The sequence below is a fragment of the Dromaius novaehollandiae genome, chromosome 4 (assembly GCF_036370855.1).
Source record: "Dromaius novaehollandiae isolate bDroNov1 chromosome 4, bDroNov1.hap1, whole genome shotgun sequence".
In the NCBI taxonomy this organism is placed as follows: Eukaryota; Metazoa; Chordata; class Aves; order Casuariiformes; family Dromaiidae; genus Dromaius; species Dromaius novaehollandiae.
The window spans coordinates 9,248,592-9,530,923 of NC_088101.1; the positions used below are offsets into that span (position 1 = coordinate 9,248,592).

At 45.0% G+C, this 282,332-nt stretch overlaps 8 protein-coding genes and 6 long non-coding RNA genes across 21 annotated transcripts; 9 read left to right on the forward strand and 5 right to left on the reverse strand.

Moving 5' to 3' along the window:
- Window positions 1–5,734: 5,734 nt before the first annotated feature.
- SPARCL1 (SPARC like 1) lies at window positions 5,735–27,529 on the reverse strand. Of its 2 annotated transcripts, XM_026102749.2 has the most exons (11): window positions 27,186–27,528; window positions 18,850–18,967; window positions 18,693–18,746; window positions 14,650–15,813; window positions 13,402–13,471; window positions 12,745–12,863; window positions 12,018–12,138; window positions 10,839–10,975; window positions 8,944–9,092; window positions 7,660–7,808; window positions 5,735–6,216 (listed from the first exon to the last, which is right to left on the reverse strand). In XM_026102749.2, exons 2-11 carry the CDS (start codon window positions 18,901–18,903, stop codon window positions 6,188–6,190), a joined length of 2,046 nt encoding a protein of 681 aa, XP_025958534.2. In that variant the 5' UTR covers window positions 18,904–18,967; window positions 27,186–27,528; the 3' UTR covers window positions 5,735–6,187. The 2 variants fall into 2 exon arrangements, 1 of the variants encoding a protein (XP_025958534.2); XR_010388843.1 differs by lacking the exon at window positions 8,944–9,092 and having other exon boundaries at window positions 27,186–27,529.
- LOC135328114 (uncharacterized) lies at window positions 16,684–61,307 on the forward strand. 2 transcript variants are annotated; one of them, XM_064510379.1, is made up of 10 exons: window positions 16,684–17,197; window positions 17,879–17,951; window positions 46,473–46,512; window positions 48,301–48,461; window positions 54,014–54,061; window positions 54,334–54,464; window positions 57,802–57,929; window positions 58,018–58,112; window positions 58,231–58,517; window positions 59,950–61,248. In XM_064510379.1, the coding sequence occupies exons 2-10, from the start codon at window positions 17,902–17,904 to the stop codon at window positions 59,982–59,984; spliced, it is 975 nt and encodes a 324-aa protein (XP_064366449.1). In that variant the 5' UTR covers window positions 16,684–17,197; window positions 17,879–17,901; the 3' UTR covers window positions 59,985–61,248. The 2 variants fall into 2 exon arrangements, with proteins under 2 accessions (XP_064366449.1, XP_064366450.1); XM_064510380.1 differs by lacking the exons at window positions 46,473–46,512; window positions 48,301–48,461 and having other exon boundaries at window positions 16,688–17,197; window positions 61,135–61,307.
- Window positions 61,308–63,342: 2,035 nt separating this feature from the next.
- On the forward strand, window positions 63,343–69,011 carry LOC112984730 (dentin matrix acidic phosphoprotein 1-like). Its single transcript, XM_064510378.1, has 5 exons — window positions 63,343–63,482; window positions 64,522–64,595; window positions 64,706–64,753; window positions 65,810–66,115; window positions 66,908–69,011. The coding sequence occupies exons 1-5, from the start codon at window positions 63,365–63,367 to the stop codon at window positions 68,372–68,374; spliced, it is 2,013 nt and encodes a 670-aa protein (XP_064366448.1). The 5' UTR covers window positions 63,343–63,364; the 3' UTR covers window positions 68,375–69,011.
- A 1,912-nt stretch (window positions 69,012–70,923) lies between these two features.
- On the forward strand, window positions 70,924–78,662 carry IBSP (integrin binding sialoprotein). The gene is made up of 7 exons (XM_064510385.1): window positions 70,924–71,304; window positions 75,786–75,854; window positions 75,928–75,978; window positions 76,126–76,197; window positions 76,548–76,610; window positions 77,388–77,480; window positions 77,770–78,662. Exons 2-7 carry the CDS (start codon window positions 75,801–75,803, stop codon window positions 78,331–78,333), a joined length of 897 nt encoding a protein of 298 aa, XP_064366455.1. The 5' UTR covers window positions 70,924–71,304; window positions 75,786–75,800; the 3' UTR covers window positions 78,334–78,662.
- Window positions 72,922–85,603, reverse strand: LOC135328115 (uncharacterized). Its single transcript, XR_010388844.1, has 2 exons — window positions 85,350–85,603; window positions 72,922–73,622 (listed from the first exon to the last, which is right to left on the reverse strand). It is a non-coding gene; the product is annotated as an uncharacterized LOC135328115 (long non-coding RNA).
- On the forward strand, window positions 80,446–85,514 carry MEPE (matrix extracellular phosphoglycoprotein). Its single transcript, XM_064510474.1, has 5 exons — window positions 80,446–80,601; window positions 81,038–81,103; window positions 82,231–82,284; window positions 83,078–83,170; window positions 83,261–85,514. Exons 2-5 carry the CDS (start codon window positions 81,050–81,052, stop codon window positions 85,094–85,096), a joined length of 2,037 nt encoding a protein of 678 aa, XP_064366544.1. The 5' UTR covers window positions 80,446–80,601; window positions 81,038–81,049; the 3' UTR covers window positions 85,097–85,514.
- Window positions 85,604–104,202: 18,599 nt separating the features above from the next.
- SPP1 (secreted phosphoprotein 1) lies at window positions 104,203–108,969 on the forward strand. The gene is made up of 7 exons (XM_026102805.2): window positions 104,203–104,372; window positions 105,657–105,723; window positions 105,824–105,874; window positions 106,912–107,013; window positions 107,159–107,203; window positions 107,439–107,690; window positions 108,180–108,969. The coding sequence occupies exons 2-7, from the start codon at window positions 105,670–105,672 to the stop codon at window positions 108,591–108,593; spliced, it is 918 nt and encodes a 305-aa protein (XP_025958590.2). The 5' UTR covers window positions 104,203–104,372; window positions 105,657–105,669; the 3' UTR covers window positions 108,594–108,969.
- Window positions 108,970–109,264: 295 nt separating this feature from the next.
- PKD2 (polycystin 2, transient receptor potential cation channel) lies at window positions 109,265–137,206 on the forward strand. Of its 2 annotated transcripts, none has more exons than XM_026102742.2 (15): window positions 109,265–109,842; window positions 116,541–116,654; window positions 119,755–119,888; window positions 120,262–120,512; window positions 121,250–121,474; window positions 122,179–122,407; window positions 124,225–124,395; window positions 125,564–125,745; window positions 126,839–126,959; window positions 129,560–129,658; window positions 130,640–130,761; window positions 131,682–131,799; window positions 132,035–132,198; window positions 132,944–133,091; window positions 133,986–137,206. In XM_026102742.2, exons 1-15 carry the CDS (start codon window positions 109,413–109,415, stop codon window positions 134,217–134,219), a joined length of 2,742 nt encoding a protein of 913 aa, XP_025958527.2. In that variant the 5' UTR covers window positions 109,265–109,412; the 3' UTR covers window positions 134,220–137,206. The 2 variants fall into 2 exon arrangements, with proteins under 2 accessions (XP_025958527.2, XP_064366456.1); XM_064510386.1 differs by lacking the exon at window positions 109,265–109,842 and adding an exon at window positions 115,810–116,044.
- A 3,408-nt stretch (window positions 137,207–140,614) lies between these two features.
- Window positions 140,615–146,015, forward strand: LOC112984699 (uncharacterized). Of its 2 annotated transcripts, XR_010388845.1 has the most exons (3): window positions 140,615–143,010; window positions 144,322–144,437; window positions 145,119–146,015. It is a non-coding gene; the product is annotated as an uncharacterized LOC112984699 (long non-coding RNA). The 2 variants fall into 2 exon arrangements; XR_003259558.2 differs by lacking the exon at window positions 140,615–143,010 and having other exon boundaries at window positions 143,019–144,437.
- Window positions 146,016–153,513: 7,498 nt separating this feature from the next.
- On the forward strand, window positions 153,514–190,529 carry LOC135328117 (uncharacterized). Its single transcript, XR_010388847.1, has 3 exons — window positions 153,514–153,563; window positions 186,166–186,240; window positions 190,408–190,529. It is a non-coding gene; the product is annotated as an uncharacterized LOC135328117 (long non-coding RNA).
- ABCG2 (ATP binding cassette subfamily G member 2 (JR blood group)) lies at window positions 155,403–183,951 on the reverse strand. Of its 3 annotated transcripts, none has more exons than XM_064510387.1 (16): window positions 183,789–183,951; window positions 175,221–175,433; window positions 169,947–170,006; window positions 168,950–169,064; window positions 168,152–168,304; window positions 167,563–167,720; window positions 166,618–166,769; window positions 166,036–166,140; window positions 164,266–164,516; window positions 162,093–162,175; window positions 160,872–160,961; window positions 160,132–160,256; window positions 158,777–158,931; window positions 157,798–157,887; window positions 156,988–157,079; window positions 155,403–156,507 (listed from the first exon to the last, which is right to left on the reverse strand). In XM_064510387.1, exons 2-16 carry the CDS (start codon window positions 175,424–175,426, stop codon window positions 156,357–156,359), a joined length of 1,986 nt encoding a protein of 661 aa, XP_064366457.1. In that variant the 5' UTR covers window positions 175,427–175,433; window positions 183,789–183,951; the 3' UTR covers window positions 155,403–156,356. The 3 variants fall into 3 exon arrangements, with proteins under 3 accessions (XP_064366457.1, XP_064366458.1, XP_025958528.2); XM_064510388.1 differs by lacking the exon at window positions 183,789–183,951 and adding an exon at window positions 181,435–181,631 and having other exon boundaries at window positions 164,266–164,513; XM_026102743.2 differs by lacking the exon at window positions 183,789–183,951 and adding an exon at window positions 181,435–181,631.
- Window positions 188,092–190,521, reverse strand: LOC135328116 (uncharacterized). Its single transcript, XR_010388846.1, has 3 exons — window positions 190,411–190,521; window positions 189,593–189,711; window positions 188,092–188,795 (listed from the first exon to the last, which is right to left on the reverse strand). It is a non-coding gene; the product is annotated as an uncharacterized LOC135328116 (long non-coding RNA).
- Window positions 190,530–191,694: 1,165 nt separating the features above from the next.
- On the forward strand, window positions 191,695–204,490 carry LOC135328119 (uncharacterized). Of its 2 annotated transcripts, none has more exons than XR_010388849.1 (3): window positions 191,695–191,859; window positions 195,377–203,098; window positions 203,946–204,490. It is a non-coding gene; the product is annotated as an uncharacterized LOC135328119 (long non-coding RNA). The 2 variants fall into 2 exon arrangements; XR_010388850.1 differs by having other exon boundaries at window positions 195,483–203,098; window positions 203,946–204,489.
- LOC135328118 (uncharacterized) lies at window positions 193,310–194,444 on the reverse strand. The gene is made up of 3 exons (XR_010388848.1): window positions 194,212–194,444; window positions 193,889–194,065; window positions 193,310–193,778 (listed from the first exon to the last, which is right to left on the reverse strand). It is a non-coding gene; the product is annotated as an uncharacterized LOC135328118 (long non-coding RNA).
- Window positions 204,491–282,332: the final 77,842 nt, after the last annotated feature.

Consider the following 282,332-nt stretch of genomic DNA (forward strand, 5'->3'; position numbering starts at 1 on the left):
TTAGGGGAGAGAAAAAATACTTCAATACAGTAAGTTAAATTTCTACTCCAACTTAAATGTACTCTATGAGTATCAATATGGAGTATTAGTTTTATATGGGTACATAGGAAATGAGAGTTAGGCTTATAACACTAAATGTTTTAAAATGCAGTTCTGGGAGAGCTATCTATATTAAGGGCACTGATTTCATTATAATGCTGAGAAGTTGCTTCCTAGAAGGTTAGTAACCTTATTTGGGGAAGATGGTGACCTTCTTTCTTGTAACAAAAAAAATTGTGTGATTGTCAAGGTTTCTGACTTCTTACCTCCACTTATCAACTAAACAGAAAACATTTTAATGCAGAGGGTAGTTGTTTCAGCATTCTATAGCTGCCAATCTAAAGTGGACCTGAAAAGGAGTAAAAATTGTGGACCTAGTTTCCCTATGCATTTAGATGCAGTTTTGTTGAATATACAAAATTCAGTTGTAAAAGTTCCCTGAGGCTTAAAAGAGAACTTAAACTGTCATCCCTCCCAATTCCCTTTTATGCTAATTATTTTGGGGGGCCTGTTAGAAAGCAGTTGTGTCAGAAAAGGGAGCTTACAGTCTTCAGTGTCTGGAAAATTGTCAGCTGAAATCAGTAATGAAAAAATTCAGGCCCTGGGTATGATCTTGTTACTTGGTGCTTACAATTTATTCCTTTTTTCTTTGAAGTTTGAGGGCTTAAATGATAAATTTAGAGTGGGAACAACATAAACACCTTTCAGCTTGTACCAAAGGAGTTAATATTTTTAGGGAGAGTTTGTCAGTTTGAAATCATGTGATTTCCAGTTTAGAGTGTTAAGATTTCCCACATCTGACTCCTGTTGAGTTTCTTGTTCAGTACTTACTGATATTGGGAGAGCAAAGGCAATACTCAGAAGACAAGAAAGCAATGGGAACTGCATTTTGATAGACCTGTGAAGTAAGCTGAAAATAGAGTTACAACTTACTGTATTGGCAAAAGGAAGGATCTAAGGGAGTATGGTGTTCTTTCCAGTGTAGAGAGAATGGAAACTCAGGCAGCAGGAGCTGTATTCCTAGTTCTGAATGTGGCTTGTGATGTGACCTTAATTATGTCATCTCTGTACCTTATTTGTTCACCTGCATAGTCAGGATAACTCATTATGGGATAAAGCTTGTTATGCTTCTGCTTTCTGCTGCCTAGCCTGTGCTTTGATTGAGATACTCTCTGCACTTTTTCCCCCCTCACTATTTTCGTTTAATTTTACTCTTTCCTAACAATCCCTACTGAAGCCATTTGCATTTTTTCTTTTAAACTAGGAATAACAGGAGATCCATGGTATTTTTTGAATAGTTCTCACGTGCTTGTTTTTCCTTTCCCTTCACATACATAGAATATAGAGCCATGCCAAAAATAATTTCTTTCAAATTTACTCCAGATAATACTCAAGCATTTTGTATTACCTTTGGTTTGCATGTTGAATAGCTGGGCAGTGGATCAGACCAGAAGTTAGCTGGCCCCAGTGATATCTTTGTGTGAATGACTGCGTGTGTGTGTGTATACATATACGTATACATAGTGTTTCCAGTACTGTGGCTTAAATCAGAAAACTACAAGATGTCATGCATCATACCTCTTTAAGACCCATGGGAGATTTAGTTTAATTACTTTTCATCTGATAAAGCAGCCAGATTATTTTACATGACTCCTGCTAATCCCTGGAGGATTGATAGTTTTGGCAATGGAAATGCCTGTGTGTTAGGAATGTTTATTTTATCTTTCTTGATATAGATACCCTTCTGATCATAGGATTCTGCACTTCAGTGTTGCTGTACAAATACTTTTGTGATAATGAAGGTTAGAATGCTGAAATTGCTAACTGAGGAGAATTAAAACTTCAAAAATAAGCTCAGTTTTCCTGAGCAAATGTGATCTTGCGAATTAGTCACTAATTGGTGAGGCAAGCTGTATGTCAGCAGTGTATTTGCAGTTTGAGCTGCGTTTTCTTACGTCTGAATATACTTGGGTTAAGCAAAAGGTATTCAAAAAACAGCCTCTGAAGAATACATTTTCAGTTACAGAATTTGCTTCGTCCTTCTGTGATATTTTAATAGAGAAGGCTTAATTGGTAATTTAAATGGATACATTATTTGAGAGAATCTTGCAGGATGGAATTAGCAAACGTTATCTTAAATCTATTCCAGACTATCGACATCAGCAGCTCAGCACCATGATCTGTTTTCTTTTTTGAAATATTTTCAAGGGTGTTAATATATTCTTGTTGGATCACATCTTTGCTTTCACTGTAATTGATAAGGATGCGAGATGGAGTCCAGAATGTATTACAAAGCATCCTATTTTACTGCCTTGGAGGCAGCATAGGAGACAACTGTTATACAGCACAAGAATGAAAGAGAAGCAAGAACAAAACATTGTTTTTTAAAGCATTTTCTGTGATAGTGTGTAGCTTTTGCATTTGGGAAGTTATTTATTAACTCATCTGAAAGAAAGTCCTCATCCTCAAAGCAACTGTCTAATGTGCATAAATGGAAACATGTGCATAAATTCCAATCTGCTCTTTGCCTGTTCAGTATGTGAAATGGTGTCAAAGGGGGAAAATGTCATTTGGGGTTCCTAGTGTAAGGATTGTTTTTCAGACCTATCTTAGGCAAAGCTGTGTTCTGCAATAAGACGGAAATTGCGACCCCACATGTGTTACCGTCCATGGAGTCAGAATCCATAGGAGCCTGTAGCAGTCTCCCATATTTCCTTCAAGTCTGCCATGTGGCTGTGCAAGTGGATTAAACCTTACAAAAATGCAGCTGAAATCAGGTAGTGGGAACAGCCCAGGGAATTTCAAGAGGAGATTCAGATTGCCAAGCTGGTGAAAAGAAATAAGCAAACTTCCCTTTGGCAGCTGTATCCTTTTGACTTACCAATGTTGGATCAGATCCTCGTACCTCTACGCATGCAGAGGACCTGCTTAACTGAGCAATTTCAATGGAGCAGCTTACTGGGAAAGTGCTTTTCTGTGCTGCTTGCCAGAAACCAGATACTGTGCTGCCTTCAGTAATGCTGAGGAGTTCCTACTCCAGACAGCTATTGGTGGCAATATGGATAGTGCTGAATATTATGTGCTATTTTTAATAATTTTGCTCAGAGTCTTAAGGCATAAGGAGAACCACCATAATGGTGCATGTGACTTAGCCAGGGCTTGTTTTTATATCAAAGATTGCAGTACACATTTTTGAGGAATAAGCTGATTTACGGTTTTTATGATGTTTCATTTGTTCTTTAGCCTTACAAAATGCAGCCTTTTCTTTTCTGTTAAACCTATTCTACCATTTTTCTAATGCCCAACTAAGTTCATGCTTGCCTTGAGAGTTGACTGTCCGACCTCACAACAGATGAGAGCTAATTGGATCAGATCATGTCATTTGTGTTTAAGAACCTCTTATAATGAGGATTAGTCTATGTAATTATAAAGCTGATTGCCTCTAACATGTAGAATTCTAAAAACTGAGGACAGACTTGATCTACAAAGGACTTAGCATTGGTTATGCAGTATCAGAGCCAAGGACTCTCTGGTCAGGTGTCACATCTCTAGCATGGATGGTTTGGATTAGAATATGACAACAGATGAAGTGCGGATCGATATTTCTCCTGGAATATCCCAGGTGCTGTCAGTCTTCAGTTGGGGTTGAAAGTGATGTTTGCATCTTTTATGTTCCTAAATGGACCTGTCTAAGAATTTCTACTGCTGATTTTTTTTGCCTCATTTAGCACTGACCTGATGTTTTAACTGAAATACAGGGGAAAGAAATCAGTATTTCAGGTTTTTTAGCCCTGTTCATATTTTAACCGGTTGCAACGGATTAGATCATGCCACATTCTCAGTGTGTACAATTACTGCATTTGTTGAGTGTATGATAGATATCTATAGGTCTATACCTATATGTGTGTATGTGTATTAATATATTTATAAACATTTTTAATTTGTTTTAATAAAAACAGAGTGGAAGTAATCAAGCCTACTGGAGGTCATAGAAGTGATAGCCATCTTTGACTTACACCTACTACAACAATATTAAAACATTAAGCATTGATAAACACTAAAATGTTACTTAACCTAAAATTGTAACAATATATCTAAAACACTGACAGGTCAAACTAGTTTTCACTTAAAATGCTTATCTTTCTATTTATAATTTGTAGGTTAAATATTGAAAAGTGAAACTATTTCCCAGAGTATAACAGCTCTGCTGAAAATTTCTGATACAGCTCATTGCTGATCACAGCATCTATCAATGTGTACATCAGCAAATGCTGCTCTTCTGTTCTTACAGAAGAAATGTGGAAGTGGCCACATCACTGAGCTTAAACAGGTGGGATGTTGACTTGATGTGCTTCAGATCTCCAGGGCTGCAATAGCCTTGGTGATGACAGTTGTTTTTCTTGCAAAACTTGGATTGTTAAAAGGAAAATTTTCCATTTGTGCTGATAAAATTCCGTTTTTGCCATGTTTTTTTCTAGAGCTTGGCTGGAGTGGAACAATGGTAGGTTTTAGTCTCTGTAAAGAATAGGTTAGTCCCTTTTGTGTAGTTTTTTTGTAAGAGGGCCAATGAACTGTTTGTGATTGCTTTGAGCTGGCTGACTTATGGCTATAGAAAGGGTAAATAAGTAATAGGCTGTGATCAGACAAAAAAAAAAAGTGGAAGTTACTTCCTCCTGAAGAGACTTCAGGCTGAGTCTCACAGAAAGGATCTATTTTATATGGAATTAGCACAGAGGATATGCTCTTCTGCATCTAAACCAGGTTGAATTGTATCAACTCTTGTGTGATGTTACAGAATGTGAAATGTGTGATAAGGCTTACAGCAGAAATGAAAAGTCAAATTGGTTTTGGTGGGAAAATCTTCTGTTTATGAAAAGTTCCTTTATTCAAAATATTCATAGCTTAATTCTGTCTCCCCCTCACTACATTGCAGTAGCGTTATGATTAGGAGTCCTGCTGATTCAAGAGCAAATTAAGCAGGAGGCAAGGGGATATCTGAATCAGTTTTCATTGGAAAGGTGACAGTGTTCAGGTGAAGTGTTCTCTGATCTTCCTTTGCAGGAATAGCACTCAGGACCCCTTCTTACAGCATAGCGCATCTGGAGTGTTTTCAATGAAGTGCTTGGTTTTACATCACAGAGTTAGTGGCATTCAAGAATACTGTCACTATCTTTTCTTCATGTGTGAATTGTGCCTGTCTTCAGGTAAGCAAAAGTTAGGAAATGGTGTAAGGAAGTTAGTGTTTCTTAAGGAAGATGGTGGCAGTAGCAGGTACTTCTGTGGGAAGAAGGCAAGTCTGTTCTGGCAAATCAGGGTCAGGGAAATGTGCTGAAACTGTGACATCCTCTAAGTCCTGTGATGATGGACCTGTTCAATTGTCTACAGACACACACATGCGCACGAACACGCACACGAACACACGCACACTGCTGCTCCTATAAATAGTTAGCTACACAGTTCCTAAATAAGCAGAAATTCTGCTGTGCAGTGTTGGTACTATTACTGCTGTTTCAAGAGGTAGAGATGTTTTATCTGAAAACGACTGTTTTTCATCCTTTTCAGGAATTACGGTATAAGAATTGGTGAGCTTTATATATGCTGTAGTTTTTTCCTCTCATCAATTTAAAATGGAATTTCCATTGAACCATTGCCTTGACACCTATTCTTCAAACAAAGATTAAAACACACATATCTAGTTATACTTTATTCTTTTATGCATCTATGTAGAATATTAAGAAACTGACAATACAGTAAATAATAACAATAAAAGAAATGTATCCTACTTAAGGTAATTTTCTTCAGTGTATGATACAGTCTGGATCCCATAAATCTACTGAAGAGTTTTGTGAGCAGTTCATGTGGCTAGGACTATTTCTTGGTTCAGGGAGATTATGGACTGATGCAGAAGAAAATACTGTTTAGATGCACCTCGTGGAGTTCTTAAATTCTTCTACTGTTAACAAATGTAGAGGTTTTTATGCATTTGTGATGTTTGAAAATAACTCTGTTGTCCTATGAAAACCGTATGCAAACTTCTTTATTCATAGTTTCTTCTCAGAACTATTAAGCTGCTAATAATAAAAGAAACAAACTGGATTTGCATATTTGCCCAGTACTAGCACAGCACTGGGATTCTGTTCAGCCAGGCTCAAAACAGGAGGTTTTCATCTATGTCCTCTGCAACAGAGAAGGAGAAAACTGTCACTTGACAATGTCATTTAAATCTTAGCCAAAGAAACATGTTTATGCTGTATCATCATGAAGAAAGTCATGTATTAGAATTTCAGCGGGCTCAGGTACTGTAACATTATTCCCACCCCAAAACCCAAGTATGGCTGCTGATGTATCAGGAGCCATTCATTGTGACCCTTTTTGATATTTGTTTTCTTGTTGTGGAAGGTCGTCTCGAGCTGCCTGCCAGTCAAGGATCTCCCTTCCCCTCCTACCCTCCTTTATAAATGACTGATCCTAAAACCCGCTTTGGACAAGCAGTCATTAGGAGCATTATGTGCCTGTCATGAGGAGTCAGGGAAGCTTAATTCTACACGTGGTTTGGGACTGTGGGGCAAGGTGTCATCAGAAGAGCTGGAAAAAATCTGGGAAAACTGAAGACTGAATATCTGACCTCTGACCAGAATCAGCCTCCAGTTAAAATTAGGGAGTCGTTAGTAGTGTTTGAACAAACTTTTTAAATCTGTTCTCTACCGAAGTGTCATGTAACCGTTCTAGAACTAGCCTGTACTTTTGCTGCCCTTGCTTAGTGACTGACTGTATTCAGCTGTCACTCAGAGCTAGATCACAATAAGGATATAGGTTTCTAAAGAATGGCTTAGACAATGTAGTCGTGTAAATCTAAAATTGCTGTTGTGACAGTTTCTGCTTAGCTGCTGCCTAACTATGGAGACACAACAAGCACGGCTGTAGCTAGCTTTTTAGTTCCCTGGAGATGTCTCTGTGGACTGAGCTGAACCAAATATGTGCCTAGGCCATTGAGGATAGGGGAACTCCACCTTTCTCTGCCTAAGCCTCCTGATGCACACAGCCTAGAGGGCAGCCTCAGAGCTTGCATCATGTCTGACAGGTTATAAAAGGCACTGTTCAGTCTTCCACTAGAGCGTGACAGCATCTGTGTTGTATATAGTCTTCTATAGATTAGCACAGTTAACCTGGATCTCTTACTGATTGGATATCTTCCCTACTTGAACTGAAGCTTTAAAATCTGTCTTTCAGGAATATGCTCTGACGGCTAATTTATAAGTGTAGGCTTGCTTTGCCTGACCCTTGAAGGCACTGAATAAAAAATTCATTATTTCTGGAGTGAAAGAAGGTAGGTAGAACATACAGCATCAGACAACACAAAGGAATGATTTGATGTTTAGTACAAAGTAGCTTCAGCATTGTTCCTGATGGAAAAGGTGAGACCTCTGCTTATCTGTATAAACCAACCCAAAACTCTGCATGTCTTGCAGTCTTATTGCTACTCCCTGTTCCCTCTGCTACAGTGCACAGCAGTTAGGAGCTTTGGGCTAGGATTTTCCTCTTACTGTATGATCTGAAACTTTGCCTAGTCATAATAGGAACATTTTTGTCCTGTGCATCTTCCTGTTCTCTTGGGTTTACCTCTCTTGATCCCAAAGCAGTGGCACCACTCCTTCAAAGAGATGAGTTTATCTTTGTCTCCATCACACTCTTGGAAAAAACGGGTTATGCAGTGTTCCATGGGAACGAGAGAAGCTCTCAAAGGAGCCAGCTCTGAGTGAGTTAATAATCTGAAAGAAAGAGCAAGTACATAGAGCTGTATTGTAGTGGTATATTGTCAGGGTGATTGAAGATGCTCCAAGCTGCTAGAATATGGCAACAGTGGCTTTGACAGACAAGTCCGGGTGAATCCTGCTGTGCTGCTTTAAGTGGCTTCCCAAGCTCTTTGTTGCTGTCACTTTGACAAAATGACTGCCTGCGGTAGCAACCAGGGGAATGGGATGTGTGTCTGAGCTTCAGCTGCCACAGTTCATTCTAGAGCCTAAGTGGAAATCCACCTTTGCTAGGGAAAGGGGTTAGGTGATGTCTTGATTTGCTGTGGGGTCAGGAGCACATGCCTGAAGATTCACCTCAGTGATGAATTTGTGTGTGAATCTGTCCTGTGTTATTAGGATGATGTGTATAATACCTGAAAAACTAGCACACATATAAACTGCTATTTGTTCTCTACCATTTTTGTTCTAGAACAAGTATTACTGTGATTTGTTCATGATCAATCAGTTGCATAATTTTGTCATTGACCTTAAGGAGAACAAGCTTGCAAAGGTGGTCAGCCATGTTCTACAGCAGTAGGTGTAATCAGAGTGAGGCCTCCAGGGCCCCCAGCCTTGAAGCTGGTCCCACCAGTGAGGATCATGGCTGAAGGACTGACATTTGGGTGAAGTTCTCTGAAGTAGTATGGTGGGAGGTTCCTCAAACAGAGACACTGGTGGTGTTTTACCTTAGCTGCTCCTTAAATATGAGAGAGTTCTTTCAGGTTTGACTTAAAACTATGGGTACATCACTATTGCTGCTGATAGGTTTCTGCCCTTTGTAGTTTAGCCTGCTGCTCTTAGCTTCATTAACAAGCTGACCTCATGAGCCATGTTTTGTTCCAGGATTAGACCCTTAGCTTTTAAGAAATTGTAGAGCTTAAGATGTAATACCTGATGATTATGAAAGAGAAGAGGTTAGAAGGCTTTGACTTCAGACTTGTCTCCAGCATAAAAATCAGACAAGTTTTGTGCTTATGAGACGAGTGGCTTTTCTGGAAGGAGATACTGAGAGACTGGCCATGTCTATAGAGGATACTTTGACTGACTTAGAAAAGTAGAACAGTCTTAGCTTAAGCAGTAAAGGAAAACTGAATATGAAAAGAGCTTTTACCTGTTACCAGGGTGCTGATCAAGCTGGTGAAACTGCCAGTGCACAGGATACACATACATCTGATAATTTTTCTCAAAGTCATGCAGGAGAAGCTCAACAGGGTGGTCACCAGCCATGAGACGTTTTTCATTCTGGTAGATTTTTTTGACCTGAACCCAACAGAGGAATGGATTTTTCTTTAGTGGCAAAGATGTGTCCAGAAGAGAACTCTCCCAAAAAGAGGTGAGACTTGATAAAATACCACTGAGGAAATCAGTTTTTCATTGTTTGTGACCATATGCTGCACAAAAAGCTTGTCCCAAGTGTGCCAGCCGATTTTTGTTGGTGCCCATATAAAATTTGGTAGTAACTGGAGAGGAAGTGAAATTCCTGTGACCTAATCTTCAGATGTGGCTAAGCAGGGCACTAGCCTCAGATTGGGAGAAGACTAAAATAGCTGTCTATCGTATTAGTGTAACTTTCATCCTGGGGCAAGCAACACAATGTTTGGTGTGAAATGGGTCTTCTCAGCAGTCACCTAATTCATACCAGTTGGTATGAGAAGTTCCCAGTAGGCCACTGTGCCTCTTGAATTGTGGAAGTACAGTCTTGACTGTTCCTGAAGGATATTCTGTGCAAACCTACAGTGATCTGCTGTGTGCCCCTCCGACTCCAAAGTTGGAGCAGTGGGGGCTTGATTTAACTTGCATTATTTGCTTAGTTACAGGTTTTTTTGGCAAGTTATGACATCTGTATCTTCAGAAACATTGCTGTCACCAACTCGACATAAATTACTAATTTCTCAAATAAAAGGCCCACTGATAATAGATGCTCGCTCTGTTTTTAAGCAAATTCTTTCTGTTTTAAGTGATGCTCCTGAGTTTTCTTACTGGATGATAGAAAGTAGCTTCTCTGTCTTAGAAACCGGGTACTAGACACCTATAATTTTATCAGTCTTGGATATCATAGTATAATTTTTCTGTAGATAAGGTATGAAGCTGAATTTAAAACCTGCAAACAATACCCATAACTGTTCTCTCAATTTTCAGATATGTTTATATTGATTGTAAAGCATACAATCCCAAGAACAAAAAACCCAGCTATTTTAGCTCAGTCCAAGGCAAGGATCCCCTTCTGCCATATACATCACTCAAATTCTATATTGCAAATTTTTATTGATTGTTTTACTGTCCAGGTCCTTTAGCAGTTCTTCACAGTGAGGCCAAGTCCTTAACTCCTTGAATATCTTTGTATTGTCAGCAGACTGTTACCTACCTTCCTCTTCCAGGTCACTCACAAATGTTGAATGGCACAAATCCTTTCAACCTGTGGAACTCCACGGGTGACCTCTCTCTGGGCAATTTGTTTATTATTCTCTGCTTTCTGTCTTTTCATAAGTTATTTATCCATACCCAGACTGTCTACCGTATGCTATAGCTTAAGCTCCTTAAGTCTTGTGCAAAGTGGGGTTGATTGTACAAAGTGTATCATCCTCATCTGTGTGTTAATCCTTACAAGAAATTTGTCACAAAGTACTTGCCTGAACAGAAGCTAATTGTGTTTATCTAGGTGTGTGCCAATTCTGTCGTATTAAAGTCTCCTTTCTGCTCCTTGTCTGTGAGCATTCATTTAAAAATAAATTTGGCTTATATTCCCTTGGTCATAGCAGAAATGTTTGTTTTAATAATGTTGGGGATGGGAAAAGTAAGTGTATTTTGCAACTTGTGTATCCAATTGAGGCTAAACAGCACAGCTGATTTTGACTTTCTTATGCATAATTCAGTATATAGAACCTTAACAAGAACAAGAATGCTAGTAAGAAATGGGAGAACTTTAGCTGTAAATTACTTATTACAGATGGTTCATCCAGCTCTAACAATGTAGTTGAGTGGTTTAATTCAAAAAGGATTGCTTACTTTACTCCTTTGCTTTTCAGTTAGAAATCCAGATGTATCCAGATCACGTTCATAATATTGCATAAGGATGTTTTTGAGCCAGTCTCTCATCCGGAGAGGGAACTGATCCACTTCATAGTCAGTACAATGAGGGATGTCTGCTCCAAACCACAAAGTTCTCATTAACAAGAGATATCTAAAGCTCGTATTCAAGCATTTCTAGGCAAAGTTTGATTTGGTTCTCAAGAGCACATTTCAAGGTCAGCTTTAAATTGGCATAGTTACTAATACATGATGTTGAGAATGCAAGTAATGGGTTGAATCTAAAATGGTTTGTGATTAGCTGACATATTGAACCAGTCATGCAAGCCAGAAGCTATGCAGTTAAAATTGCCATCACAAGCAGGAAGTGATTTGTGAATTAGGGGATCTGAACTGAGGACTTGCACAGAGTCTTTGGGTGATCTTGCACCAGCTGCTAAGCCAATCTATTCCGTCCTTATACATGACTGCAGCTTAGGTGGACATAGCTGAGCTTGCTTTGAACTTGTTACTCTGGGTATCTTTTGCAGCTGAAGATGGTAGCATGGCTTACACATGTATCCTGCAGCAAATATGATAAAAATATGTTGCTTAGTTCCTTGGACTTGCATGAAAGCAGAATTTTGGACACCTAAGGAATATTCTGGCTGAAAGTGAGTTTACTTCCCTCCAAAAGTACATGGCAACTGAACAAGAGCTTTGAAATCAGTTCTAGCTGAGTTATGAGTTATCTGTCTTGAGTTTTCCATCTAAGTCCTTTTGTGATCTTTGTTTTTGAACTTCACATTTTCATCTGTGAAATGGATGTGTTAGTACTGTTTTTGCAGTGAGGATAAATACGTTAAAAATGGAATACTCAGATGCTATAGCAATAGGAGCCATATTAACATGTAAGAGTGCAGAGGGGGAAGAGAGCAGTGTTGACAACAGATTGCTGCAATTGTCTTTGGATTAGGCCACTTAATGCCCTTATTAATAGGAAAAAGTGACTGGTCTGACATATTTAAGGTTTGGAAGCCAGTTTTACTTAGCAGATAAGCGATGCAGAATGGGGAGAGCACAGGAAGGAAGCAGATACAGTAGGATTAGTTTGTGCTTATTAAGTCTACTGGATCTTTATACCTAGGTAAATTCAATACACAAAAACATAAGCCTTACATTTGCAGGATCCCATATAATCCAGGTGCAGCTGGCGTCCCATTTTTGTCCCTTCAAGTTGGCATTTTGTGCCAAAGAGTTGACATGTGCCATCATAAGTCTTATTATCAGTGCCACAAACCTAAAAGTGGGGTAAAAATCAAACCACCCTCCACCACTGTGTTCAGAAAAATTATCAGGTTACTAATATAGGCATTACAATAATGAAAGAATCATTGCCATACCAGTTGCAAATACCCACAGAGATGGCATGTGAACAGAAGTATTGAAAATCCTAGTTACTTTTGTGTGTCTACATAAGGATTAGATAGCTGTAGTTAGACACCCAATTTCAAGACGTTTTAATTTATTTTTGTGGTACTATCATTGCCTCTGAGTTGCTACAGGATTATTACACTATATATGTGTGTGTGCGTGCGTATTTGGTGTATGCTCTGAGACACAAAATGGATAAATTTTAGTGACAGAAAAATTGGTATTCACTGAGAGACTGTAATTGAAGCAAATCACTTTAAGTACTCTGTAGCTGTATGCTTTTATACTCTTTTCAAGCAACAATCTGTAAGTTTTGGTATTTTATACCTAGAGTTACAATTGCTAAAATCACTGAAACCCACTTACATGGTTTTTAGGGTAGAATTACTCTAAATAATGCCTGGGGAATGTGGTATCTTGTAAGTGTTGTAGTTGGTTTTCCCCCATGCTGTGCAGTGAAAGAAATACTTACATGCTCATAATCTTTAGTTGAAGGGCAAGCAGCAGGGTCTTGGCAAATACAGCTGGGTTTCTCTTGTTCATCTGCATGACAGACTTTTCCTCTTTTGCAGTGGAAGTTCCTACATGGATCTAGCAATAAGATCAAGAAGGGAGGGATTGTTAGAGACAATGTGACAAAACCAGCATTCCTGGCAAAGTCCTGACAGTAAAGACAAAATATAGCCAAATATTCACCCAGAAGTCAAGCACTTTCTGCAAGTTTGCATAATTTGTTAGTTAAAGGGCAGACATTCACTTTCAGCCGTATGTTTGGTGCAAGTTCTTATTTGTCCTTGCTGAATCCAAGACATGTTACCCCTTCCTAGCTTAATTCAAGCTAGTGTTCTTCAGCTGAGGGGTTTCAGTGGAAGATAACTCCCATTTCTGTAAAGCTGACATAAAAATCTGTGCTGTGTATCCATTTTTTCAGAAACAAATGAGTAAATCCAAGGGTATGCAGAAGCGATTCTTCTCTGGGACTGTGTCTGTGATCCAGGATTAGGCACAAGCATAGTTCAGTCATGTGAAATTGCATGCTGTTGAACACAGAAAAGAAATGCAGACCAGCAGATTCCCCAGCTGCAGTGAGTTAGCAGTTATGTAAGGGCTCCATGTGCAATTTACTCACCCAGGAAAGCCTTCCCACTGCTGTTGCTTGCACTTTCCCCCTCACTGTATGATCTGCCTGTAGTTTTAACCTTTAAGTCACAGAGACAAAAGCAGAAATTGTGGTAAGTCTTGGAAGGAAAAAATACCCAGAGACTTTTTTTTTCAGGTACAAATACAGAGCTGATTCAGGGACAGAATTTACTCTATTTGCAGCAGAAAGATGTTGCTATGCTAAGCATGAGAGGTCTATAACAACTTTGATAATATGAGGGCTCCCTTTTGGGGAGAAAAAAGCAGGGGGGGAGAGGGAAACGGGAGTCCAGTAAAGCCAGTAAGCCTGGACTCCCAGTAGTTCTGGGGTACCTGATACACAGTAGTATAGTGCCTGCCTTTGAAATGCTTACAAATTCTGCTAACCTCAACCCTTATTTAGCATCTGGGATCCCTGCATATCAATGAGCCTTGACTGCCTTTAAATGATGCTTAGGAAAGGCAGCATGATAAGTCACCCAGCTAAACGAATGAAGCTAAGAGAAGAATGGGAGGAAATGTCTCCAGTCTTGCTCCTGCTTTGGTACTACGGGGAGGTGCCTACCCTGCTTCAAAGTGGCAGCTCCTATCCTCTTCTAAAGATTAAAAAATAAATAATAAATAAATAAGATAAAGATTCTTTAACAGTCATAGCAAAGATCACTCCTTTATTTCAAAACAAAGCCCTTTTTATCTAGTATCTGACCAGGATAGGGGAGATCTGGGTGCAACATCCTATTTATCTGAAAGAGGATGCCCGCATCCTTCATCCTGTGGAAGGGCATCCTAGCCATCAGGCTGGTAACTATTCTGGGAACTCTGTCCCTTCCTTTGGAAGCTGTTCAGTTTTGTATGAAAGTGTTTAAGATCCTTTGGGAGAGGAGTGTGAACAGGCCTTTCTAGTCAGGATGAGACTGGGTTCCATTTTTTTATATGTGTATACATTTCACATGCATGTATATGTATTTATATGTATGTTTCATTACACAGCCCATTGGGGCTGGAGACATTACATGAGTTCTGCTCACTTTCTGGTCCAGTTCATCTCAATTATTTATGTGAAGTGACACAGCGTGAACTAGATGAATAATGAGTAAAAGGCGATGAGACTCTCCAAAATTTTAAGAAAATTTTAGACCTGTTCTTTCTCCAAAATGTTCTTTTAACTGTCAGGAACTTAAATTTTAGGACCTGTTTTCCCTATTTTAATCTTCCAATTTTTTTTAAGGTGATTTACCTTATCTTCAGGTTCCATTGAATTCACACTCTGAACAGAGTTGCTTGTTTCCATTTGTTCCTTGCTGTCAGAATTAGGTGGCTCATGATGGTAATAATCTTCCTCAAAGTGGACAAAGTCTTTAATTTTGACATCTTGGTAATCACTGTTATCTCTACTAACTGCACTGTCGTCTTCATTGTTTTCTTCCCCTTCCTGCTCAGTGCCGATGCTTCCAGGATTGTTATTCTGGATTCTTTCCCCTTCTTCATAGGTTGTTTCTTTCCAGGCGTTTCTGAGATCTTCCTCACCATCAACATCACCACTATCGTAATTGTCACCATCAACATTACTATCCTCCGTATACTGTCTTTTCACCGCTGTTTCATGGCCGCTCTGATTGTTTCCTTGAGAACTGTCTTTGCCTTGTCGGCTTTGCTGTTTGTCATCCTCATCTTTGTTACTGCTTTTTTGAGAGGGAGAGATTTTTTCTTCTTCATAGGGCTTTATTTGGGTCTCATCCTTCTCTTTCTCCTCTTGATCAAATTTCTCACCATGCCTCTTGGTTATCCGGAGTGGCTGACTGGAATCTCTCAGGATTTCATCAGATTGCCCGCTCTCTTCATTTTGCTGTCTTTTGTATTGATCGTCTTGATTTGTCAGGTGGGTTTTGTGCTTCATATCTCTGTGCTCAGTTTCTTCACCCCATTCCTCTTCCTCCTCCTCCTCCACCTTTTCCTCTTCATCACCTTCACTGTTGCTTTCAGATAGGCCAACTGTATTTTTATTATATTTCCATTTGTTATGCTCACTGAGAGCATCTACTGGATTTTCTTCATCATCCCTAACTTGTGCATTGTTGTGTTTCTCTCCTCTCCTGAACTCATAATACTCAGAGCTGAACTGTTCTCTGCTGCTGCTCCCAGAGTCACTGTCCTCCTGCTTGTCGGAAGCCAAACCTGGTTTATTGTGCAGCGAAAGGAAATTAATGCTCTTCAGGCTATTTTTCGCTTCATGCTCACTGCCTCTTCTTCTCCATGTTTTAGCAGGCCTGGGCTCCTCCCTGTGCTCGGTATCTGTTAGTGGTACCTCCTTATTTTTGTTTCTGTGACTCAACAGCGAATTACCCTTGTTTACGTACTCTGGGTTCTCTCTCTTTGAGATGTCAGAATGAATATCTTGAGCCTTCCAAAACAAATAAATAAAGCATTTAAAAAGTAGCTTGATAAATCTTAGGATTTATTCTAATCAATTCCAAGTCAATGCAACACGATTTTTGCCTTATATTGAAAAAAGCCCAGTATGACATTGCGCTTATGCTTTTTTGTTATAAATGCTCCCTTCCGTAAGTTAATTCAGAGCATGAAATTCACAGTCAATGTCATTTTGGGTTCTCAGCAAATTTGTTCATTAGTTCCCTCCCCCTTTTTTTAAACACCTGGAGTTTCTGAAAAAGTCTATGCAATCCTCTTAAAGATCTGATAGCAGCTTGATGAGTATGAGGGCCTTGTGAAATCTCAGTCTAACTGCTTAGTTAGTAACTTAGAGTCATAACTTCAGACACCTGCCTTAGGCTGCAGTAATTATCACATATCTCAGGAAGGGAGTGGTACTAATTATCTTCCTACACAGGTAAACAGAGGGCCTGGGAAAAGAGGAGAGAGCAGCAGTGCCTTTGACAAGGTACCATGGTAGTCATTCCCGAGGGGTACGGTGCATCCTAGCGATTTTGTGATTGGCGTATTCATCCACATTGAGTCTGATACACCATTACTTCCTAGTTAAATTAATCAGGAGCTGTTGTATTTGGTGGCAACACCACTACTGTATCATAAGCTCACTAGCAGGACTCACAGGTGTTCGTTGAGTGGCTTTTTTGCATACCATGAAGACAATAGCAAAACTACTAATTTCAGTGGAAAAAGATCAAACCCTTGAGGAAGAAGGAAGTTCTAAAATGATGATTATGTTTTGCAGCAGGGATTTCCTTTCTGTTGCCGTTAGACAGAGTCCAAATGGCTGCTGGGTGAGTACAGACACTCCCATCTTCTACACAGCAGCAGGAACATCTGATACTTTTCTGTATTAAACCTATGGACTTTCAGACTTGTTTATTACTTACTAAAAATGATGCCTGATGCTGATTTTCCTTAAAATTTCAGTGGGATTATTCATGAAGATGGAAGTATTTATAAGTACCTGAACTACTGGAAAAGCACTCCCTTTAGTGTGAGCAGGGTCAGACTTCTCTGAAACAAAGATTAAATACTGTAGGATTAAAAACAGCTATTTGGCTCTTTGGCAGATCAGCTTACCACTTTCTTAATGTCAAGATGGTATCTACATTTTTGTAAGTGTTTATCTTTTACTTAGTGTACTTCCTGATGCAGTAAAATTACTAAGCAAAATATTCACTATGTAATTTACAGCCCTAACTTTTTAATGAACTTCTAATGAAAAGAATGTGTTCACTGAAATCTAAGAGGATTTCAGTCAAATGTTTTTCCAGATGGAATGTGACTTTCTTGAAGATAATAAAAAGTGAAATATATATGCTACAAATTTCAAGGTGAGTTAAAAATCAAATTTCATGAGTGGTTTTCTTTTCCTGTGTTTTCATGCACTGCTGCCTTAAACATACTATATGTTTTTGTTTTTTTCTGTTTAAAACAAAATCTGTGAGGGGCTATTAGTTCTGTAGTGTTGCAAAATGCAAGGCCAAGCATTCCTTAACATCATCTATTCTGGTTGCCTCTGTTTGATGAAACAACGTTGTTTTTTCAGAAAGATGCTGTGGCTTCTGTCTTGATATGAAGCCTCACTGTGCACTACACTTTCAATTTAGATGTGCCTTGATGTGGTTTTTAGCCTTTGTTTTTTGATATACCTTTATCCCCAGGACAGCAGAAACCTTTTAGGACTCATTTGCTGTGAAGATACTTGGGCTTCTTAATATAATGACAAAAGTTTTAGTCAATGTACATGTAATTGGCTACTGTTAGGGGAAAACTGGCTTCTGATAAATGTTGCATATTCACTTGGAACTGGTGATTCACCTGATATTGCTGTTGTAATGTTTTGTTTTGATGCAGGTGTTTTCTGTATGAGTTGTTTCTGGGAGGGAGCTGTAAGCTGCAAATTGTCTGCTATGATCTTGAAATTCGCCTGAAAAAAAAGTTTATACTATAATTTGTTCTGCTGCAAACTTTAAGCAATAGGAAATGTCGCTTTTTTGTTTTTCATAATGCAGAGCACTATCTGGATTAGCATGAAATGCATCTGAAAAATTGCATGGAGCCGGACATAATTCCCAATAAGAACAGGTAAGCAAAAGAAGTGTGATGTTGCATTGGTTCTATACAGCATGGTCTAGACTGTGTTTTTACAAAATATTTGTTGGCTTGGAGCCACGCTGCACTGTACCTGAACCACAGATGCTCAACAGAGTGGTTCATTTAAAAAAAAAAAAAAAAAAAAAAAGTCGATTTGGGTCAACCATAAATGCAAAAACATGAGCTCTCTCCTTAACTTGCATACGCGGCATAGTGCTGTTAAAGTCATCTGTCCCACCATCATCAGAGCTGCATGTCGGGCTTGTTAGCCACAGCATGCTTATCTGTCTGGTGCTCCGTATTAGCAAATAACAAAAGCTATGGTGGATAAAATTATTACATTTGAGACTGCAAATGATTACTCAATACATGATAATTTGGGGATTGTACATTGCTCGTTTACAGGAAAAGTGATGACCACAGTTTGATTACTGATATAGCTTATTATTTCTGTAATAGATAAATAGATGTAATGTTTATATTTAGGAATTCATTTAAGGAAATTTCTTCAAGTAAGTGAAATTTTCTGTTGCAAGCTTTAGATTCTGTGCTGCTCTGCTGCTAGCTGTGCTGTGTGAGGCATGAGATGCTTTGTAATAATTCCCGTGAGAAAGGCACTTGATTTTTTTTTTAACCTAATTTTCCAGCCAATGCATCTGTGATAATGTGTTTTATATGTTTGAGGTCATTAGTATAGGTTGCCTGATAGCATGAAAAGAAGAACAGAAGTACCTTTTCTGCAGTTTTTTGTCCGTGGATTCCAAGCTCGTAGATTATGGGATAGGTCTAGAATAGACAATTCAATTAAAAATCTGCATATAAATAAAAATCTTGTACAGTTCAGTGAGTTAACATAAAGTATTCACAGTTCAGAACAATGAGGACTTACTGGAATAGCAAAAGCTGATCCTACAAGACAAATGAAGAGAGCTGCAGTCTTCATGCTTTTCAGATCTTGAACAGGATAATAGTTAATGGTACAGTGGTAGGATTTGGAGGTTTCCTTTCTGCAAGCAGTATCAAAGAAACAGAATTAGGGTTTGGATCTGTTGGTTTGAAAATGATTGATGCAAGCAATACAGTGGCTACTATGACTTGTAGGTCAGTCCAAAGTCCCACAAAATTTCCATGCAATGTCCTCTTGTAAGTAAATTCAGGAATTATGCTGGCTTATGTAGCAGACATTTTGATCCTAGTTCTTTTATAGGATGTAGGTCATATGCTCTGTCCACAAACTCTAGTGGTGTTACTGAAAGACTGTTATGAATCTCCACTGGTTGAATCCTGCAAAGCTTCACCCACTGTTCTTCTGAGCTATTAGTTTTTGAAAAATGTCCCTTTTACTCGGTTCTGGGACCCTGCCTGAAATGCTGCTTGGCTGTGGCTTCTTTCAGCCAGGGTGTCTCCTGGCTGCTGCTACGGTGCCGTAGGAGGGAAAATTGAGTGCTGAACCTCGGCTCCGCAGCTCTCAAACCCCAGAAACCCTGTCCAGGCTGGCCGAGTGACTGGTTGAGTCCTGCTCTTGAAGCAACCAAAACAACTCTGTTGTACAGTAGTAAGACAGGTAGTTGGAAGAACATGTAATGCTATAGGAATTTTCTTTTTTTTTTTTTTTTTTTTTCCTTTTTTACCTTGCTGAGGAGATCAGCTTTTTAATTTTCGCAGTGCACCTGTACTGGAAGTTTCTGCGGCTGTTATCACTGGGAAAAAGAAAAAGTCCTATAGCTTCTGTTGCTCCTTTCCCTTGTCTTTTGTCTACTGTATTGTTTTCTTTCCCTTCTTTCCTCCTGCTTTTTTTCTATATTCATCAGGAATCACTTGGGTTTTCCCTCTGTTTGTGATTCTCTTCTCACTCTGCTGGCTGCTTTTCCTGGGTCATTCTGTCTCCTTTCTCTTCTCCCTCCCCATTTTTAAATATTCTCACTTTCCACTTCACACATGTCATTTTTCATTCCCTCTCCCTTTCCTTTATCAGTGGAAATGGGATGCTTATTGCCCCGTCCTTAGCTGAAGCATGTAGCCTCTCAGTTTTTTGCTGGTTGAACTCCCTGGCATATGAAGAAACTGGCAGTGGTTTCGGTCAGTTAGGTCGACCATATTCACATGCATCTGGTATGCAGTCTGTACTTTTAAAACGTTATTCATTCAGGCAGTAGTTCATGGGGTCTTGGAAAAAAACACTGAAACCGAAAAAGGAAAATTCCAGGGAAGCTTGTGTTTATGGGGGCCAGGGCATGAACTAAGGAGGGATTTGCATTGAGCATTGTCCTAATTTTGGTATAAAAGCCTGCAAAAGCATCCTGGCTGCTGCCATGCTTAGATCTGCTTGAGGTGTACACATTGGAAGCTTCTGTTTTCCAGTGTTCATAATCATTTAATGGCAGCATCTCTTTTCTTTTAGTTAATGAAGAAAAAACTCTTCATTAGTGAGGCATACCTAGTATGCAAACCATCTTTCTTGCACTGGATTTATTAGTCCCCATACATAGCAGAGCGCAGAACACAAGCTACCTCTTTGGCATCCAGGGTTAGTTGTTAAAGATGTTCTTACAGAGAAATATAGAATAAAACAAAACCCGTCAATGGGTGTATGGGTAATTCCCAACTGTGCAAGGTATAGGCAGTCGCTTCGGATCAAGGCAAGTTTTGTTACACTGCGGGTCCTGCAGGCAACTGGCCAGAGATGCAGGGGCATCATCCAATTTCCATATGATTGTGTAGCCCTCATATCTGTATGTCATGATTTTGAAGGCCTGGCAAGTAATTGAGGGAGTAAATATCTGTGACTGACCAATAACCCCTACGATGGAAGAAGGCTCAGAGGAGATGGGCAAGGGCGAGGTGCCCACGAAGCTCGGGAATGGTGTAGGCATGCAGAACTGGCTGTATCTCAACACAGAGGGGGCTGGAGGGTGATTTTGTTTTAGGTAAATAGCCATAGACCAGGTGGAAATGTTTCCTCCCGAGCTGATCAGCAGAATGCGCACGTCTCCCTGAGATTAGCCGGACCGGCATGAGGGAAGTGTATACGTGGCTCAGCCCAACAATAGACTATAAAACCTCAACAACTAACAGAGGCATTTTGAAGAGAGCAACAGGCTTGAGCTGGCTTCAACCCACGTATTCCTTCCCGGCGACTGGGGACACCCAGCGTCATGACGGTGAGCATATTGCAGAGACCGGTAATGGCAATGACGTTGGTGTTGTGATTGAACTCTTTAAGTTTAACCTCTTTAACTGGGGAATATAGCAACATAGTGTTGTTGAGTATCCTTTTTCTAGAAGTGGTAATACCAAGTGAGTTGCAAGCAATTGTAAAATTACCTACAGTAGGATAATCTGCCCACAGCATTAAGTCACATTTCTCAGAGTTAAGCACTGTCTTAAAGTGTAATGCATGTGCAAATATTGCCATCGTTAATTACTGTTATTTTGCCTTCTTGAATATGCCAGCAATATCAACTCCTGCCCAGTAAGTGTGTACTCTCCTTGGGTTCAGAGGCCCCTCTGCTCTGGCGTTCTGCTCCTGCCTTGTACCGGACCTGATTGCTCTAAGTTATTTCCTTCCTCGCCTCCTTTCTGTGGTGGCAGCTCCTTTGTGCGGGCAGTACAGAGAGCTGTTTGTGACCGGCGGCTGGAAACTACCAGACAAGTTCAAAAGCGACAGTAACAAAGACTTTTTCAGTGCTGACGGTGCTAATAAAGAAGGGAGAGCAGTAGGGGAAGCGGGGGATTACTGTCATCATAGCTGCAAAGTCAGTAATCGCAGCAGCTGCTTCCCCAAAGCGAAAAAGCAATCTTTGCCCAAGGGACTGTGGTGCCTGCAGTCCCGTAAGGGCAAAAGGGGGTTTCTGTTGGCGTGACTCGACGTGCTGTGAGGCACGAGGGTGTTAGTTGTGCAGCGTGCCAAGACCTTTTGCCAGAAGCCGGGAAAACACCTCTATGCTGTACAAGTAATCCTTGGGAAGGCGGTCGATCGCTTGTTGGAACAGGAGCAAAGGGCTTTGCCGCTGGAAGGGTCAAGACCGTAGTGAGGAAAAAGCCCCAAGGAACTTTCCTGCGGGCGTACTGCCCTTTCGCTGGGAAGGTCGTGGCTCACACGAAGGTGTTTTTTTGCGCTTTGTCATTTATTCTTTCCGTGGTAAGCAAACTCTAGAAGGGAAAAGTCCTTTTAATCGGAGCCAGGGGTGGGTTATCTAGCGGACTGATACGGCTGCTGATCCTTGATCTGTGCCCTGTTTGTTACCACTCTCAGGGAAGCGTAGCTCCTGGAAGGAGAAAGCAGGCAAGCCTCCCTGCCCTGCACGCTCGGTGCAGCAGAGGCAGAGCCAGCCTTGGCAGATGCACAGATAAGACAGATCTTGTGGGCCGTGTGTCATGTGCGATGACTAAGATGATGGTCACGATGAAGTTAAACATTTAGCTGACTGGCATATAATGCGAGGATCTGCACTGCGACATTTTTACACTGAGATCTAAATACGAAGATACTTTGTTCGCGCTTTTCTTTCATTTCCAAATTTGTCCTACCGGATAGAACTTCTAAAAACCAGCTTTTGTAACATTTAAGATTAGCAGAACTGTCAGTGTAAAAATATTAAACGGGAAACAATTTTTAAACGCAGGCAGACATTTCTCTGGAGAAACCCAGTCCCCATGCTCTGCAGGAAAATCTGTAGGAAATCTCACCAAGAGGTGAATATGAAGAAAACGGACATTTGCATTGTCCGGTCCCAAAGGTTAAGACTCTAAATAATGATATTTAAATTAATTTAAAAAGATGAATTCACAAGATCATGTCACCTTCCAATGATAATAGGCTATAGCTGGCTGCTTATAGTGGTCTCTTAAAAATACTGTTTACTCATTCTTCTAAGTGTTGCTTCTCTTTGTTTCTTTTAAGAGATCATCTATAGCCTCCACCCAACTTTTTAGAGGTTGTGCTAACTGGATACATACTGTAACAACACTTTCTTTTGCCTGCTAATGAACTGTCTCCCCTCCTTTGGTGCGGGATAATGCATATAGGGATTGGGCACATTAGCAGAAAAAACAGGCAAGAGCAGCACTGCAGGCTTCGTCTCCCGGTGCATGTACAGCCGAAGAGTTACTTCGCCGGGGTGGCACAGGCCTTTCTCTGTGTGCTCGGGTATTGCTGTGACTACAGTGAGCCCTGCTGCTCACAGCAGAGTGAACAGCTGATGTGTTTGGACCAGGAAATGAGGAATTTAACAGTACTTTCGCTTGGGGCGTTGAGAAGGAAATGTCCCCCGTCCCACCCACCCCCCCGGCCCTTTTCTAGTGCTTGGCAAGAAGAATATAGTTTGCCCAAAACCTGGAGGAGGCAAACGAAAGCTCCCATTTGCTTAGTCCATGGCAGCGGATTCCCAGAAGCATTCACGCAACTCAGCTTAAAATGGGAAGTAATGGTTTTGCCTTTGTTGACAGGGATGTGACAGCTGTTCTGAGTAAATAACCCCCAAAGGACCCTGTATCAGAGCACAGCACGCAGCCCCCGCTAAGGGGGCTTTTGTGCCCCCAGTCCCGGCAGGCCCGGATGACGTGAGCAGCGTTGGACGGCTCCGAGGTAGGATCCTGCCGCTGTTAGGCACTGGGGTAGTCCCAGCTCCTGAAAGCGCCCGTGGGGACTTCGGTGGAGTTGCTTTAGGAAGAAGAGTTGCCCGAGTGCAGGCTGCAAGCGACAGCCCTTCCTTTGCGTTGCAGAATGCGTGTGAGGGCCTGCTGAGCCTGGTGAACGCCAGTGCCCGCCTGCGGTCAGGCTTTCTGTACCTGTGCAAGTGGATGAAAGGGTAAGGGAAAGCTCTGCTACCTCAGTAGTTTTTAAAACATGAAACGTTTACAGTCCACTTAGCTCACCAAACGTGCAAACAATAACGCTTTCTCTCCGTTAAGGAGTGCTGGACAAATGGACTGCCAACTGAATGTCAGTGCGAATGGCTTTTACTAGCCTCCAAGGATGTAATCATACAAGAAATCATATTTTTACAGACATACAGCTGTATGAGGGCCTCCCAACGGATTCTGGTTTTAATGTAGTTGCTGTGGGCTATTCCACTGATGAAGTGGGTCTGCCAAGGGCGTTAGGAAGATCCTTGGTCTAGGCATGCTGCAGCTGCTACTGGTGGAAGCAGTTTCAGTGTTTTCCCTGCGGTCTGCGGTGTATCGGTGTGCTTGTAGGCGAGACGGAGTACACCACTACCTACCCATGTAGCCTGTTCCCTCACAGCGTGCACGGTGCTTGCTTGCAGAACAGCCATTAGGTGGTCGGGAAAAGGATGAAATACGTTACATTTTTTGTGTGACTGCTTCATGGTCCGGAAGATACCAGAATGGTTTTGTTTGCCTCGCTGTTAAGGGTACTTGGGGTAGAGCCTAAATATCTTGCCTCAAAGGCCTCACAGCCTCGTGTGCTCATCCTGCATTACTGCTTCCTGAGCTTTGGGCACTGGAAGCGGTTACCGGAGTGGGACTAGTTCAAGTGTGTAATGTTAAGCCCATGTGCAGTGACTCTATGCCCAGTCTGGGAAATATTTACTCACGTGGCAAAGCCTCCTACCTACTCACAAGAATGAAGTTAGGGCTATATTCTGTTTGCTGGGGCAGTCTCTGACATCACATGAGATGGGAAATTTTGACTGGCATGAAAAGGGGAAAAAGCTCCAGAAAAATGGTAAAAATAGGTAATCACTTGGCATGGAGGGAGCCTATTTCCTTATATCCTTAAGATATGTGTATTATACCCTTAAGATAAGTGTATAAAAAAGGGTACCATAAAAAGGTTGAAGGCTGTGTGTCTTCTGTTTGGAAACTCAAAGGTTATAACCGAACAGTTTCACCTGCAATTCTTGCTCGTGTTCTTCAACCCCAGGGCTGCAGAGACTGCTGCTCAGGCGAGACTTACTTCACTCTTAGCGTTTACGCCATCGCTGGCAGAGTTGCTGGCCCTGTGACAGTGCACTGGTGGGGATTCAGATGGCCTACTTGTGACTTGACGCGGACAGGAGGACTGCCGGATTGGGATTAGCAAAGGGTAGGGCTGCCATTCTAACCAGCTGTGTGTCAGCAGTCACCTGAAATACTCACTGAGGAGGTAATTTTGGTCTAGAGGGCTTTAAATAATGGTATCTGAAATGCCTGAACAGCGGCGCCTGTTCTTCTCGGCTACGCTGCACCGCGTGCGTTTCTGACACCAGTCACGCAGGAATTTCCCCGGTGTTCGTTGTTTCTCGTTGCTCACAGCAGGAAGTCTGCATCTTTGATGCCAAATTAGAGAAAAGGGTCTGCAAGAATAGAAGAGCTGGAATCTGCATTCTTCCCTGCTGCCCCTCGGTGTTTTGTTTCTGGCTGAGAATCCTTGCGCAGCCGGGACTTGGCAGGTTCTCGCCTTTTGAAATGCCACCCAGAAGTGATTAATTTGCAAAGGCCACAGCAGAAGATGGCAGTTCCCCTACGATCAACAAAAGAAAGCATGCAGACTGACCTAAATTCAGTCCTGGCATTGGTAGAAAACTCTGCGTAGGCCTCCATCGTTAGACTTAACTCTGAAGAGTGCAGTTGCCTAGTCCGCTATCATCGCAACTGGGCAACAAGGTTATCCCGTATTTAGAAAAGAGGACTGGAGGACAGGTCAGCTTTGGAACTCCGTTTCTCACGTGTTCAGTGTGAACTAAAGCTCCTCTCGCAAGGATGAGACTTATATGACTAGCTTCTGTAATACATAGAAAGGCAGATGAAATGTACTGAGAGACTATGATTTTGTTAATTATTAAAATGATAGGGAATCTTCAGAGTTTAGCTTTCATGATCACGTCATGATTGCAGCATTAATACTCTGAGTGGACAGAGTTATGTGTGCAGGTATTTAGGGAAAATTCATGAATCCCTGGGCAGAACCTTAGATTTCTCAGTACAAAATCTGTTTTTCCTATAGCCAAGATATACATGTGCAGTCTCAGAAGTGCGGCTGGTATAGTGCGTTCTTACATACAGGGCTGTTTCAAAAGCTCGTGTGTGTGTGAATGAGTGAGAGAGTGTGTGTACATACATTTATGTATGTGTATATTTGTACATAAATTGATATATGCCTACATGCATAGAAAACAGAGGCAGAGAGCTAGAGGAAGAGATGCGAACCAGGTAAAAGAAGAAGCCCTAATATGAAAACAGGTTCCAAAACATAGACGTATGCTACTCATTTATTCTGAACCATCAAATGGCTGCTAATCAGAATCCATTCTTCTGATGCTACCAGTTTTACAGCTGTAAAGCCATTGGCATAAAATCTTGATGGCTGAATCAAAAAAATAGAATAAAAATAGAACAGTATTTCAGAACAGCTTGAAGAATTTTTAAATCATTCACATTTGCTTAATGTAACTGTTTGATATATCATTTGCTTCACTTCTACAAAATGAAGCATTTAATTATATTTTCCACCTGTTGAATTCTGTTTTTTGTTCACAACCCTGTTTAGTTTAAATCAAATTCAAACCAAAAAAGCTTTTTGGAAATAAAAGTCAAAATATTTAGTTTGAAATTTCAGATCAAAATGAGACCTTTTTAGTAGCCAGAGTTATTTTCTATATTTGATATGAATTGGTTGATACTGTCATTCCCCTGAATCTGCATTTTCTTCACAGATGCACTCTTTTTTTACACACTTTTACCTGTTCTACACACACCTTCCTGAAAGGGTCCTCCAATGCCAGCAACAGTTCATATCTCTTTTCACAGTTATGGGAAAGCGTTAAGTGTGTATCTGCTTATCATGGCCCTTTCTGTTGGATGAGATTCCTGGACTGATATTGCAGGAGATTTTTTGACAGGTTTTGGGAAACCAGGTTGCACAGCGGTTTTCAACTGGGCAGTTGTGCGCTTTTGCAGGAGGCTTGCAATTTGCTTAGCTCTTGTTGGCAATCGCATAGTGCTTTATTGTTTTACGGGATCTTAGAGGGAAATAATGGTCTCTAACGATTAGGCAAAGGTCATCTTCCCGACGCGATAACTGTACAGTGCTTTCTGTTCTACAGAATGCATTTATTTCTGCTCCAGATGTAAATGTCTGAAATTGTTTATCATTAAAACAAATAACGGTACTCGAAGAAAACTTCAGCTGTTTCACAGGACATGAACAGAATTTACAGAGGGTTAGATAAAAGACACTCTAAGGTTTTAATAAAAAAAGAAAAAAAAAAGAAACAGTACCATAGCAGTGGAAGAGGTGCTCCTGCTCGGTTAGCCACTGATGAACTGGAAATCCTTGAGCCTTGCAAATTCTTGTTGCTTTTCCGTGGTGTATTTTGATATCTAATATGGACTCTCTTAGCAAGCGTCTTTTGCTATGGGTCTCGGTAAAACTAAATGAAATACCCTCCTCTGCTTCTGCGGGATAAGTGGGGGGGAAATGAATTTGTGTAATTCTGCTGAATTAATTGGATCAGTGTGAGCGTTCAATGTTCACAGGCTCTGGGCCAGCAGGATTCAGTTATCATGTGGAAAGGACATACTTGGTCTCCTGGGGGAGGGGAGCAAAAGGGGACGGGTGCAATATTTTCTGCCACCCTGGCTGGCCTCAGAGCTGAACGAAGAGATCAGCCTGGGCAGCCACAGTGCCGGCCTCGGGGAAAAGGAAGCGTGCAGGATGCTGGATGCCAGCACGTCGAGCAGGAGTGATAGCTGCATCAGCGGCACTGTAAACCTCCCCCCACGCACGCACCCCTTGTTGTCTGTCCTTGCTAAGCTTTGCAGTGCTGTTGCAATATACTGGGCATGAAGTGTATGTCTGTAATAAGAAAGATGGAAAAGGAGTGAAAGGTGAAGCTCTAAATTAAAAATGTAAAAGATCAGATCAGTTGGAGATTCTCATGTAACTCTAGAATTCACCGTTTTGAAGACGATGCTCTGACCCTGTAATAGGGACCGTACAGACAGAGCAAGCCACGTATATGTGTGAAAACCTCTACAAGTGGCATCTGTGTGCAACAGATGCTTTGTAGCTTTTGGTTTTTTTAATGACTCAGTAGTAATGAGTTTAGTCTCTCTCTCTCTTTTTTTTTCCCCTTTTCATTATTCCATAAAATACATCTCCTGAACTGAAACACTTCCTAGGTGGTTCTCGAATCAGAAATGCTGGGGTGGATCCTGGTCTCACATGCCCTGATGTAGGAACAGAGGCAGTTCCAGTGGTGTATGCTCTAAGTTCAGCAAATCTGGCATCCCTATTTAATGTTCTTCCAGTGTTATCCTTTACTAGCTAGGATGTTTTGCGCTGACATAACTGGGAGATTGGTCAAAGTAAAAAGAACTAAAGTACATGGATGGTGCAAATTGTTATGCAAATTCTGCAAAGGAATTCATCTTAGATAATCTTTTAAACATGTTTTCTAATCATGTTACTGTTCTACTAGGTTCTATTCCGTACTTCCCAAAAGACTGTAGACATTTTATATATATGATTAAACAAACTATAGTAATTAATGTATGAAAAATTACCTTGTTTTGTATGGCCAACTGTGAAGCTTGTTCCTAGTAAAAGCCAAAAATTCCAGAGGCTGAAATCACAGCTGAGCTTTCTGTCTGTAGACCAAGCAGTAAATAAAACTCCGACTAAAACCCATGAGAAACTCCTAAAATCCCTTCCCCTTTTATCTCTGCTTCTTTGCCCGGAAACTAATTCATGCCTATTGGAGTTGAAATTCTGCTGGTCTGTCAACCAGTCAGTGTCTGAAGGGTGAGATGAGATTTCAGAACTTTCCGTGTTTTTTTCTTTTGCTGTGCATTAATAAAAGATGATAACTTCTTCAAAGCTTTGCTGCATGCCATGAATATTTCCCTTTGTAATATAAAGGGGATAGAAGATATGTGCATTTCTGTGATTTTTGAATATGCCAAGTATGGTACCGATGCTCAGCTAATACAAATAGATGCAGCTCCTCAGAAGTCAGGACAAACATGCCTACGCTCATCTTATGCTAGCTAAGAGTTTAGTTCTTTTTCTTATAAGATGTTCATAATAATGATCTTTAACATTAACTCGAAATTGTTATTTCACAAAAAAATGCCGGACTGCTCTCAAACAGAGCGATGTATCTGTGAAATAACTCTTATACCTTTAGCAAGTAGTCACATGCAAAGAATTCAGATCGGATCATGGTTTAGATTGCTGAGCAAAGAACTGTGCAGAAACTTAAAGCTGAAATCTGTAGAGATTTTAATATTGTTATTGAAAAACACATATTTGATTTCCAAATCTTACATATTTTTATATTTAAACAGACTTACTGGGGGGAGGGAAGGAAATGTTTCTGTTTTGAGACTGTTTGAAGTATCATGCATTTTTCATTTATTGACTGATGCAGACAGAAAGCTGTTATAAATTTGCAAAAAGGTTTCATTGAATCAAAATCTCTGTTTTTGATGACAAAATGCTTTGGCTGTAAAAGATGCTTGTTTTCTGAGTGTCATCAGGCTGCTGGCACTTCTCACAACCATCAGTACTAGTGGGGAAATCTACAGCCACTCCTATTGTGTCAAGGAGTGTAATTTTAGGACCTTTTCGTTTAGCAATTGACAGTTGCATCACCAGAAAGAGGTGCTGTATCATCATGATAAAGTATGGAAAAAAAACACAGTAGTTGTTGTGCTGGAAAACTGCAACCTAGAAATTATTGCTGTGACTCATTAGATGGTTTCATTTGAAAATAGAATAATTACACCCTATCCTCATCTTTATTTTACTCAGGAGGAGGGAGTCAAGTACCAGTGTATTTATCACCGCTAGATGACCTTTTAGTGGAGTATATGACTGCATCAGTTATGGCTCAGCAGTAGAAGGGCAAGAATTAATTTTATACAGGTTTTATGCTAGAGGTCCTGGTATCTGGCCTGATCTTTGCTTTGGTTTCCATTTGTGTTTCAGACCTGTGCATGTAGCCTGTATGCTAAATATAAAAACCTAGGCCACATCCCAGCGGGGATGTTAACAGAGAGAGGCTTTTTAGTTTCAGTAGAGTTTGGACTAAAGACTAATTAAATTCATTAATCAAGACCAGATACTCCCCAAATTGCTTGATCCACATATCACCATTAGACAGCAGCGCAAGTGACAGCTTCCATCAGCGTACATTTGAGAAGCATTGGTGCGTCCAGTGACAATTGTACGGTACAAGAGAAGGTGTCGTCCCGCCAAAATATGGCCCACCGATACTTAAATCAGTGTAGCTCCCATGAAATGCCTGGTTTTGTGTTAGGCTTCAGCTCTTCAGTGGTGCCTTCAATCACTTACAGTGAAGTCATGCATGCTCTAGCAAGAACGTAGGAAAAATGGAGATGTGCGGCTGGCCATGTCTTAGAGTATGTTAGAGCAGAAGATGCTGGTGCTTGTTGGTAAGTAACATATGTTGGTTTTAGATGAGTCTAACCAGCAGCGAGGAGAAGAGAGATGTGACTGTTGAAAGGAAACAGGCTGGACGCAGAGAAGAGTGAAAGGGAGAATATGAAACAGAGAAAGATGAAACATGGAGGAAAGAAGACAAGTACAGGGTTGTGAAAAATCTACTTTATCCCTAAGTGTCACTATAACACCTGTTAAATGGGCACTTGAAACAAAGGAAGACAAGAAGTAGTTCAGGAGTTTGTGTTAGATTTATTAATATGCCTATCTTGCATTGCATTCCCTGGCCAAAAAGGTGTGTGGGTGTATTTATTAATATCCCTATCTTGCATTGCATTCCCTGGCAGAAAAGGTGTGTGGGTATGACTGACTGAGAGAGAGAGGCAGCTGGACTGAGAAGAGCAGTTTCGTTTTTATTGGAGTTGTCTGCACTTTGGTATGCTTGGCACGCCTTCGGAGTTGTGCCCACAAGAGAGTGGTATTGAGCCATTCAGTTCTGCGATGCACCAGATTCAAGAGCTGAATTTCCAGTTTTATTAAATATAAAGTTTCTCTTCTCCTCCGTTCTGCAAACTCTAGCTTCAGTTCTGACACATGCAAAGTTTGACTTTGCTATCAAATATGCTTTACGCTGAATTGAAATACTATGAATAGCTTGGAATTTAAGTGTTTTCTCAGAATACATAAAGAAACTGTGCAACCACACTTCTTTTGTATTCACAGTTTTCTACCTACAGCACATGTAGATAGTCCACGCTCTTTCATCTGCTATTGCAAAAAAAAAGAAAAAGGAAGAAAAAAGAAAAAAGAAAAGAAATCACTTGACAGCAGTTTTAGTACTTAGGTGGCTTCCAGTCATGTCAGCAGCCTCGTACCTCTCGGTCTGTTGGTGAGCAAAGCCTTAGCGTTCCCATGTTAGGATGAGAGGTGGGGACGTTAAAGCTGTGCCTGAACTGTTGGACCCAAGAGCACTTCTCTGTGTCCCCATCTGTATCTATGTGCAGCCATTGCCCAACTGCGTCAAGGGCTAAAACTGGGCGAAGGCGAGCCTCCCTCTTCTGCCTCGGTTTCCCTGGGGAAGGAACCCCCTGCCCGTGGTCTGGCCGAGAGCTGTGGCACTCTGCTGCTGAGTGTCCCTCCCGGAGGGTCGAGGGAGGAGGACCCCGGCGTGCTGCTCGCTTCAGACACTATCCAAGAAAGCAAGCAGCTTTCTTGTACTTACAAGGGAACCCTGTGACAGGGCTGTGGCACCCACAGACGTACATCTAAGCAAGCTTTAACCAAACGTGGCGAGGAAACCAACAGAACAGCGTGAGTCCGATTGCAGCCTGGGCTAATCACCCAGTGCTGGTGTGCATGCTCCATGGCTTCCCTGCTTTTCTCAGATTGTAATCTGCCAGATTGCTTATAGGACTGTAAGCATATCCGTGACTGTCTGGTGGTTATAATTTGTAGCTGATCAGAGTCTCAAGGTTATTTCCTCACCAACTGATGCACCCGAAACCTTTCATGATGCCTTTTGGTCCAACCCCCGGTAGGACTTCAGTGCTACTAGAGAAAAGCCTCTTTTGCAAGGACAGATTTGCTAGTGGGAGACCTTGGAACTGTTGGGTGCCTTAGTTTAGAGTAACAGAACTCACTGTGAACGACTTCTATGGCATCTTGTAGTGATTACATTCTTAGGGTTATGTAAATGTTTTATTTACTGGATTTCTATGGAAATTGCTTTTAAAAGATAGGTATTATAAATGAAATAGTTTTTTCTCCCAATCTCCTGCTCAGTTTTGTATCGAGAGTATAATTATCTGCTGAATTGTATTCAGTGAGATTTTGCTCATCAGGGTTGTAAAAATAATTCTTACAGAATTATATCTCTTAATGTATATCTTATAATACCTCATAACATATATCTTATAATATATACCTTAAAATTCTTACAGAATTGCAGGAAGCCTGGTGCTTTGTTATGGCTCACTAATGTAATTCAGTTGCTCAGTCCCAACCATTTTCAGCCCTCCTTGAGGGCACCCACAGCCTGTAGCAGCTTCCACTGAAAATGTTGGCAGATACTGCTTGTCCTTTTCCATTGGGAATAATTGCCTTGATTGACATGGACCGTAGAAGCATTTAACGTGGGGTTAAGTTTTAGAGTCTGCCAAGTAGAAAAATAGGTAGGAGACAAGGCTGGGGAGAGGAAGGAGCTGGTGCCTCTGATCACCTCTATTTAAAGCTCAGTTACCAAAGGAATAACGTGAAGTGTTTTTCATGCCTTATCCTTGAGGAGTGAGGAGAATATCTCGGTATATTGGCGTATGGATAATTGTGGCTCTTTAAGTATTCTCACAGGGAAATTTTCCCAAGTAATTTGCATGCATTACTTTCTAAATTCATGTGTCTATTGAAAATAAATTACTGACAGTAATTATAATGTTTGTCCTCTCTACTAAATTAAATTAGTACATTACTACTTCCTTCCATTTTATCTCAAAGGAATGAATATTGGACTGTCTTCTGAAGAGTTATTGTACTGAATTTGAACTGAAATTTTTAGTCTCTGAAAAATTGCATTTTAGCACGTCTTTCTTTTCAAATCTTCATGCCATCAGAATTTCTGATTGAAATGGACACCCTAACTTTTGCTTCTGTGGGACACTGTGATATCTATGCATGGGATTTTCAGAAGCAGCTAAGTGACTTGGGGCTACTAAAAATGTCAGCACATTTGTCTGTAGTATTGTGCATAAAGTACTGAGAGGAAGGGTTTTTTTGTCTCTGGAAAAACAGAGCAATAGTATTGGTGGTCTGAGAAAATGTGTTGAGAAAGGCAGCTGGTATCTGAAATTTGGAAATGTCAGGGTATCTTAATCTGCAAGTTATCCCCTCAATAACTTTGAACTTTTTAATCTTCATAGCAGTAAGGTACACCACTTGGTCTTTTACCCGAGTCTCCTCCTGTCTTCGGTTAGCAACTCCCATCGTTTACTCTGAGTCAGCTTCACCCGAATCAAGAGGCAGCCCAAACCAGGAGAAACGCTGGATTTGGGGGTTTGTCTTGCAGGTTAGGAAGTGAATATGATGACGGATGGAAAATGTGTGATTTGATACCCTGATAGAAACCATGCAGATAGGTTAATGAGGATGGCCAACTTTTCATTAGTATTATAGTTGAGTGAATACTCAGAATTGCATCTGAAAGATTTCATTCAGAGGTTTTAGTGCATTTGCTTTTGAGTCTGTATTTCTGCTGTTCACATGCTTTCTTGCAAGTTTTCCTTTTCAGGTGATTTTATGTTTGCAGTGAATTTTTAAATAAATGGGACCTTCAAAATGGAGTTCATTTCAGTTGGTACACATGAATATTTACGTCAAACTATTGAATCTAAAAGTTGCATTTCTCAAATTGGAGACCAGAAATGTCCTCTCTGAACTGTGTCCATTCAAAATTAACAAGCAGCTCTTAAGTCGGAAGATAACAATAAGTAGCCATGAGCTGATGTTGAGTATTTTTCAGAATAATCTAGTTTGTAAGAATTCTTTTGTTTAAAAAAAAAAAAAAAAACCCTCAATGACAATGTGATATTTCATTTTTAAAAAATCACAAATAGAGTCAAAAGTTACAAATCCTCATATATCTTGTTTTTTGCCTATTTGCTCTACTCCATTTTCAAAAGCAGGTTATGGAGCCACACAGACTAATTGGTTTCAAAGTTTATCTCACGTACTTGTCCAGGAGTTCCCTATGATCAACTTTTTATTCCTTATAGAAAAATAATGGCATTCTAATATGCAGATGGACAGAACTCCTTAAACCCATCCCTACGGGGCATTTTCTAATCCTTCAGTAGTCTTTGTGTGTCTCATATGAGCAGTTTCTGATTGTTCAGTAGTAGATTGATCTGTTCAGTGTATTATCTGTTTGCATGGGGCAAAGAACTGATCCCATTGTGATCCCAGTAAGAATACACCCGTCTGATGAAAATTCACTCTTGATTACTTTCAGGGAAGGATGCATCGATGTTGAATTGGTATCGTTTGGTTTTCTTAGCATAAATGTCATATCTAGTCAAATCCTTTAAATGAAACTAGCCATCTGCACTCATCAGGTGAATGTGGAATCTTGTCTAGAAAAGATAGCAAGATAGTTTGAGTTCTATTTTGATTTTTTTAAGGTTGTCCCTTTTATTTCTTTATCAATCTTTATTAAGTGCTTTACAGAATGTATTTGCATGTGTGATTTTCATCGTGCCTGACAACAGATGGGATAGAGTTCCAGCCGGGACTCGTGCCATCTAAATGTATAGGCATGGCTTGCGCTTGTGATGGATGGGAAATGACTCCAAAAAAGGTGGAGGTTCTGCTTAGGCTGCCCATGTACTTACACTAACTTGGTTTTTAGTCTTTTGAGACATGATGCAGTTGGTGTACTAAAGAGACTCATCCTGCCTTCTCTGAGTTCCTGCACTGGGCTGTGTCATCTTTGACCACATTGCCTACACAAGCTGAAATTAAATGTTTAAAAAAGAGAGAGTGAGAGAGAGAGAGAAATAAACATCTTTCACAGCCTGGGAACATTTGACTCTCGTTCGGGAGGAGCTATTTTAAAGCTCAGACTGAGGGGCGGCTATTTTTGCATTTCAGCCAGACAGACTCAGCTAATGAACTGTATTGTTCAAAATGTTTTGTTGAACAAATCCTTAAAAAGGAGAAAAGAACAGCTAAGATCCCTAACCCAACACAAGTTAGAGGTGGAATTAAATTGCAAATATCTTTTCTGTACCTGAACCATTCTGTAGTTCCAGGGTATCGAAATGTGCTTTGGCTTGCCATATTATTCCAGTGTTCATTTGCTTCAGTAAAGAGAAACAGAAAATGAGGCAAGCTTGGGTGTGTTGAGTGCAATTCTGTTGAAAGCGCTTGAGTTGCACAAGTCATGCCATCCCTAAATCTAGCTCAAGACTTCATGATTATTCCATTTAAACATTTCAGAGATGTGGTGCGGTTAGAAGCTTTCAGATAAGCTTGATGCAAAAGCAGGAATAGCTGTGTGAATAGTACCAGGTATTGTGGCTAATCTGCATCTTTATCAGCGTTCCACTGAGTACTTCCATGTCAGTCTGCCTCTATAGATTGATTGAAATCTGAAGGGGTTTCAAACACATTTGAAATTATGAGTGGGGGTCACTTCATTCAGTATTGAACTTGACTGTCGCATGAAGTGAGTGCGCAGCTCTTTGGCAATATCATGAAACGATAGAAGTTTTGAAAAGGAGGAGCAGGAAAAAAGCTATATCCACTTCTCATTGGGAACTTTATGTAAAAAGACACTCGCGGTGGAATTTGGCAAGAACATTTGTTTAAAATGTGTTGTTATTTTTTGTGATGACAAGCAGCAAAGCCTTTGTCTGAAATAAGGCATTAAAATTGGGTGATGTTTCACTTGAACTTAATGCGTTTTTTTTTTTCCTTGAGGAAGCAGTATGGCCCTGAGACTAGAGTATCAAAACCTCCTATTCTATCCCTGCTTCTGCTGCTGATATTCCATATGACTTAGAATGCATTTATTTTATCTCTAATTCTGGTTTCTTTCTTGCTCAGGAGTTAGCATATAACCAGCTATGAGTTTCTTTAGGTAAACAACACTGTAGACATACTTCTCAGTTTAAGCCCAAGTTATATGAGCAGTTTTGAATCAGTAGAAGTACATCCACAGAGACAGTAGTCTGATGAAAGTGTGGCTAACTCGGTGCCAACTCATGCGCAGCAAGTTGTTTCCCTGTGTCACCTGCTTAGGTTGCACATTCTGGGTACAGAACAATGAATTTGTAATCTTTGAGAAGGTCTCTAAGCCCAGATAATAACAATCCAAAACAAATACCTTAGTTTTTTTTAGTAGGCAGCGTAAAGGCTCAGTTCTGTCATTCTTGGTCATTCTGACCAAGCCCCACATTTTTGAAGTAGTCTCCAGATTGAAATTATTCATATAATAAGTGTAATTCAGGAAGACTAAGGTCTCTTACCAGAATCCGGCTCACTATATTGTTTTTTCCAGCACCTATATTGTTTTTTCCAGCACCAGTATAAGGTAATTTGTGTTTCATTTGCTTTGCGACTTGTTTAAGTAACAGTACAGTGAAATACTGCATTAAGAAATGCACCAGCATACTTAGAACATTTGGTATGATCAGTTTGGCCTGAGAACTTTAATTGCAGAGAGGCTTAGGAGGGCTGACGTGGGGTCATACAGAGCATCACTAGGAGATAGGTACCCTTTTGCAGCTCAGGCTTTGAGAAAGTCTCCTTGTGACAAGTATTAGATGAGATATTGAGAAGTGACTAGGACTGCCTTAGCCTAGTCCCCTGGAGCCCACCGTTAGCTCAGGAAGGGACAGAGGTGAGCAAAAGGCAGCTGCCTCTGAAAGCAGAGATGTGCGTGTACCCGTCACCCTCCATGCCAAGTGAGGTCTGTGCGAACTGGACAGTTGCCCACTGGGCCGTCTGTGGCAACTTCTTGTAGATTTGGTGGTATTTGTTAGCAGTGATGTGTATGTGGATTTTTTTTTTTGTCTGGAAGGATGCCCCTGAGAACTGAACGTAAAGAAATGGGAATAGAGTCAGTGATGTGAATTCAAAGCTATGCACCTAAGGACTAGTGCCAAGGACACCTGTCACAAGCGAGGAGTTCATCCGTTGGAAATGGCCACAGAGTAATAGCATCCCTCGGTACAAGTTGATCACAGAATGACCATTAGTAACCAAAGAGATAAAAGCTTGACAAAACCAAATGTGATCCCAGCATATTTTGGGCAAGGCTCTTCTGGCAGGGTGAACGAATAGGTCCAGAGAGGGGAAATAAGGAGAGCTGGAGAAAGAGGAACTTTGCCATGTGAGAGGAGATTAAAACTTGTTTGCTTAGTCTCCCAGAAAAGCTGAGAAAGGATACGATTCCTGCCTATAAATGTATAAACAGTGAGGAAAGGGAAGAGGTATTTAAGCTGAAGGATAAAGCTGGCGGAAGAGGAAGCGGATAGAAACTGGCATTGGAGACGTGTGGACGGAAAACTGAACGCCGTAGCGTTGGAGAGACTCGAGGGCGGTGTTCCAGCGGGAGTGCTGGCAGCAAGAAACCCCAGCAATTTTAACATGGTGCTGGAACAATTTATGAAAGTAGTTGTATAATATGGTAGTCTGTGAAAGACCGGGATAATGTTCTGTGACGTGGGAAGTCTCCAGCAGGTCTGTGCTCCTAAAGAGAAAGGAGTGTATTTTGGCTTTATGTTTGAGAAATGGACATGGGACTTTACCAAGAGTAGGTGGGATTATGTCACTCTGTCTTCTGAAACTAGTTTTTTGAGAAACAACATCCTATTGCTGAGCAGTCACATGAGATGTTGCATTCAAACAATATGTCTAGGTACCGACTGAAATGTACAGGACATATGAGTCAGAGCGTGTTTATTTGCCAGCTCTATTATCTATTTTTTAGATAACCTGTGTGAATTTGCTTACTCTCTGTGAAACCATGAATATAATGGAGACTAATGATCTTTTCAGGCCTCACAGAGGCAATGCATGAGCATCACATAGATAGGTGGATTTCTTTGGGGAATAGTTTTCTTGGTTTTACCAATAAATGACATGTAACTGGAAAGTATCTTCCACAACAAATCTATGTTATTATCAAAGCATAAGTTGACAGCATTAATAATTCAGTATTGTGGACCACAGAAACAAAAGAGAGAACCTCTTATTTTTGGTCATAGAAAGACCCAGCATTGAGGCATATAAAGGGGTACCACTTACACTGGGATAGTGGTTTGGAAAAAGATCCATGGAAACGCTGTAGGTACTAATGAATACATGCCCAAAGCCCTTCACAGGGACAGCTAAAAAACTTGAAGTTCTACCCATATTATCCTTCAGCTTGTGGCTTGGTTTTGTTTTTCTTGTTACAAAATAGTAGAGCATGTTTCTTCCCTAGTTCTCTGCAAACACAGCCTAGGCCCAGTCTCTCTGGTGGAGCTTTAAATACCTCCTATGGCTGTCGCAAGACAAAACAACTTGGACAAAACAATAGTCACAGGATGCAACATGACTCATGATCTTCCCAGACACCTGTGCCAGCATTTCCAGGACTCTGCTTGCTCAAGAAAATGCTGTGTTTGCTATCCAACAGAAGTATTCCATAGTAAGCTACAGGTGAAAGGCAGGTTCCCTTAATTAGGGCACTGTTGTTCCAAAATCTATTTTGTGAAGGGCTTTCGTCTAGAGGACCCCTAAGTATGCTACCAGTCTAACAAACTGAAGTGTGAATTTTGTCCTAGTTATTTACAATATAGTGAGAGGACCTGATGTTGCAGAATTTAATTAACTGGGCTAGAATGTAACCAGGAAAATGCATCGTTATTTTTCAATTCTCAATTGGAATTTTTTTTCTTTTTTTAAGTCACTCACGATTGCGAGTGTTAGTTGTCTCGTTGAAAGCTGTTATCATTACTAAACTTCTGAAAGCAACTGTATGTTTTACACTCCCAGTGGGTATATTGGTACTGTCTTTTGAAGAGTGCATCCTCAAAGCCACATCTCATGCTTGTCTAAACTGCGAAGCTGGAAATGAGTGCCGTGTGGTGGACCTGAATCACTGCGGTGTCAACTTGCTGTTACGTAGCACCGTGCGTCATTGGCTATAGGCAGATAGGTTTCTGCAGGACCTTCAGGCTCTTTGGATGACAGCCGTGTGTTTAGAAATCGTAGAGTGGTACTTGTGATCACTCTTGCGACCACCCATCAAAGGCTGCCTAAGGATAGGCAGAGTCTCTAATATGAGGAAAAAGAAAAGGTCAGCCTCTCTACAGATGACAACCTGATGGCATAATGATATTAGCGTAATATATTTCCTCTGTACCTGGAACTGCTTTGAGCATAAGCTGCCCTCCAGAGAGGAACCAGTTAGGCACGAAGATTTCTTAGACAATGCAGTATGCGATCAGGAAGAACCTCACAGATGCATAGCTTCGGTGGTCACAAACACTGATGTACTGAGGCAGCTCTGGGCTTCAGGCCTGCTATTCCAACAGGCCAATGCATCGTGTGGCCAAGCAACTCATGCCTTCTTGCACGTGTCTGCACGCTGTGGCTGCATGTGTCCACCCCCGGATAGGAAGTATTCGGCTTCCCTTTGGACAGCCAGGTGCTCTTAACCCCCTATTTATGCCTTACTGACTCCAAGGAAGAATTCGAGTGAGCTTCTCTTGCTACCAGGAGCTCTAGGACTTCTCTGAAGAAACTGCAGCTCCTGGGGATCTTTTTACTTTGCCGAAGACAGGTGGGCATTCACTGGGACTAGGTAGTTGCTGTCAAAGGTTTTCAGGGCACAGAATGGTTCACGTATCCTCCGCAGCATTGGGCTGCAGGCTTCTGTCATACGTGATTGCTCCTCCTTTCTCCCCTGGTTTTTTCCTTGCAGCAGGCATCCCTAATTTTGTACAATTGCCTCTTCCTCAAAAAGAAATAGATACTGAGGAGCATATATTATTTGTGATGCCTTGAAGGTCAAGCTCTTATCAGATCTGTCATCTAGCTTGTTTGATGTCTCACTTTTTTACGGCCCTCTCTCACAAGACCAAGAGCAGGTGTTGGTGGGTGGGTGTAACTCTTGCCGTTCAGTGATCTGAGAGTTTAAAAATATGACTTGTGAGTTACCTGATGGGAACAGTTTTAGAAGGCAGTCCACACCCAAAACATTTTAGTGCTCTAGTGGGAAAAGGTATTTGAAGAGATGCCTATTTAAAAACAAAATGAACTAAGCGTGAAGGGAGCGGGGCGTTGAGTGGAGCTGAACACATGCAGACTCAGGCAGTGTCAGTGTTTCAATGGCTGATATTTTTCATTCTAGTCCTGGTGCTTTTTGTGAGACAGCTCAGACTGCTTGTATCGGGGAGAGTGGGAGCAAAGCAGGAGTAAAAGGGGATGAGCTGGGGCTCGTTTGCTGCCTTAGAATAACTAGGCAGCTTCTTCCCCCCCAGAGTGACAGGGAGCTTCTGAGGAAGAAGAACAAGGGAGTGGAGCAAGAGAAGCACTGCAGTAACTGCCTTGCTCTGGCCAGAAGATCTCTTGTGGAAGAACAGAGATGTCAGAAAGCACCATCTAAGCTCCTGATCATCTCTACCTCCTCCAGAACCAGAAACTGCAGAAGAAAGGCATTTACATCCCACAGTTTTGGTAGGTCGTCATATCCTCTTTAGGCAAAGGTTTGCGGTTTGTGATGGTTTGACTTAGTTAAGCCAATTTAAGATGTATGTCTGGCTCGTAACAATCCAAGGAGGTGACTTAGGACAAAAATCCATCTCAAAGTAGTTGCAATTTCCCGATCGAACATAGACATTTAGCAGCAAGTGCAGATATTCTTTAGCTGCCTACTAAGCATAATGTGAAGTACAGAACAGAGCAGATGTTTGCCCGCACAAGACAATTTCCTCTTCTGCACAGTGAGACCTTTCCAATACAGATAACGTGCTAGACAGTATTTGTTCTTGTTATATGTGATGTGTGCAATTTATTGGCATCCCGTGCATCACAGATGAGCAGACTTGGGAAATGTAGTGCCTTTGTAGAGGAAAGTTTAATAGGTTTGAACTCTTTTGTACAGGATGTACATTACTGTTTGAGTGAGAACTTTGTGGACTACTGCAAATGGTCTTCACTGTGTTTATTGTGGGTGTTCAAGGGGTATCTCCAGTAGAGCTTTGGTTTATTCTTATTTCAGTGTCACATTGTTTACTCTCATTAAAAGTTCTTGTCAGATCGTTTCCTCTCTTTTGCAGAAACTTTCTGATGAGTTGTAGGGTATTCTAAGCCTGTAAAGTGTTTGCTTTGACTTTTGCCTAAACAAACGAATAGAGTTGAATATTTTTTTGAATTATTTGCCTGGACACATTGCTCTTGAGGTTATCACCCATAATTACTTCTGAAAATCAGAGCTAAGGTGAACCCTGTATTTAAAAGAGGACAGGGGGAGAAAAAAGTGTTTTGAATCCTAGTCGTTTTACATAGTGCCTGTTTAACTTCGATATTAAGCTCTGCTGCCCTGTGGCACTGAACACAGAAAATCAGCTTCCACTTAATGAAGACCCATTATGGGCTTGTGTGTTTCCTCACACCTCAGGTTCCCACTTGACCCTTTCAGATCCAGTTTCATAGTAGGAAATGTTAATCGCTGGAAGTTTAGGTAGTTATTTGGAAAATTTGGTCTAGGATATGCATGAAACTCAGAAAAATTAAGCAACCAATGTAGAAGCTGCCACCAATAGGAAGTGAGTTAAGTAAGTAAAATCCTAAATCATGCAGTAAATGTGTTGGGCGCAGGAGTATCGCATCTATATCCAGTCTACTGCTTCGCCGTATTTGCTTCAAGCAAATGAGATACCTTTTTAAATGGGTTTAAAATTTTTTTTAATCGAAGAATGGTATTTATTTCAAAGTATCCTTGTCTAGTCCAGAAGCAGTGACTTCCTGTGCTGAATGAGTTGTACTAGTTTCAATGCTGAAAGTCCCAAAATAAATGTGGGTAGAGGAAAAAACTTGGAATCAAATTATAGTTTTATTGTGGAACGGCGGGGGGGGGGGGGCAGAGGAGGGGGAGGAAAGGAGAACCATGCTATAGAAACACAACTTCTCCCTGTGCAAGCAAGCGTTTATGTCTCTGTGCACTTAGAAGGAAGTAAGAACCAAAAAAGAACAAAAAGAACATAGTGTATAAGTACTACATTGCAGGAAGTTATGACTGTCACCTTCCTTCCTCCAGAAATTCAGCATTTGAGGTCCACAGCCAGAAAAAAGCAACCTGTCATCAGCACCATACGTTTAAGGCTGAGATCTCTGCAGTAGTCACATCTGTATGAGCTCATGCCTGTAAATGAATACAGTTAAATTCAAAATCTTTTTTACAGGCAAAGAAGAAGCACAACTTTATATATAGCCCAGAGTCTGTTGTTGGTATAATTGAAATCTTAAGAGTCTAATCATTAATAGTCCAGATTTAATTGTTACAGAAAAAGAAAGAAGAATACCATTAGCATACTTCTATACAGAAAAAGTCTCAATAACAATGAAGTTAATACTGTTAAACATTTCTGAATTTCGATCTGTTTTCGTAGTTTTATTCTTTCTCTGCTTCTTCAGGCCCTCGTTCTGGTGGCGGCAGTGGGTGTTATGGGGAGCTGTCAGCATCCCCGCTCTTCGCTAGGAGGAATACGATGTTCGTGGTGTTGGTGTCTTTTTCCTCACTTTAGGATTCACTTGGGGTCATTTTTATGTTTGCTAACATGCTTTTACACCTTTGTTTTTTCTTCACTGACCTGCAGCTCCATGTTACATTCGAGTTTATCTAATTAGCAAGTGATTTAATCCAAAGTCATACACGCCAACATTTTTTTCTCAAAAGGAAGAGAGTTTATCCCTCCGCCTATCTCTTGAAAGAAAGGACTGGCTGTTTTTGAGAACGTGCTTAGTTGCATTATTGCAGGTGAGGGTTCAGATCTGTGAAATCTGAATATAGTTGGGAGGTGGGTGAAGTGCTTAAGCCCACGGTTCTGAGAGGATTAAAGATCAGATTTGTCAGGTTTTATGATTCTGACCCTGTTTATTCAGTGAGAAGTGCCTAGGCCCTCGTGATGCTACAGGATGCCCAGGTACTTTGAGTTGTGGAGTTTGGTGCAAGGTTTTCCATCGATACTTTTTCTTCCAATTTGTTCCAGCCCAGTGTGCGTCACCAGTGTAATCAAATTTCATTCTGGGATCCCAGAATGATTTTATAACAGTGACTGTGCGTTGAGTGATCATGTGAAGTAGGCAGTGCTATTGAACCGCTTTTAATAGAAGCTGCTGTCTTCACATTATTTAGGCCACTTAGTGCTTACAGCGGGGATTGAATACCTGAGTATTTCTGAGGTATGGCGCCAAAAAGATCAAGGTGAGGCTCTGAGGTGTAGCAGTGACAAAAGCACAGTCCAGATTTGTAGGTTATCACCTTTGTTGTAACTAACAGTCCTTGACCATTTGCCTTGATTCACTCTTTGGAGCTGTCACGCAAGTTAAAAGTAGATTTGATAAACCAAATCTCGTATGAACAATTGCTAAAAAGGATTTCAAAGTTTTCTGTCTTTCTGGTTTCTTGAGGGATCCTTCCTCCACCCTCCAGAAGCCTAGGCTAATGAAGGAGGTCCTCTTAGGGCTTTGTGTTCTCCATTTCTGTTGTTTCTGGAGAGGTGTCTTGCAGAAGACAGTGGGGTTTATGCAATTTCCTTAAAGAAACTACAGAACATACTGTATAATTACATCTAGGATCAGTGAGGCTGCTGCAGCAGCTCAGACACTGTACTGTTAACATATGTGACTTGAGAGGGCATTTAATGCACACAGCAGGGAGAAGGTTCAACGATACGTATGTCTGCAACTCATAAGCATTTCAAGCAGCACAAATACTAAAAACCCTCAGGAAAATTTTCACCAATGATTGCAGTCCTGAACTTACTCTGGAAGATTGGAGGAGGGCCTTGTGTATCTGCTTGAGATGTGGAACTGCAGAAGGCAAAAGAGCTGGTTGAAAACAGCAAGCCCATCTTCACTGTGCCAGAATCTCTCCTGTATTTGTTTGATGCAGTGTTCCCTATCTGCTTATGGAAAGTCTCTGCGTCTTCATGTTTGAGTGAATGGTTAAGGACTGGTTACATAGAAGTGTGAATTCTGTGCTTGAAGATAATTATTTAGTATTCGTTGCTTGTGAATCTTTTCCTTTTTGAAAGATTTCTGCTGTATTATCCCCTGTGCAACATCCCTGTGTGCATTCAGCATGCAGAAAAATAGATTGTGTGATTATAGCGATTTGCACTGGAAATAGTGAATAGGAAATACGGCAAGTCCAAAGGTTGTTACTAGCACATGTGATCGCACGTACATTAATTTTCTGAGGTGTACCATTGCATTCAGTTGGAAGTTTAACAGTGTGTGAATATACTTGTTAAGTAGAATTTACTCTTTCATTTAAAATGTATGCATGTAAATTGATTGGTACAGAATTGCAAAGCAAGAATAGGAGAAAAAAGCTTTATTCACAAATGCTTCAATCTAGGAAGAGTGTTAAAATATTCTTCCAAATGAATGGTTGATCCAGATTTATAACTGATATCTGAATCAGAATTAGCTGAATTGATTTCTAGGATGAATAAATAGGAAATCTTCTGAACCTAGGTCTTGAAAATATTAAGATGCAACTCCTGTTGAAATCCATGTGTATGTTGAACAGATATGTAACTTACTGTTTAAGGATCCTGAGTGAATGGTGTTCAGTACTTTGTTTTCAAGAGCTACTTTTTAGTAGTTTGGCAGTATTCTGTGCACAATCTCATTTAAAGCTGCATGTAAATTCTTGTTTTCTTGTAGTGCTGTTGCTAGTTTGTTACTTAAAACACCAAATACTGCTTTTTTGTTGTTGTTTCAGTTTGTGCCCGTTGCTTCTCATCCCATTACTGGGCACCACCGAAAAGAGTCTGGCCCCATCCCCTCTACAGCCTCCCTTCAGATACTTATTTGCATTGCTAAGATCCCCCTTAGCCTTCTCTTCTGCAGGCTGAATAGTCCCAGCTCGCTCAGCCTTTCCTCATACCAGAGATGCTCCAGTCTCTTCATCACCTTAGTAGCCCTGTGCTGGACTCACTCCAGTAGCTCCATGCCTCTCTTGCACTGGGGAGCCCAGAACTGGACACGGGCACTCCAGATGCAGCCTCACCAGGGCTGAGGAGAGGGGAAGGATCCCCTCCCTCGACCTGCTGGCAATGCTCTTCCTCATGCAGCCCAGGATACCCTTGGCCTTCTTGGCCACAAGGGCACAGTGCTGGCTCATGGTCATCCTGCAGTCCACCAGGTCTCCCAGGTCCTTCTCCGCAGAGCTGCTTTCCAGCAGGTCAGTCCCCAGCCTGTGCTGGTGCATGGGGTTATTCCTCCCTAGGTGCAGGACCCTGCACTTGCCTTTGTTGACCTTCATGAGGTTTCTCTCTGCCCATCTCTCCAGCCTGTCCAGGTCCCTCTGAATGGCAGCACAGCCCTCTGGTGTCTCAGCCACTCCTCCCAGTTTTGTATCACCAGAAACTTGCTGAGGGTGCACTCTGTCCCTTCATCCAGGTCACTGATGAATAAGTTGAACACTACTGGACCCAGTACTAACTCCTGGGAGACACCGCTAGCTACAGGCTTCTAACTAGACTCTGCACTACTGATCACAACCCTCTGAGCTCTGCCGTTCAGCCAGTTCTCAGTCCACCTCACTGTCTACTCATCTAGCCCACATTTCCTGAGCTTGCCTAGGAGGATGTTACGGGAGACTGTCAAAAGCCTTCCTGAAGTCAAGCTAGACAACATCCACTGCTCTCCCCTCATCTACCCAGCTAGTCATCCCATCCTGGAAGGCTATCAGGTTTGTTAAGCATGATTTCCCCTTGGTGAATCCATGCTGACTACCCCGATCACCTTCTTATCCTTCGTATGCTTGGAGATGGCATCCAGAATGAGCTGTTCCATCATTTTTCCATGGATCGAGGTGAGGCTGGCCTGTAGTTCCCTTGGTCGTCCTCCTTGCCCTTTTTGAAGACTGGAGTGACATTAGCCTTCTTCCAGTCCTCAGGCACCTCTCCTGTTCTCCGTGTCCTTTCAAATATGGTTGGGAGTGGCCTAGTAGTGACATCTGCCAGCTCCCTCAGCGCTCATGGGTGCATCCCATCAGGGCCCATGGTCTTGTGGATGCCCAGCTTGCCTAAATGATCACTAACCCAATTCTCTTCCAGCAAGGGAAAGTCTTCCTTTCTCCAGGCTTTCTTCGTGGTCTCTAGGGTCTGGGATTCCTGAGGGTTTAAAAAAAAAAAAAAAAAGCCTTTGTTTTCCCTGTGGTTGTATTGTGTTATGTCTAAGCTTCCGAAAGATCCACATGAGAAAATTTTCTTGTGTTTAATATGCTCTAGTTGAAATTTATAAAGATAGCCACGTGCAAACAGTTCCCACAAGAACACTGTTTTTTGCAGACAGGTAATGATCGTCTCTGCTTTCTCCTTTAGACCGGTCCTTCGACTTATTTGGAGTGTGTGTTCCAGAAAGGTAATCCTGTCATCAAACTTCAGACCTTCCTCCTACCTCTTTTGTTTGAACACATTTTCTTACAGTGTTTGATCTCCCTTCTCTGCCATGGAAAGACCAGTTAAACTGTGCATGTCCCAGGCAGTGTGATGCATGACTTCAGTTCAGGTGAAAACTTCTACAAAATGTATGTTGTGGTCCATATAAGTGTGTTTGGTTTTGGTCTTAAACAATGAGATTTTAATTACTCTGTAACCACAGGAGGAAATGTGGATATAAAGAAATAGGCCTTCTTGACTGTGTGAAAGTGTTTCTCCTGTCCCAAAGATTTAATATTATATGTCCTACTATTATTTTGTATGCTTGTATTTTTTGAGAATTCTCTCCCCCCCCAGTTCATTAACATTTTGAAGATAAAAAAAATAAGGCTGAGCAAAAAAATGTTGTCAGAATGAGGGGAGAGCATCTCAACTCAAACATTTCAGGGATTTAGCTCATTGCAAATTGGAGAAATTTTGGAGCAGAATTTATATTCCCAAATCAGACCTATGATTTGTTATTACTTTTTCCAGCCGGGTCCAGTATGAGATATTTCTAAGAGAAGTGCACAAATCTTGTCATGATGAATGGTCACATTTTAGTGGTATTTTGACTGTGGCACAGACTTTTTACTTGCAGTGGTAGTTGGAAAAGTCTCAGTCTTTCTCATATTGAATTATAATTATGTATCTTCTGATTATTCATAAATAGGTAGGATTTTCAAAGTGCATTCAGTGAGAACGTTTGAGATGAGATCCAGGGCTCATTGAAGCCTGGGGAGGGATATGCAGAGATTTAATGAGCACTGCATCCGAAATATCCAACCCAAGAGGTTTAAAACAATCAGTGTGAAACACACACTTATTTTTATTTTTCGAACTGGAGTAAGGTACTCTGAGGCGTCCTAGTCGAGGGTTAGAACGCTGATGTTGAATGGAGACTTTGCCTTGCTCCAAGGGAATTAAACAGGCTTATGTATAAGCGAAACACTAGACCTCTTCAGCAGCTCTGACTCAAGCACTTGCTTAGCTTCTTCACCGGATCAGGCTCATAATGAGGAAAATATTGCTAGCTTTTGAAAAATGGCTTCAGTCTTTGGGAAGTACAAGTCAAATTGCTGCCCATCTATTAGTCAGGGCTATATTGACCGTATGTATACAGCTTTTCCAGGCTTTCAGGAGGACTGTGGTAATATTTCCTGTCCAGCCACACTGAGCAGTGGTAAATTTAGCCAAAAGGGAGGCATAATTACAGTATACAAACCAGAAGAGTACTGGCTGCTCTCCAGGAGGAAAGTCTGGCTGTCCATATAGATTTCTTCTTCCCTCAAGTAGCCCACCACGTTCCTGACTTCACGGGCTGTTCCAGTCAGTCATGTGCCTCAGACCCACTTATTTTCACTCGTGGAGTTCCTGTTTCATACAGTCATTTAGGTCAATCATTGCCTTCTGTATATTTTTCCCCCTACAACAAACCAGAGTGTTTATAGAAATCTGATAGGCATGCAAATGCAGCTGGCCCTATTTCAAACCTAAAATTTGGAGCATATTACTCAATTGTAAGCTGATATCAGGACAAAGCTGGGCCCAGCTCATTGCTTTATCTTATTTCCTAAGAGTTGCACTGCTTTGCCTGTTTGTGACACAAATCTCTGAAATTCCACTTAGGGAGTGGGTGAATTCAGTGGGAAGTGCTGGGGGGGAGCGAGCCTGTGAACCAGGCATCAAAGACCGGTTTGGGAGCGTTTGCTTGCATTCCTTTGCATTGCAGGAGCCTTGCAGTTGGAGAAGGCAGTCCAGCCAGAGTGGGTTCATCCTCGCTCCTCGGGAAGCCTCTGTCCTGGCAGAAGGCAGTGCTTATCTTGTGCATTTGACAGAGAAGAGATGGATATCCCCTGGCCCCCGGGATCTCCTCTGGTTTCAGCAACCCAGGTAGTCCACCTGAACTCGGGCAATTAGCTGACTAACTCCGGGCAACCACAAAGACTTTGCCCTCATTTGAGGGCCTCAGGCTGGGAGCTGGGTGGTGCTTGGGCTCTGTGCTCATATCCGCTCAGGGTTCCTCTCCTTATGAGCTGGCAGAGGTGTATGCTTTGGATTTTTATGGAAAATACACATCATAAATGCACAGGGCATAGCTTTGTGACTCACTGAAATAAAATTTGAGAAACAGCATAAGGGCTTGTTGTGGAGCAGTGAGGCCGATGGCAGCTCTCTGTGGCAAGCCATGTATTATCCTGGTATGCCCAGAGAAAGCTGGCAAGGCCTTTTCACATTAAGACATCTTTCCCCTCCCCAACTTGTGCTCAGAGATTGCTTCCGCCTCCAAAGAGATGGACTTCTGAGCTGAGAATAATTATAGAAGTCATCATATTAGACATGAAATTTTAGAAGTTATAAGTAACCAAACACCAGGAGTTACTGTCATTGCTGTGTTACTATTGCTGTTGTTATTGTTTTTGAGCCATCCACTGCCTCGCCTGACCAGGACTCCCTGGTATGCCATGCAAGCAGTGTAAATAGTAGCTCCTGGCACAGCGTAGAACCAGGCATCTAAAGCTACTGTCATTTAACTGAGACCAGCAATCTTTAGTAATGTCCGTATGAAGTTAGAAGCGTTAGATCTAAAACTAGGCACCCAGTCCATAGCTGGTGATGTCTTAACTTCAAATTAGTCAAGTCAGCTGATTAGTAGATTAATATGGATTTATAAGACCTAAGAATCTGGCTCCTTGTGTTTTAGTCAGGCTCTATCTAGTAATAAACATTTGACAGAAATGGCATTAATTAGCTAGCTAGCTGTGATTTTCAGCTGTGATGGATATAATTGTGCGTACCAATAATTGCTCTATGTATTTTGCTCTTGCGCCGAGTAGAAGCACAAACTGCAAAGTAGCACTGAACAGGTTCAGTAATTTACATCTAATTATCAATTGTCTTAATGTAGCAGTAGGACGTGTTGCACAGTTAGAAATTTCTGCCACTGTACAGTATGAAATGGTAGCTTTTCTTCATTTCAGTGTCAATTTAATTGAAGTAATGGGTGTATTGCTGTTATCCTATTAATCAGATCCCGAGAGAGAGCTGGAGTGCAGGGCTAGGAAGTTCTGAGGAGGAGACCAGGAGATGCTGGGCCCTGAGGGCGAATGGGGAGTACAGCGATAATGTTAGGGAAGCATTGCTTGTTCTTGTCTTGAAGTGCCAGACAGCATCTCTGGGCCTGAATGCAAACAGGTCATGGATGTATTTTGCTGTTTTTGTACTTGCCCTGCACAAAGAGACTGAATCTTATGCATCAAAATGCTGAGGAAAGGTAAAAACTGCAGAGGAACCAGCCTTGACCTATCCCTAAAAATTTAAGTGTAATAGGCTGAACAGCCTCTGTTTCTAATTTCTGTGCGCTGTAGCCATTTAAGAAGCATTTTTTACATGTGTTTACCAAGTGTGCTGCCTACATGCTGGTTGGAAGATCAACAGTTAGCAATAGGGACATACTGAATTATCCACAAATAGTGTTCCTCACTCATGTAAAAGGAATGGGGCTGGTATCTGTCAGCCAACCATCTTACATCTGGTGCACTGCTGCCTCAACAAGTGTGTGCGCTGCTAATAGTCCGGCTGCCAGATTTAAAGGGCTGTGCCTGCTTTAATGTTTGGGGCCCTGGCATCCAGGGAGGATGTGTGCAGTCAGCACATCACTGCTTATCTCTCGGATGCCATTCCGCAACTCCGGAACATTGTACTTGCAACAGCAGCGTGAAACAAAGGCATCTGCACTGTCAGCCTTTCCAGGTCTCCGGGATAAGAACGGCCTGCGTGCCTCTTTCAGGGTTGCTAGCGCCAGAGGAACGTCATGCTGCTGACAAGGACTGACTTTTTTCCAGGGAGTCTCTTCTAGGTCATGCATGGCTGCAATGGAAATGACCTTCCTAAAATTTCAGTCCAGTAGTGCATCCCTTGCCATAGTCACAGATTATGTGGCAGTGGGTTTTTGATGTTCTTTGCAAAGAAACACACCGGTGGTTTGGTTTGGTTTGGTTTCTCTTTTAGCTTTTAAGGACCGAGGAAAAAATTACACTGTTAGAATTTTATAATAGCACTGGGAAAAGAGCCCTTCAGTGGCCTGTGTCTCCTGCACACGTGACTCGCTTTCTTCCTGGTCTGGTCAGCAAACACGTGTTTTATTATAGCTGAGGTGTAGCCACATTGCTTGCTTTAATTAAGCTTCTGTATTCTGAATTCTGTAGTTTAGAGCTCCATGAAAGTGAATTACACAGCTCTGGAAAACATGATTTCTTCTTTTAAAGCTCATGAAATGACCTCACATCCTTAGAAACTAAGAGCTATCAGTGGTGATTTTTATGTTGCTCATGTATTCATTTTGACAGTCGGTTAAAGCACTCTTGTGCACAGTGCTGTTGGTGAAACGCGAGGGATTTGCAGTGACATTCACAACAACAGTAATGCTCGCAACACAGCGGTCTCGAGCAAAGTGCATTGCCTCCCACTGTGTTGTCCGTGATGCACTGAAGCATGTTTCTCCGTTCTTGTCTCAGCATCCTCTCAACATGCCTCAGTGGTTCAGGGTGTGGACGGAGTGGAGACTCGCCTCCTTTCTACCCCTTCTGCCTGAGGAGCACTTCCCGGGCAGGGCTCAGCCTCGCGCCGAAGGCCAGCAGAACGACTGCCTGCAGCAAGGTGCAGAGTGCCGCAGCCTTCGGTGCCGGAGTGGCTTTCACGCGCGGAGACAAGGTTGTGGCGGTGCCCAGCTGCTCCACAGCTACACCAAAGACGGAAGCTTCTTGCTCCCTTGCCGTGTTGTGCGTCTGTGCAGCTGCCGGACAGCCCTGCCTTTGACTTTCCATGGGCGGCAGTGGGTTGAGGCTTCTTCGGCGCTAAGTGCTGTGAGGCATCTTGCGTGCTGTCGTAGCACACCGGATACCTGTTCTGCAAGGGAGCGCGTTTTCAGGCAGAGAAACCATCTCATGAATGGGCAGCCCTTGCTCGAAGGCATAAACATTAAGTGCCCTTTTTTGTAGTCTCAGAGGTTGGATCTTGTGGTACTGGGACCACATCAGAGGCAGTTAATGGAGTCATTTCTTCAATTACACCAGTGTATTCCTGAAAATCTTTCTCTGGCTGGGCAGGGGGGTCCACATGGGCACAAGAGTTACTACAAAAACCTAGACATTAAAAAGACCAAAATGGGAACAAAAATGTAAGGTTTAAAGGCACCATTTGATACTTGTGTGCACTGATTCTATATATTTAACATGATAACCTAGCCCTCTAGCTTCTTTGAACCAAAGAGCTTGGGACAAGCCGCGAATGGAGCGTGGGAGGTTAATGTGTGCTTCGGCAGCTACCCCTTCCTGCAGCATGTAGGGTGTGCGAGTTGTGACTGGTGTGTAACTTTGTGAACAGAGTTTAAATTTCAGCAGGTACCGAGTGCATCCTGCTAAAGTAAGATATAGCTGTTGCCCACATTTTTTCCAAGCAAGAGGGAAGTTTTTCTGGAGAACTGCTGGCTCCAACTGTCCTTTCTCTGGGCAGCCAGGTAAGAGACGCGCGTTTCCTAACCTGGCATATTGCACAAATCGGAACATGAGGGAATAGGGTCTGTAGCAGGAAGGAACATCGTTTTGCAAAAATCTTGTGTTTTTATCATTTTGCAGTTCAGCTTAGTGAGAGCTGCTCAGCTAATACCGGATTAGGTCACAAATACCTTTTCCTTCTGGTGAGCACTAGCATGTAGAAACAGTCTCACGTGCTTTATTCGGATAACTCCTGTGAGGGACTGCTCACCTGCCTTAGCTGTCTATGCCACAGCAAGCAGAATAACTGTCTGCTGCCATAGGTCTCACATACTGTGTAGTCCTCAGGTTCAGTCTCAGACTCCGAGGTCTGTAACTGAATTATCACAAAAAGTAACAACAGTCCAACATAAAGGAGACTGACAGACTATAGCTTACACTTGAAATATATTCCCCTTGTCCTGCTTTACGAATAGCATCAAAGAATATTAGAATAGCAACACATTTAGAAATCTAAGGTCAAATCCCAAACTCCACAAATCTTCTCATTGAGAGACGAGACTTAAGTTTGTCCATAACTTGCTAGGTATGCTAATTAGTTGCCTTACAGTATCTAAAAGACGGATCCTCTTTATGCATATGGTCCATTTGATTTCTTCTCGCTGGCTAAGTTTAAATGGCAAAAAATAGATTTGATATTTTATTATGTTAATTTTTTGCTTTCTTTTTCCTTGATCCCTTATGCAGTTCATCAGTGTTTGGTTGCAAACATTGGAAGAGACTTGCCATACAAACCAAAATAAAGTTTGACTTGAATTTATGAAAGACCTCACACTGGAATTTTTTCTGGGCTATTGGACTGCACTATGGTACTTGTACTTGAACTGGGTGTCACTTGACCCCTCAGGTGGGTCCCCTGGAATGAATGGGATACTGTAGGAGTAAGTTGCTATCTGAAAAGTTTAAAGGAAGCAGAACTGGCCCTCAGCCAAATCTTATTTGATCAGCAGACTCTTTAGATAAGATCAATTTGTCGTATAAAATTCAGAAAAAACAGAATCCTGAAAAGGAAAATTTGAAAGACCTTTCTGTCATAAATGGCCAGTAATGCATATATCATGTCATCGCAACGTTGTGAATAAGATCACTATATGACACATTTTGCAGCTTTTTTCCGTAACCAAAGTTAAGTACTGTTAAATCTTTTGTTTATAAAATCTTTAGTCCTTATAGGCAGTATATTGAATCTGCCTTTTTCAGTCAAGTCAGTGAATTAGTCTACAGATTTGTTTTATTATTGCATGTTGTTATTATACCCCTGCTTTACTGGAGTTCTGACTGTTTATCTGTATAGTATCCGAACCGTGGGGCTTTGGATCAAAAAATGTTGCTGCTGGAGTCTCTAACAGAGTGTGCTAGCTAGCTAATATTGAAAGTTATATGCCTGTTTAGATTTATACTTGATATATAATCTTTTTCTTCCTCATCATTTGTATTGCTCCAGAGAGAGATTGCTAAAGGAGATGAAGGCTGCTGTTGTATTTCTTTACATTGTGACGATAGCTTGTGCAATTCCAGTGAGTCTTTCTCACAAATCTTCCTTTTATAAGGGCTGGGGGCTTTAGCGGTCCCTCACATTGGTGAGTTATGTGAACGACGAGTTTGTGTGTTTAATTCACTGGTACGAATTTAACTCTGAATTATATGAATAATGTGATTTGTTTTCTCTGAAAGTAGTGGAGACTTTTTCACTTACTGTTTACTATTCTAAAGGGTTCCCTTCTGGCAGAAGAAGACTTTCTGTTGTAAGAAGAAATTGTTTCTGTGAGCTTCAGTGCTTTGCAGCAGAATGAGCTGGGTTTTTTGTCAGTTCCACTGATGCCTCCTTTTCTTTAAATAACCTGAAACACCCACTAATTCCCCCCATCCTTTTTTTTCCTCTCCCCACAGATACATCAAATTGAAGCAGGAAATGACGGCATCGATGGAGAACCTGAGGCAAGCTCCTACTCCTTTTTACCTTCCTCCTAATTCTCTTGCCTGCTTTATTTCCTACTCCAGAGAAACCAAAAAGTCTTTATCTCTTTCCTCTATTTCTAAAAGGGATTTTCTGCACAAAAGTGCACATTTTGTTTTGGATCTCAACCTCTCTGTTATTTAAAGGTGGATTCTCCTATTTCTCAGGCTGTGCTCTAGAAAAATTAATTGAACTGTTACACTCATAGTCATTTTTAATTTCAGGAGTTAAGTGCTCCTTTCTGACCTGATAGGTTGCTCAGCCCAACCCGAAGGCAAGGATTGTTATTGACAAGTCTGTGTGCTTACAGTCTCCAGAAGAGTTGGGAGTGGCAAAACAGGTTTAGTTTTGAAAGAACAAGTCACATCCTTTTGGCAGGACAAGGTAAGGCTATCAGCACATTCCTCATCTTTGATAATGTCTGCCATCCGTCTAGCCGTCATTAGGCTTAATTATTATGGGCAAGCACGTTTTTTGTTTGTGCAAGGCCCGGCACATCTTTGGCATGACCAATATACGGCATAATAAATGCTTGAACTGAACAAATAATTGATCTCTTTGTGTGAGATCAAATTCTTCAATAGCGTGCCGAGGCTCTGCTGCTGTCTCCTAGGGGATACATCTCATCGCGGTGCTGAATAGCTAACAGCTGAAAATGATTCCAGCATTATTTGCATTAAAATAGTTGAGTTTTGTTATTAATTCAGCTGAAGGAAATGTGAAATTTCAAGCGCAGAGGCACATATGTTCAGGAAAACTCTTCTGCTCATGCTAAATACAGCAAATAATGAAGCTAAGGTGAAGCATAGTAATGACAAAACATATGAGAGTTGGGGATTTGCAACAAGGAGAGAGAGACAGAGGGAGACAGAAGGAGAAAACTGACTTCCTCTCTGGCCCTGGGGAGTTATTACATGGCATTGCTAAAAATGGTCTTTATTTGGAGTATGTTCATTTTGGGGTGCCTAAATGTGGTTAGCTTTTAGGGATTCTTTTTGTTCCCCTCCCAGCCCTCCACCCCAGAGGTGCTGAACACCTAAAGCTTGCAGTGAAAAGCCTGAGGTTTTTAAGTGGACCTGGCAGAAAATCCGACTGACGCTAATTATGAGGTGGTTTATCGGAACTGCTAACCAGGCACCAGGGAAGGGATTTCTCTGCCCAAGTGTCAAAGGTCTGCACAGTACAACGTACAGTCTGCGTCGGAGCTGGTGACATTTCAGGGGAGAGAAACGGACACTTTACAGGTGCAATTTACTTCATCCTAAAATAGACATCTAAAATAGGTCAAATGATTTGTGCCGTAAAAACTGCTTGTTTTCCCTGACTGTAAGGGAAGCCTAATCATAGACATCTAAAAGTAGATTAATGATCCTACCCTGATGCTGTAAGGTTCTTCTTGATAAAATGTATGGCTATACCGTTAAGAGGCCCTGTATATCTGTTATTCAGGACTCCAGGACTGAGGTTCCTATGACTTTTTTTCTTGTTTTTTTTCAGTGAGGAGAAATACACAAGAAGTACAAAGAACAAATATAAGTCAAACTTGCGCATGATTCCCCACTGCAAAACAAGGATGGTGACTTCCATCTGCTGTATCACACCGTTTGCAATTTGGTGGTTATCTAGGGAGAAGAGTTAAATATCAATGCCATTCTTTAAATGTCTAAAACGTTATCACTAGCCACTGCTTTTTTGTCATATTAACACTGTTAAGTGCTGGTAATATTTGCTCAGACTTTAAAGAACAAGAAAAATGCACTTGCTTAGATTCTTTCCAGGTGCATAGGAGACAAAAAAAAAAAAAAAACAAGCTGCTTCTCCCCTTCTGTGTCCACAGCTGCTAGTTGCGGTTTATCCACCTGCAATTATCACCAGTAGTGTGTCTCCGCAGCTTCCAGTCCTTCATTTATTTAGAAACATTGTACCTTGGAAGAACCTGCACGCTGGAGTTGCACTGCTCACTGGTGCAACAACTGCTTTTGCAAGGCGGTGCTGCTCACTCAGAGGAGTTTTGTTGTCGATTTAATGGGAGTAGGACTGGGCCCATGCAAACCATCTAGTGACAGAAAAACGTAGCTAATTTGCAGGATTCAGTACCCCTTTTAAAGAAGCAGAGCAATGCAGTACAGATTTGGTGCTGGGTAATTTGCAGGGCTAATGTGCTACGTTCTAGAAAAACTACTGTTTTAAAGACAATGTTTTTCCTGTCTGTTCCAAATTTAAAATGGGACATTGCATTTTAGCACCTGTCACTAGTAAGTAGTTGGCAAAGGAATTTAGATCCACGTGTAAGCCATGAGCTGGTAGTGCTTGAAAAAAGGATGGCTCATGCACTGAGTCCTGATCTGACTGTGATTTTTCTTTCTCTAGCCTTTTGGGTTTTGGTGCTGCTGTCAAAACTGACAGTTGTAATCGGAAGAAAAGTGCACTAAGAAGACAAATATTATGACACTATCTTGGTTTTTGGTACTGTGCACTGAAGAAAGAGATGGAATGATGCTTTTTTTTTTTTTTGGAAAAATATGAGTTTCTTTAGTTTTTGATCCTGAGGGTTCTAAATTGGAGAACAGCCTTTACATGCCTCCATCCATCACCTTCTCCTCTGCAGTGCCAGCTTCTATCTTCATTTTGGCTTCTCTGGTCTCTCCCGCTGCCTGCACTCGTATCCTTTCTCTGTTGTCATGAACACCATGTAGTCCACTGTAGTCTGAACAAAAAGCTATATTTTTCTGCATCTTTGTACTAGTCTTGTCAGTCATCTTTCTTCTGATTCAGCTACCTCCTCCTTTGTAGCCTGAGTATTGGCCAGTTTTCTCACGATCTCCCGTACCGTGTTACTTCTCATGTGTGCCATCTCAAAGGACAGAACAGCTAATGGGAGTAGGAAGCAACGGCAGGCGATGATTTTCATACATGTGCGCAATGGAGCTATGTATTATTTCTCAAAGCTGTGAGTCTTAACCATGCCCAAGCAACCTATTACTGCTTCTGTCATAGGAGCATTAGTTGGGTGGATAATCTGCTCCTGATGCTCTTTACGAAATAGAAACACACCTCAGTACATAAGATAATTGAAATCATGGGTGATGGGGAATTAGCGAGTTGACTTCAGAGGAGAACAGAGCTTAGTTAAATCACTCCCTATGGCATTATTCTTTTGGAGACAGTTTTCAAAGCTAGTCAGTGAATTTCACCTGATGTTAAATTAAAACAGATTTAGATTCATATTTTTCTAATTGTAGGTTGTGCTTTCCAAAGGAACTTAAGCAAATACGCAAATTGCATTTAAATTCTGTTCAGACGTCCTGAGGATTTAGGTAGGGATTGGCACCTCATTGCAATAGGCAGGTGAGGCATGTCTGCATTTACTTGCAAGAGCACAGCACGTCTGTGAGCAACAAATGGGCATGGGTGGGGTTGAGGGTGCAGTTTGAGTGTCTAGGTCTGAAAATACAGTGCTGAAAAAGGTAATGGAAAACCTTACCAGGAAACTTTCTACAGAAGGAGAAAACAGCAGCAATTGATGGACGACTTAACTATTTCATGGAAGTTTGAGTGATTCATTTAAAAAACAGTTAAATTCTGTGTAGTTAAAAAATAGCTTTTTTTTTTTTTTTTTTTACTCTTTATGAATTTTTGCTGTTTAAGTCAAATTTATTTATTCTGTGTATTCAAGCAGTTCTTTCACATGTGTTAGGTAACTGTTCATGTACCCCTGCAGACAGAGGAAAGCAGTTACGCCTGTACTTCAATGAAAATCTTCATGTGCTTCAAGTTGCTGGTAGGATGCTTCCCTTGCTTCACATCAAAGATGTGTCCGAGTGCTTCTTTACACCTAAACTAAAACAGGTAAGCAAGCCATGCCTGCATTTTACAGCTTCTAACATTTTTTCACTAGTGTGCTGAATAATGATTAGGAGATACAACTGACACACAGGGTGAAAATGTCTTTTTCAGGTCAAAAAGACATGCCCCTAGGCCTGTGGGACGCCGAAGAGAGCAGAGGAAACGTATCTTCCCTGACCCGCTCAGGTAAAGCCAACGTTAGGTAGGAGAGCAGTCTGTTTTCCACTGACAGTGCTGCAGATGGCAGATGAGAGTGACTGCTCCATCACTTCTGAAGCACTTCTTTTCTCCTTCTGCTTTTCAGGGTGTTCCCAGAGCTGCCAGTAGCAGTGACAGCACTGGGTGCAAGAGCAGTGATAACAATAAATCCCACTACCAGTGATGGAAGTGATAGCACTTCCAAGACAAGTCTGATAGCAACAATAAGGAAGATGATGCCAAAGAGTGTGATGGACACTCTGAGAGCAAGAATGCAGAAGACGGTGCTGGGGATACAGAGAAGAAAAGTCTTGGGGTCAAGAATTACAAGAGTGATGAAAGAGCAGCAGAGAGGCAGGTTGGAGTACAGAAGGAAACAGCGACAGTGTGAAGGTGAGCAAGAGCCTGTGCCAGTATCCATGTGTGCCTGGCACAACCAGTAACATGATTTTCCTCCAACTAGCAACAAATTCACGGATCCGATAAAAAAAACTATGTGCCACTTTTTGGCAATAGTACCAAGGACCTTGAAAATAATTCCTTGGCAGGGCAGCAAACGAAGACCACTTAAGATGGCCATAAGCTCAATGAAATCAGTGAAAATATTTCCAATTCACTTCAGTAGATTTGGGTTCAGGACCAAAAATTGATGTTGCCTTGACTTCAACAGTCAGGGCAGTTTTATTTCTGATTATGACAAAGCAGAGCCACAAAAATATTTTGACCCATCTCATTAATTTTAGCAGGCTGCATTAGTTACTTGCCATTTTTTGCCACTAGAGGTCAGGCAAAAATTCACAAGTACCCTCATGTTGTGTGCAGTTATTGAAAGATTAAAGGAGAGGACTCAAGGGCTGGGAATCCTGTGATTGGGAGGAGGAGTGGAACCAAAGGATGCCAGGAAGTGTTGGGCATGTCATGCTGCAGGGGGAAAAAAGTGGGGTCTAAGAGAAGGAGAGTTTCCACAGGGCTTGTCCATTTCACAACTCTGTAAGCTGTTATAATAATCATAAATATTACTGTTTTTAATTGTTTCTTATAAAGTTATAATGTATCAGTTGGGCTGTCCTGTCCTTATTATTCTGACAAAAGCAGCTTCAGTAGTGGAAGCCGCTGGTGAGGGATGCCTACATCCCCTCACAGTACGGTCAGCTTCTGAACGAGCAGCGTTGTCCCAAGGCGTTACATTATCCCAATTGCTCTGTGGTTTGACATGTTTTGATGTAGGCAGAAACATTATTTGGTAAGAGCTGTAACGGGATCATTTCAGAGGAGTATCTCGGTTGTGCACAGGCAGTCGAGGAAAAGCTGAGTCCCTCCGCAGGCAACCTGGAAGATGATCCATGATGGTGCTCCCAGGCAAGGAGACAACCCCGAAAGCAGCTAGAAAACTGCTTCTAGAAAGGTTTTGGGGGAAAGATCTTGGTCTTTCAACTTAGGACTACTAGAGTAAATTATTTTACTCTAGTGGACAGGGGACCATGCACCGCGGAGTTCTGACTGTAATTTAAAATTCAAGTCCTGGGAAAACACGTGTTTAGACCCCAAAGTGTATAGTGCCCACCATCCTGAGGGTGTTGAACCTCAGCATGATGAGATGATGCGTGCCCTTCTCTTCCCAACTGACAAACATCAGGATTTTGACTGCTATTCGAAGGGGGATGAATCCATGTTGGTCTTATATGTATAGAGACCTGGAAAATGGCCTCCACCTGAGGTCATCCCGAGTAGGAGTGCAAAACTAGGCTGGTAAAAATAGCCCATCTCTAAGCAGCAGTTCTCTTTCCTGGTACCTCATCTATCTAAACCATATTTCTGTTCGCAGGTTTATCTCCCCGTTTAAGCAGCCCTGCACTGTAGGTGCTCACTGATGTTTTACCATTGGCTTTGGATCCGAGCGGGGTCCGAGGAGCGTGTGCTGTTCAGTGGCCTGGTCTCCTGAGCATTGCAGGCAGCCTGGGGTGAGGGAGGCATCTTTTGCGGCCCTTTGCCCCAACAACGAGCAAACTGGAGGTGGCGACTGCTGCATGATCTGATACGACTGTAGTAAATGACCTTCTGAAAGTGTCCGGGGCTAACTGGCTGTGTTATAAAAAGGGTGGGTACATAGTGTATTTTCAGATGGGCAAAACTCGGTGTTTATCCCTTTCTCGAACAGCGACATTTTGACAAAGGCAACATCAGGTCTTTGGAGGCTGAGTTAAATGCAGGTTCAATTTAAAAAAAAAAACATCGTAATTGTTTAAGGCACCTAAAAAAGGGTTTGTAACGTGAACTCATATCTGGCAGAGGACAGGGGTATAATTTTGTCTCAGGTTGAGAGGAAAATACATCCCACGGTATCTACAGCAATAGACAGATAAGAAAGAGGAGGGAAAGTAACCGCCGAAGACAGGCGCTTGACAGCAAATGGTTTGATCGAGTGCTTGTTGAACCCCTGGGGAGTCGTTCTGCCCACTGCCATGGGCGTGAGGAAGACCTGTGGAATAGCAAGGAAAGGCATGGGTGCCACCCAGGGTGAGGGTAGGGGGACAGAGGAAGGAGAAGAGGAAAGAAAGAGAGAAAGCAGAAGACAGCAAGGAAAAAATGAGGTAGAATGAAGGCAATGAACCAATGGATCAAAAAGTGGGTACAGGATGGCTATGAAAAGATTAAAAAAAATAAATAAATAAGGATTCAATGCATTGTATGTGAGAGACCAGAATTAAAGAAAATATGCTTAACGATAACAGGGGAAGCAGCAAGATGCAAGGGTTTTTGTATATAAGAACTGATAGGAGCAGGCAGTAATATTCATCAGCAGAATGCGTCTAACCTGTTTGTGGTGCTCTGTACTTCAGCGTGCCTAATGTTTGTTAATGATTGATCCTCATGTGGCCCTTGTTAGGTAGGTAAACAGTGTCACCTCGCTATTAATAATAGGGGAAAGAAGCAGAAGGTTTTGAAGAATGAAACTAAATTAAACAAATGTCCCTAACACCAGCATGATGTCAAGTGTCTTGTTTTCCAGGCGGCTTTACAGAGCCTTTGTGTTGCAGCAAAGGGGATGCTTTATGGAAGCGGTGGTCCTTAGGGCACTCAACCCCTTGGAGCATGGAGGCCAGAGATACTGCTAAAATCCGAATCCCAGGAAGTTTTCCGATTTCCAGGTCCCGCTCAGGCTACACAAGCATGAAAGAGTAGAAAGAGGACTCCTCTTTGGAGCTGGTTGCTTGTTCAGAGGCCTTTCCTTCAGCGAGGTACGTAGAGCACCGAGAGGGTCAGGGCATGCCTGCACCTTCACGCTCCTTGGCGTTTCCAGCTGACCTCGTGCTCATGTTTGCACCTGCATTCCTCCATTAAGGGGATGTTGCGAGTGCTACGAGTTTGCGTGGACTCAAGGGAGACTCAAGGTTACGGAAGAACTCGCTTAGCACTGAGAGACAGAGCGACTTACAGGAACTTGAGTGAAAGTGAACTTGAGGATTAAGCTGTGGCTCTCTTAGCTGCAGTTCATTTCAATTTGCCTTGGGTTTTGCAGCGTGACGTTGCAGCACTGTGAGCTGTCTGGGTGCAGGGTGCAAGCCGGGTTTGAAGGCACTGCCACCGGCCTGACAAAGAGCTGCCACGGCTCTTTCCCCGGAGCAGGCTCTGGCATCCCTCGGGCTGCGACACCGCAGCTGCGATGTGAAGGCCTCTTTCTACCCAGGGAAACAAAAATACCTTCTTCCGGTGAGAGGGGGAAGTGTAAACACACCTGAAAGAGCAGGAATGCCCGGTGCACGCTGCTGAAATCGTTTACATTTTTCCCCCTGATAAAACACACGTAGTCACCTTCCTCTTCCGCTCTCCACTTGTGAATGAAGCGTAATGAAACCGTGGTCGTAATGCAGCTGTGGTCGGCAGCCCAGGTTGGGTTATTTACATTGGGCCTGCTGCAGGATTTCCCCTCGGGGTACAACAGTATTCGTCACCCACAGCTTGGCCATGGGGAGAAGAGCGAGGCTGTCTCAGGGGAGCCTGCAGAAAGGCTCCGTTGTAAAAGAAGAACTTGCAGAATGGTGACACGTAGCCCACTTCAAAACAAAGTGCCTGCATACTCAGCGTGTTTTTATTAGCAGAGCGGGGTGTGTTACTGGCTTGGCGGATTTAGCAATGGCCAAATAAAGGCAAGGAAGTTGTCCTCCTTGGGGACAGGGACAGAGGGAGTTGCTTTCCTCATAGCACTGCCCTTGTCATCAGAGAGGGAAAGGACCAGAGTGTATGGCAGGTGTGTGCTGGTGCTCTCATACGTTATGTATGTGGAGATGTGCAGGAGTATTTATCAGCGTGTGTGCCTGTATGTATATGCATATGTATCTGCACATGTGCGTGTTTGCACATACGTGGTTTTCAGGTATATAGAGCTGATCTTCAGTTAACCCCCTTTGAAGGTAACTTTCCTTGGAGAAACATCCCCAGCTGAAGTGCCTGTTCAGATGGCCTGCACAAAATCAAGGGCAAGTAGGCACTACTGGGGAGAAGGATGTGTGTGCTGCGTGTATATATATGTATAGACGTGTATATATAATTTATATGCTAAAACATAGAGAAGTCCCTATTCGTGTATATATAAAAAGCGGGCATGCACATCTGTGTATATCTACATATGCCTATTCATGCCCACAGACGTGTGCGTACGTTGATGCCTGTGTTTTCCAGAGCAGAGGTTTCACCCTTTGGAAAGCGCTTGGAAGAAGCGCGGGCGGTGGCGAGATGCAGCGTGATTCCCTGTCGCGTTGTGTGGTCGGTGCGTTTATCTGTGTATACGTACTCGTTTAGTGCTAGCGCCTGCGGTAGCGAGCCTCTGCTCGTAGTAGGTGCACGCAGGCGCTTGCCTACAGTTCGGGGGGCAAACGCGAGCTGCCGGCCTGTCTACCTCCAAAATGTGCCCTGGCAGGAAGCCGTCCCCAGCCCGGCTGCCACCCGGGTCCGGCGCTCGGTGTGGGTGACGCCGTAATTGTTTACGCGCGTAAAAGTGGGAGGTATGTGAATGGGATAAATTTAGCAATCCAAATAAAGAGCTAGCAGAATCCCTCATTAAATGCGAACCCGTCTAGTCATTTTGGAACCACAAGGAGCTTTTTTTAGGGAAAAGAGGCCGGCGGAGGCTAGCGGAAGCGCGGGAGGCCGGGTTCCCGGCGCCGCCTCTGCACATGGCAGCGCTGCCCGCCCGTGCCATTGGCTGCCCGCCGCCCGGGCCCCAGCGCGGCAGCGGTTAAATGCCTGCCCGCCGGCCCCGGGGCACGCACAGCCCAGGGCACCCAGCGCAGGGGTCGGCCGGCCCCCGCCACCAGCACCCAGCGCCCGAGGCAAAGCCGGCTTCAGCGACGCTGCCAGGTAAGGGTTTCGATTTCCTCAGATTATTCTGGGTTTTTCTCTGCCATTTATGGAAGGGGAGTAGAAGAGGCTCTTGTAAATCAAGATTTCAGTATTGCTTCCTAAGGCAAAAAATCAGAAGCTCAGTGCTCTGCTCCTTTTTTGAAGAACTTTGCAATGAATTACGGGTACCTGGTAACAGGCAGAGCGGGTAACTCGTCACAGGGAGCTGTGGTGCTTATGGGGCTCTGTAAAATAAGACAGGGAAATGCCCCGAGTTAGAGAAAAAACCTCTGGTGCTTCTGTGCCCAGGCACAGTGGTGCTGACTTGGGGCTGTCAGTCAGTGTCCTGTCACCCAGCTCGCGGAGCCAAATATTTCAGCTCCAGCATGGTCTCTGCCAGGGTGACAGATACCGCCTGCTGCAAATTGCAGAAGTTAAGGTGTTTTTGCACCTTTTGCAGTAGTAACTGCTGCAATTTCTGCATTTTGGCATGCTGTCGTTACTTCTGTGCCGCAGCGTTGCTTGCTGTGTCATCAAACTGATGCAGCACTGCTGGAGCTGGGGCTCTGCACGTGATTATCTTCCTCTGCTGTTTTGCTTTCAGGCCGCAGGATGCTTTATGGTGCCGTGGGTGGGAGATGTAATTCTGTGGCCCGGGGTCTTGTGGCGCTGCCCGTTTGCGGCACCAGCTCCGGTCCCTGGTGCTGAGCTTAGCTGGGTTGCAGGTGATATCGCTGCGGGAATGGCAAATTCTGACGAGCTTTCCTGTTCCCTGACAGAGTTCAAAAAAAACTTCAAGAGCATTTTCGAGTATTTCAGACTCCTAATCAAAGGAAAGTTAATGTGTAAGAGATCCTGGGAGCCAAGTTAATGACGTGAGGAGAAATACTCCACTCCTCTGAAGTCTCAGGTTGGGCACTGAGTGCTGAGATGGCCAAGGTTATGTCAGTTAGGAAAGCTTTGCTGTGTGCTTTAGGCGCCGTCATGCTTTGTGAGGCTGAATTGTGCCTAGGGGCCTGTGTAAATACTTTGCTCTAACGTATCCACTTCATTGCAGCTCCGGGGACTACTATCAACATGAAGACCATGTTCTTGATAATCTTCCTCTGGGCTTTAGCCTACGCTCACCCTGTAAGTATCGGTTACAGAAATACTCAACCCCAGCCCTCAGCATTTTAACATAATTGAGGCCCCCTGTACAACTGCTGTTCATTCATAAGATGTTTCCTCAATGTGTTTAGGTGCCTAACCACATGTCTGCTTATCCCAGGAGCTCTGAAGAGCAGGAGGTAAGTCAATTGCCTGCAGTGTTTCAGCTGGAAATAACCTGTAAAGCAATCTGTGTCAACCACAGTGAATTGAGCAGTCACTTAAGTGAAGAGCTGCCACTTCTGTGGGTCTTTGAGCTGTACCCATTTATCCAGAGTCTTTTGCAGTCAGGATGGTTTCAGCTAATTTTACAAGCACGCATAGACCTCCATCCCTCCGACTGGTTATTGCCAAGCGATAAATGTGTGTCCACAGCTGGTGCCATCCACTAACCTGTTCCTTGAGGAGCTGTGCTTACGCTGAGCCTGCCTGCATCTGAAGCTCTGCCAGTTTGACTAAATCGCCCTCCTTTTCTGCTGGAATAGAGAGCTCTCCCTTGCGGTTGTGGCAGTGCAAGGCACAGAGCAATTCAGCTGCTTCTGTGGGTTTGATATGTTACAGCCTTCACGCTGGTATTTCTTCCTGCTGCAAGGCTAAATGGGACCTTTCTGGTCCTGAACAGGAGGAAGTCCAGTCTCCCTCTACGTATCCTCAGTTCATCTGACACGTCACGCTGTGTCGGTCCTAAAGAATGGAACTTCTGTGTGCCAAGCCACCGGAGTTTGGGGCTGTTCAGAGTTCAAAATCTTCTTGTGCTTCTGCATTTGTCTCTACACTGACATTTAAGATTACAGTCCTAAACAATATCTAGCCGTAATTAAGAACGATTGTTCTTTTTTAATGAATTTATTCATCTGAGGGTAACAAAAACGTTCTTTAATTTTATCAAACAAAATTTGTTTCTGTAGAAAAACCTTACAGAACTGTTTCAAAGTGCATGTGCTGGAAGTCAAAAAATGCATCTGTGCCTATATCTTTTCAACCTAGTAAAGGCTGCAGAATAAAATCAGTTGCTTTTTGTTAGTGATTTCTTTTCTTGCATCATGAAAAACAAGGGAAGTGTCGAGTCATGTGCAACTAAAAATGGCCTTCAGTGCTTACATGACTTAGGAGCCACATGTTGTCTTACAGCAGTATCAGTAAATGTGCACTAACATTTTGTTAACCAGAAATACTTTATAATGTTTTGCATCCAGGACACAGCGAGCGAAGAAAACATGAATGAGCTGGCTGGCTTGGATGATGGGGATGACAGAAGCCTTCATACCAGTAGAGAAAGGGGAGAGATGGACACTGCGGAGGACTCCAATGACCAGGATCCGGCAGATGGAAATGACGTTGATGAAGAGATCGCCGAGCACAACGGTGGTGCTGAGAGAATCAGAATTAGGGAGGCTCAGCATAAGAACTGGGTCGATCATGAGGACACGAGTGACCAGGATGAGGTAGAAGACGAACATGAAAATAGCCTTGGCCAACACCTGGATGAGAAGCGTTTCCTGGTGAGTGTCCTGAGCTCTTCTGTATTGAGACCGTGTGCTTGAAAGATAACTCTTGTTCTGCCAGTTGTCTGCCAGGAAAATGTCTTAAGCAGCAAATGTGCAGTTCTGTTACAGATATAGCTCAGACCATTCATTTTAAGACAGTATTTTCTTACTGGATCAGATACTGTTTTCAGCTAAGGACTGTGAGAGAGAACAAGATTTTGCTTGCTTACATCATATTAAGCCTTATTTATCAAACCCAGTGGAATGATTTGCTATAAATATCCGCAGTGAGATTGAACTCACCATAAATACAGGAGTGTAAGAATCTGACCCTAAATCTCATCTCACTTCAGTGAATGGAGTTCTTGAACTGAAGACTTGAACTGGACTTTGGATTGAAAGTGAGGATTTTGGTAATTATACGGCAGTTAAAAAATAATAGAATTCCTGACCTGCTTTGAGCGGATTTGTGGCACACACAGTCCTCCGTTCATCCTTAATGTACCTAATGTAATATCCAATTAGGTCAGGGAGCTTTTAGGGAATATATTTCCTGATTTCTGAAGTATCAAAAGGAGTAATGTGACCATAACCATTCTATTTGATGATAACTTTTATCTGTTAGATTTACATCTTAATGGATCCTGGGCCAAATTATTTCCAAAGCTGCATTTCTTCAGCGCTGCAGGTTTTTCTGGACTGGCGCTGGCACAAGTCAGAGTAATGCTTAGGATGCATAGCGAAGAATACTGATAGCGCCTGTGAAATACAAACCTTTGCAGTAATTTTCGTTTATCACATCTACAGGAGGAGGATGTGCACGATGCTGATAATGGTGACAAGGAAGACTACTATGACGCCGAAAGCCACGGGTCTGAAAACTACAACGTTGGAGGCAACGGGCTTTTCTACAGACCCACTGGATTCTTCCCCAGAGGGGGCTACAGGGAGAGAAGTGACTTCGTAGATGAGGAGGACGACAGCGGAGATGATACTTTTGATGAGAACGAGGGAGAGGAGAAGGGCGAAGGCCCTACTTACACCGTTCGCCCTAACGAAGCGGGTGAACACGACACCTTTGGTGACAATGACCAAAATGGGGACCGCAGGGATACTGTTATGAGCAGAAAACAACACGACAGCAGCAGCAGCAGCAGTGAAAGCAGAAGCCTGGATCACAGGGAGTACAGAAACTATATTGCCAGCAGGTATGGCCGAACCTACAGAAGGGGAGGCGACAGCGACAGCAGCAGCCAGGAGGAGAGGTATGATTTTGACAACGAAGAAATGCAGGGCGATGACCCATCCATCTTTGATAGTTTTGGCAGCAACTCCAAAGGGCTCCGCGCCGCCTTTCGGTCCAAGGAGAGCAGCCAGGAAAGCAGCTGGGAGGCAGGCAAGGCGGTGCTGAGGGTCAGCGATCAATCAGAGGAAGAGTCCCGCAGCAAAGAGCTCCCGGATGGGCCCGACGACTCAGAAGAGGATGACAGCCTGCAACATGACGACAGCAAGTCTGTGGAAGCAGGAGACGCTGACTCCAGAGAAGACAGCCAGTCTGCAGAAGACAGGAGTGAGTCTGAAGAGCACGTTACCAGTCAATCGAAGGAAAACAGTGCTGACAAATCCAGGGAAGATGTGGACAGCCGCTCCAGAGAAGATGTGGACAGCAAATCCAGGGAGGAACTTGCCAGCCAGTCGGATGAAGACAGCAGGGAACCACAGGAAGACAACTCCAAAGAAGTGCTCAGCAAATCAAATGAACGCAGTGGTAGCAAGTCTGAAGAGGGTCAGGAAGACACAGAGTCGGCTGAGGACAACAGCAAGCCGTCTGGGCTTGACAGTGAATCCGCAGAAGACGAGGGGGATCAGAGCAAATCCAGAGAGGAGAGTGAATCCACTGAGGAGAGCTTGGAGTCGGAAGAGGGCAGGAATGACTCCATCTCTGATGAGGACTCACCGTCTCGCAGCAAGTCAGCTGAGAGCGCGTCCCACGAGGATGACAGCAGCGAAGAGGGCCCCACCGCTGATTCCCGCGAGAGCGAAGACAGCACATCGGTGGAGAGCCATAACAGCGACTCCAAAGAAGAGGACCGCAGTCACTCTGCAGAAGAGGACAGTCACTCGAGGGAGGATGCCACGAACGAGTCCGCCAGCCACGGCGACGACAGCTTACCGAGGAGCCTGGAGAGCGAGAAGCGGAAACGAAGGCTCCGTGTCTATCACAACAAACACGCTGGCGATTACGATGACAATGACTGTCAGGATGGGTATTAAAACACACCCTACAAACCCATCTATCCTGGACTTCTTTCTGGAGGGAGGAGGAGTAGTTTAATTTATTTCCTACATAGACAGGTTGAATTCTTCCTGAGAATATGCTGTGGACAAAACGGACAAGGGTTCGTAGGGGCTGACCCTTTCAACTGGAGCTTCCTGAATGTGAAGCGAAACGAAAGGTGGCACCTAGCATATGAAAACGTTAAAACTGGAAAGAACACGGTCTATAGTATCACACTGAATTAATACACACCAGGAACAAAGCAGAAAAATAGCTAATTAGGTGCAAATGCAGATGAGATCAAACCTTACTGGGTGAGGGTGGCACGCCAGCGGGTTGGTTCTGCCTTCGTCTCTTCCGTCATTTCTGGGAGCGTTGCTGAGAGCTGTGCCTGGATACGCGGGAGGGGACGGTTCCCTGCGGTCACTGCTTGTATTTACCCCTTCCTTAAAATCCTTTGCCTAGATCCCAAAGGGAACTTTAAACTAACTCCGTGTACTGCACACAAAAAGGAAAGCTGTAGCCAATATGTGCACACTGCGTGTTGGCTCAGCATGCGTTACACAGTGTATGAAGTACCACTTCAGTATGAGATGTTTGTAATATTTTGTAATAAATGTACAGAAAACAGTATATTGTATCCTTTTGCATTGACGCCCCTTGTATTTTAAAGCTAAAATTAAATAATCCTGTTTATTTCCTTAATTAATATTAAAAACATCACACTAAATAGTCACGATTCAGGATTTTGTTATCATTCTGTCCTGGCAGAGTGAAGCGTTGTGATTTGGGGCTCAAACTTCAGTGAGCAGGAAATAAATCCAAGGCTGTTTCCAGGCTTGCGATCCAGAAGTGTCCTGCGCTGCCGTTGAAACACAGCCCTCTCTGGAGACAGCCCGCGGGCTGGTTTTGTGCAGCGCAGGGTCTTGGCGGCCGGGGAGCCACAGGGGCCCAGGCAGTGCTCTTCACTAGGTCGCGTCAAAACCAAACGCGCACGCAGGCCCGCGGCAGCCCCGAGGCACCGCTTCGCGCTCCCGCGGGACCGGCCCAGGCTGCGGCCGGGGGCTGCCGGCAGCACGGCGGGGCTGTGGCTGGGTGCCCGCGGCTGGCCCGTGTCTCGGCGGCGAGCGCGAAGGTTGCCGGGACAAGGCGGTGGCGATAGCGAGGAGCCGGGGCGGCGGCTCCCGGGTGATGCCGTGGAGAGCAGGTGAGTGCGAGGATCAGGTGAGTGCGAGGATCTGGGGACCTGGCTGAAGAGCTGCTAAAATTGCAGCCCAGTGCCTCGATCCACCTTTTAACGGTGATAAAAGGTAAAAGCCAATGGCGGATCATGCTTTGCCGACAGCGTGGTCGCAGCCCCCGGGTTCCACCTCCTGCTCCAATTTCCCTTGCCCCAGGCCGGGCCCCAGGGTCACGGCAGCAAGCCGGGCCCAGGCGGTGTGGGAAGAGGCTTTAGGGGGATGAAAGCTGGGCGAGAGCCGCTCGCTGTGGCACCTGGGCCCCGGTTGCCCCCACCACGAGGTCCCCGATGGTGGAGACACAGGTGCCTGTAGCACAGCGGGAGCCGGCGGGTGAGCAGGGCGAAGGGGAGAGGGGGGCGTGAGGAGACCTGGTAACCTGCCGTCCACGCAGGAGGACGAGGACTAAGGACGTGGGCGAGGTGCATTCGTGGTATTTGTGGGTTGTTTTGGCTTTTCTAGGAGATGCCTTTTCTTCCCTTGTGCGCTGTATTTTGGGCTCCGGGAGAGGCTGGTTGTGACGGAGGACGTGCTGCTCCACGGGGAGCTCAGAGGGGCCCATTCGGCATCCCCCGTCGTTGCCGTCGCAAAAAAAAGGCATCTTTGGACACACCTGACGTGTGACTGATGCATTTTGCCATCAGGCTCTGGCAAAATCATTACAGAGACCTTAGGAGTGTCTTGGGGATCGTGGCCAGGTAGATCCATCGATAAAGTCTCTTTGTGTGCTTTTTTCCTCCTACTGACAAGTAAACAACATAGTATTGTTTTAAAAAAAAAGCCATCTAGACCCTTCTTATTTGTTCACCTTTATATGCCAAAATAGGCAGAATAAGCGTGAGTATTTATGTAAGCCAAGGAACATCTAGGCCTTTGCTTAGCTGTATGTTTTTGCAACGTGGAGTTGAAGCTCCTTAGTGGATATTCTTAAACCAAACCGGCGCTGACCGGTGCCCGTGTGTTTTAAGTTTCTTTGGGGGCAGCGGTGTAATTGCTGGGCGTCGCAATGCAGCTACCAATTAAAGAACCAGAAAAGCAGCTAAATAATTTTTTTGCCGCTTATAGCCAAACTACACTTAATTTGTAGGTGCAGGCACCCCCGTCCACCACTGCAAAAGCTCTGAGCCGAGCAGCTCCTTGTTTTAGAGGAATTTACTTGTTGTTCCCGTCCCGAGCAAGCTTTGGCTATTTCTGTACGTCGGCTCCGCAACGTGCCTCGTCCCGGAAGGGGCTGGTGGCTCCCGCCGAGGCATCGTGCCGCGGCGGCGGCGGTCTGCGTTGCCGCGAGGGCGATAGGCGCCCAGCCGCAGCCGCTTTGCAGCCCCTGCTGTTGGCGGCCCCTGCGTTCGCTGGGCGTTGAAGGCTGGGGGATGCGGGGGGTGACGACAGCACCGCTCGTGGCAGCAGGTCGCAGAAAGCTGGTGCTCGGCCCCGCGCCTGGGATAAAAGACAGCAAATACAAGCTTGATTGCGGCCCCAGTATGTGCAAAAGGGCCGGGTGAACGCCAGCGCCTTGGTGAAAAACCGCGGTAATAACGTTTTCGCTCTCTTCCCTGCGTGGCGGTTGCAGGGCGGGCTGCCGCGCTGTGAGTTGCCACGTGTCCAGCAAGCGGTGCTGCCGCTCGGGTCAACGACGTGGGTCCGCCGCTGGATTTCCGCGCTGGGCGAACGCCCCGAGGCGATCGGAGGTACCGCGGGAGCGAAGCGGATTGCACGGGGACGGGGAGGTTTCTCCTTTCGGGCATCTCCTCGAAAGCGAGCGGCGATGCCAAAAGCCCCGAAAAGGCCGAAACCCGGGGTATTTCCCCAGCCGGATGCAGGGTGTTTTCCCTCCGCTCCCGGCGCCCCTGCCCAGCCACGGGCAGGAGGCTGCCCGGAAACGTGATCCCTCTCCGGCTGCTCCCCAAATCCAGCTGGGTCCAGCTCTCCCTGCCGACGGGTGGTTTCGGCAGGGCGGCTTCCCGCGAGGCTGTACCTCGCCTGCGTCACGCAGCGGAAAACGCGTTTGCCCTTGCTGGCGAAAAGCCTCCGGCGTCACCGGGGAGGGAGGGAGCGGCTCGCCCTGCACCGGTGGCAAAACCCAGCTCCCGGCTCCGGCCTCCTCCCCGAACGCGGCCCCGGGGGCCGTGTGGTGCCCGCCTTTGGCCACCCGCTTTGCCCCCCGCCACGCCGCAGAGGCCCTTTTCCGTGAAACGGTCACGGACGGCCCGAAGGCTTGCCGCGGAGGGGGGGGACGTGGCTCGGCCGGGCGGGCGCCCGCGGGGAGAGCTGCTGGCGTTTTCGCGCCCGCGCTATTTGTCGCGAAGGAAAAGCGGTCGGAAAGGTCGGCCGCGGGCTCTGCTTTCGTTAGCGGTCTTTCCGCGTTAGGCTTCAGCCCGGCCGCCTGAGGACCGATCGAGGCTCCCCTTGGCTGCTGAATTGGGCAGGAAGGGAAAACGCCCGTGCCAATGCATGAGTTCTCCCTTTCTGTTTGCACTAACTTCCTCTCCTCCCTTGCGGGTGCAACCCGGAGCTGGGCGCGGTGATTTAGCCAGGAGTCGGTAGTCGGGATTTAAAGAGCTGCAGCCGTGCTGCCAAACCCCCCCGGGCCCGAGGGCTTTCTCTCGGCTCTCTCTTCTCTTTGGCGAAGCGAGGATATGTGCAGGACAAGCGGTTTGCCCCGAGGTTTTCTCCTTTCCCCCCCCCCCCAATGATTTCCGTGCCGGGAAATCGCTGCCGGCGAAACGCGCGGCGAGGCCGAGGGCCTCCAGCTCGTGTTTGTTCGTCCTTCCCGCTGGGAACAAACCCGGAGACACAAACTTTGTCACAAAGCTAAACAAAAGAAACCTCTAAGCCATGGGAAAACAACCTCCGAACTCAGGAAAAACCCCAAATGTTGCAAGCATTTCGAAAGAAATTGTTCTTGCAGCTCCCTTTAGTGCTATACGCTTAAATGCCTAAATACGCCTACAGCGTCCGTCCTGCCATGCTGGTGCCCTCGGTAATCGGGCGCCGTCAGATTAAATGTGAAGGGAAGGCTTTGTAATTAGTGGAGACGGTGTGATAAGTTTACTGCACCCCATAACTTCCTGGGAAGACTTGGGAGCTACACAGGGGCTAAGTGGTTCGAGATGGGTGCTTTTATGTTTTAACACCCGTAAATACGAAGCTGGAAAGAAGCGCCTTTTTCTTTTTGCAGTAGGGCCCGGGTTTCTGTGAACAAGAGCAGGGTCTAAACCTGCACGGAGACAAAACCAGTGCTCTGCCATTGGAAACCCAACTCAGTTTCAGCTGCCAAGCAAAAATGGGACTCGTTATAGTCTGAATACTTTTAAAACCTTCTTTTTTTTCCAAAGATAAAATGATTACTTGAAGTTTCAAGTGCTTGCTGCATGCCGAGGCATATAATGATGTGTTTATGTCCGTCCATGCCTATGAACCTGTAACGCCTAATAACCAACTTTCCAAAATCAGGATGTGCAAGTCAAATCGATTTCCTTTAGCTGAATTCCTGCCTCCCCCCATGCAAGTTAAGCAGCGTGGTTATCTGTAGCGGGCCTACGTATCAAAAACGCGCGCTCATAATTTACGCCGGGGCGTTTTAGCCGAGACGTGGCCCCTGGCTGCCCCAGCGCAGGAGCGTTTCGCTGCGTTGTCCGTGGCGTCTGCGCTTTCGAAATGCCTCTGCAAGGAGGTGGTTTCGCGGCCTGAGCGAGGAAGTCGGGTTTTGGTACGGTGCAGCGGCGAGCCGGGGCCGACGGCAGGGCCCCCGGCTACGGTAGAAGGAAGGAGGCTGTCGCCCGTACGGAAAAGCACGGTCGCAACAAGCCCGCCGGTCTCTCCCCGGCGATCGCGAGCACGCGTCTGTTTTTGTTTTCTTTACTTATTTTTGGAGCTGAGGTTTCTTTCCAGAATAGCTGCGGGGCGTGGAAAGAGGGCGGCAGAAGGCGGAGGGTGCCTGCAGGCTGTCACATCGCCGACCACAGCCCGGGCCGAGCCGGGGCCGCTTCTCTTCTCGCTCACTGCCCTGCAAAAATAATAATTAAAATTGAACATAGCAACCAGGTCGAGCTGCGCCAAAAAGGGACACTCTGACCGTCAGGTCTTAGAGAACTCGGGCAATTAAAATAAAACCGTACCCTGTCACTGTCCCTGGCCAGGCTAGTAATTCTGGGCACAAACCCACCCATTTTTAGTGCCGACAACCAATTTTAACCGCCTTTCAGGCGTCGGGCCCGGGGGAAAACAGCTCGCTCTGAAAGCAAGGCCAGGGCAAGGGACACGGCTGCGTCCGCGCGCGCCCGTGTGCTGCAGATGCTGATCCCCCCCCAAAAAAAATCAGCACCAAGACGTATCGCCGGCGTTTGCCGCGACGCGTACGCCCGCTGCCACCTCCCGCTTCTGCCGCGGCGGACCCGGGCCGCTCGGCACGCCGGCTTGTCAGCGGCCGAAGACCCGCGGCGCGGCGAGGCCCGGGCGCCGTGCGCTGGCCCTGCCCCGGGTGGCCTTGCCCGGCTTTCGTGGGCCAGAAGCTAAAGATAGAGCCCAGCGCTTTTTAGGCATCTTGGGCGAAACGCGCGTTCGTAGAGTCGCGAGTCTTTTTTTAAAGCCCAGAGCAGCAGCCCTTTAATTAGATTAAAAAAGCGCCTCTCGCCAGCCCCCTCCGCCGCCCGGCTCCAATTAAACGTAAACTTAAACCCAAGCGAGCGCTTGCCGCTTTCCCGCGCGGGGAAAGCCGGACAGCCAGCACCCCCCCCCCCGGCTATCGCCGTAAGCGTTAGGCGTTCAGGCGCGCGGCCGAGCTGGGGCAGGCGGGACCGTAACGCCGGCGGCCTGACCGAATCCCCGCGACGCGCCCCGGCAGCCTGGGTGGCCGGAGGGGTGGCTTTTTGCGCGTCGTCCCAAAGGTCTGTTTGGCTTTGCTGGGAGCTGCCACGTTGCAGCCTAGGGATGGCTGAGTTTTGAGGGCGCGGGGCGCCGTGGGGCTTTGGCCATGGGGAGAAGCGAAAGGGCCGCGCGTCTTGTAGGGCGTCCCTGACGGCAGCCACGCTCAGGGGTCTCTGGGTGGGATTTTTTTTGTGCAGCTTTTTTTTTTTGTTAACGTCTGCGTCTAAACGACAGCAGAATCGGGCCGGGGGGGGGGGTTGGGCTTTTTTTTTTTTTTTTCATTTTAATTGAAAAACACTGAGAGAATTTCCCAAAAAGGCAGACAGAAAAATCCCTTAAAACAGATTTCCCGGTATTTATTTTAACTGAAATCCAGAGCTTTTATTATAGATTTCAGCCTCCAAACCGTCCATCTTAGGCCAGACCTTCAATTAGGTGGAACGGCACAAACCTCTTGGCAGCGGGGCAGGGCTGTGTGTTTACACGCTAAATCTGTGCCTGGGGAAGTGCCGAAGTTTGGGGGTTTTCTGGCGAGAGCCCGCCGGCCGGCGTCACACCGGCCAAGGCGGCGATTGGCTGCCGGCGGGCAAAAATAGCGTTTATATCCCAGAAGGGTGGCGGGGAGCAAGCAGAGGCCAGAGGCAATCTGTGCCCGCTCACTCCCCGGGCTGCCTCCGAGGACTGCAGACGGGTAAGGCTGCTGCGTCCCGGCGGGGCGGCTTCCTGGCCCACGGGTTTTCCCACCTGCTTTTTTTATTGCCGCCCGCTTTTCCGCTGCTGCTCTGCGAGGAGGCGGAGGGGCTGGGGGCCGGGGCTGCTCGGGAGGGTGGCTCGGTGCCTGGGTCTCCGGCTGGGTGCAGGAACCGGTGCTGCGGCGCAGGGCAGGCACGTGCAGGGCCTCGCTGGAGAACCGCAGAAACTTGCGCGTAACTGCTTGTTCCCTGGCCCGAGTTTCATGAAGGCAGGGAAGCTTCGAGTGCAGAGAAATATAACGACAACTGCGGCCCCTTTCCAGCACGGGAAGCCTGCGGTTTGCCTCCCTGAGCGCCTACCCGGCAAGACACGCGTGCCGGGGCTTCTCGGCCTTGCCTCGGGCCGTGGCTGCGTCTGTCGAGGGCAGGCTGCAGAGGCTGGATTAACTTTGTGCTCTCTCGCCGAGGTTAAGCTCTTCCCGGGGGCGGTCTGCGGGGGCGGCAGGGATTTGGGGAGAAGGCCGGCGGGATCGGCTCCCGCCCGTCCCGTCCCGTCCCGTCCCGTCCCGTCCCTCCCCTCGTTCCCACCGGCTCTCCCGCCGCCTTCCCAGCTCCCGGCGGCAGCCATGCGGACGGCGCTGGTCCTGGCGTGCCTCGTGGGGGTGGCCTGCGCCTTCTCGGTGAGTAGCCCCCCGCCCCGGGGTCCCCCCCGCCGCCCCGGGGCCCCCGCGCTCAGCCCCCGCCTTCCCGCAGGTCAAGAGCTGGCTGCGGCGGGCCGCGGCGGACGACTCGGAGGAGAACGCGGTAGGAGCTCGCCCGCCCTCGGAGGAGCGCTCCGGCCGGCACGGCGGAGCCTTTTTTTTCCTCTTTCTTTATTTAAATTCTGTCCTCAAAACCCAAACGGATGATATATCCATATTTCCCCCCCCCCACCCCCCGTTCTTCTGGCAGGTGTTGAAGAGCAGGCATCGGTACTATCTTTACAGATACGCGTACGCCTACCCGCCCCAGAGGAGGTATCGGGTAAGCGCTGAGCTTTTGGCCGCTCCGGGGACACTAGCCCCAGTGCAACAGGGTCGTAGTCGCTGCCCTTCCCGCCGCCACCCTCCCGGTTGCAAAGCGGGGCCAGGCACCGGCTGGCTCTTTCGGGGCTGAAAAGGCCGGCGTGAAGTGGGCGCAGCGGGTCTGGCTGAGGCCCTTGCGCTCGTGACGCCGATGACCTACGGCACCCCCACGGCTACGGCCAGCCCCGGAGACGGCCGGCCCCGGCGGAGCATCCCCGGGGAGCGGGAGGATGCCCGGGGTTCTCCGGCCTTCTGCGTGATTTGGAAGCGCAGGCAAAAGCCCTTTCGCTCCGCTTTGCCTTTCCGCAGGGCAGTGACTCATCAGAAGAAGAAGGGGACGGCTCGGAGGAGGAGGAGGAGGAGGACGAGGGGGTAAGTACTCATGCGGCCGTTGTCATGGCAAACCAACCGGCCGGCGTGGAAAACAAACGCAAAAATTGGGGGCATGTTGCGTTTTTCAGCCTCTACTCGTTGCCATTCGTGGTCAGGACTACTGCCTGCCCGCACGCTTCCACTCCGGCTTTTAAACCCTTTCATGCTTTTCTTTTTTCTCCCTTTTTTCCTTTGGAAGGAGGATGAGAGAGAGGCAGGCTTTGGGGGTTTCCGTTTTCGGTGGCTCAGAAGGAAGCAGGCCTGGCTAAAGCCCAGGAAAAGGGAGGCTCAAGTGCAGCGACAGCAGCAACTAAAGAAACCTTACCGCGAAACGTTGCTGCGAGCAGCGCCGGCCTCTATCCAAAACCTTTGCAAAATAGCGCTTTAGTAATGCCAGGCGTCCGTAATTACGCCCAAGAGGCAGGGAAGTGGGGGTGATGCTGCCTGCAACGGGAAGGCCGGCGCAAGAAGCTGGGTGGCACTCGCACGGTCTCGGGGCCGGGCACCCCTCGCCGCCCGCCCGCCCGCGCCGGCTTGCAAAGCGGCGTAGCGCTAGGCAGGGCTCCGGGCACGCCGGCCTCGCGGCACGGGTTTCGCTGATGCTTCGACGGGGAGCGCGAGGCCGTGCGCGAGGCCGTGCGCGCGAGGGCCGTCGCGGGGGTCCCGGCGTCCAGCTCGGCGGCTCCTCCGGCGGGGCGGAGAACAGCCTGGCTCTTCTCTGGCGCTGAGCTCGCCCTTATTTTAAGCGTGCGAGTTTAACCTGTCGTGTCTCAGCAGGTCCCGGCCCACGAGGGCCAGGGGGCAGCTGGCAACGGGGCCGGCACCGACGCTGCCGCCGGAGCCGGAGGAGACACCGGCACGCCGCAGAAGGTGACTTTGAGGGGGGGATGCCGGTGACACCCCGCAGGCGGGAGGGGACGGGGAGGGGGGCTAAAGCCCGACGGGCGCCCGTGGGGCTTCCTGCACCCGGTTTGCACCGGGATGCCGTTTCGGGACTCGCGCTGTTTGCTCCCAGCCCTGGGCCTTGCTCCGGGGGGGGGGGTTGCATAGCCCCCACACCCCCGCGCCCCCCGGCCGCAGCTCTGCTCCTCGGGCTTCGACGGGCTGCGAGGCCAGCGGGCACCACTGACGCCAAGTTATTTCCCGCTGGGCGCCGCAGGGCCAGGACTGCAAAGGCCTGGCGGGAGCCGGCACGGGCGGAGGCACGGGCTCTGACAGCGAGGACAGCGAGGAGGAGGAGGAGGAGGAGGAGGAGGAGGAGGAGGAGGAGGTGGAGGAGAACGGGCAGGGTGTTAACGGCACGAGCACCAACACCACGGCGGGAGAAGAAGGGGCTGGCGGCAACGGCACCACCGCGGCTGAGCAAAGCAACGGCGCGGCTGGCGAGGAGGAGGAGGAGGAGGAAGACGATGGGGAGGAAGAAGAGGAGGAAGAGGAAGAGCCCGAAGCGACAACCGCCGTCAGCACCACCGGCGACGAGGGGCTTTACGCCACGACCACGCCGGGGGACGCGGGCGAGCGGGACGCCACCACGGCGGCCGGGGACCAGTGGGAGTACGAGGTGACGGTCGGCGGCGCCGAGAGCCACCCCGACGACTACAGCTACGGCCGCGGCGGCGGGGACGCCCGCGGGGACAGCTACCGGGCCTACGAGGACGAGTACGGCTACTACAAGGGCCACGGCTACGACGCGTACGGCCAAGATTACTACTACAGCCAGTGAGGGGGCAGCCCGCGGCGGCCCCCCCGTCCCCGTCCCTGTCCCCGGCGCTACCCCTCCGCCCGCCCGCGCCCCCCTCTCCGCCGGGACAAAGCCCCCGGCAGCCGCTCCGGCACCCTGCTCCGGGCGGGGGCTCGGGCTGGAGACCCCCCCAAGCCCGGTCCCTTCCCTCCGCGGCGCCACGCGCCGGGTGGGGGGGGCTGTCGGTTTTCCAGCCCGTCCGGAGAGCTACCGCGTGCCGGAGGGGGCTGCCGGAGGGGTTTCGTCGGGCACCGTCTCTCGTCTGGTTTTATAGCTCACGACTCAAATCGAAATAAAGCAACTGAACCGAACGTGTCGGTCATGGAGGAGAACCGAGCGGTGACTTTGCAGCGCGGGTGCTGGTTTTCCACCGCCTCGGGAACCCCCTCAGCCCGGCACAAACCCCGCCAAGGGCTGGGGCCGGCGGAGCCGCGTGGCCTCCATGGGCCCAAGGTCTAGACCTGTGTGTTCGTAGACGGGGTCAAATCGACGTATTTCATCTCAAACGCACACGTAAGAAGCTAGGGTTCGACAGGCCAAGGGAAAACCCCGCTCCGGAGTCACCCCGGAAAAACCGGAAGGCGTTTTTAGGGTAGCTGTCGTGGGTTAACGCCAGGGCCGCTGTAAATCTGGTAGAGTTAAAATGAACTTGCAGTAGCCGGGTGATACCGTTGCCGTGTCTTCCATGGCCCAGTGAGATGTCTTCCATTGCACGTACCAGGCACTGCTGATACTAGCAAACGCAAAGAGCCACATTTTGCTTTCCACCTAAAACCGCTTTCAGTCTGGATTTACTCCAGTTCACCTCCTCCAGGCCTTGCCACGGCGCTCCTGCGATTAGGGCTCGGCACGTGGCTACGGCCCGGCCCGTCGGGCCCGTTTCCCGGAAGCGCACAGCTGCGGCGGCATCCTTAACCTCTCCCCGGCCGCGTCACGAAACCGCTTGAACTGCGCCGCAGCCCTGCTCCGGCTGCCTTCGTCCCCGGCGGCCCCGGGGACCCCCCCGGGGCTGCTTCCCACGGGGCGGCCCTATTGTTCGCTGCCCCCGGGGGGGGGGGCTCGGCCTCCCGGGGGGCCGGCGGCCCTCTCCCGCGGGGCTCTCCCTGCGCGTAGGGCTTGCGTAAAGCCGCCCCTGCCCGGGCGCCGCGCCAGAGCCGCCGCCTCGCCCCGGCGCCGCTCGGGCACCCCGGCACCGGCCTCCTTTCGCAGCTCGGTTATTCCCGATTTGGGCCTTTTTTTTTGTTTTTTTTTTTTTTTTCCCCCCCCCAGCTCGTTTGAAATCGCCTCGCGGCGGAGGCCGATTGCTGTCACTTCTAACCCGAAAGCGGCGTCGCGTAGCGAAGCCGGCCCCGCGGCCGCGGTGGGCATCGCCGGGGCTGCGGACGGGCACCCGGCTCCGTACGTGCTCCTCTCCCTTTCCCCGGTCTCTGCTCGCTCTCCGCGTCGCCTGCTTCCCCCCCCCGTCCTCGCTGCGCGCCCTCCGCGTTGGCACACCGCTGGCAGCGCGCCGCGCTGAGACCAGTGCCACTCCTCGAGCCACTTGCGCTTCGGGGCGGATATTTATAAAACCGCGCGCCCTGTTTATTCGACGGGCTGGAACAGTTGATCGCTGCCTTCCACCACAAGACACATTTTTAGGTGAAAATTACTCCCCCCCCCCCCCCCCCCCCCCCCCCCCCCGGTCATCTGCGGGCACTCCCAGGCCTGAGGGCCGGCCGCGGGCGGCGGCTGATTGGCTCCGGGGCGGTTACGGCCAACGTTAAATTTCAGCAAAGGGCGCCGAGCCGCCCAGCTCTGCCCAAGGGACCTCGCCGCCCGAGGAGAGAAAGGTAACTTCCTCGCCCCGTCCCTCCGCTGCCTCCGAAGCGATTCCCCCCCCCGCCCCGCAGCAGAGCCGCTCTGCCTGGCTCTCCCTGTCCCTGCGCTGCGGAAACGGGGGCGGCGCAGGCTGAGCAGAACGTGGCACGGGGAAGAGCTTTGTGGCGGCGATCCTAACGCACGGATTGTCCTTCGGGGGCTTTCCGTAGAAATATTAGCCCAGCCGAACGTTAAGTCTTACGGCTAGATCCCTAAGCCGGGGCCGGGAAGGATGAAGGAAACGGGACTTGTTGCTCAACGTAACTGTTAGTTGGCACCTGCCATTTTTTAGCGCTGCCCAAAACAACGTATAGGAAAGCCAGGATCCGCGAACGTTTCTTGATTTAGAGACCGAGAACAAGAGCGAAGCTTGTGCTACGTGCGTCACCCCAGGTACGGCTGCATCTCTTAACCGACAGATCTTCTGGCGTTCATTTGTAGTGAGCGTCCCCGAGGAGCGCTCAGCCCCGGCGGTCTGTGCAGGGATTGCTGAGCCGGGGCCGAAGCAACGTTAACGACCGCCGTAAAAGTGCCACCCGGGCTGGCGCTCTCGGCCCCGTTATCCCCGGTCCCGTCTGGGACAGCCAGGCTCCGCAGGGCAAACGGCAGCGGCGGGCGGAGGCAGCCGTAACTCACCTGCGGCTCCTGTCCGTGGAAAGACAAGGCCGGGCGCAGGCAGCTGGGGGGGGGGGGACGGGAGCCGGCCTCTTCCCGCGGCGCCCTCCCTTCCCGGGAGCCTGGCAGCCCCTGGGGCGCGCCGCGCCGCGTCCTGCCCGCGCGCGTGGGCCTCCCGGTCACCGCGAAGTAACGCCCGGCTCCGTGTCCCTAGGAACCGCCAGAGATGCTCGTCGCCCTCTTATGCGCCTGTCTCGCAAGCGCCGCCCTCTCGACGCCCGTGAGTATTTCCAAAACGCCGGGGCGCCCCAGGGAGAAGGCAATGGGGGTGGCCGGCGGATTCCGGTGTCCCCGGCGGCCCACCCTCCCCGCGGGAGCACGCCGCGGGCGTCCCGGGAGCTCGGCCCCCGTCTCGCGGGCGCTGGGGCACGCCGGCACGCTTCCAGTAGCGCAGAGCAATAGCCCTACTTACGTTGCGCTGCTGGGGTTTTTTTCCGAGGCTTCGGAGCAGAGGCGAAGCCGGCCGGAAAAATGCGTATTATCATGTAGCGATCTGCCGCGCCGGTTTAACTCTGCAATTAGCTAGACCTGGGCCCGAGAGCCAGTCTGCTCCTCCCCTCTGCCCAGGCTTTTGGCTGCGAAACACCCTGAGCGGATCCCCGAAAAGGGAATTGCAGGGAAGTGTGCCCGTGTCAGCCGCGCAGGGAGGACAGGCAGCTGGACGGGCTGACTCTCCTGGGCGCTATAAGGCCTTTAAGTTGCATTCCAGCTCTTATAATATGAAATTCATACAGATACTGCTAAAGCAAAGGCTAAGCTAAGATAAATATATGGCTGGCCATTTTTCTCCTGCCTAATTCTTGGCCAACACCGTAAATGCATGGATAGAGCGGAAACCTACTCTTGGAAGAAGGTTTTCATTTTCAGGTAGGAATAGGCAGGAGAGAAACCATTTCTTTAATGAGGACCGAGCCCAGCGTACGTGCAGTCCCGTCCCTGAGTCAAAGCCCGCACAGCTCGGTCCGTAGCAGGGCAGCAAGGGATAAGGCTACTGCTGGCTGCGGAGCTGTTTTCCGAATACGGGCACAGCGGAGAGCTGGTGCAACACTCTGCCGTTTACCTGGAGCCGCAATCCACCCCTCCACGATTTGTAACGTGCAGTCCGCAACCTGCCGCCCGTCCGGCAAAAGCCTGCCCAGCCGCTCAGGGCCAGGCGCGGGCTTTGCCAGGCCTGCAGCGGGGCTGCTCCCGGGCTGGCTGCGTGGCCAGGACGCGTCACAGCTTGAGCAAGGGCCTAACCACAGTAAATGGCTTTTTTTTTTTATTTCGGAAGAGAGAAGCGGCACGGGGCGTTCACAGCAGCCCGGACGGCACGTGACGCCGTTGCTCTCGTTTGTGTTCCCCCAGGTGCTGCTGCCGCTCTCCGGGAAAGCCGGCGAGAACTGCGGGGGCCAGCACCGGGTAAATCTGCCCGTCCCGCGGCCAAAGCCCCCTTCGTCTGCGCGGGGTGGGGAGTGCCAGCACGCGCCGACGCACGCAACCGTCTCCAACCTTACAGCTTCTCTGTGCCGACCATGGGGCTCGGTCCCGGCCGGGGCTGGGCTTCCTCTCCCTCTCTTTGCACCGCCGGCTCTGGGTTGCCCATCGGCAGCCCCGGCTGGTGCGGTCGGGCTCCTAAATGCAGGCAGCCAATCTCGCCTGCAAGCTCTCGTTCCCGAAACAAAAACGTTCCTCGTGCCCCCAGAGGAGGCTCTAAAAGCCGTAGCTATTATGGATTTTTTTGAAGCTGTATCGGTCTCAAATGCGTCCGTAACAGAATGCAGAGGAACATTTCTGAGTGAACGTTTTATTGTTTTCTGTTGCAAATGAGCTGTTTCCCTTCTGACACGCGAGCTGCTTCGGATCCCAGCCGTCGTGTGTCATGAGACCGCCTCTTCCAGGCACGAGCTGCCTGACGGAGAAGCCGTGAATTCTGAGAGAGAGCAAAAGCGGAGAGCTGGGCAAGGGGCGACGCCGCATCCAAGAGCCGGGAGGCCCGATAAGCGCGGTGCTGCTGAGGGCCCTGGCAGCGGTATCGGTCACAGGGCGACGGCCGCTAAACCCGCCCCAGTGCTCCCAGGTCTAACCAGTGCCCAGGTCCGGGCTGACCTGGGGGAGGACACTGAGCCGGACCCGCCCAGAAAAGAAAGCTCCCGCCGTTGCTTTTGGGAAAATTTCAACATCTTGTTTTCTTTCTCTTTTTTTTCCCCTCTAGATACTGCTGAAAGGCTGCAATGTCAAGCACGGGTTTTACGTCTTTAAATACGTGTACTCATTTTCGGCGCGGCGAAACCAGACCCAGGTGAAGGTGAGAGGCTGCCGTGAGTCGGGGCGCTGTAACCGTGCGGGAAAGCACGCCTCCGGCCCCCTTTAACCCTCTCGCCCTCGTGCCGCGCAGAAGGAAGAGGCCGTCGCTCAGACCAACGTCTCGCGTCCCCAGCCCAGCGAGGGGGAGGCGCTGAGGGGGCTGGCGGAGGGCGGCGCGGCCGGCGGGAGAGGGGACGACGGCAGCTCCCCGCCGGAGCACGCCGGGCCGGAGAACGGCAGCGCCGAGGAGGGCGGGCGGCCGCCCAGCACCGCGGGCAGTGCCGGCAGCGGGGAGGCCCGTCGGCCTGACCCCGGGGCCGGCACAGGCGACGGTGACGGCGGCGGCGGCGGCGGCGACGCTAGCCCAGCTCCGGGCGCCGAGGGCAGCGGCGACCCCGATTTCCTGGACGGGCTGGAAAGTGGCGTTTCGGTCCTGCCCCAACGCCCGGTCACGGCCCCGCGGGAGCACGAGGCCACCGGGGAAGGTGCCGACGGGGCCGGGTTGGAGGCAGCCGGCCTCGGGGAGCCGGAGGCAGCCGGGGAGAGGAACGGCTCCCGCGCTGGAGAGGCGGCCGGCGACAGCCACGAGGACGAGCGGGCCCCGGAGGTGGTGACGGCAGGACAGCGGCCGGCTGCCGGGCCGGCGGAGGCCGCCGCCGCGGGGGCCGAGGCGGAGGGCAGCGGTGACGCCGGTGTGCCGGGCGCTGCCCGAGGCGGGGACCGCGGCCCGGCCACCGTGGGAGACGCCACCTTCACGTCCGTCACCGAAAACGCTGAGGACGTGGAAGTCGACGCGGCCGGCGTGGACGAATACACCTACATCCCGGACGCCGGCGCGGCCGCCGTTACCCGCGGGGCGACCCGGGCGGGGAGGGCGGGTCTCACCCAGACCCCTGCCGAGGCGGACGACGAAGTCAACGTCTTAATCGGGAAGGCCAACATCCACGTCGGGGAGCGCGGGATCGCCTCGGCGCGCCCAGGCGACGGCGGCCGCGACGCCCTCCCCGCCACGGCGGGGCACGGCGGCCGCCCCACCGCCCCCAGCACCGCCGCGGCGCGCGACGGAGGCCAGCGCGTCCCCGCGAGCCGGCGCGATGGCGGCGGGGCCCAGGGAGCAGCCACCGCGGTGGACCCCGGCGACGGGGACAGGGACAGGGACGGGGACGGGGACGGGCCGGCGGCCGCCACGGTGCGGCGGGAGGGCAACGGCGACGACAGCAGCGCCACGACGGTGCCGCGGCAGGCCCAGGGCGACTGCACCACGGCCGGCGGGGCGGCAGCCGGCCGGCCCGGGCCAGGCGGGAGCAGCCGAGCCGGGCCGCGACCCACCGGGCCGCGGGGCCGGCAGGAGGGCGCCGGGCTCCCCAAATCCCCGCGGCGGGGAGACGAAGGCGGCGCTAGCCGTGGCAGAGCCGGTGACGGCGGGGGGACGCCGGCGGCCGGACAAGCCCGGCTGGCGGAGGCCGGCGGGGCCTCCCGCGGCGGCGGCGGCGGCGAGCCGGCCCATCCCCATCCCCGTCCCCGTCCCCGTCCCCTCAGCGGCGGGGCGGCCGGACGCGGGACAGCTCGCGGCCACGGCGTGGTGCCCGCCGCCCGCCGCGGTAGCAGCGTCGGCGAGGCGGGGGGCGGCGGGGGGAGGCCGGGCGGCGGCGGCGGCGGCGTTGGCGGCGTCGCCCGGGTGTACGAGGCCTACGGCCGCAGGCAGCAGGTAGACCAGGTGCGGCGGGCCCACGAGCTCCGCGTGCGGGAGCGCTCCGTCGACGCCTACGGCCGGGCCGCCCGCCCCGCCGCCCCGGGGGGGGCCCGCCGCCCCCACGGCCCCCGGGGCGGCCCCGACGACAGCAGCCAGTCGTGGGAGCCGGAGCGGGGCAGCCGCAGCGACAGCCGCCAAGAGGGCGACGGCTCCTGGGGCCGGGGGGGCCGCTGAGGCCGGCCTCGGCGCCGGGTTTCGACCCTCCGCGTCGCATCCGTCCCGCCATGCCGCGAATTTGGGGGGGGCAGGGGAGGAAGATAGCCGGTGTCGCGGGGTGGCCCCCGGCGCCGTGCTCGCCCCAGCCCCACCACGACCCAGCCTCTCCATTCCCCTTGCTCCCGCGGCCGCCCTCGCCCTCCACGTCCCCCCCCTCCCGGGTGTTATTCCTCGCTCCTGAGCCCGGCCGAGCGTCTCCCCCATCCATCACCTTTGGCACAAGCCGCCCCTCCAGCCAGCGCCGGTGCTGCAGCTCCCCGGCCCTTTTCCCCCTCCACCGGCCGTATTCAAGCTTGGGGTGTGCTCGAACGCGCTGGGCCGGCGCCGCCCGCGGCATTGCGGCCGTGCCCGAAAGTAAACGCTGTTTGTACGATTACGTGCTGTTTTGCTGTCCGGTTTTTACCCTGCAATTGGAGCGGCAGGCAGAGCGTCGGCGTGAGCGGCGGGGCCGGGCGCTGCGCGGGGAAATGCTGCCCTCTGGGGATTTCGGGGGGCGCGGAGGCCACGCAGAAACCCGCGGGGAAGCAGCGAAAATGATGTCCCTTTGGCCAAAAAGGAGGAACGCCTGGTCCCCCCCCCCCCCAGCTCCGCGTGCAGGGGCCAGCTTGGGAACGGCAGCTCCCCTTTCGGGATGCGTGCCCGGTTTTTCGGGAGCGGGCAGGGATTACGGACGACAACCGCCGGGGTCAGGGTGGTGACGCCAACACCGCGTTTTCCAGGTGTGCTCTGGGTGGGGGCAGCCGGCACGACCCGGGGAGGGGGGCCGGGAGCCCCTGGCAGCACCCGGCGCACGGGCCCCGAGGGCTGGCAGGGATGGGGCTCTTCCCGAACCCGGCAGGGACCACACGCGCCCCGCGGGGACCCGGCCATCGGCGAGGCCTGGGCACTGGCTAGCGGGAAAAAGGACTTTTGCTGGGAGGGTTTCGTGCCGGGCTGCTGGGGCTGCCCCCGGGCCCTGGCGATGGTGGGGCTCCGCAGCTTTTTCCCCTTTGGAAAGATTTCTCCGTGCTTTCTTTCACAAGCAGCATAGTGCAGGTGGCCATTCAGCCCCACGCGTTTCAATTCTGCTCATTACCGAATATTTGCATCTCCCCGGGGCAGCGCGTGGAAGAGGGATGCTTGCTTTGTACAGCAGCGAGGTGGGAGCCCGTAAATCAGCGCCTTCTTGCACACCCGCCTTAAGGGTGCTTGGATGTCTCCAAGGTGGCTCCAGCCCCGTGCGATGGGGCACGCTGCGTTTCGGCAGCCCCTCCCCGAACCCCTCCTTACGGCCCGAGGAAGGTTGCGCCGGGGTGCCCGGTTTTGCGCTTCCGAGCCTCGGTTTCCAGGCAGCACGAGTGGCGGCAAGTTTCCCTAGGAAAGGCTTTTCCTCCATGTTTTTGAGGTCCCTTGCTCTGGAGCAAAATGGGGAGATGTTTCCGTCACGAACGAAAACTTTCCAAACCTGAGTTAAAACGCCTCTGGCAAGTCGAATTGCTGAGAACTCGGTCTGTAGCTAATTGCGGTGCTCAGCTCATGCGGGGAGCAGCCTTGAAACGACCAAAGAGCATCCCAAGGTTTCAAAGCCAGATTTGGTTCAGGCCTTAAGCTCTGCTGTGCTTTGTACTTCTGGGGAAATCTTCCTTAAGGGCTTCGACGCATGTGCACTTGGTTACCTGTTCACACGCTTTTTTAAGGAGCAACACGATTAACTTATCGCCTGGAGTTTCCTCATGTGGGGAGAGCGGAGTGTTTTGCTCAAGCGCTTTAGGGTTTCTCATCCCACTCTGCAAATGAGCACACTGGAGCAAAGCCTGATACGGCCCTCAAAATCCCAGCTTCCCTTACGGGTAGAGCCATAAATAGTCATAAATGTGTAACAAAGTAATAATTGCAGGGATGTGGCCAAGCGAGTAAGGGCATTCAGGTCAACGTCATGCTTACAGGAGAAACAGCTGTGTTAACCGGAGGGTATCACTGATTTCCAGTGTGCAAGTGCCAAGCGCAGAGGGGTTTCTGCGGCAGCCAAGGCGGTCGGAAACGGCCGGATTTGGCCGAAGCGGACTTTGGGTGACGTGCGGGTCGAGCGCGGGCCTGCTCCTGCAGTGGCGAATGGAAAAGGAAGGCATTGCAACCGTCGGGTGCAAAGGAGAAGTCAGCTTTCCTGCAGATCACGTGAGGGAGACACAGGGAGCGTGAGCCAGGCTTTCCGCCCCGGACATTGCCCCGCAGCCGAGGTCGGGCATCTCGGACGGGCGCAAGCGTGGCAGTTGGGGCAAACGGGCCGACCTCGGCGCCGCCGGCTTCGCCTCCCCGAGGCTCTACACCCCCCCGCCGAAGCCCATCCACGGAAAACCTCCGGGCACGGAGAGGACACGTTTGAGGCGAGCTGGACGCACGGCACTCCTACTTGGCTGACCTTGTAAATAAACACCGGGGACGTGTAATGCGATGCCGTGTGCATTTGGCTCCAGCTGGGCAGTTTCGTTACGACACAGTGTTTCTCGTGTGTTTCTCCTACGTTTTGCAATCAGAACGCTGTAGGTTTGTTTGTGTACTCAGGGCTCAACCGCCGCACTGTTCAACCTTCTCCGCATTGGGTGCTCAGGAAAAGCCAAAAACGAGCAAGTCAGACTGTCTAAACACCCGAGCGGCGGACTTGCCTGAAAGCCAAGACTAAGCTATAATTTACTGGAAGGGAAGGTCTTCTTTCAGCTTACAGCAAGGCGCATATATAGAAGCCTAACGAAACCATATAATGAGCGTCCGGCAGGGCCGGGGGATCGCGGGAAGCGACCGCGCGGCCGGGGCAGCGCGCGGCCAGCACCGTTGGGTTTGGCCGGGCCGTGATCCCACATCCTTGCTGAGAAGCTTCCCCGATTTCCGCCGTCTGCGGCGCTCCTCCCCGGCTTTCGGCGCTAGGTAGGTTGGGAGCAGCCCACGGTTTTATGCGGCGCATGCCAAGCTCTGGTGTCGAGCTTGGAAGTCGCCTCCCTGCCGATAACACGCAATTGTATCGTCAAGCGTTGCATCGTCTCGCCACGGCAGAGCTCGGACTGGGCTCTGCGTTTTGGCAGACCTACCACGGCAGGGACCGCTGCCGCAGACCTCAGCGCATCGCTCTGCAGAGCCCGGGGCAGAGACGAAAGAAAGAACCACGTTTTTGCCCCGCGAAAAACACCCTACGTGGGCAACCGAGTCAGGCCATGCTCTTGCCTGCTACTTCCCTCCTTCCTCTGACTAGCCAACATGCTGGCGCCTCTTTTCCTCTCCTTCCCCGGTTCCGCTCCCTTACTAACGCGTGCTTCAAGCTTTCCCCCGCTGTCCTGCTCGCTTTTCTCTGCCATTCACATTTTTCCCTTCGGCCTTTTTTCCAGTACCGCTCCTCCAGCCTCACCTTCTCCGCTGTGAATTCCCACCCGGGTGCTTCTCGCCCCTCTTGGCGCAGCTCTGCCCCTCCGTTCGTGCTCTCCTCCCTGTCCTCGCCCCAGGGCTTTGGGCCCCTCTTCCCGCCTGCCCCATCTTGCGTCCCCCTGCAATCCCAAGCCAAGCGGGTGCTTGGGGTGCCGGCCCCCCTCCGGCCCCCGGCGCCTCGTCCGCTGCGCCCAAAACTCTGCTTTCGCTCCTCTCCGTCGCTAACGTGTGTGAGCCACGGTCACAGCGGGACGGGTTTCCTGACGGCTCCTACGTGCCGCGGTTAAGGTGTCACCAAGGCAAATCAGCGGCAGGGCAGGCGGGTCGCTCTCAGAGCTCGTGGCCCAGAGCCACGGCAGCGACGGGGCCTCGTGCGCAGCAGCACGCCGCATCTCCCGACAAAACGCCCCTCTTTCTGCGGGGAGGACTGTTTCTGCTACGGGCCACGCTCTGAAACGCTCCCCGCAGACCCCGGGCACCGGGACAGCTGCCTAGAAGATAACTTCGTGGTGGGTACGTATCTGGAGCACTGAAAGGAGAGAGCGGCAAAGGGCCCCTCTCAAGGATGCTGGGCTCCGAAACCAGGGCGGAGAGTTGTGCAGGGCTTCGGTGTGGATCTGCACTGTTGTGCTGACGGTTTGCAAACCCAGGGCTCCCTTGTCCTCGGGGAGCTTGCAAAACATTTCCAATAGCCAGGAGGGCCACAGAAATGCACAGAGCTGTAGGAGGTGCAAGAGCAGAGTCCGAAAGCTCCCTTCTCCAGCGTGGGATTGAGTCTGGAGGCTGCGGACGACTGGGGCGGGACACCTGCGCCCGTGCACAGCTGCCAGCCCCAGCACCTCCAGCAGCTGCTGTGAGTTGCTGAGAAAAACCTGCATAAAAGGTGCTTCATTTGCTCCGTGTCCCTCTTTGAGCCCCCTCTGTCTCTAACTGATCCTCGGCCCTGACTTGGGTCAGAAGGGGAATGGTTTTATTGCGTTTTTCCGTGTTCTTGCAACACGTGAGACCTATTTCCTAAGCTTGCCTTGGAGACAGGGGGTGTATCGGGCTCCAGCCCTCAGGAAAGACTGGTGGCCCCTCGAGCCTGCCAGCCCCGCAGCGAAGCTTTTGCTGAAGGTACGTGGTGTGGAGCCCCTTTTTTTCCCCTTCCCCTTCTTGCCGTAGCTGCAAAGGCATTAGTCCGTGGTGCCTGTGAGTGGTAGTTATTTACCTGCTGCATTTGCCCCAGGGCAGCGGGTGCTGGAGGCGATGGGCTGCCTTATGAGGAGGAGACGAGAAACTTAAAAATACCTGGGTTTTGCCCCTGTAAAGGGAGGAAAGCACCGGTCGGCTCAGAGCCGGCTCCCGTCAGGGCGAGCAGCAGCGAGCTCTAATTCCCTTTCCCGCAGGAACGGGGACGTTTACCTTGCCGCTGCCACCAGCGCAGCGTGACTCAGGAGCCGTCAGCCCGGCAGCGGAAGGCTGCTGGAAAATCCCAGTTTACAGGCTCTAAACATTACTGAAACGCAGCGGTCTGTCACACCTCTGGCATTGCTCCGAAATGATTCATCTTTCCTTGCAGGCGTTTTATATAGAAAGGGGCGAGCTTTGCCCTCGGCCGCTCCTGGCAGTCAGCGCGTCTCGCCGCGGCCCGCGGAGGTGCCCGGGGCGTTTGGGCTGTACGATGTCGGACCGCCGCGGCAGACGGAGCGTGCCGCCGAGCTCCCGCTCCGCTCGGAGCGATACCGAGTCCCTGCGCTGAGAAATGCCGCGGCCGGCCTCAGCGGTCTCCTGTGCGGTTTCTTGGAAGTGAAAATGCTCTTACTCTGAGTTGCACCTTCCCTTCCTCCTCCTGTGTCGCTGCTGTGACTTTGGGAAGTCTAGCTGAGGTCTTAATAAGCCCTTTCCAAGCAGAAAGGGGAGAGAAGGGGACCGGGTCTGTATCCCAGCGTGAGAGGAGCTCCCCAAATCCCGCAGCCCCCCGACAAGCCGGGGAGAGCAGGGCCGCGGCTTCCTTCGGCCGCTTGTGCTACGGCTCCTCGGGCTGCAGCGAAGGGCCGGCCCTCCCGCTATGGGCCAGGGTCTGCGGGGGCAAAACCCAAGGCGAAGACAGTCCCCGCTCCCCAGTGCCTCCCCGTACGCGTACGTAGCCCCAGCTTCACCCAGAGGCGCCTGCTCGGGTGCGTCTGGTAAGGAGACGGACCAGAGGGAAAAGAGGGTGTTTGGGAGAAGAGGAGGAAAGCTCTCAGTTACAGTGGTCGAGGTTTCTGTGTGCATGAGGGCGTCCAGCACCCAACCGTAAAGTGCACTTGCTCTCCAGCAGTGCAGTACGCCCAGTGAAAAGTCTGTGCTGCTCTTTTACTGCTATCTAGAGAATGGCTTGTAGGCAACAGTGGTGTAGGAGCGTGGTATTATATGTGTTCTTATTTTTTTAAGTCATGTGCTCTGCTATGGGGGCCGGGCAGGCTCTGCGGAGAGGGGAGGGAGGCTGGGGAGCGCGTCCCAGCGAGGTGCCGATGCCGCGAGGTGTTGGATGAGGGGAGAGCAGCCCGCAGGGGAGGGGGCCTCTCTCGTGCGTGCTCCCCGCACGTCCGTACGGTTTCGTGCTACCTGATGGATGTTGCAACGTGAGGCTTTGACGCAGCGCTCGTCTGCCGCTTTCCCACAGCGGTGCCTTCAGCCCTGCCGCTCGAGCCGGAGCGATGCAGTGTCTTCCCATATGGATGGCAGCCAGAATATTCACTTTTAAGGCCCCACGGTGATTTTAAGGGGCTGTGGGAGGAAACCGTCGATATTTTTTAAGCTATGTTGGCTTAGAAAGATGTATAGTAAAGGGTGCTCAGCCCAGCTCTGAGGAACTTCAGTTAAGTGCATTTTGACTTGCACCGTCTAGGCTCTCGACTCATGGAATGCCCATTTCCATTTTGGTTTAATTACTGAGCTCGTTTGAAGAGCAGGGGAAAGTAATCCACTCGTTACTTCGCCCTCCATCTCTGATGATATATTTTGCGTGCAGGGACACGTTGCAGGGAATTACCCGTCTGGGCAAAATGACCTCTGGCAAGGAGGTGCCTCACCACTGCCGTCCTCAGCTGCTACCATGCAGCTGCTCTGCGCTCTGCCTAGCTTCACCTATAGCAACAGTTGCTACCGCTTGGTTATACACGTGTTTGAATGCTTTGCTGCTTCTGGAGACATCGCAAATAAGCAGTGAGACTTGAAAATGCTCCCGTTTGATCAAGCAAAGTTTGCCTGTAAATATTTTGCCCAGCTCTAGTTCTTTGGAGCTAGGAAATATTTTTGTGGTGAAAAATGTGACTGATTTCTTTGGCTTGGAAGCAATACGCTTCAGGGCTGCGGGAGCTGTATATGATACATGACTATGTATAAGGATTGTATGTATATGTATAAGGAACTGAGTATCTGTGTTTAAGCTTTACAATTACTAGATCAGAACTGGGCGTTCATGTCACGCTGACGATAACAAAGCATATGCATGTTGTGGCATATGTTTAATCTTCTGAAAATTGCATTTAGAGACTGGGGGAAACAAGCTGCTTTCAGCGAGCCAGCTGTCATTATAGGTTATGGCCGCCCTTCCCAGACCACTGCCTTAAACAGGAAGCAAGAGAGACGTCTGCCCTGTCTTCAGCTTGACAAACCCAACTCGTCGCAGTATTTGGAAATGCACAAACCATAACTGAAAATAACCCCATTCTTGTGCTCCGGTCTACATTTGCAATTACGCTTCGCAACAGGAAGAAAGCTATGTTAATTACATTTCGCAGAAGAAACATACTTCTTGTGTGCGTTCTTAGATGTTCTGCGGGGAGATTACTATGTTGAAATAAAAAAAACCCAAACAAATAACCCAGTACCTGTTTTCCTTGGAGAGCCTCGCTTCCCCCTTGCACTCACTCGCGTAGGCCCTACACAGAAGAGGAGATGGCCTGGGGCGTAACGGTGGAGTTACCTGCGCAAAGAGTTGCTCCTCCTGGGAGCTGGCCCTGCAAGAAGTCCCTTACAAGGGGGACATTATGCAAACATATAGAAGTGTTGGTAGATGCAACATCTCGGGTGCGGATCCTGCCAAGCTGAGGTTAGCACCTTGCGCGGAGCGGCTGGGCTTTGCCGCGCCGGGTAACGCGGAAAGCTGTGGCCTTGCTTCGTCCGTAGGTACCGGTGTGCGGTGCGGGTGCCAGCCGGGAGGGACCCGCTGTGGTGGTGCCGCCACGCTTCTGCTTTAATTCCACCGCTCCGGGACACGTTACTCCTCCGCGCTCCTACGAGGGAAACTTTGAATGGGGTAACGGGGTCGAGAGGGGAAAGCAGTGCTTTTCTATTGCTTTGACAGAGGAATGGATATATATCGTAATCAGTCTCCTCCAGAACTAGTTTTTAGGGTTTTTTTCTTTTCAATACCCGCGTGTTTCCTATCCCTTTTCCATCAGAGTTTCAGCTGCTTTGAGCAACGTGCTGGTGTTCAGAGTAGAGCACCGAGGGAGAGAGGCTCTTCCCGGGAAGCCAGGAGGTGTGCGTGCCACCTCCGGAGCACGGTGCCAGAAGCTGCTCCCATGTCACGACGCTGGGACCCTCCGCTTCACACGGGCAGCGCTGCCAAAGCCCAGCGCCTGCGAGTCCACAAACACCCTGTTCCCTGCCAACCGCAGCAGGCTCGGGTAGGATGCAAAGCCCAGCAGCAAGATCCTCCTGTCCCTGACCTGGGATACCGTGGTCCCTAAATCCTCTACTAGTGACTAGGTTATCAGTTATTCTTGATAGCGAGATAAATCTTTTGCTTGGCTGAATGTCTGGTTCGGGGTGTGGAATATGGAAGGGAGTGCAAATAACAGAAAAGTGCATGTGAAATGTCGAAACACGGTTACATGGTTTGCTGAGCTGTGATGGTAGCATTGCCTACCGTCATTTCCCATGTCTTCAAGCAAGGAAGAAGGAGAGCAAGGACTAGAGGGAGGTCCCATTTCCCTCGCGGGCACCGAGCTGTTCTCCCTACAGGGACTGCTTGGGCAGGGGAGTCCGAAACTGGAAGCAGGGCGAGAAGCTGGTGCTCTTGGGCAGCTTGAAGCTTTCTCAGCTACACGCAGAAGGGTGCGGGGAAAAACCTCCCCGTCAGGATGGCCCTGATGTGAGGGTGGCCTCTGTCCAAGTCAAAATGTGACTTGTTGCCAGCAGCGCTGCTGAGGCGGGCATACAGTCGCCATCCGCGAGCGGGGCTGCTGTGCTTACACGTTGCTGGATGGTGCAAGTGGGATGAGTAATCCCCAGCACGTAAAAAATAAGAGGAAAGCTGGTGCACAGTGTGATTTCGAGAGAGTTAGGGATGAGGAGGATAATTAATTCTCATTGGTGTGATTGGTTTTTTTTGGGGGGGGGAGGGGGAAGGACTTCAGCACGTGATAACCCCATTTCAGGAGGAATACATGGGAAAGCACAAGCGAGCGTATTTGCAAGGCTTATTGGAGCATTGCCTGTTGTTTAAGTGATTGCATCTCAAAAATGTTACAGAAAATCAGAGGGTATATTGCTTCCAAGTACAGCACAGGTGGCCACTTGACTGAGTGCTGGAAAAATGCACAATGGTGCTTAATGTGCTATTAAACATTTACTGAGGCTTATGATGTTTAGATTTCTTCACCAGCAGATAAATCTCAATTGTCATGAAAAAAGATACAACAACCTGGAATCTTAAACCAAGCAAATTCAATAAATAAAGGTGCATAATCCTAGAAATGAGCAGTCGGCCAGTGGAATCACTAACTAAAGAAATCCTTGCCCTACATCTGGTGGATGGCACAACTCAGGTGTTAGGCTCAGTAAGATTCAGTCTGCTGCTCTGCTTTGTGCAGGAGGCCAAAGTAGAAGATGGTCCTTTTTTGGTTTTAAAATACATAAATTCTCACCATCTGGTGCATATCATCTATGCGCTGCAGTAATTTATTCTTCTGGTCCGTCCGCACTAAAAGTTCAGCCCTGGAAGAGCCTCGAGCTTTCCAGGAAAGATGTCCTGGGTCCTGACTTGGACCCTCTGGGTAGCCTGGGCAGCCGCTCCCACACGTAACGCAACTGCCCAGCTTTTCTTTCCCCCCCAGTTAATTGCTGTGGGTAGGTGGGAGAGGAAAGCAAACCAGCCCAAAACAGTGGGAGCAGACAGGCTAATTGTCAGCAGGCCTCAGCGTGGCAGAACAGGAGCAACCCTGCTGCCTTCAGCTGCAATTCGCAGTGTCTGCACAGCCCACATAAAAAAGAAAAGAAAAAAATCCCCTCTTTGCCTGCCTCCAACAGGCAATCTGAGCATACGTGCGAATGTATCTTTTTTCCACTTAAGCCTATGGGGAGGACTTCCAGTTAGAGGAAGCCGACAGCCAGAGAATTACTTCGCCAGGTTTATTTTTATTTTTTTCTATTCCGCCTCTGTGCTCTTGGCTCTCATGATGGGAAGTCAGTGTGTTAAGAGAAACACTAGTATAATTGCAAGTTAAGGGTGAGATTTTAGTACCTTACAGACATCTATACCTTGTTGGATGCGTGGGCAGTATTTAGCCAGGAGCTGATAAACAATAGGGAAATTATTGTACGGACCCTTACAGTCGCTCCTTTTTTCTTAAACCTATTTATTTAATAGTCCTTACCTGATGGTTGAATGATCACCAAGGAAAAATTTGTGGCCGTACAGCAGTGTGGGCGGATAATGCATGCAAGATCAGGCCCATACAGAGCCATAATGAATATTAATTATGCTGAAAATGATTTAAGGCACATGCTATAACATCAGGGTGGGAAGGGCAGGAATGGTAGGTATTAAGTTAAATGAAAGGCTACTACAAAAAAACTCACTGTGGTAGTTTTTATTTCTTAATATTTTGATGCTACTGGTTTTTACAGAGTTATAGTTACCTTGTGGTGGAGAACCTACATCGTTCCTACCGTCTTAGGACCCCAGAGAAGCCAGTGAGCATACCTTTAGAAAAGGGCGACCTCACTGTAAAGCAGCAGAAAAACGTACGTGTTCCCTGCATGCTTTCGGAGTTATGCCCCAGCAACGAAACTCATAGCACTGACCAAAATCGTCGGTGTGAGTTTTCCCTGGACAGACCACCTCCTCTTACACTTGCTCCCGACACTCGGGTCTGCACTTCCTCTTATATGAATCCGTGTGAAATGGGGCTGCCGCTGCTTTACGCCCTGCCACCAGAGCAGAGACCTAGCAAAGAGGCAGGTTAAGCAAATCAATGGATCTCAAGGATTTGAAGGTTTACTTAAAAATGTCCACTGTCTCAGCCTGGCTTTTTTGCCTGGGGTGGAGGCAAGGGAGATATCCAAGTCTCTGAATATTTGCTGAACTTCTAAATTTTAAACCAGCGAAACTCTAATCAGCTAGTGCACGGAGGCAAATGCTGAGGTGTCTCTCCAAATCTGAGCCTGTGCTGGGGAAGTTTGCTTCCTTTTTGCAAATGGCAAACGCAGAAGAACCTGCTTTCCACAACTCACTAATTTGAGCACCTTTACTAGGCACACACAGACTTGTAGCCACCTCTGATGTTACTTTTGCTGTAGCCACAACACTTTTTTTCTTTGTTTAGCACATCTGGGAACCTGGGCGGTGAATTAATAGGTAGCTGCCGGAGCTATTCCTGCTGTGCAGGAGCACCAAGCGTCAGGGATGCTGGCAGCGGTGCAGTCCTGCAGCGCGCAGGTGAGCCGGCCTCAGCGCGTCGGTGCGAGCGCGGGACGCGTCGCTCCTCGGAAGCGGTCTAGCCGTGGGCGAGCGCAGCGTGAGAGGGCCTCCCCCGCTGTACCAGGTGCCGGAGTTTCTGCAGTGCTTTCTTCTGCTATCAGAGGGCATGAGAAATGCAATTCAGCGAGCCGCTCTCCCGGGGGCGAGGGCACCGAGCTATCGGTCTCGAATCGGCTGTGCGAGACGTGCTATTTCAAGCCCGCCTCAGCCCCTGTCTCTCCCCCCTGCCGCTGCCCTGCTGTCTGAGGTGAGACCAGCACAGCTCTAAAAAAAAGTTACGCTTCCCCATTTTGTCTAATCAATTGCTTAGATGCGAATTAGGCTGTGTTTCAACATCGGTTATTTTGGGTATATAACAGATCAAGTTTCTCCATACAGAACGGATGTTGCTTCCCAAAATTGCTTGTCATCCTCTATGTTCACATTTTCCATGGGTGAGGAGAAGTCATTTGACTGCTCTGTGATAAACAAGACTCGGTGAGCAAACAGCATTTCTGGCTTGTTATTTATTGACCAGTAATGTTCTTCCTAATGCAAAGATCGCTGATGTTTCCTGCTTCTCAGGAGTGAGCTGCCCTGTCAGCTGCCCCTTCTTACTGTTTGCTTCAGAGCTTGGTGATCAGTCAAGTTTCTTGGACTTTTTCCTCTAGTTAATGTATAGCTACAGTTTGCTTCCTGCTTTGCATCCATACACCAACCACAGTTTGCCATTTGTTCTGCCAAATTTATAGCTACATGCTCAACCAATAATCTTTCTAGGTAGCCAGTATGAATTATATGCAAAATGTTATTTCCTAAATCTGGATGTGATTATCTCATAACTGGGCATATCTAAAAAAACCGCTCCTCTGAAGAGCGCTGCTAAGCAGGAAAGAAGAACACGGACTTCCTGAAAGCGTACATGCTGCTGAGCTTGCACACGTAGCAGGCTGTATATATTACCCAATATTACCCATGATCTGAACTATTCAACTTATACTATTATTTTTAAAGGTATGTACTTAGGAAAATTAATGTTTCTTTTCGTTTGCTGGGTGTTAATACCGTCACTCAGGTGTGAGGCGCTATTTCTAATCTGCTCCCAAAAAAAAATCATCAGTTTTTAAAAATGCAACCATTTAACACGACTTTACACAAAACACAAGGAGAATTGCCAGGTCTGAGTGATGGTCTCTACGGGGACATTGCTTGTTGTATCTGAGGTCATTACCCTGATACTAACTGAAATGAAATATACTGAGGTCCAGGAGTTGTCCTGGTTTTCCAGCTGGAATCAGTGTGTTCCATGGCAGGAGCAAAGTTTGGTTCCTGCGCAGTGTCAGCCTGGACATGCTTCAGGGAGAAACAGTCTCCTCGCCTCTGAGCTGAGGAAAACTGCGGAGAATCTTGCCGTGACTCAGTCAGGGTGGCAGAGGCCTTGACCCTAGCCCGATGGTTTCTGGTTCCCCTGCAAAATCAGGCCAGCTCCTCAGCCAAATTACTTCCTGCCAAAATCCAGATTTCCCTTCATCAGGCCCACAAATGGGTTTTTCCTCCCACCCCATCGGCACAGCCTCCCCACCCGGGTATACAGTGCCCAGGAGAGATGTTTGCTTTCACACTGACTCACTTCTCCATCTGTCCACCTCAGCCCACAGCAGGCCTAGACCTAGAGTCATGAAAACTGTTCACAGAAAAACCTGAAACCACGCAAAATTCAAATGGCTTCTGGTGTGTAGCCCAGCCTGGGTCTGAGGTCAGGTTCACTGACAGGGTCACAACCCATCCTGGCAGTCCTGCACCACTTGTAAAGCTCATGCTTTCCCTTCCCCAGGACTTTCTGAGAAAGAAAAACCAGAGGAGCCTGCAGGCAAGAGGTCTTGTGTGCAGATAACCACAGATAGGCATGCTGTGCTCCTGCAGTCCGTTGCGTAATGCCCAGCACCTCTCCAAATTACCTGGTCTATGCTGGCCCATGCCAGGAGAGGCTCAGAAAGCGTGTCTCTGACAAGGTTTGCACTGGGGGTTTGGAGAAACCCTTCGCAGGCTTGCTTCTCCTCGAGCTCTGAGGTTTGTTGTTGCCTGTGGAAACGTGGCTCCGTCTTAACGTGGTACGTGTGGAGTGCGAAATCAAGGCTGCCGTGCTATAAGGGTTACAGGAGGGCAGTCGGGGCTCCTTTTGGTTATGCACAGAAGCAGTGCGCTGGTGACCGTGGAGGAAGACTTGGCCCATCATCTTCCCCATCCAGCTCTTCTCTGCAGAGCTGTGTTGTAATCTCTTCTCCTCCTTGAATTTCTGGCAGTGAGAGGGTGGTCTTCGTGCTTTGCCAGAAGAGCCTAGCGCACGTGAGAGTGGACGGGTGCTGGCTGTGCAGAATTGTTCCTATGGTGCTGTGCTAAAAGTCCCTGTGCTAGGTGGAACAGGCATCTTGTGACTTTCCAATGGTTTCACAACACAAAGCAAGAAGATGCTGTTCTTTCCATACCCATTCTGCCTTTTCAGAAGTTTCCATGAGTGTCTTGTCTTGCTGGAAAGAGAAAATTTTGCAGTAAGGATAGAAAATAGGGAAATGAGATGGCAGCAGAGAGAGAAAAAGGGAAATAACTTGCCACAAAGTTTTTGCAGTATGTGTCCAAAGGGAATTTTCTGTGAAGTTACCTACTACAACTAAATCTCCCTTCAGTATTCAGACCACGAGGCCTGAGCCAGCAGGGAGATAGTTACCTTGTTATGAATATATAGAAGGTTTAAGTGCACACATCCTGCAGGTTTTCCTTCATCCTGTAGCATTATTTCCGCAGCAGTGTTGAGGCTTTAGGGTCAATGCCTCATGAGACCTGATGTAGCTCAGCTCCTGTTGGGATGCCGTAAGGTTTCATCTTCCAGTTCTCAAACAGTTGCCTTTAAGGGTTATGCATGTCACAAAATGGCACATTCGTGGAAAAAATGGTGTACCCCATATGTACTTTCAGTGGTTGTATTTGTTCCTAATAGTAGTTCAGACTATTTCATGTATGTAAGATTTCCCAGTTGAAACAAATGTAATTCTTTTTTTCTGTCATTTCATAGCTGAAAGATAGCAACAGCACGTGCACTGGAGTATGTTGTGTTTGGTTCTTCACACGTATCTATGATGACCAGAAAATAATGAGATGTTTCTGTGCTGGTTTAATTCCTGCTGCTACTCTACTGACTTTGGTATTAAAGTACATGCGTTTCAACAGGAAAAAAGAACTGGAAAAATTGTTTTTTCTAGTTGGCTTTAAAAGTCAAGGGAGGAGAGTTCAACAGGGTTCCATTTTAGGAAACTACAGACAGCCGGACTGTATTTGTGCTGTAGTAAGGGCAGCCTCTCAGCTCTGTGAAAGTTGTGATCTGACTTTTGTTCGCAGCTTCTTGGATTTGTAGGCCACAGCTTCGTGGCAGCTTCTCAAATTTATTTTTTTCTTCAGTTGCCAAAGCTGTTTTGAAAAAGGCATTTGAATATATGAACAGACAGCGATTAGTCTTGGAAGTTGGAAGAAACAAGCAGGTGGGCTCTATTTATGCAGAGGGAGGCAATGACGGACCAAAAAGCTTTGCTCTCTGTCAGACTTTGGCCCTTTCTAATAAATTGGCTGCTTACATTTGGGTTGTGTCCCAGAAAGCCTGTATTCTGTCCCAGCTAATCACCTGTTACAACTCTGGGTCGGTGTTGTGCCTAGTCCTGCAACCCTCCCAGAATGGCTAAGACTGACTCTGGAAAAATATAATGATACTGCAGTCAGCTTCATTGCCTGAAAAAGCATTAAACAGAGCTCACCTTGCCAACTAGTTGTCTGATCTGCATTGCAGGACAAAAACAGCAGGAAGACTGGAGACTAGTAGACCCTTGTGTCATTCTGGAATTCATTTTTTTTTATCAAACAGATCTGCAACCAATTTCCCTCCTGCCCACTGAGTACTCCCCCAGACCTGGGCACGACTGTTTTTGTGGTCTCTGTAGTCTATTTAAAAAGAGGGAGGTATTTTGAGACTATCGACCAATGCATGTGAACTTTTCCCCGCTTTGGAGGCTTTAAGAGGGACATTCAAGGGCATTTGGGGATATACTATATCTGACTGAAATACTCAGTTTTCAGGCACTTTTCAGTAGCATTTCACGGTGGCAATACAAGAATGTTTTGGTTTTCATCTGTTTTTCATAGAAACCACTATTTACTACTAAGTCTACTTTTCTTTGGGACATTCTAGCTGCAGAGCAGTTGTTTGTAAGAGCAATGCCAAGTTGGGGTTTCTTGGGTTTTTTACTTGATAGCATTCTTAATGCTGCTGCAGAAATTCATCTCTCTCTCCCAGGCTTACTCCTTTCCATCTAGAAGATGCTGTTTCAGTCTCTCCCATAATGTTTCTTACTGAACAAATCTGAACAAAAGCCAACAGGATTTCATTCCTTATATTAGCTATGCACCGCATTATATTACCTGTGTGCATGTGTGCGATTCTAGTGCCGCTTCAGCCAGTCTAAGGCACGACACGTGCGTACTCCCACCTTCTCCCTTAGATCTGCACTGGTGATCAGCTCAATGAGCTGCTCCAGCTGAAAGCTCTGGGTTTTTTTTTGCCAAGGGTGATGGACCACCATGTACCATGTCAGCACCAGTCGGGGAGCACAGTCTGAAAAGGACGTGAGCGTTACGGTGCGCTCCAGTTTGGACACGTGCCTGCAGCGTGCTCTCCCTGCGAAGGAAGCAAACCACACCCTGGGCTACGTTCAGGGGCGCATAGACCTCAGATCAAGTGGGGTTAGTACTGCCCTTCGACTTAGGGCTGCCGAGGCCACACGGGGAGCAAGGCCATGCATGGTTTGGGGCCTCCACGTTCAAGAGGGGGTTGTTCAACAGCACAGCTGAGTGCCTAGAGCACACGGCCTGCGAGGGTTGAAGTTTAGTGTCTCTGGCTGAAAGAAGGCAAAGAGACGACCTCCTGGCAGCCTATGGCCCCTGGAAGGGGTTTACTGAGATGAGGGAGCCAGCCAATACAACAAGGAATAACTGCTGCAGATTGCACCTTTGCGGGTTCAAGTTGGTCATCAGGAAAAGCCTGGCGACCAGGAGAGCAGAGCAGCGCCCGAACGGGGCAGCGCAAGCCTTGTCCTCGGAGGCTTGGAAAGCTCAGCTAGACGCAGCCATGCTATGCTACGCCAGCCAGAGCAGGCAGCTGGTTTAGTGAACGTGAGCGTGCTTTAAAATGTTCAGACGAAAAGCATCTAAAGTCAAAAAGTGGGGCTAGAGTTGTTCTTGAACCCTATATGTAGTAAATAGAGGAGGTGTCAAGTGAGAAACACAGGCTCTCCCATACCCAGAGAGTTGACTTTGGTGGGGCTGAAGAAGGCGTACAGGATTAATATGAGAAAGAGCAACAGGACTCACTGTCCTGAGAGCCTGGACATCGCAGATCACTGCAGGTGGGATTTCCCACGCAGGCCAGAGATATTACCGGGCGCTGTGCTGGTGTCTCAGCTCAGGATTTTAGGTATGCATGGGAGGTTGCATGGGGAAGCACTGACAGCGCTTCTCTACAGCAGAAAACAGCAGTCTAACCAGGCGGTCCTAATGTAGCCCAAGTAGAACATCTCACCTACAGGTAACAAATTACCGCCTGCCATGGTCGTCTTCTGCACAGAACCTGACAGCTAGTTCTTGAAAGCCAAAATAATGTATCCTCCTACCTGTACAGATGCAAGTAAGCTGCTTCTGCTGCACCTCTGCCAGCCAAGCACTCTCTCCAGAATTAAGCATTTTAATGTGGGAAGTGAAAATGGTGAAAGTCCCCCCCCATTCTGCCCAGCTTGTTCCTTATCTCTGAGATGACAAGCACTACCTCCTGCCCAGGCAGAGGAATTTCTCAGCTAGACAGTGATTTACAGGGTGAATAACCACATAATGATAGGCATGAGACAAGTGCTAAATTTACTACAGTTCTGCATTGGCTGATCTTGCATAAAATGAAGCCATTTAGTCACTGTCACTTCACATCCTGCTTCTGGATTACTGCAAAATATCACTATTGTTCCTTAGTTCTTACGAAATCAACCATATAGCTTTGGCAGCAGTGCTCAGAAACGCTGCCATCTCCCGCTACTTTGGAAATACCAGTTGTTTACGAGAAGCAAGTCCCTGGTGGTCACACGATGTCTCTGCTGGAGACAGGTGTGCCAGATACTCCAAAACCATTTGCTTTGAAAAGCCACGGTTTTAATTTACTTGTACAGCAGGATATTTAACAAAGTTCAGGAAAACTGTATTTCTGATGGATCTGAGCTTCTCTGTCAGCATGACTGATTTCTGCTGCTTAAGTTGGTGAGGAAAAAACATTCACAAATCTTGAAATACTACGTATTTTACTAAGGCTAATAGTCTGATAGACAGTAACACACCATTTTGCATGTGGTATGCTCTGGAAGATCTCGCAGTTCTTGTTCTGGTCAAAGAACAGCTCTAGGGCACTTTTTGGTATAATGGTGTAGTTCAGTCTCATGTTTCTTGATTAATGGTTGGCACAGAAAGGAGGTTTTTACAGGCTCAAAATGGGATCCAGTGTACGTGTTCTCCCAATTTGCCTCCCGGATATTAGAATACTCTCAAAACAGGCTAAGTTAAACCTCCAGCTGTTGTTGATCTCGGCTCACAAACATAATTAGATAGCTCCATGTGATGCTGTGATGGGCAGTTACAGAACTAACTTGGTTATGTTTCTCATGGTGTTTCTAAATGGGCAACAGAAATGTTAGGTACAGAATTACTGGTTACCTGAGTTGCGACAACCAGGTGTCTATTGCATTGCTCCTAAGGACAAATACCAGTTCTGTCACAGTACTAAAATATTCACTGATAAACTACATAATTAAACATTAGCTGGGTATCAGAAATGAGGAGAAAGATACCAGGTTCAAAACAGTCATGAATATTTTGCCTTCTGAAAGTAGTAGCTGGAAGGTCTTTCTGTGTTTGAATGGCACATCTAATTCTTATTTTAAAGGAAGAGCAATGGGAAGAGGGTCTGTGAGTCTTGCAACACATTACAGACAAAGCAGAATCTATCCAAAACTATACATATCTAAGCAAGACATTGCTCGAATAGCTCTAGATGCCAGCAGCAAATGGGGGATGTCATCCCATGTCGTCCCTTGCTTCCCAGTGCTAGCCGTGTCACTTCTCATGTCAGAGCTGTGGCTGCTTTTCTCTTTTCTTAGTATTCAGAAGCTAGTCCCAGAAAAAGGTTCTGGAGCAGGCTTGGTGTGACAGGCAGCTGCAGCAGATGACTGGACTGAACCGAACCCCCTGAAAGAGGGAATGAAACCAGAAAGGACTCAGATGACATACCAACTGAATAGAAAAGAAGAGAGAGAAATTTAGATAATGGTGCAAAAACCTTTTTTAATTAGAGTGTCAGTGACTCTTGTATACCTCTCCCATCAAGTTTCTGGAAGCAGAATACCTACTGAGACACATCGATACTATTTTGACTCTGCATAGCTGGAAAAGGCAGAATGCCATAGTCTACACCCTGTCTTTGCAGCTCCCATCGAAACATGTACCCTGGAGATCAGCTCTACGTCTTTATGGAAGCATTAATACCTTTTTGGAGAGTTTTATGATCAGGTCTCCTCCTTCCTACAAGCTTTATGTATTCTTACCCCATACAGAACAGGCATCAAGAAGTTTCTGGGAAATTGGATCCTGCCTTTTCACAAAAGCAAGACAGATGTGCCCCGAAGTCCTCCTACACGATACCAAATGCTGTGTGCATGCAACAGACCTGATGGTTAATGATCTTGCACATAAGTAATGTTTTAACCATAGAGTAGCTTTTGTTTGCTTCAAAAGCCACAAAGCCAAAGAGGAAGTGTAGGAGAACGTGGGCAGTACGGTGGCAAGAAGCCTCATGACCTCATCCTTTTCCGCTACAGGGGGATTGGCAGCCGGTCGCTGCGACAGGGTTTAAATTCCCCGAGGCTGGAGATGTCAGGCAGTCCAGGGGACAAGGGGAGAAAGCCTGAGCGACTCGGAGGCGACTGGCTGGAGCTGTTGCTGGGAACGCTAACAGAGCTCCTGTCGCAACTGACTCTTCCAGCATCACAACAGGTAATTTTTCATTTTCTTACCTGACCTGTGCTATTATGTCCATAGCTTTAGCGGAGGAAGCCTTGGGCAGGAGAGCTTCCGAAACTGCTTTGCTGAACAAGGATGTTTAATGTTTCTCTGTGGAGAAAGATCTGCTTCTGGAGCAGCAAGGTTGCTTTAGAGATGCAAGGTACTGTACAGAATTGCAATTTAAAATCTCTGACTGCTGATAGATGTCGGAAGGAGGTTACTGAAATCCCTGCCACTGAAGCAAGTGATTTGCTTAGAAACTCAAAGCTGGTACTTGAGCTCAGAAAGTTTCTTCCCTCATGTAACCACTGCCTTGCAATATCCCAGTTTCTCCTGGCAGGCTTGCCGTTTGTGCCGCACACTACTGAATGGATGGGGCCAATTCTTCTTTATTTAGCTCTTGAAATTGCAATGCTTCTAATATAGTGTCCTGTTCCAGAGCCAGCCTTATATATGCATTCTAAATGTGTCTGTATCTTTCTCTCCTGCTGTGATTTACTTAGGTTTAGGTTTTAAATGCTTCTTGTTCAACACTGAATCAGCTTAATTTCTCAGGGATGTTTATCCTGGAGATTGGTCAATCAGCACCAAACTTGACTGTAGCTCAGCGCTGCCTGTATTTTATCAGGAGTCATTCGTTTAATAAATTGCTAAAACTGCAACGTGAGCAGATAAATTTCACTTCATATCTTGCTGAAAACACAGGTTGCTTTGTTCAAATTTCTGGAGAGAAAAAGAAGTCTATTAATAAAAGCAGTTTCTGTTTGTATAAATTGAAGTTACGTATAGCCACTGCAGTTAATAATTCTGAAAACTAGTTTTAAAATAAACAGAGAGTCCGAGCTGGGTTTGTTTTGGTCTCTCATTTTTGACAAAATGCTTTGATAAACCTCAGCCGGTCCTTTATCAGCACTTTGTTTTTCTGAAAGCTTTGTCTTTCACCAACTCAGATCAGCAGATAACAGAAGTAGTCTGTTCATCTTCTCAGCGGGGTGTTCTCAACACTGCTCAGCACTTTTCAGTATCTGGTTTTAAAATTCCTGTAGCTCTTGAGCTGAGCTGTCAAGCCCTTAAGAAGAACCTTGTATTCCTGCCCTCCAGTCAGATGTGAGGTGGTGATGGGGGGGGAGAGAGGAAAAAGATTGGCACAGGCAGCTTGAATCCTTATTAGAAAGTTCGTCTCAGCGCGGTGAAGTACAATAGGAGAAAGAAATAGCCTATGGCACGTTTGCGGTATGTTATTTTGTTGACTCTCAGTTCCAAAATACTTTCTAGGTAGAACATCACAATGAAGGTGGCAGTGCTTTGTCTGTGCCTTATCAGCATCGCCGGTGCATGGCCAGTGAGTAAATCATAGCTGTATATTAGCATTCGCTTACATATTTCCTTTGCATATTAGCAAGGAGTTATTACTGACAAACTCTTTTCTCTTTCCTTTCAAGGTGAGTAAATCCAAGCAGCATGCCATTTCTGCCAGCTCTGAAGAAAAATACGTAAGCTCCTTTTGTCTGTCTTTCCTATAGTCTAGTTATTTTCTTTAATAATGCCATTTTGATTTATGCTAATACACAGTGTGAGACATGTTTTATGATTGTAGCTGCTTGCAGAACATATCTTAACCTGGATATTACGAGCCAGTTTCTCAGCTAGACAAATTGGGTGGATTTCCACTGACTTCAGTGGACTATGTTAGTGCTATGTTAGGCAGCTTGGTATCTGGTCTTGTACCTTAATGAGATCCGTCTCTGGACGAGCACTGGAGACCATTTTTCTTTTTTAATGAAAAATATGTAAATGTGATCTCTCAGTTAAAAAAACCCAAAACTATAGTATAACATAGCTCTTATAACCCACATTCATTACTGTGGATCAGATAATAATAATTGATGTCAGAAGAGCATTTTGGTCCAATTTCCATTAATTTTTTGGAGCTGTGTGAATGCAGACATTAGAACCTTCTCTATCAAACTGCCACCTGTCCTTTTGAGTTAGCACAGAAATGAGCTAAGACTGTGCAAAGATCAAGAATACTGTCATATAAAGGATATTAGTCTTGCATACAGCTCTTTGATTTATACTCCATAGTAGGCTACTAGTAAAGTAAAGTTATTTATTTATTTACTCTGAGAATCAGCTATTGCATTTATCTTAGAGTCTCGATGATGTGGAGATAAAACATTGCTGGGAAGAGAACCTGAACGTTAACAGAAGCCATGATGCCTAGATCCAACTCCAAATTTCATCAAATTAAAATGAGCTGGAAAAACTGATCTGAAATTCTCCAGGCTCTGCCACCACCAGTCTGAGAGGCACATCTTCAGTATTATACCGCTTGGGTATAGGGTCAGTCTGGGAGCGTGGCTAGTTTTGAATTCTCTTCCTATTGCAATGAATAGTTGAAGACGCATCTCATACAAAAAGAGTGTATTGCAAATGCCACACCTGCACCAAAACAGATCCTGTGATGCATGCAGCTTTACCTGCTCTGTACGCTCCTTTGTGCATTAAGACCTCAGTTCTTCTTTTGAAGGACTCCAGGGGCCATCATTCACACAGACACGACCGCCACGTGAATTTTCAGCCTCGCGAGAGTCTGCTGCTTCCACGAGATGACCTGGCATCACCTCATCAGGTACCTGTGACTAGTTGGAAGACAAAGTAGAACATCCTTCAGTGCGGACTGGCAAATTATGATTAAGTCCTTAAACTGTCAACATCTTCTCTCAGCTTTATCGTATGTGCCTGTGTGCTAATAATGAGTTTTCTATTGCTTTCAGACTCTTTATTCTTCAGAAGAAAGAGCTGATGTCCTCGGACAAGCGGTAAGTGTTTTCAACAACAGCTAAATGAGTGCTGCGTGGCAGCCAGTGTGTAGCAGCAGTCATTCTCCTTCCTCAAATGCAGCTCTCGTGCTAACATTTCTCCCTAAATAAAACAAAGCCTCAGACAGGATGAGGCAAATCTAGAGCAATTCTTCCACTTAGATCTGCAACAGCGTGTGAGCACTGTACATCCTGTATATGCTCGCTTGCGTGATGCACACTAAATATTTTTCAGCGCTTGCCTGCCCTGTCAAGCAAGAGCCGTGAAGATCCAGATGACGATGTAGACGACGATGATTCCGACGACACAGATGAATCTGATGAAGTTGTCACGAACTTTCCCACCGATGCTCCCGTAACTGCACCCTTCCCTCCCTACCCTTTCACCCGGGGAGACAACTCAGGCAGAGGCGACAGCGTGGCATACAGAATTAAGGCAAAAGCCGCAGTGGTGAAGTCCAGCAAGCTCCAGAAAGCTGCAAGAAAGGTAAAGAGCACTGAGCAGCGGTGCCCAGGTTGTTGTAGAAGGATAGCGAAGTTCAGAATGGACAAGTGCTTTTGTGGGAATCGGCTGTGAAAGGGATTGGGAGGGGGGCAAGTTGGCAAAACTGAAGGAGTGCATTTCTGCTCTCTGCAGATACCCCAAATTGGTGAGGGCTATATGCATGCACTGACATGCAGAAGTGTAGCCTGCTACTGCAGGCTACGTGACAGTGTGAGTTGCGCTGCCATGATGTACTTGCACACGAAATCTGAGGCCAGTATCAAACTTGGGTTTGTGATCCTGTGAAAGGTTCATGCAGCTCCAGAAAAGTCCACAAGGCTTCAGAGCAGAGACACAACCCAGAGGCTTTGAGTATCCCTGGGACCCACGCAGGACAGCTTGCTTGGGTGTGGTGTTGCGATACCTGGTGACGGATCAGTTGCTCAGAAGTGACCACAGCTCTTTGGCTGTTTTCCCATTTGTCTAACGCAGCTGATCGTACACGATGCCACCGAGGAGGACGAGAGCGCCCTGGCCGCGGACAGCCACCAAGGGGGGCTCTCCCAGGAAGGCCTCGGCGCACGCCACCTCGCCGGGAAGTACGTCGACAGCAGGGAATGGGGACGCAAGAGCCTCGGGCAGGACAGCGACGAGGTTGTCCGCAAGCTGCCCGACTGGAGCGTGGAAAACGACAGCCGGCAGAAATTCGACAGCCTGGAGGCCCAGAGAGACAGCAGCGAGCGGGGGCTCAGAGGCCACGGCCCCCTGAGCAAGGAAAGCAGGGAGAGCCGGGCCCACATTTCAGCTCAGGTCACGACAGTCGACGATAACAGCAATCAAACCGTGGAGAGTGCCGAAGATGTTCGAGACCGTCGCGGCATTAAAAGCAACGAAGTCACCCTTTAAGGGGAAACGAATCTAATTTTTCTTTCTCTTTGTAATTTTCACTTGAGGGGGGAGTAGTTTCATTTCAGTAATTGTTTGTAAATGTAGAACACGTGGTGATTTTTTTTTTCCTCCAAGTTTGGGGCAGAAGTTAGGTGGTTTTATTACCCAGGCGGTCTCCTGTATGCGATGCTAGCTCTGCTTTCCATTACGCAAGTGCAAGCCCTCCTTACTGCATCTGTTACTGCTCTGTTTGAATGTGATAATGTACGTAGGAGCAAGACAAATGCTGTTTTACGCACAGAATGAATGTTATACCTCCTTGGGATACTGTACTCCATAATGCCAGTGTGTATTTTGCTGTAACGGAGTTTAAATAAAAGGACAAAATCCTGTACCCCTGGGCTGCGTGACTATATGCGGGGCGGCTGCTGAGGGGGAAGGAGCGGCGAAGAGCTTCCACCTTTTTCAAGTTAGGGAACAGTTACTCCCCGAGATGGATGAGGTGGTTGAAGCCCCCCTCAGGGGCTCCCTCTGCCGGCGGGGGGGGCGGGGAAGGGGCCCGCGCGCGCGCGCGCGGCACCAACGGTCGCGCCAACGGCCGCGCCAACGGTCGCGCCAACGGCCGCGCGGCGGCCATGTCGGGGCGGGCGGACGCCGCCTGGGGGCGCGGGGAGAGCGGCGCGGCGCGGCGCGGCGGCGGCGCTCGGAGGCGGGACGACTACATCTCCCTCCGTGCTCCGGGCTTGCCGGGCCGGCGCTGGAGCCGCGCCGCGTTGGGGGGCGGGCAGGGGGCGGGGGCGGCGGCGTCCCGCCCCGGGCAGTGGCGGCGGCGGGCTCATGGCGGGCCGCGGGGGCTGCCGGCGCGGGCGGGAGCAGCTGGAGCTGGAGCGGCTGGGCGAGCCGGTGCGGGCCGGCTCCTGCCCGCCGTCGCCGCCGCTCTCCGCCTGCTCGCGGCAGGCCTGGAGCCGGGACAACCCGGGCTTCGAGCCCGAGGAGGAGGCGGCGGCGGCGGCGGCGGGGCCGGTGCTGGAGATGGACGTGGAGTGGGGCAGCCCCGGAGCCGGTGCTTCGTCGTCGTTAGGCAGCGGCGCGGCGGGGCGCGGCGGCAGCGGGCGGCGGCAACGGCGGCTCCCCGCGGGGCGCGGCGGGGCGGCGGCGGCGGCGGCAGCGGGCGGGACGGAGGCGCCGAGCCGCCACCAGGTGCCGCCCGACGGGGTCGCGCCGCACCGAGCGGCCTGGGCCAAGCGCCTGGCGCGGCGCCTGCGAGGTGAGAGCCGCCGCTCGGCAGCCGTGGCCCGGCCCTGCCTCCGCGCTCCCCCTCCGCTGGCAGCGGGCTCCCGGCCTGCCTGCGATCGGACAGCCCTTTCCTGCAGGCTTACGTGGAGACGAGTACTTAGGAGGGCTTTTTTTTTTTTGTAATTCCTTTTGCTTTCTTTTCCGCCCACCTCTGCCACTTGTTCTCTTGTTCTTCCACCTCTCTGCTGTCCTATCCGACATCCGTCCAGCCGTGCTCGCCCCTTTCCTTCTCCCCACCTGTGCACACGCATCTCTCCCTCTCTCTGACCTGGTTATTGCTGCCATCACACACAGGCACCCACCTCCCCTCTGTTTGTCCTCTTCTGTGTGGTAGGGAGGTCTCTGCTCCCCTCTCCCTCACCCGCTAGCCCTAGTCCTGGCTGCTTTTGGTGTGAAAGACTGTCCTGGCTAGGTTTTGGAATCGTGGCTTTCCTGATCCAACACCAGGGACGGGGCAGAGTATTTGTCCTTCTCTCTTTATCCGCATTCTCTGTCCTCTAAAAGAGGCCTTGGGGGGGGTTACTGGTGCTTCAAGAGTGGGATTGTTGGGAGGGTGTTACACTCATCTTGTTCTTGTGCGGTGCTGTGCAGGGCCTTGTGAGTGCCCTCAGTTGTCGAGAGCTGCCTGTTGAAGTACAGCCGGTGACCAGGAGCGTAGCTCGAAGCGTAAACAGGAGCGCCCCAAACGAGCCTTGTACGCTCACCGAGGTAACTCGGCACTGAGCTGGCAGTGCGCAGAGCTGACTTGACACAGCAGAGGAAATAGTGGGTGGGGAGTTCCCTGCGTTTAAGGTTATGGGGGCTCATGTGAGAAGCCCCCTTTCCTCTTCAGAGAAGCATAAAATTTCAGTATCAGGGCCTGAGGATTATAAATGTAGGATTTGTTTACAGTGTCAGAGAAAACGTTTCTAATTATAAAGCTGTGGCAGAAGTAAGCTCCTCTTAGAAAACAAGATTTCTTTTTATAAAACGTGGATTTCCTGAAGTGATGCGAAGCAGCGTTATTGACTGTCACCACATCAGAAGTGTTTTAAGCAGGGACTTGCAAATTGAGCTATTATGTATCATTTGTATGTTCATTTTGTTTCTTTTGCACGTTCAAAAATCATTTGCTATAATGATTTCTGTGATTTGAGCTGTGTTGCACCAAAATAAATCCCTCTTGATCACTGTAGTGTTTTTCTTGGATGCAAGTCAAACCTGCAGAGATTGTGGAATAGACTACGTTGCCTTTGCAGCAGATTTTATAGGGAGACTGTTCAATGAAATGAGTTACTTTATAGCAAGAGACTGGAACGCCCAGGAAAAAGTGTCAGTGATAGTTATGCCTTATGAACTGACTGATATTGCTGTGTCCAGTCTTTAATGGTGTGTTTAGCTTAGTCTGTCCCTGAGGTATGTAAATGCTTAAGAAAGGAGCTGCTTAACATGGAGAAAGGGAAGTCCTTTTATTTAAAAACAAGCAAACAAAAAACCCCCAGCACCCAGCTAAATAGTAGCATAACTGTTCGAATACTCTCTTCCTGGTAGCTGTTGCTATTGATGAGAAGGAACCTCCTGTATTTGCTTTGAACTAGTGAAAAATAGTGTTGCTTGAACATGAGCATGACTGACTTCCTGATGATTATACAGTGTGGCTTGTCTAAATTGCTGCTGTTTGGTCTCAGTCATGGCTTCTGGAGTAAAACTGCAAACAGATGATCTACATGAAGGACTGTTTTTGGTGCTGGTTTCTGTCATGCTGAACCTGAAGGCAGAGCTTAAGAGAGACCATTCTAACAAAGGTTTGAAAAAAAATGCCTTATTGAATCATCGATAGTTCGTCTGTGCCTACAGCTTAGGAGAGATTTGGGGGAGGGAGGCGTTCTTTTTAGTATGTGTATGTTTTTTTTTTTTTTAAATCCTCTCCTGCATTTTCACCTATTTCAGCTGAGTGAGCAGTAGAACCAGGAGGAGTCGGTTTCTGGAGAAGCTGTCTGCTAAGCTGGGCAGGATGAATGGAGCTGAAGCCTTCAGTGGCATCAGCATCAGGCAGAAGTTGCCAGAGGAGGAGAAGTTTAGGCTCTGTTTTGACAGACTGGTCCTTTGCTTGTCCTGCTGCCTAAGCAACAGATCTTGGGCAAGTAAGCAGTTTGGGAGCTGATGCACATTCAGTAACTTGAACTTTTAATTTCTGTTTACAAATCAAAAGGTGAGAACCACCTTTGATGCTGGAACGTAATGCATCCTTTTGAATGGTGATGTTCTCTTTGTGCAGCTGGGTGTGAGCATATTAATAAAGTTTGTGCTCTGTGGAAAATAGTGGAAGTCACACGTTCTTGAAATGGAAGAAAGCAGAAAGAAAACTTTCAAACATTGCTATGCACCAAGCTGCTGCTTGGTGTTTGAGGCAGACAGTGTGCCCTACTAATGTTCTGCTTCTAGCTGTAGAATAAAAAGACTTGGTTTTGTCTTCTGTGAATACTGGGACTAGATTTATTCATGTGCTTGCTATCCACAGTTTCTGTTGATTTATTTTATTTTTTTTTAACCTGTGTTTAGTTTGTGTTCGTAGCCAAGTGTAGCCAAAGGTACCGTAGCAGACAGGTCCCTTTGTAGTTCCTTAACATAGAGAAGGTTGTTGCCAGTAATTTCATAGGCGCAGGAAATGGCTAGACGTGACTTTAGTGCAGTTACACAGGGTGCTGTACTTGCCTGGCGCATAGGTAACTAACCTTCTCTAAAGAATGTGATCATTGCAGACTGTGTAGTGAAAGGGTGATTTCAAGCCTCAAATTATAGTAGGGTATTTGAAGGATAACTGTTAAACTGAGGTTATATTATTGGAAACAGAGCTTGGTAGTTCTTCTGACATTTCATGCGTAACAGCAAAGACCATTGATGACTGGAAAATGGTGAACGTAGTACTTTATTTTTTAGATCTAACAGAGATCTAAAGAGCAAGCTATACTGCAGTCTGAAAAGAAAGTAGGTAAAATTTTAGTTGAGTTTTTGTGGAATTGTTGAAATGAATCTGGTAGCTGCCTTAGAAGATAACTAGAGGAAAGTTAGCATGGATTTATTTAATGAAATGCTGTTTGACTGGACAGAGCTGAACACAAGAGGGAGTAATCCTTTGGATATCAAATATGATAGTGTCAGCATGGCTAAGCATGTTGCCACTCATCAGCTGAGTGATACTAAATGACTGCTTAGATTTTTCTTGCTGTCGGCTGTGAAATAAAAATGCTGCGAAGAGAATTTAAGGTAATGGGTTTTGGTAAATGTGATGGACAGGGAGACTGTGCACCGTCATAAATAAATAGAAGTTCAGTCGCATATAACTACCTATCTTTTAGTTTCTTGACTTTGGGGATTTTTTTCAAATTCTAATGCAAGTCTCAGTGAAGTTCCTTTAGTCCCTCTAGTTTTGCAGGTCTCTGCATCAAACATCCTGTCTGCTTTGGGGGAGGAGGTGACTGTTCATCTCAGGTAGTGAGAAATCATTAGCAGTTTTGATGGATGAGACTAAGGTCCATTTCCGGAGCCACACTGGGAAGGGAATCTTCCTGTAACCGCTTTACTCTGACACCCAGTGCTACTAGATCCACATGTTCATCAATACCAAGCAGCGTATGCAGGGATTTTCTGGAAAGATTTTATTAGATATTGTTAATTGGAAATATCGGATACTATTTTCGGTCATTCATCAGTTGTTATTTTCACAAAGAATGCATCATCAGGACTTTTTTGAGCTGAACTAGTGGGTGCTCTGCTAGTACCTTTCTAAGGAATGTGAGCTTCCAGTTGAATGTAAGACTTAATTTTGTTGTTGTTGTTGTTTTGGGAGAAAGCAGCTCTGTCTGAGGATTGTAGTCCTGCCCTCAACCCCTTCCTTCCCTGTAATCTGACCTTCTGTATAGGCAGTTTAGCTGTTTATAAGTATCAATATCATATGTGTTGTATGTGTACTGGATGTATTGTTTGCTTTTGTCATGTTGTAGGATTTTTTAAATTGTCTTTCCATAACTATTGAGAACTTTCAGAATTTAAGTTAGATAACTTTTTCATAAATCTCAATTATTTTATATGCTTTCTATACCATATAAACTCCTTTATGAATATAGAGGTATGTAGATATGAAAACAGGAAGTTTTTTTGTTTCTTGTGTTGCCTGGAAAGTTAGTTTTTATTGTGAGATGAAATTTTGTCAATTTTTTTTTTTTAGTTCCATTTGTTTGGGTTTTTTTTCTCTCTTCTGAATTAGCACATTCTTCAGGTAAGCCATTTGGGCTACCGAATGGGTATGAAAGAAGCATCGTTTGCACATATGTTTGATAAATGAACGAGTACACGGATCCTTCAAAAAGTTGACGGGTAGCAAATTAGTGTAAGGCATGAACTGAAAATGCTTAATCAAGGCTAGAAATGAAATGTTTTTGTTGCCCACAGTAAATGTCAACTTAAATCCAGCACTGCGTACCACCACTATTCTTGATGCATCTTAAACAATATTCTAATATGTCAAAAAGGGTAAAAAGTATATGTGCTTCTAAAAATGTGGCCACTAATGAAAGCTTCAGGCTAGCGGTTGGATAAGTGCAGAGTTCACTTAATGCAAAGATGATTGTGTGATCTCGGGTGCTTTATTTTTTTTCACGTGAAACTTTCCATTCCTTGCTGACTTGCAATAATGTTCTAATATGACAGAATTTGAGCTTGCAGACGTTCTGCTCTCTGCATTTCTGTTTGGTGAGTAATGTGCTGACAGCCGGGACTCTGCTCTCGCGCCAGCTCAGCTCGCCGGCCCTTCCAGCCTTTTCTCTGTTCCGTAATGTTTTCCTTCCTTTATTATGGACGTTGCTAGTGCAACGTGCTGTATTAAAGACTGGAGTTGTTGATCCTTTATTGCTAGTGACTCTGTAAACGTTCTTGTTTTTGTGTTTCTGTCTTCTAGAATGACCTAATGGTGAGAATTTGGCATTTTGTGTTGTAAAGCTGCAGTCTTTATCTCCAAGTTTTCAGACTTAAAGAACAGCTTTGGAAAAGTTCTCTTCTTTTGGGGCAGGCATCACATATTAATGATAGACATTAGTGAAGGGTATAGTTGACTAATTAAGGAGTATGAACGGAGGGAAATTAATGCAGAGAACGTTAATACTTGCTGTGCTTATGCTGGAGAACTTTCCCGCTTGACTTTGTGGCTAGATTGGATCTTGATCTGCAATAGCTGAAAGGCCTTTATAAACATCTGGCATGTTAATCTTTTCTTTAACCTCAGCTTGCAGGTAGATGGAAGAGCTCCCTTATTCCTGTCTCTTTGTTAGCAGTGAAGTTCTGCAGCAGGCAGCTGAGCTGTTTGTCTGTCTTAGTCTTTGCAGCAATGGCTGGCACTAAGCTTTCACTTCATTGTCAGCTTTATAATCTGTTTTGGCTATCCCTTGTTGCTTTTCCATTTGACTTCAAATTACTGTGGTATGTTTGATGGATCCAAGATTTTTTCCTAGGGATTTTGAGGTTACTTCATTTCCATCCGCTGGGAGCATAAAGGACGTTTCAAGGGCTGGCCATTTAAAATACCTGAAAAGGAAAAGGGTGGAAGCTTGGCAGTGATTTGCAAGAGTGAATTTATTTACATACACACAATTGTAAATGCAGTTTACACACACACGCACACACTTCTGCTGTCTTTCCGCCCCCGTACACTAAGGTCATATTGACTTGCTTTCTTTAATCTTAAATAAAGCGAAGCTGCTGGAAGGTAGCAGTTCTGGACTGAACTTCAGCAGCTGTTCCCAGCTTTTCTCTGTTCTGTATTAAACACAGGAAATGAGCATGATGGTTACTAACTGCTTTCTATTCTCAGATTGTTGTTTCTTTTGGTGACTCCATTTAAAAGCCACTTTTGCTTCACTGTTACCCTTTTGGAAGAGATAAGCAAAGTTCAGTAAGTTCTCTTATACGGTCTTCCTGAGAGTGTGAAGTATAATGTCGTGAAGCTAGTGACATCCCCAGATAGTTCAGTTAATACAGTTGCCCAGTTTGACAGCTAAATGGCAGCTGTTTGTTAAGACCACTACTAACATTTCAGTGATAATTCTTTGTTGTGCAGGAAAAGAAATTCATGTACCAAACCTCACCAAGATCCCTACTGTCTCTTTATTGGACACGTCTTTCCTGTTGGGGAGAGGAAGGTTACAGTTTTTTCTGTGTTTTCTGTGTTTGTTTTAAACATGTGTTTAACCGACCTATCCTCCTTTCAGGTAGAAAGTTAATGCTTTCATAGGCATATTTTAAAAAAACCCACTGCGTTGCATTTCTTGAAGGTTGGCTATCAATGTATGCCTTTGTATAACTAATTTTTTTTCATGCCATCTGGTTTTAAATGACAGCACTTTTGGCAAATACTCAACAAATTCTGTAAGAGTTCTGCTGAGCTGCTAGTTAATAAATATAATATACATGAGGTGACATGGCCCTCCTTTGACTTACAGGAGGGCAAGCTAAAGAAGTTGTTCTTGCTGTAAATTAGATCAGTTCAAAATCTGTAGAAGAACCTGCAGCAGACACCACATGGGTTAAATGTCCAAAGCCAGCTGCCCAAGCAAGGCATCTCTTGACTAATTATGTAACTAGCATGTCTAGTATCAAACACTGCATTTATATCATTATATATGTTTTTCTTGAAAGGTCTGTGGGGCACAAGACTCATGGAAGAAAACAACACTAGCAGAGAGCAATACCTGAAAAGTGTTTTGCGGGAGCTGATAACATACCTCATTTTTCTTGTGGTCTTGTGTGTCCGTAAGTACCGTTCAGTGTTGATGCTTGCAATTCTGTGCTACCTGTATGCCATCTGTAATTCCACAATTAAGGTTGCTTCAGTGATGTAGGAGAATAATTAATGGGTAGGTGTGGAGGCAAATACTTGGAATTACTGTTTTTTTTCTTGTTTCTACACTCGCTGTTGCTTGAGACTGAAAATATTGAACTTTCTGTGCCTTAATACTTCTTGAATCTTTAAGTGGGATGATAATATGCATGTTCTTTGCTTTTTAGGGAGCATTTTGAGATCCTAGGGTTGAAGCATTTTTTTGTGTAACACTAGATTGGGGTGTAATGCTTCTGGTATGCATTATGAAATTACTAAATGGAACTGTCTTTTGTTAAAGGAGGAGTTAACCACCTAGGACAAAAAATTAAACATAAAAAATCACTGAGTTTCTAATGTATCACCAAATTTATGTACAGATCCTTAAGAGCAGAAGTTCTTGATAGTGGCTAGAAAACCAAGGATAATGCTAGGTACTTAGAAATACTTGATAATCTGAGTTTGCATGACACTGGATGTTTTAAACACATCCGCAGTCTCACTTAAGTGTTGGGCATGAATTATGGATGAAGACTTCCATGATTTAAGTGTGTCATTTGTTGTCTATGGTAGCATAGGAAGCAGAGTAACACTGTAGTTCTGGGTGTTACATACAAGTGCATGAGACAACAGTGTCTGATTTAGGAGTTTATTGATCAGTTACAGGGGAAGCAGAATGCAATCCTCAGCCTGTTCTCCTTTTACTTTTTTTAATAATTTTTATTTGGGGCTTTTAGATAGGAGACTTAACTCCTGCTTCTGTAGTCACCATGGAAGAGACTATTAGTACATTGTGTTAAATTTGAACTTACTACACAAGTGAGCGTGATGGATCTCCAGCCTAATACCCAGCAATATTCCTGTATCAGGGTAGTCTGAAGCATGCAGACGTAAGGATAAAAATGGAGTTTAAGAATGCAGTCTGTACTGAGCTTTTTGTTCTTTTCTGAGAGGTGAAGAACCGTAGTGATGTTGGAGTATTGATTGTATAGGATGTTTCTCACAGGTCGCGAATAGCACCGTGAAGGGTTATGGCCTGAATGTCTAAACTTGGTATGTAATATAACAGTTCTGAGAGCAGTTGTCTGTCCTGGTCTTGGAAACTTGAAGCCATTATACAGTTTTATTCCAATATTTATAAGGTTTTTTTATATTTATAGTCAAAACAAGACAATGTATTCATGTATATATATAACAATTAGTAAGATAGCTCAAAATAAAACTTACTATAGTGTTGAAGAAATAAATGTTCTATTTGGCTATTATGGAAAAACAAACAACAAAAATTGTGTGCATGAAGTTAGCATAACTTTGGAAAGCTGATTTTGTGTTTCAAGCCCCCAGTTTTTAGCATGCACAATTCTATTCTACATGCCTGACATGTGCTGTTACAACTGATCATGAATGACAGCTTAAAAGTCACTGACAAGCGTGTGTGTGTTTGTTTTTTGGATTTTTTTGTGAGAGTGAATCTCGTATTTAAAAAAACAAACAAACTATATTTGTGGACTGGCTTTGAGAGCAAGTCTGCCTGTATTGTCTAGCAGAATTATAAAAATAAAACAAACCCTTCGTATGGCTGGCACAGCTATTTTGGTGTTGTATTGTGGGCATGATTATATACTAAATATGCGTATTTCCTTCTTGAGTCATTTAAGAATGCCTAGTGCAGGTGTATGGCTTTAAGGTGGTAAGAATGCCTGTGGCTGGTATGCTATATCACCAGGAGAGGTGTAGCAGGGAGGGATTTGAATTAAAATAAAATGAAAATTCCTAAGTCTTTAGCTACATAATTAACATTTTTACATAATAGTCAGCTGAATAATTTGATGTGAACTTGCAAATGAAATTATCGTCAGCGGAAAAGATTTGTTCACAATTTATTTTACTATAAAAAAGGTTTTAGTAATGGGGAAGGAAAAGTGTAGTATGTTAAATGTCTACAGACATTCCTAACAAACTTACCTCTTTTAAAGTTCTGTCTTTTTCAGTTTTACACTTAAGCAATAACTGTGGGACATACCAGTCTTTGGTTTGGCACAACGTACTAGGGAGCTTTCCAGCGCAGGCTAAATGCTATTGACATTTCTTGTGCTCTTGTATTTTTGAAAGAGCATATTTAGAGACAATCCAGGTATTTCACAATCAAGTCACACATTCCCTATGCCACAGCAGAAGGTTTTTACAAATAGTTCTTGTTCTCTGGTAGCTAAAGAAAACATTTTTTGTCCCTGTAATAAACATTCTTATCAAACTGTCAAAACTGATGAAAAATTGTGCAATCTAGATGTAACCAGTCCTCTCCAGAGTTGTCACAGAATCGTGCTTCTCGGAGTTCTGGTCTTGAAGCATTTTTAAGTAATTATAGGCAGTAAAAGCATCTGTGCCAAAGACTGCTCTCATAAGCCATCTTGGCTTTGTACACCACTTTATGCTCTGTGGTCCTCGGCCAAATATTTGGCCCTGCGTGAGGAAGAGAGGTAACATGTAGCCATTATTTTCTGTGGAGAGAGTCTCTTAGAACCCGTGCGTGTCTCCGATGGAGTTTAGTTGTCTAACCACAGGTGTCTAGCATCATTTGAGATGCCCTGGGATATCCTGGTTGACCATCGTTTTCTGCTCAAGCAGGGCATGGTTCTCCTGAGGTCATGTCATCCATGCCAGCTCTCTGCAGATGCCTTGGATACCACAAGGCAGCTAAAATGGCTCTAGCTCCCTCTGTTTAGGCTGCTGCATCCCACCTTTCTGTTTCTTGAAGTTGGCTTTTGTAGAAGTATTAATAACATAAAACTTGGGAAGGGAGAATTTGGTATTTTATACTGATCGATCTGTTCTTTACTGATTTTATATTATAATCATTTCTTGAAAACAAACACTGCTTACTGTGGATTTCATTTTGTTCTGATGCTCAGGCTTCTTAGTGCAAAATTTATTCAAGTACAACTTGATGTATTCAAAATAAGCAAATAAGTACTTTTGTTTTGTTTTGTTTTTCCATCTCCTACCTCTCACCCTATACCAAATCTTGTGCAGTGACTTACGGGACAGTGAGTTCCAGTATGTACTATTATACAAGGGTAATGTCGCAGCTCTTCCTGGAAACACCTGTATCAAAAATGGAGAAAACTGATTTCAAAACTTTGTCCACAATGGACGACTTCTGGAAGGTACTCTCTATATAAAGAAATTGGTATTTCACTGTTGCTGTGATTTGTCCTGTCTGGATCTGTGAACTTAATCTGCAGGGTCTTTTTTTAACATAGCGAGTTTGTCCATAAAGATCTCTCTGTGTATGGACGATTTCAAAGCACTAGAGTAAAATTGGCCTTTAATAGGTCAAAGTTTAGGATCTAGATAATGCCAACAGGGCAGGGTAGGGCAAGGTTAGGGAATGTCCGCGGAGGATAGGTAACGCTAAGGCAGATACTTTGCTTTAACATCAGAAGAATTATCAATTGCAATTCTCATATTTCGGCAGAATTAAGATCTATGAAAACAGTGCTGGCAACATGCAAACTAAAATTCTGTCTTCTTTGCCAGTTCACCGAAGGCCCTTTGCTGGATGGTCTTTACTGGGAGATGTGGTACAACAACAAAACCATGGCTGAAAACAAAAGCTTCATTTATTATGAGAACCTGCTTCTAGGGGTGCCTCGCATTCGGCAGCTGAAAGTGAGAAATGGTTCGTGCTCAATACCTGAAGACTTAAAGGATGAAATCAAAGACTGCTATGATGTCTATTCTGTAGCTAATGAAGACACTGCTCCTTTTGGGCTTCGAAACGGAACAGCGTACGTAGTACTCTTGTAGACACGTAGGCAGATGTGTATTTCCCTGCCCTGGATATACTGAATTTCTCACTCACAGAGGCAACTCTGTAATTGCCACATGTTCTGTCTGTAAGGCTAGCTAAATATGGAGCAGTTGCCAATTCTGTTTGTGGAGAAACCTTGCCAAACTTGAAGAGGACTATATTCTTAACCCACTGGAGTTTGCCATTGTGCCATCGGTGGCTGTTTTGTTTCAGTGTATGGCAAATGCTGGTGTGGTCTTGATACAGCACTCGGAGTCATGAGCACCTGTTCCATACTTCAGGATTGTATTACTGGAATGGGTTTTGATGAATCATTTTTCCTGGCCAAAAAATGCAGATAGTACTGTTTCTCTTGGAGGAAAATGTGTGGGTTACATTATAAAGGGTAGCTATGTAAATGTTGATCCCCCCCCCCCCCCAAGAGGATAAAAATGTTGTAAAAGTTGATTGAAATGTTCTGTTTTCATAGGTAATTGACTTGTGACCTGTCTCTATCTTATTTTCTTGTTTCTGTTTGGCAAATGAGCTTTGTAAAACCTTTCTCCAGAGTACAAACATCAAAACTTTCTACAAGTATCTCTCAAATGAAAGCAACTTTGAGTAATTGAGCCGGGGTGTTCTGTTGTTGGTTTGTGGGGGGGGTTGTTTTGTGGGGGTTTTTTTGGTTAATTATAAGTAGAAAGACTAATTTGCTCTGTCTCACTACAAAACTAGCTGGACATACACCAAGGAGAAGGATTTGAATGGGAGCAGCCACTGGGGCTTGATTGCCACGTACAGTGGAGCTGGTTATTATCAAGACCTCTCAAGGACCAGAGAAGTGACAGCTGTGCAGATTGCAAGCCTTAAGAAGAACCTGTGGCTGGACAGAGGGACAAGAGCAGCTTTCATTGATTTCTCCGTCTACAATGCAAACATCAACCTATTTTGTGTTGTCAGGTATGTACAAAACCATCAACAGTGTTCAGATAGCACAGTCAGGGATTTACCTGTGATTACTTTGTTTTGAGGGCATAGGTAAGTGTATATGTTACTTAAAGGAGAACTTGCTCCAAACTACTTAAGTGCCTCCCACTTGATTCTTTAAAACTGTGTTTTGGATGTCCCTGAAAATAGAGCTGTGTTCTCTTTGATCTAGATAGGACTTTCTCCTTTCTGTCTTCTCACTGGCGTGCTTCTGGTGGTGCTTTGTGGCAGGCTTCCCTATCAAAGAAGAGGGGCTCCATATTGCAGCTGCACTCAACATCTGGAGGCAGTTGTGATTCTCCGGATGCCCAAGAGTTGGGGCACATTTCAGCTTGCAGGTGACTTCTCTAATGGCCTGGCTCACTAAAGTACACAAGGTAGATATGCAACATCAGTCTTTCATTTAGATAGCACGTGAGAGATGGAGTTGCAGGCAGGTCATTCTGTCTCTTGTTTTCTCACTGTTTTTGAAATGTCTTAGGTTTAGTCAAAATTGAGGGAGCGCTATTCAGGTGTACACCCTCTGTTCTGCTTCATATCTTACTTGAATCGTATACAGGCTTTTTCCTATCTCCAAAATAAAAACAAGTGTCCTAAGTATGTTCAGTAGTGCTTTTCAAGGACATTGTTTCAATGAAATGGTTTTCTGTTTTTGTCTTGCTTTTTTTTTTAAACAGGTTGTTAGTGGAGTTTCCAGCAACTGGAGGCCTTGTTACATCTTGGCAGTTTCAGCCAGTGAAGCTGATTCACTACATCTCCACTTTTGATTTTTTCCTGGCAGCCTGTGAAATGGCATTTTGTCTTTTTGTTCTTTATTATATGGTGGAAGAGATCTTAGAAATTCACATTCATAAACTGCACTACTTCAGGAGTCTCTGGAATTGTCTTGATATCCTGATCATTGTGGTAGGTAATGTTTATAATGGGGTTAAAATTGCTTTCTGGAATGCTTTCTGTGGGAGACCGTAATGACTTGACATTCATATTGTGGGTTTAAGGGATAGGGCCATCATCCTATTCGTCCTATTTGTCATTACTTCAGGGAGGATACTTACAGGCTATGGAGCTGTTCAGTCTGAGTAGGACAAGTTTAGTATGTGCTTTTGAGTATAAAAGGTTTTGAGTATTTGTTCAGTATGCTTTCTCCCAGTTACCGTAAAAGACAGAGCCCTTATGAGGGATAAGAAACTCCCCCGCATTTCTTTTCCACGTACCTGACATAAGCTATCGCAGCAGAAAATCATAAAGTGGTGCTTGGCAGTTGGAGAAATGGGACAGGGTTCTGAATATATTTTCAAAGAATGCCTAACAAATTTTATTTGATATTAAAATACTAGCCAGCTAATAGCAAGTTTGAAGAACAGCATCTTATAATTGTAGAGTCCTAGCAGCAGTCAGGACTGTTTTCTTGGTAAAGTAGCCTGTGTTACCAATAAATAGCGTCAATCTAGCAGAAAATCTGGGCTCGGATTTTAAAGCTGCACAGTATAAATCAGTCTACTTATATCAAGCTGTTCTTACCCAAGGTATACAAAGCCAGCAGCGCTGAAACAATTCCAGTCTTACACTCATCTTGTATCTTCAGGCTTGGACAAATCCAAGGTTTAGGTATTGAATTTGATACCTCTAAGCTGGAGAAAATATGCTTGCATCACAAGGGTTTGTAAGCGAAGAACTATTTAGGAGGATGTTTACTTGAACCATGTGCCATTTTTATACTTACCAAGGGGAAAATGAGACATTTTGCTGCTATGGTCAGCGAGGTATGTCCAAGTCTAAAATTCGGTTCACATAGAGGGTTGAATTCTATGTTTATACTTTGTCTGAGGGACCTTGTTTAAATTTAGGATTATATACTTCCTGGCTGTTTACAGTGAAGAATTCACTTACACTAATAAAAAAGATGTTTGCAGAGATCAGGGAAAGAACTTTATATGGTAAAACTACAGATTCTCTGTTTTTACTTTTTGTGGGCATTATTGATCAGTTTGTACTCTGGAGGAGAAACTCTGCTTTGGTTTTTTTTGGCCACTGCTGTGTGTCTGCTCTTTACTCTCTTTCCCCTTTGTCTTCCTGAGTCTTTGCAGGCTGGGGCAGGGATGGCGTTCTTTTGTTTTCCTATATGCTTACTTATCTCCAAACCCTGCATTTCTGAGCCCACTAGACTTCACCATGGTCTTGTTCTCCAGCTGTGGCAAAGGAAAGGTTTGCGTATAATCTTATTCCCAGGCTATTTTCTGTAGTCTGGTCATGGTTGCCTTATGGAAAGCATTTCCTGGTTAGTCCAAACATCCCGCTTAGGATCCTATCTCATACAGCAGCCACTGTGCTGTTTAATTGCTCTTGAGGGAAAGGTGATGAACTCCAGCCCGCCCTGTCCCTGCAGTTGCCTGACTGTCAGCACTAATGTGCTCAGGGACAAGTCGGGTTGACCCTGAAGGAGCAGGAGAAGCTTGTATCTCTGACTTGATCCTGGCTCTGTGCAGTCCCTAGCTGATATTTTCCCATTTGGAAGTTCAGCTCTGTAGCCAGGAGACCTTGAGAAGAAGAAGAATAAATAAATATATTTTGCTTTTACTTAAAGCTCACACTGTAGTACTATTATGAATAGCATGAAGTTACTTGTATCTGTCTGTATCTTACATACCTGGCTAAAACCAATTGCTTTAAAACTGTGCTTCTAAATCGCCTTTCATATGTTTGTATGTTTCTTTTCTACTCAGCTCTCTGTGGTAGCTATAGGAATCAACATCTATAGGACATCAACTGTAGATATGCTCCTGAAGAAACTGCTGGAAGATCAAAACTCCTTCCCCAATTTTGAACCTTTGGCATATTGGCAAATACAGTTCAACAATATTGCTGCAGTCACTGTGTTTTTTGTCTGGATTAAGGTAATTCCAAGTCATATATCCTTACTCTAACTTTAGAATGGAAGCATTTGAAATGTTCCGAATTTCGTATGTTTATTTCGATGAGTTTTGTCACGTTTCTCCTAAAATTGGTCATGGGAGAAAGTCAGAGCAGAAGGGTGACTTCTTGCAGATTAAAAACAAGGTTATCATTTTGTCACTGGGTTAGACAGTCCTTGTTTAAATCTAGAAAATACAATCAGTGGTAGTGCTTTGTCACAGCATATACTTAAAGAAATGGTTTTATTATTCTTGAGTTGGTAAGTCTGTACTTCATTAGGTACTATTTTTTCACAGCCTAGTTTAACTGTACCTGTTTTATGTATTCAAAATTTCTGAATCATTAGAAGAAGTAGTGTAAGTCCAATTCGTATCCCAAACAGCTACAATGCAATAGTTAATCTCTCTATTTTACTCTCTCCTTTCTGATGCTACTGCTCTTCAAGTGCACAATCGTTTTCCTGTCCTCCATATGTAAAAAGTTGCAGAAGAATGTTTAGTTAATAAATTGCCCAATAGTTGAAAACTTAAGAAAAATGACAACTTGAATTTCCACTCTACTCCAAATCGATGCTTATGTTATCAAACAAGCTAAGTGCTCTCCTACTGTATTATAAATGAAGTTGCATATAATGTTTACATCACAGTTTAAAAATTAAAGTGGCCCATTGTAAGAAATAACAATTGCATAATTACAGAATAATTCAGGTGAGAGGGGACTTTAGGAGGTCTCTAATTCAATCACCTGCTCAAAGCAAGGTCAGCTCTGAGATCAAAGCAGGTTGCTCACGGCTTCATCCAGTCAGGGGTCATCATTCTTGGCTTTTTACTGCAGGACTTCTAAAATCTGCATTGAAAATATTAAAATTAAGGCTTTGTTCCTTTTGCCCTTCAGATAAATAAATAGGCTTTTGGTAGCATCTCAGTAACACTGCTGTAAAAGCAGGGGAACGGAGGAATGCAAGTGGACAGAATTTTCTTCACGTTTCAAGCCTCAGTGTGTTCGGGAAGCGATATCTATTTTTAAATGTAGATTGACTGACTTTTTATCTCCAAGTGAATTAAGAAACACACTTCGCGTATACAGCTATTGTGGTAATAAATAGTCGTCTTCCTTGTCTTCACAGTTTCTTCTTTTTTCTTTTAACAGCTTTTCAAATTTGTGAACTTCAACAGAACGATGAGTCAGTTATCCACTACCATGTCTCGCTGTGTCAAAGATGTCATTGGCTTTGCTATTATGTTTTTTATTATTTTCTTAGCATATGCTCAGTTGGCCTATCTTGTCTTTGGCACTCAAATTGATGACTTCAGCACTTTCCAGGACTGCATGTAAGTACAGTAATAAATGCAAAGAATTTCTCAGTACATTGGTAAATGGATTTGGCTGCTTCATCAGAGACTAAACAAATCCTATAACAGCCATCTAAACAGATAAGCTCTAGGGATCTCACTGTTGTTATAGCTCAGTAGCAATAACTTTTTTAGAGAGGCTTTTTTTTTTTTTTAATATATCATTTGTTTAAGAATGGCCTGCAAAGCCAGGTTAAAAATAGAATATACTTAGGTCAGTGAGCTAAAAATGGCAGGTTTTAGCTGGTGGAAGTGACAGGGTTCTTAGAGCAATTGGTCACATTCCTAGACAAAGCTGTATCTTCAGCAGTTGAACTTACTGTACAGCACCATGTAATGCTTGCTAAAACTTTGCATGCATAATAATGCTGTGTTCCTGATTTTATGTTTAATTGGTTGACTCACAAAGGGATTCTGTGTTTAACAACCGACTAATAACTTCCTGAGTATCTGGCAGAGTCCGTGGAAAAAAAAGGGGACTTAGTTGAGGGTTGTTAATCAGTTTTTCCTTTACTGATTTCCTACAATGTAATCTGATTCAAAGTGAAGTAATTGCCAGGTTGTCCTGTTACAGGATTTATTTTATTCTACGTTAGTCCCCCCTGCCTGCTCCCCATGCTGTCGAAGAGTGTCGCAAAGTTTCCCGTGGAGAAGTGGAGGAACTTGAAATATGCTGGTAGTGCTGAGAGCCCCTTTCAGCCTTGGCGCTATATGGGCGCATTTCAGAGGGTGAAAAGTTGGGTTTTGTATGTGTATAAGAGGCAAAAGGGATAGGGGAGGGACAAGGTGGAGTCTTAATGCATCAAAATGGTAATCATTACTTGTCACTGCTTCCTCTTACCTCCTTCATCAGTTGTGACCAAAAGCCAGACTTAACCATCTTTAGTTTTGCTGAATGCGTTGTGGAGTTCAGTTATACCGGCGATGGGCATGAAGGTTTGACAGTCGCAATGTCTGATCAGTATTAAAATAGTGCAGACCTCTCTGCTGCCCATCAGCCAGACTGTTACACTAAAACTGCATAGCTGCAGAAGCATTTTTCTCAACTCCTGGATGTCTTTTGTTTTTTAAGATTTACTCAATTCCGCATCATTTTGGGAGACTTTAACTTCACAGAGGTTGAAGAAGCTAATCGAATTTTGGGACCAATTTATTTCACTACATTTGTGTTCTTTATGTTCTTCATTCTTTTGGTATGTATGCCTTTGTTCATGTGGGGTGGGACATTTGTTTTTAGGTAAATTGCCATTTTTGCATCTCTTGTTCTTTGAGGTTTTTTTGGTTTTTGTTTTGGTTTTTGGGGGGTTTTTTGGCTGTTACCTGGGGCTTATTTTGGTAATGGTGTGTATGCAGTATGCACAGGAGCCTAACCTTTGCATAGCCTGTCACTACACTCTCTTTTAGTTTTAATCCATTTAAAATAGATTTGTAATGTATATTGTCACTCCCTTATAGTGTTCCACATTGTTGGTTTTCGTTATTATTATTATTACCACCAAGATTTTTGTTAGTATTTCTGCAGTTAAACACTGACTTGCTTGTGAACAGCGTGCACAGCAAGCCCATACGTTTTGGTGAAAAGTAGCAGTACTGTTCCATACGGGCTCTTTGTTGATAAAATGCTCTAATGTGTGGCCAGCGGTTTCACAACTGCATAGTTTGTGCATGCAACGCACAGCTTGCCTGTAGAAGAACCTAAGTCATCAGCAGTGCAGCAACTTTCAGATGTGGAAGTTTTCCAGCAAAGGCCTCTCTTTCCTCTCTTCCTTTTCCAGGGCAGAGTTGAGCCCTGTCTTTCTCCCCATAGCACAAATGGGAGCTCACCTTCCCTGTGCAGCATACCTAAGTATTTTTTGATGAACGGTATTTTAAGAGGCTCAGTTTTTCTGGGAGGCGGTTTGTGGGCGTGATAGTCTGCCAAATAAATTCAAACAGTGAGTATATTAGTAGTGAGCATTGGTTTTTTGTGTATCCTCTGTTCATACTGGTATTGAATTCATAGTAGTCTTTTTAATAGGGTATATAATATGAAGTAGGGGGAGGAGAACTCCCTCGTAGATACCTAGGAAGAACAAATAAACTCATTTTTTATGCCAATGCAAGCAAGGAGCCCCAGTGTCTTCTGCCTGTACATAGTTCTCAGTTAGTTTGGTACTAGTATTACTAAAGAGTAACGTCATTTCTAATGATATCACTGGAGTGACATTACTGATGTGAATTACAAATCCTTAGATTATTCCCAGAGCTAGGTATCTCTCAGTGCTTTGGTAAGCTGGCAGCTATTAAAGCAGGTTTTTATTAACATTTAAGTTGGCCATCAATTCTGGATCATCATAACTATGATGATAATGACCACTTATACCTAATGAGGCTGTTTATTATTCTTTGGGAGGAAGAGAAATGGGGCTCAGATTCTATTTGTGCATAGGACAGGAGAAGACTTCACCTAAGCTGTTCATTAGTAATGAATTGGAGAACCTTACTTGTTCAGTGGGATGGAAAAAAAATTCAATTGGCAAATAATATATGGGTCACACTAACCAAAGAAGTACATGAAGCAGGTTTCAGACTTGTGCCAAAGCACTTCACAAAATCCAAAGAAGTGGAGGCTAGTGATCAGCAAAGGAGATGTAACATTTCTTTTTTTTTTTCTATTTTTTTTTCCCCCTAACAGGCAGCAGGAGAGTGCTAGCTAGATTGTGAAGGCACAGCAGGTTATCCAAAATACTAACTACAGGTTGTGTGCTTATTAACGTGTGCAGATCCTGCAGTTTATGTAGAGTGAAATGTTGGTGCATGCGCCTTGAAACCAGTCTGAGACCTAGTTGAAACAAAGCTAGAAAAGATGGGCAGAAAGCAGCATCCTTAGCTCTTACTGTTGGGCAGCTGAAAGCAAAATGGATACTAGTAAAGTTGTCTCTTATTTTTCTGTTATTGGGCAGGAACGGATAAAGACAATGAAAGATTGTTTTCCTAAAAGGATTTTTTTTAATTCTTGGGGAAATACTGGCTAATGTAGCCTTTCTGCAGGAAAATGGCACACTCGATAGGCCAATAACTCAACTAATTCCTTTCTGACTTGAATGTCTGGCTTGTAATTTAGTGGTGTTTGTTCCATGTTCAGCAGGACCTTTCCAGTAATGACAGTATATGCCTAGTAAATTAAATGTTGGGCACAGCGGCAGTAAGACTAATTTCTTTTCCTTTTCTCCTTCTGTCTGAACAAACAGCCAAACTCGTGTCAGAATTTGTGGCGCCCATGCTGAGTAGCTGATTTTAATCAGTTTTCTTTATCTCTAGTCTGAACCACAAGCAGATCTGTAGCCAGATAAGAATCTTGTATGTGTGCCAGTCACTACAGAATGAGTAGTTAACTTGTATCCTCAGGCATTTCCGTTGGTAATCCAGCTCTGTTGCTTAGATGAAGTCCCAGTTGCTAAATGGAAAAGCTGGGCCTCACGGAACAGTTTGTTGCTACTGCTGTGTGTAGACATGAACTCTCTTTGGAATGTAATCTCCCAGCGAGGGTCATAACTGCTAGTCTTGATTAAAACTTTCGGTTCTACAGGTCATCATGGTTTCAATATCTCAAGTATTTGATGTAACTGCTAACTAAACACCCCACCATTTTCTCCTGGCCCCTTTTAAGAAAGAAATTCACATGCAGGTCTGTATATGAAGGTCGTGGGAATGGTGAGGCTCAGGCTCATGGAGATACATATATACATATATATATATATATTTTTTTAATTATTATTTTTTTAAGTGGGCTTTTAATTTCTCTTATGAACAGAACATGTTTTTGGCCATTATCAATGATACGTATTCTGAAGTCAAATCGGATATGGCACACCAGAAGGCAGAAATGGAACTGTCTGACCTTATCAGAAAGGTAAAAGTCATGTTTCGTTTGTCTCGTGTCTTGTTCCTCACGTCTGAACTTATTCCATAAAGTGCTGTTTGAACTATACAAAGTAAAATTGGCAACAGCTAATGAAAACGTACACCTCTTAGTTAAAATAAATGATTCAGAGCTGAACGTAAATTAAAAGTGTGAAAACTTTGCATCGCAACTCATTTTAGCCACTTTAAAGCACAGCTTTGCATCAGAGGATCAGCCTACTGAATACAAGATAGGAGATGCCTATCCAGGTAGATACTGAAATACTAAACTAATGAAGCTGAACCACCATTGAGTTTGGTGACAGAATTCTGAATTAATTCTTACTTCGGTCATACCTCATTCTGTGCAATAAGATGAGTCAAATCTTGGATTATGTATTGGGAGCTCCCAAGGGCAGCTGCCAGTAAGATCGTCTAATACACAGTTAAGACACATGCACCTGCCGGCATGGGTACAGTGCTGTACCATGCGCAGAAACGTCTAAATGCACACTCAGCATGACCAGTAATTCAGTGTTGAGAACTTGGAGACTGGTTATTAAAGCCAATTTAATTAAAACCAGTTTATTAGAACGTCATTCCTCAAACTGAAGAATCAGAGATATTCAAAATGGCCTCAGTAAGTTGTATCTGGTTTGTCTTCATTATTTAATGCTGTCACTTAACTACTGTGAGTAACTGCCAAAGGTCTTACTGGGACAAAACATGCCATTCCTGCTGATCTGTAATGCAAATGGAATGATGAAAACCTTACCTTCAGCTGCGAGGGTATTTGTGTGTTCATTTAAATAGTGAAATAAAAGGTAGATGAACTGGAGGAAGAGAGGGATTCGTGCAGAACTTCTGGAACAGACTGAATGGAAGTGTACACTAGTGATTTTTCTGTATTCTTAAAAAAATGAAGTCATTAGAAATGAAGTGTTAAAATTTCATGAGACGTAAAACATTAGAATTCTACTTTTTCTTCTAGGGCTACAACAAAGCCATGATCAAACTTAAATTGAAGAAAACTACTGTCGATGACATTTCAGAAAGCCTGAGACAAGGTGGGGGGAAATTAAATTTTGATGAACTCCGACAAGATCTAAAAGGGTAAGGAAGCTGATGTTAATCTTGAGTAGTGCCTTCAGAGACTTGTGATGCAGAGTCTTTGGTTCAAGTCTCTCTTGCCTCTGTAATGCAGCAAAAGCGTATGCTAATGCATATAAAGACAACACAGAAGAGTGCTTTTTTTTCCCTATTGGTGTGTGGGGGAAACAAAGCATTTGCTTATCCTGTGTCTGATGGGAGGTTCACGTAAGCAAGGAGATGTTGATAGGCAAACATTGTTTTCATATGAATCTGTGGGCACTGCAAAAAGGAGAATTAAAAAAACTGTGGCATGGGAGTGGGGAAGGAGGGAAGAGAAAAAAATGTGAGATTAATGGCATATCAGTTTGAGATGACAGACAAGTTTTGGCTAACGAGCTCTACTGAGCTGTGGCCCGTGGACTCTGTAGAATGGCTGGTGTCACTGCAAAGAGGCAGTATCCCACACTGGAGGAAGGACTTGGTGCTTTGGGGACCGCCTTCCTCGAGCTGCTGATTGGTGGTGAAGAGAGGGTTTGAGGCCGAGGTCTAAGCCTTTTGAAGCATTAGTAATGTTTCTGTGAGAGCAGGAACAGGAACTTCTGAAGAGGCAGAAGTCCAAGGAACGGGGAAGAATCAAGGAGATAAAAAAGGTGTGAGCTGGGAAGGAGCAGGGTACAATCTAGGGGAAATTGATGTTATTAAGGGGAAAAAAAAGAGGGGGGAAAGGAAGATAAGGCAGAGGCGAGGGCTGAGCTTTTCGTTGTGGTCAGTGTTTTGAATTCCTGGTGGGGAGAATTCGTAGGCAGTTCTGGATTCAGTTGTGTCTTTGGCTTGAGGATGAAATGTTTTGTTAGGACCGAATTATTTTTCGAATACTTGAGGTTTGTTCAATGTCTGAAAAACTAAAAGTAGTAAGTGATCCGTTTTTATGGCCTTTTTAGGAAGGGTCATACTGATGCAGAGATCGAAGCAATATTTACCAAATACGACCAGGATGGGGACCAGGAATTGACAGAGCATGAACATCAGCAGATGAGAGATGATCTGGAGAAAGAGAGGGTGAGCTCACCATTAGGAGCGGTATACCAACCGCACCATCAGCCGGTCTGTTCCCCATGCTGGTTTGCTTGTTTCATTTCACATTTGTTCCCTAGCCTTTTTACAGCTCTGCTCAGGCAGCCAGGCATGAGGAGATCATGGAGAGCAGGCTGTCTCCAGCTTTGACACCCCCTGTCCCCTGTGTACAGATAAGTCTTTTATATCTTGTCTGTCTGTGGCTTGTGTTTTCATGAAGGAGGATCTCGATCTGGATAGGAGCTCTCTGCCACGTCCTCTGAGCAGCCGCAGCTTCCCCCGGAGCTTGGATGACTCTGAGGAGGACGAGGATGAAGACAGCGGACACAGTTCTAGGAGGAGGGGCAGCAGCTCTAGTGGGGTTTCCTACGAAGAGTTTCAAGTGTAAGTTTATCCTTGTCGGTGAGCATATTTGCGTGGTGGGTTTTTTGGTTGTGCATATTTTTCTTTCAGATATTTAGTAGTCTCTCCTATAACTGAATATTCTGTCAAATTATTCAGAAAGGCACATGTTGTGTTTTTAAGGTTCTCTGGTTGCTCTTTCTCACAGCTGTCAGGTGATACCTGAATTTCAAGTACTTGGGAGAGACTCAATACAAGAATCAATAAGAAAAGCAAAAACCTACTGTTTTTAAAACCTAGTTATTGGAAGGACAGAGAAAATGGTTGGGATGCAGTAATGGCAGAAGGCTCTTCTGCTTTTTCTATTAGTAAGATCTGAGGGATACTGTAGGTTCAGCAAGAACTTCAGCTATTGCTTTGAATTGATTGATATTACTTGTGATTGTGTGTTTTGGCTAAAGTGAAAGATCTCCATAGGAATTAATTATACCAACAGTAAGTGAATGAAGAAGACTGGTAACTAGAACCAATACATTCTGAAGATGCCCCCAAATCAGGGAAAACAGAATAGAATATGTACTTTTTCTTCATTCTGCCTTTATCCCTGTGTTCTCTTCTTGCTCTCGTGTACCTTTTCCCTTCCTGGACAGCAGAACTCATTGGGTCAAGTCAGATGCCTGGCTTGAATTAAAATGGCATCTCATCCTCATGCATTTTCTGTGTTAACATGCTAGAATGAGATTGACTTGGAAATGTCAGGAACACTGAAGCTTGCGCTTGTTCTCAGGCTCATGAGGCGGGTCGATCGCATGGAGCATTCCATCGGCAGTATTGTTTCCAAGATCGATGCTGTTATCGTAAAGCTCGAAGCAATGGAGAGGGCCAAACTGAAAAGGAGAGATGTGTTAGGGAGACTGTTGGATGGAGTGACGGAGGTAAGAAACCCGTATGTTGTTGTGTCTCGTCACTTGCTGGTAACAACCTGCCTGGCCTTGCTGAAGTTAGTGCTTTTCTTTGCAACTGCTTTGCTTGGAAGAATCGAGGGGAGTTGAGGTAAAGATGAGGTGGGTGCTTTGGCCAGGCAATTTATCCTTTGTGTTAACGGAGAAGCATGATCCAAGAGACTGGTATTAGAACTGGTCTTCTAGCAGGCCTGTGTCATGCTGCGGTGACAGCACAGTTTATACCCCTGAACACAATGGTCTTTTTCCCAGTCGATGCAGAGCTTCTTGCACATGCATGCAGTTAGGATCCTGTCTTTTCTGGAGTTGCTTCCAGGGTTGCGTGTGGCAAGGTGAGAGCAGGATGCTTCTGTCACCGAAGTTACCTATCCTCTTTTGCTTTCCCTTCCACCCCTCTTTCCTGAGGACCCTATGGGAAGAGGCAGTAGGCCGGACGAATTATTCCTCTGGACAGTCAGCCTTCTGATGGGGCCAGGGCAGCAGGAATAGGGCAGTTAGGGGTGGATGAGATGAATTGTCTTGGTGGGTTACCTAGGTCGAACTGGCAGCTGCCCTGTCATAGATAACGGTGTCTCTGGTCCTTACTCTGTGTGCAGGCAACAATCCTGCTTGATCTTTGAACTGGGGCTGCCTTGTTGGTGTGTTGTCTTCAGTACATCTTAGGTTTCTGGAGGTGGATTTCAATATTAGAAACGAATACAAAATGTGCTTTCATAAATGAAAGTGACAGTTGTGTCACTAGTTGTGATTCTCCACTAGCTCATGGAGAAGTTTGAGTGGTATTAGGGTTTCCCATATTTGTATGGTATTTTGATTAGCCCGTGGTTTGGAAACTGCATTTCTAGCTTGTATCTTCTGTCTGTTTAGGATGAAAGACTGGGTCGAGACAACGAAATCCACAGGGAACAAATGGAACGGCTTGTGCGAGAGGAGTTGGAGCGCTGGGAATCAGATGATACCGCATCCCAAATGAGCCATCGTTTGGGTACGCCACTTGGAATGAACGGCCAGCCTCGTTCGAGGAGCTCCCGGCCATCTTCCTCGCAGTCGGATGGTATTGATGGAGGAGGAGGAAATGGGGGGAATAACATCCATGTGTAAGATGAACTTTGTAGTTCATTCTGTATGTTCCAGGTCAGTATTAAGCCAGCAAATACACTACTTAATTGTTTCCCAGAGTAAGGTGATCACCCCGATAAAATCATTAAAGGAAAGCATCAGTGGTGGGTAAAAATAAATATTTTCTTTGTAAGAATTTTCGAAGCTACATAAGCCATGTTTCAGGTTAAAGTAACCAGTCTCACTACTAGTAACCCTTGGAAATGAACATCCAGAAGACAGAATGGAAACCAGGTGTGTCAAAATCTGTCTGCACAGAATTCTGTTTCTTTACATATGCTACAGGGAATAGTTTCTTGAGGGCAACAAACTATAGACATAATTTACAATAGGTAGTTACCGTGTTCAAAACGCTCCAATGAAGGAGCATGAGTTTTATGCTTTCCGTTGGAAAATACAGTTCTAAAATGCTGACTCTAAAATAGATGGGTGCACCTGATACTTTTAAAAAAGATAAAACTGATATATTTTTTTTAACTCTGAATTTTTACATACTTTCTGGAATCTTTCTTGGTGTACTAGGGTTTTAATTAATTTTAAATGCTCATTTTTAATTGTCTGGTTTTTGAGACATACTGCGTTTCTCTAAACAGAACTGTACTTTGCTTGTAAACCTGATAATCATGTTTTTCTGTAATATAGACAATATGAAGTACATCTTTTATTTCATTAGTATTTTAAAAGGAATGTTCAAGAACGGCCTCTTTGCCCAAGCAATTTTATCATTGCCAACTTTGTTGCACTGTGCCTATTTTTTAATGCCATGTTTTCATGATCTAAGTATACCCGGAATGAATATTCCGCACTTTATTTTAGTAGCTAAACACGATCACTTTGCAGAAAATATATTCCTTAAAAGCACATGAGATTGAAAAACCCCTTCCTTGGGCTTGAGGGGAAAGGGGACCAGAAAAAGTTGCTGACAGTTGGAAAAATCCAGTCAAGCATTCTGTCAAATACTAATAATTTGTCTTGTGTATTTAGCCTGTATTTACATTTAACAGATCTGCTTGTAACATTATTAGATACATTTCTACATACGCTTTTTTCCTGGGGTGCAGCATTAATTCTCTTTGGCAAGGTTTTTTAGTATAACCACTGATTTTTTTAGGATTTCATGTCCTGTGTTTTCTGAGACTGCAGAATACTTTTTGTGTTTGGAAAGAGATGCAACACTGAAAATATGTAGGATTCCTATAGAAAGCATCAAGGCATAGTATTTACAGTTCTGTGTAGCAGCATGTTTTGATAGGTGACGCACTGGTTTGGGATGGAGGTTGTCAATTGTGGGGGGCGGGGGATTGTTTTTTTTTTTCTTGAAGATGGCAGTCTTGTATTAAAGATTTACAGCTGGTCTAAATCAAACGCACACTTTAGCTATTAGTAGAGAATACAGAGGACAAATGCCTGTTTAAGGAGGTATAAATAGCATTAGTATTTTATGTTGGTGCTTTTTGTTCTGCACAGCCATTGTTTTCAGAGGTGAACATGTCTCATTCTTGTGGTGATACTACTTAGGCAAAGTTGCATATATTCTTATAACAGCATTGCCTGGACTTACAGGGACTCTAAATACTTTCCCTCTAATTAGAGCACTTGAACTTGATAAAACTGAATCGATTTCATAATGCCTTTTCCTATATGTAAGTTTACAAGAAACCAAATACACAGAAACTTTCTTAATGCAAGATGGAGCAGAAGGAAGTTTGATGTGGAGACTGGAATTTCATAGTAGGCTGTGGATCGAGAATAGAACAAAGCAGGAAGACAAATCATGATTCTCGTGAAGGTTTTTCTTTCTCTTCTCCCCTCTCCCTTTTTTTCTGGTCCCGCATTAGGATAAAATTCAAAGACTTCTACAAAACAGACCATTGCTATCTCAGAAGAGCCAGCAACACAGTGGTTAGGGTGTTTGCATGAAATGAGAGGTACTCAGAGTAAGCTTTCTTTTTGTCTTGACTGGAAGTTTTTGGACCTTAGAAGCTTTCTTGAGTAAAACTTTGCTTTGTTAAACTATCATTTCTGATTTAAAAATTACTAGGTCTACGCAAGGCCAAGTGGTGTGCAAGGAAAACAGAAAATATAATCCAAATGAATTTACAATATACAAAATCTTGTGTTTGTATTCACATGCCAGATGTGTAGCATGTTGGTAAGTGTCATGATTCACAGTTTAAACTTTGAGGCATGCTGACAAATTTTGCTCATGTAACATGTAACAGATGTTGGGTTTATAGGGTCAGCAATTGCCTAAATGCCAGGATAGTATTTAAACAGGCCATGTACTTAAAATTAGTAGCTTTGTTCAAATGACCCAGCTTGAGCTTTCTAGCATTCAGCTGAAATGCTACTGCGAAAACCATGTGTTAAGTTTTGTGCTGCCGGGGTTTATGGCAGCTGGAATTGGGGAGTGCGCAGAGGAAGTGGTGTAGCAGTTATTTGTCGGTGAGGCAAGACAGCCTTGGAAAAAAGCAAAACAAAATCTATCAGTATGTTTTTAAATACATTTCCTGTAAAAATGTATCTTTCAGCATGTAAACTCAATCACTCCTCTTTATTTTGTAGTATATGTTTATTATGAAAACCAAAGTGTTTGCTTTCATAGCTGTGTTTGTTCAGATATATTTCTGTAACGTGTCGTTACTTAATAACAAACTTCATCTTGAAGTGCGATAAGTTTTCATGGGGTACCCGTGTGTGCTGACAATGGGCCTTGCAGTAAATGCGTGGCAATTTGACAAATGTTTTGAACATTTTTATTATGGTTTATTTTCCAATTTGAGATTTTCTAATATCGTTTGTCACTTAATAATAAGGTAAGGTTGTTTGATAGGAAAGAATGTAAAGCCTTTGATCTTCTTAGGAAGCTGTTAATTATGCAGGTCTTCTACAATGATCAAGAATTTATTGGTCTGTAAAACCGAGCACTTTACTTCCTAATAAACATTTTATATAATGTATAAAACCAACATTGTGTAATACACTTGGATTATTTAACATGAAATATTAAGAATCTCGCATTTTATTATATGGGTACTTTCCCTCTTGTTCTAAAAATAAAAACGTAAAAAGGGAATGAGCAGAGAGGACTCGGGCTGATCTACGGCTTCACTGTCCAAAGAAAAAAGGTCTAGTTAGACTCACTTGCTGCATTTTCTGAAGCAATGAATTAGAGAGAGAACAAGAGTCTTCCCTAATTCACCTCAAGTGCTTTCTTTAACAGTTTATTTTGTATTTTTGCATAAATACACAGATCTATCTTCTGCTCTTGCAGCTCTCCACTCCCACTGCTAATAATGCTTTCCCTTTACTACTGCAGAGCTTATGTTTAAGTTAATGTCTCTACTCTTTTCTCTCTTTCCCTTGGTCTTCCCTTTGCTCTGAGGGATCCTGCAGTATTCTTTAGAGGATTCCATGGTCCTTGGAAATCCCAGGCTCAAATATAAATTCAAAGTTCTGTCTAGACAGCAGATAGTGGGTAACTGTCTCATTAACACAGAAGTAAACCAAAAATAATGAAAATTGAATGCTTAATGTGAATCCATTGCAGTCTTTGAACCGTATACATACTGGATGTTAATATTTAACCTTTAGTAAGTATGCTCTAAAAGCCACAGCATGCAGTAGGTAGGAGGCTTTTTTATTTAATACTGTGGGTATACTGGTGGTGTTGACTTAACGAAAATTTCTTCAGAAAGTGCAGTTTGAGATGGGCAATTTTAAGGAAAACAAGTGTCATGGAAATGAGTCACGTAATTCTTCCACATTCCCCAGGCAGTTGCTTTGCATGCCTTGCATATTTCTCCAGTACATCTAAACAAGAAAAATTTAGAAAAAAGGAAAAAAAAAGTTAACCTTATGCAAAAAAGTCTGCAAGTGACTGTGTCATTTGTGTATTTAGGCAATACTGGGGTTTTTTTGGTTCGCCTCCCATACGAATATCCAGTGCAAGCAAATGGATTAGCGATTGGAGACAGAGGAGTCCTCCTCTAGCCTCAGGTTCCCCAAGCATTTTTGCAGAAGGAGGTGTAGGCTGTTTGTCCCCCTCTCCTTCGCTCATTCCTGCCCTTCCTTGTCTAGTGTTTGCGCGGTCCACCGGGACAGCAGGGAGCCCCCTCGGAAACACAGGTGGTTGGTGGCTGGGGGAGCCAGAAGCAGCACTGCTTTCAGGTACGAAGCTCAAGCCTACTGCTTCAGAGACTTCCAGTATATCATGTCAGCCTCTTTTCTGAACTGAACTGCCAAAATTTTGATGTTCACAAAAAGTTCTTCCTTTTCTGCAGATAAATTAATTCAGAACCACAATTGCTCTATGTTTTGCTAAATCATTTAGCAAAGAAAAATTTTCTTTCATGTTCCATGTTGCAAAAGATCTGTGCCATTTATGGTTGGTTTGCTTTTCATGTGCATCATTTTTCTTTTCCATTTTTTTTAGTAGTAGCACAGACCAGGCACTGTTTTCACCTGAAAGACCCTGTGGATGGCTGGAAGACAAATCAGTTCTCAGTTGTTAGCAAACAAATGATGAAGTTTTTACTAATCCATGGGAAATAGAAGGAAACATTACAGGTATGTAAGCCTTCAATAAGAGTTTGGTTTGTGCTCTGGGTCTTTCAGAAAAGATACCATGATTATTTTGAAGGAAAATAAATGGTTTGCAAAGCAAATCAGATCTCTACAACGGAGAAATGCAAAAACAATGAAAAAAACATTTTCCTTTTGCGCAATCTTAAGGAATAGCAGCTTGGGTCCTGACATTTTCAGGCACTTATTAGGAGTGCAGTAAAAGGTTTCTGAGTAGGATGCTAATTTTAAAGTCGTCGGTGTACCTCCTTTGCAGGAAAGGTCCTTCCAAGGGTTAAGCACTGGTTATGCAAAATAGGTACAGAAAGGCGCTTCGTGATTAGGGTGGTAGAGTGACATGCAAGAGCCTTCTCTCTTCTATCTTTGCTGCCGCATAGTTACGTCAAGTTACCACACCAATTCAGATGGTCCCATCTTGGTTCAGAGGGCTGTTACTAACATGCTGGCACTGAAGGGTTAGTAACGGTAATGCAGCAGCGGGGTCAGAAGAAACTTTGGTTCAGACTGGAGATTTCTGGCAACTCCTCCCTGTCTGTTTTGCTTCTACTGTAAGGAGTATTTAGGGAGACAAACTCTTCGTCACTGGCAGCCAAGAGCTGCCATTAGATGTATTGAATGCGGCAGACCCGTGCCTTTCTGTATTAGGCCTGAATTGGACTTGGTCTAAGAGCAGCCAGGTGTTGTTTCAGAGCAGCTGATGGGGTGCTAGGGGAGAGCAATTTGGAGACTCGGGCGGTGTATTGGGCCTGTGCTGCCAGCAAGAAATTCTTGATACTAAATGCATACTTACATTGTAAAAGGACTCGGATGCTGGCAACTTGCCTCAGTTATGCTTGTGATGTTTCAGCACAAGTTTAGAGGGGTAAATTCATTAATTTGCAAAGCCTTGAAATGAATAAAAAAAGATTAAGAGGTACACAAGGAGGGACTGAATGTTCATTGAGACACTATTCATGCAAAACAATAACACCGTTAAACCATTACAGAGCTAGAATTTGGTGAAATGCTGTCCAGATTCTGGGACTTGTACTTTTGAAAAAATCCTTCCACTGAGAAGAGTTTAGCTTTGTTTTCAGATGAGTCACATTTAAGGTATTTTTTTAAATAATCTAGCAGTGCCCTGACTGGCAGAAATGCCCACTTGTATTAACACTGGCTGCTACTTTTCACTGTCGCTAAGAGAATGGTTTAATGAAAACTCCTCTGAGAAACGCTCAAAGTAAAAATGCTCCTTTCATTAGCATTTAAACTTGAAATTAGTAGTTCATTCCACTTTTGAGGTAAGCATACATTATACAAAATTCCCAAAGATGTTTTTAGAGCTGCGTCTGCCTTAATGCCATGCTATTCCTCTCTTCTCTTTCTCCCCTAAATCTGTTTGGAATATTAAAACAAAAAACACTCTGCAGATTAACAGTTACACCTGTAATATTGAGTTCACTGTCCCCAGAATTACACGTGGTTGTACGTTGAGAGATGAGACTGAGACAAACTTGAAGATCAAGGGGAAAAAAAAGAGAAAACTGGGAAACATACAGAAGACCTTCTGTACCATTCAAATCACTGTCCACCAGAGGCCACTGTTGCAGCCATCAAGAACATAGCTCAGAGGGACTTCCTAAAAAGCTCTGGGACTAAAGCTCTGGGACTTCCCTGCAATCCTTATACTCCTTTGACAGCGTGTGGTTTGTGAGCTGGTGCTGCGTAGATGCGCTTTCTGAACCATCTTCTCGACCCGGCCGTACACAGGAGGAGAAAGCCCTGGACCTGACAATCTCTCACCTGAAGTAGGTTTTGATATATGTCATGATAATCATACTGTGTAGAAGACGCATGCAGTTATTCTAATTTTAAAACTATTATATGTTACTGAGCCTTGAATAATATTACTGGTTTTGGGTGGTTAGTCTTGCTAAGCTGGGTAAATATCAAGAGAGGGAAAGATTCCTTTAGGAGGAATTCTTTTCCCAGTGTGGCCAATTTCATCACAGTAATGCTTACCGAGGACTGATGCGGACTTGATTTAGGCATGTTTTTAGAAACGTGAGGACAGGTAATTTGCCAAAAATTTCTGACACTTCTCCCGTTTAAACTAAGGAGCAAGCTGCCTGTAAAAGCCTGATACTTGAAGCTCTATTCTGAAAAAATAGGATTGTCATTGGGACACTCCCCCTTCCTCTCCCCCCCCCCCCCCCAAAAAAAAAAAGAAGCAGGGAAGTGTGTGAATCGTATACTTCTCTTGGTAAGAAATTCCCTTTTCTTTCATGTTCGGTGATGTTAGAACTCTGTAATAAAGGCCATTTAGGTTTCCTGAGAAGATGCCATTTAATACGGTTAGCTAAAAAAGCAGATTTGGCAAGGCTTTTAACTGGATAACTGGGTGTTTATCAATTAATGCCCAGTAAGCAGTAAGAGGGAGACTGTGACTGGGAGAGGAAAGGCATTTATGTTATGTTCAGAAATCTTTTCCCTTCTTTGGTAACTAGTAGTGAGATGAATCTAAGTTCCGCAGGATAAAAGGAGAATTCCTTAAAAAATGGAGTGAAATGTTTAGATTGAAAGAAGTTTTTTGTGTATACTGTTTGTATGAAAATACATAGATAAACACTGGGAGAGTGATTACAATTTACTGAACATTAGACATAGCAAGTTGATGTTTATGGAAATGGCATTTACCAGGTAATATCAGAAAAACATTGCTTTTTTTTTTTCCAAGTTAAATTATGGTCTCTCTTAAAAGATTTATTCTAACAAAATGTGTAGAAAACCTGGCAGTTACTGTTAGGCTTCAGCAAGGAATTGGGAACTTGTAACGTTTACTAGCAACCCAGTGAAACATGCAAAAAGAAAACATGCAGTCACAAATCCAAAGTAGGAATTGCTTGAAGAGGTTTGAGATGCCTTAGACTGATGTCATGCAGTGTCCATAAATAATTTTCATTATTGTTACCTGAGACGTCTGTCTGCAGTCATTCAGAGCAGGGTATAACACCCTAACGATTTGATTCTGTGCCCGCTAGGTCAATGGAAATATAATCAACTCCTTACAGGAAACAGGTAGCAATCCTGTGTCAGAGAGAGAGAATAATTGCAGTAGTGTATTATTTAAAGCAGAAGGTTACTTATATTTGCAGGACAGCTTCTCTTCTCTTTGGGGCGAAACAGTCAGCTTAGACACCATGACTCAAGACCCTGCTGGGTTATGGAGGCAAAGACTATTTCTCTCAAAATCTGAATGAAAAGCATGAGACTAAAGAAACTTTTTTTTTTTTTTTTTTAATAGGTCAGATTAGGCAATAGTGGTAAGTTTGGTATTCCACAGCAGGAATGCAGTCAAAAATGGGGACACTCACTCATAGAAAACAGTTGGGTGTGTGAACATGTTTTGACTTGCCTACTCCTGGGTTCATTAGCTGTCAGGGGGGAATCCGTATGTCTGATGTCTTCTTTTGCTTTAATTCTCTTATTATTTCAGCTCCATGTTATGTCTTTATCCATTTGGATAAGGATGACTTTCAATGGTACAGCAACACTTCAGGAATTACACAGCCTTGCCAATAAGGTTGTGAATTGCTTTCATCAAAGACCTATGTTTGTGCAAAATACCAGAGACTACAGAGGTAGTAACCAGGCCTGAGAATCAAACATGAATATTTTGAGATGCTACAGAAAATGGTTTTGTATCTGCCTGTCTGGTGTTTTGCTCATTTGCTCAGCATGCTGCTGATCATTAGATTGAAGCTGGAAAAATCAAGTTGGCAGCAACTTTAAATGTTATAGATTTTTGCCATCTGCTACAGCAGCAGTTACTGGTCAGCTCTAAAGATACCAGCTCCCTGACTCTTCAGGGACCCTGGATATTTGCAGCGTAAGGTGTCACCCCCTTTGGAAACATGCTGTCTTTGGAGGACTAGCAAACTTCAATTCTTTAAAATCAATTTACTTCTCTTTTTTGTTCTATCTGTCCACATTTCAGCTCTTTCATTTTATTTCCCATTTGTGGTTTTAGCATCTGGACCATTTGCTCCTCATCTGTCTAATATTAAAAATAATAGTGTGACTAAAACTCACAACAAATCTTTCTAATTGATTTTGTGACCTAACTCTTGATAATTCTATAATTTCTCCCTACAGTTTTCCTACTCTGTATTTTCCCATTTCAGGGACAACTTTTTCTGCTTCCTTCCAGGTAATTGGTTCCTTATTCTGTAAGTAGTCCTGTATATTTTATATGATTAGTTTGCAGTCTCTTTGGGATGACGCGTCTTAATGCAATCATCAATACAATTATATACACTCTTTTTTATTATGAATGATATTTGTTAGCTGATATAAATTAGTAACTCTATTAAAAATTAATAGAGGTAAGTGAATGTATCTTAAATCAAGATCCATGCCAAAAATGATTCCAAAAGTTATTATATATAGTTATAAAAATATTTCCTGGGAGGGAGCCTAAACATAACAGATAGGAAAGCAGGGTTTTTCAAATTCTGTTTATTGTCACATTTTCCACAAACTGATGCTTTTCTCTGAACTATTGAAAGCCCCGGGGGCTGTTACACTCTCCTTTCTAAATTGCCTTGCTTTGCTCTTCCAGTCACAGAATACACAGAAATCCACACTTAAAAAGTGACTATTGCACATTTACTCTTATACTATGAAAGCAATGCTATGAAATCCAGATTGCTGACAGAAGCATAGCTTTTATGATAGGAAGCAATAAGCTTGTGGCTATATCTATTAAACATACAGTAAGAACCATTAACATCTCCTGCTGAGATTTTAACCTTGTTGAGACAGGGAAGAGGTAGGGAGCGTGTCTCAGGGATTCAGTCAGTCCCTGCCTCCAGTCCTAGAATACTTCGGATTTCTACGGAAAAGCATCCTAACATCATAATTATCATTAAACGGAATGCAGTAATTCACATCAGTCCCAGAACTTCATGCCGATGTTTGCTAGACCTGAAGAAAGATGACAGAACAAAAAAAGAAGTAATTAATAAAGCAATAGACAGTATTTTCCATAGGCAAAGATTAATCTACGTATTTTTTTCGGTGATACAAAGTTCAGTAGTGGTAAAATGCCTTTCCTACACTGATTGGTAATCAGAAAGAATAAAGCACTGACACTTAAATAACAAATAAAAGTCAGAGATTTGTTGTGCAAGTTTTTTAGTTCCTGAGGCAGAAGGAATGTTTCAGTGGGACACATTAGAGTAAAATAAGAGGTAACTGTACTGATAACAATGAAAAGATCATTTGTCTTATGGTAAAAATGCATCTCTTCCTGACTGAAACCAGGCAGGGGCTACCTAACTAGCTCTGTACAGAGCTAGCTACATTGCTAGCTCTGTTCACGTTTGGCTTCAGAGTAACGTGCATTACTTGGGCTCTAAATACCTTGCGAAAAGGGCTGTCTTTGTGTGCCTGCTTTTCAGGTGCGGGTCCCTTGATGCCTCCTGGAAGACCCAAATTAAACAAATGCTTCTCCTTACAGGTAGCGAATACATGGCCTATGAAGTTCTCACCAGCATACAAGGCGAGAAAGAAGACGGAACTTCTCATGCAGCCCAGAGGAGCCAGTCACTAGCAGGAACTTGATCAGCAGAACGGGTAAGTCGGCAGGAAGAGAGTCTCTTTGGCACTTCTGAAATCTTTGCTTGAGCCAACACAATTTAGAAAGCCTATGTACAGTGTGAAAAATAACATGCTCAATCCCTAAGCTTTTTCCAGTGTAACTCTTGGGCCTTTTAAAATTACAGTTTGAAAAGTCGATAGTGTAATTTCTTTGTAGTCCAACTACATATAAATATTTTATAGAATCAGTTAAAGGAGTCACTTCTTAATATTGTTTTTGAAAACAAGGCAGCAATTCTTAAAATTTAATTTATTTTCTATAGTGCCTAGCATTCTGCTTGCTTCACCAAAAGATTAGAAAAGAAGTTAAAATGCTTCAGAAGCAAACCTTATTAAAATAGTCACTTGAAGGCCATTCATATTTTTCCACCACCAGGTTTACTAATCTGTTTTGTATACCACTGAAATCATTTTTTTATTCCAGCAAAAATTGCTCCAACAATTATTCCCACAAATAAGTTTTTAAGCAGTTAAAAATGGCCTGTTGCATGTTAAAGGCTCTCGAATAATACATGCTTTCTTCTTATGCTGCTACCAAAAGCTAGGTCAATTTTTACCGTTTCTCTCTTCTTAATAAATAAGCATGGAGCTTTTTCAAGCTTCTCCAAAGCGTATCACAACCTAAATATTTTTTTTTTGACCTTTCACCTTTCTCAGCTTTCAATGTTTTTTGTAAAATATGGACACTCGACCTGGATGAATACTAAGGCACTCCATACCTTCTGAGGACTACTGGACAAGACCGGATCTCTAATGAACCTAATGATAATTATGTTAAGAATTGTCTATCGAATCTATGACCTTTAATCTCTTAGTAGGTGCTGTAATGACACCTATTGCTTCAGCACTATATGGCATGTGACAGAAGCAAGAACTCTGATAGAAGCCTTAGTATATTACATCCAACTTTATCAGCTCATAACTTGTCAAACAGTAGTAAGAAATTCGCTTGATAAGATCTAGTTTTCCATTTAAAAAATCTTAATGGCAATTGGATTTCCTTCCTATAATTATTATTACTTTGACAGTAGGACCTTAGTCAATCAGTTCTCTTAAAATCTGTCAAAGAGAAGTTGTTGTTTTCCGAGCAGCACACTTGGAAGCGTTAGCTGTATCTAGCCAGCTTAATATCTGTTCCTGCTTGTTATGTAGAAAAAACATCAGGTTCTTGTTAATAACAGAATTCATGGCTGGGAAATAATAGCAATTGATCAAAATGATGGATAAAGTGTAATAAAGCCAATTAACTACACGAACATTCGTATAACAGCAGGTGGGAAATGAGAGGCTCACATCAAAGATGTATATTACGGGAAAAAATACCTACCATTCCCTCCTTTGTTTTCTGAGGAGAATCAGGGGTGATTTAAAAAAAAAAAAAAAAAATCCTCTACTGCTCAGAAGTCGTATGTTATGAAATGATACGTTACATCCAATGGACTGTTCTTTACAGGGAACTATGATACTGCTGGAATTGAAAAAATAAAAGGTCTACTTTTTGTATTGAATGCAGTAGTTTATAAAATAATTGTAATAAAGCTTCCTTCAAAGTAATGAATTCAAAGTAATTATAGTATTTTTAAAAAGTAGCAACCTTCATGTTGTAGTTTATTATTAATTGTTTTAAAGTTGAGTAGATGATGGATTTAAAAGAAAAATCTTAAACCATATTGAATAATTTCACATAAAGCCCATAGTCTTTTGAAGTTTCCTAGATTCCAGATAAAATCAATTATTGTTAAATGTAAGCAAACAGAAATAAGAATTTTCATGCACATAAACACATTTTCAGTGGAGTTAGTGTTATAACCAGAATGACGACAGACAAATGACAGAAAAACAATGGTATCAGGCAGTTCTGTCAGTTTTAAGCCCAAGCGATGCATGGGTCTTAACACCACAAACCACTTGAACCACTGTATCACTAAGATCTTGCCGAAAGGACCAAATGTCAGGGATAGTTGCACCCCTAAGCCAATTGTAGTGGAAAGCAAGGATCATATCAAGACCAATTTGGAGCAGATTAACGAACAAGGCTTAATGAACTGTATACCACTTAAAGAATGCATGTAAAATCCCTCTGTAATGAGGGTGAGCAGATAGAAAAGATTGTGAGAAAAAAGTCAGGGCCATTAACCTTGGGGTATTATGAGATCCTTGAGAGTGTAATTCTTGTCACAAGGTCAAGCTTTTACAAAGCAATTATTATGGATCTCCGTAATATCAAAATATGGAAACACACACATACACAAAGCCTTTTAACTTCAGGGATTCTGCACTCGTTTCCTTTCTGCTTGGATTTTTAGTCACCTTTATTGCTCACAGAGCTGCCTTATAGTACCTATATAGATTTATATCTCCTTGCTGGCATTGAGTGATATAATTGTCCTGTGTGTGCCCCTCCCCTGGAATGAAGAAAGAAAGAACCCTCATCTCTCTTTCATAGTAGGCCTGGCGTTTTAACTTTTATTTTGAATATGGGAAGGTTGGCATTGGCAACCTTGGCCCCTGCCAATTTGGGTGGACCGAACTGAATCTTCCCAAAGAGAGTGCTGTGTCATAAGTGATCAACCTTAAGCAATGTAATAGTCCTATCTTCTTTTCATCCAGTTATGTAGAATGCTGGATAAAAAGAGAAAAACATAATCTTAAGCCCATAGTGTGACAGTCAAGTCCGACAGTACTATTACTGTAATTTCTGCTCATGCAGCTAAGGTATAGAATATTATAAAACTGATTACAGAGTAGCAGAGCTCAGCTAACAGTTTGAGGGCCAGAGTGTGCTACTGTCAGCTCATTCGTTTATGGGTGTTCTCATTAGTATGCCTGGGAGCAAACAAGCTACAAAGTGATGCATCTAAGAGTAGCAGAGTCCGACCTTTTGCTGAGATTAACAAGACTTCTGTCTGGGCAAGACCTCTTGGATTTGGTCTGAGCACACGGGCCACTTCTGTGGGAACGAAATCATACACGCAGTACCTTAACTTTTGTGCACAGTGAAATATATAGTAAGTACTAGACAGTGTAGGAAGAAATATTTATTTCATGCAAATATATTTTTATACGTGGCCAACTGCTAAAATGAGTAGTATAGAGCATGAATGGTTTAGGGGTTTCAACATAAACACTCTCTGTGCAATGCTGTATCAGTCAGTTCAAAGTATGTTAGGTTCACTTGATGAGTTCCTTTTTCAAAAGCCACTGTTGTATACTGAAATTTGTGATATATTCAGGTGGAATATGTAATATTCAAGTCTGATTCCATTTATAACTCTTGAAATGTTAAATGTTGAAATGTTGAAGACCAGCTACAGTTACATGGGCTGTAGAGTTCTGTGGGTGGCCTATCAATTTTTTAAATGTGTGCCATGACACCCACTTGAGCTGACGACCGAATGAAGTACTGTGTATGATTTTTTTTTTTCTTTTTTAAATCTGGGCTGATGGATTTGTTTTCCAAAGACAGCTTATCTAATTCTGCTTTTGTTTCTGTGTAGTATGAGGACATGAAGTACTATTCTGCAAATTTCTCTGCAACAATCATATCACTGTTGATCCCCTCAGTGTTTCCTTCTGCTTAAAAGGAAAAATGTGCAAGTAAACTAAAGCTGCAAAACAGTTTCTGGTAGGTTTTGTACTCTGAAGGTTTCCTTTTCCACAGCAGCACTACATCTTACCATCAAAGCCAAATTAGCTGCAGCAAGAATCTTGAATTCCTGCTTATCAAAATGCTACGTTTAGAACATTTCCAAAAGCTTAAATCCTTCCATTCACTTAAAAGTACCACCCCAGCTCTGAACGAGATCAGCTCAGATCTACAAATACAAAGCAGCTGAAAGCTGAACAGACTTAGATTTTACCATCAAAATTTACGTGATGATACATGCTTGGAGGTACATGTTTGAGCCTTGAACCAGAAATTCTGGTTAATTCTGTTCTCAAGAAAACAGTCTCAGTGGAAGATTGTACTCATCAAAGCTCTGTTATCCTTCGTTCACTTCTCCATAGCCTTCTGCACAGAGGAAGAAATCAACAGTGAAACTCATACTGTGGCAATGCCATGAGACAGAGGCTTAAATGAGGCAGGACTAATGAATTCCTAAAAATGTTATCTTCTCGGAGAATGCTTCCACAGTTTCTGATTACAACAACTCTCAAGGAAGCTGCAAGATAAAGAAATAAAGAGTTCATCTTTACCACTGTAGATACAGTACATATTTCTCTTGGGTATCATGTCTAATGATGTTAGGCATATTTTATAGGATAAACTGATTATACTTGCAAAAGTTTAACACAGGACTACTTCTCATGATGTAAAGTTCCCGTAAGTTCCCTAGGAGGTTAAAGTACAGTATTGTGTTTTTGTCTTAGCAGCTCTGATCAATGCAATCAAGCCTTAACTGTATCCACAAGTACTCATGGATGCAAGTTGTGAAGTATTAGTTTTAGTATCTGCTTCAATGTGATTATTTTAATAATGACTGACCGAATTCTTGAAGTATTCGTCATGTTTTAATATATTGAAAAATTGTCCAGTATTTCAATGGAATACTGCAAGGCAAAGATTGTTTTCAACCACTTTTTTGAAAAAAAAATCAGTCATTTTGGGGGGGAGAGAATGCAAATGCAAAATTTCAAAAATTTCAAATCCTAAGTGAAAATTTTGCATTTCTTCATAAAGAAGTAGTACGTACGGTTGGAACTGCCATGTTGAGAAACTTGATATTCATTTTGCTAATCTGTTCTAACTAGGTACCATCTGGCAAAAGTCTCAAATTTATATCACAAGTAATATTTCTGCTTTACAAATCACGTCACTGAACATCAAAACACCTAATCTAAGCAAAGAAAGTACCGTAAAGATTGAATGTATGTATCTCAGATTCTGGGTTTGAATAGGAACAAGTTAGAATGCTTTGAGTTCTTAAATCTACCCATAGTAAAATCCTGTAGTCATATGCTGCTTGCTGAGATGTGTCTATACAGTAAATACAGTTGATGTAGAACAAATCATTTGCTTGAACGTTTATGAAGATCTGTCACCGCCATTGGGTCCCGAGATTGCATTAAGGACTGGTCGCAAAATCACACTGTAAAACAAGAGTCATTATTTATATATTTATTTTGTTAATTTGAAAGTCTGTCCATTTTGGTATACTGTAAAATCAGAATGTTAGAAGAACTAGTAAAATGCCTGAGTAATACAAAATTGTGATTTCGTTTTGTTCTAATTTTTAGATTAGAGAATCTGTCTGTCTGTATAGTTTTGTAAATAAAGCAACCATTTCCTGATAATCTAATAAGAACAAGAAATTTGCATTTTCAGAAACTTATTTTACCAAAGTTTAAATTAACAGCAAGTATTTGTAATGGAAGACGCAGACTGATTTTAAAATTAGCAGGGTCATAACCTATTTTGTGAAAACCAACTGTATTCAAATAACTAAATACAGATATATGAATGATCTAGCAAGTATTTTTCTTCCCTCAGATTTTCAGGGATCTTTGCAATTTCAGGGCTATTTTTGTGTGTTGTTCTCTCCCTGCATGTATTCTTTATGTGTTTTTTCCTAAAATTCAGGTCAAATTCAACACCTTCCTTTATAAGAGCACCTATATATTTGTACCTAAACTTGTGCAACTGTATGTAACAACTTTACCTTGTCAATTTGTACATAAAAAACAGCTTTGTATGTAAACTTGACAGTTACAGGCTTTTTAAGACCTTCTATTGGCCTTAAATTAAGAATTTTGAAACTGGTTTTCAGACTCACCAATATGTGATCATTTATATGTGAATCAAGTTGTAAAAGAAATAAATACTGTATTTTATTTGCTATAAATACACTCTCTAAAGAATTATTTTCAGTTTCCAGTTCAAATACTGCTTCACATTTCTAGCAACACTAAAGAAGCAACACTAAATCGTACTGTAAGAATGTGTGTGTCAAGGATGATCTAATAGTTTTAGAACTGACACTTCAGGCACACTCTGAAACAGAAACACTTAAGGCCCAGACCATGTTTTTTTCCTTGTACAAAGGACCGATGACCTGATTCTTCTCAAGGATGATGCAGATTGGTCTAAGATGAGCATTTGCATGTGTTCTCGTGGATAAGGGAGTATTGCTAGAGTGGCTCTCATGAAGAAACCAGTAGGTTACTGTTGAGCTATTTAATTCTGTGATAAAATGTGGATTGTTGTGTAAAGAAAAAAGGTACTGAAGGAACAGGGAGCTATGCTTGCCATGGTGGGAGAGTTTTCCTTGTGTCTTGTTGCTTTGTAAAGTGGCTACTGATCATCACAAAGCTTCTGCACAGATGAAATTTTGCTGTGACTCTTTTTGCTATGAAATTTTGCAGTTGCAATTACTGGGAGCATAGGAAAAAAAAAACTATGGTTCAACAATGCTTGTGAAGTGCCTGATCAGTATGTGAAAGTACCCTAGCAATGCTTTTTTTTCCTCAACTAGAAGGTGCTTTCTGTGCTGCTAGAAAATATATGTGGCATTGCCACAAGAGAGGTCTTCACTGCCGAACTGACTGACGCTCCCTGGAACAATCTGGGTTCCTTCCCTGATGCTGAGCTTGTGCAGAGCCAAGTGACCCCGCAGAGTGCCAAGCTCTTAGTGACTATGCCATGTCTAACCTGTGAGATTTCCAAAGTAGATGGTCTCCTAAGGTTCAATCTTGCAAGACTTAATGAAGTATTCTCAGGTACCTGCCTAACCTCCAGGAAAAAAAAGATAGTGCTGTCTTTTTTCCCGCAAAGCCTGACATTACAAACATTTTTCTGAAAGGTGAAATAACCAGGTTTGGATCCAAGCTGTGCAAAAGGGAGGATACTTTTTCTAGAGAAGTCTCATCAGAGTTGAGTACCTATTTCAAGGCTATTGATAGTTGGTTCGAACTGTAGGAAGGTTCTTAACTATCCCTCCCTCCCTTCTTTTTAGTATTTCTTTGTGGTTTGCTCAGGCACTCATCTCATGGCTCCACTTCCCCTCCAGAGTGCTGACTTGCATGAATTTCTTCTGTCATTGCCTAAGTTGCCATTGATACAGATGAAAACTGGTGAACCTCAGTTTCCACCTCAGTTCTCAGCTACCACCTCAGTTCAAGCCTGGGACTATGTGCTGCAACATACAAATCTTTGCTATAGATCTGGCCCTGGTGGTGATGTTCTGTCCTTCCAGGGCAGGAGACTGTAACTCAGCAGTCCATAGAACTAGTTAAAAATGGGAATTACAGATTTAACTGAGGGTGTGCTCTTGTATCTGTGTCACCTCACAAGACTCTAGCTATATATTCGTATTACAGTGTTATTTCATCTATTACGTTTCAGCACATTTGCTGGATGTTTATGTGGAGCTGTGACAAAGCTGTATGAAAAGGGATCAAACCTCACTTTTAAAAAATATCTTTGTATCTATCAAAATTTCTGTATCAACTCTTGTCAACATCAAATGCCACTCTTCACTTTGATTCTGTAGCACGTTTTGTGGAAAGTCTCAGCGGCTTCAGCAGTAAACCTTTTCCTGACTACAGGCCGGCTGCTTGTGGGAAACCGCTGGTGCTGGGTTCTAGCAGCTGAACACCGCTACGTCGCTGCAGAAGGCTGTTACTGCTGGGCACCTGCTGCATATTGGAACATGAATTAATGAGTTCACTCACAGCAATGGAAGAGAGCAAAATCTTTGTCATAATGATACAACTCAACTTGGTTACATTTAAGACACTGTTCTACTGATGTCTGCTTCTTCTGAGGCAGTTCAGCTGTGAATGATGTAGTGTTTTATTAAAATGTTCGTCCACGAGATGCGTCACCGTTTCATAACTCACAGTGAAGTATTTCACAGTGCAGTTACTATTATATATACTTTCCTATAAGGGTAGCCTGACAGGCATTAAAAGACTAGCAAGTGGAGGCTGGAGAAGAGGTTAGGTTTTTGCTCCTCTGCTCCTTCACCTTTTCTCCTCTGCCCCATATCGTTGTCCCAAGCTTGTAATACTGCAAAATACAGCAGCACTGCTTTCAAAGAAAGTACGTTTTTACAAGGAGGAGGAGTATGCATTCGTACTACTTCTCCATCTGTGTCACTACCCTTGGATGTTTTTTGAACCAGGCATCCAAATGTAACCATACTGGGAGTGGTAGAAGTCTCCTAGCTGCATAACTTCTTTAATATTAACATTTCTTTAAAATCTGGTTGAAGAAAAAGACCCAAATTACTGAACTACACTGGGGAAAAAGGCAGACCTCAACTATTCTGGGTGTTTGGCAGCAGCTGATCTGAATGAAGCGGCAGCACATGCTGCCTTTTCTGCCCAGTGGCAGGAGCTGAGCCCCTTGGCAGGAGCTGAGGTTGGTGATGTTTGTGCGTGGAGAAGAGCTGCAGAAAAAGGGACAGAAATCGAAAGGATATCGGACTTTATTTTCGTTGCTTGGAGAGTAACTGATTTTAACATACTGCAACTCGAATGTAATGCTGATGTTTGAGAGAGGAAAGTGGTACAAGGATTTGTATTATCGTTAACTTTCCACGTGAAAGCTGACACAGGCGTGATGGGTCCATGTAAAAACTAACACAATTCAGAAAGCACTAAGGAATTTCCAAAGCGGGCTGTACATGTTCCACATAAACCAGGGTAAATATTTCACGGGTAATGAGATTAATGATAACAACCAAAGTAAAAGGCGTAAAGTTGTTTTACTTGCTCTGTTAGCCCGTAGTTAAAATTCCTTGCATGCCAGTCGTTTTTTCTTTACTGTTTGGATTGAGATGATACCTGAAAGTGTGTCTGATAAGCGCGTAGGGGGGGTTCATGTTCCCCCAACTGCGAACGATGCTGCTCGAACGGAACCCGAGCCCGACTCACCGCGCGGGCCCCGCAGCAGGAGACGCCCTGCCCCGCCCCGCTCGCGCGCGCCCCGCCAACGGTCGCGCCGCGCCCCACCAACGGCCGCCGGGCCCCGCCAACGGTCGCGCCGCGCCCCACCAACGGCCGCGCGGGGCAGCGGCGCGCCGGCACCGCCCCCTCGCCGCCGCGGGCCATGCGGAGCGGAGCGGAGCGGAGCAGCGGTCACCGAGCGAAGCTGCCGCGGTAGGCCGGGCGCCGCGGGGGGCTGAGGGGAGCGGCGGTTGATTGGTTCGCGGGGGTGCGGGCGGTGCGTGAGGCGGGTAACGGCTAACGGCTAACGGCTAACGGTCGCCGGGGTGGGGTGGGGAGGGGAACGGGCTCGTGCGGTAGCGCTGCCCGCGTGTCCCCCGCGCAGCCTCGCGCCTCTGCCTGGGCGGGTCGTGCTGCGAGGCTGCGCTTCGACACGCGTCCAGGGCGTGAAGGGCTCCAAGGGCTTCCGTGCCTCCCGGGTCCGGTGGAGTTCAGCCGGTGCTTGAGAAGCCCTAACGCGTCACAGAAACCTTTTCAGTGCAGTCAGTAAGCTAGTGAGATCGCAGTGAATTGCTACGCGTGAGGTGAAACGGTGGTTGACTGCAGAGGTCTCTCCGCGCGTGGTGCGCTGCCGGCTGCGCCGTTCATGGTTTACCGTGTCTGTTACACACCGTGTTTCGCTCTGCTTTCACGCGTAAAGCGCCTGAGTGCCCTGGTTGTTCTCTAAGCTCGTCTTAAAGACGCGATGTTAAAAACGGCGGAAGGATCACCTTTCTGCTGCAGCAGCAGCACCTGTAACGGGGTGGAATATGCATAGTCCTCAAGCACTATAATAAAAGAAACAGTTAGGAAAGGTCTCTTCATTACTTGACATACGGCTAATTTAAAGTGCACTATAACTATATTCTTGTGGTATGGCATTTTGAGTTCACGTATAATAGCTGAATTGTCTAAAATGTTTCCCCCCAAATGCTTGCTTTAGAATATAGCAATTGCTATGGTGTGGAAGGTTTATAAAATCAGCAGGACAAGTATAAGACACTTTTAACTACATAGGTAAATTGTGCTGTTTATTTTGATAGGCCTCTAAAAAGAAAGAGCTGGAGCATTTTACTGTAAGAAATGTTCGTGGAATAAGTAGGAGACAGCAGCTTTTAGAACAGCGGGCGAAGGCCGGGCAGTGCACTGAGCTCTGTTGAAACTGCTCTTCTTTCAAGTTTGCTGACCCCACGCTAACCTTTTACTGCTCACCATTGGAAAGCCATCAGTGATTATAAAGCCTGGAACAGTAATTTCTACACAGTAAGCAGTTACGGCCCTATAGTTGTGACTCTCTTGACTCCAGATTAATGATTGACATAGAAAGGGTTGCAGATAAATGTCCAGCTGGAGACAAGATGTTTTTTGTTTTCTTGTATACGGTTTTATTGCAACATCCGAGTTTCATACAAAGAGGAAAATGGGTCATCTACAGGATACAGGATGAGCAAGCAATGTTTGGATATTTTAAATACAATACAGCAGGTAGACTGGACAGGTAATATAACCAGACAGGTGTTTTTCCATTATGTTACGGTACTACACGTGCACCGCCTAAATAAACCCAAGAGGAGCAAGGACTGTCTAGAATGCCATAGAACCTAGCTAAAATTAAGCAACAGGTCTTTAAAATTCAGTTGACTTTATTCTGTGAAATAGTACTGGGGGTTGAAAAGGGCAGAGAGATACATGCTAGAAGTGCTAATGTGTGTGTGAACTGTTACAAATGAAAAGAGTTGTAACTATCATAGGCAACTAATCTCAGCTTCGGATGGTGAGGGGAAAATTGAGGCTACCGAGTAAGAGTTATTGTAACGTACAGAATGTTATAAATGTAATACCATCTCAATTAGATACATATTTAAAACTGGTCAGCATTAAAAAATAACAACGCCCTATAGCAGCAATAACAGAACTCCTAAGGAGAAAAAAATGATTTGTTGCAGCTACTCAGAATAAGTGCAAATTTCAAGAAGGTAAGGAATACATACAAGGATTATGCAAATTGGCATATTAAAAAAGTACAACATCATTTTTATTTAAAAAATAGTATTTGCAGTGCTCTGGCTTGGTAAGAAAAACTTGGTGACATCAGTCAAATACACCTTAGGGTAGTTACAGTTCCCTGAATAGAATAGGACATAAGACATGACCCGGGATATAGAGGACACCTTTGCCACTGTCGATTGTAGGACTGGAACTCTGGTTTGTTTATGGCTTGTCAATACTAGCTATTCTTCCAGGCAGTGTATCACCTTTAGTAATGTAGTAATCTATAGAAGCATAGAAACCTCTACCTTCCTGAAATAAGGTAGATAGAAGACATAATACTCGAGAGACGCATTTTATTATGCATTTTCACATTGTAGATAATTTAGGGTTTGGGCTAATCAGTAAGGATGCCTTGATTTCCAGATTATGAGGGTCCTTGAAATGGACTTGCCATCTGTGCAGGATGGGAGCAGGGAGCAGAGGGGCAGCGGGGAGGAATGAGAACATGGCCTGCCGTCCATTCCTCCTTGTGCCAGTGCTGCTCTGTCCCACCTCTGCGTAGGTGTAGGGCTCTCAGCACCAGCTGTGCCAGTCTGCTGACCTGCTTCTACTTGGACTGAATCACTTGCTTGTAAACGTAGCTGCTAATAAAATAATGCAGCCAATTTTTGCAGATTAAGCCAGTAAGTATCCGTTTTGTTTCTGAAATCTATAACTAGAACATGCAGAAAGACTATGATTAGTCTTGAAGAAACGAATGGTGTAGTACACTTCTTATGGCAATCAAGAGAGTTGTGGCCTGCTGGATATTTCAGCAAAGTACATTAATACTAAGTATTTAAAACTATACAAGAATCATACATTTTTGAATTATGAAATCAGAAACAAAAGTACAAAGGAAGGTCTCTCAAAATAATCAAGTCAGGTCTGCAGTCAGTTTATCAAACAATATGAACTACATTTTTTGTTCTGGTTTTAAGAGAACTTCTTCATGAAGTGTAATTTCAAGTATGAAATTGTAAGGAATATTACTATCATGCATGCAAGAGCCAGATGATTCTGCCATAGACCCCAACTACTTGGATCAATGCCTTGATTTTTCAAATAATCGTCTCCTGTGCACCACCTGCAGATAAATACAAACAGATTTATAAAGGCAATCTGTTTTAGGTATTTAGGAAGTTCCCTAGAAGTTGTAGTGTGATTTCATATTTATAACAGGCCAGGCAAACACTTGCGATAGGGTACTATTTTCTATTTATAATTTTGTTTTTCTTGTAGCTACAATCAGTTTCTCGTAGGAAGCTGAAATTAATTTTACAAGGCTGTATGATTGTCATAAGTGTGTGGTTTTCAGTAAACAGTTTAAAAAAGTGAAATGCAAAATGATAGAAATATTTCTAAATTGTTGTGAATATTAGACTTAATAATACCTATATAACATGTTCTTTGCAGACAGAATGCAAAAATCCAGTAAAATACTATTTTAAATATAAAAACTCTTAACAGATTTTGCTGGTGATCAGTAGATATTTCACAGACTAATACTCAAAGACTTTGTAAGTTATTTGTGGAGGCATTCATTTTAATATACCAAAATACTTACTGTTGGCTTATCTGCAGACAATTATCATTCAGATCTGTGGTGTCAGTGTTGTTGCAGAAGTTCAGACCACTCAATTCATTAATTTCTAAAGCCTTTTGAAATGAAAGAAACAATGACAACAGAAATTAGTAGGAAAGGAGTGATAAATCAACAAGATGAGATAATACAACCCAAATTTATCCTAAAAATGTGATGGTATCGCTATTTATTATCTTGGACAAATCCACATTTTTTAACACAGAAGCATTATTCATTTTCTTTTAAGAGAAGAATGTACACAGTGCACACAATTTAATGCACAAGTGTCTTTATGCTTCAACACCTCACCTAGATTGGATTATTTCTACACAGGAATATTCCAGCCCAGCTTTCTCTACGAGACATCACCATAACTTAAACTATCAAAAAATAGGAGAAAAATTTTCAGGTTGACATGTTTGTCTTTGATTGATGGCAAAGAGAAAAGAACATTTTTTGTGATAGCATTGTGCTTCATTCTGTAGCATTTTTATCCAATTATGTCCTGATGGACAAGAGAAGACAATAGTGATTTAACTTTGCGTGACTCTCTCGTATGAATTGTTTTCGTGTCACAGAAATTACCTTTTAATCAGCAGTGGGTGCTACTTGATTAGAAGCCTTTCTTTCTTTCTTTCAAGGTATGGCATTAAATTCGAAGGTTGCTATACCTAATTAACTTACCTTTTTCTCATCAATCCATTAAACCTGGAATTTGCTTTATCATGGGTGAAGACATTCCTTTCTAACAAATCTTTTTGAACTCGGTACATGGGAAAATACAGCACTTACTGTCATTCCATATCGAGGTATGCTAAAATACTGCAGCCAGGACAGCCAGGATATGATGCTTGTTAGATTTACCAGCAACCCAGAGAAAATCTAGAGGCAGTGAAAACAGAGTAGAAAAGGTAGATTAAAAAAAAAATACACGCTGTTACATGTGGTAGTCTCTAGCTCTTGACTCTCCTTCTTCAGATGAAAAAAGCAGGCCTTTCCACAGGAAGAAACTCTTCCAGTGGAATGATGGGACAGGGGAGCGGGTGGAAGAATTCCTGTTATCAAGCTCTGCATCGTACCCCTTGAGATCCTTTTCCTTTTCCCAAAATGAGTAACTGGGAATGCTTTTGCTCTTCCATTACATCCGGATGCTTCCTGTCTGGTGGGTCCCACATCTGTTCACATGAACCGTCTGCTTTTACTACGTGGATTTTAGCTATGTGGAGCTACTGGAGGTGCGCACTCGGTTTTGCTTGCGCGTGCCATGAGTCTGAGGCACCTTTTAGTCTTTTTGTTTGTTTGTTTGTTTGTTGCCTATGGCTCAACACTGCCACATTGTTTGTTTCTGTGGTTTCTGCCTTCTCCCTCTGAGTGCTGAGGACGTTGTCCAGCTGGAACGTGTCTGATGGCTAGCTGAAGAGGATAGGTAAAGTACCGGTCTCAGAATGCAGGAGACCACTGGTCATATTCTCAGCTAGCCAAATTTGTCTTTGGTAAAGCTAAAGAGGAGTTATCAAAATGTTGCTCTAAGCCACTTTTCTGCTTCCCGGACAGTGCTCGGGTTGCCAGTCACTGAGAATGCAGCAGAGGAACCGCTCTCCTTCCCGTTCGCTCCTAGACCCCCAACCCCAGGTTCAAGCTATTTAGAGGGACAAATCAGAATAGAGCATACTCAACCCCACAGCCTTTTTGCAGAATTCAGACCTCAGACTGGAGCTGAACTCTGTAACTGCTAGGATTTCTGTCTAGAAAAATAAATAATGCTACTCACAATCATAAAAACAAATGCAAGAGTCATGAGCAGGTTCGCCAAAGTGACCACACTCTGTCCTGTTGCAATGGCTAGTGCCATAGAAGTGGCTGTGTAGGACACCATCATAAGGGTAAGCAGCATTATAAAGAAGGCTTCTGCTGTTGGTTTCAAACCTTAAAGATCAGAATAAGAAGGTTTTCAGTACGATCCTGCCAAAAGCTGTACCAAAACCAAAAATAAATAGTGCATCCTGCTTGCATAATATGTTTATTTTGCCAACATAGGCTGAGTGCAGTGAGACCTGTGATACTTGTGTGTGCCCTTGTCAGCAGTGCACAAGATGAATAAGGAATATGTCCGTAACTGTAATAACAGCAGAGGAAATGTGCAGAGAAATAGGTAGAAGTTACAGTTGTACTCTATACAGGCCAAGGTGAAGGATTCACCATGGTTTCAAGTTTTCTGTCAAAGGAGCAACTTCTACTGAGCCTTTGTAAGTGGCAATTATACAGCATTTCACTCGTTCCCAGCAGATAGCTCTCCTAATAGCGAGTGGACTTTGCGTGGCTGTAGATTTGGTAGTAGCACGCTCCAGTTGAGCAGTCTCACAAGAGCCTCTTGCTGATGCTGCTTCCTGTTCTTCAGGAAAGAAAAGTCTGAGCAGAGTGAATTGTGATTATTTTTAAATTTTGTTTGTGCTTTCAAATTTTGGGGACATCACAAAAGGGCATTACTAGCTGAAACTTTATCCTAGGAAAATGGTCTGCCTGGAACGTGTTTGGAGTTGGTTGGAGTATGGAGGTCGAAGATGTTCTAGTGTTCTAGAAGTTGGTGCCTGCAATTCTCAAAGTCTTCTTACACGTCAGAAGGCACAAGCCGATAGCAATTCACACGTTACTGAGTTCTTATAACGAAACTTTTCCTTTGATACGTATTCTTGCAAAACGTGCAAGAAGGAAAAAGTATCGTGTAAAAGTCACTGAAAGTTATGATAACCAAAAATGAAAAGGAATAAATCAAACCTACTTAGTATGGATAATGACACTGTTGTTTCTAGGGACAGTGGTGATGAGACATTTTACAGATTCAGACAAGACTGCTTAAAGCTTCAGAAGTGTATCTATCCTGTAAATTGCATAGTATGCTAAAAGCAACAGAGACTTCCATCCAGCAAGCCCAATAACCAGTGTCACACTGATGAGGGAGTGGGGAGAAAAAAAAATATATATATATCCCCATACCCACACATACAAACACACACACACACATATATATGTACATATATAAAATGTGAGTGCGTTGTTGATTTGATTTATTTCAGTGGTGTTCTTATGGGGGGAGGCAGTAATGGAACTTCAGGAGACAATACTTGCCTAACATGAAATAAGTTATACAGGTGAAGATGATGCTTGGTAAAGTCCTCATGGGTATTAAATCAGCCATCAGCTTTGAGATGAAATATGCAGATGTTCTGTAGTACCCACTGATATATTCATGTCTGGAACACATATATATGCAGCATATTACAAAGTTATTCATTAAAAAAAAAAATATTTTCACCTAGCTAGCTTAAATTGGAAAAAAAAAAAAAAGTTCTTTTATGCCTAGGATGTAATGCAAATGTCCACCAAGATACTGTAATAATGGTAGTATTTTCATGTGCAAATGAACATGGACAGTTGTGCACATAATTTTCAGTAAATTTTTGTATCATCAAAATAGAATTAAGCTTAAATTGTTTTTCTTTTCTATATAGTATAATCTGTACAGCTTTAAAGAATCCATTTGGACAGTATTTACTAACTTCAGTAACAAGTCACAAACTTATTAATCAATACTTAATTGAGTTTTCAGGGTTTTTTTCCTACGCGTGTTAATAATTTCAAACTCTGAGCTGCTCTCAATCATAGGTACCATTTTTGAGTGGATTTGCAAACAATTCACTTATGGGCTAAAAGAATACATTTGCAATAGGCAGTAACAATGAAAGAACTTGAAAGGTCTGCATTAGGCATACTTAAATAACAATTTGTTACAGCAGGAAGAAGATAAGCATCCAAATTAAATCTCTCTAACAATAGACAATGTTAACCTTTTCGTATGTTTTACTTACATAAATAATTTTTTTTCCACAACAAAGAGTTCAATAGCTGTAATGCTGCTGAAACACTGATCGGTGGTCAGAAAGAACATTGCACCAACTCTACAAAAAGCAAAACAGTAAGCCGTATTAAAAATGTGACATATTCAGTAGCTTTTACAATATGGCATATATTGACTGAACCATAGTGTGCGGAGCTCAGTAGTATGTGAAGTCCCACGGAATTCCCTGGGAACAGGCTCAGCTACACACCTGGGTCTGTAACAAGCCTGAAACTCTGTACACACAGTGTTTGTTACTAGAATGCAAGATAGCGTGTTCTTTGATACAGTCAAAGGATTGAAAAATGAACTGATTTTCCTTGATTTTTTTCATTCAAATTTCCTTTTACTGGCACTTCTTCTAAAAATTCTGTCAGTGAGGCACTTGTCTGATGAAAACTAGGAGGAACTGATTAAACTACGTGAGAAGTTGTTTTCACCTTTTCTGCTAAAATTAAAGGCTTTGTTTTCACATTTTCATATGCAATTTAAAATTGGACCATTTTTATTTAAGTGCTATGTAGTGTTTTAAGTCTAAGAACCTAGAGCTTTCTAAATTGCAAACCCATATGTAAGGCTACATACGTACAGACGTCAAAATCATACTTAGGCCAGAATCATTTTGAAACCTAGCTTTGTATGCACCTTTTGCCTTACTGCTGTAGATTGAAGTGTGTATGTAGAAGCAGTTGCAAGGTCAAAGCTTTAGTTATCCAAGTTTAAGTAGCCAGGTCTATATATTTTAATCTTTAATCTTTTTATCTTGGGGAAGACTTGCAGAAAACAAGTTAAAATGCTGCAATGATAAAGTAAGCATTTTTAATGTGATGTATGCTGTTCAGCATTTTCAGCAATCTGACTGGCACTGAAGAATATCAGAATATCAACCTACACAAGTAGCATCACTCACTTCGCTTTGACTGCTTGTCCAAGTTTCAACATAAGAGGGCAGAATTGGATCCCTGTATCTCAGTTCTGCACAGAACTTCCAATAGGTAGAAGTACATATTCACCTCAAAGTCATTGAAATAGGCCTGATTTTATTTCCTAACATGAAGAGAGGCATTTGCTTTAAGGGTGTAGTGGTAAGGAGCTCAGTGGTTTCTTCTCAGCTTCCACATTTTTCATTATCTTATCATCATAATGACAGCATTTGATCAATCTTTGGCTATCTAGTACCAAACTGGCTAACCTGTTTTGTAGACCAGTGTAGTCATCTTTTACTCCAAAGAAAATGGCACCTACGAGGAGTCCCAGGAAAGTTGTAACACAGAGCTAAATTAAAAAAAAAGAAAAAAAGAAAAGGAAAAATTTTATCCTCATTGCTTTTAAAGTTCAGGGCTTCAATAATTATTCTGAAACATTCAGATGGTGAGTACAGATTAACAGGAAATGTATTCAGGATGACTAGGGAAAAAGCAATCCAAGTTGGGAAGGGAGTCAGTGGAGGGGTTAGCAACCTGCAGCATAGTGAGATTTTGATTCATGCATCGCAGTATCCTTGGAGAGGTATCTGCGAGACACAGCAGCTCCTGAATCCTGCCCTTGGCAGCAGCCAGCAGCTTCTGCATCAAGCATAGGCAAGGTACCAGAAGGAAATTTAGAGAGGAGGGAAACTACAGAGCTTCATTTGCTCCTGATAGCTCACTTTTCTACGGTGGCACTGGCACTAGACATGTTCCTGGACCTAAAAATGAGAGCAGTCTTTCCTGACTGCATTGCTGGGGGTGATGGTTTATTTTCACATTCCACCGTGCGTAAGTGCTGGATTCTATTGCAAATTTTATTCATGGGATTGTTTTTAACATGAGCCAAGATAGGAGGATCAGGACATATATGTACTGACATTTGCCATCTCTATCACAATTTAAATAGCAAACGTATCAGTGGCCTCGAGGTTATAATTTAAATGACTGAAGTCTGTACATCACAAATTTTTAAGACTAAGTACAAATGACAAAAATCTCGGAAAAAAACAGTATCAGACAGTTCTGTCAGTTTTAAGCCCGAGCGACGCATGAGTCTTAACACCGTAAACCGCTTGATCCATGGTACTGTATCACTAAGATCTTGCCGAAAGGACCAAATGTCAGGGATAGTTCTGCCCCTAAGCCAATTGTAGTGGAAAGCAAGGATCATATCAAGACCAATTTGGAGCAGATTAATGAACAAGGCTTAATGAACTGTGTACCACTTAAAGAATGCATGTAAAATCCCTCTGTAATGAGGGTGAGCAGGTAGAAAAGATTGTGAGAAAAAAGTCAGGGCCATTAACCTTGGGGTATTATGAGATCCTTGAGAGTGTAATTCTTGTCACAAGGTCAAGCTTTTACAAAGCAATTATTACGGATCTCCGTAATATCAACACACAGACACGCACACATACACAAAGCCTTTTAACTTCAGGGATTCTGCACTCGTTTCCTCTCCGTGCTGGCCATTTTGTTCATTCATCACATAAATCTTGATCTGGAAAATTTATACCACTGGCGTGGAACTGATTCTTCTGTTGGCTTCTCCAGAATTGCTCAAAATTGCAGTGGGAGTTTTGCTGATGTTAAGACGACAGAATTTGGCCCAAGAATTAGGGATTCCTAAGGATTAGTCATTCTTCAGAAGAAGTCAGCCAGGCATTCTTTATTTCTGAAGGCAATGTGTAGCTTTAAAGAAATTGCTAGTCATTGTGTTGATTCTTCTAAGAAAGCAGCACCAACAGGGCCAATCATGTATAACATGCTCATCCTCCTTAACAAATGTTAGCACCTGTTGTGTTTTCCGTGACATCTTTTTCAGAACACATCATAATTGTTATGAACAGTCAAGTGATGAAACGATATGCACATTGCAAGACTGTGAAAATATCTCTATACTTGAGTCAACTGCCAGCACTTAATTGGGTGCTGAAGTTTAAATGTACAACGTGTACACGTACAAACGTGTAGTCTGTTACCTTTCCCTCATGAGAAAGATTTGGGGCCTAATGCCACCATGCAAAGCCTGGACAATTAGATGAGAGCCTGAAGGATGTTCCTGAGCGAATGTGTGAAACTACTTGCACAATAATCTACTGACTGTGAGTGGGGAGGAAGGAAGGAACATAGGAGCAGAATACACTGCTGAAAAAGACCTTGGCTCCTGAGATGCTTAAATAGTAAAAAATCACTGAGCAGCCCATCATGCTGCTCAGCTGGGACCATCCAGGACAGCTTCTAATGAATCAGATTTTCAGACCTTTAACTCTCTTAGTTCAGATGCTAATTGTAGTTAAAATACCAAGAGGCAAAACTGTCCCCAGTAGCTTATCTAACATAGAAGTGGAGTAAATTCAACATATAGCACAAACTGACGGACAAGAACAGTGTTACCTGAGCTATGGAGGCTTGAGGGTTTCCAATCAGGTTTTTAAATGCGCGCTTGGACACCCATTTCAGCTGATGACAGAAGGAACTGGCATATGTAATTTGTCTGAAAATTACTTTTGTTTTCTTTTTATTTCCCAAAGAAAAATTCTCAAGTATTGCTTTTGTTTCTTTGTAGTAGGTGGAGTTGGAGTATTGCTCTGCTAACTTCTCGGCCAAAGTTTTATCACGATCAATGTGTTCTTCAGTGATCTCTGCTGAAAAGATAAATATTTGACTGCTTCCTGAATCCACAGGAATATTCTTTAGGAGTTAGGCTGAAAGAGTTACATGAGAGTTACTAATGAAGGAGAAGAATTATTACGCATATTTAGTTCAAGTGATTCATTACACTCAGTCTCATAGCATGTGATTCAAAAGACTATATAAATAAGAGCAAAACTCAACAGAAATGTAGTATTTGTCTGTGCAACCTACCCATAGACAGTGGTTTCACAGCAGACTGAATTGGCAAATTCTTGTGTGCCAATGAAGTTTAAAACTGGCAGCCAGCTGACTTTTACTCAGAGAGGGCTTTTCCCCCTGACTTTCTGTAAGTAAGTGAGCTATTGCTCAGATCTTTTGAGGTTATCACAGATCCCCCCTAGATTTTTAGAGCCAGGTTATAAATGTGCCTATTTCAGCCTGTTCAAGTCTGTTGTAAGTGAATTTCTGCTGGAGCTCTTTTTCCTCCCAGCTCTAGTCCAGCATGTGCTTTTCAGATGAAAAATACAGCATGTGTTGCCAGCTACAACATCAGTTAGGCCCTAAACACAGTATTATTGTAAAACACTAGTTGCTTCCTTGGCAAAGATAGACAGCAACCGTGTGCATGGGCACATAGCATACTCAGTATTTCATTTCCCTTTAAATTCACATGAAAGTAGAGTGCACTATTAATGAGTAACAACAAGCAGCATGAAAAAAACCTGCTGTTCAATGTAGGTGAGATTCGGTTTGTTTGTCTAGGGGATGATTTCAGCTGTACCACAGCTTTAGGGAAGCATCAGGAGAAAAGATGCTGCTGCATTGGTCCCCTGTCTCTGTCCCTATTCCCACCCTGGTCAGAGGTGGCAAATGGTGATTTCATACTAGATAAACCATTTCATTATGTAAAATATATAAAGCATAGCTAAATCATATTATGTCCCTAACCAAAATAGTTGTCCTGATATATCATTAGTGCTTATGTTGGCATTTAGCTGTTTTGCCTTGAGGATGACAGAAAGTTGTTCTGTGCTGAGTTGTAATAAAACAGTTCGTTAAATTCCCAGATTCATCTTTAACATCTAGTAATTTGACTGTGACACAAAAAGATATGGACTGGTTTATGAAGAAATGGATAGCAATGATGAATTACTAAATAGCTAATTATGTGAAGCAAACTTACTGCATAGTTAGCAATATTTCACATAATAAGGAAGTATGTAAATTTGTTCAAAAAACCGTTTTCCATATACAAATAACAAGGATTTAGGATGGATTTTTTTTTCTTTTATCCCTAAAACAACAGTATTTTTTGGTAAAGGAGGTGGTACGAACAGCCATTTGTAACCTGCCTTTCGTGGATCAGCAACAGATATTACTTACATGCGTACAAATAACTCTTTAATGTACGTACGTACAGCACAGTTACTTGTTGTGCGTGACACCTCTAAGTGATCTTTCTGTGTTGCACTGGATACATTCTGGCAAAACACATGTCGTGAGAATTTAAATCATCGCTGTGATTCATACCTGCATTAGCTTCATCTGTCTTGCTCATTGCCACGGCAGTTGAGTCTCCATTAATGACGTCCAGAAAAAAATCAGCAGGGTTGTTGTATGCCTCACACTCGTAACCTGCAGTGACAGCATTACAAGTCCTAAGCAAGCGGTCTGTGGGTGGCAGTGCTTTGCACAGCATCGGTACCCGGCCGTCGTGATACGGCCATGCCCTTATTCCCTCTGAGTAGCCTGCACCATAGCCATAGCAGGCTTCCCAAAGTCAGCGCCTGCCTGGGGGATTAACAACACTGTCAGCTATCTTTGTCAACGAAAGCAAGGTGACAAGTGAGAATATGCCCTTCTGAAATGTACCTAATTAAAACACACCTACTAGTAGTTGCTTAGAAGTCAGCCAAATCATTCAAATTACACATAAAGGTCAAGAGATGGAACACCAAGGGAAAAGCTTAGCTTGTTAAAATCTCAGCCTTGCTAGTACAGACTATATTCAATTCTGGTCAAGTGCTATTGGCATATTTTCAAGTTACTGCACACTAAACATCTTCCTCTCGGTTGTCCCTGTTGTGACTAGCGTTACCCATGAAAGCTTACCGACAGATTTGAAGTACTCAATGGCATTCTGAGCTGGCCCGTGGTACAGCATCCTCCCTTCAGCCAACAGTGTAAGGTTATCAAACAGTCGGAATATGGAGTACCGAGGCTGGTGAATGGAAAAGATGATTGTTTTTCCTTGTTTTGCCATCCTGGATGTGAAAGTGAAGAATAACAGAGATGCTAGCTTTGCAAACCCTTTCAGAATTTAGATAGAGAATTTACAAGTTCAATTAAGCCTTATGTTCCACAGTCTAGTGTAAGGGGGAGGGAAGAGGGAAAGAAAAAAAAACATGCAGAGCAAGTACTTAGGTCATATTTATCATGTCTGTGTGAAAAAGAAAGTTTAGCTGTGCATCTTGTTGGAGATTCACAAATCTCCAACAAATTCCAAAAAGGTTGGATTCAAAACCTGGGAAGGTTTTCAGACAGAGAGAAGGCTCTGGAGAGAGGTATTTAAGTCCTCTTTGATTGCATGAAATGCAAAATGATCTAAAACTTGAAAGTAGAGAGTGTGTTGTACTTGTTTTCCCAAAGACAGTCCTGAGATTTTGTGATGGGGAAAAAGCTAGCTGTGTGTTAACTACCCTCAGTATTAAAATCCATCACCTTACCAGACTGTACAACAGGCACTTTAATCGCTTTTTTGTCACCTACAATAATGGAGATAACTGTAACTAAAAACCCAGCTATCACTCACAAATTACAGTCCCGGTGTGCATTTGCTTCTAGCAAGACACTTTGCATACTACTGCGAGTAGCTGCTTTGGAGTGAGCGAATTCATACAGCCTTTTTTCTACTGCCCGTGCAATCTTGGCTCACCGGTAAACAGTTATGTGTCTGATTTCCCCGCTTGCTCAATCTAACAGGAATTTAAGTAAAATATCACTGAAATTTAGCAGAGTTGAATGGTGAAAATAGGAAGCTGGTTCTGAGGCAAACACCTTTTCAGGAGCAGCAGGACAGCATTAGCAGTACTGGCATCGAGTCCGGTAGTTGGCTCATCCAAAAACAAGACAGCAGGATCTATAATGAGCTCCATCCCAATACTCGTCCTTTTCCTCTCTCCTCCGGACACACCACGGATGAACTGGGTGCCAACCTGACACAAAACAAGAAACTTGTGTCATTTGATCCGATATCAAAGTACTTTAGTGAACAGCATCCTACCAACACGTCAGCAAGTCGGAAGAGTTCTGAGAAATTTTGACCCCGCTCTCAGATACGCTTTAGGTGTTACCTCGCGGTGGCTCTGCTGCATGTACGGGCCATTCCTTAATGTTAATATCAGCTGAGGTTTTCACTTTTTTCCAACCACGGACTACCTTTCCCTTTCCCCATAGTGCAATAGTGATGGAGGTATCAGCGCAGAGTCCATAAGGGTAGATAGCCATATAGGTTTCATGTATCCCTGTGCTATTAAAAGCCTGTTTAATTCTACATTATGTACTTGCCATATGGAGCCGTTTGATTATTTCAAAACATCATTTAATATTTGTTCACAATTTAAGCAGCACATTTACATGCCATTACCTTGGAATCTGCCACTTTGTTCAAACCCAGTTGCTTGATGATCTGGTTAACTCGTTCATTTTTTTCCTGTTCCCTCACTGACTGCGGCAAACGGAGTGCTGCTGAGAACTGGAGATTTTCTCTTACAGTCAGGGTTCCCATCACCACATCATCCTTCCAAAACAAAAAGCAGATACTTGGTGTTCATTTTACAGTCGCTATTTCTTCTTCTTAGAACTACTTGTATATGTGTTTTATGCTGTCCTTGCATGCAGAGGGACAGTGGCAACTGCTAGAACGTGTTGTAAGATGCAACTTTAACACCTAAATGTCATCGCAGACAGTTGATTTCATGCACATATTTCTATCTGCCTTTATTTATAAGGCAAAGCAATATAGGAACATCTTCTGTCACACATGATATCAAAATGCATATACAGAACTACTTTTGATGTATTCTTACCGCTTTCAGCTTTTTGGAGGTGTGGCGTGAGATACTGAAGGGCTGAAGGGAGCTAAAGAGCAGGTACAGTTCAGGTTGTTTTTGTTGTGTTTGTTAATGCAGCCTCAGCTGACCGCAGATAAAAGCAGGAAGAAGAAAAGAAAGAAAAAGAAAGTGTGGCTCAATTATTGTAGGATATTAAGGACAGAGATCCAAATACGAAACGGAATCTTTCCCTATGAAGGTAGATGTGTAGAGAGTTGCTACCGCACAGGCCTCGACTCTTTCATAAAGGCGAGTTACATGTAACACTGCAACAGTAGTTGTTTTGTCATACAGCTGCAGTCAAAAAGCCACAGAGACATCAAATTACTTACCTGTACTACATATCCAGAGGTACATTTAAAGTTGGCAGGCTGAGGAGCTCCATTTATCAAAATGTCTCCTGAAAGCCCATGAGGATCTTTCCTTGCAGCCAAAATATCAAGCAGACTAGAAGAAAAGTCAGTCACTTTATAAAATCAGTGTGTAAGAGCTGAGGTCCCTGAACACCAAACCCAGTTCATGAAATAGACAGCTACATACAAACATTCCATATTAAAAATCTGCTATTAAAAAAGCCTCCAGCAACTTTCAAGGGCAGAGTTTCTTCTGTCCTCGTCTCCTAAGGAAGTGAGGTCTGTGCAATTTCACAGCACATTTGTGTGTCTGTGCCTCTGTCATTTGTCTCCTTACGACCTTTGAACTTGTTGGCCATTTTCAGCCAAATTAAGCAGATCGTTGGAAGCCTCAATGACAGCAGTCCTGCAAGTTTTGAAAAAAAAACAGGGAATAGAAAAGGAGAGGGATGCCATTAGTGTCTTATGGACACAGTGTAAGCTCAACTATTAGACATTAGAGTAAAGTTCGTTTTGCAAATGCGCCTTCGAGCATCCAGTAAAGCACAGATTCTGTTTGAAGCTTTTCCTGTGGTGAGGTCATTAATGGACTTCTTTTTTAATGAGTATTTGCACCACAGCCTTTTGCTGACTCAGTTAAGTAGTAGTGATTGTGACAGATATGCTTTGGAAACCAGACTTCCTTTGCTCTTTTACTCAATTCATTATTCATTTACTAATATAGGCTTTCTGATTTTCCTAGAATGATATATAAAGACAGTGTATCAGTACACTGTTTACAAAAAACAAAATTACCTCTTTGCCATTTAAGCTAATTGTTTTTTGCATTCAAGTATTTCTCAGAAATGAGTAAGATTTGCACAGATATAAATGAAACCAAATTCTTGCCCTGAAAGTCTTGTTCATTACTGCTAAATACGTACAGGTTCATTTTCTCTTTGGCGTAATTTCTCTGTAGAGCAAAGAGAATACTTACGAAGATTTACCACTGCCAGTGGGTCCCAAAATTGCATTCAGTCCTGGTCTCATAATGCCACTGTAAGACAAAATCGATGTTTTTTTTCTCTCACTGTTGCATCTGGTAGGCTAGTTTAAATTATTTGGAGAACTACCTTCTCCATCCCATTCCTTCTGGAAGTAATAAATCTGACTGCTGACAAACAGTAATTGCTTAACTCCACCGTAATTTTTATTCCTAACTCAAGGAGAACTAATCTTCATATAATGAAAACCAACAGAAAATTGTAATAAAAAATAGCAAAACCTGTATGGATGCTTTGTCCCCGATGTGTCTCTAGACATGAAGCAGCACGTGCTTGCTTTAAACACATTCAGTTGGAGAATTTTTTTTCTCTTAGCAGCTCACTATAGACAGAACATACTATGGACTTGTCTGTATTTAAAGAAGCTGGACTTAATAGTTTTTCTGAACCTGATTTTAAAGAATAAGCTCAAAAGCCAGATGGAAGTGGCTAGTAAGTATTTAGCTGGGGAAACAGCCATTTTGCGTTACAAAGAATGAGACAAATATACGGAAATACTGCTGCCATTGCTTTTTGTTTGCTGGAACCCGTGAAGGCACCACTGATAATTCCCCTCACTTGCCCCTAAAATTTGCACTCAACAAGCATTTGTGCACATAAGAATTAGGCTGTACAAACAAATGCCTGTCTGTATGTTATAATACTAGGTTTATGCACTGTAGTAACATGCTGACCATGCAAAAGTAGAGATTGCTGCCTAAACAGTTATTGTTGTATGCAATATAAATAGTTACTTGTGCAGGGCATCAGCAAGCTTCCAGCCAAAAGAAAGCAAAATGAGCCCGATAAGTTATGGGTGACAGAGCCTAGGTAACTCAGCTGAAGTAAATTAGCACTGAATTACAGCGAACTAGAAAACTGGCAGAAGGGCTTGGAATTTGGAAATGGCAAAAAAATTGAAAGTCTTTTATCCATCGTTGCTTCCCATTTATTTTAACTGTTTTTTGTCACATCCCTTGCTTTTGACCAAGAAGCCACAACTTTGCTACTAAACTTAGCAAGCCAAAGATAGAAACGATCGACGCAGTAAATTCCATTTGTTTAACCTCAGTAACGCGCCAATCTCTGGAACAGTTTTTTAGGGGAAGAGTAGTTAAAAGTTATGAAAATAAATGGAAAAATAGGGATAAAAGACAACCTGTGTTTAACAAAGTAGATCACATCATACTGCTAGCTTTCTTTAATATAGTTGATTTTCTGTAGAGCCTAAGTGCAGGTCTGCAGTTATGGATCAGACACCATAAAAATCTTGGGATCCCGTGCAAAGAAACTAGAAAAGGAGAATCCAACCCTTGTAGGCCAGGTTATGGAATGGAAAGTAAAAACAGCTGAACAGATTTCAGGAAAGGAATGTTTATGTATGTGTATCTGCACAATTTGCAAATTTACTGTTCTCTAGTCTCCATACAAATGCTTTTTATTTATCTTCAAACGAAGCTCTCAAGACTCTAATAATCTCAAAAGCCTCCCTGGAGTCAAGCTAATCTAGTCAAGAACTCTCGTGCACAACTTTGAGAAGCTACATAACTAAATAGCTTATTTTAAACTTGCAAGAATTTCCCCTCTGAGCGGTATATGAATGCTGCTTGCTAATAATGTCTGAGACAGCATCAGAAAAGTATTTGACTTTGAAACTCTTCAATAAAACACATTAAAAAAGACATAGAAATTACAAATGAACCCGAAATGTTTTCAACCCTGTTTAATGTTGATCAGGGGTGAATTGTAGCATACTTTCTAAACTCTCAAGGCCACTGCAGCATGAGCAATCCAAGTGGATCCTGAGGACAGCCAGCTACTAAGCTGAAGCCAGTGGTTCGTATGCTGTCACTGTTTTGGTGACAAAGCATTTTCTAGCTTTTTAAGATGACCCCAAAGCACATTATCGCACTCAGGTATCTTGCATGATGTTAGAGAACCTAAACTAGAAAAGCAAGCAGCCAGGTTCAGCCTAGGAAATGATATATGCTAATGATCAGTAAGAGTTCCACTAAATTGATCTGTTTTGATAGCAGTAGTGTCATTCAAAAAACCCTCAAGCTTTCAAAAAAGCCCACGCAGCTTCCCATTGTAACAAAAAAATCATGGCCTGATCCCTCTTAAGTACTCATGTTTGAAAAGCATTCTAAGGTCGTTATTAGGTTCCACGTGAACCACATGAAAATAGTCACGGTCTAATTATTAATAATTAATACATGAACCTACCAGTTATGAGAGGAATTCTGTGTGAACTCTCAGTTTGGTGCAGGAAATGTCAAATACATTTAATACTGTCTTTCTGGATAGCTATTAGATAAAACCTTCACTCCTGGATGCATAACACAATACAGTGTGTAATTACAGTAGATATAACATTAAAAGACAGGTTATGGCTACAGAAAGCCTATATTTGTGTGGTCTCCAAACATGCAGCGTATTCTAGTCTATATTGTGGGAAGTCTGGTTTTGATGTTGGTATGAGTTTTGTAAGAGAAAGGAGTGCAGGAGCAAGATCTGTTGTGTAGTAGCAAAGCCCCTCATGTAATATTTTGGGTGCTAGAAGCAGTGGTATCCTTCTAATTGGGATAATGTAGAGATTACCCAGTTTTCACTGCCAGCCGGGAACACCAGGCTGTTAGTTTACTTCTATGTTCCTATGCAGAAATTTTATAAAAACTTGACACGTAGCTTGTTGTTCATGTGGCATACCTGAGAGTATTTTAGCCGGAAAACTGGCTAAAACTGCAATTATTTCTTAGCTTTGCTGCCTGGAGGGTATATATCAGGGAATTTAGATTAGATTAGATGATGCTCTTTCTGAGGCTCACCTTTTATGCAGAACATTGCATATATAATGGAAGAGATTTTATCCAATGTAAAAAGAGAGTTTACTTTCTTTTACTGTTTTTTATCTTCTGAGACTGTTATAATTTTAAGATTCCATGATTAGATGTAAAAACCCGTACATACCATGACAGTTTTGGGGTACTGTTAAGCTTGGTTTCTTGTGAGATTTTACTTCTTACAGGCAGCCTGACAGAATGTGGCTTTTAGGGAAGAGGGCTTCTTCAGTGTTTCAGTTTTTATAAGATGCAAATTACTGACATTGAAGAGTGAGATGTTTGATAGGGCTCCCATTTAAGGAGACATTAAAAATAGAAAAGACTTTTTTCAGCCTGGATAAGGACAAGCAAGAGAAAGAGTCGACAGAAGTAAATAAAGCAATGAATGATAAAGCAGAAAAAAGTGGCATTTCAGTGTTTCTCATGGTTTACGAACTAGTGGACAGAACTGATATTCTGAACAACAGGTTACAAACCAAAGGAAGAGTATACTTTTTCCACAGCGTGCATAGCTATGGTGGAAAGCACTGCTGTGGGACATTTTGGATCCCAGAAACAAACACACTAAAACCACAGACTAACTCATGGAAAAGAAGTTCAGTGAGGGTTCTTAAACGCAATAATGCGAATACATCCTTTGGCTTCAGAAGTGCATGAACCTCACCAGAAACAGTGTGGGCACAGTGGGGGAAGAGTCGCTCCATGTTTGCTCTTTCCCTGAACTCTGGTACTGGTCGTTATCAGCCATCCGAGCCCCGAGCACCGGGCTTTGGATCTGGCCCAGGTCCAATGACATGCGACACGGGAGGCTTGGCTTTCCTCTCCTTCACCATTTCCCAGACTTTCTGAAACATATTTGTTCCTCCTGTAATATCTTAATGTGGGAACTTCTGGTTCCACAGATGAAGAAACATATACATTATATATATGTAGTATATGATTTTAACACAAAATACCATATATAATGAAGCAAATGCAGATGTTGCGTTTTGTAAAAGGGGAAGGCATAATGTGTGTTAAATGTTAGTTTAGTACAACAAGCTAAAAGATAAGTCTTCCTCTCACACCACTGCAAATCACTAATATAAGCCAACTGAGTAACAATAATATACAGATCGCTCAAGGAGAATAGTAAAGGTTTTAATAGTCCATATTTAGGAGGTATGGAAACTGCAAATGGTAAAAGAAATTGCATGGGCAAAGAGCAGGACAGACAGCTATACGAAAGGGCTAATCTTTGAGGCAGAAATTAAAGTTGGGGAGCTGAAAGTCATGGGTAACTGGGAACAGCATGTTGTACAAGTACTTGCCCCTCAGTTTAACTAAGTAACTGTGAATGGGCAAACTTTATGTACAGATTATGGAACAAGGGCTATATAATGGCATGACTCTTATATAGCAGTAATGCAAAATGTTGTGCAAAAGAAAAAAAGTTTTACATACCCTCAAAATTAATTTAACCCTGGTTTATATTACTGCCTTAAACATTATAAGTTAATCCCTCCCAAAAGTAACCTTCTGAAAGACTGCCTTTTTAATGAATTCTGCTTTCACTGAAATAGTAGATTTTTAAAGGTGATCATAGGTTATAATGTAGAAATCTGTAGCCTGAACTGAATTTACAAGAATGGAGCATCCCAGAACATTTGGTGCACTCTGTCTGTCCTCACTCCCTGTGGTACGTACATTTTTTACTTCACTTGTAGCATGAGGGCATGACGTAGGATGACTTCACATGTAAGGAGCTTCATGGGATCAGTACAATCAAATTCTGTGGCCAAGAAAAGTTATCAGTCGTTTTGACTTTTCAGATCCTTAGGAAATTGGTTTATTTGTGTATATTCCATTTTTCACTATAGCACCCCATGCTCTTCAATGGCATGACTGTGCCATTTTCCAGACCTGCCATGTGAAACCTGCACTGGTCTTTCCTGTCCCCCGAGATGAACTGCCGCCTTAGGAAAGGAGACACGAATATCCAGGACAGGATGTTCGTTTCTCCGTTAAACACCACGTCACGGTGGGGGACTAGCTAGGTACTGTAAATCAACCCAACTAGCCTGTATGCCACTGTACTGTAGCGGCCGAAATGCTGGCCGGGAGCTGGGAGGAATGAGGTTTAGCATTGCCAGCTTTGTGCCTCAGCTCTAGCAACTGTGGACCACTGGGGCCTGGCCAGAATCTTACAACACATGTAAGAACAGCCTAATACGTGAGCTGGCAGCTAATGCGCAGCAACCATATGCGTGTATTTTTTCTAATTTGTTTTCTAAATGTTGACCAAATTCTGTACATTGTTCTTAGTGGCTCTGTGGCTTCAGCGGACTTAGTTGTCAAGAAGAGAAATAAAACACATATACTCTAAAGAGAAGTTTAAATACATACTTAATATCTCTCAAAACCTCTTTATCAACTGTTTTTTTACAGAACAGGAACCCACTCTTCATCTTCACATAGTAGCAGATGTTGTGGAAAGTTAACGTGCTCCCTCCTCTGCTGGCTAAGTCTGGAGAGGATCGCTGTCCTCTAGGGCTGCCGTTTGTGCTCGAGTCCGACATCGGAATACTTATGTGTGACTGGCCTTCTGCCATTTTTCCTCTATAAATGAAAAATAGGGAAAAAAAAAAAAGATTAGTATTAAGAAAGACATGTCTTAATGCAGTGCAGCCACGTTTGTGTAAATGCTCTACAGGAAGTCTAGTATTCCACTGGAATAGTTTCTGGGTGCGTAGGCAAAGAGCTCTTGTGTCCTGCGTCGTGCGCCTGCCCCTCCATCCCACTGCATGCGCCGTGCAAACTCCCCCCGTGGATGGCGGGTGTCTGGTTGCTCCAGCGTTCAGGCGCTGGGCCTGCTGCTGTGGCCCTTGCTCTTGGCCTCTTTCAGACAGGCAGTTTGGGTTCCGTGGACTCGAACCTTAAGAGGACTCTGAGTGGATGTGGAGCTGGGCCTGCCGTGTTGCTTTACTGCTCATGTCGTATCAGGGAGTTAGAAGGGTCCCTCCGCATCCTCTTCTCCAGTTACAAGCAAGCAGGTGCCTTTTGCAGCGGGTTTTAGCTTGACATGATACTCTATCTGCAGGGCTGCCGTTGAGAGACAGGTTTTGGAAATAAACTCTGCAAGCCTTTTGGAAATCACAGATACAACACGTGGTCAGCTGAAAGGTCAGCTCAGAATTTGTGAGCGCCAAAAGGACCTGGCTTTCTTCCATCCTAACGTTTGGTCGGACTTTTTTTACAGTTTTGAACATGCTTAGAGTTTGCCCTTTAGATGCTATTTGAAACGGACGGTTTGAAAGTAAAGATACTCACCTTACCTCTAGCACTCCTGTGCAACATCACCACAATCTGAAAATTGGTTTGTTTTTTTTTTTTGATCAGAATAATTTTGCTCAGACTGTGGGAATAAGCAACTTGACATATTTGCTGAGTAATTCTCTTCACTGGATTTATTGCTAACATAACCAATAGCAGAGAGCTGTTGTGTAATAACTACAGTTATTTCTCCTCCTGTCCTCAGTCAGGTTCCTATCTCTAAGGCCATCTCAAGGCAGTTTTGAGAAACACAACCTGCCTGCCAGCAAGGAATCCACGCCCAGGGAGATCCTTGGCTGACCTCGTACAGGCAGGCCTCGGTCCCCTTCGTATTACCTAAGTGGCAGAGAAAAAATTGAGATCATCTGGCCTCTCCTTACATATCAAAGTGACTTCTCTGGGTCCAATCCCTTTAATGGTAACTAGGGAAAATGTTAATAATCCAGCAATTCTGGGGAACAGAGAAGGAAGATAAGCAGTTAGGAGCTTTAGGAAGATCAGTCCCATATGTTAGCATAGTTATACTGCTTAGGAAGAAAACAGTGAACTGAGTCTTTTTCAGACATGCTGAATGAATTTCTTTGTTAGTGCTGGTCTCATGAACAGGCATATCTGCATGGAAAGGTTTGTTCATCAGTTTTCCAAAAGTTGTGATCCCAAAGCTAGCAGAAAGTTGCCTCTTTTGACAAAAGTATGGTCTCCCATGCCAGCAAAAATGTAGGGTGTGAATGTTTTAGCACTCAGTCAGTAATCTTGGCCCAATTTTCCCTAAAACGAAAAGAAATTGTGCCTCAAATATAACAAGACTAGCTTCATTTTTAATTTAAACTAAAACGGATTTTGAGGGAATTGAACACCAATTGACTGTGTAATATTTAAAGCCTGAGGCCTTTAATGGATAAACCACATGCATTCCTTTATACTTGTCCCAGAGAAGACTTGTCTGCCTACAGAAGAGCAGCTCATTTTGTAAGGCTAGTTAGATACTAGTTTTTGTGCTAATCTGGCTGGGCATCAGTCATTGCCATTTTAAAGGATGTTTTGGTGAAGCAGAGCTGTACATTCAGAACTACAGCCACGACTTTTCACTTTATGTTTCACCATATGATGAGCAGAAGTTTGCTAGCGTGCCAGGCAGGGTAGCAAACACTCAACCACAGAGCAAACACCACGGTAGGACATTACAAAATCCCTTGAACTACTGGACAGCCCACAGCATGGAGTGAGTGCAAAATTCCTCACAAGAGAGTGCGACTCTAACCTTCGTATGTCACTACATCTGTAATGTCTCTAGATCGCGATGTTACATGATCTACAATTTTTCTCAGATTAAGGTTTCAGCATTAATGATTTAATATTACGAGCATAGTAAACATAGCTTGTGCAGTTGTGGGAGGGTGAGCTGCAGTCTGACCTCAGACATTGATAGAATAGTTAAATTCTTTCTGGTTTGTTTTGGGTTTGTTTTGGGTTTTTCCTTTTGTCAGGGCCAGAATAAAAACCTAACTCTTCGCACTTGTACTCAATTTGCAGAACTACTTTTTAGAAAACAAACTTTTCCTGTAGCGATTAAACAAACTCAATCTGTAAGCACTGGCAGACAATAAACACAGGGTCACAAACTGTTTTTTTGATTACAAGGTCACACTATTTTTATGGAGTCAGTCTTAAGAACAGGCTGGCACACTGTATGCTGAAGTTAAATTTTATTTACCAATTAAGTTATGAGTAGTTTATGTAGCTCTCTGCACAGAACATTTTAGAAGCTAGATATCTAAATCAGCTACAAGAAGATTAGACACATCCATAGTACACAGGTCTCTCAGAGGCTATTTAATTACAGCACTCTGAAAGAAACCTCAAGTTCAGGAACACCCTAGCCCATGACTGTGCAACTCTGCCGGAGAAAAAATACTGTTCTTTCATATTGCCGCTTTTTAAGGTATCCATTCCTGGCAGCTTCAGGTCGAGACAGCATGGCACGTGATGCTATAACGAGCATACGCTGATCACGGTGGCACGGGGTGATGCTGTGCGTGGGAGACACAGCTTTAGTCGCTTTGTTAATCCCTCCTGAAGGCTGCCCACGCAGACCAAGTTGTATTTGTGGGCATACCATTTATCAATTTCAAAATTCAATTTCAAAAAATTCTATTTCAAATTTTTGTTTTTTACTGAAAATGTCGTACACTTTCAGAGCTCTGGAATCCATCACGGAATGAAATTAGAAATTATTACAAATATTCATTTGCGTAAAATATGAATAGCTATCGGTCACTGTGTGAAAACTGTGTTACCTACATCTCTTCTCAAGTGAGCCTTACATTACATTATGGCAGCTCTTTGGGATGGTAAAATTACAGGATTCTGGAAATGTTGGTTGCAAGGGATGCCTGGTAGTCACATAATCCTACTTCTTGCTTCAAGTGGGACTATCGCCAATACTAGCTCAGGTCAGCCATGGCTTTGCCTGGTTGAATCTTGAAAACCTCCAGGCATGAAGAGTCTTCTAACAGGATCTCAGCTAATAGTACGCTAAAAGACGATGAAGTGCTATCAGCAGAAATAACTGCTGTGTTCCAGAATTAGGCTTTTAATGTGCTTTTCTTTTTTGGAGACCTTTTTTGTTGCTGTGGCAGAGGAGGGATAAGTACTCACTGTGAAATACACATTTCGGTATTTTATGAACAAATCTTCCCATTTCTGATCTATCAGTAAACTGAACCATAGCAAGATGGGAGCATGCTCCTTTAAAGCTAGTGAAATTGTTAGCTGTTTGTCATTGCTCCTTAAAATTTGATTTTTTAAATATAACTCTAGTTCTTGTTTAAAAAATATTTATCAAGTTTAATATGAGATATAGTTATGAAACATGTAAGTCAGAACATGTGCAGGACAAAGAAATAGCCATGAAAAATGTTAATCATATCAACGTGTATGCAAATTAAAACTCCTGAAATGAAGTTGCCTAGAATTCATGGCAAATGAATATATTGTATATAAATATCTACTTTAGATTGGAAATGACCAGCAGAGTCAATGAAAATGTGTACTGTTGTTGTTTTGAAAGTACCAACATATCGGTGGTACCTGATCAAAATGCTTTAAGCTGCAGGATTCAGGTATTTGCTAATATGATAAACCAAGTGTTTCATATCCACATCACATCAACTGTGGGTAAAATACATTATTTTTGCATTGGTTAAATATAAAATTGAAGAACTCTTAGGGAACTTTACACACTGCATTTGTTTTCCCAGATCATCTTGAAGTATTTTTATTGCTGATGATTTCAGCATTGATTTCAGTTAAAGCCTAATAGAAAAACCTTTTCTTCGGAGATCTTCAGTCTCATAAATTGCTTAAGTGGTTTGGTAGTATTTCTTAACTTAGTATCTTAATTTAATTTCTTAATTTAATATCTTAATTTCTTAATTTCCATAGCCAAAAGGATAAACAAATAACAAACATTTTCAAACTTTGTAATCCAAACATGCTAAATAATGTTTCTTCATGTGATGTGCTCCAGCCTGAATCTTGTAAATTAAGCACACAGCTTGCAAATATTCACGTCATATTAATTTCTGTGGTGATATTGTTTGTGATGGCTGACGTTTCAGCCACTTAAAAGGGAATGGCCCTTTAGTCTTCAAGGTAGCTCATTACTCTTCTTTAATCTTTAACCATTTTATTCTCACTAAAGCTATCCACAAGTAAAAGCCTTTTCCTTTACCATCTTTCAAAGGAGACATTCAGTGTCTGTAATCTCTCATAATATTATCATGTCAGAGGACAAAATAGCGCCTTTGGAAAACTGTGAAGTATTGGATCATGAGATTTAACCTTTTGCTAAGTGTGAACTAAAACTGCTCTCTTAAAATATACTATCAAATCTCTTTGCCCACTGTTTCGATCCAAAGAGTACAAAATCCTCGCTATACTCACTTTTCTGTGTATTCTACCCAGACTTGGAAAGTCCAAAGTCTTATTTGTCCCTCATATACAATAGTAAAAAAACAAGATATACAGTAGAGTTACATTGCTCTAAACCTACTTGAGCCACAGCAATGTCATATACGGAATCTTTCAAGCAATTTTAGTAAAACTATTTGTTTTACTAAGAATACTTAAGGTATTTTGTACATATAAAAAGATAAGTGATACTCATTCCTACCAATCTTCCTGCAAAGCTCTCGGCACTGGAGAGATTGCTGCTTTCAAAAGGAAAAAACTTGTAGATCAGTAGTAAAATTTCAAATGGCAAAATTCAGCAGTGCATTTTAGTTGATTTTTGAAAATCCAACCAGTTATTCTAAGTATTTTACCTCTCAAGAGAGAATTGAAATTACTTAGGGAGAAAGAGTTTTAGAGCCCCAAGCAACTTTCCGCAAAGTTTTCTAACGGAAACTGGGTGAAGCCCTTTAGAAAAAGAACCTCTTTTTTTCGGCATACTTGAACATGCCAGATACACCGCTATTAGATAAACTATTATTTCCCATATTTATAAGGGGGACAAAGCTTAGTCTTGAAATCTGCTGCTAGCTGAAACAGTAAAGTATTATAGATATGCATTTTAGATTTTGGATAAATACCAATTCCAGTAAGTTGTAAGCGTAATTTTTTTTTTTTGAATACGATGCTTTTGAAGAGGTGCAGACTGCCCGCTGAAGGCATGTGGGAATACAGGGAGGGCAGTACAGCGCTGTACTGTCACTCCAGGGCAACACAGTTGTCTTTCGCAGGAGCATTCACGGGAAATTAAAACCATTTGAGCAAATGAGGATAATGCGATTCAGGCAATCTGTAAGTTAATTGGCAACCGATTTACTACGGATTTGTAACCTACCTTCTGTGAAAAGAGCACTGTGTGTTAATTGGGACTGAGCAGGCAGCGCTGCGCGTGTACAGGCGTTTGCACGTGTGTTACCTGCGCTGCATCAACATGCGCAGGCAAACTCTTAATAATATGGTAGTTCCTGCAAAATATTCTGACTGTTCACTTCTTTACTGATTTTAAGACGTGAAGCTTTCTTCCCCCATTTATGAAATGTATTTTCATGAATTTCGTGCCAAATTACTCTGTAAAATTACCTGAAAAGCTAGGAAAAGGTAGGCGAGTGTTTTGTGATGTCACCCTTTGCTGTCGGCAAAAAACAGCTGCAGAATCGCCTTTGTGGTGGCAGAGTACGCGTTTGCTAATGTACCGCACGGACAAGGAAGCAAGCCGTTAAAGGGAATTAAATATCTCTCGACAGCAGGGCTGCAGTGCCGCTGCTGCTTCACTCACCAGCAGCTCGTGCTCAGTGCCGAGGAGATGGCAGAGGCAGTGGAGGGGGGAGAAGGCCGTTGTGCGGAGAGGCGTAGTCCCAACCGCTGGTTCGGCTCGCGGGGAAAGGCAGCCCCGGCGGTGTCATCACATTTGCTGCGAAGCCGGGAGCAGGGAGCTCAGTTTTGCCCCCTCCCCGTGGCCGGGAGGAGCCTCCGGGCTCTGCTCTGCCGTGCTGGGGGAGCGCGAGGCTCCCCTGGAGAGGGCAGGGCCAGCGCCAGGCAGCCCTTTCACCTCGCTGCTCTTTCAGCAGAGCATGGCATAAGTGAACAGCAGGGCAGCACCTCCGCAGGGTCCACCGCAAGCAAAACGCACTGCCCGGAGTGACTTTTGCATATGGTATCGCATCTCAGCCTGCCAGGGATTCCCAAAGGCCACTGAGGCCAACTGTGCATAGGGATCCACCCAACAGGGCCTGAGGAATGGCAGCATGGCGTGTGGGACAAGGCGCAGCTTGTCGCGAGGCGTTCTCCCCAAAACTAGCCAAAACTAAGCACAGCTCCAGTAGTCCTCCTCCTCTGCCCAGGCCAAAGGATTGGCTACATTTTTGCCACACAGCACTTAGCCCTGGGTCTCCTCCTGGCCCCATGTAATGCCCCATGGCCTTAAGTCAGTTAGTATTTTTGTACGTTTTTCCTCAGTTCAAAATATCTGAAATAAAGCGAAGCCAGTGGTGTCCCCCATCGCAGCGGCATTTCCATAGGATAACACCAAGGCCATGTAATTTATGATATGGGGTGCGTTGTGAGGGTCTGTAGGGTTACTTAAGGGGTAAATCCTGCTGGGGTAGTTTCAGATGTCACCCCTGGGTAAAATGGGGGGACACAAACCTGATGCAGCCCTGTCTATACTATATAGTAGAATTGGCCCCGGCACATACTGTCTCCCAGGCTGGGCCTGGACATTGTCCCAAAGAGCGCGAGGCAGCATGGGCCACAGCTTCCAGGTCGTGCTAACAGTTTAAGTCACGCTCACGGTCAGCAGCACAGTCTGCTGATTTGTTCCCTGTGCTTGTTTTATTTAGCAGGATGGCTGTAGCTTCTGAGTCCAGTAACCTCAAAGGTTAAGTCAGCCTGGCTCTGGGACAGCTCAGAGAAACTCCCTGCTTTAATTCAGCTGGGTTTCTGTCACTTTGCTGGCATCCCGGGCACCATCCTGCTGAAGGACTCTGCCAGGTCTTTGACAAGAACAATAATCCATTTGGTCAAAATCCTCCTCCTTGGCAGAGGGACACAGAAAAGCACGTTACAGACCTTTTCCAGTTAAAAGCTTGAGCTTTATGCTGTCATTATCCTAACTGACGAGCACTGCTCTGCAAGAGCAGTCTGCTTCAGAACATCAGAACGCCGGCTTTTTTAGGTAGGTGGATACCTGGGATGGATAAGTGTCTCATCATTCAGGAACCAGACTTCTAGGCTCTAGGCTCTCTTAGTCTTTCTTTTATTGCTCATTTAAATGTAATTAACTCTGTAGTATATTTATACAAGACTTTTAAGCATCCTAACAGCTAATGAAGATTACAGGCTAGTCCCAGCAGTACTTGACAAGGCGCTCATATGACCAAATAGATACAAAAATAGTGTTATTTCATTCAGGGAGCTTATCTCCAGAAACCTCAGCAGATCTTTTGTAGTATCAGATCTGAGCTATTCCAAAGCAAGTTGGGTAGCAAAAACTGGAGTGTTTGCATAGGATTCACTCAGAGGAGGCTATCAGCTTTTAAGGTGACTGGCACTTTCATGCTAAAACAAAAAAAAAATGGAGATGACATTTGTTTTGTTCTCACAGATATTTGCAATAGCTTTGAAATCTGATAGGACTCTTTTTATATAAAATCTTGTGGACACAGGTCCACAAATGATCCTCTAGATCATTTTTGAGTGAGTCAATGCACATTTAGCCCTGTTGGCAGAAATGGCACATTGTAGAATAGATTATCTAAAGAAAAGCCACTGTTCATGTTTGCATTGCTATCTGCAATACTGAGTGAGAAGTATTTTGCCTCTGTTTCTAAGTTTTGGGGGTTTTTTAATTTAATCTCACTATGAAGTTTTCTCTGTTGCTTATTTTCTGATCCCATCAGGACTCACTCTAATAAGACATTTGATTACCAGAGCTGTCATCAGAGTGTGCCGATATGGACCCTACCATCCCGTGGGGCACGTTACAACTACATAACAGGATCACGACACATTAGATGAACCCAGACCTCATGTACAGGAAGAGGGCTTGACACCCGCTCCCACTGAAGTTCATGGCAAAAGTACTGATTTGATTGCTGAAGGATCTTCAACCCTAATACAAAGTCTTCTTACCTTACTGTCTTTCCAAGCCATGCCTTCCGTGGCAGCTGCCTGTGGAGCCCTAAAAAGCCCAGGCTTGTTTATTTGTCTGATGAGAATGCGTGACATTCATAAAGACACCCATAAAAATCTACCTCAAGGCAAACCTGTGACAATATCGTGAAAACACTGAGTATTAGTAACTAATTAAACAGGGAGTTTGACCTTTCAGCCTACTGTGTTGTGCTCTGCCAGATGCTATGGCACACCCTTATCATGTAATTGATCTTTGCTTGGTTCACAATATATAAAGCTTGAGATCTTCTTATAAATCACAGGTAGGGTATAGCCTTATCAGACTGTTTCAGGACAGCTTTCAGCTGTCTTCATGTGCTGTTTAATATTAAACCTGACAAAAGGTTACTCCAGGAATCTGTCCACTTGGACAGAAGTTGGAATCCGTGCAACCTGGCCTGCAGTCAGCAGGGTAGCAATTGTGTGATTACTGGGTCCGAATCTGTGTCCATTTAAAGAAGTGAAGAGTATTCTGTGCCTTTACCCCAGCATTTGGAGGCAATGTTAAAAAGAGGAATAATTCAGTAGGAAGAGGAGGAGAGGAATGTATTTTCCATGACTAACTGCTATTAAAAAAAGACTTGAAGTGGTGAACACTAGGAAGGGCTGCGGAGCCTAATTCTAATTTTACCTGATGTGATGTTAATCAGGAATCACTCCTGGGCTGTGGATCAAACTGGCATGGTACATTACAGTACCTCAGCTTGGCATCAGATCCAAATCTCCCAGGAGATCCTTCTGCCAGTCCTGTTGGCACTGAAATCTAGATGAAGGGCCTGGCCTTGATAAAGCTCGGCATTCACACAGTGAATGGTTTTACCCACGTTCGGGAAGAGGACCAGTTAGCACACCATAACATTAACACTGCACGTTTTACACTACTTGCAGATGTCTCAGCAGCTTCCCTGCTGCTGGAGTTCATTGATGTGTTACCTCGTCTTAAATCCTGGTTTAGTATTACACCTGTGAGCAGCCCTGTGGTCCTTTGGTCTTACAAGTGTCTTATTTTTGCTTTTTAGAGCAGAGCTTAGCGTAGTTTTGAAAACTAACATACCTGTGGAATGATTTAAGACTCCTATTCTCTTGCGGATGAACACAATAATCCCCGGAAGGGCAGACTCAGCTAACACACACGCAGGTAAAACTGACTGCACCTAGCAACCCCATCGGTTATGCTGGCCTTGGTGTCCTGGTTGTTGGGGCAGTTACTGTACTGACTGTGAAAGGTCACTAATACAAATGGGTAGAAGAACAGAGACAGCTTCATAGATGCATCCAGAAGTTTTACACTCATTTATTGCTGTTCCATCACGTTCTAGCATGTACTGGTCTTAGGACTGGGACTGACATATTTCCTTTCCACGGCTAAATTCCTGTGAGCCTTCTTGCCTTTGCGCGTGAGTGTCGCAGCACGTGGGGGGAAAGCCTGTGGACAAAGCAGCAGCAGCAGGACATTTCTGCAGAAGGCTCTTTCTCTTCTACAAGCTGGACTATAAGCAGAGAGGCACAGTCCCCTTCCTTGCGCCTTCTTCCTTGGTCCCCAGCTCCACGTGCCGCCTGCGTTTTCCTCTGTGCGTGGTGCATTTTCCGGTGCTGGACGGCTGTCGCGGGTCCTCGTCGTTCTCCCTGAGCCTGGCCGTGCCAGCCCGCAGGGTGCCGTTCCTCTGGGGAGCAGTCGTCGCCCCTTTTTTGGTGCTTTGGTCTCACCCGGTGCCTGCGCTTTTGAGGGCTTTGGACTCTCGCACCCTCTGGTTTGACACTAGCGTTACGGGTAGCTCTGTGAGCGCAGAATAACGGCCGATTGCTGTCACAGGCGAAGGAGCTCAGGCAGCGCCGGCACGCCGTGATCAGTCCTGGCGAAGCCGGCCGAGGCCTGGCCTGCACTGCTGAAACACTGCAGGGGCTGTGGCCTGCTCCTAGCAGTGGTGTCACTGCGCCTTTCCGGGTTTATGGCCTTCGTGGGCAGGACAGAAACCCTGCTGTGTCCCCAGGGATATAGACGGAGGAGACTGCATCGTCGTTATTAACGGGTGCCTCCGCAGGACGGTGCTGCGGTTGCTTCTCCCGGCCTCGGCGCCGCGGGGGCGGGCGGCGGCAGGTAAACGCTGGCCCCGAGGCAGCTGTGCCCCCTCCCGGCCGCCGGGCGGCGCTGCCGGGGCGGCTCGCGGCGGGGGCGGCGTGGGCGAGGCGAGGCGGCCGCCGGCTGTGCCGTGCCCGGGAGAGCGCGCTGCGGAGGCCAAGGCGGGGGGGCACAGAGGCGACGGGCTGCGGTCGCGGCGGGGTGGAAGGAGGAAGGGGCTTCCAAGGCCCCAGCAAGGCTCTTGCTTTCCTGCAGCTCCCAGGAGACCGTGCGGCCGCCGGACGGACGTTCCCCTCCCGGCTCGGGGCTGGCGCCGCCGCGGGCGTGCAGGTAAGTGGTGCTGGGGGAAGGGGCTAGTGCTCCCTGGGGCGGCGGGGGGCAGGGGCTGGAGTGTCCCCATGGGGGGGGGAGCTGCTGTCGCGCAGCAGGGAAGGGGCTGTGGGACCTGGGGTCTGCGGGGCCATGCGCAGCCTCTGCCTGGGGGGTGCACGTCGCTCCTGCCCTCTGGCCGGCCACAGGCAGTGGGACTGGGACCCCGCTCCCTGCCTGCTTGCTCAGCTGCTGAGGCCGGGGAACTCACACCACTGCTGTAGCGGCGTGTCAGCGTGGGTTTGGGGCAGCAGCCGCTGTTCCTCGAGGCTCCCGGACAGTGCAGCCCCTGCAGTTACTGCTCTGCTTGCGGCTGCCTCTGAGCGCGGACGGCACCAGGGCTGCGGGAGGAGAAAAGCCCTTCTTGCCTGCCTCGGCTGTGCCCCACGCAGAGGTGGCGAAGCAATAGGCTGCCCCGGGCCTCGGGGGTCTGGGCCGCAAGGACGGTCGCTGCTGACAGAGTGAAATAAAGCCTGAAGGGCTGGAGCCCAGCAACCGCCTGCCTGCAGGGAGGGTCCCCCCGGCCCAGTTCCCAAGCACAGCCCGACATGCACAGGGGCTGGGGTGCCCCCCCCCCCCCAACACCCTCCTGGGGCCTCAAACAGACTCAGAGTGCTGCGCTGGGGCTCAGAAACTGGGGTCCTGCAGCTCTGGGAATGTTAAAACAGAGGATAAAGGGGTGGTTTGGGGGGGGCTCCGAAATGGCGGCTGAGTCCTGTTTTTGTGGGGCTTGAAAACAGATTAATTGGACTGGTTTGAGAGCTCAGAAACAGGGGCTAGGTCCTGTGTTTTTGGTGCTCAAAAACAACTCCGTAGGCTGTTTTGTGGCTCAGAAATGGAGGTTAAGTCCTGCATTTTTGGCGCTCAAAACCAGATTCATTGAACTGGTTTCAGAGCTCAGAAATGGGGATTAAGTCCTGCATTTCTGGTGCTTGAAAACAGGCTATGTCATCAGTTGGGGGGGGTGGGGGGGGCAAAAACAGGGGCTAAGTTCTGCATTTTTGGTGCTCAAACACAGGCTCAGTGGGCTGTTTTGGGGGCTCAGAAATGGAGGTTAAATCCTGCATTTTTGTGTCTTGAAAACTGGTTCAGTGGGCTGCTTTGGGGCTGGAGAAACAGGATGGGGGTCAGATGTGGGGCTTAGAAAGGGAAGCTAAGTCCTGTGGTTTTGGGGCTCAAAGGTGGGTCCAGGGGGCTGCTGTTGGGGCTCAGAGTCCATTTCTGAGCCCCTAAACAGCCCCCAGACCTGTGGTTGAGCTGCAAGAAGGCAGGGTTTAGCTTCCCTTTCTCAGTCCTGCATTTCTGGGCCTCAGAAAGCAGATGCTGGGGGCTTGGAGACAGAGGCCAGGTCTTGGGTTTTTGAGCTCAAAAACAGAGACTAAGTCCTGTGTTTCTGGGGCTTGAAAACTGGTCCAGGGGGCTGTTTCTGAGCTAAAAGCCAGAGACTAAGTCCTGTGTTTCTGAGCTCAAAACCAGAGGCTAAGTCCTGTGTTTCTGAGCTCAAAACCAGAGGCTAAGTCCTGCGTTTTTGGAACTTGAAAGCAGAGACTCAGCCATCTGTTTTCAGCCCCAGAACCAGAGGCCAAGGGGGCCTGTTTGTGGGTGGTGGGAGGGTGAGAGGGGTGGGAGGGTGGTTGGGCTGGGTGGTGGGAGGGGGGTGGGCAGGGCCCCTGGACCCTCACCGGAGGTGGGGGTCCACGCGCGGGCGTCCCGGCAGCAGGGAGGCTGGCATGCACCAGGCCGAACCTCGCGTCTGAGATAGTCTCTGGCGCGAAAGCGCTTTTTGGGGAGGAAACACGAGCAGACACCGTCTTCCAGTTCCCCTGTTTATTCCCCATTTGTACAAGACTTGGACTCTTTATTCAATGTGTGCATGGAGTATGTACACTGTTAATAAACTAACTGTGCAGTATGTATGGAATACTGAACTATGATATTAATATGCAAGCTGTGACAGTGATTGATTTACGACCTTGTCAGTCACCACCACTGCTGTCATGAGGCCGAGCCCTAAGGAGCCGGAGCTGAGCTGCGAGGAGCCCCCGCTGTGCTCCCAGCAGGCTCCCAAGGAGGCCCAGAGCCAGGCGGGCGCAGGCAGGTCGTCCCCAGCCAGGAGCGGGGCCCCGCGCAGGGCGGGAGGGAGGCGAGCGGAGGCATCGTCCTGCTGCGAGCAGGGAGCCGGGCGGCTCCTGTCCGGGAGGAAACAAACCTCGTGGTGCTCCCGGCTTCGCTGCGGAGCGCAGAAAGGAGGCGCGAGGCCGTCGCGCGGTGTCGGCAGCCCCTGGCCAGGACACAGAGACAGGCAGCGAGGCTGGAGCTGTTACTCACCAGGGACACAAGCCCCCAGGCTCCTCAGGGAGAAGGCACCGGGGGAAAACGTCCCCCGGCTCACCAGGAAGCGCAGCTCCAGCGCCGACGCTGACTGGGCGCAGGTTGAGACCGTCACCGGCAGCAGCAGCTCCCAGGGCAGTGCTGGTCGTCACAGCTTTCCTGAACTCCCGGCACAGCGACCTGTCCTGCGCAACGCAAGGCACAAACCCATCGGGCAGAGGATTTAACGCAGCGCTGCCTGTGCCCCAGCTCCCCCCACGCCACCCTCCCTCCCGCAGGCATTTCCTCCCCTCATAAGAACATTTTGTACCATGCACGGACAGTCGGGGCCATTTCCCAGCCCAGGCAGCTCTGCTCAAGCGCAGCCATCACACGGAGGAGATGGAGCGCGTGGCGGCTGCCCTTCGCCACTCACCATCGCCGGGGCCAGCACTGCCCCTGCCCTTGGGAGAGCCCCAGCAGCAGGGGGACAGTCCCCCCACGCTGCACGGCCCTGGTGCTGCCCGGCCATGCAGACAGACTGGTGCTGAACCCCGGGCATCACCCGGTTCAGCTGTGTCCACGTGCCGGGTGCCACCCAGCCCCTGCACTCAGTCCTGGGGCTTCAGGGACAGAGGCAGCCTTTGAGCCCACGCAGCCACAGCCCCTGGACCCAACCCTGCCGCGGCCCGGGGAGGCAGCCGCCCCGTGGGGAGCCCTGCCGGGGGGACGGGCACTGCAGCCGCTAGTGACCCTCAGACTGCTCCCTGCCACAGGACAACAAGCACAAACTGATGCTACAATCCAAAATGAGATATTTTTTTTTGTTTGTTTTCCCCCTAAACAACAGCCCTGACAAACCCCTGGGCTCCGGGGTCCTTGGAGACCCCTTAGGCACTGCTGGGCCTCTGGCCAGCGGTGACGCCCCACTGGGTCCCTCAGCACAGGCCCCGATGTCACAGCGAGGCTTCGATGTGTTCAGTCACAGAGCCTGGGCACTCACCCACGATCTCCTGCAGCTCCTGCATCCGCCAATGCTCCTCACCTGGTGGGTGTCGGTGCTCCTCATGGAGGCTCACAGCTGAGCCTTTCTGTCTCCTTGTTGCACCTCCACAGCATCACCTGTGCTGACAAAAGCCCCTCCCCGGTGAGGACACAGCAGCAGAACCACAGCAAGGACATGGCTCCTGTGTCCAGGGATGAGTTTCCACCTCAGGGCCCAACCACTCTGCACTGAGACCAGAGCCACCCCCTTCTCCACACACCCCTGCAGGGGCACCCCGGGGAGATGCCATGTCTGGGGTGCCCTGGTGTGAGCACCCTCCCTTCCCCCTGAATTACCGAGGCTGCCAGAGGCACCAGGAGCCCAGCCAGGGATCTGCTTTCTGCTCCCCCAGCTGCCCCTGATGCCGGCTATGGGGAGGAGGCTGTCAGCAAGCAGCTGGGACCCAGGCAGCCAGGACACCCTCCTCCCATGCTGCTCCCCGGAGGCAGCAAAACCAGGTTACTGAGAGCAAACCCTGCTTTTAAGGCATCCATCTTGCAGCACCTGATGGCATCACCAGGGTCCCTGCTGCACCGGGACAATTTGGGCCCATGGCAGCGAGCGTCATCAGGGCTCCCTGCGCGGTGACCACAGACACCACAACCCCAGAGCGCATGTGGGGCAAGTGGCAGCTGCAACCACCCGCCACCAGCATCGTGGGGGACAGGCCTGTCCCGGGGGCAGCCACGTGCCCGCAGCACGGCTGAGTGCACCTCAGCCCCAGGAAGCACCGGGTGCCCAGAGCAGGCTCTGACTTGGCCCCTTCCCTGCAGGACCTGGGCGAGGAAGGTGGAAAACAGGCAACGACCAGGTGGCAGCGGGACTAGGGGAACCGGCAGCAGGTCCAGGGGCCGCCCCAGCAGCGAGAAGTCCCAGGACACAGAGCGAAGCTCCGGGCACGGCAGGAGCCGGCAGGCAGAACCGGGAGCAGCGGCACCGCCAGCGCAGGGGGACGGGAGCGGGCCGGGCCGGCAAGACCGACCCCACGGAGAGGGGAGCAGAGAGCAGCTCCGACTGCGACCGCTCAAGAAGAAAGAGGAAGCGGAACCGGGCGGCGCTTAAATGGGAGGGAAGGGGGCGGGGCGGGGCCTCGGGCACCGCCTGCTGCTGCTGCGGGGCGGCGCTGCGGGCCGGGCGCACTTGGGCTCCGCCTGGCGGCCGCGGGCGACACTGCCGGGCCGGGCCGAGAGCCGGGGGAGAGCCGGGGGCGAGGACGGAGAGGAGGAGCCCGACGTCGCGGCCTCCCGGCAGCGAGGTAGGAAGCCGAAGCTCTCGCCGTGAGCCGTGTCGGGCTGTGCCGGGGCCGGGGCAGCCCGTGTCCCTCTGCCGCCCGCCAGACCCGGGCGGGAGGCCGGGCTCCAGGAAGGGCAGCGCTGTGCCCCTGCGTCTGGGGAAGCAGCCTGATCCTGGGGCTGGTCTGCGTCTGGTGACACGGACCCTGCTGGGCCAAACCCAGGCGGCCCCCACGACCCAGGCAGTTAAAGCCGAGGTGACCCGCTTGCGGCGGGGCGGCGGGGGGGGGGGGGTGTTTTGCGGCCGAGGACAGCGCGTCCCGCGTCGCCCCAGGGGCAGTTTGGGCCCCGGCACCGCAGCGGTCGCTGACCCAGCGGCCGGGCCGGTGCCGGGTGCGGCCCTGACGCCGGTGCCGGTGCCGTTGCAGCTCTGCGGGTGCTGCGGAGCGACGGGGACCCGCGGGTGCAGCAGGCGGCCGCTCGGCTCCTCCGGGACACCGGCCTCGAGCAGCCCCCGCGGCGGCGCTGAAATAAACCTCGCCGGGAACCTGCCGCAGCAGCGGGGCGTTTCTGCGCCGGGGCCCGGGAGCCGCTTCGCCCCCCGCCGCCCCCGTTGGCCGCCGGGTCCCCGGGGCTCCGGCCGGGGCCGCTGTCCCGGGGCTGAAGGGGGCGGGGCCGGGGGCGGGGCCAGAGTCGGAGGCGGGGCGGAGGCGGGGGCGGGGCCAGAGACTGACCCGGGGGCGGGGCCGGAGCAGCGGGCGGGGCGGGGTTGTGGGCGGGGCCAGGGGCGGGGCGGTCCCGGGCGGCCCCTTCCCGGCGCCTGCGCGGCCGCTCCGGCTCCCACAGTCTTGGGCGAGCAGCGGCGGCGGCGCTGGGTGTCTGGGGCCCCCGGGCCGCCCCCTCCCCGGCGCGGGGCTCCCGCTCGCCGCAGCCCGGAGGCGGCGGGGCGGTGGCGGCAGCGAGCGCTGCCCCGGCCGGGCGGCCCGGCCCCAGGTAAGCGGTGCGGGCCCGGCCGGGGCCGTGGTCGGGGCGGGGGGCTCTGCCCGGCCGGGCGAGGCGGCTGCGGGGCGAGAGGCAGCTGCGGGCCCAGAGGCAGCTGCGGGCCCGGCCCGGTGCCCTCCCGTCGGTGCCGCCGCCGGGTGCTGCCCGCTGCCAGCTCGGCCCAGGCCCCGCGGTGGGGGGGGGGAGCAGCCGCGCTCGGCCGGGTTCGGGCTGCGGGGCCGGTGGGGGCCGGCGCGGTGCAGTGAAGCCCGAGGGGCCGGAGCCCAGCGCCCGCCCGGCCCGGGCTGCCCAGCGCCGCGGGGCTGGGCCCTGCCTGCGGGGAGCGGAGGGTCCCCCCGGCCCAGGGGCCCGGCACGGCCCGACCCGCGCGGGGCCGGGGGGCTCATCCCCCCCCCCCCCCAAACCCCCGCTGGGGCCGGGAGGGGAGGGCTGGTGCCTGGGGGCTGCGAAAGGGGCTCGGGGCGCTGCTGCGGGGCTGGAAATGGGGGTGGTGCAGGGCTGGGAGCTGGGGGGGGCGAAGGGGGGTTTGGGGGGCTCAGCCTCCACTTCAGAGCCCCCAAAGGAGCCCCCGGGGCCTGTCTGGGAGCACCAGAACCGCAGCGCTGGGGGGTGGAGGCTGAGTCCTGCGTGTCTGGTGCTCCCAGACAGGCCCCGGGGGCTCCTTTGGGGGCTCCGAAATGGAGGCTGGTCCTGCGGGTCTGGGGCTCAACCCAGGCTGCTGGGGCTGGTCTCAGAGCTCAGAAAGGGGGCTTAGTCCTGGGCTTTGGTGCTGGAGAACAGGTTCAGGGGGCTGTTTTGGGGCTGGAGAAGCAGGATGGGGGTCAGGTGTGGGGCTTGGAAAGGGAAGCCAAGTCCTGTGGTTTTGGGGCTCAAAGGTGGGTCCAGGGGGCTGCTGTTGGGGCTCAGAGTCCATTTCTGAGCCCCTAAACAGCCCCCAGACCTGTGGTTGAGCTGCAAGAAGGCAGGGTTTAGCTTCCCTTTCTCAGTCCTGCATTTCCGGGCCTCAGAAAGCAGGTGCTGGGGGCTGGGAGGGAGAGGCCTGGTCTGGGGGTTTTGAGCTCAAAAAGAGAGACTAAGTCCTGCATTTTGGGGGCTTGAAAGTGGAGGCCTGGTCTTGGGTTTTTGAGCTCAAAAAGTGAGGCTAAGTCCTGCGTTTTTGGGACTTGAAAACAGAGACTCAGCCATCTGTTTTCAGCCCCAGAACCAGAGGCCAAGGGGGCCTGTTTGTGGGTGGTGGGAGGGTGGGAGGGGTGGGAGGGTGGTTGGGCTGGGTGGTGGGAGGGGGGTGGGCAGGGCCCCTGGACCCTCACCGGAGGTGGGGGTCCATGCGCGGGTGCCCCGGCAGCAGGGAGGCTGGCATGCACCAGGCCGAACCTCGCGTCTGAGATAGTCTCTGGAGCGAAAGGCGCTTTTCGGGGAGGAAACACGAGCAGACACCGTCTTCCAGTTCCCCTGTTTATTCCCCATTTGTACAAGACTGGGACTCTTTATTCAATGTGTGCATGGAGTATGTACACTGTTAATAAACTAACTGTGCAATATGTATGGAATACTGAACTATGATATTAATACGCAAGCTGTGACAGTGATTGATTTACGACCTTGTCAGTCACCACCACTGCTGTCATGAGGCCGAGCCCTAAGGAGCCGGAGCTGAGCTGCGAGGAGCCCCCGCTGTGCTCCCAGCAGGCTCCCAAGGAGGCCCAGAGCCAGGCGGGCGCAGGCAGGTCGTCCCCAGCCAGGAGCGGGGCCCCGCGCAGGGCGGGAGGGAGGCGAGCGGAGGCATCGTCCTGCTGCGAGCAGGGAGCCGGGCGGCTCCTGTCCGGGAGGAAACAAACCTCGCGGTGCTCCCGGCTTCGCTGCGGAGCGCAGAAAGGAGGCGCGAGGCCGTCGCGCGGTGTCGGCAGCCCCTGGCCAGGACACAGAGACAGGCAGCGAGGCTGGAGCTGTTACTCACCAGGGACACAACCCCCCAGGCTCCTCAGGGAGAAGGCACCGGGGGAAACGTCCCCCGGCTCACCAGGAAGCGCCTCCGAGGTGCCCGCGGGGGTGAGAGGGGCCGGGACGCAGCCCCTGCTGCCGGACACGCTGTCCCAGGCTCTGCGCGCAGGCGGCAGCGTCCCGGAGCCAGCGCTGGGGCGACGCGGGGGCGTTGGCACTGGCCGTCCCAGACAGCACTGCTGGGGCTCCTCTGTCCCTGGAAATGTCAAAAGAAAATAAAAAGAGAACAAAACAAAATAAAAAAAAAACCCCAAAGACATGAAGGGTGTTTCAGGAGAGGCCCAGCACCACCACAAGCCACCGCAGGCCCCACAACGGGGCCATTCCCCAGCGCAGCCTCACCCGGGCGCAGGTCGGGGCACCGCTGGAGCTGGAGCTGAGCTGTTGGGAGCCAGCGCTGCAAGGAGCCCGCGCGGTGCTCCCAGCAGGGTTTCCCGGAGCCAGGCGGGCGCAGGCAGGTCGTCCCCAGCCAGGAGTGGGGCCACGCGCGGGGCAGGAGGGAGGCGAGTGGAGTGCTGGGGTGAAGCTGCGGCATTTGCACTGGCCGTCCCAGACAGCACTGCTGGGGCTCCTCTGTCCCTGGAAAAGTAAAAAAACCGAAAAAAGAAAAAAAAATAGTGAAGGACATTTCAGGAGATGCCCAGCACCACCACGAGCCACCCCCAGGCACCCGGCTCGGCCGTGCCCACCCCGCCGGGCGCCCCGCGGCCCCCCACGCTCAGCACTGGGGCTGTGGCACAGACACCGCGGCCCTGCCGCAGCCTCCCCGGGCAGAGCACAGCAGCAGCCTGGGGGAAGGTTTTCGGCCAAAACAAAGAGCACTACAGGCCATAAGGACAGGCATGTAAGAGCTCTCATTCCCAAGAGTCAGCAAAAGTTAGGGCTCACTCAAAAAAACCCAATAGATTTGAAAACCGGCTTTTCCCAACTGCATCAAGCCACCTGAAGGGTATTCAGCCATGCAAACAAGTGGCCTGACTATTAATAAACGATTCAAAAGAACAGAAGCTTAGAGATAACCCCGAATCTTTGCAACAGCTCATCTCAGTGTGGACTACAAATCGTATTTCCCCATTTCCGGTTGAAGACAGTAGGGACAGACAGTTCATAATCAGCCAAGTACAGCCACAGTTACAGGCCAGACCATTCGAGGAGACCCATCTCACTAACTAGCCCCAAGCAGGGACACAAACCGATCCACGTTACCTGGTCTAGGTCCTCGGGGTGGAAAACCTGGTCTTTCCCTTGGACGCTGTTCACGTACGTGAGGAGGCTGAGACTGAGCTTTGGGTTTAGTTTTCGGCTGAAATAGGAGGAAAACACCCATTATTAATCACCGTGTATTAAAGAAAAGCCCCAGTTAAAAACTAAAAAAAACCCCAAAATCAGGCAAGACAGGTAAGTGGCATGCACAAGACAAACTCGGGAAGATATGCATCCATGTCAATGTGTTTGTGTTTAGAAATATATTTTTTTCACCTCTATCAATTCCTCTGTACCAATCCAGGACTGCAGTGTTCAATTTTGTCTACTGAAAGGTGTAAAGCAAACATCTCTGAATCAGGACTTTTCCCCAAATGCACCGCTAAAGTGAACTTTCTGTGTTTGACCAGGCATTGAGACCTCCGACGCCCCATAATTCAAGAATCCCTTGACCTGGCTAAACCCCCTCTGCCCCCATAGATCAAATAAAGCTTCCTCATGCCAAGCTCAAAGTTGAAGGATTAGCAGGGAGTCCAAGACAAACATGAAGAGATGGAGAAATCACATTTTCTATTCGAGCCCCTGAAGGATTCTTTTTCTAGTGCTGGAGAAGTGTAAGGCAGCTACTGAAAAGCAAGAGGAAAACCAAACAAAAGCCTTCAGAAGCGCATTTCTGATACAAAAAAGCCACCTGAAACAACAGTTTCTACAGACTACCCGCTGAGATTCCTCCTCAACTTTCGTTATGTCAAGGTCACGATGTACAGAGGACAACCTGGAAATTCTCAGGAACAAGAACATCTAAATCAAACTTTTGCAAGCAAAAAATGCTTTTAAAGGTATTCTGAAGAAGAGACAGATGGAATTTTCAAAACTATTTCCAAGCAGCCTGTTGGTTACTGAAGCAATTTCCAACCTTTTTCAAAATCCATTTTTGGTACAACAGTCCAGCAGCTGCTGCTGTGCTTGGTTCTTATCTTGGAAAACCAAAATAATCCATAGAAGCTACAAGATGAACACGAGCTTCCGAGTAAGATTACACAAGGACAATGGTTATAAGCTCAGTCTATCAGACTGCCGCCGAAAAGCAGTTCGTGTTAAGCAGCTCCCTTGTTTTCCTTCGAGGACTCAAGGCAACTGACAGTTGCAACTGGAGAACCCCTGAGAGGGAAAAAAGACATGAAACACCCAGGTGTTATGCACCAAATAAGTGTCTCAGTCCTCCTATCGCTTGTGCTCTATTCGGCTAGGCATTACCTTGTCTTTCAAACATTTCTAGAATCAGTACTTCAACTCCAAGAATCAGCTGGAAAAATCATCATACCTCCTTCTGGCTCATAAGATCACCACCATCTTTTACTCACACATCTTTACTGCATTAAAAATTACACCTCTGAAGAAAAACTCAAGACGTTTTGATCCTCCACTGCTCAGACTCTTACTGCTGTCAGGGTTAAATACTCTTCCCCTACCCCAACCAGAGCAAAACTTTGCTAAGTCACTGATGTCCCTCTTCTAGATCTTGTTATAACAGAAAACCGCTTTGCAGTCCACTGAACTTCTCACCTCCCACGTAAATACTTTCTCTATACCTAACCAAAAAGCAGCTCATCTCATTAGTTGCTTTCTAACCAGTACCACCCCCTTTCACAGGGAAAAACTGCCTCAGTGCTCTCTGGCGCTGCTCAAATATGTGAGCACTTCTGCAAACCTGGGCTCTGCCAAAATACTGTAACCATTAGCAGCAGCACAAGGTTCCTGTAAAGAGCTGCCAGCTACAGTCCAAGCAGCAGCTAATTCAAAGACTAAAGGAGTGCTCAGCCTGGGAGCAAGTTATGCCACAAATCTCAACCTACCGGAGCCTTGAGAACAACTCCGGAAAAGATGACATTGTCTCCGTTCGCTCCTAGAGCTCCAAAGGAGAAGGACATGGGCCTCTTTCTGCCACTGCAGTGCTACTGGTCGTGACAGCAAAAGCAGTCAGCCACAAGCCTTTCCTCAGCTTGGAACAGAATACCCTCCTCAAACAGAGGAGGACGGGCAGAAAGGGCGAGACAAGAGGCGGCTCCAAAGGCCGGTACAATTCTGTTCCGGAAATCTTCCAGGTTTAAAAGCCTCTCCAGAGTGAGATGTTTGCCACACTGATGACACGTGCACGCAAAGAACCAACTAGCCAAGCAAAGCAACCAACCAACCCCACAAAACAAAGGAAAATGAAAAAAGCACATCCCCTCACCTGGATTCCAGCAGTCAGGTTAGACGCACAGCTCAGATCGCTGCCACGCTGTCCTGGAGGCAAACAGGGACCACGTAAGCACTCTCCGAAAGGCACTCGTCAGTCACTGCCACAAAGGCATCACAGACTGACACGAGCTACCGAGCCAAAAACACCAACCATCCTAAACCGAGAGAGGACAGAGCAGCTTTCAGAGCCTTCTCTTCAGTTAAACCTGAGTCCATAAAACTTAAGTCGGCCTTAAAATACCTTGGACTTCCAGCACAGTTATGTTTAATGCACAGATCCCTCCACAGAAAAAATTTAAAGTCTATTTAAAGTCTAAAGAGATTTTAGGGGGTGAGGTGAATGAAGCCTGTATAAACACCAACCTCATCTTGAGCTCACCATTTCCAAGCCCAAAGGAAAGGGTCAAGGACTCAGTACCCTGCCTGCCTCCCCACCACCACCTCCAGGACAGCTACGGTACTGATGCCAGCAGAAGGTCAGGATGGCTTTCCGTTTACAGTGAAAAGCAAGACATGCAGCTAACGAGTGCAGAACAAGTAAAGGCACTCTCGCAACAGGCAAGGGCATCTCTCCCTCTTGCAGCAGGTCATTTTTTTTTAAGTTCGTGGTAAAAGTCCAAGCGCCTGGTCTGCACCGGATCTCTGAGACTACTCACAAACACCAGCTGTCCTGAGGTTAAAAACTAAGTCTCTTCTTTGCTGTAAAGAGAAGGTCCAACTTATCACCGCAGGTTGTGATTAGTCAGTGACAATTTCTAGTCACCCACAAAGAGAAAAAGAGCAAGGGTTACCTCAGCCAGGAATGCCGACCTGTTTAACTCCACAGCTGTCAACAGATAGGACCTGAACGGGTTTATATCTGAAACACTACACATGAAGTCCTCCGAGGTGTTCCGAGCTATACCATGGAGGTTTCATTGAAAACTTGATAAAAGACGGGGAAAAAAAACTGGAGTGATGGAAGGAGAGGGCTGAGACAAACAGTTTGTTGACTGTTTTGTAACATCACTGATGCTGGTTTGAGCAGCATCCCCTCCCCACCCACCGGTGCAATCTACTATCCTTGTTTACATGTACCAGCCATTAATGAAGGCAAGAGCACGGGAACAAACTGCTGCTGCTTTGTAACCCCTCGCAGAAATAGTTTGGGTGCCTTTTCCACCAGCTTTCTGCACACCATGTCTGAAAAGCGTGCAAGAGAAGGAATTGGGAACAGACTATCCTGTCTCCAAAAGAGTTGAGAGAGTTAAAATCCTGCCTGTTCCTCTCTTGTTCAAAAACTTCCGTGCAAAATTACTTGAACACGTAATCTAAAAGGCGGAAACCACAACAGGCTGCAGAGGCAGCATAAGGAAGGTTCAGCTGGACACCTACAGCCTATAGTCTGTTCTCTGGTCTAGAGCATTTTAAATGATTCTTCAGTCATATTACAAAAATCTATTCTCTCTATTGCAACTAAAACAGCACCGAAAAACCTATTCTGGTTTTGCATAAGGAAAATCTATTCTGCCCTAAAAAAGAAGCACTGTTTTGACTGCTGAAATACCACCTGAATGCTCAAAGCCCTTTTGAAGCCAATGAAAACAGACAGGCTTCCCAACTCGTTACGCAGCCATCATCTGCTTTTCATGACAACCTTGTTGGACCAGAAGCAATACCATACACGGCACATTTTTTTTTTCAAAACATGCTTTTGGCTGAAGAGCAATCCTAGAGCGGTTCCTCTCTGTCAATAAAAAATGGAGAAGAAACCACTGCAAAAACAACAGCTGCATAACACAGCTGCTCTACTAAAAGTTGCAGTCTTTGTAAAAGGCTGGACGTGAGCTGCGCGATATACGCGCCTGTGGAATACAGCATCAGTAAAACAGATTAAAGTGCATGATTTTTTTATTTCGAGGGCTCTTTGTTTACATGGAGGCAGCTGAATTGAGAGTCTCAGGTCATCTCACACCAAGTTTTTTGGCACGTGCAGGACATGAGCTACCACCTGGTCCAGCTTTCTTTCCTCCTTTCCCTCCTCCCACAATCAGCTCAGGAATGGGAAGACAGCATCGTCCTGGCAAGGAAATGTGAATCCTTCCATTCCTCACACAGACATAAGTTGGTACAGGGTTCTGAACAAATGGATTACGGAGTCCAAAATATTTCTGTAGACATAAGGCTTACAAGGCAAACTTGCACCTCTGAAAAACGGTGCAATCCCTTTTACTGCTGGGGCACTTCTGCCAACGAAATGCCCTTTTGCACATGCATTAGGAAACTACTATTTTGGGGGTTTTCTTGTGCTTTTTGTTGTTTTTCTTTTTAAGCCAAACCATATCCCAAAAAGACAGGCCAAAGAAAAACCTTCAGTAGTCATTTCCTGATTGCACATTAACAGCTTTTAACTTTACCACCACCCAAAGTTGCACCTGTTAAGTGTACGTGCCTTCAGCTGCGACAAGAAGGCGAGTGCATTCACATTGAAGACACAATTCATTTGTGAAATTTCAGCCATGCAATTTGATCTGTTAATTTAAGAACTGAAGCAGTTGGCAGAAGTAATGAGACAACCCAAGGTGTTCACAGAGGGGTTACCTGTGAGACGGTGCTTTAACGTAGGGTGGAATCGCAGAGGGAGAAACAGTCCCATGGAGGCAGGTTTTTCCTGGTCCCTGAAGCCCAAGAGAAAGCCTGCAGGAAACACCACCAACCTGGGCTGCTCGTCACGGCAAACCGCTGACATTCCTGCGGGGAAACTCGTCTGCTGAAAATACACTTTTGGTTCACATCCAGCTATTAAATCATTGCTGTGCCAGCATTACCCCGACGATACAGAAGGATTTGCAGTTCTAACCAGCTGCGGACTCCAGCAGCACAGATCGAGCAGGTACCGTACTCACTGCCACTACGTGAGTGAGCTCAGCTCCCGCAGCATCCCGAGATTGCTGCTTTCCAGGCTCGGAGCGGAGCCCGGCAGACGCGGGCCGGGACCTGCCGGTGCGCGGGGACCTCTGTGCTCACCGCTGGGCCCCGCAGAGCCGGCAGAAGCTTCGTCCTCTGCTCGCAGCCGCCCGGAGGCCTCTCCGCGCCGTTTCCTCCGTGCCGGACAGAGGCGGGAAGGAGCTGCCGTGCTCCGGCCAAAACCCCGCCGACGGCTCCCGGTCCCGGCCTGCACCACCACCGCCAGCTGCAGCCCCGGCCGGGCCGGGCAGGGCACAGGCAGCGGCGGGCAGGGCAGCACTGCCAGGCCGGGCACGCAGCACCTTGCGCCCTGGCAGCAGCCCCTCACCAGCAGCGCGTCCTGCTCGGCCTCCGCCGTCCGTCCAGAGCCGCTGCTCCGAGCGGGGAGCGCTCAGGTCGGCACCTGCCCTTCCGCCCCCGCCACGCTTTTTAAGGCCGGGCAGCCTGATTCACTTCTCCACGCGCAGAGGCTCACCGGGCTTTTCACCTAGAATAAAATAAAATAAAAGCATGCGTTTATGCTGCTTGGCCTCCCTCCTCGTGTTTCCATCACAGGCTAGTTGTCAGGAGCAAAACCTGGTACTGGAGGACACAGCTCACACACCTGGGGGAGAAACATAGCCAGGTTTTGGCTTTTCCTCTCCCAGCATCCACATCACACCCACAGAAAAACAGTATTTGCTGCCTGTGTAGAAAACCTGGTGGAAAATTGCAGTTTACAGAGCATGCCTTGCTCCTGATTTGGTCCTCTGACAGTCACTAACGTTTTCCTTTCACGTAAAACAATGAACTTCCATTGAGGATGAATTAGCAGCTGCCTGTTACCTTCTCCAGGGTTAAGTGTTCCTGTATTATACAAAGGCTGCAGCTGCAGTCCCTGTTTTCAAGGGCACTAAAAAAACCAGACCACCACCATCTGCTTTTTCACCATTTAAAAAATAAGGGCCAAGTCAGGACTAGCTTCTCTTTGACAGCCTGTACCTCAGGCATGTGATCACCTCCAGAAATTAGGTGCTTCTTCAGCCTATCTGTAAATCCACCTTCCTTCCGTCTGCACAGCCTATGGGAAAGAGAGCACACCTCACGGCTCAGAAAGATGCAGACTTCAGAGTACTCGTTTGGAAGCTGCACTGGGTTCAGGGCTGGGGGTAATACTCCTGTTAATTCATTGAAGAAAAGGTTGAGGCCAAACCAGAGGACTTGGAGCATTTAAAAAGCAAGAACAGCAGTGTTCTGCCACTGGGAGAGGACACAGCTACCTAGAGGCCTTGATCTGCGAGAGCTCCTAACGGAAAAGATTTTTGCAATAAGGATAGATCACTGCAAAGCAGCACCTAGTGACGAATGCTGCAATGTCTCTGGGATGTGATTTCCATGCCTGCTGCTTAGGTCCTTCATCTAACTAGACATATTATCTGCTCTTCTCACTGTATACATCAGTTTCCTTCCACAAATACGTCAACATGGCACCATCAAGTGGACCCAGTACGCCCATGTTTGCTTAGGCTGCATAACCACATTCATTCTGCACTGAGTTCCTCTAGTCTATCTAAAAATAAAACTGTATTTATCGATGAAGTACTCCAGCGTCTTACGAAAAGCCCTCTCCTTTTGTGTCACAGTTCACTCAGACTGTTTCAAGGGTTTAATTCTCTCCCCTTCTCTGGTGCCTGGCAGACCCTGCTTTGCCTCACGCGGCAACGCTTCTTCGTTACCTGCAATGCTGGCAGTGTTTTACCGTGACATTTCAAAGGCTGCAGTTACAGCCTTTCCAGGGGAACTGAACCACAGGCTCTCAGTGAAGGGAGCCGTGGCTCATATGTCACGAAATCCCGCAACCAAGAGAGATGAACAGCTGTCTGAGGAAGGGGGGGAGGCAGGAGGGGCGTTTAGTTTAGGGCCATCGTACCTGCGGCAGGGACTCTTCTCTGCGCCTCTCCACAGCGGACGAACCGGCATCCACTTGTCGTCTGACCCGTCGTTCCTGGACTGCCTGGATTAGTGTCTGCTGCTCGTTTTGGCTGCAGTCTGTTGGGAGAAAAAGTTATTCAGGGTGGGAAAACTAGAAGCAACGAAAGCCACGACTCTGTCCTTGACAAGCTGCTCCGCTACTACTCTTTCTTTCTTTCGTCCTCTGGCTGTGGAAGGCAGCCCCTTCCCTTTGGAGCGCAGCTCCGGCTCGTGGCTGACACCCATCCTCACCTCAGTCTCCGGGATTTGGGGCTGCTGCTGGAAAAGATTTTATCCTTTGGCGGATGCTGCGAGTACGCGCTTGCAACGTACCTTGTATTTCCTTGCAGGAGCATAAAACTGAAGAGGAAGACCACCCATCACATCATCTCAGCAGCTCCACTTTCTCTGCCACAACATAAAGAGCAACACTCGTATTTTTTTTCCCACTTCAAATGACAGCACAGCTTTAAGCCGTGTTCCTCCATGTTTGCCAAAGCGTTTCCAAGTCTTAGGCGTCTGGTTTTTCAAAGAGCAGGTGAAAAGCTTAGCTCCCAGTGAAATGCATGAAGTCTGAAAAAGAGGTCATCTCAGAAACCTTTTATCTAACACATCTTTAAAGAAGCTATTTCTCTCCATGTCTGGCAGCACCCGTTGCCAGTCGAGACAAGAAAAGAGCACTTGTGGGAAGGGGATGCGCTGGTTCTGCTCAGCGGAGCATCCGGAGAGGAGGACAGAGTCTCTCAGGAAGAGCCTGAAGCCTTGCCGTAAGGACACGGGACACATCAAATGGTGCACAACATACAGACAGAGCCATGAATCCACCTGATCTTCACTTTCTGACTTCTGATCTAAGGAAAATGCTAAACAAGGCAGGATTTGCTAGGTACAGTAAGTTCCCATTATAATAACTATAATAATAATTTAAATATAGTAATAATTTCTGTGGCTCTTTGATCCCCATATATATATACACACACTTGTCCACACCTAAACTGTATTTCTTCCTTAATGAAAACCTGGTAATTTTGCCCATCAGCCTGGGTGGCTTGCTCTTTACAACTCTGTAGTCCAAGCGTCTAATCCTGCAAGACAGCCTTTACAGTAAGTGGTTCAATTAAAAACTAGTTGCCTCTCTCCTACTTTCAACATCAGTTATTTTGAAATACAAAGACTACTTTTAATTCTCTCTCCTCCTCAAAGAGTATTTTCCTAAAACACAGATTTGCATGAAGAAATCTGGATAAAAATAGGCACTGCGTGACCCTGACCCCTCTCCACAGCACAGCAGCATTGCACAGAGCAGAGGGTCACTGCCAGGGGGTCTGAGTCTCTCCGCTTTGCAGCCTAACACCAAAACCTTTCTCTCTTGTTTCGTGGGAACCTCGGGAAGCCACAGTCAGGACTGGCACCTCGCTGGGCCAGAGGGTGGATAAGCAGCTGTGAGGACGGGGGAAGTTTGCAGTCCTCCCTGCTTTTTTCAGTGCACATCTGTTTCCTTATGAAAAGCATTAACAGCTGCTCCAGATGAGTCCTGGTAGTTCTAGAGACAAGCACTTCGAGGTGCTTTGGGCAAATATACCTGATCTTGCTCTGCAAAGACTTCTCACATTAGGTTAATCCACTCTTCACGTCAACTGAACAAACCAGCAAGGCTGGCAGTCCTTTGACACGGGCACCTGCCTATTGCAATAGGGATTGAAGTCACAAAACTCATTTCTCACACGCCACAGGACCTTCCTGAGAGCATCACAGACCCGAGGCGGACACCTTGGCTGGGCTGGGCCGGAGCCGACGAGCAGGGGGCGAAAACTCCCCATTTCACGACAAACCTCTGCAGCCGCCCCATCCATCCTGTCAGCACAACGTTGGACTCTGCTTCGGGGAGCCCCTTCTCCATCCTTCTTCAAAGGAAGGTGCGTTTCCTCCTTACCGGGGTTCTGCGAGAAAGAAGAGCTACACTGTAAAAAACCACTGCTATCACTGCTAGATGAAAACAACCGTGTTGTTTTAAAGGAAATAAAGCACAGAACTCAACTGCCAAGTGAACTCCTTGGTGGTCAGCTGGATCGGGCAAAGCTCCTTATCCTTCAGGTAGTCCAAAAAATTACATACTCTGATGCTTGACAAGGAGGTGGCATGCTGAGCACAAATGCCCTGGATGCTGAGACAGGTAAAGCAGTGTTTCCATTTCCAGCAACTTTTTGGGGGAACTCTTTTACACCTGAAATAAAGAAACACAGACAAGTTCATTAAATACAACCCCTGGTACATCTGATCACCTCACGATGCTATGTGCCTACTGCTAATACCTAGAAAAGACAGAAAACCTGCTGAACCTAAGGACTTCTGCTCCCAAAATGCTCTTTCCTATAAATTTATATGAACTGATGAAGAAACAGCAGCAACAGAAACAAGACCTATGTGTCACCTACCCCAATCAAGTAAGCACACCATGCCTTTTTCCCAGGTCTTACACTTACCAGTCATCATGATGAGTGCAACTATGAAACCCAGCCAGGACGCACCTGCCTAGGCCTCCTGCCCACTCACATCCATCCCTCGCACTGCCAGTGCCATGAATCAGTTTTAGTCCGCCAGCAGGGACTAAGAGGGCGCGTCCAGTTCACAGAAAATCCCAGGCCCACAGTCTTTTCTGCAGCCTTGTTGAAAGCCGGGACCCCAGAGCAGACCTTAGCTTCCTTTTGGTTCACTTTTCCAGCCCCCCCCACCCCCCGTATGCTCATGCTGGAAGCTGAGGGGGAATTGGAGGACTGCAGGGCTCAGGCCCACGGGCTCATTTCTAGAAACCCCGCTCACACCCACGGGAAGCTGCAGGCAGTTCCCACGCTCAGCAGGGACAGAGTCTTTTACATGGGGCTTCGTGGTGGCAGTGGGCAACAGAGGAGGAACAGCAAGGAGGAAGACTGCTGGCGATCAGGGCAGAGCTCTCCAGGGAACAGGAGGATCCCTCCTGGGCCTCGTGTGCAGGACACAACTGGATTTAGGTCTCTCTGGGCACACAGGGAGAGCAAAAGCCGGGGGAACCTGGCTGCCAGCTTGAGCTTTGTGCAGTGGGTCAGGACACAGGGGCAGGCAGCAGAGATCTTGATTGCACCCTCTACCCCACCCAGGGGTCCAGCCTCAGGGGGGAACCCAGCATGCTCCCCATGCAGCCTCCCCCTCAGCCCCCCACACCACAGCAGCTGGGGGCTTCCCCACTGTGTCCAGGCTCCAGGAACCTCAGGGCTCCCACACTGGCAGACCTCATTGCTCAGGCACCCTTTCCACTCAGGTTTCATTTTATGCTTGGTGGTTTTTAATGAAACATGATCCATCATCAGTGAACACTTATCACAAGGCCTTAAGGCAGTAAACACAGCTCCATGAAGTCCAGTTGCATCAGAAAGTGGAATGACTTATGGTTTGAAGGCTGGAGAAACAATCCCCATGTGTAGCTTTCTCTGCTAAAGACATGCTCTTTCCATAAACCCTCTTTGGAAGAGGTAGATAATGCCATAAGGTTTCCTGGGAGAACATCCATCAGACTGTCTCAGCCGAAGCCCAGTTCAATTACTAGTCTTGGTTTGATGCATATCAGAAAAACCAAGAGCAACACATGCACCTGGCCTGAAAGGATATTTTCCTGTTTCCACAGGCTCCAGAACAACCCCCAGTGTTTTGCATGCTCGTCACCAAATGCCAGAAGCACTGCGTTGGCATTTCCAGGAGCTAACAGGCAGCACAGCTGTTTGGGGGCCCAAGAATGAGACACCCAGTCCCTGTCCACAGCAGGCTTTTCAGACCACACTGTGGACACAGCTGCATGGAGGAGGCAGAACATGCCCAGGCCAAGCAGTGCTGCAGGAGCTTTGGGTGCCAGTGGCTGCCTCAGTCATACCCAGGCTTGAGAAGCACAAGGCTTGGCTGCGCAGGCTGACTGGAACACACCGAGCAAACATTTCTTCTTCAGCTCCAGGGCTTGGCTGAAGAGCTCTGCCCTTTTCTTAGTAGTCCCCATATGAAGGACAGGCCAAGGGCAAGATATGGCCACAGCCGTAAGGAATTCCAGCACATCTGCTAAGGAAAAAGACATCTTGGTGAAGAGTTTCATAGGTACTTACTTCTCCCACACCAAATGTCAAGGGATACAGTGAAATTCAGTGGGCTGCCTCTTAAAATGCCCTCAGAAATGCAAAACTTGGGAAGCTGATTCCATACAGACTGACACGGCTAAAATCACTTTCTTGAAAGCTGGACCTGCTCCTGCAATAGCCCCTCTCAAACCCATCTGGAACAGTTCAAGGTCCCTCTCCTTCAGCTCTCTCCATGACCTTGGCCCAGCCAGGGACCCCACCTGAAGGGCTGCTCTGCTCCTTCCACAGGCATTTGTAGGCTCTTGGCCTTGCCAGTCTCTGCAGGCATGTGCATGGAGGGGGACAGGGCCCCGCCTGAAATGCCCAGCATTACCTTTACTTACTATCATGCTTTGCAGACTCTCTCCTTGGCCTCTCTGCTTGTACAGACCAAGGAGGGTTAAAAACCTCAGTTTTATGACAAGTGTTTCTGCACTGCTAAAGATGGCAGAAGCACACTAGTGGCTTTGTTGGCTCATGCAGTGTCTTCCAGACTTGGCTTTTATTTGTCTTGTCACCACTTACTGCAGGTTTCTTCCCCTATCTTTTTCCTAGGACACAGACCACGACTTCACCTGTATTTCTACAGGGCCATAACCTGTTCACACCACAGGTGCTGCCACAAAAAGGGGGGGAGAGCAGGTCAACCCCGCGGCGCGGGAGAGCAGGTCAACCCCGCGGCGCGGGAGAGCAGGTCAACCCCGCGGCGCGGGAGAGCAGGTCAACCCCGCGGCGCGGGAGAGCAGGTCAACCCCGCGGCGCGGGAGAGCAGGTCAACCCCGCGGCGCGGGAGAGCAGGTCAACCCCGCGGCGCGGGAGAGCAGGTCAACCCCGCGGCGCGGGAGAGCAGGTCAACCCCGCGGCGCGGGAGAGCAGGTCAACCCCGCGGCGCGGGAGAGCAGGTCAACCCCGCGGCGCGGGAGAGCAGGTCAACCCCGCGGCGCGGGAGAGCAGGTCAACCCCGCGGCGCGGGAGAGCAGGTCAACCCCGCGGCGCGGGAGAGCAGGTCAACCCCGCGGCGCGGGAGAGCAGGTCAACCCCGCGGCGCGGGAGAGCAGGTCAACCCCGCGGCGCGGGAGAGCAGGTCAACCCCGCGGCGCGGGAGAGCAGGTCAACCCCGCGGCGCGGGAGAGCAGGTCAACCCCGCGGCGCGGGAGAGCAGGTCAACCCCCCCAACAATTTAACTGATCCACTAAATTGAATTTGCGCTTGAAGAGTATTCATCTCTCACACAAGCTTTCTCCAGCATGCCCAGACAGACTGCAGCTATGCTAGTAACTAGAGCAGCAAGTACTGTCCATCCAGTATTTCATTTTCCTTCAGTTTTTGCCCCTCTTGTCTCCAGTATATACTGCCTTGGTATAATTGTCATCAGCCTCTCCTCTCCACCCCCTCCCCCCCCCAACTCCACTGCAGCTTATTGGAAGTTATGCTGATGCATAAAACATGTATACCTTTCACAGCCTCATAAAACACTGCAAGGCAGCTGGTCTTATCCTTAGCATGTCATGTTTCTTCACTTGCTGGGAAGAAGGTTTCTCTGACTGACTTGTCTTGATGCTATTTATCCAGAACTGATGCCTGCAGCTGCCACCAACACAGCCTTGCTTCAGCCCTTGGGAAGTCGAGGCACACCACATTCTGACAGGGAGGTGACACAAGCTGACAGCCTGAGGACAAGACACAGGGAACAGCAGGTTCTGCAGCAACTGCTCTCTCATTTAGCCAGTGCAGAGCCTGCAGAGACACACACACCCTCCTTGTCAAGGGCCCATCTCCTTGTCAAAGACTGCTCCCTGTCCCCCCAGCTAGGCACAGACTTGCCAGGCTGATGCTCTGGCAGCTGTCAGGGTCCCCAGCAGGCCAACCAACCCTCTCTGCTGCTCCTGCTAGTGGGAAGCCTGCACAAGGAGAAACACCCTCTCCTGGTGAGGTGATCCTCACCCATGCTGTGACTTGGGGGCCTCAGGCCCTTGGAGCCAGCTCTGACTCCAGGCACTCTCTCTTCCCACTTCTCCTTGAAAAAGCAACATGCAATACACTCATTCCCTCCCCTCTCCCCCCACCTTCTCTTTTCTTCTACCTGGGCACTTCAAGCCCATTGCTTGGCCTCAAGCCAGGGCAAGTCTTCCACTACTTCAACAAGGCCCAAACATCACCCTTGATTTTTGGCTAAGTTTTTCAGGATGGAATAGCAATAACCCAATCCCACTAAGAGTGCCTCTACTACAGAGTTACTATGACACAGGACAGCATTTGGATCTAGGACACCCCCACTGACACCACTCTTCCTTCTCACCATCTTTCCACCCTCATTTGCACTCTTGCTAACTGGATTTGCACTAGCAAAGGAAGAAATGACAGCATCAGAGCAAGGCAAGTGCAACAGCATTAAACTGGAATAGGAAGAGAACAAGCACCAAACTAGCAGAGTTTCTTCCCAAAGACTCTTGCCTCTACCTTAATACAGCAGAAGCTGGCACCTTCATTTTTTGGATAAAACAATGCAGACTACTTCAGGGGAAAGAGTCCTTGTCCTCAGGAAGAGGAAGTCCTTCCCAGGAAGGGTTTCTCACACAGGAACTCCAAAGCAGCCCAGCAAGTCTAGTTCCAACAGAGAGCTGCTTCCCCTGGACAACAGCATGAAGTCACCAAGGCTTCAAGTTGTTTTTAAAGCAGTTACACACCTAAAGGTACTACAGAAAGAGACAGGATAATCCTTGACAGAAAAAGACAAGCTAACAGGACTTTCCCAAGCCAGAGCCCTCTAGGAAGGGAGCATTTCAACACCAGAAAGAGGAGCAGAATGGGAGCAGTCCCTCTGCCTCATCTTAGCAAGCCAGGGAGCAGTAAAAGCAAGAACTCAGTTCTGTCCTCCAGAGCAAGGCCAGAGCTGGAGACAAGACAGAGCGGGTGGGAGCATCGAGTCTCATGCTTGTGTTAGGCCTGTCCCTGCTCCAGGCAGGACTCGTGGATGGTTAACTTCACTAGGCCTGTGCTTAACACCAGCCCTGCTCCGAGCTGCAGCCCTTGGCTTCCCTGCTGCAGCAACCCCAGTGCTCCCCTGCATGTCCACACAGGTGACTGGTTTGTCACCCTCCCCACCCCCTTTGTGGCTGGATAACTCCATACATCCACATGTCACATCACATGGAAGGGGAGGGCAGGGGCCAGGATTCCCTCATCAGCAAGGACACAGCCTGCACACACCCACCCACCAACCCACAGCTCCAGTGCTGCCCTGCTGCAAGATTAGAGCAGGCCTCCCTTTGTGAGGGCAGGAGAGAGACAGGAAACCATGTCTTCCACACCAGTAGCCCTCAAGCACACTTCCCTCTAACCAGGCTCCAGACTGCCACGCCTCTGCAACCTGCAACAGCTTGGTTTCACTTATTTCAGCTTAACACTGGATACACTGAACTGTTTAGCAGCTTAACACCCTTGTCACATTTAACTTGCATTCACATCCAGACATCAGCCTGAGAGTGCAGCCACTTTGTAGGTCAAACCCTCCCATAGTGGAGTCTAGCTTTTCCTTAAAAAGAAAACTTCCACCCACCTGAGACACTTTCAAAGCCATTTGTCTTTGACATTGGTCTCTTCAGTTCAAGCATCTGAAGAGCAGCAGTGTCTGAAGACCCTGTCACACAACACCAAGACCTCCCAGTCACTGCCAGAACTCCTCCCCAGCACCTCACTGGATCCCCCAGCTCTTGCAGGTGCACCTCACTGGTACATGCCAGGTGTTGTCAACCACCTCACCCCCCCAGACCCCCTCACAGCTGGGACACTGAGTGGGTGGCATGCCCACTGCTAGTTACTGCTTGTAAAGCATTTCCATGTGACTGCACTAATCCCAACCCAAGCTTTGAGCTCACCACAAGAAAACCCTCTGTGTCATCAGACAGAATCCACAAGGAAACCCTGACTATCAACTAGTCAAGCATCTTGTAGTTCAGCAAGACAGGAACTCACCATGATGCAGGAGTTGAGCAGTGCTGACCCCTCCAAAAGGCCAGCCTGCCCAGAGCCATGCTTCGCACTTTCAGCTGCTTCCAGAGAAGCAAAGCCCTGCACACTGGGCAGCACAGGGTGTCCTATCATCTTACCCAGGATGTGGTAGCTGGCCCCCTTCTGTGTCCTGGGGGGATAGGCCATGTCTTTAGCCAGGGCAGCAGCAGCTCAGGCTTTTAAAACCCAGGGACTGCAGCAGTTTTCCCACAGCTGCTTCTCTCTTCTCAGCTGCAGCACTGCACATGCCTTTGGAGAGCTCCAGAGAGAAAGAACAGCATCCAAAGGGAGCTGAAAAAAGAAGAGACACTCATTTCTCCTCAAAGCATAGTACTGCCAAGCATCTGCCAAACATGGCTGTGAAGCTATCTGGCCAGACTTGGGAGTTCTTTAAACACTTTGTGTTTTGTCTTTTATTCTTCTCTGCTAGGCTTGAATACAACAACACTGCTTAATTTAGGCTTTAAGGGTGAAGATTTTTTTGAGAAGACCTGACTTAAGTGCTGGGACATTTGAAAAAAACTATCTCACCTCCATCTCAGAAGGCACAGGCATAGTCAAGGAATGACTCTGAACCAGTTCTGTCATTGAAACTAGTTTTCGTGACCAGAAAACAATGCTTTTGAAGAACTCCCTCCTGAGCTGGTAATTTAAACATCTTCCACAGCCTCCCCACCTTCTTCCCCCCAACCCCCCACATAAAACAGTCTTTCCTGCAATGTAACTACATGCAGTAAACAAGCTAAATTAAAGATGAACTCAAGCCCCTTAAGCTGCAGAGATTCTACATCTGACCAGCTTTTGTGGCTTAGCACTCTTTGCTTTCCAAGAAAGGAGACTGGGAGTTTTTAAGCTTTTCCTGGTGGGGCACTGTTCTCCTTTAAAGAGAACAACCGAAGAAGCATCCCACCCAAAGCTGAAGGACACAGCTTTTCAACAGGGACTCCTCAGGAGATCAGGAATATTGACCCCTCAGATAATAATACAACTCCTAGCAAGAAACACTCAGCCCTAGTTAAATACTTACCTCTGAGGGAACAGGAAACACAGAAGGACTCCAGAAGGGAAGAGGAGCTCAGAAGTCGGGGTGATCTGAACACACACAGAAACAGAGGCAGCCTTCACACAGCTACAAGCCTACAATAACAAGACACCACAACAACAAATTTATTAGTTACCTCACAGAGAGCTTTACACAACATTAAACAGACAAAACACACCCACCCTGAAAAACAAAAAAACAACCACAAAAAAACAAAACACCCCACTCTTCCTCCAGGACACCCAAGGAGAACAAGCTCCCCCTGACCGAGCTTAAATGCAGCCCTCTGGCCAATGGGTGGAGGACGGGTGGGTGGAAGCCCCAGGTGAGTCTGGTCAGCAAAGCCGCAGCTGAGCCTGGTCAGGGCAATTAAGGCCTCCTGGTGCACCAAGGAGCCCAGTGCCAAGGCAAGAAAGCTCTTCCGTGTGAAAAGTGACAGTCCCTTGGAGCACCTCACATGGAAGCAAAGCTTAACCAGGACAATTTTGTTGGGTGGGTAGATCTTCTAAGGAGCTGGTGTCACCTGCCCCCAAAGGCCTTTGGTACGATGGTCGTGAAAGCCTCCTTTGATACCTGCTGGTGTTGGGTGTCGAGAGCCTTCCCAGCACTTCCAAGAAGCTGTACCTGCCCAGATGTGCGGCGCGAGCAGACAGTAATCCTCCTCTTGCAGGTGCCATGCATCTCGCTGTCTGTGGCTCAAGCACTCCCAGCAGCAGAGGTGGTGCCTCTGCATTTCACATCCCTCACAGATTTTTCTTTCCTGAGACTTTGTCCAGGCGTTTTTGGGACCCATGTAAACTGTTCACATCCAGCCAGAAATTCCAGCATCTAATTATGCATCATGTGAAGAAATATCTCTTGCATGCTTTGGGCCTGGCCCTCGCTAGCACTGCTTAGGGGCTTTGTTTAGTCCCTACAATACAGGAAGCAGAAAACAAACAATCTCCGGTCATTTTCTTCTCTGGCAGAATATTTTGGTGCTTCCTCAGAAAACTCTAAACCTCTCTAGCTGTTTTCGTTGACCTTTAAAGGCTTCACCATGCCATTCTTGCCTGTGCTGTCAAGACCCTGACCACACCCAGGTCCACATTGCCTTGACCAGCCTCACCTGGAAGCCCCAGCCACGCCCCCTCTGCCCCTTGGCCTGAGGGCTGTATTTAAGCTGAGTCTTGGGGGTGGGGGCTTTGTTTGGCTGGTGTTGGGGGTGTGTGTGTCTGCTGGGTGTTGTTTCTGAGGTGTTGTTTGTGTTGTGTGACTTGTTTTTAATGTTGTTTTTTCAGTTAAGTTTTAAAGCTGTCTAATTGTTGTAGTTTCTGGGTGGTTTTTGGAGCTGCCTTGTGGTGTCTTTTCTGTTTTTGGTTGTCTTTTTTATTTCTGTTTAAGTTTTGGTTTTCTCTCTGCTTTCTTTTTCCCCAATGTTAATTTGTCTTGTTATGTAGGCTTTCAGTTTGGATGTGCTAGTCTATGTTTTTCAGGGCTTGGGTGGCTGTGTGTGCTACAGTATTTTTGTGATATGAAAGTTTTTTTGAGGTGTTTGCTACGTTCTGCAACATCTAACCTGTTTTGTAGCTCAGTCATGCTGGTTTTTGGTCAGGTGTGGTAAAAGATTTTTTTCACTCTTTTTGAGTAGCCTAAGGGAGGCTGGGAGTGTTTTTCTTTTCAAACTTGACTTCTCCATTACTGTGTTTCTTCATTTCTCTGAAGGTGTTTGAAGGTCTTATGGAAATGCCCCAGGTAAGAGCTTAGGTGCTGATATGCTATCTCCCAGGAATGGTTGGTAAGCTACTATTTACTTATGTACCTGAAAGAGTATGAAAGCCTTGGTTGAACTGAAATAAATGCTACCTTAAAAGCTGTGTGTGCTTAGCCCCCATAACAGGGCCTGGCCCTAGGGTCCTGCTGAGAAGTTCAAAGCCAAGTCAGAGTGAAAATGAACATATTTAATATCACATGTGCAGCGTTTCTAGCTGGAGCTGGGTGCTGCTGAAGAGGGACCCTGAACAAGGACATCCTGGGGCAATTGTAACTGTTCAGTCTAAGTTCTCCACTCCTCATGTGGTAGCTGGGACCACCAGCAATACTCAGGGGTGGGGTCTTCCTGTTCCTCCTTGGGTCCCATTGCTGTCCCTAGGCAGGTGGTTTCTTTCCTCTCCCCTGCTGCTGTGACTTGTGCTGAGGGATGTGCCTTTGTTCCTTGTGGGGTCCTGCCCTTGTCTCCCAAGGTCCTGAGGAGGAGGTGGTGATTCCAGGCCACCCCAATGGACCCTGTCCCAGCAGGGAGAGGAGGCTTTGTTTCTCAAGGTCCTGATGCCCAGGGGCACAGGCCTTATGTCCAAGTCCTGACATCCTCCCTTTCAGAGTGTGAGGCACAGGAGTGCAGACTGCTTGTGACTTTCTCCTCTTTCCAGCCTGAACCAGCTCTGGGGCCCTCTTTCAGCTAACATGATGAGTCACCTGAGTGTGGCTTAAGGCTTCAAGCAAATCTAGCTGCTCCTGCTAAGCAAGTCTCTTAGCAGTTGTGCTAAGCAGCTACCCTGGACAGCCCCAGTCCAGTGCTCTTTAACAGGAAATACTCCAGGTGTTGAGGTGTCAGAGAGTGGGTTGTGCCACTTGACCACTGAGGACAAAGCAAACAGTCTTTCCATGCTCTGCTTTTTCTGTTTGTGCAACAGTTTGTCACTTTCCCTTGATGCATGTTCTTAAGAGCTGAAGAGTGATGCTTCCAAGCAGGGAATCTGGGCCTGTTGCAAACAGGGCATGTCAGAGCCTTCCAGGTCTGTGGCTTCTGACTCCCTTCAGGGTTTTTCTTGCATGTCTCAAGAAGAACACTGGAAAGAAAAGAAGTCTTTATTTGTTGTTTCTGTGGAAAAAGAGCAAGTGTCCAAGTAAAGCTAAGAAGGTGTTGCATGTGTTTGCTGCTTAGACTAGCTTTATGGGTATGTAGAGTGAAGTACTGTTTTGAAACTCCAACGTATGGTTTCCCCAGAAAGAACAAATGGAGCTGCTTGTTGTGTCTGAGGTGTCCCTGGCAGAGCTGATCACTTATTGAATAGGGTTATTTGGGAAGAGATGCTTGGTTTATTTTAAACTCTTTAAGACTTCACTTGATGCCCAGTGCTGCTGGTGCCCACAACGCTGTTGTGTCCTTGTTGGGAATTGCTTCTGAGTCCCTTGGAGTGGGAGGGGAAATGGGGCAGGGACTGTGTCAGAGCAGCAAGTGGGAGCTGGAACTGGCACATGGCCTTCTTGCTCTGTAAGAGAAAACAGTCCTTTGGAGTTCCTGTTGTTATCCCAACTGGAATGCAGGTACTGAAGGACAGGAGTAAGCAGTGGCCTGGAAGAGACCATCCAGGCTCTGCCTGAATGAGCAGTAGTTGGGGGTAGTTGCATTAGGATGTGCCATCTCTTTTAACTTCATGTTAAAAATAAAAAAAAAAAGTCTAGGGAAAGGCTTCCCAGCCAAAAAGTGTCAACTAATGACCGAGTAGCAAAAGCCTCAGGCAGTGAAGGAGCTTCTCAGCACTGTCCCCTCCCTGGGCACCTGTTGGTGTTACTCCCTCTTTTGCCCTAGGGGCCCTTTGCCTCAGGCTGCCTTTCTCCTTCCAGGAGCTTCTGGAAGCTTCTGGGGCTGCCTGTGGGGCGGGGCTGCAGCTGATTGGTGGAGGGGTGGGGCTGGTGTGAGCTGGTGGGGGGGCTGTTGTGGGGGAGGGGGGAGTGACAGGAGCTGCCTCAGGGAGTGGGGGGGGGCTTCCCCCAGGCTGCGGGGGGGCTGGGTGCCTCTTGCAGGGGGTGGCTGCCCCGGGCCGTGGGAGCCCTGCTGTGCTGGAGGCAGTGGGTGGCCGGGGAGGAGGAGGTGGGGCTGTGCAGCACCAGGGGGGAGGAGCTGGGGACACCAGCCCCTTTGCAGAGCTCTGCTGAGGTCAGTGCCTGAGCCCGGGGGCAGGGCAGGAGGGACAGCTGGGGACAAGGCTGGTGAGAGGCCTGAGCTGGGGAGGCTGTGAGCTCCTGCCTCCCGGCAGCTGCAGCAGGGCTGCTTGTGCCTGCTGACCCGAGGGTCTGGGCAGGGCCCTGTGCCCAGGAGCTGAATGGGGCAACAAGCCCTGGTAGGACAGTTGGGAAAGCAGCTGGCTCTGGAAGGGGCTCATGCAGCTTTTGCATTTGGATGTGTGATGTGCTGAGGGGGAGCAGCAGGTGACAGTGCCTGGGGGCTCCTTTCAGCAGGCAGCAGTCCCCTGTCTTCCTGCCAGACATGCTGTCATGGCACAGGCATCGCTTGTTGGGGGCTTTTTTTCCTGGGCCCCGTGCTCTTTGGAGAGCCCTTTTTAGTCTTTCTCATGAGAGGTTGTGAAGCTTGATGGGCCTGAGATGTTAGTGGCTTGTCAGAGGAGCCATCCAGTGAGGTGAGTTGCTGCATGCTTTGAGTTTCCAGTCTCTGCCTAGTCCATTGACATGGGTGTTGATCACCCCAATGGGCTTGAATAAGCTTTGCTTGGAGGTACAACAGTGTAGTGATTGCCCCTGTGTTTCAGTATGTGGCATGCCAAGTCCTGTAGCTAATCACGGGGTACAATTGGATTGACTCTGCTTTTCCCCTGCAGGTCTTAGAAGAGTGCTGTGTCTCATGAACATCAGAAGGTGAGGTCTGCTCCCAAGGCAGACATAACTGGCATCCGAAGGCTGCCGTCAAAAGCTGAAAAATGTACCTGGTACGTTGTCTGCCTCGTGTTGCTTTGACTTTTTGGACATGACAGAAGTCAAATAGGACTGCTTCAGAGACTGCCTAAAACTATTTTATCTGTCAAGGAGATGCCCCAGCTGCCTGTCTACTACAGGGTGTGTGCAGAAACTGAGTGGTGTGTAAAACTAGCCCTTACCAGCCCCCCAGGAGACTCCTGAGCTTAGGACAGTGTGTTTCAACATGACTGCTTTGTGAGCTCTTGTGAGCACAGTCCAAATCTCTCCTGAATGTAGTGGGGCCAGGAGGGACTTGTGGGAGGAGCAGGGGGTTCAGAGTGTTGCCCTTCTGGTGACAGCTGGAACCCAGGCTCAAAAGGAGAGCAAGGGCAGTTTGGGTGGTTTGAGAAGGCATGAATTATTTCCAGAGCTGCTGAGAATGAGTAGCCCTCTTGGGGGGGGGGGGGGGGGAAGAGAACTACTGGGAGACAAGGCCCTATTTACATAATTTAGTACTACTGAACTGTGTCTTAAAATCATGTACAAGGTAATGCCCTTGGGTAATAGCCAGAAAAATTGTCAGGCATGACATTAACCCTTGAGCATGGGGCTTCCCAAACAGGCTCATACCAGCAGTTGGTGTTGCTCCAATAGCAGCTTTGGAGGAAGGTATGAAATCTCCAGGGTATGTTTTCTTTTAACCCTGCTTGGGGACTAGCCAGTGTAAAAACAGCTTAGAAATACTCAATTTTTTCCTTTTTCTGATAGTGAAGGAGAAGAAACCTCAAACCTCTAAGCTTTCAGGCAGTAATTGATGAAAATAGGTACATGAAAGGGAATGTCAAGGCAATGATATACATGAGGTTGTGCTGGAGGGAAGAACAAGCTTGTTGCTACCTTGGCAAAACATGTGCAAGTGGAATGATACTGTGGACCTGATCATGTAAGGAATAGTGTATTCGCATCAGGTGAGTTTTCTGTGGTGCTCTGTGGGGAATGCACTGGTCGAGATACAGGATCTATACCTCATGATTAGTAACACTTTATTTCTCCCTGCAAGTCATTTCTCCACATGCTAAAATGTTTTGTCCTGGATTAATATGGATGTCCTTTGCAGGCCCATCCTGCCTTTGTGCTATGTGTGTTTCCAAACAGATCAAATGCAGCTCAGAAGAGTGTTGCGTTAAGGGTGCCTTGGACTGAGATGCCTTCCCTTCCATTGTGCTGTTCTTCAAGTATTTTTACCTTGTGTGATTTGATTTCAGATCAGGGTGTCCAAACTAATTTGATATTTACTGATGCAGGTAACATTCAAGTTGGTGGGGAGTCCTAATTTTATCCTTTACTTCAGTATCAGCATTGTGGTGTTTTTGAAAAACTCCACTTTTTCAGTTTTAATGCAACACCAAACTGGCCATTTTTGGTTTTTATCCAACAGGTTTTTCCAGTGTGTATAATTTGGCCTTTGATGTTCTGCAGAGTGCTGTGCTGGCAACAAGAATTTTGTGGGCTTATTGGCCTGGGAGTTGGCTGAAGAGGGCCAGTTGCTCTTTCTAACTGCAGCTTTGGGATGACTGCCTTGCCTTGGCATGACAGCTTCTCTCTGGGTCTCTTCCCCAGCCAGCCAGCCAGATCCTTGGTGTCAGCTTCAGGCACGGGGAGGAGCTCAAAGGGCTTTAGTGGAGCTTACTGCACTGGACTCCTATGTCCAGTTTCTTTTCTACAGCTGATGGTGCTTCAGACATGTGAGGACTGCTGCCTGACAGGCTCCTCTGGACTCCTTGAGATGGAAAAGTCAGTCCAGGTGTGTCTGGCCTTGTCCTTAAGCTTAAAGGTGCTTTCCTGCAGTGATGCTGTGGTTTGGGGTCCCTGTCAGGTACCTTAAGATGCAGGAATGGAAGTGCTGTAAATCATTGATTTGACTGTCACCTTACTGGTTAAATGGCCCATCATGAGTGGATTGATCTTTATCCCACATAAAGGCTCTGCCTTACTCAGGTCAATACTATCAGGAAGCACTGAGACACCTGTAATTCAAGGGCAGAGCTGAAAGCATTGCAGTCCCTGAAATATCTGTTTAAAGGGGAGCAAGCAACAGTAGGTGTTGCAATGTAACTGACAGCAGAAGCCAAACAGCAATGTGCCTCTGCAGAGTGCAAAGCTGAGTACAGGAATATATTGATGCTCTTGTCACTTGCCAAGAGTTAAGACAGAATGCTTTAAACAACTTAGTTGGAGTTATGTTTTTGACAGGCTTGTGGAACTGGCGCAGAATGTTTTTGCAGTCTTTTTCCTTGCTGGCATTTTCTTCATTTGTTTATATGTGGTCCAAGTATAAGTATTTCAGTGAAGTTTTTTGTTAGTTTTAGAGTGCAGCAGACTTGAAGTCTAAGTTCTATCTGAAATCAGTGTGACAAATGATACAAAAGCATACAAAAGGTGGCTGAAGATGCTGGGCTTCTAGCTTTCCCTTAGCAGGCTAAGGAAGGCTTAGTTGTGACCTGTGTTAACAAAAGAAGGTTCACTGCAAAAGGAGGAGAGAAACATGGATGCTTAATTTGCTCACTGCTGAGAAGGACTCTTCTATGGGCTTGGCTGAGTGCCTGTTGAGGGCACTGAGGACTCCTGCTGACTTGAATAGGTGTTGGATTACATTGCTGCAAGTTTTCCCATGTAACATTCAGTGTGTACCCAAGATGTCTGTCCTGTACTGTGCTGTTTCCTTTCTGTCTGGATGTAGGCCTGTTTCCATGCTCAACACAGGAGGCTAAGCATAGCCAGACTTGTGCCTCTGGCTCAGTCTAAAAATATTGCTTATGGCAGCCAGTGATGGATGTGCCATTGGAGGGAAGGCAGGCAGTTAGGAAGGGAATGAACTCTACTGCTATGGTCTTGTTTTTCAAATGTAGGCTTTCTGCCACAAACCTTTCTGACCAGGAAAGCTTTGATAGCTGTTGGTAAGTGTTCTGCTCCCCATGTGTCCAATTAAGTACTATGGGTCACTTCTGCCACCTCCTTGTGATGGAGTTGTAGATTTTTAAGTGTACTCAAGTCTTATATCTGAAATAGTCTTCCTGAAGAAGTAATTTGGGTCTGGGGTCTGCTTGTAAGTTGATCTGCCTTGGAGCCAGCTTCTGCTGTCTCTGTCACACTGCTACCTGTGCATCTTGCTAGTAGTGCAATTGCTGCACTGGCTTTTAAGCAGCCTGTTGGGAGGATTAAGTAGCTGATATTGGTAGTTTGTGGAAGCTGCAAGTGTTGTATTATTATAATCAACTTGAAAAGGGCTTTTATTTACCTGTTATGTACCTGTTACCAGTTTTATTGGTGCTGCAGTTTAGTGTGGGAGCTGATAGGAGCAGGTCAAAATACTACCAGTGCATGCTATTTGCTTAGTTATATTTACTGCTCTCTAGGCTTGTATGTACAAGGCAAGGTCTGATTCTTGTACTTAACTGTGAAGCAGACTTGGCAACTGGCCAGGTCTGTTTTTCTCTGTATACAAGATACTGCTTTAATAAAATCTTCTATTCTTTCCCTGCTGCTGTCCTTTAATACACGTGCTGTCTATAATTGCACAATGTTTTTTGTATGGTGAGCAAATAAAAGCCTTATCCTTGCTAGTGAGAGCAGATTAGATGCTGTAACTAAGCTAGAGTTCCTTAGGAGTACTGGATTATATCACAAGATTGCTAGTGGAGTAGGGAACAATGGCCATGATTTTTTTTTAAGTCTGAATCTTAGGGCTATTAAGGACCTTGAAACTGCCATGTGCTGTTTTGGCTGCTGCCTAGCAGTCAAACCTGGCTTTCTGCATCAGTAGAAGTGCTCTCTTGGGCACAATACTTAATTTTTCAGACAATTTTGAGGGTTAAAAAAATGAATACTTAGTTTTAAAGTGAAGGTGATGGTTTTAGGAATTTGATATGCCTGCATTTCTGAAAAGCTGAGGCAGTTTGGGGAAAGCAGGTGGGGAGCAGGGACTTCTTTTGCACTGGCCATGTGTCCTGCCTTGCTCTGTGGGTGTCTCAACCGATCTGTTCTAGGTGGTGCCTACTTTTTGGCTTTGGTGCCTTATCTCCTTTAAAGATAAGGAGTATTGACTGTAGGTCATGGGCATGTGCAGATACTGGTTCAGGGCTGTTCTTTATCTCTAGGGCTTTTATTATCTGGATGTTTTTAGCCTTAGGATGAAGAGGGGGAAGGAGACTGAAAGAGCTGTTAAATTTTCTTTGCATATAACTGGAATCATCTTTCCTTTAGTAAGGGAGATACAGAATGTCTTCTGGTGTCCCTGTTTTTTGTTTTATACCTCATTAAAACTATTTTGGACTATAGTCACAGCTGTACTGGAGCAGAATAAAGATCTGTCTAGCACAACCCTTGTGAAGGATGAAGTTAGGATACTTGATGCTGCTGTTGACTTTCATGCTTTTCTGTATTTCAGTGGGGTAAATTAGTTTATGTAAATGAAAAATACTAATGCTCTGTTCATGTAATTCCCTAGATTGTCCAATTTGACATGGATTTTAGAAGTCCATGTTATGCTTTAATTCTGACTAGTCTTTGATGCTGGTCTCTACCAGGTTTTAATCCCCAGATGTTAGTGTCTTGTAAATTACTGGCATGTGCCAGGATTTGTCCTTTCAGACAAAGCTTTAAATGCCAGTTTCAGTGGAATAGCAAATGGAACAAGTAAGCCAAATTCTTTGGTGTGGGATGTTTGCAGATTATCTGCAAGGATGCAGGTATCTGCCTAAATCTAATTGTGGGTCTCTTGGCAATGGAATTAGCCAAGAGGCCTGAGGGACTGAGCTGTACCTGTTCAGACTGACCAGGACAGGCAGATATTTTTTGAGCTGTAGAAGGCAAGTCTGGTTTTTAGGAGGCGGATGTCTGAAGCTTCATGAAGGAAGCATTCAGCATGCCTGAATATGGTGCTGTGTGTTATGTAGTAAAAAGGAGCTGCATTACCCAGATAATGGTATTTTTTTCTAGTAATTTGAGTAATCAATTTGGGTTGCTTTTAAAAGCCATGTTTCTTATTGGAGACACTTGTGGGGTTTGAGGTTACTGTTGCCTTGTCTTCCTGCTTAAATGAAACAATTATTTCTTATGCTGGTACTGAAGGTTCTCCAGACCTAAAATGATCATCAATTTATGCTTGATGCTGCATGAATGGACCCTCGAAAGGTAAGTGCTGTTGAAACAAGCAAGTGAAATCTGTGACTGTCTTGAAATAGTCACTTTAACTGCAGACATCAGGCCTTATGTTTGACACTGTTGCTGCCTTTATTGCCAGTTGTAGCCTCATTCATTTCCTATGGAAGTTGATGGGATGCTGTTAGGTCAGATGGGACCCTTTTTGTACAACTACCTAGTACATAAATGCTGCATGTATCGTGCGTTCAAAGCTGACACAACTATGCTGTTAATTATAACTTTGTGTAGTTTCCTTGTCTGTGAAGTGGGGAAATGGGTAGGCTTGTGAGTAGTCAAATGTGCCACAAAAATCATTTGTTACTGCTCTTTTCTGTTGATGAGGTCAAGTGGCTGGGCAGCTTTGTCCCAGTGGAAAGGTGCTTGCTTAGTGTAACTTAAATTTCCATATGCTTTCCATGGTGAGACCTGGATTGTGCGAGGTTGAACTGCAGTTTCCCAAGCCTATTGCAACACCCCTGCTAGGTTCTGGAGGAAAGCAGTGAACTTCCTCAAGCCCTAATCCTCTCCTTGACTGTGGCACCAACTTGGGTAGGTTGCTTTCTTGTTGTTTGCTCAAACCCCTTGAGCTCAGCTGGCAAAAGGGTACTTTACAGGGATACTACTCACTTGTCAGGGCTGGGGGGGGAAGGGCTGGAGATTTCACTTTTTTCCTTTGCTATGAGGCTTTGAAGTGCACAGTTGTTTTTGAGTGTAAGGAGAAAAGGATTTTGTATTAGATGGTATGTTTCATGTGTGTATATGAAGGAGATGGATATATAATGCACAGGATAGATCCTGTACCACAGGAAAAGATTTGTCAGTTGTCTGGTCAATTTGCCTGTGGCTCTGTAGTGTTGTCCCTCTCACCACCCCCTCTGTGGGGCCCCTTGCCTTCACTGTAGTAATAGTGACATTCAGTGGGAAAAGGTGGAAGCAGACATCGAAAAGCTTAGGCAGGGTGCTGGTTACTCATGGCTTTTGTTTTGTAAGCCACCTAGGCTATTTTCTGACGGATCTGTGCAGCCTTGTCAAAATGCTGGACCAGGAAGATGCTGGTAGACAGCCTGGATAACACCCTGGAGAGAACAGCACTCTCTTAGCTGCAAGAAAGAATTTTTCTGCTGAGCTCCTCTATTGCCAGAGGACGTTTAGTTGGCGCAGTGACGAAGACCCCTTCCTTCCTGCTTGTATATGGCAAAGTTACTTGCAGAGCTCTTGGGCTGCACATTGCCAGACAAGGGCACCTCTCCTGTGTTTGAGGTAGGTGATTATATAGGTGTGCGCAGTGATGCTATTTGACCTCTTGTTCCAATAATTTGGTAGCCTTGCAGCTTTTTGGAGATGTGACTCAGCTTGTGTGCCTCTTCTCTGAGGCAATAGCTGGGACTGGGAAAATTTCAAGGAGCTGAGGCTGCTTTTCTGTCTGGTAGAGACACTTGGTGAGCTTGCCTTCCTTTTAGCATGTTTGTGGATGAAGAGCTGGAGCTTAATTGCCTGCTGCTGCTTACTGCTCACCTAAGTGCTTTGAAAAAATAAATGCTGCTCAATACCTTCTTTCCTTCCCCTCAAATATGCATGTAAACTGCCAGTTATATGACAGGTATCTACCAGCAGCAGGCAAAAGCTCTGCTGAGACAAGACAGGTGCCTTAAGCTCCCTTTCTACCTTTCTGGGTAAGAAGGAACAGCCAGTGTGCCAAGGTTTAAGTTCACTTCCAGTGTTCTGGTTGCAAAAGATGAAGCTTTTTAACTGAAGGATGAGGTTAATGCTGCTTGAACACTCTCTGTATAAGTGAACTCAGTGTTTTCAAGAAGTCTTGTCTGAAGGCTGGGGGGGGGGGGGGGTGGATTTACCCAGATTTCAGTAGAGTCAGAGTGACTTCCCTGGTTTCAGGGGCTCTAATCCAAACCTGAATGGCTGCTCATTGTGGCAGTGTCCTTCCATGTGTGGGCAGCTAGAGGCACTGAAGACCTTTGCTTTTAACAGGAGGGGGATAGTCTTTTGGTGCTTCACAGAAGGTAACCCTTCAAGTATACTTTACTTGGTCTCAGACAGCATGAAATCTCTTGTGTTAGTTATGTAATATCTCCACTGGGTAAATCATACCTGGTGAAGGGGCAAGTAAGGCTTAGGAAATCAATGGTCCATGTTTCATGTTTTTGAGAAGCTTTACAGTTTAGCTGGCATGATTTTCTGCATGTCTTAGTAATTTAATAGCATACTGGCGCTTTTTGTTCAGTTTCCTGGTACTCTGTGTAAATAGCTTAATGTTTGTGTGGATTTCAAAGTTTTTTTCTTGTTCAATGAATTCTTTCAGACACTTCCTGTCTTGTGACTGGGTGATGGCTATAAGCAGCCATTCACAGCAGACTTCAAATATTATAGCTAAATTTTGGGTGAGCTCTCCCTCCAGCAGAAGCCTGAATGAAGCATGAGGTCTTGCAACTATCTGCTCTGAGACTGGAAGGGAGAGGTGGGCGGAAGCTATTAATGTTGTCTTCCTTCAGATTAGCATGGATACTCTTGTAAAACAGCTTCTCCTGGATCACTAGTTTTATGTTACAATATTCAGTGTTTTCTCAGCTTTTACAGGTTCTGTACTTAGTCTTCCTGTAGGCTAGATTTGTTTAAAACTCTAGGAGTAGAGAAAGATTCTTTTCTCTTGAGCAAAACATCTTTGGGTAGAGCAGAGCATGTCTTTCAGGTTTTAGCTTCTCAGTTGCTCAGATGGGCAACAAGTAAATGGTATCTTTCGAGGTCAAGTTTGTTTTGGGTTTTCAGAGGTCAAAGCAATGTTCAAGTCTTGGTGAAAAATGCTGCATATTGAGCATTTTTTTGCAGAGTCCTGATGTTGCAAATGTCACCATTTGACACATCTGGACTGCCACTGAAGACATGTCTGAGTCAGCTGTATCCTTCAGCTGTCTTGATTGCATTTGTAACTAAGAAATTGATTTTTGAGGCTTTAGTAGCTTTTGTTCAGTTACTTTCCTTGCATATTGCAGGTGTTGTGGCTCTAATGGGGGTGTGGAAGACAGTGGGCATCTTGGGCAAGAGGAGTGTGAAAGGTGTAAGAGTCACTTGCTTGTGTATTGACTCAAACTACAGGGACCCACTGGATATTGACTTGTTTCCTTCTATGTAGGCAATAAAACTCTAACGGCACTCCTTGGTTATGTCCTAACTCTTGAAGAAAGCTGACCCTTGGCAGGCAAAATCACAGTAATAGGAAGAGAAAAGCAGTGGTGCGGAAGCTGGTTTGGCATGATGTGGCCTTAAATGCTTTACTGTTGAAAAGCGCTGTAAAAGCTTAGCTCTGGCAGCTCAACTCACAGCTGGAGCTGAAGGTAACCAGCTTTTGAGGTAGACTGTTTTCCACTGTGAAGAGATTTGGCAATGTCAGTACATGTTTTAGGATGGCTAGTGCCTTGTGAGGGGAGATTTCTTTAGGAAAATCTTGATTTTAATTTGAGTTTGTCTTGGTTTGACTTTTATTTGACCATTGCATTAAAGGGATATTGGCTTCTGCCTCACTTATGAACTAAAGTATTATGAACCTGTTAAGTGAAAACCTGTCAGCTTTTTCCAAGCTGTGGTATCTTCCTTTTAAACTGACAAATAGTTATTCCTTGGTGTACAAAATAGTTGATTTTACACAGGCTACCTAGCATAATTTGAACTCTGAATAACTATTGTTCATAGTGTCAACAGTGTTAACTTGAGTGCTTAGTGAAGTTGAGCATAAGAACTTCAGAGACCTTTAAAAGCTATGAAGATGTCCTTGACTGGTTTAAACTTGAAGTACTGAGGCTTAAGGGTAGGCTCTCTAGTCAGTCCACTGCTAGCATGGCTTGATGGGTAAGTATGAAGAGGCATGAACTGATCTGTTGGTGTTAGCAAGTCTCCAGATGTCTCCTGGGATGCCTAAACTAATGTGTGGATCAATAAGTGGAGATAACAAAAATGGTTGGGGGTGGGGGAAAGGGGGGTTCAGGAAGATGTTGTGGACAATCTTTAACTTTTCCCAGTATGTGCATCATACAGTAGACTACCTGATGGCTTCTAATAAAGCTGTTGTGTATGTAGTTGCTGTTAAAACTGACTTCTGACTGCAAGTCATGTCTCTCCCAACTTCATATTGGCAAACTTGTTACTTCCATGGCTGTTTCCATATGTGCAGAATTAGTGTGCTTTGTAAGAAACAGGCATGCTTAAGGCATGTTGTTTTTTTGTGTAATGCTGCTGCTTGGGTTGCCTGTTAGTTTTCATTATGAGTTCATTAGAGAAAAATGTGAGAAAATGACTCTCCCCAGAGTGTAAGGTGTTTAGTGGTCCCAGCAGGCTCTTCCCCCTTGCTGTTGTCTTGCAGAGCTCTGGCGTCTGGGAACTTAGCTGTTTCATGGTCCTTTAATTGGCTTCAGAGTTGGGGGGTCTTCACTTGGTAAAAGATGGTGGAGGGGTGCTTAAGAAATGGAGTAGAGGAGAACAAGTAGCTGCTTCAAAGTAATTTTTCTGCTTCCTAGTACATGTTTTAGCCTCTGTAGGGTCTAGGGAGCACTGCCTGCTGAACTCCTTTTGGATAGTGGAAGGGAAGAGCTGGTCTGCACAGACAGCATAGTTCTCAACTGTGGGGTAGACAGTAGGATCATGGTGTCTCGGCATCTAGTGCAAGCATTACCTTCGCCTCATGTTTAAGTATGAGCTTGCCTGTCTGCTCAGTGGATACCATCTTACAGGGAGAGATGAAGATTTATCTGTTTTAAGTTGTGTGTCCTATTTTGGGGGTTGCCATTGAACATTAGGTTGATGTTGGTTTGTTCAATACTTTAAGGTTGTTGAGGGGATATAGTACAGAGTTTTTTCTGCTGTGATTGCTCAGGTATTAAACTTCTAGTCCTGGTAATAGAGGATTGACTTCAGTTCTCAGAGCATCAGCACAACAGTAGCAATGGGCTTCTTGGGGGGGTTCTTTGCTAGATCTGGCTGGCCTTTACTGTGAGGACAAGTACAGATTAGCTGGGAGTACAGATGGGCTTGCTTGACTTTTAAGTTATGGTGATACTTGGCTTCCTCTGCCTGCTACAGGAGACAAGTTGTTCAAGAGGGAGTTCCTGTGGTATTGGTGTCCCTGAACATACAAATGCGGCCTGCTGCCTTGGTGCCTGTTGTGCTAAAGGAAGTGTGACAGTACTCCGGCTAATCCCACATCAGACAGGAAGGTTTAGTTCAGCCTGGACCAGCTGGTAGTAGATCATATCCAGTGATCAGACAGCTAATGCTATCTAACAGGATTAGGTGCAGGTTTTTTAGGTTCAGGTGGGAGTGTATGCTTAACTTCTAGTATAGAACGGACAGTAACAAGTTAGGTAGCAATTCAGCAGAAAAATGGTGTGTAGTAGATGAAAAATGCAAAGCACTGAGTATGCAGAAATCAATACTTCTATTGTGAAACTGAGACCAATTGTTGGTACAATTTCTGGGGAAGACCGAGGAATCTGTAGGTTGCTTATTTTCTGAAATATCTATTTTTTCCTTGCCATGCATAAAAGGAGGATATTCTGCCTCCTTAGAAGTAGTAAGTGCAAGTTTGTCCTGTTGTCCAGGCTGGCATTTCTACCCTTACTTCAAGGACTGATCATTCAGGTTTTCCTATGTGGCAGTAACTTCAGGTTTTTTGAAACTTCTGGCTTTTATGAACAATCAGCCAGAAACAAGCAAGAAACTTTTGTCTATATTGCCCAGTTTGAGTATACTTAAACTGTTTTGGGGAATTCACAATAAATATTCCAGTTTTACACTATTTCAATTTTTTATTTTGTCACTTGTCGCTATTTCATGTTATCGGTACTTGTGCCTATATCAGTGGTGCAAGTGTTGCGAGTTAGAATTGCCTGGTTTTGCTCTGGAGTTCATGGGTAGCTTTTACTATTGACAGAAGCGTGTTTAAGAAAGAACAGTTTTGTCCACATCTGAGTTTTCTCCAGTCTACCACTCCACTGATGTCAAGCATATTCTTTCTGGTCTTTAACTGCCTACCCCCAAAATGGTGATAAAGAATTGAAGCTGTTAAACCCCATGGCCTGCTTTAGTTCTGTTGATAGATGGTGGTAAAGGTTGCAATAAGTGGATTAATGGAAGCTAAAGTTTATTTAAACTATGTAGTGGCTAACAAATTGGGCTGAAACATCTCTTCTAACTGAAACACAGGATGGTCACTTGCCTAGCAGAGCATCAAATAAACACTTTCTGGCAAGCCCTGAGTGGCCCCATTGTGTGGACTTTTCTTGTACTTCCTGAGTCTATGGGATCTGATAGGTGACTTCACATATTTCTGGTGGTATTTTTCATAAATGAATATAACTTGCAGGCTGCTGGATTGCAGAGGAATGGCACTGGAAAGAACAAGGTTAGAGTGTAGCTGAAGGCCATCAGCTGTTGTTTGTAAGGGGTTAATAGCCTGCATTGCAGGATTGCTGTGAAGCCACATGCCCTGCAGATAGGAAGGTGGTCATGTCTGCTGGCAGCTGGAGATGGGGAAATACCTGTGATGGAGTGAAATCTGAATTTGCTTGAAGTGACTAGTGAGATGTTGAAGTGCAGGGTTTTCTGTGCTGGAGAAACTTGGTTTCTAGAGGCAGCTTAATGCTACCTGAGGCTTAGTCCTCTGCTAAAAAGATTAACATCATCTCCTTATTCTGTTTGACCTCAGTTCTTAGGGCAGTTTCTCATGCCTGCTTTCAGTACCCTGAAAGTTTAAATTGTTTAAATTCTTGCATCAGCACAGATTTAGCTGCAAAAGGGGCTTTAGTTTAGACTGCTTCCATGTGTCACAGTGAAGGGGGGGTGGTGGCACTGAAGATTTAACCCTTTACTCCCACTGTTGAAGGATTATGAGCTGAGAGGACTTGATTACTGGTGGGTTTAGGACAAGTTTTAGCAGGGAATTTCTGGGAGAAGGTACAGGACAAATGAAGCTTCTTGCCCTGTGAGCTACCATGTGAGTAAGAGGATTTATGTTGATTAGAAGAAATCATCTGAGCCAGATGGTCATAGATCTTGATGTGCTTGTACCAAAGCTGTAGCACCTGTTGGGTGGGGAAAGGATTGTCTCTGGTCCTTTTTACTTACCTCAAGTTAAGTAATTTAGCTCTATCTTCTTTTAGTTGTATTTTCACTTTTTCTGCAATATCTGTTTTAGGTTGTCCTGCTGGGGCACCTCAAAGGGGCTTCAAGGATATAGGGCCCCATCCTCAGCCTTAGTCTTTCAGATAAAGCAGGGTGTTTAGCAGATGAGTTAGAGTTGTTTCTGCTGCTTGAAATAGGACTGTTAGGTGGATGCAGGCAACAGGACTTGTTCCCAAACACAACTGGGGAAGCCTTTTGTGCAGAAGTTCCTAAGATAGCTCAGTGAAGGCTGTCACTGGAAGCACAAGTAAGGGTAGTGCATGTATGTCATGTTTGTAGTCATGTTTGCTACAAGAGGATTTGCCAGCGAAGGCTCGCAGCTCTGTTAATGTTTGCACTGCTTTTGGACCTGGGGTGGCCCATCTAAGTGGCACCAAATGCTAGAGTTAAGAACTTGTACAGCTGCTGTGATATTCAGACTTTTCCACCTAGGTCTAGTGCCTGTCTTTCACACTAATGTAGAGAGCTCTGCCAAAATGGTGAGGATGCAGAGAGTTGACTATTTTAAAAACTTTAATCAAGAAATAAGAGTTGGATTGTAATGCTCCGAGGCAATGTGTTTGCTCATGTGCTAACAGCAAGTCTGCTTACCTGGCTCGGTATGGTTAGTGGTCAGCCCCTTCCATAAACCCTCTGAAGCTTGCTGTGGAGAGATTTAAGTCAAGTGAGGTGAGTGGAAGAAATGAGGTTGGCGTCAGTGCTGGATTGCTGATTTTTCCTGGTGTTAGCAGTCATTGCTGACATGTCATAACAGCTGTTTTAATGTTTTGGGAGTAATTGCTGTGTTAGGACAAGGAAAGCTTTGACAGGTGCCTTAATGGATTGTGGACAGGCATAATGGAAATGACTTATATCTTCTGTTAACCTGATGTCCCTACTTGGAGCAGGAGGTTGGAGTAGACTTCATGAGGTTGCTTCTAATGTGAAGCATCCAATGATCCTATTGAAGCTATTGGGGATTATATCAACCTTCTCCAAACTCCTTACTAAAAAGTAAATGAATACTCTATAAGCCTGGTTTTGTGAAACACCAAATATGGCAGAGGAAGAGTATGAAAAGATTTCTGCAGACTATTGCAATAGCTGGTAAATAGTTCCCAACTCTGAAGGACACTTGCTCTTTTTTCCTCAAACTTGAGTTTTTGTTCCCACCTGTAGCACTTGCTGTTGAGCCCTCCTGACATCAAGTATGTTGAATGGTTAATAGAAGCTTGCACTGAAAGCAACATGTCTTGTCAGTTATCCTTTGAGGTTGTTTGTTCCTAGTGTTTCCTTCGGTGTGGGTTGAGAATAATACATGTGTAGGCTGTGAGAACTGTTTCAAGTCTTAATATTGCTTAGAACATGACTGGTAAGGTTTTTGTGCATGCAAGCAACCTAAAAAGGGTCTGCTGAAGCATAGTGGTTGTATGGATGTTACATCATTTTTCTGATCTAGACAATTGGGTAATCCATCCTCTTTTGAGCTTTTGCATGAGATTTTGGAGCTGAGATTAACCTTTCACTTGGTGGTCTACAGGATTGTTCTGGAGGTAGCTTGTGTTTTGGGTTTAGATCCATAGGATGCAACTCGGAGGTGGTGACAAGCTTTCAGCTAGTCCCTGTTGCTACTGATCACTGGACAGCAAGACTGAGTTGGTCCAATAAAAGTACTTTATCCACTTGTTTACATTAGCCTTTTTAATTAGCTAGGGCTAGATTCACCTGTGCCTCAGGACATGCACCAGTAGTCACCTTGGAAACCAGTTAGTGTTAGTAGTGTACTAAAGCAGTTACATTGCTGGGGAAATCTTCAGGTCTGACAGTCATGCTTAACTAAATGCTAGTTTACTTTTTTGTGGAAGTGAACTTAAACTAATAGATGAATTTGGAAGAGAGGCTTTTTCTTACATCATGAATAAGGGGCTGTTTTGTGTGCTTCAATTGGAGTAATCGCAAGGGTTCCATGTACTACTAAGTTCAAAGGGACTCTTATATGTCCAATTGGGGTCCAGTGCAGTGTAAGCATGCAGCCAACAATTTCTTAAGGTATTTGGCTTTGAACCTCCTTTTCCTGTTGCATGACCTTTCCCCTGCCATGAACTGCAGTCTCTCATAGCAAAACAGAAATCTAGGAGTCTGCAGCTACAGAATCTGGCAATTATGGAAGATGTAATCTCTGGAGCACCAGGTGCAGGCCAGCTGGCATGCCTTGAAGCACACAAAGTGATACTGCACACATTTATCTAGGCAGGTGACTTGAGTTGCTGGTTGCTTCAGTTCATGGAGCTTAGTGAATCAGCTCATCTGGAAGCAGGCACCTAATTACTGCTCAGCTCTATAACTCTAGGATGCTGCTTGCTTGAGTGCCTGGATATCCTTTGGCTGTCACAGGAGCTCAGAAGCCTTCCTTAAATGTACATACCTAGATGTCTTAAACTTCAAGATGAAGTTGTACAAAGGCATTCTTGTTGGTAATGAAAAGCAATGAAGCAGCATATCAGTAGCAGTATTTGTAGGGTGACATTTGAAGAGATTTGGGCAGCATCTGTCAGTAGAGCAGCAAGATGTTAAAAGCATGTTATACTCTTCTGCTTGAGACCAAACTTCGTAATGCCAAATCTATCCCCAACAGGTGGGCTTTAGGGAACCAGTATCTCTTATGCTTGGCATGCATGTGTTCAGGTATGTGTTGGGAAACAATGTCTTAGGATAGGAGTAAGAGCATGGGTACTCTTGTACAAGATGGTGACATGAACTGAATGTGAAACCTGTGTGTTAAATGGAGGAATGTGTATATATGGTTGTGAATGGTAAGTATTGGTGGCTTATCAGATAAACTGCTTTCCAAAAACACTTTGGGAGATCCATGTACAAGTGCAACGTTGATTGTCATATATGAGTAGAAAAGTTCCCGGACTCCTGTAATTTGATGTAAGAGCAGGCATAGTTTAAGTATTTTTTGATAGCAAGTAACTGAAATGAGTAGCTAGGACCTCTGGGTAAAAAATGCATGCAGGCAGAAACCTATGCTTTATCTACCCACTGGCTAAGATGTGGAACAGTGAGTGCTCTGTGCTGTGGAACAGTGCACTGCTGCTTCAGTATCACAGGAGAGGCCAGGGCCCATGCTGATTTCATGTGGCCTTTTCACTTAAACTATTCTGAAGGGCTAACCAGAGTGTACCATACTGTTCAAATATAAGAATATGGAGGATATATTACAAGCACTTGTAAATGTTGATCTGTTTTTAAAATACAGCTAGAGCAGGTAGAATAACAAGGCAGTTGCATGTTTTACTTTTTATGGGGGGCTTGTGATATTGAGGAAATATTTTCTGTACCATAGTACTACTGTGCTCAAAGGTAGTTTCAGCCATTTTGGTCTGAGTTGCTTCTAGCGTGTGCCCATGTGTTTAACTGTGGGGTTTGCCTACCTTTTACTGCAATGCTATTTCTCTGAAACCATTCTAGCATTTTCTGTGGAACTAGAGGAGGCCAGTGCTTACTAATCAAAATATAGGCAGTTGTTTTTTAACTTAGTCTGCTTCAAAAATACTTGCTCTTTGCAGGACATGTAAGCCAGTTGTCATTTCAAAGCTATTTCAATTAATATTGAAGTATCTTCAGGTCTTCATTGGTATTGAAATAAAGATCTCAATATTATATTGTTAGGGCCTGGAAAAAGTTCGGAGGATTACAAGAACTTGCAGAACAAGCAGTTTGTGTATGACACCATTAGGAAGTTGAAGTAAAACTGACTGAACTGGCTGTGGTTGACTGTCCCAGCTGATTACAGAAAGGATTTGTATTAAAAGGTGAGGGAAAGCTGTGTTCAGCTTTGAAAGCAAGTGTGATTCTAGTGACTGAGAACCTGGCTAATTCAGTCTTGACAACATCTAACTAAATCTTTCTGCTGACGTAGCTAGTGCATGTAGCCAAAAGTCTCATGTACCTGCCTACTTGGCATGGATGTTGAATTCCATTAGTATTTTCATCATTCACATGAGTTTCCTGTTAGGGCTGTGAAGAGTTACCTACATTTTTCCATGATGCACTGTTAATGTAAGTTTCCTAGAGCTGAGGAGAGGAAAAGTTTCCTTGTGACAATGTATTGGAAGCTTGGTGTTACTGACTGCTTTCCAGGACTTCTAGGCCAGCTGTGGGGCTCTGTGTGTGTGAATGATGCATCACTTACTCTTTCTGAGCTGTTGTACCAGTTGACCATGCAGCAGATCCTTGCTTTTAAGAGTTGCTGCACTTACTATCAGTATTCTTGCCCTAAGTGAAGGTAACAGTAGGCAATAGCTGTTGCTTAGGATCATCCAAATCATTTTGCAGACAGCAGCCTGTGCATATTGACTCATTGGACCCCATACTTTTAAGAAGTGCCTAGTCTGTTAGGGGCTTTTGTGGGGGAACTTAGTTCAACAAGAAGGTAAGATTTATACCAACAAGGCTTCTGGCTGAAGGAGAAAACCTACTGCTGTAAACCTGGCCATTTGAAGTCCTGTTCCTATTTGAGTTAAAACTGAGGCTCAGGGGAGGACTTGAACTTTTCCTGAAACTAGTGGTAACTACAGGAAATCTGTGTAACTAGTCCTCTACTTCTTGACTGGTCAAATGCAGTGTTAGTGTTAGCCATGGTGCTGTTGAAGTTGCAGTGACTGGGGTCACAGTTGTTGCTGTTACTAGTATGAGAAAGATGTCATAGGGAAGTAGTTCTGTTTGAATACATTAATCCTAGTTTTATTGCTTTATATAGTATTACTAGCAACCATTTTAATTGCATGTGATCTTAAACCCTACTTGTGCTAGAAAACTGTGCTTTGTACTCAGTTTGTAACCCCATGCAGATAAATGATGTACTGGGAAATGTTAACACAGCTTTAGCTTTGAGTTTAATCTTTCTCCCAAGCCTCCATATATAGACCATGGAGGGAAAGAAGCAGGATCTTTCCAGTTTAGGATTTGAGTCCTCTGCAAAGACCTCTTCCCTCTCCCCCTGACTGACCCTATGGTGAACTACAGGATGATATTCTTTATAGGCCAAAGCTGCCTTAAATTCTTCCTTTTCCCCTTCCCCATAGTGTGTGCGCTTTGGTCAATAGCTTGTTTAAAAAAAAAAGTAAATGTGGGTGTGGGGAGAGGTGAGCTGTGTGGTCATGTATTCAATTTGTTGCTTTTTCTCAAGTTGTGAGACTAACTGAACTGATGGAAAGCAAAGCAGACAGCTAAATCTCCCAGGCTTTTAATGACCACAAAGCTCATGGATGCTGTTTAATCATGATATCTTCAAGGGCTGCACATGGGAGAGGCTGTTGTTGGATATTCTGCCACAGCCATTCAATCATTTTGGCTGCAATGGCTTGTAAAACTGCCACCCCCAAGTTTAATCAGGTTCTTACACTTAGCACTTCACTTGGAGGCTGGTGCTGTTGCCTTTGACTAAGGCTTACTATGCAGAAAGGATTAAATGTTCAGTAAATATTTCTGCTTTGAATTTGCTAAATGCATATCAGATCACACTTTTGAGACTGACAGTAATGAAAAATGGTGTTAAACCGTAGATACCAAATCTTGTTGAACTGGTGGGACTGATGTGTAGTTCTGTTCTCAGAGTTCTCTGAAGTGATCTCTGGGCCACTAATGGTGTTTTTCAGCATGTCTTGGAAGACTTGGGAAAGTGCAGGCAGCTGGAGGAAGGTAATGTTACACCAGTAATTCAGAAATGAAAATGGGATAATTCAGGCCCCATAGGCGGGTCGGGCTGACACATCTCAAGTAGTCATGGAGGTGATCCAAGCAAGGCAGCGTAGATTTACAGAAAAGCGTATGGTAAAGTAACTTGATGCATTTTTTAAGAATTAAGACTGGTAGACACAGGTAACAGCTGATGTAATCTTTTTTGGAAGACAGCATGACATGCAGGTTTTGTATTACCTTCACTTTCCTGAAGGAACATAGCACAAGAAAAGGTTTAAAAACTGGTTGACCTGCATTTCCCCATGGATTTATTATTTGAGAAATCACTGACAACACATTTCCAGTGGGAACTGTTGATCTAGTCTTCTAATGTACCTTTTGATGACATCCTCAATTTGAGGTGAAATGATGGTAGGGAGCAGTGTATAATTCTGTGCAATGATTGGTTTTGTGCCTAGCTGATGAAATGCTTTGTACTCAGAGGTAGAAAGATAATTGTCTGTCTCTAGTGCTAAAGTGATCCATGGGTGTGTAAATGATGGAGTAGACTCTTCTCTCTGTGTAGTGCTCTTTTGCTGTGTTTCTGTCCAGTCCTGGGTGTTAAATTGAGTTGTAGCAGAACTCTTCTTCCTTCTGCATTTAAGGAGAGTTCAGTGTGTGCAAGGCTGCTGTTGGCCTGTCTCATCTGTTAAAATGTTCCCAGAATAGATTAGGTTTCTCTGGCTCTTTTTACTACTGAGATAGACAAACCTTCATGTGCTCAGAGCAGGTTCCAGTTCTTACTGCTGGGGTATTAGCAGCAGCTCTTCCCTGTGCCATTGGCTATTGAGCACAAAGATGGAGAGGGTTTAAGCCACTTCCCTTGTGTATCACTCTGCTATGGTTTCTCCTTTTTTAAAAAAAAGTATCCATCAGGAATAGCACTCTCCAGGGTTGCTGTTCTTCACTTTGATTCCTTTAATTTCTGCTGGAGTTATCTAAAAGGGTAGAGCTGAATTTCTGTGCTTTTTAGACTAAATTGTATGTGGTTTGTGGGTTAATAAACCTTGCATCATGTTCACCTGTGAGAAAATAAAGTAAGCTTGACATGAACCTGCTTGAGCCATTCCAAGGACACTTGGCAAAATAAACATGTGATTAATAGACCTCATGAATGGAGAGTTCTCCCAACACTGAAAACTGAATCAAACTGTAGGTCTTAATGGCTGAGAAATGCTTGATTTGAGTGGCCAGGAGTGAAGTCTGATGGTAGAGACCTATCAGTGGTGGTTGAAGTATTTGATCTTAGCCTGAGTTTCTGAAGCCAATGAGTTGCAGCTTTCTTTTCTGTGGTAAAGCCAATACAACCATGATGGGAAATCCCAAGCCAGATCACTGGTTGGCCCTGGGTCCTCCAGTTTCAATGGAAGTCCATCAGAATGGTGAAACTGGTTCTACAGAAGCAATTGTCTAAAGCTGGTACTGATTTACCAGTGGCAGGGATATTACCTGCTGCTGTTTCTTCCTGCCTCATTTGTGACAGAGCTGTTTTACACAGCTGTCATAGGGTGATGTGACTTGTCTTGTAATTCTGTGCAAATGTGATCAGGGAAGTTTACCCACCAGAGTGCTGCAGTTTCTCATGCATAAATAGTTGGCATTTGTACAAATGACAGGTCCTCTTCAGACCTCCATGTAAATGGAGTAGCTGAACAACTGTTCAAAGCAGAGAATGCTAAAAAGTTTGGTTGGATTACTATTTTGATTTAGTGAGCACAACTATAACAAGCTTACCTGACTACTCACCCAGTTCAATTGCAATCTGAATGCAGGCTTGGCTACTGAATGTATATCTGGGTTGGAAAATATTAGGAGTGCTGCAAGAAAAGTAAAATAGATATGGCTTTAATTGAGGGCATGAACATCTTTTTTACTGCCAGCATGTTGTTCATGTTACACAGTTTACTATCTGACATTTCTAATACCAAGTTATATACAGTTGTCAGGCCTGAGCTGGCCTCCCTAATACAACTGAATTGTTCACCTAAAAGCCTTCTGATTGCTCGGAGAGGGAATTTTGAGACTGCCTGGATCTGTAATTGAAAAACAACTTTCATCTTTGACAAGGAAGATATGGCTGAAGATTGAAGCTAAATGGCTTGGAGCTTGAGTATTACCTGGTATCAGTCATCCAGAAGGTCTTTCCCCAAAGCACTGTGAGCCAAGTTCTCCATATTTTTTTTAGCAACAGTCTTTCTTCACCCTAATAAAGTACTAACACTTAAGTTTCAGACCTTATCTAGCTGTCTCTTCATAAAGAATAAAGGTTGTGTTAATTAGATAACTGAAACTTGTATGCTTTTTGTCCATGAATTGATGTGCTGTGCAGCATTTAAAACAATTTGTAAGTGAAAGCAAATTTTTCCAAATAAGTGATGTTGAACACATGGTAAGATGCTTCATTCACAAAGCTTCAGTTACTAAAAAGAAATTGCAGGTACACTTTCTTGGCATGACAAAAAAAAGAACTTGAGGGAACAAGAGCTCTTAGTCAACTTGTCTTGTAAAAGCTTGTCATGGTTACATTCACCAACAGCTCTGTTAGGTGTGTTGACAGTTGTAGATGGGTCAGATTCATTCATCCAGGAGTAAGTTAATGGGTGACTTAACTGCTGTTTGGATATAACTGCTTGAAAAGGGAATTTGCTACCACACCAGGCAGTCCTTTACAGTCAGGGCAGGTATAAGATCAGAGAACTAAAGTAAGGAACTTGACTGTTTTGAACTGATGATGCTAGTGTAAGTGGATTTTTTTTTGCTGTCTGAATTCTGGATAATGATGTGGGCTGTCTTGCCAAAAACAGCAGTTTGAGTCCCACAGCTTATGCTACCTGTTGGAATTTTGCCTGCCAAATCCACTGTGCAGAGGGTGACTTGCTTATAGTAAAATCAAACTTGATTTCATGTGTTTGGCATGAGTTAAGACATGTAAAAGCAAATTCAGTCCCTAAGTGTACAGGGCAAACAATCCACTCCACAAATGAATAAAACTGGCAGGCAGAGCAAAAATCAGAAGCTCAGTTTTTGGCAAACTGGAAGAAACTAAGTGATGGATTATTTCTTTAAGTTGGGATTGCTTAATGGCTTTCCTGAGGGAAAACAAGGCAAGCAGTGATGGTGGCAGAAACTACATTAATAGGCAGTTAGGTCAACAAGCAATTATGTTCATGAACATTGCTGATGACAAAAGCCATGTCATATAGCAGCTGATGTGGCTAGCTCCTAAAGAGGGCATAGAAAAAGTGAAAGTGGGATGGGAGTGACAGTCATGGACAAATAGGGAGACTTCTGCCTGAATAGCTGTCTTAATTGTTGTCATGGAGCCAGGTTACCAAACTAAGTACTTGCCTTGGATTGTGACACTGCAGAAGGCTAGTAGTCACCATGTGTTCAAACTGGCAACAAATTGCTCTATCATCTGCCTGTATAAATATCTGCTTGTAACAGAGCAAGGGGGTTATGAAGTGCCATTGTGACTTCTATAATTCACTATACTAAATGGGGAAAGAGCAACAGGCAATTGTCTTGTTTTCAATTGTCAGGCCAGTCATCTGTCCAACTGTTAGGGAATTGACTTGATCACTAGTGTATGTTTCTATTTGATCCATTTTTGTATCAACTGGATCCTTCTACTGATCAGAAGTGAGACACTTAACAGCATTGATATCTGAAGTTGCTGTTAGGTATCCAATCAAAAACCACATTTGCTGGCTAGCATTTTTTAAGGGAGCAAATCTGCCCTGTAGAACTCAAAGGATTGCCTGTGTTTGAGCTGGACAGAAACCACAGTGACAGCATCATCTGTGCCTATTCCTACATAGTGTTGAAGTTAGGGTGCGAGGTAGGCTGCTTGCCAAACTTTCTCTGTAGTCATTAGGGATAGAAATATGATTTTTAATGTTCTTTAAAAGTATGTTTTAGCAGAGAACCTAACTGACATGTATAGAACAAACATCAAGCAGTGCAAGAGTTGACAAAACCAGGGTGGTACAGGGCACCAGCAGTGGCTTTCACAAACTCGGTTGTATCTGTTGATCTTCAGACCCAGCTCTTTCAGTCTTGGGGAGTATGGTTTCTGTCTTCAGGAACACTGGATTCGGATCCCAGATTTCCAGCCTTTCAGGACTTAGCTGCCATTGAATTATACCTCATTTACCTTAAGTTTCAAAGTTAATTGCTTGACATTACATTCATTTCTTTAAATATATTATTGTTTGATTAGCTGCTGGTGTATTTTATTAGTGTTGAGGAAGTGTTTCACATGGTTTAGAAATACCTGCTGTTTTCTGGGCTTTGCTTAGAGTTTTTTCCCTGTCTGATAGCTGCTAACTTCCGCATACAGCATAAACTGGATTCTTCCCTGGCTTGTATGGTGAAATACTATCACTGACACATGCCCTGCAGTGAAAAGTGCACCTGTGGGCAATGCTGGTAGAAGTGTTTGCCCTGTGTATTAGAACCTTTTTCTGTAAGATACAGACTTGCAGCTTGGGCTCATGGGCGCAGAGGTGGAGAATGAGTTGATTTGGAAGTCACCAAGGGTGTTCTCCTTACTTTCTCATTTCCTGCACTTCTCCATGAATTTGAAGCAGCTGCCTCCTTTGGCATTTACTGACTTGCTTCTCCTAATCTCATGCAGCCTTGCCTTTCCCTTAAGGACAAAAGTAAATTGTTTTCCCTTTTCCTTGGTGGGGCGGATGTTAGCTTTCATCTGTGTCAACAAAGCTAGGCAGAGGGGCACTGCCATAGTGAGTTCAGTAGTATATTTGAAGTGGTTCATGGAAGCAGTGGTATTCTCAGGAATCAGGTTCTTTTCTGTGAGTGTTAGATGCCTGCTAGCAGGGAGAGAAAAATGCCGAGGTATCTGTCCCAGCTTTTATTGTTGAAAGACAACCTGAGGGATGAGCGTGGATTGGCTAACTTGAAGGCATGTAGATTATACAGGTATTCCTGAATTACTTTGTGCATACCTGGTGACAGTCGCATCTAATGTTGCCTAGTGCACAGGGAAATTGAACATGTGACTTCTAAAGGTGCTGCAAAACTTTGGATGCTGAATTCCTGATTCTTTTGGTGCAAATCATTTCTTTGACTGTACATGGTTAGCAATACATCTGAGCCAAAGCTTGACACGGTGTTCTTTACATGACAGCAGAACTCTGCTTGTTGATAGATCTAGCTCTGCGTGATTAACCAAGCAGGCTTTTGGAATGGTAGGGATATAATAGACAAAATAGAAGTTTATGCATAGAAATGAACTGTTATGATAATGCTAGGGGTGGGAATGGGGAAATATGAGGCAGAAAAGAACATAGTAAAAACTGTTTATTGCACCTAAGCAGAAAATGAATTGCCTACTGACTTTGAAAGTCTACTTGCTATCAAACTTGAGTCATGGGGTGGGTGTGTCATTATATTTGTCAGTTGGATAAACTGATAGCTATGTCTGAAAGTGAGTCTGAATAGAAATGATGGTAATGACTCCTGAATCAGCCTGGGAAGGGGAATTCTGCTAGGAGGAAAAGTCATTTCAGGCTAACTGGTGTGAAAACGGGGAAGAAGAGGGCTTTCTTGAGACTGGTTTAGTTGGGAACAGAGAATGATGCTTCTCCATGATTTTGAGTGACAAAGCCAAGGAGTTAAAAATAGTCTAACTTCTACTGGTATACCTCTCTTCCTGCTGTCCACAGGCCTGGGTGTGGATTCAGATTTAATAGGCAGGAGCAAGTTTGTTCAGAGACGGTGTTAGCAGATGAAACTGAGTGGGATTTATGTTGTACTGGAACTGAGTCTCTGGATTATTTTCAACACAGGAAAGTGCAACAACTATAAACAAAGTGTAACTTGTCTGAGACACATGAACATGTTTAATGCATGCAACTAAATACATACTGGACGAAGTTCACTTCTTCTCTTCAGTTCTGATCATGCAAATACCGGTTCTGTGGATATACCCATGTTCCCTTCCATTTGTTCCCTGGGAGCCTGGCTCATGTAGCAGAGCTGTGTTGGGGCTGCTTGGAAATAGAAACTTACTGCTTAAGAAACAAGAAGTATAGAAAGCACAAGTTTAGGGAGTCAGGGCAGCAGGAGGAGAAAGCTGCAAGCTAGGAGAAATGTCCTCCCTCGTGCTTTGATGGCTGTGGGAGGCTTGTGGTTTCCATGGTAGATGGGGCAGCTGTGCCTCTTTCTCTCCTTGTATGAGAGGCATAAGGAAGAGCGGGAGGTGGGTGCAGGCTGCATGTGGCAGCTTTTCCTTCTGGGGAAGGACGTGGCTTTTGGGAGTGCTCGCTCCTGGTTAGGGAAAGGCTTTCTTGATTTTCAGTACACAGTTTCTCTGAATGCAGATGGCTGACCTGTTCAGTACCTCTTCCCTGTCTTTCTGCACTTCGTGCCTTACTAAATAGATAGCTGCTGAATATTGTTCACTTCATATTCTAGGTTTCTAAGACAAGTTCATAGAGGGCAAAGGTACGGGAGAGGTACCACTGGCTATGTCTTGTCAGCCATGTTGCAGTAGTGGGAGATTCCAGTTCGTGATGTAACCTGGAAATGAAGGTAGGTCTTGAGGGAGAGGGTGAGGTTACAGTGAGAATCTAAGCTTTTGACAAAACCAACTTAAAACAGGTAAAACCATGTTACTAAGTACAACCAATAATTCTCGGAGCTCTTAATTGCCTCTTGGGTTTCTAAGTTTTTAGGGTTCATAGATGGATTTTTTTCCTCTACAGACATCATACTTCCTGATAGCTAAGATGATTGCATGGCTAGAGGACCCCAAATGCTGGGACTTCATATAGAAAGCAACAAAAGTTTGGGCACTTGATGTCATGTCATCAGAGCTGGACACGCTGAAGGAAGGGGGATTTAATACAACAAATCAGGTATATCAGTTTGTTTGCCAGAAATACATATGTAGAAATCAACTTGTCTGTAAGCAAAATGCAAATGCGGTGTTCCTGAGCTAAGTCACAAAGCAGAGTTGTCTTGTTCAGCTTTCCTGTTTCTCCAGAGGGACTTCATGGTATGCGAAGTATGGAGGGTTGAGGTTTGTGCAAGTGAGGGCAAATGCCATTAGCCTTTGCAGCTCTTGTTTAAAGAGCTACAAACACATTTGTTTCCATGGGAGGCTGCTTAAATTTTTGAGTTAATGCCTTCAAGGAAACAAGTTTTCCAGAGGAGACACCGTGCTCTGGGTGACTCTCCAGTTCTGAAGAGCAAAATGGTTTTATAAAGAATGATTTAGGAAGTTCCACTGACCATAAGACTCTTCTTCCAACAGAGGCCTGCTGCTTCTGATTATAGAGGAGCAAATTTTCACTGTATAAAGCAGCAAACTTCATGACACTCCTGATGTTTCGGTGTACATACATTAAACTTATGTATATATTTTTCCCTTTTCTGGAACAGCATGTGTGCTGACCTTAAAACTATACTTCTGCCTGTTTCCCTGCCTGGATTCTGAAGTTTTAATGCAAAATTCAGCCCATGTTATCTAGCGGGAGATTTGACGTCTGTTATTTTTTATTTGCAGTGCAGTGGCATGAGGAAGACTCAGTAGTGAGCAAGAACAGCAGTGCAGATCTGTCTTCCAGCTGTATGGTTTAAACCAGGTTTTTGATGGGAATGTCAGTAAACTAGAAATTGCAGCTCCTTAAGAGTTGTGTGTGAGAACAATCTGTTGCTGAATTGTGGGGAAATGTTGTTTTAATATTCTCATGGGAAGAAAGAAAAGCAAGTGTTGGATTCTGATGCTATTTTTGTAAGTATGATGGATAATGTGGCCCCTCTGATTTGAGTAATGTCATGTGGAAGTTGGTACTCATGTGATGATAATAGTATGTATGCTCAGCATTTGCATGATTTACTTGTTTGGCCTGTTACTTTTTTACAAACAGTTTGCAGCAGTTTTTAAACTTGGGAAATAAGCCATAAAATTCTTAGGATTCTCTCATCGAGTCTGCTATTGAGATATGTATGCTTTTTTTTGTGGTGCTTCCATGCCTCTGTTCTGGCAATCAGAGAACAGGACAGCACTGAATGTTTCAGTGTTGCTTCAAAGGATCAGTGATAAATAAGTGCTTTAGTCACAGCATTTTTGTTCTATAATGATAGAAATGAGTGGAGCTCTGCCAAGGACATGGGCAACTCCTGGAATGACAACAGGTATATGAACTGCACCTCTTTAAGAGGCCTGAGTTCTGTGTTATTCATGAGTGTGGTTAAGCAAATAGTCTGCTTATTGCTACTGAGTAGACAAAGTCTCTTTATAGCTGCAGTTGGCTTTCAATTGCCTACTTGTCTCTTCCTCTCTCCTTAATACCTACTATTAAAGATGTGATGTTCTGAGCATGCAATGTAAGGTTGTATGAAGCGATGTTCATCAAGCTGGTGGGGGGAAAAATCATTTGAGCAAGAACAAAACATAAAATGAACCATGTTTTCCTTCTGTTCATCTCTAGAACAGGCCAGTTTTGACCTTCTAGGGTGATGCACTTTGCTCAGCTCTGAGGTTGGGACTGTTAGCCCATTAGTGGCAAAGCTTCAGCTGTGCTTCATTGTGTGTGTGTTTATGGCAGCCTACAGCTTGCTTCTTTTCAGGTGAAATAGTGGTGTTGATGTTACAGTCTGGAGAAGCCCTAGGTGGTGAGAGCTCACACAACTGCAGTGTCAAGTATGCACTTCAGTGAAAATGAACCATTGCATTAAAGTTGCTTGGGATAATTTGTACCCAGCAGGTAGCAGAACTCTTGCCCGAAACGAATGCTAGGGAAGAAGGGCGGGCTGCTTATGACAGGATATTCAGCTAGACTTTGAGTGGGGTTGTTGCTATGTGTCATTAGTAGCTGCACTTGGCAAAATGCATGTGGTTAGTTCTGAAGTACATACTTAAATACTCTGTCAAACCAGCTTAAGAAATGAAATATGGGGGAGAGAGTAAAGCTTTAAACCTCTCTTGCTTCCAGGAAATGGGAATAAGAAATGGAAATGATACTTGCCCACTTCACACAAGGTTTGTTGGAAGATGTATTCTGTGAATGTTGGATGAACATAAACTAGACACTTGAAGATTAAAGCTGTGGTGTCATGCTAAAGAAAGCATTTGACTGAGTTCTGTGCAAGCTTATGCTGTGTTTGAGGGATTTATTAGATCTTCACATGGGAGAGATGGTTTGCATCTTATCTGCTTGGCTGTAAGTTGCCCTTAACTGTGACTCCTAGTCCAAACTTCTTTTCTCTAGTAATATATGTGGCTTCATTGTAAGGTATTTGACTTCTTTAAGCAAATCTTCAAAACGGCTATTTTCAGGCACACTAGTATGTTTGGTATAAGCTTAGAATATTCATCTGTTTTCAGGGGGAATGGGCTTATGAGCTGGAGCCTATTCCTTAGCTGAAATACTGAGATGTAAAGGAGTTGAGAAAGGATGGTCAGATATTACTTGCTACACTGTATTCTCTTGAGTTTGTTTACAGGTTTGCATATTGAAAATGAACAAGCATTAAGACTAGTCTAGCGTTCTTTGGGCATAAGGTGGCAGCTTGGATTCCTAAGGAGAAACAAGTCATGTTTTTAAAATTGGATGTTTCTCTGCATGGTATGCAGAGGGGCACAGGAATCAAGTTTAAACTTCTGGGGGAAAGGTGGTTGTAGTGTCATGCCTGAGGAGTATTTGCAGTCCTTGCAGTGCTATTTAGCAACTGTGAAAAGCCAGTTTAATTGGAATATTTCCAAATGAATTGGCTAAACTTAAGCAGACACATGCTTTTAAGAGGAAATGTTTCTGGTGTACTGCATTACTGTCTGACTGGAGAAGTGATGCATGGAGCCAATTGGATTAAGTCATGATAAAAATTTGGATGCATTATTTGAATTAAACAGTGACTTCTTTTGAATGCCTGAATGCCCTTCACTTAATTTTTACATATTAGGTGACAGGCCTCTCAAATCTGTGGTATTGTAATCGTGTGCATAGATTCCAACTTACATTTTCATTTTTATAGCTATGGAAGTCAAGTTTGTTCAATGTCTTAGTAATCTTAATAGTCTTTCTTATACATCCTCCCTTGTTATTGCTTGTCTAACCTTTCAGATGGGTCGCTGGCTCTAACCCCAGTTAAAATGAGAAGTATTACAGCATTTATTTGTTTTCTAACAATGTGTCTACAGAATAATAGCTGTGAGAATCCATTGTAACGAGGTACTGCATTTACTCTGAAAAGGTCTTTTTTTGCCTATATAAAGAGCCAGTGATGCTATTGTGATTTGCAGCTGCTGAAGATCTGATGTGTACAGGATCCAAGATGAATTGGTAAAGCTATTCTATGTCATATCAAATGCTACAGATCTTGTCTTTCAACCTTTCATTGCTCTTGAGTAAAATGCTTTGGTGTTAAAGGATGTGTGAAGTTTGGGGTAAAAATATATTCCATGGGTATATGAAATATTACCCAAACTCACAATGCACAAAATGAGTCAAAAGGTAGTCTGTCTTCCTACTCTTCATTTTTGTATTCTAGAAACTTTTCACTGCTGTACTTTAAGAGCTGCTTCATCTATTATGAGCAGTACCAGCGTATGGACTTCACTGATGAACTAGAAGTACTGTCAGTACCCATTAGTCTTGTGCCTTGGGATGTTAACCTTAAAGGTCTGAAACCTCCATGTGACGAATGTTCTGGCAACTGTAGGATGACCCATAATTGTTACTTTCCATTTGTTAAAACTTTTATGCTATTGTGAAAACCTTGAGAACTTAAGGAAGCCTCATCCCCAGGAACCAGATAATTGTGGTTCAGGTTTTGTGTCAAAAGATTACTTTACGTCGATTGCTTAAGGCTGAGGTCTATTTTATTCATGCAAGACTTCTGTAACATCTGCTTTTATCTACTCTATTTGGCTGTATCTTAAATGTTTCCTTACTCGGAAAGCTTGTCTCCTGCAAATAGCCATTGTTTGTTGCTGAAGAGCAAGGATAAGTGGGAATGAAGTTTTGAGTGCACATGCTGTAATATAAAATGGCTCAATGGTTTTGAAGCTGATAAGCCAAAATCTGCGGGGAAAGTGTTGAGTATGTTGTCAAAGGAGAGATGAGTATGCTATTAATACATGTGTGGTCTTATCCTGAGAGGAATGTATGGCTGTTTTAATCAAGACATAATAGAAAAGTGTCTGTTTCAGCTAGAGCTAATTAAGTAAATTCTATTGAAAGGAGAATCAGTTTGAAGTAGCTGTAATTAGGAAGGTGAAGTATAAGTGGTACTCCCAGGGGATCTTCAGGAGTTCAAAGATACATCACAGTAAAGCTAAAAATGATGCTTTTGTTATCGGTGGCTCCAGCGAAAGAAATGTGTAAGTAGGTGGTGGCTTAACATGGAATGTGTTTGCTTAACTAGTTGGCATGTATCAATGGAAATGGTTATGTATATTAAGTTACTTGTGTACAAGTATGCTTTCCTCTGAATCGGCATATGAAAGTGTGTGTTTATAAACAAGTGTATAACATAGTTACAAGCTGGGGTTTAGTGCTGTGTTTTATAAGATGGTGTGCGTACTTCCTGTTCTGAGTAGTTGCTCTCAATAGCTTGCAACTTTGCTGTACTGAGCTTGTTTAGGCTGAAATATCATTGTTTACATGTGTAATGAGGACTGAACAGTCTCAGAGTGCTGCCCCCAACTGCCTATTGAAAAAGAAAAACCTGTTGAATAGCTAGCTATTCATTGAGTGTTTTCCATTATATACCTGAATGGTAATGCAAAAATAACATGCAGTTCATGTTTATCTCATAACAAATAGGTGTAAAGTTAGTGTGCGTAACCTCATTCTTGCATTTTCTAATTTTTGAATATTTGATAATGTACTTCTAGTGTAGCTTCTTTGGTGTATCGTTACTTATGTATATGGTACTCGTTTGATGTTGCAACGTCTTTCATAAAAGAGCCTTGTTTTTCAGTTTCTTTCAGTGTCCCTGATGAATGTATTCTTAATTTACTTAAGAGTTCATAGGAAACAAGCTGACTTTTAAATATACCCCCAGAAGGTAAAATAATAAATCATTTCTGTATTGGGTGAATAATTTTAACACACTTCGTGTTACTGAAGTGTATGGAACTTACCATACTGCAACTGAAGTGTTTTTGACAGTCTTCTGTTACAAAGAAAGGTTTACTTTCAAAAGTGAACTTTGGTTCACAAAGTTCTAGTTTAATAACAGGTCACAGAAGAGGTCTTCCGGTACTGCCATTTTATGTTGCCCGCATGCCTAGTCTGGTGGCGCCGGATTTCAGACTTCTGACAGACCTTTGACTTTTTCCTAGACCTGAAGTGATCAGGTCATCTTTAATGAGTGGAAACAGTTGACAAATGCGCATACATCCAGTGCAGAGTTTGAACTCGGAGTTATGCTCTTTAATCCTGAGGTATCAGCTGTATCTGCAGTCATTCAGTGGTTGTTCCGCTGTGCGTTTTGGGTTGTTTCCTGCAGGGTTGTACAGTAAATGCATCTGACTTCCCCAGCACTTTGCATGGACATAGATCCAGGAATTGGTCTGAGAACTGGTGGATGCATCTTAATGTTCAGACTGACTCGATTGGTCAGGAAATAGTGAAAATCTAACTTCTGTGTTCCAAGGTATCTTTGACATTAGAGACTCAGCCTATTCTGTGGCCATTTGACCTGTGAAATATAAAAATATCCTTTCATTTCTCTTGCTCTCAGTAGCATCTATCATATCTGTAAGAGCTTAAGGAAATCAGCTCTCTTACTATAAATGCACTGATAAATTTTCATTTTTATGTAATGATTGATAAGTAGGGCCTGTTTTTGTTCGAGGTTGTTGGGCTACTGTATTGAAAGTAATAACTGGATTGTTTAAATCTTATGGTCTTTATATCATTTAAAATCTTAGGTCCCAATAGCAATAATACGCCTTGCTTTTAGGGAGCAGTTGGTAATGTTAAACCTATCTCTGCAAATGGTAGGCAGAGAAGGCACTGTTTATTAAGTAAAACTTGCTCTTAAGATTCTGATTTTTGAGTTCACTGTTGGGGGTAATAGATATGCACATATATGTATGTCTGCTACTTCATAAGAGAATTTTTGTAAGGAATAGTCACAAGGAATTTTTCTGCTGGAAGTTAAGCTGTTCATTTTTTTGTTTCCTTACCTTGTTTAAAAAAAAATGGGTTAGAGTGGGTTTTGCATGGAAAAAATGCAGTCCAATTCTTGTTTTTGCTACTCTGAGAAATTTCAAGTCACTAAGGCTGAGGAAGGTGTACCCTACAGTTGACAATGTAAAGATGCAAGATGCACTAAACTCGAGGCAGTGTGGGAGAAGGGGTCATCTGCAGTGTGATAGCTAGACCTCAGGCAAATGCTGAGAAGCAAATGGGAGAGTACACGCACACCTTGGGCTATGTGTTGGCTGGGCATGCAACTCTTCACTGAAGCATGTTTCAGAAATGCAGAGCTCCAGTAGACCTAGAATGTCTTGGAACAGGCTTGTAAATATACTAGCCAGGCTCACGTAGACAAAAATCATCTTTGATTTAAGTCATTACTGTAAACTTCTGGCACTTTGAGCTGAATCATATTTGATATGTGAGATTTGTTGTTACAAGTTGAGGCATCTGTAAGAGGGCTGAAACAACTTGCTCTCAGAGCCAGGATTGGAAGTTGGAAGTTCAGTCTTCTAACTATGGCACTGAATAATGCTGGACTCGCCCTTTGCCAGAATAAATCTGGCATTTGGTAATGGTGTGAGGGAGTTCTCCCTCATGATGCTGTCTGCTGGATGCAGAGCAAGGATAAGCTTAATGTCAGTTCTCCTAAATAGCAGTTGTGTTGTCTAGGCAAGTTCCCTTTCTTGATTCTTGCATGAAATCCAATGCATCTTTCAGGTATCTGGGCTGATAATGCATGCAAGGGGTTTGTCTGCTTTGACTGTGCTTGGGAGTGGCTTTTCAGCTACTCTTCATCTTCCTGAGACATGGATTGGGATGGAAGCCATGTTGATATAAATTAAAATGGTCTTAACTCTACACCCTGTTTCCCTGCCCTGCATACCTCCTGAGAAGCAGAAAACAGTTGTAGGACACTGCTGTGGCTGTGTCTCTAGTTGACTTCTAAGGCTGAGAGCTGGGAACAGGGTAGCATGGTGTGCTTGGCAGCCACAGATCTGCTTCATGTGAGTCAGTTCCCCTGGAGACAGCTGTTTTTTGTCCTTCAACTTGCCCAACTGCATGTTTGTACATGCTAGGAGACAGCTGTTAATTCATGAATGACCTAAATGTGTTCTCTGATTCTGTGTTGTAGCCTGGGTGCATGTATTGATGTATTACTCTAATGGGGCAGTAGGGCTGCTTTCAATTCAAAATCTCCTTATTGTTATGAAATCATTTAATTTTGGAGGTTGTTTTCATTTCGGAATTACGTAGTTCATCCTAAATCCCATTGTTGTTTCTGCTGTTCAAAAGAAGGGTTTTTGTCCTTGCCTTGTACTGCTTTGGTCTGTTAGGTCGTTCTTTGTTCAGCAAATGCTCTCACTCAAACTTGAGGCTAAACGAGAATGGTAGCTTCAGACCCAGTGTGGGTCACTGATTGCAAGTATATATCCATAGAATGCCACTCCCAGAACTCCAGAGCCATTAATGTAAGTTAAAAGGTTCTCACTGACTTCAAGCACTGGATTAGGCTTTAAAAAATAGGTCTCAGGTCTTCCTTTTAGAGAAGAGCTTGCACTGATTTTTTTCCTGTGGATAACTTAGTCTGCTTTCACCTGCAAGTCTAACCTGGACTGTGTGCAAGTGGAAATACTAACTTGCTCCCTTGTGGTTTGTACTTGGTGGGTGATTACGTGTAAATCCAGGAGATCAGTGAACAGTGGATGCTGTCCTGTTTTTTACCTACTCCTATGTTTGTTTTAATTCAAGGCATCTGTTCTACTTACTTCTCTGTGTCCTGGATAACCAGAAATTACATTAAAGGAAGTGAAAAATAAACAGCAAGACTGAATATAGGAAATGCATGGCAGGTGTAATCCTGTTCTTAAGCTATTCAAAAGATGTGGCTTGATGTGCCACAGTGGAGCATATGCAGTTTATGTAGTAATTGTTAGATTTTTGCAGGTGCTTTTTGAAAACTAAAAGCTCTTGAGTTGTTGAACAACAAGCCGAGGCTGAAAAGCTGAAACTGCTGCTAGTGCTTTCCCTTAGGGTATTGAGCATCGCCCACAAAAGGAGATGGCACTGGATGAGCAGTGTGCCAGGACAGCAGCACAGCAGCTGGAGTCAGACATGGACACCGCTGGCAGTCTGTCAGGGAGGCAGTGCTGGAACTCTGTTTACTACTGGTACCTAGATTTTTCTCTTACTCCAAGGAGTCAGGATGCTACCCCCCAGCCCCTTAGTATTCTCTTTTTCTTGCCTCTTCATGCTTTCATATATTTCTAGTTTTGTTTCCTTCCCTCTCCCCTGCCAGTTAATCTTGAGCTTATTTTCCTCAGACCCTGGGCAGTTGCTGCTCCCTGTCCTACTCCTGTGATGCTCCATGAAAGACGATGAGCTGTGCTGTCGGAGCACTCCCACTGCAGGCTCTCCAGGCACTTGATTTGCTTGTAATGCCAGCACGCCTGCAGGGCTGAACTGAGAAGGCTATGGGGAAGTAAGCTGGCTTGACAAGGCAGAGAAGATGGTGATGGTATTCCTCTTTTTGCTTTACTATAGTATTCGCCACTGTATTGAGACTAATGACTGCTCACCAGTGAGAGAGGCTGCGAATTCTGAAAGAGCTGTCATGGGTTTAGGGGGCTGGAGCACCTGACCCTTGAGAGGCTGAGACAGCTGAGTTTACTTAACCTGGACAAGAGAGGGTAAAGGGGGGGGATCTTTGCTGCCTACCTCCACCCAGCACAGGGGTACAGAGAAGGCAGAACCAGACTGTTCTCCGAAATGCACAGTGACAAAATGAGAGGCAATAGAAACAAGTCAGGACACAAATTCCAGGTAGATTTAAAGAAAACTTTCCCACAGTGAGAGCTGTACAGTAGAGCAGAGATTCAGAGAGGTGCTGCAATCTCCATCCTTTGAGCAAGCTGGTCTAGTTGGCCCTGCTTTTTGAGAGGGGAGGATGGACTAGCTGACTTCGCTTGCAACTTAGGAGCCTGACTAGATAAGCCAACAATGATAATTCAGCCAGTTTCATCTGAGACAAGCTTTTCCAAAGACCTGAGCATGTACATACAGAGTTGGGCAGTCAACTGTTTCAGTTTCTGACACTCATGGAAACTTGTGTTTAACTGTATGCTTGTACAGTCACCTAGTCATGAGCCAGATTTCTGGTGCTGTGTGTGTGAAATAGCTCTTGTCATTTGTAAAATGTGTATCAGCGTCCCTGTGGGGCCTGCTAGTGTATGAGACTGAAGGCTCTTTGGCACTGCATAAACCCTGTTTTTAGGAGGTGGTGTTTATCAGCTTTATTTGGTTTGGCCTCATGCTTGCTCTGTGCTAGAGCTGTTGCTGTAAGTGAGTGTGTGCGTGCTCTTTCCAGCTGTGAATGCTGCAGCAGAAAGATGAGTCTTGCAATGGACCCTGCAGAGCTGTGTGTCTTATAGGAATAAATTGTTATGCAAAATGGACAAGTGTATTACTGTGGCTGATCCAGTAAATAAACCTGTCAGATTGTTTTGGGTGCAAAGAACTTCAACAGATTTGTTTTCATTGGTACTAGAGCATACTCTGAAGGACTGATGGATTGCCTCCTGGCACAACAGTGATTTTTGGATAGTCTTAAGCTGTTACTACGCTCTAGTTATTTTAGAAGGCTGTGTCTTTTTGCATGGGCTTTCCTGCTGAATAGGAGTGGGACGATTCTGAGAAATGGCTGCGCAGCTGGTTGGAACAGAACTCTCCTGGGATGACTGGTGCTTTTTCCCTCAAGTTGTGGCAGGAAATGGCTGTTTTGCAGAGTCAGGTCTTGTGATCCTCCCTCTAGGTTTTATAGACGTTGTATTTGAAAGTGGTCACTCAGCTGTTCTCAGATGATTACCCCTGTGCAGTAAGATGGCAGGAGAAGAGACAAAAAGAAGACCTGAGATGAAAGGAGAATGGAAATGCAGTGTAATTGCATCTAACTGAAAAGTATGACTGAAACGAAATAAAAATCATTCTGAGCAATGACAGCCCTCTTGTAAACTGAGGGTTGTGTTCTGGTTACAGGTGTATCAGTTGTGAAAGCTTGTCTGATTTCAGCCCAAGTGCAATGCTTTCTCTGCTAGAATGCTTCTAAAAAACAGGAGCATGGCATTGGAGATGTATTAAATGTTCTGATGTAGTTGATCTCCTGCCCACTGAGGGAGTTAAGACAACAAGAATGCATTACTACAGGGAATGGTAAGTTTTGGAAGAGCTGTGGGCAATGGTGAACTCATGCAGACTGAAACTAGTGTACTAGTTAAATTGAAAACCAAATTGTTATTCCCCTCAGTGGGAACAGGATTCAGGTCAGAATATTGCTTCTCATCGGTGGCATTTTCTGCTACAGCACAAAAGCTTGCTCTGATCTTTCTCTGAGGATTGCTGTGGGAATGTTACTTTTCTGTGCTCAGAGAAGCACAGTCTGGAGGAAGAGTTTGCTGAATTCAGAAGACCAGTACCCCATAAATGTGTGTTAACTAATGCAGGGATTATTGTGATAACCGGTGTAGGGGAAGCTGAACATGAGTATGTAACTCTAGGCAGCAACCTCACAGCTTGCCTTGTTTGTGTAATTCTGGAGCCCTGACATTTCTCTTTCCCCGGTGTATGGGGAACACTAACAGATACATTACTAAACACAGTTGAATTTCTGAGAATGTTAATACCAGCCATTATGTATGTCATTATATACAGCACATCAAGTTCTAATGGTAGTAGTATTTCATAGTTGTAATGAGCTCGTATTGTTTCTCACAGTAACAAAGCCCTTTGCAAGAATTAGCTCTGCGGTCATAATACTGCCAGGTCCTTCAGAGTTTGAGATGTTAAAAACCCGTCCTTGGATGGTTCCTGCTTGCGTGTGCAATATAAGCTATGAAATAGTCTTAGAAATACTTCTGTCTCCGTGTTGTGAAGGGTGATACTAATACAAATTGGCTCGTTCAGGGGCTTTGCCTAAGGTCACAGGTCTGTGTTAGAGCTAGAAATAGAGATCAGCAGTCTGATCTTGCTGTCTGTACTTGTGTTTGGGCTACTGGATTAGGTATTATGTGAAATCATAGGAACCTGGTGGATGTTTTAAATACAGATCCTTCTATTCTATAGGCATTTGGTAGCCTAAGCCAATTTCCGAATGTTTTGGTGCAAGTGGAGCCATGTGAGGGACTGAAGTCCTGTATAGCAAAGGCCTGGGAGATTTCTAATCATGGCTTCATTCTGAATTGCAAGGAAAAAATTCTCACTAGGAAATGTCATTTTTATATAGGAACTGTGCTTTATCTTTATTTTAACTTCTGAACTCTATCCTGCAAAACAATGGAGTGCAATTTTGCTTCAAACTGATCAAACACTCATCAGTGTTTTGTTATTTAAAAAGAATTTTGAACTATTCCCCTATTTTCTGGAATGGAAGTTGGAGTGGTTCTGTCAACACTTCGACAAAACTGTAATTCTAAGGAATATAATTCTGTCAGTATCTTTGATAACTCTAATGATGAGGTTGAATTGGGCCTCATACTGTCTGTCTTAGGCTAGGAGGACATCAGAGTCCCTAACTTGTCTGCAGGGACTTGCTGGAAAATACCTTAAACTTCTGACACCAGCTCAGGATGGTTACTTTGTAGTGTTCCCTCTTGAGGAATCGGAAGCTCCTGTGGGAAGTAAAAGGGGTTAAATAGCTGGAATGCTACTTAAAGGAAAAGAAAGCTTTTAACAAGCAAAACCCCAACTGAACAAAAAACACCCCAAGTATAAATGGAGATATACATATAGATAGCCAGAACATAACCTCATATTCACTATTCACAACTTCCTGTTTGACCTTGCTCTATCTCAACTCCCTCATGAAATGGTTATGTCTGTAAGTACAGTCTCTGAAGGGTAGGTTTATATCCTCTCCGTGTTTAGAGAAGATGAAAATGTATAGAATGTCTATTGGAGATATAGATAAAGGGAAGGAGGGAAAGAAAGGAAAACCATACAGGAAGATGAATTAAATGCTTACTATGGTGTCTGCAAAGATGGAAAAAACCATGGAGATGGATTTCTTCCTCAGAGTAACTGTCCCTCCACTCTTATGGTCTGGATAAACTAAAATGTGCTTTCAGCATTACTGGTCAGGTTGCTACATTAGACTATAGTTAGGCTAAGTCACTAAACTTTGGTTAGGCTGAAGGCATGTTTAAAGGGTCTGCTTGCTGATTTTGCTGTAATTAACCTCTTTAAAAAGGCAGCACGTGTTTCATGCATTGTCTGTACAATCTTGACACAAATGATATCATTAAGGGAATGAGAGGGCAAGAAGGCATCAGCAGGATTTGGTCATCTTCTTTTTCTAATGTCAGACCTACCTGTCATCAGAATTCATGTTTTGCACTGCTTTTTTTGTGATACTTCAATGCATGTAGATATTCCTGTGTCGGAATACAACAAATGTAAATGGTCGATCTAATTTTATATTGTCCAGTGTTACTCTTCTATGGAGAAGAACAAGTAAATGGCTTACACTTTGCTGTCTTAACTGCTGTCTTTGGTATTTAAACAATATGTAACCTGGTGCTGTGTTTTTCTGTTTAAACCTGTTGTGTTTGAAGAAGCATCTGTGCTGCTTTAATTCAGCTGCCTGTAGCTGTTACTGATACTGACTTTCCTTCCTGGGAAGTGTCCCTATGCATTTTCATTGTGATGTCAAGGGTAGGAACAGGGAAGGTACAAGTTCACCATGGATGGGGGAGAAACAGAACTTGTCAAGGCCTCTGGCAGATTTCCACATCGGTAATAAAACTATTGTCTTTCAAGAGATGTTCATGACTAACTGAGGGGGAGTACAACATTACTGCTTAAACAGCTCGTGTGAAATGCTCTTTCAGGTTCAGCAATGTAAGATACATGAGTGTAATCAAAGGGCATAGCTTTACAAGAGGACAAAGTTCAAAAGCAAAAGATAACATTTTTCGCACTTTCTTCTGTTCACATTTTCTTCATGGTAATAATCAAATGCCAGGCAGAAAAGCTGAGGAGATGGTTAAGCTGCTGCTCACATAAAACTAATTCAGGAAAGCTTTTAGAATGGGCAGAGATCTCTCTATCTCTGAGTTGTTTCCACAACTGCTTTTCCATCTGTCCAGTTGCTCTATGCAAAGGAAATGCTTCAGCCCTGCTTTGCCTCCCTTCCCCCCCCCCCCCCCCAATATTTTGTTTTAGGTTGACATTTGGGCCTTCTCTTCCTCCTAAGTGATCTCAGTGTAAGCCATATGTTACTTATCACTTGGAGGTATGCAACAAAAATAAGGCAAAAATGTGTTAAGTTTCTGTAGCTGAGCAGCAAGCATTAGAACGTGCTTTATGTCAAAATCACGAAACTGAACCCCCAGCAAGAGGGCTGATTTTTGTGGTTAGTGATGAAACAGATAAAATGCATTGATCTGCTCAATGCAAATTGGCTAGAGAAATGTACTTGTAGGTTCTCGCATCTAATCTTGCCAATAAGAAAGCAAAATATAGATGGGTGCTTCTAGAATGCTATCTTTCAAACAATGTTGAGAGTCTGCAGGTTGCTGACCAGCAGTAAGCCAGAGGTTTGTACTTGCAACTTAAAATGAATGCCTAATATTCGTGGCTGTGGAGAAAAGCTGGTATTGGTGACCTCTAACTTAAAATTAAATGGGCGCAAGAAAAAGTGAAGAAGTGGAGCTTTTGTCTATTGATGAACAGATGCATCAAAAACAAGCTCCTTTGCTTGCTTACCTGTTTCTTGGCCATCTCACGGGGACCTTGAAGGATTTAAGGAGATGTGGTGGTGGAGCAGTCAAATTGCACAGAATAAGGCACCACACCTTTCTTGCATGGTGTACTTGATGTGCACTGTGATGGCTTATTTCAAGCTGGGCATCTCTTCAACCAGAGTTGCCATGTGAAGTCCTGAGTAGCTAGCTGTTGAACTGTACGCTTTATGAATGTTAATGTATTTGTTGTCACAAGTTTTAGGAGTCAGCAGCCTCAACTAATCTGACCAAGTCTGTTACACTTTCAGTGTATTATACTAAGTGGAATTTTTTATAGTTAATGAGAGGAAAAACCATCACTGACAAATGTGTTGCAGTTACCTTTACAGTTATCATTGCGAGTCTGATAAATTCTGCCTGTGGATATTATCAAGAGTCATTCAAACCTCTGCACCGCTGCAATCTGAATCCTATTGTATTGGGCATCATATGTACACATAGCAAATGGTGGCCCTTCTCACAAAGGTCTTGTAACCTAGAAGGTAGGTCTGAGCAGCTAGATCCTAAAGACAAGCAGAAGTAATGAATTGAATAAAACAAATGGCATAATACTTAGCGCAGACTGTTGGTATGCATAACCTTAGGGAAACTGGGCATTAATACTGGCTTAGTCGCAGGAGAAGGTGGTGTTCATGAGGTACAGCTTGTGCGTTCATACAGATATGGGCATGCTTATGGCAGCTGCAATCACAACTTGGACTGTGGAGTAGGTATAACCATAGCAGTGACTTGAGTGTCTTAGGAAGCTCTTTTTGATTTGGACATGTGTATGTGGCCTTATCTATCTAACCTTCAGAAGTGTGCAGGGAAGTCCTTGTTAACTACTTGGAGGATTGTTCATCTGCTTTGTGGAGGTGCTGTAATTGAGGTGAGGAGTTTTTTGAAGGAACTGCTTTCAAAGGAGTAGTGGTAATGATTCTCGGGGTGTCATTCTTGCATGTTTTGTTTGGGGTATTCACAGCTACTTCTCTCGGGCTGAGCTTGTGATGGATGTGTTAAACACTAGGTGTTTTTAGAGTAGGTCTGCATAGACCCTGGCTGTCTGTCTTTGTAAAGTCTGGAAGACAGAGAAGTGTTGTAAGGGGCATTGTTTGGCTCCTGTAGTTGAAACAGGAGGCCCTTGGTGAGCTGGAACACGAAAGCCTTTTGAAGCAGATGGAGATAAGTAATTGGAGGGTCTATCCATCAGTGTCCTAATTGTGGAAGGAATTTGGCACAGTTAAGGCAAACCAGGCTTTCTTTTTTGTCCAGTAGGTGATTTAAATACTGATTTCCTGTCACATTGTCCCAACAGCTGTGATAATGGCTAATGAGCTACCAACATGAGAGGTGAGCTTTTAAGAATCCATCAGACAGTTGCTTGAGGCAATCATTACTGTTGTGCTTTGCTTTAAGAGGTGTAATAGCTGGTGATTATGATAATGACTTTTTTCATTTCTGAATTTGCCCCTTGTGTTCATTTCATCAGCATGTATTACACATTAGCGTAGTCTTTGTTTGCAGTGAGCACGTACAGGCCTAGTGACCTTCTGGACCTGCTGGTCGCAGAGGATTAACTGATGAAGAGGGAGGCATGAGGCTTTTAAAGGGGCAGGAGAAGACATGAAAAACATCTAGGTAGAAGCGAGGGAGTGAATTGAACAAGAAATCCATTACGCTAGCAGTTCATTTTGAGCTGTTGACAGCAAAGATAATATAATGCCCCCCTCCTGTTTACTGTCCTTTTCTCACCTTTGAATGAAAGGGGCTAGACCCAAGCTGCTTTTAAGAAGCGTTAACTAGACTGAAGTCAAATTCTTGTGGGTGATGGTCTCAATTCACAGCACTTTGTCACAATGCTTCATTCTACCTGGGGGCGAAAGCCTAATTCTGGTGTTACAGGGATAATGAGTTGACCCAAGTTTTTGTTAGAATCTTAAGTCTAAAAACACTGAGAGCTTATAGACTTATCCTGCAGTGATTACAGGACCCATCTCCTTTCTGCCCCTCCCCCTCCCCCATTTGTAGTTAATTTTCTAACTGCTAACACTGAAAACTAAAATCAGAACCACAAACTGATCTCTTAGCACTGTTTGACTGCAAGGTATCTGTAAAGCTATATGGTTAGGTGGTCCAACCACTTATGATCAACCTGTGGCCCATAAAGTAGAGATTTCAGTTTGTGCGGGTTCCTCTGTTAAGATTATCGGATTGTTTTGTGTGAGCAGCTTGCATTTTTTTATATATGGAACATAGCTGTTTTCATGCAGTTACTATTCTGCCCTTAAAATCCTGCTTAGGAAAAGATTTATTGCCATTTGATCCATATGGTGAAGCCTTTTAATTCGGCAGGAGCATTCATCCATGTCTTGACAGGATAGCTAAGCCTGTTTGGATAAGTTTGAGATGTGCTACTGCAGCAGCATTATTCTATTAGGGCTTAAGAATATATTGCGTTAGGTACCTGTTTCTTCTGCTATAGTAAATTGGCAAGATGTGTACAAATTGAGGGAGTGGAATGAGAGGAAGTTGAGATGAAATGAGAGAGTTTTTGCAAGTTGCATGTGAGATGGGCAACAGAGCTAAGAAGTGGTTTCTTAGAATCAGTTTGCTAAATCAGACCAAAATGCTCTGACAAGAGGCCTGGCTGTCCTGGTGCATAAGGATGAGCATAAAACAATTTAATTATGCTCCTGCCCATGATCCCAAACATTAAACAAATGGCTGAATTGGATTCTTGCAGGCTAAATGACTGAAGTGCTGGGTAACAGCTGGTTTTGATTGCTGTGACAGTTGGCAGATGTGTAGTGATTGCTTATTCTTGTGTATGATTGGAGTCCTAGATAACATGCAGAGGTTAAGTTGTTAGTGAAAACCAGTCCTGAGCTAACCTCATATCCTCAAATAATCCACATCAAGCCATAGGCAGGACAGGAGTTTTGGTGGGAGAGGAAGCAGATTGTTGGGTTTGGAGACAAAAAAACTAAAAACTTGTAACTCGTACTGCTGCTGAATCAAAGATAACCCCTGTAGTACTTCTGTGTAAAATAAGTGTGGAGGAACTTTTCTGCATTTAGAGGGTGGAGTGTTGATGCTGGCACCTGCAATTTTGGTTGCCTTCAGCTATTTTTTCTAACAGATGAGACAGAAGCTGACATCTGAAGGTCAGTCTTTGAACTTTCTGGTAGTTGGAGTACAGTCTAATTTTTCAGGTGCTTTTTCTGTGGGAATTTCTGTAGAATTGAGTCACTGTCTCACAGGCAACAAGTAAAGGTGTGTGGTGTTACATGACACTTCATTGATCCCCTGAATTTGAGTTCAATTTCTCCAAGTCTCAAAGGTGGTATATCTGTAATGATTTTCACATGACCTGAGCCATCTGTCTGCTTTGCTTAAGAAATTAATATGGATACAGGAAAACTATAAATGGACAAACTAGACTTCTGGGAAGCTGTAACTTTCAATTTTGTGGTAGCTATTGATCATATTGTTTATCTGTCTGTATGTGGGAGTTGATTACACTATGGCCTGTTAGACAACCCATTCCTCACCCTACTCTATCTATGGAGCTTGAAGCAAGGACGGGCTGATTCTTGCTAGCAGACTTTTTTTAAATAAAATCTTGATTTGCGCCAGTTTTAGAAGCTGCCTTCGTGGTTGGCTAAGAGCACCAGCACCAGGGATACAGGCCTGGAGCTTTGGATGGTGGCTAGTATTGCTTTAAGTAGAAACAGAAAGAAAGGGAAGAAAGGTCAAGCCCCATGTCTGAGGATGTTTTAAGATTAATATAATGTGCAGGTCTGCTTGGAAGCCATTAATGGTTGCACTTCAGGGCAGTGCATACTGTGGAAATTGGGAAGTGTTTCAGGCAATTGAAGTTCATTTGCTGATAGTAACTGCACAGCCCCATTGCGCTCCCCAGTTTGTTGTGTATCTGAAGGGGAAAGTTGTTTTGGTGGGGTGTGCGATGTTTTGCTGTCATTTGTTTCTAATGCTGCTGTGTTAGGGTGGGAAATTGGATGGAATAGAAGATTTCTTGTTGGTGAGCAGTTTTTCCTTTTATGTTTAAACCCTTCATTTTGTATTGGCAATTAAAAAAATTTCAAGTGTCATTTATTCAGTGTATGAAGTACATAAGGTTGATACCCCTTGGACTTCGCCAACAATAGTGCCAGTGGTGTGTGTTCAGGAGAAACCATCAAGGTGTACTCTGAAGCTGAGTACAATCCATGGGACTTCTTTGGTCAACTCTTTTGCTTTTTGGTTAAATCTTGCTGTACTTAACTCAAGCTAACATACTGCCAGCTAAGACTTTGACAGAAAAACTATATCTATTTCCACCTCTACGCAGTTTAGCAGAAGAATCCCTAGTAATATGTGAAACCCGAAATGTTCGGTTTATCAGCCAAAGACATGTTCAAAGTTTTGGAAACTTTCTACAGGAAAGAAATGTTTGTTTTTGATCACATCTGTCAGCTTGAGTTACCCAATGTGTATCTTGGCTGACTTTAAAACTGAAAGCATCTTGCTACAGAATATTTGTGGTTTGTGTTGCATCCTTGGTCACACAATTCAGGGAGGATTAAGCTGCACTGGCAGAAGATCTTCCTTGTATTGACAGTAACTGGTGACTGCAAGTGAAACTAGTGTGGATGATAGTTAAAATCACATGTAAAAGGTTGTAATCCTTACTGTTATGCTGATTTGAACAATCATCAGCTGTGATGATCTGACAGTCATCAGCCATAGAGTGCTTAGCAGTGGGGTGAAAATGTTTTGTGGCCATTTCCTCCGTCTGCTTCAAGGAAAAAGATGGTTTAAGCAGTTCAACTGCCAATCATCTTTACTAAAGAAATCATGTTTTGATTGCAATTCCAGAGGTTTATCTTCCCTGGAACTCATAAGTTTGTAGTTTGTCTCGCTACAGCAAACATTATGCCTTTATTAGGTAAGTTATTAGATAGGTTTAGTATTAAATTAAGATGAAAATAAATTTCTTTTGTTTTGCATTTCATCCCATCAGCTTTTCCCTTAATTACCTGAGTGTGCTGCTAACCTTCATTATCTAAATCGGATGCAGATGATGGTCATTAGTTTGGAATACAGATCCTGCTAGCACATTTAATAGCTTTTCACTTGACTAATTGAAACTTTCAGTATTCCCAGAACCCAGAAAGATGAAATTATAATCAGCTGAACATGGGGTAGGGTTTCAAATGATGAATTTTGTCATCTTTGAGTTCCAGTTTTTCCCATGTGGTATGGAAATGAAACTGCTATGTGGCTTGAGCAGGGATAATGACTGAGGAAATGAGCTAATATTTTTGGCAGGTCCGGTTGTTCATGCTCAGTAATCCTCCTTTTAAAGATGCAAGTGCTGCTTGAAAATTCACCAATGAACCTGGAATTGAAGAGCATGGTAGACTGCAATATTGTCATTAGTACTAGAAAAATGCCGTGTGTGGTGGTTTTCTACTTTAATGTCAAAGTAGTTCTTGGCTTTGCTATAATGCACTGAAAAAGATTTGTATTCTGAAAGGAGATAGCAAAAGTGAGGACCTGATTACTTGAAAACTGCCTTCTCTTCCAGACTGCTTACTGTTCTCTGAAAGCTATTGGTCCTTCTGCAGGCAGAGTATGGGGCTTAGAGGGTGGCCATGTTCCCCTCTGCTTCTCCCTTCCGAGTGCCCTATCTGACCAGCCCCCCTCAAATGCTGCTGCATGGAAGGCTCTGCCTGTTACAACCTGACTGCAAACCTATGTGAACAGCTGAAACTCACCCTTGCAGAGAGCCAGCATGACATGCTTGATTTATGCTTGCTTTCTAAATGTTTTGCAGGATTGCACATAAACTGCCTCTGTGCACAGACGCTGCTACTGCAATGTCAGTTTGGTCTTGACTAATTTGCAGTTGTTATGAATTTCTATTTAGACTTTCAATATGCTCTTTCAGATCTGGAAAAGGACATGTGCATCAGGAAGCTTCTCTTAATTTTCTAGCTGTACTAATAGATACAGTGAGAGATGATTTCTTGCAAATACCTTAGCTATTTAACAGGGATCTTGCTATAGTCTTCCTGTTGCTGTTTTTGCACACGCTGTTCAGTCTTTGGGGACTCATTTTCCTTGTTAGCCTTGCTTGGTGTATCCATTTCTGACCTTTTGCAGATAAAATGGTACTTTTCAAGGAGAGGTTTCTCTTTTCTTTTTTTTTGTGTTTTTTTTTTTTTTTGGGGGGGGGGGGCCTGTACCAACAGAAGATGTTGGGTAGAGTCTTCTTGGTGTTGGTGTGAAATAAACCCTTAGTATGGCCATTTCAATAGTTAAATATGCAATTAGACTTTGCATATTGCAGAGATCTCCCTCATTTAAAACTCTATTCTTTCCCAGTCAAATATTTTATCACACAAGTCAGCAATATCACCTTAAGAGTATGTGTTGCATGTTCCCCTAGAAACATTTTCATTCCATCTAACCTAGCTGAGGGAATAAACAACTTGAGGGTGATCTCTGCATCTAAATGCCAAGATGAATCTTCCTTAGACAAGATTTACTTTGTTTAATAGTAGATCAGAGCCATTTTGTTGAAGTTTCAGATGTTGCTTGTAAGTTGCTGAGCAGTGTGCATCTTCTGAAGTCTGATATCCTCCGCACATCTTCAAGTGTTACTTGAAGTCTGAACTACAAGAGCCCTGATAGTGAATGTCAGCGTAGCAATATACGTGAAGGAAATGGCAGCAAGGGCCTGAAGAGTTAATTTGCCTCGTGGTGTCTCTTGCCAGTGGTGGAGTTAGGAGTGTTTTCCAGGTGAACTTTTTAGATGAAATGGCTGCTCTTTGAGAGTAACTTTAGGACAATGGTCTGTTTTCTGTGGTGAAAAACACATTGCTGTTTACAGTTATAGGATTTCTTTTAATTGATTGTTACAGCAGTAGCTCTTCCCTCCAGGATGCCATTTCTATCTCATCATAACTGTCTGACCTTACAAAGCATATGGATCCTGTGACTGAAGATCAAGTCTGGGGGGAGCTAAGGAGAGCCAGTCACATGCTCTCAAAATTGCTGGCCTCACCTTCCTGGAGTTTCCATGTGGCTGTCATCTTTGCTGGTTGCTTCAGTGTTACTAACAAAGGGAGATGTGGTTAAAGCTGATGTTTGGAGGTCAAGTATGTCAGTTAAGTAGAGGGGCAGAGCACAAACAGTTGGAGGAGGAGGAAAAACAGCTATCAATCAATGTGATCTAGGATTTCTTGGATTCTTTCACTCCTAAGCTAGGAGTATGACTGAGGGCTGGTATTCTACTTTGAAACTTCAAAGATGTGTTCTGCTTTCAGCACATTTTGGTCTCTGAGTTCTGTTTTGTAGCTCTTGTGCACGTGGAGTAGCTTCATTACTTCATGAGCACTTTGACAGCACTACTCCCTTTCCCAAAAGTTACTCTTTGCATCCCGGGGCTGGGGAAGAGTTTAGCCCCTACTAGCTGTGGTAGGCGCGCAGCAGAAAGAGCAGAGACAACGCTGGCAGCCAGCTCTGCAGAGAAAAGGGGAATTTTTTTTGTCCTCCTGCAAATGATGCTTAGTACTAGTTTGGACTGGTGGATTTTTTGCCCTTGACTTTTTTTTTCAGAAGGTGAGTTTCAGCCCCTTGGTCAGTGCCAAGCCCTTGCCTGCCTGCGCAGGGCTAAGCTAACCTTCCTGCCTGGGCAGCCCCTCAAAAATATACTGAGGCTTTAGAGCATCCAGCAAAGAGATGCCACCGTGTTCCTGAGACCAGGCAGCTGCTCTAGTTAAATCATGTTACGCAGCAAAGGTGACTTGACAGATTGCTTCAGACAAAGGTAAATGCCCTTCTCTTTTTGCCTTCAGTTTATGTGGCAAAGTTGTTCCTGTATTTCTCACTGTTCTGACTTACTGTATAGGGGATTAGAGGAAATGTCATTGAAGAGCAGTTTGGAAGTCCATGTGCGGTTTATTGCTTTCAATGAAGTTTTTAATACATTACTCTAGGGATTCATTTTACTAAAAGTAGAGGGAAAACAATGGTGGATTGGGGTGTGGAATATGAATCCATGTATAGAAACTGGGTTGTGATTCACTGTAACCATTGTAAACATGTATCCATCCCTACCTAAAAAGGGTTATTGTGCTGTAGATGAGTGTTCTATGGAGAAGTTAATGTACTTGTTTCTGGCATATCTTTATTCATTGAGTATTTTAGTGGGCTGGCTTGATCTTTGATCTGGCATTTGATTTAGGTTTAACTAGTCATTTAGGGGGAAAAAATACTCCCTGTAGCTCCAAGACTACTGAAGAAATAAAACTAGGTGCTATGGAGTTGATCTGCTTGTGAAAGTTGCAGGTTGACTTTTACAGTTGGAATTTGCAGCTTATTGGTAACCTGGCATTATGGAGGCATGTTTTTGCTAATACTATTACTACATCATCCCTGTAGTTCTGTGCAGATTAAAAAAATCAGTAAAGGTGTAAGTTATTGTCTATTTGGCAAGGACTGCAGCAATGTGGAAGGTGATTCTGTGTGTTCTGTACTTCTAAAAGATGTTAGGTTGTGGTCCTTAAATCCCCACTGTCTATGTTGTCATGTCTAAGTCACTCAAGAATGAACTGTTCTGAGCTCCTTCACTCTTTTTCCTCTAACAAACTCCTTACATATTTAAGAAGTCTTTCTGCATCACTGACCTGATGTACTTAAATATAGTTTCATCTTTGGAAGCCATCTCTGCATATGTGAGGATCATTCAGAGTCTCCATGCTCTCCTCTCTAGCTTGAGTCAGTTTAGCTCTTGACTTTCAGGGATCTTTCTGTATGCACAAGAAGGCCTAAATACATGCTGTCCTTCTTTATAAACACCAGGTAAGAGAGCTGGTAATTACCTGCTAATATGGGTAATTATATTCTGTCTTCCTGTCATGCTCAGTCTTTGAGTGAGTTACAGTATTTTGCAATCACATTAATCTTCCTGAGTTACATTACATTGCTGGGTGATAGCAGACCTTAAGTGAATTTCAGTGACAGGGTACAGTAATGAGAGCCAGAGGAAAATGTAATTGAAAACATGATACTAAGATAACTGATGGGCTTCCTCTCCCCCCTCCTACCCTGTTTTTAGCAATATGTTTTTATTTGGTAAAGCTCAAGGGTGCAGTGAAAATGCATATACTTCCTATAAAGTTTATTTGATTTTTATATTACTATTAAATTTTGACATAATGAACACAAACACAAATGAAGGCAGCTTTTTCTCTTGTTTAAAGTGACTGAATTTTATTAAGAAGTGGTTGGACAACTGGAGACTTAGATCCCCATTTTCTAGAATTCTTTGTGTACACAGAAGCATAGCACACGACTGGAGAAAGCAAGCACTGTTTTGCCTCAGGGAGACAAAGAAGTCTAGGACAAGTCACCTTTGGAAATGAGGCTTTTCCCAGAGTCTCTGGACGATGTTCTGCTTCATTAGAGCTACTTGAGGGGAGGCCAGAATGCTGAAGTAAAAAGCTGATTCAGTGCTGTCTGCTATCTTTCCCTTGATCATCTCATGTCATGTAACTTGGGAAAAGTGACTTGCATTCCTAGCAGTTGAAGCAGTGAAAGGTTGTGGACATGCACAAATGAAAAAACAACAAAGGATTCTTTGTGGATTTGATTCTCTAGCCTGGTCACTCCAGAGACATGCCAATTAAAAGCAAAATGAGAGTTCTGAAGATTAAAGTCTCCAAATCTCTACATCTGCCTGCAGGAATGCCTATGAGATTGAGGTGTTTGTGGTTGCTGTAGATGATTTGCCTCTTGTACGTGTGAAAGCTGAAAGCTAGAGTGGGCTGAGTCCTGAACGTATTTGATATCACCTGCTCTCGTGGGTGATTTTAAGAGAAGGGGAGAAATGGGTGAGTTTTGAGACCACATAAACTCAGATTACATTTTACTGTGTACTGGAAACAAGTATCTACCAAAATCAGGAACTGTCAATGGTTTGTTACTTCTGTGAGAGTGAATCCAGGTCTTGCAAGGTCATGGCACTGTGCTTTTTTGATACTATGGCAGTGAAAAACATCAGATTTTCAGTATGTAGTTTAGCTTTGATTATTTTAGTGCTATGAGAAGTACTTTGAACAAAAACTTGCCTGAAAAAATTACATGAAATGCCATCCCAATCGAAGATGGGAGACCTAAGACTCCTGTTTGGATGTTCTGTGTTTCTTCCAGGATGTCATTCTAAGCCTACTGAGGCTGGAAGTATCTTACCTTTGGTTTCAAATGGGTTTTACATCAGACACTTAATCTTGATTTGTTAACATCCAAGTTCAGAGGGGTGCTTGAAATTGTTTCCCTGAACAGCCGAGTTAACAGTACTTTGCAGTGATCATATCACCCTTTAATAAAATATCCTAGGTGGTCTCAAGAGTAGGGACTAGCAGTGACTTGTGACAATATATAGCTGAAGGAAAGAACTAGGCTGTTAAAGCCTTACTTCAGCAGCATCTAAATATATTTTTAAGATCCTTTGCGGTGAACAGTATTTCTGTATTAAGTAGAGCTAGACTTAAGCATGTGCTAAAATTTTGCAGAGTTGAGATAGTTCATTCCTTTTCAATTGAATGATTATTTCTTAATGTCATGGGCAACCCCTATTCATATTTCAAGACTTCTAGAATACAGCCTTAAATCTGCTGTATCCATGGACTTAGAGGAAGAAAAAGCCAGGCTTCTTGTTTCGCTTTCCCAGAACCAAACATTTCTATTGTGTTGATCAGCTGATACTGTATTTGACAAAGTGGTATTAATGGTTCATAACAGCTTTGATAGGTTGTAGGTAAGTCCTGCATTCTGGTGTTAGCTACTCTGGAGTTAGCTGAATTCAAACAGCCATCCACATTGATGAAGCTTCAAGGAAAACATTTCAGACACTGCAGCAATATAAGGTTGCCTTGCTTCAGCTGTGATTCTGGTTGTCCTGCTGATAATGTAATACCAAGGGTGTGTGCTTGCTCAGGGAAGTAGTGGTGTCTTAGCCCATTGAATGTATTCTTCTTCAAATGGCAAATGTTTGTTATCCTGGCATGGTGACTTTGGAAGAAAAGAGATTGTTGGAATGGCTTGTTATGGCAGGACCCTGGAAATTTGCACTGGCTCATCAGTTTCCACAGAATGCTATTCTTCTGGTTAAATATATACCCGAAGTAACTTAGTGATGGCTGCATATTTGCTTCACCTTCTGTAGCAATATCTGGTGTTTAATGGGAAATGGCATACAATTATTAATTCTGAATTTCAAGAAAATGCTTCTGAAGAACTTGTGGCAGAAGATGGGTCCAACTGCATATTAAGAGGAATGATTGTATTAGCTCAGATTTGTATGTTAACTTCTCTTACTCTGTTTTGTGAAACTACTGTATAAAGTTTTGGGATGATCTATTGGTAGGATTTGTTCTTGAGAAATGGTGCCTTCCCTGGAAAAGATTACTTGGAATTTCCTATTTTTGGAAATGGTTCTTTTCTGTCCCTGCTTTCTCTTCTCCCTGTTTCTTCAGCTGACAAGAAACAGCTTAACCTAGAGCTTTAATCAAGTTTGGACTTCTGTATCAACTGTATTTGACATCTGAGTTGCAGTATTGCTATATCTGAGTAGTCATATGTATCTTTGCAACATCTTCATGAAGGAAGAACATGTCATTCATTTGTTGGGGAACAGATGGGGTAAGTGATCCAGCTGAGGTCACAAAGGAAGTTTGTACAGAACATAAAACTGGAATCAGGTTCTTGGTGTCTTAGATTGGTATCTTAACTGTTTCTTAGGATGCAAGAGGAAAAGCTCTTCTGTTCTACTGCATGCATTTAATGAGTTATTTCTTAGGTTAATAGAGTTCTAAATGCTAATTTTCAGGTGCTAGTGACAATGGCTTGTCTTAGCTAAGACTTTGATCTGAAAATGTATTTTGTTTGATATCTGCTTCCACTTGTGTGCAAATGACTCATGGGCCCCGAAGGCAATAGAAATGTGAGCCTGGACTGAAGTGAGTCAATCCTAGTGAGTACTTCTATGCCAGTCAGGAACCCATGAAGCAGTAGTAGAATATATCACTAGCAAATAAGTCACTTGGAAGAATTTCAGTGAAACAGTACTTGAGCCAGTGTCAAAGACCAGTATGAGATTAGATCATGGCTTCACACTTGAACAATGGGACTAAAAATAGTTCTTAAGTCAGATCAGGCTAAAATTGTGTTGATATTGCTTATCTATATAAGGTGATCTTTAAAGGCTGTGAATGCATCCTACAGCCAGGGGAAACTGGAATAAAGAATGAGCTTCAAGGTGGTATATGAGTTAACCTTAAATGGTTTTCTCAAGGACTTTAAACAGAAGACAAATATCAGCTGATAATTAGCTGTGAGTTTGGACTAAGTTTCTGTTAGTGCTCCTTTAAAAGGCTGAAATGTAAAAGCAAATGAGAAAGGCCAGGCAAAGTGTGATCTGCTTGGACTCCTAGAGCTCCTTGCCTGCTGTAGTGATCTATATAGGCTGTACACCAGACCATGTTTCTCAGATGAGTAGGCTTTTACCTTAGGTTAGGGTAAGCAGGGGCAGACATGTCCTGAACTTAATGAGAGCTAAACTTGATAGCCTCCCACAGATAACTGCTGAGGAGGCCCAGGGCAGAGAGGCATCCTGCAAGTAGGGGTTGGGTCATTGTGGGAAAGGCTGTAGTCATGCTAACACACCAAGAGAGAGCTGCAGCTGGGAGGGTGGTGGCCTGTTGAGCAGGTGGATTACCATGCCTGGTGCTCAGCACCTGTGTCAGCTTTGCACCATTGCTAGCTTGTCTCTGTAGGTACTGCTTTTCAGTGGTTTTGTGAGACTTTGCTTTTGCAGTCCTGGCAAGTTCCATTGAAGTTGTATTGCATCCCCAAGTGTCTGTATTTTATGCATCACACTTACCCTTCTGAAGCGTCTCCTAGTTGAGTTTTAAAGCAATTAGAATTTTTTGATTCCTTTCATTTACCTTTTGGGTTCATTTTAAGATTTTTTTGTCATATGTGGGTCTTTCTCTACAACTGTGGGGATTAGAAACCTAACTCATTCGCCAAGGGAAGCATCAACTTATTTCTCCAGTGTCTAGGGCTTTTTTTGTACAGCACAAGACTGAAGAAATAATTGAGAATCGTCCCCAATGCAATACGTTCTAGTGCTACTGGAAAGCACAGTTTTATCACAGACAGAATGTAGCTCTTGTGCAAATGTCATCTTTTCTATGGTGGAGACAAGGTTAGCAGTCTGCCAGGTCTAAAAAAAAATGTGGAAACTGCTGTAGGTTGATTACCTCTTGTGAATTTATCAAGGAACTCAGAACAGCTAATGTTACAGTTAAAGATAGATGTCCAAGGCTCTAGTGACTGGGGAACTTGATTTCTAAAGGGAATAGACTCACATGCCATCACAGGATATGAAAACTGTTTAAAAAGTACTTGTAAGAAAAGAAAGGAAGTCTTGATTTGTGGCTTGTGATTGTAACACCTGGTTTAGCAGTGCCCCCCACATGCTGGTGAGGGTGTGAAGGCCACTGTCTCCCACCCACCCCCTGAAAAAGGGATGAACTATACCAAAAGAAAAATCTGCTTTTGTGTAAAGTGTTCTCTATTTAAAGTAATTAAAGGGAAAATTGTTTGTTCTTTAACAGCTTAAGCCAAGGGATGTTTTGAAGTAGAGGAATGATCAAATGACGGCAGTGGTGTTGCTGGTTGGTCTGAGTGATAAAGTGAGAAGCAGAGTTCAAAGGAGATATAATGAGAAAGAAACAGTGACCAATATAGGGAAGGTCTGAATTTCTATCTGGAAATAGAGGGATTTCATAGAAATGAAAGCCTTATGAAGAACTTGTCCATTGGTGCAGAGGAAGATGGAAGGTGTTATGACAAAATAAGCTGCCAAGGAAGGTGGATCAATGGGACAAAGGAGACTTTCCCCGGGTATCAAGCAATTCATCCCCCTGCCCCCAATGCCCTATTCAGGGACAGGAGGAAAAAAACAGTATGAAAGGTAAGTCAGCAAATTATGTTCAGGGGCTTTAAAGAAGGAGGGGGGAAAAAAAAGAATCTGCAAGGTCAATGTGTTTGCATTGTGAGCCAGAAGCACAAGGCATCAATCAGTGAGTAGAGCCTCTTGGGATACCTTTGGCAGTACCAAGTGGCAGTTGTCAAGGCTTTATTCGCAGGTGGTGTGTTGTATCTTAGGAAAAATACAGCCTTGTGGAAAGGGAAGACAGGAGAGAGGTTAAAACCGTTTTCCTTTATGGGCACGCAAAATCTGTGGGGTTTATAGTCATGTACTCACCAGCCCATAGTTAATGTTGCATCCTGAGTATGCTATTTACAACTTCTTTCTCAAACAATCCTCCACTCCCATAGGAAAACCTCTCTTCTATGCCTGAGTAATGGGGGGAGAGATTGAGAAGACTGCTTCAAATGGAGTTGAAGGTGCTTCTCAAGCCTGTGAGGGGGAGGCAGTTAAATGTGAGAATGAGGGAGGAAGGCAGGGAAAGGGAACAATGGGAAAGTGCAAACCTTGTCACCCGGAAGACTTTTTAATTTCATGTTTTGCCTGATAGAGCAAGCTGTAGGTTCACAGGTTTCTATAGATCACACTTGTATGATCTTCAGTATAACACATTTCCACAGGGAGAATGGAACAAGAACAAAAGGCATCCATTTTCCTGTTTAATGAGCCTCTATAATCTCTTTTGACACAGAATATGTGCATAGCAGGAAAAATAGCATGCTCATGTTGCACTCAGGAGCCAGAGTGTGTTGATTTGTGTTGTGATTCACTTTCAAGTGGTTGGCTTTCTCACACAACCACTCCTTATATTAAGTCATGATTGTTTGTTTTGATGAACCCTGCAGTATAGGAGTTCATCTGGGTGATGTGTAGCTTGGTAAACAACCCTGGAGGATTGTCTGCTGGCTGTGATGAATTGTGGTGTTATAATTACTCTCGTTATACCTAGCAGCTGAGCCTTCTGTTGGGGGAGATAGGCAGCATGGAGGCTGGATGCTGCTGCTCTTGCTCGGCTGGCATTGATATGAGCTCCCAAAGTCAGCAGTACCAAAGATGTTTTCCATCTGTTCCCTGTATTTCCTTGTTGAGAAAAAGCACTAGGAGCGGGTGGCCTCTAAATAGGCAGTCCTGTCACAGTTGCAGATTTTTTCTTGTTTCTCTGCCTTTAATTTTTTTCTTCTTTATTTTTGATTGTCAGTTTTCTGTTAGTTGGTGGAGAGCAAAAAGGGAGGAACATTTTATTGCTGTTACTTCTAGAAAGCTGCTTTGCTCTTTCTGGCTTTTCTCCAGCTAGTGCTACTTCTCTGGCAGCACCCTTTGATGTGCAGGTTTAATACTGTACTCTAAGGCCAGCTTCTGCTACCGACAGTGACGAGGGGACATGGGAGTCATAACATTAATAACAAATATTTTGTTTTCATCCTTGTTATCAGTGGAGCCAGAAAATATAATGCATATCCCGGAATGTAGTCATGATGCCACTATGTATTTTCCTAGTGTGATGTATTTTAGGATTGCATTTGGTTTGTTTTGGGCATGAACAGTTGTAGTGATGATGTGCAGTAGTTTGTTTTAAATAGCCAACTGTAGACTGCTTGGGAAAGAATTGTCAGTTTAGTGCTAATATAAAGCCTGAGCACAGCAGTTGCATGTTGCTCCTAATGATTGTCTACCAATAAATGTTTTCTCTTGACTTCTGGTGATAGGAATAAAACCATTGTAGGGTAGAGGCATTCATCTCTGAGCTGTCACTTCGGACTGCCCGCAGACTCCAGAAGACAACTTTGAGTTTATTGCAGTTCATGGTTTGAGACTTCCCTAAGAGCAATAGAGTATTTAATGTAAAGAAAATGTTTGACTTTGAAGCAAAAATCTGTTGCAAGAAGTCCCACAGTCTGTGCCGGGAAAGTTATAGAATATATTAAGTTCGTCGTTCCGGCTTTTTAGAAAGTTCTGATATGTGCTGCAGAGGTATATCTAATGCCATCAGGCCTTAATTACAGTTTAATTGAACTTTACATGTTTTGAAAATCAAAGGGAAATGTTTCCTGCTTTAATGGCTTGAGTCCTCTAATATTCATTCTTTGTCACTATTGTTTCCCTGAGACAGCTTTAAATTCCTTTTGGAATTAAATTTCTGTTCCAATCTTATTTCTCTATGCACTGAATTTTTCCTTTTATGTAGCATTTAAAATTGAAATTTAAGCCCCATTATGCTAGTGCTGTACAAACATAATAATGTTGTGGCTCTGTGGGTTTTATTAATAGTGTTTTCATGGAGGCACAAGTGTTGTATTATCACTGAGTGGTGACTTCCCCTCTTGAGATAGTCCAGAGCAGTGGAGGATGCTGCAAACAGCTAGAAGGACTGGTCCTAGTTGAGCAATTAAATTTTTCTTAATTCAGTCTGAAAGTCACTTATAAGAAACATGTACGTCCATGTTCAACTTTGTGCTTCTGGGCTGAGATGGTCAGTGTTCTTGACCCTAGAAATCATGTGCCATGCTGAAATATTTCATGTGGGCAGAGAGCCTCCGAGAACTGAGGGGAGGGAGAGCTCGGGAAGCATTTCACAAGCAAACGATGGCAGTTTCTTAGGACATCTTTTGCAAGCTAGGCCAGGAGCATGTGTGTTCCTGTGCCTGGAGGTGACTTCTGGGTGCCAGCCTGCAGCCAGGTGCCAGCTCAGTCGGCTGGGCCATCTGTGGCCCTGCTCCCCAGTGCAGACTGCACAGGGCTGCTCGCAGGCCTCGGGAGGCTCCGGAGCCCTGGTTGCTCAGGCTGCTGCCTATGGCATGGAGCAGTTGCATATCAGGCTAGTATTGAGCTCTGCCTTGTAGGAAGGCTTGGCTGTTACAAATGCATAGGAAAGGTTGCAGAGCCAGTTTGTACTCAGATCTTTGTGGGTGGTTTCCTGTGGACTTGAGAGGTCTGCTCAGGCATGGGAACTTCATAATAATGTACCTGCAACAATGGGCATTTTGTATTACTATCTCCTGTTGCATGATGGTTTAAAAAAAAATTAACCTGTTTTAGGTTTGTGCTTTAAAAGTTGAATCAGTGACGCATGGTGTTAGTTCACTGCTTATCGCCTATGTTCACCTCTGAGATCTAGCTTTGCTTCTGTAGTGATGGCGGTGATCCTATATTCCACTGATGTCATTCTGCTTTGGGAACCTTACAGGAGCAAGGTGTAGTATATATCACATTTGCACTTCGCAGGCTCTTGCTGTGAAGAACCCTCACTGCTACTGACTTTTCTTGTATTAAGAGTTTACCTTCACTGCAGTAAAGACAAATGTCCCTGAATGCCACTGAGACCTGTTCCAGTTCCTACTTGCAGCTTAAGAGCCTCTCATGCTGGTTTTACTAGACCTATGAAATTGCTTTAATAAAGTCTCAGCTGTGCCTTCACATCCCTGCAGATAGGCAGGTGAATGAGGAGATGGAGTTCATGAATATCTATTTCATCTTAATTAACAGTGATCCTGTTCCTGTTGTGTGCAGATGACCCTGGTTCTAAATCGTGGCAGAGGTGATTTAGCCTCTGTTTTTGCATGAGGTCTGCACAGTTTCCTAGACTGTGCAAGGCTGTTGTATAGAGGAAGAACTAGTGTTGCACTGATGGCACCCAGGGCACAAATGGGGCTGACCTTGCAGAGTGCACTGAGTTGCCTGCAGAGCATCAGGCACTGGCTTGCTGGTTTGGTGGAGAATCAACTGTGACATTGATTTCCCCAGTGTGCTTTGATTTCTTTGGCTACTTGAAATGTAATGATTGTCTAGTGTGACTCTAATGCCATAGCAGGCAAAGAAGCCTGAACAGGCTTAACATGTAGGTACCAGTAAATGATAATGAAGGTTGGCTGAAGTTTATGTGGGTTTTGCCATAAGGAAGGGCAACATCATGCTTCGTGCTACACTGCACATGGTGCTTCCTGAAGTAGGACTTACAAGGAGGATCTGGTCCCTTGTTGCCTCTTTCCTTTATGGGGATAACCTAAGTACCTTACACCTTTTTTTTTCCCTTCTCCAAAACTGCCTTAAATAAAAACTGGGGCAGAAGTCTTTCTACTCCTTACTCACCTTTGGAGCCCTGTGCAAGTGGCTCTTCCCAGCTGGAGGAACAGCAAAGCCTCCTATACTTTTGCCACACACATGTGCAAATGTCAAAGTTAGTGCCTGTGCTCAGAGACTGAATAACAACTTGGGAAGATGTTTGGAATGGTGATAAAATAACAGGCTTTTGTTCGGAATGGTGATAAAATAACAGGCTTTTGTTCCCTATCTGAGCAGTGAAGTACTGCATGTATTTACTGTGGTTTCCCGGTGCTGTTCAGTGCTTCCCTCAATGTGGGCAATAACTCCTTCACAATTGTGCAGTTTCAAAAGAGTACTTAGATCCTTTGCTTACCTAACCAGAAAAATTAAAGATAACACCTGCACTTGTGGAAGGTTGCCAGTCTGTCAACCACCAAATGGCTTACTTATTACCAAGCTGTGGCTATGTAATGAGGGATGAAGCATTGAAATATACAGACAATGTGCTTTTCATTAGGCAGCAGAAGAGGGGATCCTGATGCTATTGAATTGTTTCATCTTCTGTCTTCCTGTAAAGAAGTAAAGCCCAGCTGATTACCTTCTCGCACAAAATGGGGCCTTAAGAAATAGAAATGACTCTAAGCTCAAGTAATTATCTAGACTGAGATGACACAAATCTCAAGCTATTTCAAGTCCAATCCTGATGCAGATGCTCTTTCAGTTACTGTTTTGATAGCAGTGGATCTGTAGAAATTGGAGTGCCCTCAAAGGGATCCTCACTTTAAAGGATGTCTTTATTTTATTGAGTTGCACAGAAGATTTTGAAGGCTGGCTCACTGGATGCAAATCAGCTGTGCTCAACCAGCTGTCTCCTGTGACTTTTCTGCTTTAGCTCAGCTAACTGCTAGTTACAGGTAAACTTGGGGTTGGTTCTCTCTGCCATCATTTGAAGATGGCAAACAGATGCTACTCTGCTACTTTTGGCATCTATTTTTCACAAAGAATACCTGATTTTCCTCAGTGTGTTGGTCCTGGAGCTCATGTTCATGTTACTGTTTTTAGGTAATAACATAAGGGAAAGCCAGGATTTTTTTTCCAGAGTTTTTTAACCTTCATTTCTCTTAAGTCCTCCTTTCTGAGTCAGCTTTGCTGTGGCTGCATTCTGAGGGTTGAGCCTCATCCCACTTCCCTGATGCATTTCAGTTAGAGGCAGAGCAGCCCGAGGTCCTGGTTGAGACCATGGGAGTTAGCTCTGAAGGGCCGAAGATCTGAACTGAGAAACAGACTCGCTTGCACTAGGCAGCGGCATGCCTGTCACTGCTTGGATTGCCCCATAGCTTTGGGGCAGAGGCTTGCTCTGTCAGAGGGATGGCTTCACTGGGAAAAATTCTTGTTCTTTCCAGTGGATCTCCTCACTGCTTTTTAGTGCTGCCTTTTCCTCATCATCCCCTTCCTCAGCAATCAGCCTATTTCTTGTAACATCTGAGGACAGGTTTGATACCACTAGGTAACTCCCAGTTCATAGGGCTTCTGCGTGTGTAACCAGTAACTTGCCTCCCCTTAGCGGAGAGGGCCGGAGCAGGGGGAGGTTGCATACTGCATGTTTAGGAGAAACCAGTCACATCAGCTCCATCCCAAGCATGGCGTTTTTCCTCAAATGCACAAGAAATCATGTAGGGCTACCCTGGTGGGCTAGTACAGCCATGGCCTGGGAACACATGACAAGTGTGGCTTATGTTGCAATAGCAACAGTAAAAGCCCAGGTTAAAACTCTGAGGGATGGAAGGCCCCTGTCTTTCAGAAGAGTTGCTGTAACAGTGCTTGAAACCATGCTGAGTCCATCTGGCAATTGTTGCTATGCTTTTGAGAACAGTTATGTATAGCTAGGAGATGACCATGTATTGGTGTGTGCCATTTTAAATTTCTTTCCATGTAAACCATTGGATCGCAGCAAGAACTTCTAACCCACCTAAATGTGGAAGTGTTATTCTGGTACTTAATTTTCCCTGGATTTAGAACAGCTCATGTTTAGCACAGCTCAGTTGCCTCTCTTTACTTGTGAAAACAGCTTTGAAAGCTGCTTTACTAACCTTTTCTATCTATGATAGGCCATATAATCCACTTGTACAGATGAGATGAGCATAAAATACTGTATTTCATTCAAAGAAAACAATCCTCAAAAGCTCTTGCAGTGGTGGGATGTGCGTGTTTACACCAACTGAGCTAACTAATATTTTGTCTGGTATGTTGCTGATCGTGCTTTTCTTAAAGCTTTGGTAAGATGAAGGAAACTCACTTTTACTAGATTCATTTCCTCTGCTGGGTTTACATCATTGAAGTTGATGATTCAGCTGAGTCATATCTTCAGAAAAAGTACTACGTAAATTTAAATGTACCAAAGCAGGGCAGGGGTCATTTTGGAACGGATACAACTGGGACATTCAAAGAATTTCAGGCTAGTGCTCAACTTACCTAATATTGTTGGAGACTGTGAAGCAAAGACCAGTTCATCATCTCTGTTGAAGCAGTGTTGTAAAATCAGGTACTGCTAATGTAATAAGTATTTGTTCTGTTTCGGAATCAAATGGGTAACGGGCACAAGCTGAATAGTGAGTCCTTTTCCTAGAGCTCTGATAAAATTGAGTAACCTGTAATTGAGGCTGTAATGATACTCAGGAAAAAGAAATGGAGCTGATAGTTGCAGTTAAGCTTGAAGTAGAACAGAAATAGCATAACTGGCATGAAACTTGTGGACTAGCAGAGGATGTATTGATTATAATGTTGAATATTGTTGCTAATAGCTTCTGAGGAACTATGAAGAATCAGTGAGGCAAAACATACTTTTTGTTTTTAACCTAATACCATTTCCAAAAAGTGCTGGCATCTTTCTATCACCTTAGACTTAAGATGAAACTGAAAATGTAAAGAATACTCTAGGGATAGTTCCAGTGCAAAACTTTTTTGTTGTACAGCAGAAGTGTTTATTAAGTGCAGTTTTCTGGAGCCATCAAATTTGGTCGAGAGCGGCGCCCAAATTTGGTCGAGAGCGGCGCCCAAATTTGGTCGAGAGCGGCGCCCAAATTTGGTCGAGAGCGGCGCCCAAATTTGGTCGAGAGCGGCGCCCAAATGGAATTGAATAGAATCTGAGGTTTGTCATGTTTGCTGGGATGTGATGACGTCAGTGTAAATGTCAGTCATATAGTGCTGCATTGGGGCCCATATACAAGGCAGATAATCACTGATTTAATTGCTATTTAAATATATATAGCTTAGGTAGGCATATAAAGTATTTGGCCAAACTGGTGCCGCAGAGTTGCGTGGAGTGTCAACATGTGGACCTGCGCTGCTGCTTCCTATGTTTTGACAATTCTGTCATGTGGATAAAATGAAAATACTTTTAGGGCACATATAAGTAAAATCTCTGGCTAATGCTTTTTCATATAAACAGCAGTTCAAAAAAGGCTTTTTGGAGGTGGAGTCGGGTTGGTGAGGGGCTTTGTCTTGTCTGCCTCAGCACTGTAAAACCTGCTGATGCAGAGCTACTGCAAAATGCACAGTTAGCCTAATTCTGTTTGAATGTCATGGCCTTCATATTAATCATATCCAAATATTAATTGCAACACAATAACCAAAAGGTCTCAGTATCAGTAACTATTTAGGGTGTGCTGCCATGCTCTGGATTGTCTAACCCGGATTTTCTGTTTAGCAGCCCATCTGCTCTTTCTGGAGTGAAAACTTGATGTAAGCTGGTCTATTGTGAGTGTTAAGTAATTTTGAAAGTGAAATTTGTTAAAACTGATAAAGCATGGTTCTTGTCTCCTGGAATTTTAACTTCTGAGTTTCCATATAACATGAAGGATATGTAATTTGCCGTTGAATCTGGAAACAGCTTGTAGGGGTGACTCATTTTTTAGCTGGCTGTTTTTTGCCCCTGCCTTCTGTCCTGTGCCTTTGGGGCAGGTGATAATGACTTACCTGGAAGCTACAATAATACCAAACAAGCTGAAAGAGTAATGACAATAGAAATAACTCTGTCCTCAAGGTGAAATGAAACTGAAGCTAGAAGCTTCATTATGATTAAAAATGACTCTTTCCTACTGGAATCATTTCACAGTTACTATTTGTAGTCAGCAGTGGTTTCTTTTCATTGTATCGGTCCCTCTTACTCCAGGGATAGAAATGCATTAGGAGAGATGGTATCCCATGGCAACCAGCTCCAGTGAGAGGCAGCTAACTTTGGAAGTGATTCTTAATTAACATAGGCTTGGTGAGGAAGCTCAAGATAGCTATTCCTTTTGTCTGGGTCAGGGTGCATCCTAGGCCTTTTACCAGCTTTGACTGCAGTGTGCTGGTGACAGCTGGCATCCTGTTAATGACTTCTCCAAGTTAGTTTTTCTTAGTGACTGCCATGCATGTGTTTGTGACAAATGATAACAGCCTGTAGGCACTGCTGGTAAAGGCTAACTGTGCCACACGGTTTAACACTGCAGTTGAGACCTCACTGAAAGCTGTTGCAGTCAGTAGAAATCTTTTTGTGGTTTTTACTGGTCATGAGCTAAAGAATGCACCTCCTTTCTGGAGATGAAGAGTAACTGGTGTTTCAGAAAACGCTGTGCAGTACTGGTTGAGTTCTTAAATGTCCTTGTGTAGCATTGCATATTAATTCTACCACTTGTGGTGGAAGCAGAGCTCAAACAGCAGTGATATGACTGCTGAAATGCAGTAACTTTGACCTTGTCAGTGAGAAGAAGCTATATGAATATAGACTCATGAGAATTTCCAGTGTACTTGTATCAACACTTGGGTAGGATCGCCTACTGTATAATACACTTTAAGTGCTATGATTTGAAGGGTTTTGCACATGATAATGTAATGACTTCTCAGACCAGCAGCCATGTGAAATATAGGAGAGATGTGCCGATGTTCGGTCTGTTTGTTCCTGAATTGGGGGGTGTCAATAAATCAAATATCTTTAAAGGAATTTGAAAAATGACTTTTTTTTTTTTCTTGCAGTGAGTGGGTGTTGGCTTAGGAGACAACAAGGTATTGCTTGTAACATTTGAGTGTGAAATAATATGCTGAGACAGGAGATCACCTTCCAGGAAGCTCGTGCTTTCAGGGCTCCCTTGCAGAAGATGGTTACCAGCTGAGTCAGCAGGTTCACAGGTAGGCCCTTAAGTTTTGGTTTGTCTTGAATAGTTATGTTAGAGCTCATGATACTTAGTTTGAAGGCTGTGTGGTAGTTCATGATCTGACTGTTGCTCTAAAAGCAAATGGACCTGTAGGTCTGAGCTGAATTTCATGTGCTTTGGCAGCCAGGCTTATTGTAAGGGAGGTTGGGCTCAGGGTGAGGGGATCTCATGAGTCTGCCCATACCCTAGAGTTTCAGTGAGGGCGAACATTGAAAAGATGGAGATTTTCACAGGTCGTGGTGTGATACGGGAATCTTGCAGCAGTTAGAGTGCATGTGAGATGCTGACTCTGAGTTTTGAGGTAAGTGCTAACAGAAGAGGGGAAAGCGAGGGTTTTTGGTAGGAGAGAGCAACAGGAGAGATGTCTTGCCATATCTTTATGAAATCAGGAAGGGTGGGTGAGGCAGAGGAGGTACAGTGATGGATACAGAGAAAATTACATTATTGAGAACTGGCAAAGATGAAGACACATGACTTGCTGTATTCCTTGTACAATCCTAGATAGCTTAAGCCATGGTAATGAGAGATTCTGGTTCACAAAAGAAATTTCATAAGACCTGACAGCATTCATGTCAAGCACAGTGGTAAGGTGTCAGACATCTTTAGAAGAATATTTACTGTTTTGTGAGTAGTAAGCATGTCTGCAGCTAGAGAGTCAACTGAGTGGCATTTCCACTCACAGTAGCTCCTAGGCAGTTTGAGGAGGTAGGGGAAGAGTTGCAGGAGGCATATTCCAGTACTTGACTGAGGTGGGACTCATTGCATGTGTGTTGCTGTCAGTCCTTAGCTTTGATCCTTAGCATTGATAGAAAAAGATGTTTTATTTGATATTCTGAAAGAGTAAACTTTGCAGCATCAAGTGATGTGATCTCACCTTTATTTGGTGAGATGAAGGCACACAATCCATAAAGAGGGAAAAGGAAAGAAAGACATTGTTATACAGTAGTTACTGCAGGAATGTGCATTTCCACCCCCCTGTCCTGTGAAAGCTGGCTTCATTCCTTGCTTCTGATTTCACAAACAGTCCCAACTGGCAGTATCTGCAGTGCGTGCACTACATCAGATGTTTTGTTAATCTATCCTTAGCTCCTCAGACAAACTGTACTCCCAATAACTCTCATTGGCAGCTGATCTATGACACAAACCTGTTTGCAGTTCTCAAGAAGCAGCAGCAAACGATGTAAGTACTGTCTAGCAGCAGCTGACCTGTGTCGAAGTTCAGTACGCTGGTACCTGAGTTTGGCTGTTTAGCATGAGTGGAATTTGAGGGGGGGCAGTTTGAGAGGTGGTGAACTTGTTAACCCTGCTGAAAGAGTTTTGCAGCAGAACCATGAAGGGTTAACCTCAGGCGGGGTGTGGAAGAATTATGTTAGACTAAAATCAAGTGTGTATTGATTCTGTAGCTTTTAGGGGTGATACCAGTTATCCTGAAATGTAATGACTGGACAATGTAGCTGTACAAACACTGCTGTGTGAGGAAATCGTGTGTTAACGTTAGCTCAGACGGGGCTACCTGGAAGCCGGACCAGATGCTAGAGACAGCAAATTGTGGCCTTTACTACTTCAGCAAGAGGTAGGAATTGTGACCTGCCCCTGTGTAACTGTTAAGCTGAGCAAAATTATTTGCTTTTCATCCTTACCTTTGTCTGAAGATGGCTCTGTTACAGTCTAGTGAATCATACCATACAGAGCCTGTTAAAAAGGGTGCTGGGCATGCTGCTTGGTTACCATGCAGCTGTAGTGAGTGAAGGCAAGTGCTTAATTTAAACATATGAAAGCACTTCATTTAAACATATGGAAATGGCTAAATTGGAGTCAATCCCTTGCTCATCTCCAGAATCACTTCTGTAATTCTGCCCTGCTTGCAGTGTGAGGTGGCTGCTTCCTCTTTTCTGGTCAGAGTTGCTGCTGTCAAAATGTCCTCTACTTGCTCTCGTCTTCCTCTGGTGCCCTTCAGGGAAGGGCTAAAGGCTGTTTTGTTTGCATTTCTTGCAGTTCCAAGTGTCTGGGAGTTTTATAGCTTTGCTATATTTTCCTGCTGTATTGCTTTCTAACTTCTGAGATGCATTGTCTTATTTTCTAAATGTCACTTCAGAGTGACTTGCTACGGCACCACAAGGACACTCCTCATGTGAATCAGAAATATATTGTTTGTTATTCCATGGGTCTTAAAATTCAGAAATAACTACTACTAAATTGGGGGCTTGCATCCTAGTAGAGAAAAAATGTCCCCTAACTTGGAGGGTTGAACAGAACAATTGCTTACTACACTTTCCATACTCCTTAGTAGTACAGTTGTGTAGTTACGAAATGTGCTACCCTTCTGCCTCCTTAATTCAACTTTTTGCATTTAAAAATAAGTCACTGTCTACATTGCTACTATGTTTAGTTTAACTCAAATGTCTGCTTTCTAGCTCTGTTTTTCTCATGTTTGGTTGTCAGGGATGCTTTGCTTGCATATACCTTCTAGATGCTCACAGCAGAAGGGTTGATCTCTTGGGAAAAAAACTTGCTGTGCTATGTCTTCTGTCAGTGGAGGGTTCTTTCCATGATTTTCACTGTTCAAGTGGTTGTAAACTTTATCAGTGAAGGACATGGTATGCCCAGAATTGTATAATGAGCTATCCAATATATTTGATGTAGTGACTTGCACAGTTCATTGATCAAGTTCTCTATGAACCTTTTGGTCTCCGCCCTGTTGGAGAGGTGCCGAATAACCAGGTTCCTCTTCATGGGGAGAACTTGCATTGTGTGGACTTGCAGAGGCAGCTGGCGTGACCATACTGCAGATTTTGGCTGAGTTTTGTATGTTTTTCTAGCTGAAATGGTTCCAGTAATGGGAATATCAGTCTGTTCTGTGTGGCTACTTGTGGTTTGGTCACAACTATTGAAGATGCTGCAGTTGGGCCGAGTTCAACATTTCTGAAAGGAGGCACAGCATCCCTTATGTGCCTTAGAGGTTGTGATTGCTGGTGTTAGGACAAAACTTTCTCCTCTTTGTGCAGTTCTGAATTTGGCCAGTTTTGAAAACAGTTCTTGCCAGGAAGAATTTTTGGAAACTTAAGAATCATGTTGTCTGGAAATTGAAAATGAGTTCACAGACTTGCCACAGTGAGTAAGGCAGAATAAGGACATCTGTCTTTCTACTAGGTGTTCATGAGAAGTGTTTAAAAAAAAAAAAGTCAGGAGCTAGATTATCAAGGGCCTGTGAATACAACAGGTTATGCAGCTGGGTCAGGGAATAATGAACTGTATGTAATGCTGAACAAACATTCAGAGCTTGGCAAGGGCTGATGCTCGGTTGCTCTGCTGGTACTCTCCCTACATTTGACACTTGCTTCTGTTCTCTGATCTAAAGACAAATGCTGCTGGGATCGAGCTGCTGGAGCCTCTGGATGAGTCCTATGCTCTATGTATGTAGCCTAGTGCAACTGATTTCAGCAAAATCAGGGATGAAACTGATGGAGCTGATTAATGTCAAGTTTCTGGCCATGGAGTAAAGGTGTGAATTCACTTTTTCAGTCTCCTTCAGTGAGTCTGGATGTTGTGGTGTAACTCGGACTTCATTTTAGAATTTCAGTGTGGGATGAGCTAGATCCCGCAGTGAGGTGTGTGCCAATTATTGCCAGTCCCTGGGAAACGCTCTTCAGAGCAAGGTTGTGGTTGAGTTCTCCAAGTGTCACTTGGTGCAGGTTTATTGCTGTCTCTGAATTTCTGCTACTTTGTGCTGTTTGAGGGCTTGTCATTATATGCTCAGGTCCATGGCTGCTTTTCCATTTCGCTGCCAGCTCAAGTTGGTCACTTACCTGAGCACAGTATGGCAGTGACTTCAGAATATGCTCTTTTCTAACATAAGCCTGCTTTTCTGACACAGCTCTCCTTATGTCTG

Coding starts and splice junctions, on each gene's coding strand:
- MEPE (XM_064510474.1), top strand. CDS start 81,050: ATGCTCGTCGCCCTCTTATGCGCCTGTCTCGCAAGCGCCGCCCTCTCG. Junction 81,104..82,230: donor GCGCCGCCCTCTCGACGCCC/GTGAGTATTTCC, acceptor GTGTTCCCCCAG/GTGCTGCTGCCGCTCTCCGG. Junction 83,171..83,260: donor GAAACCAGACCCAGGTGAAG/GTGAGAGGCTGC, acceptor CGTGCCGCGCAG/AAGGAAGAGGCCGTCGCTCA.
- PKD2 (XM_026102742.2), top strand. CDS start 109,413: ATGGCGGGCCGCGGGGGCTGCCGGCGCGGGCGGGAGCAGCTGGAGCTG. Junction 132,199..132,943: donor TCCTACGAAGAGTTTCAAGT/GTAAGTTTATCC, acceptor GCTTGTTCTCAG/GCTCATGAGGCGGGTCGATC. Junction 133,092..133,985: donor TGTTGGATGGAGTGACGGAG/GTAAGAAACCCG, acceptor CTGTCTGTTTAG/GATGAAAGACTGGGTCGAGA.
- SPP1 (XM_026102805.2), top strand. CDS start 105,670: ATGAAGGTGGCAGTGCTTTGTCTGTGCCTTATCAGCATCGCCGGTGCA. Junction 107,014..107,158: donor ACCTGGCATCACCTCATCAG/GTACCTGTGACT, acceptor TATTGCTTTCAG/ACTCTTTATTCTTCAGAAGA. Junction 107,204..107,438: donor CTGATGTCCTCGGACAAGCG/GTAAGTGTTTTC, acceptor AATATTTTTCAG/CGCTTGCCTGCCCTGTCAAG.
- LOC135328114 (XM_064510379.1), top strand. CDS start 17,902: ATGCATCTGAAAAATTGCATGGAGCCGGACATAATTCCCAATAAGAAC. Junction 54,062..54,333: donor GCATCGATGGAGAACCTGAG/GCAAGCTCCTAC, acceptor CTGACCTGATAG/GTTGCTCAGCCCAACCCGAA. Junction 58,113..58,230: donor ATCTTCCCTGACCCGCTCAG/GTAAAGCCAACG, acceptor TCTGCTTTTCAG/GGTGTTCCCAGAGCTGCCAG.
- IBSP (XM_064510385.1), top strand. CDS start 75,801: ATGCGGACGGCGCTGGTCCTGGCGTGCCTCGTGGGGGTGGCCTGCGCC. Junction 76,611..77,387: donor AGGAGGAGGAGGACGAGGGG/GTAAGTACTCAT, acceptor GTGTCTCAGCAG/GTCCCGGCCCACGAGGGCCA. Junction 77,481..77,769: donor ACACCGGCACGCCGCAGAAG/GTGACTTTGAGG, acceptor TGGGCGCCGCAG/GGCCAGGACTGCAAAGGCCT.
- LOC112984730 (XM_064510378.1), top strand. CDS start 63,365: ATGCCTGCCCGCCGGCCCCGGGGCACGCACAGCCCAGGGCACCCAGCG. Junction 63,483..64,521: donor GGCTTCAGCGACGCTGCCAG/GTAAGGGTTTCG, acceptor ACTTCATTGCAG/CTCCGGGGACTACTATCAAC. Junction 64,754..65,809: donor GGAGCTCTGAAGAGCAGGAG/GTAAGTCAATTG, acceptor TTTTGCATCCAG/GACACAGCGAGCGAAGAAAA.
- SPARCL1 (XM_026102749.2), bottom strand. CDS start 18,903: ATGAAGACTGCAGCTCTCTTCATTTGTCTTGTAGGATCAGCTTTTGCT. Junction 12,864..13,401: donor CAGTGGGAAGGCTTTCCTGG/GTGAGTAAATTG, acceptor TCTTATTGCTAG/ATCCATGTAGGAACTTCCAC. Junction 6,217..7,659: donor CTGCTTTGGGATCAAGAGAG/GTAAACCCAAGA, acceptor TCTCTGTTGCAG/AGGACATAGATGAAAACCTC.
- ABCG2 (XM_064510387.1), bottom strand. CDS start 175,426: ATGGCAGAAGGCCAGTCACACATAAGTATTCCGATGTCGGACTCGAGC. Junction 169,065..169,946: donor ACTGGCAGTGGTAAATCTTC/GTAAGTATTCTC, acceptor CTTTTCTTCTAG/TCTGCTTGATATTTTGGCTG. Junction 166,770..167,562: donor GTCCTGCTGCTCCTGAAAAG/GTGTTTGCCTCA, acceptor TTTCACATCCAG/GATGGCAAAACAAGGAAAAA.